Below are 275,235 nucleotides of genomic sequence, written 5' to 3' on the forward strand. Positions count from 1 at the left end.
TCTATTTTGACAGCCTCATGGAATGAAAGAGATAGATATCAAACCCCAGGGCACACACAGGTGGGGCATATAATAAGATCCCATCCCACATTGATGTGGGACTCCAAAGGGCTACACCCTCAGGATAAGGGTGAACCAGAAGTAGACCAGCCCTCATATGATCTTGCAATCTAAGTTCTCATCTGGATGGGCCAGGGAAACTCAAGCCTTCAGGTTGATTAAGGTGGTTCTGGACTAGCAGTATTCCTCAGTGTTTGGCAGGAGCAAGTAAAAGTGTTCTCTGGTGGAAGGTGCTTTTGTCCTAAATCTCAAATTTTTCTTTCAAACATTTCCTTTTCTAAAACGATGACCAGCACACAGTCAAAGATGATCAGACACATAAGAAAAATAAGACACTATGAGTTCAAAGAAGAAGAAGAACCAACAGAAAACAGAAATAGACCCTTAAGACTTCAAATTATTGACTATAAAAGAACTATGCAAGGGGCGCCTGAGTGGCTCAGTCATTAAGCTTCTGCCTTCGGCTCAGGTCATGGTCCCAGGGTCCTGGGATTGAGCCCAGCATCGGGCTCCCTGCTCCGCAGGAAGCCTGCTTCTCCTTCTCCCACTCCCTCTGCTTGTGTTCCCTCTCTCACTGTGTCTCTCCCTGTCAAATAAATAAATAAAATCTTTAAAAATAAAAAAAAATTAAAAAAAGAACTATGCAAATAATGTTTAAAGAAATAAGACATGCTTAAAAATAACTTGCAGGAGATGGGAATCTGTAAAAGGTGACATCGCAAGTCTGGAAAAAGAATCAAGCTGAATCTCTAGAAATGAAAACTACAATGAGCAAAGTCAAAAACCCAATGGATGGATTTAGCAGCAGAGTTAACACAGCTGAGAAAGGAATTAGGGAATTAGAGAAGTCAGAAGAAATTATCATAAATGTAGCACATAGAGACAAAAGGAGAGTATGGAAGAGACGACACGAGCTAAGGAGGAAGAGAGGGTCTAACATATGTTTAATGTTATCCCTGAGGGAGGCGAGAGAGAGAGGGGAAATGGAGTAGAGGCAGTGTTTTAAGTGTTAACAGGTAAGAATTTTCTGGAACCAATGAATGAATACATGAAGGGATGCATTGAACCATCTAGTGGTCAGTTACGCTTTGGTGATAGAACTCCATGTTTCAGACAACCGAGAGCTCAAAAGATACCAATGGGATGTTCTGGACCCAGTCTGTTCTTGGCCAAGGGCCATGCTGCCATACAATACCAAGTTCAGTGTAGCAAAGGACACCAGAAAAGGGTGAAAAAATCAACTCTTGCCTGTCTCTGCCTCTGCAGCTCACCCCCAGCTGCATCCTCCTGTTCCTTCTTCCTCCCACAGGCCTTACTGCCCAGTCACCGGGAGAGAGCAGAATGCCATTCCCCAGGTCCCTCCATAGTCAACTGGGAGTATAGTGGCATGGCTGGGTGGGGTGAGGGAGGCCTCTGTCCCTCCCTGATTCAGTACTGATGGAGACATCCTCTTCCTAGATACTGTGCCTCTTCTCTCCTCTGACCCCAGTCTCCCTGTTCTATGGCTGGTCTCCAGTCTGGGCTCTCAAGGGTACTTGGGGGAGACTCATTGACCAGCTGGCTGATACAGTCTAGTCCTGGCTGGGGTAGGAGGACTTAAGGAGGAGGGGATGTCCTAGAATGTCCCTTTGCCATAGCTGAAGAAGGCTTGATGATGCCCACACCACCTTGGGGTCCTCCAACATGGGCCAAGGAGCACTAATGTCCCTCACTGTCCAGCCCACCAGCACCACCTATGACCTGGATGGCAAGCATCTAGAAGCTGGGATCCAGAGATAGGAGAGGAATCACCCAAGCCTGGGTCCTACAGTCCTCTGGCTCCAACCCCTAAGCTCTCTTGGGCAGGAGAGTGACCTGGCTGGCAGGCGGGTTACTTTGTTTCTGACTCATGTTCCCCTCTGGGCTTCCAGGAGGCCTGGTCCTGGTCCTCCTCGGTGTGACTCGTCCTGGGATCAGGTTCTTGTGGTTGCTCTGTTCTGAAGGGACACCCATTCATCATCTTGCCTCTGGGGATCCTGGCACACCTCTCAGACATGCTCAAACAGAGAGGCTGCCAAACCTGCGCCTGGTCACACAGCAGGTGTGTGGCGAGGCCAGGACACACACGGTCTCACGCCCCCGGTGGGTGGGAATGTAGGCCAAGCCCTTGTGTAACTAGCATCGGGACCTGAGTTCTGGGAGCAGTTCCACAGTGGAGGCTCACTGAGGCCCCAGTCCCACCCTGGCTCTCTGGCAGGCGCCAGATTCCCCCACGCCCAGCAGCAGGTGCCTCCAAACCATTGTGCTTTGGGGGTACCAGTCACAGAGGCTTGTCTCATAAGGAAAGCAGCAAGAGACCGCCAATGGCAGCCATCTCCCATCCCCTGATGCGTGAAGATGGGGGGGTGGGTCATGTGGGACCCCAAACCTGGCTCTGCAATGTCTCTGACATGCCATTCCAATTTCTGAAAATCTCCAAGATGTTCCAAACAATATGCAGTTGATTTAATTTTAAAAATTAAAAAAAACTAAAGTAAATTAAGTTGAGGAATGCTGGGTGGAGGCGGGGGAGGGGGAGGGTGTCGTGGACTAAAGCCAGAGAAGAAAGTCTTAGGAAAACATGAGTGTTTCACTCCCCTGGGTGGATTTGTGGGTGGAAAGGGTCAAACTATTCCCCCCTGGTCGACATGTGTAGGAGCCCAGGTGCTGATCCCGCCCCTGCCCTGTGTGGTCATGGGTCCTGAGACCCAGGGCTTCTCTCCGAGCCTGGGGTGCAGCCAGGGAGGTAGAAGACCCGGGCACGACGCTGCTCTCCTTTCTCGTTTGGTTCACACACACCCCGAGCAGCACTGCCCCACATAATTACATAAACTGCGCATCACTCAAGATGCTCATCGTGCTTCTGACACATTTCGGGCTGGGAGCCATCATCCCCACCTCCCCTGGGCTCAGGGGCCTGGCCCGTGACTCACAGGCCTCCACCTCTCCCAGGTGAGACCGCTCCTCAAATAGAGGTCCAGCTTTGGTGAACTTGGGAATTGCTCTTGGGAGGACCCTTCACCCCTCCTGGGCATCAACACTCCTCCAGCCCAAGGCTCCAAATCAGCTCCAGGTTCGAACGCACCCCGCACACCCCTGCACCCATGCCCGTGCCCACACGGCACCACTCTCCCCTGGGAGTCGCCCGCATCCCATGGCTGCCCTCCCTCCTGCTGAGGCCCTGCACCCAGCCCGGCCGACCGATGATTTAAGGCCTCCTGGCCTCTCTCCATACCTGCTGCCCTCCCTTGGTTCGGCCAGGGGCATCCAACTGCTGTCTTGTGCTTGAGCAGGGAGACGGGGGTGCCCGAGAGCTGCCTGCCTTCCTTGCCTGAGGAGTTTGCTCATTAACTTGAGTTACTCTCATGTTGGCCTTCCTGGCAGCGAGGGGAAAAGCAAGGCCGGTTTCCAGAGCTCTTTCCAGCTGGTGGCCCCAGCTCTAAGGAAGCGTGAGTGTGGCCCAGGCCTCCTCCCACCTGCTTCTGTGGCCCCTCCTCACCCTTCCGGGATCCCAATCAGGCCTCCCCACAGGGTGGAGGGCAGCCTCCCACCTCACTTCCTGGGCTCGAGCTAGCTCGGGCAAATGGGAACCAGCTGTTTGGCCAAGGGTTGAGATGACCCAGTGGGGAACGGAGGGTGGGCAAAGGGGCAGGGGGTGTCTCCCCCCATAGCACATCCTTCTGCTCTCCTGCCACCAGCAAGGGGACGCCAGGGCCACCACACTCACTGAGGTCCCAGCTTTCCAAATAGAATGGAGTTAACGGGAGGCCTGTAGGGTTGGCAGGTGGGGTGGGGGGTGGTCTTTCAGGATTTGGGGAGGCTGATGCCCCAGTGAGAACGCTCTCAATGACCAGAAGTCGTCACTGAGGATTCTGCCCTTGGATCAACAATCTTCTCCCATGACACCCTTGCTGGTCCCAGTGCTGTCCGTGAAGGAGAGTTTGACCACCGTGCTCAGGCTGCAGGGTCACCCGCAGGAGGGCTCTGCGCCGGGGAGAATCTCATTAAGCCTTCTAAGCAAATAAAAGGCATCCCTGGGGGAAAAAAAATCGAAGCAAGATCAAAATGACTTCAGGAACTTGGTTACTCCGGGTGCAAGGATTTTGCCCTAATTATTCCGACGACTGTCTCCTTCCACGGGGCTTTTTCAGGGACCAAGGTGTGCCTTCCCCAACGCCCCCTGCCTCCTGCCCTAACACACAGTAATCTCATTACCTTGAGCCAAGTGTCTCACAAGCTTTGCCTGTTTACCTTTCACAACAACTGGATGACTGAAGGGGGTGCTAGTTTTGCATACATTTTGCCTAAAAGGAGACCGAAGCTCTGAGAAATCAAGAGCCGCGGTGAGGGCCACACTGTGAGGAGCAGCCAAAGCCAGGACTCAGCTGGTGCCGGAGCTGCAGGGCCCTCCTCCCAGGACCCAACCTGATCATGGGATGGGAGAAAGAGGAAACTTCTAGAAACAAAGGGCTTTCCCCCAGAACCCGACTGTGCATTGGTCAGGCACGCACCAAGCCAGGACATCTGGGCTCCATGCATCTGCTCAGCGAGGACTGTTGGCCTACTATGTGCCAGGGTCCTGAAGGAGAGTGGCAGAGGCCCTCAGCCCACACTCACTGTTAGTGGCCCCAGGCCAGTGGCATCTGCCATATGCTGACTTAGACATACATTTAAGCATCGCCGACACCAGTGTCTTCAAATTGTTCTGGGATAAACCCTTTGTCCTGTGGACTTCCGGGTTAAGGCCAATTAAACTGCTGCCAGGTAGGGCTTATTCCCTATAAATCAGTGGGAATGTGGTCACACGAATTTTAAATATCAGATTAAAATCAAATTAGTGGGAAAATTTGGAACAAATTGCCTTCAAGTACAGTGAATGAGTCTATTTTTAAAATGTTGCCGCACCAGGCAAAATAGTGAAGCGAACACATTTCCTAACAGCGAGTAGACACCGTGATGGGAGTGATTTGTCATGCTTAGTCACTGTAATTGCTCTAGCAAAACTGAGGAATCAAATAAAACGTGTTTGCAAATTGTAAATCACTCCGGGAGGCTACTTCAGACGGGTCCAGACCTGACATCGAAGGTCACAGCACCTCTCTGGGGGCAGGCAGACACCTCGGATGCCACCTTGCTCTCCGGGCAGGGGTTATGCCACACGTCCAGTCGAGACCATTGCCCAATGGACCCGAGAGAAGGGCCGCCATAATCAGCCGAGTTTCCTCACCAGCACGGGGTCCTGGAGGGACCTCCGGTGGGGGGTGCTCCCTGAGGCCTCCGTGGCTGGGCAAGAAAGGGACAAAGGCTGCTCAGGGAGGAGAGGCTTTCTTTCTGGTGAGAGGCTGGCGGCTACTGGCCAAGGCGCAGAAATACCATCAGATGTAGAAGGCTTGGGACAGGCTGTGATGGTTTCCTTGAGGCCCTGTCTGGATCACTGGGTGACATGCCCTGGCCCTAGGCCACTGTGTTGGGCCACTGGTGATCCTGTCCTCGGTCACTCAGTATTGACTTTGCCAGTCATCCTGGAGTGGGGACAAGAGGAGAGATACAAAGAAACCATCTTTGAGGTTTAGACCTTCACAGCAGAAACGCCGTGATCCCAGCTGCCCATATGTCTGAGCAGCTTTGGCAAGCTTGGGGCATCCTGCACTGCCCGTCCCCAACGCTCTCTTCTCTTCCAGAAAGCCCACCTCCTCCTGTCCACCCTCCCTATGGAGCTGACCATCTCCTGGGGCCTGGCTAGCCCCTGCTTCTGGTGCTAAACTAATCACACGGAGGTGTTGAGGATTATCTAGAACCAGATAGATTACCTTTCTTAGGCCTTTCGTTGCTCCCATAATGGTGAACCCTGGTCCCTTGAGCCCCTCGGGAGGACCTCAGGCCAACCCAGTGGACCCTTGTGTGGAAAGGAGGGAATGAGGATGTTTCTTAAGCAAGGAGAGAGGGGAGTTGCAGAGAGAGCCATGCATTCAGACACATGTGTTGAAGGCCTGCCGTAGGCCAGACGCAGGCCAAATTCAGCAGGAAGCCAAGAAAGGCAGGATCCCAGGCAAGTTCATGTCATTTGGCTCCAGGAGTTCATGGTGACCTTGGGGAGAACAGTTTCCAGAGAGGGTGAGGGTGAAGGTGGAGGGTGGGGACAGGGAAGATGAAGGTCAGAAAGTGGCTCTCTGGGTACATAAAAAGCACAAAGGATGTTTAAAAAACACTTTCTATCCCAACTTGATCGCTATAAGAAAACTATGTATCTTTCAGCTGGCCTCAGGTGGGCCTCCAACCATGGTCTGAAGAATGGGGATAAGGAAGGGTCTAAAATAAAATAAAATAAAATAAAATAAATAAAGTAAAATAAAATAAAGTAAAATAAACAGGACTACTTCCATTCCCTAAAGAAAAATAAAAGGGTCCTACTTCTTGGCTCTGCCCAGAGAGGGCTTCAGAGCAATAGCAGATCCTTTTCCTGTAGTCTTTGTCCAGCCCCTGGGGGCCCCTGAGGGTAGCCAGGCAGTGTGAACCCCTGTGCCCTGCTCCCCTAGCAATCATGTCTGCTTCTGAGAGCCCAGCTGGTCTCCTTGCCCTGAGTGCCCACCCACTCTGCAGTCAAAGGGGGACCTCTAGGGTTCAGGCCCCATGGGGTGCCAACACCATCTTCTGCTGTTCCCCGGCAAGGGCGGTGGGCTTGGGCACGGCGAAGGAAGAGAAAGGGGATCTTTGGAAGCTATCGCGTGGGGAGTCCTGTTCCTAGTGGGTGGGGCCAGAAGGCTAGAAAAATAATAAATAAAAACAAAAGTGAAGGGAAGCAAAGCTCTTGGGTGCCAGAATGGGGCTGGCTGAGGCTGTGGCTGCATGAGTAATGGGTTCCACATTTGTCTGGCTCCATCTGCAGTGACCGGGATTCAGGATGCACAGCGGGCCTTGCAGGACGCTGGCGGGGAGAGCCCAGCTGTGGCCAGATCTAGGCATCCCCCTGAGATGGCCCCATCCCCGGCTGGCCACAGCGAGGCTGAAGCATTGGTGCGAGCTCACGCTCCTGCATCGCAGCTTCCCCCCCTGCCCCCGCCTGCAGCTCCTGGGTCCCTGCCGGCCTACACAGATTGTTCGCGTTATTAATGCCGTTTTCCCAGAGATTCCATCTGGCTTTTTAATTGCTCTGGGATGGGGCTAGGATGCTTTGATAGTGAATTGGTATCTTTCCTATGTCTCTGCTTACGTCAAATGCTCCATGCACAGAGAGGGGCTGGGGGAGGGGAGAAGTGGGGGGGGGCATCAAGAGAAGAGAGATAGTATCATCTTTCACAGAGACAAGAAAGATCTTTCAAAGGTGCTGGTGGTTTAATTCTATTTAAGGAAAAGACGAGAAAGGCCTTCCCCACCCGCCAGTATAGGAAATAAACAGATGGGACAGAGCCACCGTCCAGGCAAGGACCCTACCCTGTGTCTGCAGAAGGGCTGTGGGTGCCTGGAAGGACAGGCCTCACGGATGAGCAAGGTCAGGGTTTCTGCTCTCCCTTGATCGGCTTCCCTTTCTCTCCCCACTGCCCCCTCTCCTCCCATGAAATCAGCAGCTTCTGGAGGAGGCCTGGCAGGTTCCTGCCTGGGAAGGAGGGGGCGGGAGACCTGGGAGGGGCAGACACTCCTCACCAGTCCCAGTGGCTCATCACAGGTGTCAGGGCCAAACCCCATGTTCACAAATTCCCAGGAGATCCAGGAGATAAGGGTGACATCCGTGACGGTGCTAAACCATCAGGAGGCATCTGGCAGCAAAGGAGAACCTCCCTCTCTCCCTTTTACCTTTGCTTCTTCCCTGGAGGCTGGCTCCTCTGAGCAGCGCTGATCTCAGGGGCCACGAGGCTCAGGTGGCCCACCGAGGGGGCGAGGCCCCTGCTACCTCTCCTGAGAGAGTACGAGGCAGAGGCCATCCAGGCATGCTGGACTGGGTCCATGACCAGGTCTTGGATCAGACCGCTGCCTCCAGGAAGCCTTCCCTGGTGGCGTCTAGACACACTTTGAGCTTCCCTTTATTGCACTTGTCACCCTTAAAATACGTCTTGGGACCACAAGACTGCGAGCTACGGAGAGTAGGAGCCAAGTCTGTCTGTCTCCAGCTGAGTGACCCATCCTTGGCACAGGCCTTGGCACCCAGTAGACTTCCAATAAATACTTGGGGTGTGTTCAGTGCCAGGCTCTTGGAGTGGTTCTTCACAAAGGCTGCAGTCAGGAGGGGAACCATGGGGGCCCTGCAGGAAGCAGTGGGTGGCAAGGAGCAGCTCTTCCCCGGGGGCCCCTCTGGCCAGGCACAGAGCACATGCCGGGTAGGTTCGCCCCACACTGCCCCCTCCCCTTGGCCGATTGCTCTGTCCCCTGGGGGCCCCCGCTGGCCCCATACCTTCCCTAGGGTTGGCTTTGGTCGGATCTATCTTGTCCCCAACAAAGTCTGCCCTGGACCTCAGGGTCTACAGTAGGAGGGGTAAGCTGACAGCTTTGAAAGAGGAAACCTGGGAGATGAGGCAGTGGGAGGGGAGAGGGAGGAGGGCAGGCAGGAGGGGTGGCCCTCCCCTGCTCATCCTGGGATCTGTTCTGGGGGCAAAGGGGGAGGCTGAGGTTTGGCCCCCTCAAACAAGAAAAACTGGAATTAGCACTGAACTCAGAGAGGGTTTGCTGGGGCCTAGCAAGCCGTGGCCTGCCCTAGGCCTTAGGCAGGCGGTGGGGCTCTGCCTCTTTGGTTCCCAGGGCGGTGGGGCAGGCAGCCGCCTCCACACTGGGCTCGTGGCCTTTCCTCGGCCAAGAGCGGCCATGGGCAAGGAGGCGGCAAGACACAGGACAGAGAGGGCGGGGGCCGGGGCGGGAAGGGGGCAAGGTACCCCTGTTAACCACACGGGGCAGGTAAAACTAAAGTTTTCAGAGTCGAAAAGGAGTGTGTAATTTCTTGAAACTGTCCCAGCCCACATTGGCATACGTGGTAAGCTGCTCCAGTGAATCCTCCGGGGGTGAAAATAGAAGGTAAAGAGTGTCTGCCTTTTACCCTCAGCGAGAGTAAACTCTGAAAGCCCAGCCAGCCTCCTGTGCTACTTCCTGCCAGGCCTGGTTCTATCAGGCTGAGTGTGGGCCCCTCTGGCTGCCTATCACTGCTGCTGAGGGTTGCCGGGGTGCCTGTCCTCCTAGGGCAGTCGTCTGAGCGGGGACGTGGTCCAGGGTGGGCACAGTGGGGAGAGTGCGTCTTGGTGCTGGCTCCTTGCCGGGTGGTATGGGTCAAGGACCACATACTCAATGCGGGTCCCCTTCCGGGGGGTTGGCTGGGGCAGGGCAGGTACGGAAGGTGGGGCGGAGGGGTGCTCGGCCTTCAGGCTGCCCTTCGGGGCCCTGCTGGGGTAGGCTACAGCCACACAACCCAGAGCAAGTGGGGAGGGGCCGAGGGGCCTCCTGCTTGAGGCCTCTCCCTGCCCTCCCAGGGTCCTGCTGGTGGGGAAGGCAGGACGGGTATGAGCAAGGCTTCTGTAGAGCTAGAGCTGTGAGTGATCTAGAAGCAAACGTGGCCGAAGGGCCCCCGGAGCCTGGAGCCACCAGCCAGACCTGTTCAAGTCCCAGAGAGCCCGTGGCAAGGTCAGGCAGAGGGGTCCTTCTCTGAGTCCCTCTGCTCCTCTCAGGGGCCCAGGAGAGGCCACACCAAGGCCCTGTGAACCCCCCTCAAACTCGCCCCCCGGGAGACTCTCTCCTCAGGCTTTGGGCTTTCTCAGCTTGGAGCCTGCCCTCCTTCTGCCGTTTATTTGCCTTGGTTGGGAGAAGTCACCCCCTTAATGTAAAGAGGGGCTCAGGATGGGAGAGCTAATGAAAGTCAGGATCTCAGCCAGAGAATACGCAGTGATTATTTACAAATGTGACCTGGCCCACAGAAAACATTGGAAGTAGCTTTTCTGGTTTTAAAAAGACACCAAAATTTACTTTGATATGTTTATATTATAGATATAATACATAAAACATCTAGCATGAAACTCTACGTTCTCCCCAAAGGAGAGAACCAAGCTGTCCTTCCCTGCTCCCAGCCCCAGCGATCTATGCATGCTGGCTGGAGGCCGCCTCCCTTCCAGACCAGGAGCCAGGGCTTCTGGGGGGACAGGCCTGTTGGCGGCCTGGGCCGGAGGGCACCGAGGCCCACAGCCCCCCCACCCCCCAGGGAAAGAGGAAGCCCACCTCACCTCTTTGGTTCCCCTGGGAGCAAAAGCAATCCCCAAAAACCAAAAGGAAAGAGAGCCGCAGACCCTCCCTGCAGCTGCTGACAAAGAGTCTCATTTTGGCAAGTATCTGAGCAAAACCAAAACAAAACAAAAACCAAATAAAATGGTGGTTTAACATAGACGTGCGCATTCACATTGCACAAGGCACCGCTGGGACACAGAGAGGCCAGATACAAGTGTTGATATCGGCTGATAAAGCAAAATATTTGGAAAGCTTCTCATAACTTCGGTCCCTCTGGGATGGACAGATTGTGCTTCATGTTTGTATGGCAATGCTGGCAATACAGTACAAGGCTGATGGTCCCAGGGTCCCTTCACCCCCCCACCCCCACCCCGGACCAGAGCTCTAGGTGTCCCTGCGCCACCAGGCCGCCACTCCCATGAACACATGTCCGGAGAACTAACCCATGTCCTAGCTTTCTGGTCTGACTGGGGGCAGGGGGCTCCCACCGGTCACCCGGTGACCCCCATCTAAGTGCCTCCCTGTTGCAGGCTGGGAGATTAGAGGCAAGGAACTAGGGACCCTCCACCTTCGTGTAGAACTGGGGGAACAACCTTCCAAGTCCCTGTATTTCCTCCCTTCCAAGGACAGGCGCTGGAGGAGCGGCTAGGGCTGGCTTATCAGGATCTCTGCTCCCTGAACCTTCCTCCTGCCGTGGGCCTGCACATTGCCTTCTCTCCTGGGGGCCTGCAGCCTCAGAAATGAGGCAGGAACCCTCCAGATAAAATGACAAGGCACATATTTGCTCCCCCTACTCGGTAGGAATCGGAGCGGTGAGTTTGCGTTTCCAAGGCACAAGGTTATTCCTTAATACTAGAGTTGCCGGGGCTCCCGGCTCAGCCCCACGGCACTTCTCCTCTCCTGCAGGGAGAAACCATCGCCTGACCCCTCATCTTAGACGCACCGAATCCGGCGCGGAGGAAGGCAAGGGGCGCGCGCGGCAGGCCAGGCTTTCTGGCGGCACCGGAATCTCCTAGTCCCGGCTTGCGCCGCTGGGCCAGTCTTGAGATCCGGAGACCCGAAACCACTCCCTGGGTCGCAGCCGGCGGCCGGCCCAGGGCGGTCCCGCCGCCCCGCGCCTCACGCGCAGTTGCCCATGGCCTTGACCAGGGAGCTCTCGGGCAGCTGGCGGAAGATACCCCGCAGCGTGTCCAGTTCGCGGCTCAGCTGTTCCACCCGCTTGCGCAGGCGGTCATTGTCACTGGTCAGCTCCAGCACCTTCTGCTGTGTCTCCACGTTGCGCTGCTTGGCCTTGTCCCGGCTCTTGCGCACGGCGATGTTGTTGCGCTCGCGCCGCACCCGGTACTCGTTGCTGTTCTTGTCCACCGACTTCTTGACTTTGCCCGCGCCGCCGCCGCCGCCCGCGCGGAGGTCGGGGTGCGCAGCGGCTAGCCCCTTGAGCGCGCCGCCAGGGCCCGGCAAGCCAGCGGGGCCGAGAGCCGGCGCTGGGTGAGGGCTGGGCACGGGCGTGGGCGGCGGCGTGGGGTGGCCGGGCTGCAGGTGCATGGTGGTCTGGCCGCAGTGCGCGATCTGGAACTGCAGGTGCGGGGCGGCCAGGTGCGCGGGCGGCGGGTGCGGGTGCGGGTGCGGCGGGGGCGGCGGCGGCGGCGGCTGGTAGGGGAAGAGGCCGGCCAGCGCCAGCTGCTTCGCCTCGTCCTCCTCGCGCGGCTCCTGCTTGATCACCAGCGGCCGCAGCGCCGGCGCCCCGACGCGCTCGTACAGGGGCTCCAGCCTGCCGTCCAGGTAGCCGGCCGCCGCGCAGCCGTAGCCAGGAGGGGGCCCGTGCGCCCCTCCGGGCATCACGGCGCCGCCGGGGCCCCCGGGGGCGCCCGTGTAGTCAAAGTCGCCGCCGCCGGCTCCCGCGGGGGCCGCGGCCGCCTTGGCCTTCTCCTGCTGCCGGCTGTGCTGGAACAGGTCGGCCAGGAACTCGTCGTTGAAGGCGGCCGGGTCGATGTAGGCGCTGATGTCGATGGACGTCTCGTGTTCGCAGATGCCGCCCAGCGGCTCCGGGGCGGCAGGTGGGGCGGGGGGTTGCGCGGAGCCCGCGCCCCGGGGAAAGCCGAAGGCGGCGCTGCTGGGCGCGTGCGGGGGACTCTGGAGGTGGCTGCTCATCGGGGGCCGCGGCTCCGCCTCGTAGAAGTCGGCCGACTCCATGGGGGAGCTACAGTCCTCCCGGCATGGCGAGCCTCGGCGGCCTCCAGCCTGCGCGGGGTGCCAATGCTGCCACCGCCCACCCGGAGCCTCAACTCCCTCGCGCCCGCGCAGCTCCAGGTCGCGAATGGCCAGGCCCGCGCGGGCCCCGCATTTATACCGGGGGCGTCGCCCTTTAGAGTCCGACGGCGGAGCGGCGCCTCCTGGGTCTTAGCGCCTGCCTTCCGGAGGGGGTGGTGAGTGGGGCCGGAGCGCGGCGCGGGCCGGGAGAGGCCCCGGCGCAACGCCCACTAACCCCCTGCCCCGCCAGCCGGACCCGGACGCGCGCGCGATGCCCCACCCTGGGCCGAGCTGTCGCCCCCGCACACACGTGGTCGGTGACTGGGCCCCCTCCTCTAGCTTCCCCAAGGCACCCACTTCCAGCCAACGGTCGGGGAGTCCGGGAGCACCCAGACGCTGCGCGGGGCGGGGCGCGGCCGGGGGGGGGCGAGGTGGCGGGGGGCTGGTGGAGGGCCAGTCTTGGTCTCTGAGCTACTGCGGCGCGGACTCGCTTTAAAAGCTAGAACTAGTCCTGTTCGGGAGCCGCGTCTCTGCTAGGCGGTGGCGTGGAGAAGGGGCCGGAGCCGGGGGTGGGAGGCAGGGAACAGTTTGGGACGTGTGGCCCAGTGCACACAGCGGCACGGAGAGGCCGAGGGAAGCGTGCTGGAGCGCGGTGATTTTGCGTCTTTATCTCTGATCTCCAGGCGACCCCACCGATTCCTCGCAGAAGTACCTCTCCCCCGCTCCGCCTCTCACAGTCCTCTGGGGTCCCGCGGGCTCTGCACCGCCGGGCGCTAGGACCCTGCGAGGAGCGGAGGGAATGGGAGGCGGCTGCGGCCGGGGAGCTTGGAGCACCCGGCCGGTCCATCCGCTTGGGCTGGAAAACTTTTTCTTTTTGATTACTTCTCCTAGCCGTAGCGCTAGGGTTGCTAGGAGCGCGGGGCTGGCGCTGCCACCCGGCCCTGGGACGCCAATTCTTTCCTGCGGGACGGGCCCAGCTGGATGGATTCCAGGGCTGGGGTACTGGGGCGAGGTGGGGCGCATAGAGGGAGGGGGCGAACTTGACTCGGGACGGCGATCCCAAAGCGGGGTTGGCGGTCAACGGGACCAGGATCCACTGTCTCCCCCCACTCCCCGCCCATTCTGGTGGGAACGGGGGTGCCAAGGGAGCCGGGGCGTCCCAGAATCCGAGCACCTACTGGGAGAACCCTGCCGGATGGTTCGAAGGGCGCTTGGTTCCCGGGATCTTGGGGAACAAGGTGGCCAGGTCCGGGTGCCCCTTGGCCGCCGCCTCCGCATTCACTGCCGCCGGGGGAAGGGGTTTAAGGCAGCGCGTCTCCCCAGCCACGTGGCGCCTCGCGGTTCTATCCCAGGATCGCGGGTGGGGGCGGGGGGCCAGCTCCCGTAGGGCCTCCCGGGCCCGCAGGTCGCCCCCACCGCCCCTTACGACTTTGTGCGCTGAAGCCCGACACCGCCTGGGTGCCGGTGGGAGGTGTGCCTGCTTGAGAAAAGCCGGGCTGCGCAGGTCAAGACCCCCTCCCGGCCGGCGGCCTTCCCAAGCCTGGCAAGGCGCCAGAGCCCGCCCGGGAGCCCTCGAGGAGGCGCCCCGCAAAGGCACAGCCGGCCCCGGGAGGCCAGGCTTCCACTGTGGTCACTGCAAAGAAGCAACTTCGGCTGGGGAACACATACTGTGCTTTAATCAAGTTCCTATTCAAAATATTCTCAATGATTAATGGCCCAACTGCTGCTGCTGCTTCTTCTTCTTCTTCTTCTTCTTTTTTTTTTTTTTTTTTTTTGGTCCAGAGCTCATACGCGAGATATTTTAAGCTTTTGGCCTGGGAGTAAAAGTAAATATATTAAATAAATAACTTTTGTGCGCCCAGAGCCGCTCTCTGGGCCAGAGGCAGGACCCATTTCTGCACCATGCCCCCGTGGGGACCTGGAGGGAAACCCGTAAACGCTCAGTGGAATTTTCATTTTTTTCCTGCGATGCGAAAACTAACGGCCCCGTCGCAGGGTATTAAGAAAGCAGAGGCTCCTGAAGGTGTCCCGTGCCTGTATGCACACCTGGTCTGCCCCCCAGGGCTGCTGTTGCCAGGACAGGCAGCAAGAATGTCTCCTCTTAGGACAGGAGGACACTGCAGAGGCTCTGGGGCTGGGGAGGAATAAGGCCTCCGTAATAAGGGAGTGTGGTGGTGGGGGGGGTGTGGGCAGAGGCACCAAGTGAGGCCCACACCCAGCACCCCACGGGTCCTCCCACAGTGGAACCAGAATTCTCCACATGAGGCCTGCTCAGTGCCCCCAGATGAGTGAGAGGGGGCCCTGCCCTCTCAGAGCTCTGGGCACAGCTGGGGAGACGGACAGGTCAGCACACAAAGTCTGCTAGGAGACAGTGGCCTTCCCACAGAGGGGGTGACCCCAAAAGAGCAGGGGATGGGACGGGGCAGAGAGCACTTGGTCCTTTAGTTCAGGAGACACAAATGGGGATGAGAAATGGGGGTGCTCTAAGAAAGGGACACCCTCCCCTGGTGAATATGGGGCTCTGAGGGGAGGCAGCAACCACCTTTGTCTGGGGAGGTACCCTGGGCTAAATTGTGCCCCCCCCCCCAAATTCAGTCATACAGTATGACTGTATTCTGAGATGCGGTTTTTAGGAGGTCATAAGGTTGGGGTCCTAATCTGATAGGAGTCATGGCCTTATAAGAAGAGGAAAAGAAGGAGATATTTCTCTCTCTCTCTCTCTCTCTCTGTCCCCCACTGCCTCCCTTCCTCCCTCTGCCATGTGAGGGCAGGGAGAAGGCAGAGGGTGTAAGCCAGGAAGAGAGCTCCCACTAGAACCTGACCGTGCTGGCACCCTGATCCCAGACTTCTAGCCTCCAGAACCGTGAGAAAATTAATGTCTGTTGTTTAAGTCCCCCTGTCTGTGGTATTTGGTGATGGCAGCCTGAGCTAAGACAGGTGGGTTAGAGAGGGCTTCATGCAGGAGTAGACCTTTGAGCTGCACCTTGAAGGATGAGCAGGAATTTGCTGGAAGGATGGGCAGACAGAATGGCAGGTGCAAAGGTGGAGAGGCTGCGAGTGCATGGCATGTTCTGGTAACAAAGGACAAGATGTGTGGCGGGCTGGAGTGCAGGGATTGCTGGGGAGGGGCCTAGATAAGACTGGATCCACAGACAGGGCTGGGTTCACGGCCAAGGCCGCTCCTGGTAAGGACAGAACCTATCTCAAAGGCTTTTGCTGTCCAGCTCTTAGCAGGTGAACACTGTGATCCAGTTTGGGTTCCTGAAAGGCCACTGTGGTAGGGGCTGGAGAGAGGAGGGTGGACCACATGAAAAACAACGGAGACAGGAGCCCCCAGGGGAGGGTCGAGGACAGGGATGGATTTGAATGTCAAGACTTAGAATCTGGGTGGAGGCTGAAGGCCTGGCTTCTGGCTGGGAGTACCATCCCCCAACATATGTAACGCAGGGAACATAGAGGGTCTGCTCCAAAACCCCTCGGGGTCACAGGGTCTCATCACCTGCAGGACACCTGCCTGTCTGCTTTGTGGCTCTGGAGAAAGGGACAGTCGCCCAGGAACGGCCTCCAGGATCTACCTGCCATATTCTAGTTTTCCCTTTGAGGTCTAAGAGAACACGTGGGGATAGGAGGAAGCCAGTTGTGGTCTGCGGGACTGAGGTGTGGGAGCGTGCAGGAGCCTGGAGCAGGAGAGTCTTGGAGCTGTCCAAGCCCTGACTCAAGAACTGGCTGCCGCTCCGGGGTGAGACCCCAGGGCTGGCGGAGCCGCTTTGCACGGGAGGTGCCCACGGCTGGCAGGGGTTTGTGGCCTGATAGGACGGGTGCGCAGTCAGCGTTTGGCTGGAATCCCTCGGAAGGGAGATGGCTGCGTGGCTCATGCACAATGGAGACAGAGCCGCCCCTAAATCCTCTGACCACCTTTACTATTCTTTTTTGTCTTAATCGATGACACTTGGCAGCTCCTGAGGAGAGACCCGAGGGAGAACTCTCCAGTGTGCCTTGGCCTGGATATGCTCAGCAGGCAGGGCCGGGGGACAGGGACCCAGCCCAAATGGGACCGGCGGCAGGCTCGGCAGGCTCGCCTGGCCTGACTTCTGCCACCGCAGGGGCCAGAGGAGAGAAGAGGCATTCTCTGGCTCTGGCTCTCCTTTTTACAAAGGAGGAAATCAGCAGCAGAGGGGAAAATGCCTTTTCTGTAGGTGTGGATTGTGCTCCCAGCAGGTCAGAAGAGGAGGCTCTGCCCAGCTGGGGGAGGTAGGGCCAGGTGGGAAGAGAGGAGCCCTCCCTCCATGCATAGTGTGGTGCCGAGTTTTGGGCGCTCTGGGACGGAGCCCGAGTCCAGGGTCATTCACAGCGCTGAGCATTCTGAGAAGACAACCAGAGCCCTGGGAAGTTTTTGTTTGACTCCGAGTCAACCTTCCTAATGCAACACATGAAAAATAATTCATATGTAAGTGTGAAACTTAATCAAATTCTGAAGAGCAAGACTGGAACCAACCCTTCTGATTACTTTTATCGAAAGCTTTGTGCTCTGACTAGGGGCCATGAGTATCTCATACAATATGTCTAACACAGTGATTCAATGAAATAACCCCAAAGATCTTCCTAAAACGTAGACACGTGCAAAACAAAACCCGAGTAACTCTTTATGACAAATGCACGGGTTAATGAGTTTTACACTAAGTCGTTTTGTTTTAGATATTGGCAGGTACAGTGTATGAACTCAACGGACAGTCAACCAAGGGTCTAGTGTTTCTTACCAACAGCGTTTGGGCAACTTGGAGAAGGCATCTTTATCCCTCATTAGATTATACATCCTGTCCCAGCAGAAGGCCTAGTGATATGGGGGATCCTTCAGACCTGTTAAAACCCCTCCTTCATCATTGAGCTGGGTGGCCTTGGGCAAGTTGAATGTCTCTGAGCCTCCGTCTTCTTTTCTGTACACGGGGGACAATAATTCATTGTTGTGCATTTCTCAGCTTGTTCTAGGGCAAAGCACACAGAAGTCACACAAGGCAGAATTGACTATATCAGCATGAGCTAGAAATTATTGAGCTATTAGGAAATGTAACTGTATTATATGTACACCATATGAAATCATAACCATGAGGATTCAGATCCGTAAAAGATCCATACTGTCAGGTTTGGAGAACCAACTGGTTTCCAGTTTTTTCTTAATTTTCATCGACTGTGATATGTGTATGGGTTTTTTTTCCCCTTGTTTGTTTATCTCATTTGCTTGCCACTGCTGACCGATACCAAACATTTTAGAAAGAGAAAACTGAGCCGAAATTTAAAATTCAGAGAATTCTATCCATTATCTTAGTGTTGTTTAGCAAATCGGGCAAAGTCTCGTATTCTGTTTTGTTAGAAAACGCCCTTGGTAGATGATGGACCCCAGACCTCCCCATCCAGCATTCGGAGAACACTCCAGAAAGCAAGCAGTGGATGATGTAGGCAGGCCCACTCCACATTTTTGTGGGATCCGGGACAAGAATATGATTGGCAGCCCCCATACCATCTGTTTAAACACTAAAAGTTATCAGTCAGACGAACAAACTGTTTGATCAAATATGTTCTACCTTTTTGGCTTGACAAATAAATCTCTGTCCTGCCCTAGAAGGCCAGGATTAAATTTAGAATTTGACCCTGGGACATGATAGTGCCAGGAGAACCAACCACCCCCTTCTCTTCCCACCCCCTGTGCCATCCCCCACTGGAAGGGTCCTTCATTGTGTGGGAGTAGGTTCCCAGCACAGGCTCCAACCCTGCCCGTACCCCCTGAAAATCGCTGCCCTCCTGTCACCCCTTGGATGAGGGGCGTGCCCACTGCCAAGTGCCTGGTGAAGCAGCCCAAGTGGGCCCAGGCAGCTGGCTCTCGGCTCAGTGGGCAGAGCATTTCTTGGCCCAGTAGGCTTCTCACCCCGAGGGAAGGGAGCAGCAAGAGGAGGGCATGAGCGGGGCCCTCTTTCCTGAGTCTAAGAGTGGTAGTCCCAGCACCATGGTGAGGCCACACTCCTTCCATGTGAGCAGGAGGGCAGTGACCCCAGAGCGTGCGGCCTTGTCTGGAGACCCCCGGCCCTGCTTCTGGGGGAAGACATGTCAGTCAGCAATAATTCCGAACCCGCGTCCCCAGTTCATCCCTTCCTTCCGTCCTCAGCTTATCCTGGTTCCACACTCGTCCCCACCGAGGTAGCCTCTAACTGGTCTCCCTGCTGCCCTCCCTGCTTCCTTGACCCCTAACTCTCCCCACCCAAAGCAGCCTGAATTCCCCATTAGACAGGCACTTGGTTCATGTCACTCACCTTGGTCAACCCCTGTGCCTGCCCACTGCATGTGGGAGAAGACAGGCAATGAATGTCTCAACCTGGCCGCGAGGCCCTGCAGAAATTGGCTCTCACCTCCTCTCCTCATGCCTCAGACTCCCCCTGGCTCCCCATTGCGCTGTTTGCCAAGCTGAGCATCTCCCAGCCTCCGGGCATTGCACTTTGCTCTCCTGGCTCCCTGGAAGCTTCTTCCCAATGTTGGAGCGAGTCCTTTCCTGTCATCCGAGTCTCACCTTCTCCAAGAGATTCCTCTGAGGTATGGAGAGTGACCCACGAGCCAAGCCCTACCCCGCCCCTCCCCCCCCCCCCCCCCCCCCCCGCCCCGTCCCTCCCAAGGCCACTGTGCATTCTCATTTCCTCCTCGCACTCTCTGGAAAATGGTCTTGTTTACTTATTTTACTTGTTCCCTGTCTGGCTTCCCCCCCACTAGAATGCCAGCTCCACAAAGACAGGACCTTGTCTGTCCTGTTCTGCCTATTTCCAGAGCTAGAACAGGCCTTGGCATATGGGAGAGCCTCAAATATTTGTCGAATGAACACAGAATGGATTCTATTCAAGAAAACTGCTACGCGGCCACCCTCCCAGAACTCGGTTCATTCCCAAGACTAGGAGGGCAGCTTGAGGGTGGCCCCCAAAGATGCTTGGGAAGACCCAACCCCCTAAGTCAGGGCTCCCCCAGGACAGACCCATCCAGATCCTCCTGAAGCCGTGCCAGGCAAGACTGCCAGGGCCTGGAGAGTCTGCATAGTGCCTCTGGGCTAACTCGAAAGAAGCCCCCTCAGGCAGATGTGGCCCCCAGGGGCTTGGCTGAGCAGAAAGTACCTTTGCCAGGAGGGAAAAGGGCTCGTTTCTCTGGAGAGATGCAGCCCAGCCAGGACACAAGGCTTGGTGCATGGAGGCCTCCTGGATTGGGCTCGTCTGTGTAGTGCAAGCGCTCAGCCCTGCAAGACAGCCCTGGGGCACCCCTCCACCTTGGCTCCAGAGCACCCTCCGTCTGTAGGGCACTGTGGGGTGGGTGCCCCAGGAGAGCAAGGCTTCATCCTTGGGCATGACTGGACATCAGATCCACCTGGGAAAACAGGCCTTCCTCCCTGCAGGTTCACATGGAAGGCAGGGGCTACTTCGGCGTGTAGATCTGGCGGAACCGCAATGCTCAGAAGATGGGGTACACTTCCCTCGCACTCCCACGCACCCACCTCTTTGACCCCGCTCCTTCTGCTTGCTGGTTCCAAGGATCAGCTTCAAGGTGCATTTCTAAACACAAACAAACAGGCAAACACTTACATGAGGTGAGACACCAAATCTTTTGAAAATCAAAGCCAGAGATTGTAGATGCTGGCTCATGAAGCCTTCAATTCTAGTCCTCTTTCCTTATGGTTATTACTCCGCTCCCCCCAAGTCTGAGCCTCTCCGCACTGTGGGCAAAACTGACACTGAATTAACAGGAGAAGCGAGTTGCACATGGTGGGGCTACCCAGTGTCTCCAAAGGCCCCATCCGTCCTAGCCCACTAGATGAATCCCCAAGGAAGCCGTGCTCAGGTCCTGCTCACGCTGCGGTAACGTACTGTCAGCTTCCAGAGTTAAAGAAGAAGTTGCAAAGATTACCCTTGTTGACACCCAGGATTAATCCCTACCTGAAAAAAAAGCAAGGTGGGGGACAGCATGCAGCTTCCCCTTCTCTGGGGGAAAAAATTATTTAAATATCCATACGTAGTCGGTGTACAGAAAGAAGGAAGACGTTAGGAGAAATACACACCAAGCTGTTAACAGTGGTGTTGCCTTAGTAGGACACAGGAGAGAACTTGTTCTTTTTCGTTTATACACTTGTGTATATGGGACTTTTTAAACAGAGGAGTATGTATTTATTACTTTTATAGTTTTATAAACTATAAAAATATTTTAAGTCACCTTAATTTTACAGTTTTATAATTTTTATAGTTTTATAAACTATAAAATGTTTTAAAGTCATCTTAATTTGCTCTACAAATATATAATGCCATAATGGATTGCAGAGTTTTGTAAATAACTTCAAAATGCTTTTTAATGGCCCTATTTTCCAAATTGAGAAATCCGGACATGTGCTCTAAGCATAAATTATGGTCTGATCTGTGACTTTGCTCATAGGGAGAACCATACCTAGTCACAGACCCCAAATCACATTTAGTTCTATTTTTCACAAGTCAGCTTTATCTTAAATGAGAAAAGCGCACGTATTTGTATATAAAGAACTTCTATAAATCCATGTGACGAAGAATCCAATCCAAAAGAAAATGGGCATATACAGAGAGTTTATAAATAAAAAAACAGCAAATGCATTTTAAATGTGTTTAAAAATACTAATTTTCTGAATAAAAGATACACAAATTAAAGCTACACCAGTCAGTTGGGTAAAGAGAAAAACGCTTGATAATGCGCTGTGCAGATACATGGAGCAAACAGGTAGGATGATATATTGATCCAACCTCTTTGGAGGACGGTTTAAAAATGCCTATCTAATTTGAAAGTGTCATTTCCTTTCACTTAACAATTCGACTTATAGAAATTTAATCCCATAAACTCTCATATGTACCTACATGGATATTGACCAAAACACTGTTTATAATTGCAAAAGGCTGGAAACAACAGAATGTCTGTCTATTAATAGGAGACTGGTTAGGGGCACCTGGGTGGCTCAGTCAGTTAAGCGTCCGACTCTTGATTTCAGGTCAGGTCATGATCTCAGGGTTCTGGGATCCAGCCCCATGTCAGGGCTCTGCACTCAGCGGGAAGTTTGCTTGAGGATTTCTCTCCCTCTCCCCCTACCCCTCCCCCTGCTCATGCTTGCTCTCTTTCTCCCTCTTTCTCTAAAATAAATAAATAAATCTTTAATAAATAAATAATAGGAGACTGGTTAAGTAACCACAGACAGCTGGTTAATTATCCTGTGTCTCTGCTAAAAAGGATGAAAATCTGTATGAACACATATGGGAAAACTCTGATACATTCATTTATACATACACATAATACATATACATAAAATACATATAGGCATACATAATAGATCCATATAAAATACACATACGCACATATGAATATGAATATATACATTTACATATACAGTGCAGAGAATGGGTATGTCTCCATTTGTGTAAAAAGAAGGGGGAGGGTCTACCTACATGCTTATCTCAGCCTAGAACGTCTCAGGAAGGACACGTAAACAGGGAAACTAGAGAAGGACTTGCAAGTGGGTGAGAAATTTTTATTATACATTAAGAAATATAAAAGAATTAAACAATAATTACATAATAAGGAATTGGGATTGCTCCAAAAATTGCAAAACATGATTGCTGAATATTCCTCAAAAACATTAGTTTGGGGATAATAAGAAGGGGGTTTAATTTAGCTTTTACATAATTGAACAGAACTAAACAAGAGCTCTTAAACAAGAGCTTTTTCCCCCAAGAAAATCTATAAACCAATAAGTTACAGTAAAATTCTTTCATGCAACATGAACTCATTTACCCCAAATATGGGACTGAGCTTCCTGTCCATATTGATTTAAGCAGTTCAGGGACTGTGGGCGGGGCCAGGTTATACCTTCCTAACCCTCCAATTGGTTCTGTCTCTGCCATTTTCAGTCAAAATTCCAAAGGTCACTTAGAAAGCACATAACCCACTAAGCTGTCCAGACACTCCCTTTTGGCTAGATAACCCCCCGCGGCCCAGATCCCAGCGCAGAGTCTTGGGAACCAGGGGAATGCTGTTACCAAGCCTTGTCCAGTTGGTCAATAATTGGAGGTGACCCTGAACAAATGGAGAGTTTCAACAAGTATATCTTTAGAACTTGATTTTTATTATAATTGATCAGAAAATCCAGCTTACATTCCAAATGCAGTCGTTTTATCATAGTCAAGGTGCAATAACAGTTAAACAAAAACCAGCATGAGTCATGCTCCTATAAAACTGTCTGCTTACAGAGTTTGGCTTTTCTCTAAACGAGGGAAACTCAAAGTCAGGCAGCATAGAAAGGGGTTGTTCTGGCCTCTTACTGGGAGAAATTATTATAAGAAAAGCAGGTCACACGGGATCTGCCCAATGGCTCACTGACATGGAATGTGCACATTGATTGAATTCTTTGGTTGCCCAGCACCATTTGAACACCCTTCCAACATCCGGGGATGTCCCACCTCCCCACGCAGAAGCCTGAACCGCCCTCTCACAGCTGGGATGAGGCCTGTGAAGAAGAGTTGACAACATACACACTGATGAGAGCCAATGGCATGACTGAGGGGTGTGAAGGAACGGGTGCTGCTGGACCTCACTCTGGGAGGGTGACCAAGAGTGTCTGGGGGGCAATGGGCATGGAAGCTGACCACACAGCTTCTATTCTGGATCCTCTGGTCCTACTAGAGATGCTGCCAACTTCCTAACATTTTCTTGAACTCTTCTTTAATTTCATTCTCTTTAGCTAGTTAGCATGGATTCTGTTGGTTATGCCCAGCTGGGATAAGTCTCTGCCTTGGATGACTAACGAGAACTGGGCCAAGACCAAGTCGCAGATGGCTCTTTCCACCTTCTCTCTTCCAGCTATGGCTTGGTCCCGGTACCTTGCCCTCCTTCCAAGCCATGTCTCATAGCCAGATGAAGAAAGACAATGTGGAATAAGTGGCTGATTTGAATGCCATCCATGCACAGTGACTTTGACAAGCAGCTTAACCTTTATTGCTCAGTTTTATCATCTCTAAAATGGGGTAATAAAGCCATCTTTGCCCGACAGAGGAGTTATACAATAAGCCATTAAGAGCGCTTAACTGTTGAGGATCAACTTTCCCAGTAAGGGTACAAAATCAGACTAATGTGGGATGTTAGAAAAGTTCTTATTATAAGTACTAAAAATCAAAATCCCTTTCACAATAAGATCAGGGATTCCTAGCATTTTTTTTTTTTTCTGGCCATGGACCTCTTTAGAATCAGTCAACAAAAATAAAAAGATATATCCAACTATAAGCTCTGGACAAAATCTAAAAATCAACTACTGGAGATAAGAAATCAACTACCAGAGATACTAGAGAATGAAAAAAGCAGACAGATGCTGAAGGAAGGTTGACACTTAGAAGAAAAGAACATCACAGAGAGAGTTTCTTTCTTTTAAGAAAGCTTAAAGGCAGGCCCCAGTCTGTGCATGCAGGGCAGCTAAATTCTGATAGGAAACCTGCAATATTATTGGCTTGATGAACTGAGGACACAGTTTAGGACAACGACAGTCACTGGAAAGTGGGGAAAGGGATCCAAGAAAAGAGGGGTGGTGCCCAAATTCTGTGCATAAACTCTACCCAAATCTCTGATTGATTCCTAAGCTCCACATGCATGGGACAGACACCAAGCAGCCAGCTAAGGCTACACACCACAGGGGAGACAAAATTTAGTGTGAATTTAGTCAAATTTACCACAAGCTAAAATCTAAATCAATTTTTTTCAGAGGAACATAACAGAATCCAGAGATTCTACAATGTGTTATTCACAATGTCTAAGATATAATCAAAATTCTCTAACATACCAAAAAACAAGAAAACATCACTCATGAAAAAAAAAAAAGATAACCAATGGAGACCAACTCCAACATGTTTCAGATACTGGAATAGCAGACAAGGATTTTATTTTTATATTTATTATTTATTATTTTTATTTATTTTTTTAAAATAGGCTCCACTCCCAGCACAGGGCTTGAACTCACGACCCTGAGATCAAGACCTGAGCTGAGATCAAGACCTGAGCTGAGATCAAGAGGTGGAGGCTTACCCAACTGAGCCATCCAGTCACCCCTGGAACAACAGACAAATATTTTAAGGTGGCTATTATAACTATGCCCAAGGATATATAAGAAACATGTTTGCCATAAATAGAATAATAGAAAATCTCAATAGAATATAAATTATAAAGAAGGACCAAATAGAAATTCTAGAAATAAAAAAGCCAATATTAGAAATGAAAATTTCAACATCAGAAATTTTAAAATCCACTTGATAGCTTTAAGAGAAGAAAAGGAATGACAAAAGAAATATTCAGTGAAATTAAAGAAAAATCAATGGAAGTTATCCATCCTGAAGATCACATTTTTTAAAAAGACTGGGAAAAAATGAGCAGTGCCTCAAAGACCTGTGGGACAATACCAGAAGATTTAACATACATGTAATTGGAGTCCTAGAAGGAGAGAAAAAAATGGGACAGAAAATGTTTGAAGAAATAGTTTAAAGAAATGGCTAGATTTGGGGTGCCTGGGTGGCTCAGTTGTTAAGCGTCTGCCTTCGGCTCAGGTCATGATCCCAGGGTCCTGGGATTGAGCCCCGCATCAGGCTCCCTGTTCCGTGGGAAGCCTGCTTCTCCCTCTCCCACTCCCCCTGCTTGTGTTCCCTCTCTCGCTGTGTCTCTCTCTGTCAAATAAATAAATAAAATCTTTAAAAAAAAAAAAAAAGAAAAGAAATGGCTAGATTTGATAAAGGCATAAATTTCCAGATTCAAAAAGCTCAGAAAACTCCAAAGCGGGATCTTGAAAACAACAACATACCTAGGACATTGTAGTCAAATTGCTGAAAACTGGATGAAAACAAAATCTTGAAAGTAGTCAGATAAGATGACACATTTCGTACAGGGGAGCAAACATTCAAATAACCTGGGACTTCTATCAGAAACGAAGGAGTATGGAAGGCAGTGGAACAATATCTTTGAAGTACTGGTAAGCAAAAAAGGTCAACCCAGAAATCTATATCCGGTGAATATATCCTTCAAGAATAAAGGTGAAATAAAGATATTTTTAGATTAAAGGAAAGCTAAGAGAATTTGTCAGCAGCAGACCTGTACTATAAGAGATGCTAAAGAAAGTTTGTCACACTGAAGGAAAGTGAAACCAGATGGAAACCCGGATCTGTAAGATGAAATGAACATCATTGGAAATGATAAATATATGGAGAACTATAAAATATAGTTTTTGTCCTCAGTTTCTTTAAAATATAAATAATTGTTTAAAGCAAAAAAAAATGTAACACGGTATTATGGAGTTTATAATGTATGTGGATGTAATAATTATAACAATTAGAGCATAAAGTTTAGGGGCTATAAATGGACCTATATGATCACAAGCTTTCTACATTTTATGTGAAGTGGTGCAATATAAACTCTTAGCAGACTATGAAAAATTAAGGATATATATTGTAATCCTAGAGCAATAACTAAAAAACAAAGCAAAGAGATATAGCTATGAACAAGTGAAAATGGAATTCTAAAATATATTCAGTTACTCAAAAGGAAGGAACAGAAATAGGAAAAGAAACAGAAGGGGTGAACAGAAAACAAATAGTAAAATTATAGGCCTAAATCTAACTATATAAATAATTATATTAAATAAAAAGGATTAGTATTCTAATTAAAAGGCAGAGGCTGTCAGAATGGATAAAAATGCAAGGCCCAATTATATGCTGTCTAGAAGCAATGCACTTTAAATATAAAGACTCAAACAGGTTGAAAAATCAATGGACGGGAAAAGATATATCACGTAAAAACCTTAAACATAAGAAGGTTAGAGTGATTATAAAAACATCAATAAAATAGTATTAAAGGCAAAGAGTATGATCAGAAAAGATGTTCCATATGATATAAAGGTCAATACATTATGAAGATATGATTATCATAAATGTGTATGTGCCTGAAAATAGAGCCTTAAAATACATAAAGTAAAACTTGATAGAACAAAAGGATGTGACTGGAGGTTGAGGGTAGGAGATTTTTTTTATTTCAGTTTTATATACTTCTTGTGGTTTAAATTTTAATACCAAATACATGCCTGTTCTAGCATCATCATCACCATCATCATAGATTTCCAGAGAGATGAGCGGGAAAGGCATTCCAGACAAAGGTCATGTATGTGCCCGTGCAGGGAGGTGTAAGAGCGCCTGGTGTATTCTGGGACCATAGATTTTTGGCATGCCTGAAATATAGAGTTGGGTTGGTATTACTGAGGAGGGATAAAAGATAAGCAGCAGATGAGTAGAAGCCAGACTTAGAAGAGCCTTATAAGTATGTTAAGGAATTTGAGCTTTATCTTGATGGCCATGGATAGTCACTGAGGTGTTTTTCAAAAAGGAGAGAACCAAGGAAAAAAAAAAAAAAAGGAGAAGAGAGGATCATGAGGATCACATTTGAGTTTCAGACAGATGATTCTGACTTCAAATTGGAGGATGGGTTAGAGGAGACCAGAGTAAGGGCAGAGTGACTTCTGGATGATCCTTCAGTAATGCAGACTAGAAATGCTAGGGGCCTAAACTGGGAGAGGAGAACATAGATGGAGAAGAAAGTATTGTTTCGAAAGGTTCCTTCAGAAGCAATACAGTGAGAATTTGGCAGTTCTGGATCCAGATAATGACACACACTGACATTTATTAACTCTCTAAGTTGTGTTATGAAGCCTGTTGGTGAATGCTACTTTATTCCCATTTCCCATAAAATATTAATAACAACATAGTAATTAATATACCATTTAAAGTTTGTTTTATTCAATACAACCCCTATCAGAATCTCAGCTGGCTTCTTTGTAGAAGTTGATGCACTGATTCTAAAATTTATCTGAAACTTAAGGAACCAAGAGTAGCCAAAACAATCTTGAAAAGAAAAATAATATTTGGAAGACTTACACTGTCTGATTTCAAAACTTGCTATAAAGCAAAAGTAATTGAGACAGTGTGGTCCTGGCATGAGGATTGATAGATCAATAAAATAAAATTGAGAGCCCAGTAAAAAGCCCATGTATCTATGGAAAATTGATTTTTTGACAAGGGTGACAAGACTATTCAGTGGGGGAAAGAATAGTCTCTTCAACAAATGGTGGGACAGCTGGATATCTATATGCAAAAGAATGAAGTTATACCCCAACCTCATACCATATACAAATATTAACTCAGAACAGATCCAACACCTAAATGAAAGAGCAAAAACTATAAAAAATGAAAAAAAAAAACCACAGGCGTGAATCTTCATGACCTTGGATTAGGCAATGATTTCTCAGATATGGCACTAAAAGCACAAGCAACAAAATAAAAAATTGATAAATTTGACTTCATCAAAGTTTTAAAAATTGTGCTTTAAATGACACTATTAAGAAAGTGAAAAGAGGGGCGCCTGGGTGGCTCAGTCGTTAAGTGTCTGCCTTCGGCTCGGGTCATGATCCCGGGGTCCTGGGATCTAGCCCCGCATTGGGCTCCCTGCTCAGCGGGAAGCCTGCTTCTCCCTCTCCCACTCCCCCTGCTTGTGTTCCCTCTCTCACTGTGTCTCTTTCTGTCAAATAAATAAATAAAATCTTTAAAAAAAAAAAAGTGGAAAGACAACTTACATGATGGAGAAAATATGTGCAGATCATGTATCTGATAAGGGACTTGTATCTAGAATATATTAAAAAACCTCTTAGAACTCAATAAATTAATACATTAAAAATGGGCTAGTGAACTGAATAAACATTTCTCTATAGAAGGTATACAAATGGCCAATGTGTACATGAAAAGATGTTCAATATTATTAATTACCAGAGAAATACAAATAAAAACCTTGATGAGAAATCAGATCCTAAAAACATTAGGATGGCTATAATCAAAAAGGCAGATAATAAGTGTTAGCAAGAATATTTTTTTAAAGATTTTATTTATTTATTTGAGAGAGAGAGTACATGAGCAGGGGGAGGGGCAGAGGAAGAGGGAGAAGCAGACTCCCTGCTGAGCAGGGAGCCCCGTGTGGGACTTGATCCCAGGACCCTGGGATCATGACCTGAGCCAAAGGCAGACTCTTAACCAACTGAGCCACCCAGGTGCCCCTGTTAGTGAGAATGTTGAGAAGCTGGAACACTGGTTCACTGCTGGGGGGGGTGGTGGTGTAAATGATGTAGCCACACGAGAAAAGTCTGGCAGTTCTTCATAAAGTTAAACATAGGTCTACCATTTGACCCAGCAACTCCACACTTTGGTATATACTTAAGAGAAATAAAAACATATGTCCTCACAAAAACTTGTACACGAATGTTTATAGTGACATTATCTGTAATAGCCCAAAGGTAGAACCAACCAAAATGCTCACCACCTGCTGAATGGATAAACAAAAGGTGGTCTATCCATACGATGGAATACTATTTGGCCATAAAAAGAATGAAGTATTGCGACATGCTACAGTACAGATGAACTTTGAAAACATTACACTGGGAGCGCCTGAGTGGCTCAGTCGGTTAAGCATCTGCCTTCAGCTCAGGTCCTGATCTCAGGGTCCTGGGATCGAGTCCCGTGTCAGGCTCTCTGCTCTGCGGGGAATCTGCTTCTCCCCCTCACTCTCCCTCTGTGCTCTCTCTCTCTCTTTCAAATAAATAAATAAAATCTTAAAAAAGAGAAAAAGAAAACATTATACTAAGGGAAAGAAGCCAGTTACAAGAGACCACATATTATATGGTTCCATTTATGCGAAGTGTGCAGAATAGGCAAATCTATGGAGACACAAAATAGATTAGTGGTTACCTAGGACTGGGAAGATGGGAGGATGGGGGTGGGGGTGGTAGCTAAAGGGTATGTGGCTTTTTTTGAGGCTTAAGAAAATGTTCTGTCATCGCGAGGATGGTGGAACAACTCTGTGAATATAAGAATCGTCAAATTGTACATTTTATTTATTTATTTATTTATTTATTTATTTAAAGATTTTATTTATTTGACAGAGACACGGCGAGAGAGGGAACACAAGCAGGAGGAGTGGGAAAGGGAGAAGCAGGCTTCCCAGTTAGCAGGGAGCCCAAAGCGGGGCTCGATCCCAGGACCCCAGGACCATGACCCGAGCCGAAAGCAGACGCCTAATGACTGAGCCACCCAGGCGCCCCAAATTGTACATTTTAAATGGGTGAATTGTATGGTATGCAAATTACATCTCACCAAAGCGGTTACGAATAAAATTACAAAACAAGGAAAAAGTTCATTTTATTTTTAATTTTTAAAATTATACAGCTAATAGGGGCGCCTGGGTGGCTCAGATGGTTGAGCGTCTGCCTTCGGCTCAGGTCATGATCCCAGGGTCCTGGGATCGAGTCCCACATCGGGCTCCCTGCTCCTTGGGAGCCTGCTTCTCCCTTTGCCTCTCTCTCTCTCTCTCTGTCTCTCATGAATAAATAAATAAAATCTTTTAAAAAAAATTATACAGCTAATATATGTATATTTCACACTTAAGACACTCAACATAGAGCAGGATGTAAAGGGACAAAACACTAAATTGCCACCTATCCCCAAATTCTAATCATACTGCAGTCCTGAGAGGAAGTTGCTGTTATCAGCTTAATGAAAATCTTTCTTCACATTTTTCTTTGTATGTGCATATGCATGAACATAAACAAGATGTAGATTCATAACTTAGTTCTGGAATTTAAAAAATAGGAGGACTCATGCTGTATGTATTGTTTTGCTGCTTGCTTTTTTTCATTTAACACTGTGTTTTGGAAATCCTTCTGTGTCATTATGTATAGATCTTCCTTTTACAGAAATACTGCAGAGTATTTACAAAGTATTGCATCAGTAAAGATGTAGGTAGGCTGAATACGTAATAGGGGAATTGTTGGGTTGAAGGGTATAGGGCCTAAAATTTGGCAGATACTGTCAATTGTCCTCTAAAAAAGCGGTAAAATTTCACCTGCCCACCAGTAGTGAATATATATATATATCCTTCCCTACACCCATGCAAACCACAGACATTGTTAGTACTTTTAAATTTTATTTGTTTGATATCTCATTGTTTTAACTTCTGTTTTCCTGATTACTTGTAAGGTTAATGAATTTGGATTCCCCAATGTTTTCACTCTGAGTTATTTTTCTTAAGATATCTGGCATATTTTTTTTACAACCCTTTAAAACATTTTTTATCCTTTTTATGTATCCTTGGATTTTGTTTTGTCCATATCTCTTGTAAATAGCAAAGAGTTAGATTTTCTTGATTGTAGTTCTCATCCATTTGCCTGATCTGAGAACCAGAAAAAAGGAAACTTGCAAAACTTCACAAAGAGTTTGTTAATGATAAATCACTAAAACTAATGTTGTTTAAATGTCAGTATGTATAGCTAACTGTATGTTATCTTTGTTTTGCTACAAAATTAAAGTTTTAAAGTTTGTTTATACAAAGGGCACCTGGGTGGCTCAGTCGGTTAAGCATCTGCCTTTGGCTCAGGTCATGATCCCGAGGTCTTGGGATCGAGCCCCTCATCAGGCTCCCTGCTCAGCGGGGAGTCTGCTTCTCCCTCTGCCCTCCACCCCCCTCCCCCGGCTCATGCGCATTCTCTCTCTCTCTCTCTTTCTCTCTCGAAAAAATAAATAAATAAAATCTTTTTCAAAAAAATAAAGTTTGTTTATATAAGACATTTAAAATTTTATCATAAAGAATTCCACTTTGAAAAACACGTCCCCGAATTCTTTAACGAAAGTCTCTCACGAAAGGTGGAGTCTAATTTTCCTCCCCTGGAATATGAGCTCACCTCAGTGACTCACCAAACCATCCCTCTCCCCTGACGGAAGTGATGCTGGGTCACTTCGAGCTTCCACTTGGCTGTTTTCCTGTTAGGATGCTTCTCTTAGAACTCAGCCCCCATGTTGTGAGGAAGTCCAGGCCACGTGGAGAGGCCCACATGAGGGGCAAGGGGGGGGTCCCAGGCCACAGCCAGCACCAACTGCCAAGCCAGCTTTGGAGTCTTCAAACTGAGGCCCGAACATCAGGAGAAAAGACGGGCCATCTCCGCTGTATCCTGTCCCAATGCCTGCTTCACAGAAGTTACGAGCAAAATAAATGGTTGTTTCCCGCCACTAAGTTTTGGAGTAATTTATTATGCAGCCGTAGTAACTGGTATATTTATTAATAAAGAGAGTTTTAGAGGTGTTCCTCAATACCACCCAACTGGGGTGGAAAAGAGAAGGCAACCTGGCTCAGAAATTTTCTTATGTTTTTCTAATAAGTCACTCATCCACTTTCCTCAATGAGATATGTTTAGAACTGTTTATACCATCTTCTTTTGGGTTTTCTCTTTCTATTTCTGAATAGAAATATATATATATATATTTTTTAAAGATTTTATTTATTTATTTGAGAAAGAGAGAATGAGAGACAGAGAGCACGAGAGGGGGGAGGGTCAGAGGGAGAAGCAGACTCCCCGCTCAGCAGGGAGCCCGATGCGGGACTCAATCCCGGGACTCCAGGATCATGACCTGAGCCGAACACAGTCGCTCAACCAACTGAGCCACCCAGGCGCCCCTAGAAATATATATTTTTTAAATCTTTTTTTTCATTAAAAAAATCTTTCACTTGCTTTGAGTTAATGGAATTTTCTTCATCTCATTCTAGATTTTTTTTTTTTTAATTTGACAGACAGCGAGAGCAGGAACACAAGCAGGGGGAGTGGGAGGGAGAAGCAGGCTTCCCGTGGAGCAGGGAGCCTCATGTGGACCTCGATCCCAGGACCCTGGGACCATGACCTGAGCCGAAGGCAGACGCTTAACGACTGAGCCACCCAGGCGCCCCTCTTCATTTCATTTTTTTCCTTCTGGGAATTAGAAATATATAGAATTTATACATCATCTTTTCTTCTAGGATTACGATTACATTTTTTAACTCACATTTTCTATCAGTATCTATATCCTCCCCTGAACAAGATGAAGAACTGAGCTTTCACTTCCTTCCTCCCTCTCTTCCTCACCATCTTTCATGTTAACTGATCTGAGCTTGAGTTTCAGACTGTCTTAAAAAAAAAATAGCCAGCAATTATTTATATTTAATTACGGGCGCCTGGGTGCCTTGGTCTGTTAAGAGTCTGCCTTCGGCTCAGGTCATGATCCCTGGGTCGTGGCATCAAGTCCCGCATTGGGCTCTCTGCTTAGTGGGGAGTCTGCTTCTCCCCCTTCCTCTACCCCTCCCCACCCTACTCGTGTTCTCTCTCTTAAATAAATAAATAAAATCTTTTTTAAAAATTTAAAAAATTATTTATATTTAATTATAAGCACCCCCTCTACCTCCAATTCTTTGTTTGACACTGGTTTTAGCATAGTGTATCTTTCTCGTGGATTCATTTTCTGACTTGCTGGAATTCACCTTTTAGCAAATGTTCAGGACTGTCTGGGAGTAACTTTATGAATCTTTGGATGACTTAAAGATGTCTTTATTTTGTGTCTTCCATTTGGGTGTTACTCAGACTTGGTATAGAGTTCTGGGTTTAAAAACAAATTTTTCCAGAATGATCTATGCAGTGTTCCATTGCGTCATAGTGACCAGTGTAGACACAAGGCTAACACAATGGTCACTCCAGTGTGGGGACTCCGGTAATCCCTCTCCCCCGGCTGTTTTGAAGGATTTTCTCTTTATTTTCGGTGTTCTGAATTTCATGAGATGGGCTCTTTCTTCACTCTTCTTAGCAACCTAAGGACCATGTCTTTTCTTCCGCTCTATAAATTCTTCTCTCTGAAACCCCCCCATTCCCCTCTTGCTCCCCTTCCTGTGTCTTAACTGTGCCAACACCCCACTCTAGTCCCACCGGATAGGACCCCCTCACCTGCCTGTCTCGCCCTCCTCCCCTCCATTGTGACCAGGCAGGTGGCTTCCTCCTGGCCCAGGTCCAGGCCTTTCTTCCTGCTCTGGACTCATTGCCCCGCCCCCACCCACCCAGGGGCCCGTCCATGAGCATTCAACCACGCACTCCTCTCCCCACTTAGGGAAATCAGGCGCCTCTCTCTCGACTCCACACCCTCTCCACCCACCTCCGTATTTCTCAACTCTTTATTCACAGCTGAGTCTCTTGACAGAGTGGTCTCCATGCACCAACTCTACTTCCTCACCTTTCATCAGTTTGCCCACGTAGTCCAGTGTACTCCCCACAGCACAGGTGTGTTCCTGAAACTGCTCTGGGCAGGTGCCTTCCAGCCAGACTCTGCAGTCAGCCCTTGGCCCTCACCTGCTTTCCCTTCCCGGCAGCATCTCCTACCCTCTCGTGTTGGAACACTTTCTTCTTTCAGCTTCAATCTGCTGCTTCTCCATCTCCTTTATCGGCTCCTCCTCTGACGGAAGTGATGCTGTGTCACTTCGAGCTTCCACTTGGCTGGTTCAGGCAGAGCCACCCCATCTTCTCTCTCTGTGCTCTTGTCCTGGAGGACCTCATCCTCTCCCCTGGCATTAAATACCATCGATTTGCTGTTTCGTTGCAGATCTGTGCCTCCAGCCCGCTGCCAAGTCTGAGCTCCAGCCTCTAATCTCACCTGTCCATGGATCTCAGAGTTGGCCGGTCTAAGACTGGACCTTGTTTTCCCTCTGAATGCCCCACCCGATCTGCTCCTTCTCTCCACTTATTCAAGCCCAAGTCCCAGGAGTCAATCCCTACATCTCCTTTTCTCTTGCTTCTCCATGTCTGATCTCTTAGCATAATCTATTGACCGTATTACCCTTCATTATGACTCAACATGAATGTATCAGGCTCTCCTCATGCCCAGGGCCACTACCCTAGTCCAAACCACTGACTCTCACCCGGACCACAACATCCCCCCAGCTGGGCTCCTTGCTTCCGGTCCTGCTTCCTTACAATGCATCTTCCATCCAGCGGCTACAGACATCCTCCCCAAAACACAATCCAGCTCACAGCTTCCCCTTACACCTAAAATAAATCCTACAAGTTCCTGCCTGGTCCAGCTCTTCTCCATCCCTCTAATGGCATGTGATGTCATTCTGCAGCCCCACCCCCACCCTTTCATTCATTCAGGGACCCTGGCTTTTTTACCTCCAGCCTTTCACACCAGCACAGGTACTTATGCATCACTCCATTTGCAGGGAATTTGCCCGGTGAAGAGGAGATGGACAATGGAGCTAGGTGCCCAAGGATGCAGCAAATTGGATGCATCCTCCAGAGACATGATGAGGGGTATTTAGCTTTCTGACTTAGGACGAAAAGGGGCACGAGAGATCTATGCTGTAAAAGTCCTTGGAATGCACAAGGTAGATGAAAAGTGAAGATCCACCACATGTGAAGATCCTCAACTTGGGAGGAAAAACACAAAGAATCCAATAGAAAAATGAGCAAGGGATTTAACAGGCTTTTCACAGGAAGAGAAATTCAAAGAGCCAATAAGCATGTGAAGAAACGGAGGTAACCTTCTTTCCTCTAAGCTCATGAGGTAGGGACAAATAAAAGAGTGGCTGGTGAGAATGTATGAAACCAGATTCTCTCGCACATTGTTGGTAGAAACATGAATTGCAGCAATGCTCCGGGGAAATAATCTGGCAATGTCTATTAAAATTAACTTACATGTCCCTTTTGATGCAGAAATGACACTATTAAGAATCTATCTTATAGGTATAAAACTACCAGCCTGGAAGTATATTTACCCCAAGATGGCATTTTAGCAACTGTTTGCAATATCAGAAATCAAAGGGCAGATTAGAATAAAGGTTGTAACAAAATGGAAAATTGTTCACAATGTCACGTTAAGTAAAATAGGAAGATAAAAAATTCTATCAACATGACAACGAATCTGCCAACATGGACTGAGCATATGGACAAGAATGTGTAGAAATATTGATTTAGATCACTGACGGGATTGTGGGAGATTTTGCCTTGAATGTCTGTTGCTATCAGAATATTGTTTTGCCAATAATGTAACTTTTTAAAAACATGTGTGGTGAGTCCTGGAAGCGGTGGTGGTTTATGGGGTAAAGGTTAATTTCCCTTGACGGCCATCTTAAGGTTTCGAGCTATTCGGAATTTGAGAGTTTTCTGAACTCAATTTGGAACAGGGAAATGTTTGCTTTGAATGACAAAGTTAATATATATATATATATATAAAATATCCATTTATATATATATTTATATACTTTTTAATATTTATATACAAGTATATATATTTATATACTTTAAGTATAATTTATATATATACTTAATATATATACTTATATATATATAATAATATATATATAATATATATATATATATATTCAAGAAGCCAGAGATGGAACATTCTTCAGTGATTTGACTGACCTGTAGAAAGACTGAACTTTCCCTTCAATAAGACAAAGCTACTTTCAGCAGAGGGATTTCCAAAAATAGCACTTCTTCACTTTCTGATATGGCTTTATCTTAGTATTTTTGTCTAATATTGAACCCAGATTCTTCTTTTTTAAGTCTTTGTGATCGTACTAGGATATTTTCCCCTCCTTAATGCTTTTCTTTTCTTCAAGAAAGAATTCCCGTGCTGGTTTTGCCCATTGTGTATTTGTAAACAGTGGACACCAATGACCCAAACTACCCCTTGGAGCTTTCGTCTTTGCTATGGACCAATTCCTCCATTCTTTTAATAACTTTGGTTCCTCTTTGCACTCTGTCAGCCTTTTCCCTACATACTTGTGGTAGAAAGCAGCCCTAGCCAAGCACGGTTTTCTGGGTGTGGCCCTACTGCACTTCCCTCATCTGGGCAGCCATGGTTCTTGCTGGCTCTTTCAGGTTCTCTGGCACTAGCTGGTCTGTGACCTTCTCCCGCAGGGACCTCTCCAATCCCGACCACCCATTGTGGCTACTTTCAGAACCCTCTGCCGCAGGTCATAGATTTACACTTTCCAAATCAGATGTGAGTGTTAGAACATCCCAGCTTGCCTACTCGGGTGGCTACGGCCATTTTTAAAAAAGGAAGACAGCAAGTGTCATCGAGGATGTAGTGAAATTGGGACACTGACACATCCCTGGTGGGAATGTACGATGGTGCAGCTGCTGTGAAAAACAGAATGATGGTTCCTCAAAAAATTAAAAATAGAATTACCACATGATCCAGCAATTCTACTTCCGGGGATAGCATCAAAAGAACTGGAAGCAGGGTCTCAGATATTTCTACACCCGTATTCACAGCAACATTATTTACAATAGCCGACAGGTGGAAGCAAGCCACATATCCATTGATGGATAAATGGGTATACAGAATGTGGTCTAGCCATACAATGGAGTATTACTCAGCCTTAAAAAGGAAGGAAAGTCTGACACATGCTATAACCTGGATGAACCTTGAGGCCATCATGCTAAGTGAAATAAGACGGTTGCACAAAGACAAATGACGTATGGTTCCACCTATATGAGGGACCTAGAGTAGCCAAATTTAGAGAGACAGAAAGAAGAATGGTGGTGGGTAGGGGTGGAAAGCTGTTGTTTAATGGGTATAGAGTTTCCGTTTTACAAGATGAAAAGACTTCTGGAGATTGGTTGCCTAGCGATGTGAATGTGCTTAACACTACTGAATCACACACTTAAAAAGGGCAAAAATGGTAAATTTTGTCATGTGCATTTTACCACAATCAAAAATTTTTTTGAAAAATTAAAAAAAGGAGAGAGGGAGTGGAGTCAGGATCTAAATCCACGTCATCCGATGACAATGCCTATTCTTAACACTAGGCTATGCTAGCCCTACGGGTAAGAGGACCCGTGCACCTCAGAAGGCAGATTATCTGTCACCGGCTCTTGCCAGGGCATGTGCTTGGAGATGTCATTCCCCAACCTAAGAGGCTTATTGGTCAAGGCCTTATATGTACATTCAGAGCACCTTCCCTTGTACCACCCCTGCCCAGAGATGTTCTAGTAAACCATTTCTGTAACTCCATTTATCTTGGATGGAAGAAACTGAATCAGTAGAGTAACTATAAAATTTTTCCATTTCCTTTTTCTACATCATTTCCACCTTTTATTTTAGTCCTTCAGGTTTTAGAACTTAGCTGGTCTTTGAGTCAAACACTTGTGGACTGGGTTGAATACACACCTTCAATTATGATATGTATGTGTTTACCCCATCAATTAAAATTGGGATTGTCCCACAGAAGATTCCAGGTGGCTGGTAGAATCTGTTCTTCAGAATCCCTTCCTGTTGTTTCTTTTTCCTTTTTATCCCTTTTCTCTTTGCTTATAGTTTGACTTTCAAAGTTTTTCCAAGTCTTCTGGTTACAGCCATTCTTAGGAAACATTTGCTGTATTTTCCTGGCTTTGGGCAAGGCACCCAAACTCACTCTGATCTTTCATGACACCCACTAGGCTCACTATTTTCAGGATGGTCTAGATTTCACTCATCGTTCAAAGGGGAATACACAGAAATGCACAGCATTGAAGCGTCATTTCCACGATGGGTAAGTATACCATGCCATTAGAGAGAAAGATGGATTTTTTCAGAGTTCTTTTTTCACCTGAGAATCTCTAGACAAATGGATAATTTTCATCAATAAATTATTTTCTGTACAACATTTTCCATGAGCTAGCTTCTCCCATTGTGCCACCCACTCCTTGGCTAATAGAACCCTGTTCCTTGGCTAATGAATGCATTCAGGAACACAGGCCTGGGCCACTCTAGACCAGTGCTGTCTTAGAGAAATAGAATATGAGCCACATATGTAATTTAAAATTTTCTGATAGCTATATTTAAAAAGTAAAAAGAAACAATTGAAATTAATGAATTTTAACTTACACAAATATATAAAAAAATATTTCAACATGAAATCAATATAATAATTATTACAGAGTTGGTTTATAGTCTCCCCCACCCTCCGCAGTCTTCTTGAGATATAACTGACATTTAACATTCTATAAGTTTAAGGTGTACAATATAGTGATTTGATATATGTGTGTATATATATATATGCATTGTGAAATTTCAGGTTTTTTTGTACAAAGTATTCAAAATCTGGTATGCATTTTATACTTAGAACACATCTCCATTTGGACACTAAATTTTTATTGGAAATAATTGATCTGTATTTAAATTTCATAAAATTGATATTGAAAAATAGATTCACATACCAACATTTAAAAAATGTTTTCAATCACTGAATCATGTATTGGTTCAAAATTTTAAATATAAATTACTTAAAATGAAATAAAATTGAAAATGTAGTTCCTTAGTTGCACTAGTCACATTTCAAATGCTAGTTTTTTTGGACATTACAGCTCTAGACTCTTATTACTCTAAGTATGGTCTATGGACCAGAGGAAGTTGTATGACCTGGGATCTTGTTAGGGATGTAGCTTCAACTCTATTTCAGAAGCTAGTTTCCTAGCATTCAAAGCACATTAAAGCATAAAAAGGATACTTTAGCCCAGTGGTCACTAAACTTTTTCATCATGGGCCCCCTTCGTGTGCCACAGACCTTCGCTGTTGCATATTCTTCTTATTTATTTTTTTACAAAAACTTAAAATGTAAAAATTATTCTTAGCTCATGGGCCTGTAAAAACAGGCTGCAGGCCACATTTGACCCACAGGCCATAGTTTGCTAATCCTTGTCTAGACCGAAACTGATAAAAGAACAAAAGAATCTGTAGTCCTTTCTGGTGACCCAGTTACCTGGCATATTCTCATTATAACAAACAAAGGTAATTAAAAAGATAACATGAATTTTATAGGGTAAATTTGCCATTATCTATCCAAATGTAAATATGTACCCTTTGACCCACACATACCACTTCTAGACATCTATTCTACAGAAAAAATACAATTACACACAAACACACACAGGCACACACAACATAGCAATTATATATGTTCAAAGATACTCATTGCAGCAGTGTTTGTAGAAGCAAAATATCAGAAATATTATAAATGTCCATCAATAAATGTTCTAATAAGTTATGATACCTTCATTACCACAAAACACTGTATAGTTATCAAAAGAAATGAAGTAGATCTGTATACAGGGACGTGAAATTATGTCCAGGACATATTGCTAATTGAAAATAAAGTTACAGAATGGTATATTCTCATTTTAAAAATTGAGAACACACATGTGCAAACATGCACTCACATAACCCAGATTAGTTCAGTGATTACCCCTGTGGAGTAAGAGCTGGGATAAACGGGCAGAAAGTAGAGGGAACTTTCGCTTTTTGCTTCATACATTTCTGTATTATATTCATATTTCAATAGGTGTGCATCATTTCTATAATAAAAGTAATTTAAAAGGCGATTTCGATTTGTGGGCATATGACCACTATCTTACTTTATACTCTTTTCTGTTCTCCCTATTTGTAGTAAGCTATTGAGCTTATACCTAAAAAATTAATCATGTCAGTCATTTACCATTTCTGATAATGAGGGTCAGAGTCCTAGCTGAGATGAGCCCAACATTCTGCAGTTCTTTTCTACATGAAGCATTTCCTGATTCAAAATATTATGGAGGTGGGCTGCCCAACAGAAATAGAAATAGAAAAACAACTAGGAATCTGGGAAACCAAAAATTTAAACTTTCACTTAAAATCCAGGAGGGGCTACACTCAAAAAGGGTAAACTGGAAATAGACACCCTTCTCAAAAAACTGAATACAAACTTAGACATCTTTCAATCCCAAACTAGATTAAGGTAATTAGCTTTTCTCTACTTGCCTGCCAGGAGGCAAAATTAAATCCTCTTTGAGGGATGATAACATTCACCAGAGTGTCAAACTATTTACATAATTTGTCATACATAGTAATTGTATTCAAGCTAATATTACCAGGATGTCTATTAGTTATAACCAAAACCAAAAGAAAATAGAAAGCATGTAGAAAAATAGACAATAATAAATAAAATTTAAAAATGAAAGAAAAAGAAAATAGTAGATAGGAAGTAGTATAAGCAGGTCCTCAAGTGATCCATAATATTGTGATTATCAGAAATGGACTTTAAAATAACTGATTGAAGTCCTAGCTAGAAAAATAAGGTAAGAAGAGGCAATTAAAGTTACAACTTTAGAAATTAAAGGTATAACTAATAGAAAAACCCCCACAAAACTCTTATTATTTATAGACAATATGATGGTATATGTAGGAAATTCAAGACTCTATAAGCAAACTATTACAATTCACATGTGAATTTAAAGAAAGTTATTACATCAAGTTCAATATAAAACATTTTTGCATGTGTGTATCAGCAACAAATAAGAAGTCACATGTAATAGCATAAAAACATCAAACTGCCTACAAATAAATCTAAGGAGAGATTCCAAGTGCTATAATTTTACCCCAACAACTCAAAACATTATTGAGAAAAATTTTAAAAGATCTAAGGATATGAAAAGACATGAGATGCTCATGGATTAGAAAACTCAACATAGGGGCACCTGGGTGGTGCAGTTGGTTAAGTGGCCCACTCTTGGTTTTGGCTCAGGTCATGAACTCAGAGTCGTGAGATTGAGCACAGAGTCAGCTTGAGTCTCTCTCTCCCTCTCTATCTGCCTCTTCCCCACCATGGGTGCGGGCACTCTATCTCTCCCTCTCTTTCTCTCTCTCAAATAAATAAATAAATCTGAAAAAAGAAAACTCAACATAATAAATATTTAATTCTACCCTATAGTAATCTATAAATTCAGTGTCATGCCAGTTAAAATCCCAGATTTGTGTGTATGTATTTACTAAAATTGGTAGGCTTATTCTAAAATTATATGGAAATGTAAAGGGCCAAGAATAGTCAAGGTAATTTTGAGAAAGAATAAAGCCAAGGACTTATATTATTAAATATCAAAACCTATTTAAAGCTGTAGTAATTAAGACAGTATGGTATTGGCACAAGGACAAATGATCCAGTGGAAAATTATGTAGAATCCAGAAACAGCCACACATACCAACAACTGATTTATGACAAAGGCTATGGAGTAGTGCAGTGGGGAAAGAAGGATTATTTTTTCTTTAAAAAAAAAAAAGATTTTATTTATCTATTTGAGAGAGCGAGAGCGAGCAAGCAAGAGCACAAGTGGCGGGAAGGGGCAAAGGGAGAGGGAGAAGCAGAAGCAGACTCCCCTCTGAGTGAGAGCCCGATGCGGGGCTCCATCCCAGGACCCTGGGATCATGACCTGTGCTGAAGGCAGATGCTTAACTGACTGAGCTACCCAGACACCCAAGGAAGAATTATCCTTCTAACAAATGATGTTAGCCAATCAGATATTTATACAGAAAAAAATACATTTTTCCTTCTATGTCACCAACATGAAAATCAAATTCTGATGGATTGGATATCTAAATGCAAATGTAAAACAATCAAGTTTTTAAAGGAAACAAGAAGAGGATATCTTTATGACCTCAAAGTAGGCATGGGCATAAAAAGTAGTAACCATAAGAGAAAATAATTGAGAAAGTTGACTATATTAAAATTTGAAACAAAGTATTAGGAGAATGATAACACACAAAAGTGGGGAAAGATATATCCATAAATATAGCAGAGAGACTCATACACAGACTATGTGAAGATCTCCAAACCCAATAAGAAAAACTCAGACAACTTAATGGAAAAGTGGGCAAAATACTTGAAAAGACAATCATAAAAGATGATATCCAAGTGGTCAATAAACATATGAAAAGATGCCCAACCTCATTCAATATCAATTATGACAACCACTTTGGGAAAATAGTTTGGCCATATCTGTTATAGCCAAACATGTGCATGCCTATGGCCCAGCAATTCTCCTCCTAGCTATATATCCATCAGAAATGCACGCAAATGTTCACCTAAAGGTATGTACTAAAATATTTCCTAACAGCTCTATTTATAATAGTGCCAAGCTGAAAACTATACCAATTGCCCCTCAACCACTGAGTGGATAAATCAGTGAAATACTACATATAGTGATAAGAATGAATTATCCATAACCAGACAAACAATATGAACAAATTTCACAAAAATAATATTGCGCAAAAGAAGCCAGACGCAAAAGAAGACGTATATAGTAGGTAGAGACTAAGATGGCCCTCAGTCATTTTTGCTTCCTGGTATTCATGCCCCTGGTTAGTCACCTCCTCACTCCCAAGTATGGACTGAGCCTCATGACTCATTTCTAGTGAATAAAATATGACAAAAGTGATAAAAATGTCACTTCTGATATTAGGTGGCAAAAGACTGGCTTCCCTCCCGGGTTCTCTCTCTCTCGTATTTTCTCACTGTGAAGGAAGCTGTTGCCATATTGTGAGTTGCTCAGTGGAGAGGCTCATGTGGCAAGGAGGTCTTAGTCCAACAACTCAGATCCCAACAACTCAGGGATCTGAATCCTGTAACAATCTGCCACTGGACTTTGATCTTCCCCCAGCTGAGCCTCCAGATGAGGCCACAGTCATAGATGACAGTCTGAATTCAGGAGATAACCTTGAGTCAGAGCTACCCAGCTAAGCCATGTGTGGATTCCTGACCCACAGAAACCATGAAATCATAAGTGTTTCTTGTTTTAAGCTGCAAAATTTGGGGTTAATTTGTTATGTATGGGCTCAGCAACATGGGTTCCCACTCACCAAGGCCAAACAGGTTAAGGCCGCCAGAGTTCCCAGTCGGCCAGCAGAGACCAACATGCAATGGCACTGTCCTTCAGGGTGGTCAGCTGGCTACCTGATGGCAGGCTGATTTCATTGAACTACTTTCAACATGGAAGAAGCAGTGTTTTGTTCTTACTGGTGTAGGGGCGAATGGGTGGCTCAGTCAGTTAAGCGTCAACTCTTGATTTCAGCTCAGATCATGATCTCAGTGTCATGGGATCAAGCCCTGCGTTGGGCTCCACACTCAGCTTAGAGTCTGCTTGTCCCTTTCCCTCTGCTCCTCCCCCTGCTCATGCTCTCTCTCTCAAATAAATAAATAAAAATAAATAAATAAAATCTTACTGGAGTAGACATTTTCTCTGGGAATGTGGCTTTTCTTTCCCTGTGCACAATGCTTCCACCAAATCTACCATCTGTGGACTAACAGAATGCCTTATCCACCATCATGGTATTCCACACAGCATTGCTTCTGATCTAGGAACTCACTGACAGCAACATAATTGTTGCAATGGGCCCATGCTCGTGAATTTCACTGGTCTTGCCATGCTTCCCACCATCTTGAAGTAGCTGGTTTGATAAAATGATAGAATGGCCTTTGAAGACTCAATCACAACACCAACTAGGTGGCAAAACCTTGTGGGGTTCTCAAGAAGAGTGTTAAGTACTCTGAGTCAGCATCCTATATATGGTGCTATTTCCCCCACAGCCAGGATTCACAGGTCCAGGAATCAAGGCGAAGAAATGGGAGTGGTACCACTTAGTATTACCCCCGGTGACCTACTAGCAAAATGTTTGTTTCCTGTTCCCACAAACGTGTGCTCTGGTCCAGAGGTCTCAGTTCCAAAGGGAGGGAAGCTTTCACCAAGACACACAATGATTCCATTGAACTGGATATTAAGACTGCCACCTGGCCACTTTGGACTCCTTGTTCCTTTGAATCAACAGGCAAAGAAAGGAGTTACTGTGTTGGCTGGGGTGATTGATCCTGATCACCAAGGGGAAGTTGGAGCGTACTCCACCAGGGAGGTAAGGAAGAGTATGTCTGGAATAAAGGAGATCCCTTAGGGCATCTCTTAGTATTACCATGCCCTGGGATCAAAAGGTCAATGGAAAACTACAGCCCAATCCAGGCAGGACTACTAATGGCCCAGACCCTTCAGAAATGAAGGTTTGGGTCACCCCACCAGGTAAAGAATCAGGACCAGCTGAGATGCTTGCTGAAGGCAAAGGTAATATAAAAACAGTAGCAGAAGAAGGTAGTTACCACAGAGCTGATTACAGAAATGATGACTGTCGTTGTCATGACTATTTCCTCCTGATTTTGTTATGAACGTGTGTGTGTGTGTGTGTGTACGTGTGTGTAGCAAATGCCTTTGTTTTCCTCCCTCTTATTCTCTTTAATGTAACATAAGGTGTATTCACTTTATATTATACTATTTGAGTATTGTTCATTTGAAATCATAGTATTTAAGTTACAGGATATCAAGGAGAAGGGTAAACATCACTCAAGGACTTAACCCCCTTTTCTGGGAAAGGGGCTAATGGGTTTTCAGTTGTATGCAGAATAGTTGTATTGTGTTAGGTGGAATTATGATTGTCTTTATTTGAAGATTCACTTGGTTTAAGAGATGCCGTGGGTGCCAGGTTGACAAGGGGTAGAAATAGGGAAAGAGGGAAAACAGAAAACAATGTAAAAGACATGTTGAAAATGTTTAATGTCATATAATTGGGGTCCCAGAGCAAAAGGAAAGAGAGAATGGATTTAAAGCAGGCTATATGCAAGGAAAGCCACACATAGGCACATCATAGTGAAGATGCTAAAATTTAAGATGACGAGAAATCTGAAAAGTATCTAGAGAAAAGAAAAGACATATCATCTTCCAAAGGAGCAATAAAATTGACAGTTTTTGTTTTGTTTTGTTTTGTTTTGTTTTAAGGAGGGATTCGGGGCAGAAGGAGAGAAAGAGAGAGAATTTTAAGCAGGTTCCATGCCCAGCACAGAGCCTGGCACAGGGCTTGATCTCACAACCCTGAGATCATGACCTGAGCTGAAATCAGGAGTCAAGACACTTAACCAACTGTCCCACCCAGGCACCCCAACAGCTTAGTTTTTTATTTATTATTATTTTTTATTATGTTATGTTAATCACCATACATTACATCATTAGTTTTTGATGTAGTGTTCCATGATTCATTGTTTGCGTATAACACCCAGTGCTCCATGCAGAATGTGCCCTTTTTAATACCCATCACCAGGCTAACCCATTCTCCCACCCCCCTCCCCTCCAGAACCCTCTGTTTTTCAGAGTCCATAGCCTCTCATGGTTCGTCTCCCCCTCCGATTTCCCCACCTTCATTCTTCCCCTCCTGCTATCTTCTTCTTCTTCTTCTTCTTTTTTAAAACATATGATGTATTATTTGCTTCAGAGGGACAGATCTGTGATTCAACAGTCTTGCACAATTCACAGCGCTCACCATAGCACATACCCTCCCCAATGTCTATCATCCAGCCACCCCATCCCTCCCACCCCCCACCACTCCAGCAACCCTCAGTTTGTTTCCTGAGATTAAGAATTCCTCATATCAGTGAGGTCATATGATACATGTCTTTCTCTGATTTTGACTTATTTTGCTCAGCATAATACCCTCCAGTTCCATCCACGTCGTTGCAAATGGCAAGATCTCATTCCTTTTGATGGCTGCATAATATTCCATTGTGTATATATACCACCTCTTCTTTATCCATTCATCTGTCGATGGACATCTTGGCTCTTTCCACAGTTTGGCTATTGTGGACATTGCCACTATAAACATCGGGGTGCACGTACCCCTTCGGATCCCTACATTTGTATCTTTGGGGTAGGTACCCAGTAGTGCAATTGCTGGATTGTATGGTCCAACAGCTTAGTTTTTGATAGAAAGAATAAAAGCCAGGAAAAAAACCCTAAAATAATATTTTTAACGTGCTGAAAGAAGATAATTGCCAACTTAGAATTCCACTTCCCATGAAAATATGTTTCCAAAATGAAGCTGAAGTGAATAAATGTTTAGATAAACAACAACACAAAATGTTTAGACAAATGTTTAGAGAGGATTAATCACATGTATACTTACTGTAGTACAAATGGTTAAAAGGTAAGAATTCAAGAAGCACAAGAAAAATAGTCCCACAGTTAAGGGTGGAACTTCAGGAAGGATTAAAGAGTGGCAGAGAGAGATGTGTGTGTACATCTAAGTGGACACTGGCTACATAAGACAAAATAATAATGACTGATGAGTTTTATATACACATAGAATAAAAAACATATGGCCACAATATCATGAAAGGTGTGAGGGATATTTATCAGAGCAGACCCGAAACAAAGATGTGAGTTCAAATAATTGATTCGGGAAGCTTACCCAGACAATATCACTGTGGGACTGGGGAAGTGAGGTGGGGAAGGGAAAGAAAGAATGAAGTGTGCATAATCCAGCCATTTATCACTATGTGTAATTGGAGCTTAATCCTGCTTAGAAACTCTGGGACCAGAGGAGAACAAGCACCTCTGAGTTAATCCCACTTGAGGGGCAAAGAGTCTAGGATATTTGCCCACTATCCCTGGTCAGTAATTGGTTGAGGATTACTTCAGGGAGTTTTAAATTTCCTGGCACTTTCAGCCTCCTCTGCACCCAGCATCCAAAAAAGTGCTCAAACCAGGTTAAGTCATGGATGCTAGAAGTTGTATGTTGAGCCAATAGGCATGGAAATGGTAAACACCAAGGGGGTTTAGGTGGGCCAAAGAAAGTACTACAGAAAACAAGGGAGTTCAAGAATTCAAAATTTATTTTTAACCATCCAGGAAAAATAAATGAACAAATTTACATTAGACTCTAATAAGCAGAAGATGCATATTGTTATTTTCAGATGTCAAGGAGTAAAATTATATGTATTTGACAAGTTAGTGGAAGGGAAAAAGGATTGATAAAAATGGCTGGATTAATCAAAAAGAAGATAAAAAGGTTGAAAAGATGAGCACAGAAGAATGGAATGAATGGGGGACAAATACTAAGATGGTAGATTTTAATCTCGATGTGTTGTTAATTGCAAAAATTGTAAAAGAATTAAGTATTCCAGTTGAAAGACGAAGATGATCAGATTGAACAATAGAGCACAAAAAATGCTGCTTAAGATACGCACTTTCAATACAGGATCCAGAAAAACTGAATATAAAAAGATGGGAAATATAGACACTGTAAACAACAACCAAAACAAATTGGGTGCAGTTCTATTGACAAACTCTATGTTAAGACAGAATGCATTACTAGGCCAAAAGAGGATTAATGAGAAAAGAGTCAGTCACCAAGGAGATATGACAATTTAAATTTGTATGCATCTAGTCACATAGCCTCAATATGTATAAAGCAAATGAATGGAACTAAAAGGTGATTCACATTCATAGTGAGAAATTTTTAGCACATGTCTCTCATTAACTGAGAGGACATACAGAACCAATAAGAAATATGTAATATGTAAACAGGATTAATAAACTTAATCTAATATATGTATAAAATATTGCTCCTGACATCTGAAGAATACACATTCTTTGCAAGAATGTTGTAACATTTACCAAAATTGGCCATATCTTGGGCCAAATTTTAAAAGACTGAAATCATACAGGATGTGTTTTCTTGCTATAATGGAATTAAACTAGAAATCAATAATAAAAAAACAACGCCAAAGCCCCCAAATGTTGGAAATGTAGAAGCACTTTTAAAAACCAACTGATGAATAACTGAACTCTACATCTGAACTAATGATGTACTATATGTGGCTAATTGAATTTGAATAAAAAAAAAATGCTTCTAAAAAAACCCCAAACCTAACGAGTCAAAAAAGAAATTGCAATAAAAATTGGAAAATGTTTTGAACTGAATGATACAAAAATATGACACAATAAAATGATTGGATCAAGATAAAACTGTGCTTTCTATATATAGCTTAAAGTGTTTATGCTGGGAAAAAAAGGCTGAAAATCAATGAAATAAGTATCCATTTCAAATGCTAGGAAAAAAAAACAGCAAGTAAACCCAAAGAAAGTAGAAGGAAGGAAATTATAAAGATTAGAATAGAAACAATGAAATTAAAAACAAATGTATACTAAAGAAAGATAAAAATTAGTTCTTTGAAAAGAATATTAAAATCTATAAACTCTTGGCAGGACTGATCAAGAAGAAAGAAAAATCACAAATTACCAGTATGAGACTGACAAAGAGGATATCACACCCAATCTTCAGACATTAAAAATAAGAAGATAAACAATGAATTTTTTATGACAATGAATTTGGAAATTTAGATGAAATTAGAAAAAAAAACAACCTACCAAGAGTGACGAAGAAGAAAGTAGAAAACGTCTGAATAATCTTATATCTATTTAATAAATCAAATTCGTGATTAAAAACCTTCCCACAAAGAAAACTCCAAGTCCAGATGGCTTTACTAGTGAATTTTATCAAACATTTAAGGAGAATAAATATTTATTTTCCAGGGACCTACTTAAAGAGAAGTACTTTCCAACTTTTATGAGGCCAAAATAACCTTGATTCCAAAGCTCACAGGGATAGTATAAGAAAAGTATAAGCCAATCTCTCTCATAAATTTATATGTAAAAATCCTGAATAAAATATTATTAAACTAAATCCAGCAATATAGAAAAAAGATAATACATAATGACCAAGATCTAAATAAGTGTAGGGATATACCATGTTCATGAACTGGAAAACTCAATTTTGTAAATGTCAATTCTCCTCCAATTCAATACAATCCAAATAAAAATCCCAATAGGTGTTTAGGGAAGTTGGCAAGCTGATTCCAAATTTATATAATACAAAGTGCCAAAAATAGCAAAGACAGCCTTGAAGAAGAATGAATTTGGAAGATTTATACTGTCAGGTATGAAGACTTATTATAATGATACAACAATATGATGGCGTGACATTGGCACAAAGATAGACCAATGAACAGGACAGACCGTCTGGAAATCCACACACACACAGATACCTAATTTATGATAAATGTGACAAATGCAGAGCTGTAAGGAAAGAATGGCTTTTTCAATACATGGTACTAGATCAATTGGACATTTTCATAGGAAAAACAGTGAATCTTGACCACTACCTCAGATCATATATAAAAATGAATTCTTGTCATACTGGTGATCTAAATGTACAAGTTAGAACAATGCTTCTGGAAGAAAATACAGGAGAAGATCTACATTACCACGAGATAGACAAAGCTTTCCCGAACAGAACACAAAACATAAATTAAAAGGTTGATAAATTGGATTATATTAAAATTAGGAACTTCTGCTCATCCAAAGACACTCCTAAAAGAGTAATAAGGCAAACTGCAGAATGGGAGAAGATATTTGCTGACTTATGTCTGACAAAGCACTTACAAACAGAATGTATAAAGAACTCTCACAAATTAAAAAAAAAAAAAAAAAGACATCCCAGTAGAAAATGATTTGAACTGGCAGTTCACCAGAGGATCTCCAAATGGTCAATAAACATGGAAAAGGTTGCTCTATTTCATCAGGTATCAGGGAAATGCAACTAACAGGATAATGAATTATCACTGTTCACCCCCACCCCCACCGAATGGCTAAAATAAAATGACTGACGATACCACATGTTAGTGAGGATGTAGAGCGGAGTATATTCATTTGGTAGGGCTGTTGTAACAAAGCACCACAGACTGAGTGGCTTAAACAACAGAAATTTATTTCCTCACAATTCTGGAAGCTGGAAGTCCAAGATCAAGGTGTCAGCTGGATTGGCTTCTTATGAAGGTCTTGGCTTGTAGGGGCCCATCTTCTCCCTATGTCTTCACATGGTCTTCTTCTGTAAATATCAGTGTCCTAATTTCCTCTTCTTATAAGGACAGTCATATTGGATCCCAGGCCACTCTGATGACTATTTCATTACCTCTTTAAAGACCCTGTCTCCAGGGGTATCTGGGTGGCTCAGTTGGTTAAGTGTCTGCCTTCAGCTCAGGTCATGATCTCAGGGTCCTGGGATCGAGCCCCACATCAGGCTCCCTGCTCAGTGAAGAGTCTGCTTCTCCCTATGCTTCTCTCTCTCTCTTTCTCTGTCAAATAAGTAAATAAAAATATCTTAAAAAAAAAAAAAAAAAAGACCCTGTCTTCAAATAGAGTCATATTCTGAAATCCTGGGGGTTAGGACTTCAATGTATGAATTATTTTAGGAGGATACAGTTGAGCAGCTGAACCTCTCATATACTGGGAGTGTGGATTGATATAACTCCTTTGGAAAATGGCTGGGCACCATCTACTAAAGCCAAACAGACACAGGCCCAGGGATGATTCCATTTCTAGGTGTATACGCAATAGAAATGCAGACACAGGCACATCAAAAGGCATGTATGAGAATGGTCATGGAAGTATTCCTAACTGCCCCCAACCGGAGACAAATCAAATAGCCACAGTGGATAAATGGATAGATAAATTTTGGCATATTCATACAGTAGAATTCTATAGAATAATAAAAATGAACGATCTGTTGGCACTCCCACCATAGATGAATCTCATGAGCATAACGTTGAATGAAAGGAGCCAGATACAAAAGCGTACATTCAGCACATTCTATAGAAACGCATTGACACTAAATTCAAAAATATGCAAAACTACTCCATGGTGTTCCAGGAGGGAGAAGGAGAGTGACGAGGGGTTGGGAAACACAAGGGGGCTTCTGTCCCTTGATCTGGGTGCTCGCCTGGTGCAATTTCATTGAGTGGGCACTTAGGGTTGTACAATTTTCCTCGGTATATTAGTTTGGTAATGAAGATCAAGCCCCTAACCCAACTGATCCTGCTCTGCAACGGATTTTAAAAAGCCACCTTTATCAGGACAAGGACCATGTCCCTGTTTTCTGTCCATGTCAGGTAGGAGGCCACTAGGACAAATTGGCATTATTCTCTCCTAGCTGCTCACACCACTTTGAATTCAGTTCCTTAGCAAGTTTGGGAAATTTCTCTCCAAAGACTATACCTCCCATGGACAAAAGAATATTAAGTTGACTATTCTTAGAAAGAGGAGCTTAGATAAGGGGACTACTTTTTATGATGGCTTTGAGACGGGATTCAGGAGAGAAAAGAGGTTGGGTAAACAAGACAAGAGTAGAGTCTAACAAATTCACCCAGGCAGCGTCTTCATCCCCGAAGGATCTAAAACTAATTTAAGAGATCCCTCTTAAGGACTTAGATTCTTTATTCCCAACTGATTATTCAGCTGAATTTGGGCATTAGTTTGCAGCCTCATTCCCAAAGCCCTCCTTTCCCCGTCTCTTCCTGACCCCACAGGGCAGAGCTGAGCGCTGGAAGCTTCGGCTTTGGAGGTCTCTAGTTTTGACATAACAGGAAAAAAAAAATTGAGCTAACTGGAGAGTTACCTTTGGAACGCTTAAGATTTGGCATCTGTGTTCCTCATGTGATTCTGGGAGTATCTGGCTCCTTTCATTCAATTCAAATCTGGCTCCTTTCATTCAATTCTGTATCCAAAACCAGAATTATTTTCATGACAATCTCAGTTTTATAAAAACCCCAGAACTGCAGGTGGAGATGTCCTCCTACACAGGTGCCTCCTTGGCCCAGGGCCACACGACTCTTTTGCTTTTCCGGGTTAGGAGAGCAAAATCCTGGCAGGGGTCAAGGGCGCTTTTGGAAATAGAATGGTGATTCCTAAATCCGTAGGAGAAAACACACTCTATTCCCAGGTGCGTCCCACTCACTTTTGCTCGGACACGTTTTGGACCGATAGACCCCTTTTAAAACATAATTCATTCAGTATGTCACTTGAGTGGGTTTTACTTAAATTTCAAAAAAAAAAAAAAACCTCCCTGAAGGAACAAATTTCATGTCAAGAGACGGGACTGACTTTTTTCCTTAGTCTGACTGTCTCTCTGAGCACATATCCGTACATAATCCTTGCAAAGCAGGGCTGGGGAGAAGGGAGAAGACATTTCCCCAAAGAACGACTGTGATTATATCTACAATAGCACGTCCTAAGAGGAAAAATGAACCTGCAGCTCTCAGAGTAATGAGACACCTGTAGAAAGCCATTCTAGATAATTGTGTTGTCTTGGCACAATGGCGGGGGTGGGGGGGGGAGTTGATTATCTTGATTACTCTACAAATCTGCTCCCACACACGGAGGCCTACCCTGACCATCCTACTTAAATATACTCTGTGCCACCACCTTTCCTCCTTATTATTCTTCCCCTCCCACCCCCCCAAGATTTACCACCTTTTAATACAGTGAGGAATGTGACCCCAGGAAGACAAAGACCTCCTTCCGGTTTGTTCCCTGGTACATACTAAATGCCTAGGACCAAGCCTTGCACGTAACGAGCACTCAATAAATGCTCAGGGACAATTTGAAAATTCAGTACCTTCATTAACCAAGTGCCAAGCCTCCTAATCTTCTTGCCTCATCTTGAACGGAAAACTTTGATTACAAAGCCTTTGCTGAAAAACAGAACTAGACCCGTACATACAGAGAACAAACTGATGGTGGCCAGAGGGAAGGAGGTGAGGGATGGGGAGAAAGGGTGAAGGGAAGGGGGGGTACAGGCTTCCAGTTTTGGGATGAATCAGTCACAAGGATGAAAGGTACAATGTAAGGAGGAGAGCCAATGGTATTGTAATCGTGTTGTATGGTGACGGAAGGCGGCTACACTTGGGGCAAGCATAGTATAATGCACGGACCCTTCCAATCACTACTTTGTACCCCTGAAACTAACATGTGTGTCAATTTTACTTCAATGAAAAAAAAATCAGTCTTTGCTATTATGCAAAGGATATGGTAACATATTTTCCAGAGACAGGATCGGGTTACATTACCCTATCCTTTTATAATGCCATTTAAAATACATTATTATTGGGGCGCCTGGGTGGCTCAGTCTTTAAGCGTCTGCCTTCGGCTCAGGTCATGATCCCGGGGTCCTGGGATCGAGCCCCGCATCGGGCTCCCTGCTCAGCGGGAAGACTGCTTCCCCTCTCACTCCCCCTGCTTGTGTTCCCTCTCTGGCTGTCTCTCTTTCTCTGTCAAATAAATAAATAAAGTCTTTAAAAAAATAAAATACATTATTATTAACAAATACTAATCTAATATGAAGGTATAAAAATTCTGGAAATTAAAAAAAACTTACGTATGTAAACATACATCCTCTATGATGCAAAGCAAATTTGGGGTTAATTGAAGATTCTCTAAAGACGAACTCAAAGACACAACACATTTGTCTTTAATCACGGCATGAAGTGTCTGTTTGAGGAACACCATATGAAAAGTGCATGTCCAATTATGATTGGTAAGACCATGTAGAGGATGTCTGGTATGTGCCAGACCTCTAATTTCCCCAACAACCCTTCAAGATAGTGTTACCATCCACATCTGTAGATGAGGAGACTGAGGCCCCAAAAGGAGAACGAACTGGCCCAAGGTCACACGGATTTCAGATGATAATCTGGTTTTGTTCAACACCACGGTCTATCCCTAGACGCTGGCTAGCTCTCCAGAAGAGCGCCCAATGCCATTTCACGTGATATTCACATATGTCATTGGTTTCATATTCTTAGTCAACACATATGTTTTGAGTAATTTTTATGTTCTTAGCACTGTGCCGGCTTCCTTGGAGATTGCTCTAAGAAGCCTGCCCTCTCACTGGGAGGCACTCATGAACCCCAGGGAGACCATGTGAATGGAGGAGTGGGACCCACATGGATGCTAGGGGAGTTCTGAAGAGGGAGGAACCCTCATGGGCTGGGCTCCTGGCCCTAATCATGGAGTGCCCCTTTGCCTTCTAAGCCAGGCAAGGCCATGGGTTGAGTTTGGAGCTCAGCTTCTGTGTCCCCTCACAGTGGCACCTCAGTCTTCATGAGAAGTGACCTCTCCCCACCGTGTGGTCTCGGCTGTGACTGTAGGGGCTGTTGCCTCCTGCTGCCCACCAGCTTCTGTGGAAGCCGGGAGAGGCACATCCTTCCTCTCTCGGATGCTGGTGGGATGTGAGGAGGCATGGGACAGCCAAGCGTGGGGCCCATGGCTAGCACCTTGGATCTTGCGTGAGTGACACAAGGATGGCAGGCCACTTGTAGGCATCAATAACGATGGGGGATGGAGGTCAAACCAAAGGAGCCACGTCTTGACTGGCTGCTTCTGGGATGAGGCCGTGACAAAGGCCCCTGAGAACAGCTTCATCCCCTCCCAAGTCTGGGAGTCTACGGTATCTTCCCACAAACCCCTTTGCAGTTGACATAGTCTTAAATTCCTTGTCCAGTTTTGATTGGAAAGGTGTGTTTTTTCCTTTACCCTTTATCCGGAACTTAACGTGGATGGGTATCGTTCATGAGAAAAAACATTCTAGGGACACCCATCACTGGATCAGAGGGTGAAGTCTGCTTTTAGGAAATGGTTGTTCACTTACTCAGATGCTTTCTCCATCAGTTGGAGTGTGTCTGATTCTTACCTAATAATTCTGTATTCCTCTGAAGTTTCCTGAAGCTTGGTAATCACACAAGAAGCCACCAGGAGTTATGGAGTCATGAGCGACCTCAGGCCCTCCAGGCTGAGCAGGGCTCGGGCTCGGGTAGTAAGGAGGGCAACACCAGGGCCCTGGGTACCCTGCCGGTCTTGCTCTGTGGGATGATGCAGGGAGAGGCTTTCCTATATTTTGGCCCAGAGCACAAGATCTTATCTGCAAAACCACATCACTCTGACCAGTCCTGAAACCATCAAAGAATTAAGCCCGGGATGACCCATTTATTGGGTGAATGAAGGCTGCATGCTCCAGCACTGTTCATTACCTTCCACAGTGTGATGTGCTAATTCACAGAGTATATTTTCAGAGCACATCTGCCCCTTTAAACTCTGCACCCATAACTACAGTGTGCAACTGTAATTTGAGTTCATCAAAGCCAATTATTCCAGTTCCTTTTTTTCAACTCAGGGTTTTTTTTTTTTTTATTTTAAGTTGTCATGGGAAAATAATTCTTAATAAATCCCTTTAAGCACAGGGAACTAGGGCAATTACAGACATTTTAAGAATTATTGAAACATTTTAAAGTTTTTTGATTTATGTTCCAAAGGACATAAGTAATCCTTTCTTCTTCTTCTTCTTCTTCTTCTCCTTTTTTCTTTTTGGAAGAGCTTCAGTTAATTTCAAGGACAGACATTGGGCACACAGATTGTTCAAATCTAATTAATTATCTGGCTTTACCCACAACAGTCACACCTTCAAAACACTGAGGTTGTAGCTAATCATCTGAAATTCTCCCACACTGAAATAATTGCACACACCCTTTTGGGCCATGACAGATATATGTACTGGGTGAATTACAAGAAGGGAAGGCACACCCCCCGAGGGAAATCAAGTTTTGTTTGTTAGTGACTCATCAATTTAATCATGTATTAAATATTCAATATCTGATGTAAAACATTTAAAATCCTGAGGTAGTACCTTGAAACAAAAAATATACTAGTCGGGTTATCCAATTGTATTAGTGTTTTTTGTACCCCCAATTAGTTTAGAAAATCCCACAGCTGGGGAAAGCAAGGCTGGGAAGGTCCCAGGGATGGTACAGCTCACAAATCCATGGGTGACCGAACCTGATGAAGCTGAGGGGTGGGTTCCTTTCAGTTTATGATCCACGGGAAGCTGAAGGCCAGTGACCGTCGGCCATTGGAAAGATCGCCCCATGCCCAGGGACATCCACTTGGAATTAATTGACTGCATTAGAGCATGCATCAGAAAATGAACACAGGGTTTATGACTCATATTTGCAGGTAACCTAAAAAACACTTGATTTTTCCATGCATTGATAAGCTTTAAAAATAGAAAAAGAGGGGAAAAAATGACCTTGAAACCTAAAAGCTAGAATGTGACAGCCATACGTCTATCACGGTTGAGAGCCAAACCCTTTCAGTTTACCCCATAAAAAGACCTCGTATACCAGGTTGAAAAATAAAACCATAAACTCTGTCAGAGTCAAAGTTGAGTTACAGCTATGTAGGTCTGGAGTACAAATACAAGAAGAAATGTTAGCACGGGCCATGACATGCCCCAGGAATTATCAGATGCATCTTTTCTTTGGCACAGAAGTTTGGAATTCACGGCTCCAAGGAAAAAAAACTGCTTGTCAATCCAGACTTTGGATCCTGACACTGGCAGCCAGCTCCGTGATAATTCCATGTGGGAATTGGGTGGTTTCTAAAGGCAAGAGAGCTCTCCCTGTGGGGCTCAGGTACGGTTGCCAAGGGGGCATCTTCCAGCTGTGTTTCCTACGATCAGCTATGGTCAAGAGAAGCTGGTCTTGAGGAGGATGCCCTGCATAAGGTGAGAGAGAGATGAGCCGCGAAAGTAAGGCAATATTAATACAAAAGCTGGACAGGGCAGGCCAAAAGATGGACTTCCACCTGATGATCATTGATGATTCAAGGGAAATCGGTGTTTGGACTTGTGTGCCTGAGTATAAGTGCCAGACTAGGATGGTCTAGAGCTGATCTTCCATTTTCCAGCGCACAGTGGGCCACGAAGGACCGACCCCTACCCCCCCACCCCGACAGCCCTCAGCCCCAGCACCAAGCCCTTCTGATGCAGGGCTAGTCCCAAAGTGCCCCAGCCTCTTGCCTTCACCCTGAAAGCACTCTGAAAAATAAATTCACACTAAGCAACCAATTGTTGACGAACGGTTCATTTGTGGGAGGTTCTCATTATCCTAGGATAAAGAGTATCACATGCAAGCACGCACAAACACCCACAAAAAATTGGAGTGAATCTAAAATTCCTTAAAACAGGAACCAAAATTTCATACTAGAGTGAAAAAAAGCTATGACTGGGGCTTTGCCTTGAATATTAAACAAGCATTTCGCTTATATTTTGCTTTGTAATTCAGGAAAGTCAATTTTGTTTTCTATTTCAGAAAACCTGGGGTGAAATTGCAATCATGCACAGTTCTTAAAATGAACAAAGAATGTGTCAGGTGTTGATGGGCGAGGTTCTGTTTATGGTGCGTGATGATACTCTATGGATTTCCCCTTAGACTGTGGCAGTGTGATGACACTTTATTCATTTCCCCCCAGAGTTTCCCTTTGCTTTAAACTCATTCTGTTCCATGTCAGTCTTCTTTATCCCTCGATTTCCCTTCCTCAGTTGGTCACCTGTCCAAATCTTGCCCCATCCACCTCTGTCAAGGACTTTGCTTGTGATACAAGCAATCAATATGACTTGGACAGACTGTGTGAAATCTGTCCCTTTTTTTGCAACTTCACGTCAGGTTAGATTTATTGTATGTGTATGCCAGTCCGTTGCCCCCAAAGAACTGACCCCTCAAAAGTGTCACGGAAAGGCAAAATCGCTCCACTGTTGGGTCAGGAGTTGTGTAAGGGAGAATTAGTTTTGACCATGGCAAATTCATCATCCATGGCCATTCATATTTTCATGTTATGATTATCTTGGATTCTCTGAGCAACTTTGTAAATATCAGGCTTTGGATAAAGAAATCCCCTTTTTACTTCCCAGAACTGAATGATGGCCCATTTATTCTTTTCCAATAATACAAGCCTAATCTTGAACTGAAGCCTAAAACTATAAATTTTCTTGAGTAACTAAAGCTTTGGCCATATCCTCAAAATTTATTTTATGCTGTTCTCATAATTATTTTCCGAGCATAACTGAAATTGCCATTTTTATTACATCTGAAAGATTTATTATACCCAGAAGATTTTTTTAAAGATAATTTTTCTTTTGATTTGTAAGTTATTCGATTATTTTGTTGATCCTTTTATTTAATATCTAGTTTTATTGCATTGCAGACAATAGAAGCTCTATTTTTTTTGGAATATATTCACATTTTCTTTATTGCCTAATGTAAATTTGTGTGTATGTGAAGGCTTAGTGGATATTTGAAGAGAATGCATGTTCTTTGACCAATAAAGCACCAATACATTTTATGTATTATGTCACAGTTATATGTTGTTATTCAGATCTTCTACATCTTTTAAAAATAAAAGACACAATTTACATTTCATACAATTCACTGATTTTGAGGCATACAATTCAAAGTTTTCTGGTATATTCACAAGGTTGTGCAACCACCGCCGTATTCTAATTTCAGCCTAACCCTGAAATCTACTTCAGATTTATAATGACTTAGTCCCAGTGAAATAGACACTCTAATCCTAAAAAGCTCCATTCTGCCCCCTCTTTATGTTATTATTGTTATAAATATTACTCCTCTATATGTTAACAACTCAATAATACATTGTTATGATTAATGCATTAGGTAGTCTCACGTATTTTCAAGAAATAGAGAAGAAAGGAAAGCAAGTACAGTTGACCCTTGAACAACATAGGTTTCAATTGCATGGGTCCACTTATATGTTGATTTTTTTATGGTACAGTCCTGCAAATGTATTTTCTCTTCCTTGTGATTTTCTGAATAACATTTTCTTTTCTCTAGCTTCCTTTATTGTAAGAATACTGTAGGTATTACATAGAACATACAAAATATGTGTTAACCAATGGTTTATGTGATCAGTAAGGCTTCCGGCCAAGAGTAGGCTATTAGTGGTTAAGTTTTGGGGTAGTTAAAAGTTATATGCAGATTTTCACCTGCACGGGTGATCAATGCCCCCTAACCCCTGCATTGTTCAAGGGTCAACTGTGTATATTTTTAGAGTTGTTATAGTACCTTCTTATTGACCCTTTCTGGTTCTCTTCATTTATTACTGTAGATTCAGATTATCACCTTGTGTCCTTTCCTTACCCCCATATAGCTTTGCTCCTACTTTCCTTCTATGTAAAGTTATTGTCAAATATATTGTATTTCTATGTATTATAGACCCAACAATACAATTACATACACATTGCTTTATAAATCAGTTTAGGGAAAACAGGAGAAGAAATATATAATTATGTGCTGTCTTTTGCAATCACTACATAATTACCTTTACCGAAGCTCTGTGTATGTGTGTGCGTGTGCATGCACGCGCATTCAAATTACTTTCTGAGGTCACTTACTTTCTGCCTGAATATTTTTTGTCAGTCAGGTGGACTTATCAACAAATTGTCTCAGGTTTTGTCTATCTCAGAATGTCTTTATTTTGCCTTCATTTTTTAAAGATAGCTTTACTGGATATGAGATTATTGGTTTGACAATATTTCACTTTCATCACTTTGAATGTATCATCCCACTTATCTCTGGCTTCCATTCTTTCTGATTAAAAGTCAGCTGTTAATCTTCCTGGGGACTCCTCGTATGGGATGAGTTGTTTTCTTTTGCTGCTTTAATGATTTTATCTTTGTCTTTGTCTTGCAACATTTTTACTATGATGTGTCTGGGTGTGGATCTCTTTGTTTATCATACTTGGAGTTTGTTGACCTTCTTGGCTACAAAGATTAATGTTTTTCATAAAATTTGGGAAGATTTAGCCATTGTTTTTTCAAATACTTTTAATGTTCCTTTCTTCTCTTTCAGCTAATTCCTTTATGTGTATTTTGGTGCATATGATGGCATCTCACATTTTTCAAAGGCTCTGTTAATTTTTTGTTTTCTACTTTATTATTATTTTTTTACCCTCTATAGATAGACGTTGATCTATGTTTAATTTCACTGATTTGTTTCTGCCGACTCAATCTTCTGTTGAGCCTGTCTCTCTAGTGAAGTTTTCATTTTGATTATTGTACTTTCAACTCCAGAATTTCTGTATTGCTGTTTAAGTAATTTTGTTTCTTTATTGCTGTTCTCTATTTGATGAGACATTGCTATCATCCTCTCCTTTAATTCCTTAAGTATGATTTCCTTTAGTTCTTTGAACATATTTGTAATAGCTGCTTTGAAGTTTTTGTCTATTTAACCACCTAGACCCCTTCAATGCCATGCCTTTGAAATATTTATCTGCTTGACCCGTCAGAAAAAAAATAAGAAGCATAGTAATATATCCCATTAAAAATGTGGTTTTGTGCTTTATTCCCCTTATATTTCTAACTTTTAACTTTCCAAATCTCAATGCTGTTACTACACATATAAATTCTTTTTCTTTCTATTTTGGTGTTTTTTAAACACTGAGCAGCTATAAATTAACACTTGGCATAATGAATATCAGAATATGTACCCACCCAATTTAAGCAAAAGAATATTATCACTCATTTTTTCACTTTTTATTTTAAAGAATGAATTTGGAGGATTCGGTCTCCGTAGTAAAGACATTACTATGATCACAACTGCTTTAATAGCTATGACTTAAGGGTATATTTTGATTTTTTGGGTAGGATAAGAATCTCTTGAGTACTTTTTCCTAAGCCTGTAGTGAATTCAGAGGGTACCTTCTAAGGTCTTCTGAGTCTAGATATGCTGAGGTCAGACAGAGCATGTAGGTCAGATTCTAAAGAAATAGCTTTGGTGCTAGCCTTCACAGAAACAACCACAAAAATACACTGGACAGAATTATAGCCTCCAGCTTCCTCTGGGCCCCATGATGCTCTGACATTTCACTTTTCCGGAGTCAATTCTCTTTCCTATTCTTGTTAGCTCCAATTTCACACTTAAACATATCTGTAGGGGCACCTGGGTGGCTCAGTCGTTAAGCGTCTCCCTTTGGCTCAGGTCATGATCCCAGGGTCCTGGGATGGAGCCTCACATCGGGCTCCCTGCTCAGCCGGGAAGCCTGCTTCTCCCTCTCCCACTCCCCCTGCTTGTGTTCCCTCTTTTGCTGTCTCTGTCTCTCTGTCAAATAAATAAATAAATAAATCTTAAAAAAAAAAAAAAAACACCATATCTGTAAACCACTGTCTCTCCATTGACTCCTGGGGGATGAACGTTCCTTCCAATTTACAGAGTAAAAACAAACCATAATATGAGAACTTCTCAACTTTCTAATGGCAAACTTACAAACCTGCCCCTAAATCTATTCTTTCCTCTTCTCCTCTTGTTAAAATGAGAGGACGGTCCTGCCCTCTCCCTCCCAGGCTCTATTAAGCGAGATGTGGTCCCATGCCCTCCCTTCCCCTTAGGGAATAGCTCCTGCAGTCCTCCCTATCTGTGTTTAAACATGCCTGTCCCTCTCACCCTTACATACGTGCGCGCGCACACACACACACACACACACACACACACACACACATCCTTTCACTCCAGACTTCCCTGCAGCGATCCTGCTATCTCCTCTTGCTCAAAGCCACACTTGTAGAAAAAGTTGTCTAAACTCATCATTTCTTCTCCTCCCACTCATTTCTCAGTCTGTCACCTGTCACCTGTTACCTGTTAAATCTTTACTAATATTCTTGCCTCTGATCTTGCTCTACTTCAATCTGTTTCTCACTGTAGCAGCCAGAATAATCCTTTTAAGATGCAAATTTGGACACATTCTTCCTCTCCTTCAAAGGCTTTCATGACTTCTTACTGATCTCAAGATAAGACCCAAACTCCTTGGCAAGGTCTCCACTGTCAGTCTCCTTAATCTCCTCAGCCCTCTCCAACCCCAGGCTCTGGTCACACCTTGCTTCTCACTGTCCCCGACTGGCTCTCTGTGCCTCCCCTGGTCTTTCATTTTGCACCTTCACCCGGCTCACTCATACTTACCTTTAGCACTCCAGGGAGAAAAATGGGAAGGCTTTTCTGACCTCTACCACTCCAAGACCAGATGAGGCCCCTTTCTTTTTGTTTCCCTGGCACCTGGTACTTTATCCCTACTATGTGGTACTTACCATATCACACTGTTTATTTCTGTCTCCAACTAGACCGAAAACTCTTGGGAGCAAGGATCATTTCCTAATCACCATCTCACACCAACATGGAGCAAAGTGCCTAGCACATAGCAGATGGACTGTAGATTTTTAAATAAATGAACAAATAGCTCCTGTAATAGCCTGGAAGGTCAGCATCATCTGTGATTTTCTTTCTCTCTTTTTTTTTTTTTGGCAACTAAAGAAGGCTGTTTGTTTTTATTGCGGTGAAAAAAACACATATCATAAAATGTACCATCTTGACCATTTTTAAATGTACAGTTTAGCAGAGTTAAAGTGCATTTACATTGTTGTGAAACAGATCTCCAGAATGTTTTCTCTTGCAGAGCTGGAACCCATACCCATTACAGAACAATTACTCTTCCTCCTCTTCCCCTCACCCTATGGCCTGTATCTATGAATTCGACTCCTTTAGATACTTCATGGAATGGAATAGTTCAGTACTTGTAATTTTGTGACCGGCTTGTTTCACTTAGCGTCATATCTCCGAGTTTCATCCATGTAGCATGTTTATAGGATTTCCTTTCTTTTCATTATTTTTATTTAAATTCAGTTAATTAACATATAGGGTATTATTAGTTTCAGAGGTAGAGTTCAGTGATTCATCAGTCTTATATAGCACGCTGTGCTCATTACATCTGGTGTCCTCCTTAATGTCCGTCACCCAGTTACCCTATCCCCCTACCTCCTCCTGCCCAGTTTGTTTCCTATGATTAAGGGTCTCTTATGGTTTGTCTCCCTCTCTGATTTTGTCTGGTTTGTTTCTTAAATTCCACATATGAATGAAATCATATGACAATTGTCTTTCTCTGATTGACTCAGAATTTCCTTTCTTTTTAAGGCTGCAGAGTACTCTGTTGTATAGATATAACACATTTCATTTATCCATTTACCCACTGATGGACATTTGGGTTGCTTCCACCCATTGGTGACTTTTTATGATTTTCTATGGTATTTATAATTCTGGTTTTTTTTATAAGTTTCTGACCCTACAATATTCAAATACAGTACTTCAGATAATATAAGCAAACATATGCTTTCTAGAAATACAGTCTTTATTAAATATATTTTATTGTTATAAAGTTATTTAACTCTTTCTAATAAAAATTTTATCATTAGAATCATATATATTTCACAGTATAAATCCCTGTTAAGAACAAAAACACTTATATAAGACTAGATATCAATCAGTTTAATTTATACAGAAGAATGAAGCTAATAAGATTCATCTTTATAAGGTCAAATTAACTTAGAAGTATACAATTCTTACTTGAGAGTCTGCAACTACATATATAAAACCATATATACAAACTATATATAACATATATGTATAAAATCAGTCAATAAATGGTAACGTAATATCATATATAATTTACAATACATATATCTCTTCCAAAGCTAAGTGTGTATCTCTTTTTGAAAGAAGGAACACAAGTAATTAATCTTGATTTTGTTCAAACAACAGACAGCCCAGAGGAGAACAGTTTTAATCAACACCTGAAATCAGGTGGGGATGGATAGAGTTCTGTGCACTAATGGTCAAATTACAGTGCAATCCATACAAATAGGCATTCAGTTCCTCAAGGGATAAAAAGACAAAAGAAAGAAAGGTGACACACACACACAAAAAATCCAGTAATAGTCCGAGTCGTCATCCTGTTCCTTTAAGCAATTACCCATGTCAGGCATATCTTTTCTTCCAAGCATCACCTTCATTTCTTCTTGTTGAGCTTTGAGAATTTGGTCACCACTGGTTGGGGCTAATTCAAATGGACATTTAAATAAGTTCTTTAGCTGCTATTGTTAACAATGATACAATGTACTTCCTTGTATCTTTGCTGGCATGCGTGATGATCTTTTAGAATAAATGACTGAATTGAAATGATCAGGTCAAAGGGTATGCACACTTCTAGGGTTTTTATTGCAAATTGCCAAATAGTCTTCCAGAAAGATTTTATAAAATTACTTTCCCACTGACCAATTTACTTTCTCGCTAATGCCATTTAGTAACATGTTTTTTGATTATTTATAATCATAGAGAGAATATGGTATCTCATTGATTTAATTTGCATTTGTTTAATAAAAGATATTTTTTCATGTCTCAGGCCATTAGTATGTCTTGTGAAATGCTTGTTGATATCCCCTACCTTTGAATATTGTGGCGTTCATCTTCTGATTATTGATTTTCTTTTTTTTTTAAGTAGGCTCCACGCCCAGCATGGAGTCCAATATGGAACTTGAACTCAAGATCTTGAGATCAAGACCTGAGCTGAGATCACGAGTCAGATGCTTAACCGACTGAGCCACCCAGGCGCCCCTGATTGTTAAGAGTTTCTTGTATGATAAGGAAATTGATACCTTGTTATATGTTGCAAATATTTCTCTAGTTTCTCATTTGTTACCAGTTTTATTTATAGTATATATATATATATATTTAAAGATTTTATTTATTTATTTGACAGAGAGAGACACAGCGAGAGAGGGAACACAAGCAGGGGGAGTCGGGGAGGGAGAAGCAGGCTTCCCGCAGAGCAGGGAGCCCGATGTGGGGCTCGATCCCAGGACCCTGGGATCATGACCCAAGCCAAAGACAGACGCTTAACAACTGAGCCACCCAGGCGCCCCTTCTTTGTCTTTTTTTTTTTTTCCAATTTTATTTTATTTTAATTTTATTTTATTATGTTATGTTAATCACCATACATTACATCATTAGTTTTTGATGTAGTGTCCTTTGTCTTTTTTTGACCTGGGAGTCAAAGTTAAGTAACCTCCCCGTAGCAGGTTCCTATCCCATAAGGAAGCAACTTGCTAACTTCTGTGAGAGCCGTGGGGCAGGGGTTGGGTGCTAATCAGGGAAATTGTTCTTGCTGTCTGTTGTGCTTTGGGAAGTGTTACCTCTTGTTGGCCATTAGCTCCTCTCTGGCAATGATAACCAGTGGTATCTGCCTAGCACTGCAGTGGGTGGTACAGGGGATGAGAGAGGGGCACCTGTCTCCTCAGCACAATGGCTGCTTCTACTCCCAAAACCCCAGCAAAAGCTAATCTGACCATGGAACAGTGATCAAAATTAGAAAACTAACATTGACATGGTACTAGTAACAAATCTATAGACCCAATTCGATTTTCTCCAGTGACCCCACTAATGTCCTTTTTATGGTGTAGAATTCAATCTAGCATTCCATGTTACCTTTAGCTGTCTCCTTAGTTTCCTCTAATCTGGGACACTTTTTCAGCTTTTCCTTGTCTTCCATGACCTTAACATTTTTTTTTTTTTTAAAGTAAACTCCTGGCCCAGGGCAGAGCCCAACACGGGGCTTGAACTCATGACCCTGAAATCAAGACCTGAGCTGAGATCGAGAGTGAGATGCTTAACCAACTGAGCCACCCAGGCGCCCCTGACCTTAATATTTTTTAAGAGTATTGGTCAGTGATGTTATAGGATGTCCCTCAATTTGAGTTTATCTGACGTTTTCTCACAATGAGGTTGAAATCATGCATTTTGGCAAGAATGCCACAGGAGACACGTACCTTTCTCGGTGCATTATAACAGGGGTCCGTGATGTCAATATGTCTTAGTACTGCCAATGGTAACTTTGAGAACTTGGTTAAGATGGTATCTTCCAGGTTTCTCCAATGTAAGATTATTAATTTTCCCATTGTAATTAGTAAGTATCTTGTGGGGAGATACTTTGAGAGTATGTAACCATCCTGTTTCTCATTATCCTTTCACCCATTGATTTTAATATAAATTGATGATTCATTCCCATCACAGGTATTACGGTGGTGTTCATCTAAAGGTGATTTGCTATTTCAATAATTCCTCCCACATTTAGTAATTGGAATTTGTTATAAGGAAGAGCTGTTTCTTTTCTGTGATTTATTTGGTTATTTAATTATCTATTTGTGTTGGTATGAACTCATAGCTATTTATTTTATTCTGCAACTTATAATTCATTACTATTATTTATTTGGTTACTCAGTTGTCCCAAATTTGGCCATTGGGAACTCCTTCAAATTAACTCCTAAGTTCTTGTGATATGTCTCCATCAGTTTTGGAGCATTTTTTCACTTCCTGGCACCATGAGATGTGCCAGATTCTTCTTGTGTTTTCCCTGCCCAATTGTGGAATCAACTGCTTAACCAATGAACCCTAGTTCTGTTCACTGAAGGAAGATATTTAGAAACCATGATTTGGTCTCTAGGTGGGATCATTACTACTGGGGTGTTTTTGCTTTTGGGTCCTCTCAGTGGACAAGGCTAGAGAACACACATAACTATATTCTCACACACACTTACACACATCTGTATTTATTTCTGTATCTATCAATCTGTGTATATACTACAAATCATGAATTCACCCTGATAACCTCAGATTCCAACCCAACACCACAGGATTCATTCTATCCTTCCTTTCCCCTCATCTGTAACTTCTTTCTCCAACAGTGAGAAACTCCATCTCATTATGCCGATGTATTTACTTGTTTGCTCAGTCCTAGCATGTATGTAAAATAGTTTCATGATTGCTACCATAACCCTTTGAAAAATTTAGCAACTAGTGCATATTATTTACATACAGTTATTTTTGTAGTTAGCCTTATCCAATCAAAATACTATTTTCTAAAGTTATTCAGGTTAGGTTCTGTGTGGTTATGTTATTCATTTGTAGTGCAGTTGGGTTCACTGGTTACTATTTGTACTTTACTTTGAGTTCCTCCCATGTCCTGGTTGGTGTTAACTATTTATTTCTGGGGTGTGTGAAACTTGACCGTGGTTCTCAGAGTCAGAGCTATACAAAAAGGTCCATTTACTCTCCCTCTCATCTATTCTACCCTCTTTCCAATTCCCTTCCACCCTGTAGATAACCAATCTCATTAGTTTCTGGTGTATTGATCCTGTGTTTCTTTTGCATTAATGATCCCCTGCCAAATCTTGATGGCAAATGGACAAATATAGTAGCCAAGGCTTAAAAAGGCATGGTAATGAAGAGTACAGATTTCTCAAGGTGGAAAGTGTGGGTCAGTTGGACATGTGAGCTACTTTGACCAGAAGAGGTGCTAGCCAAGGGTGAGGAAACTCTAACATGGATGGGAGGGGAGGCAGGTGATGAATACTGGTGTAGCCTCGAGGTCAATTGCAGCAGTAGGCACTGTAGTTCGTCTACTAGCTATCTTCTGGCAAATCTTTCCAGGAAAGGAGACCATCCAGAATCCTGGAGAAGCTCTTCACCGGTGGGATTAATTTATTATAAGTAATAAGTGGATTCAAGCCCTGGAAGAGGTGGACTGCAGTAGATGTTGTAGTGTAACCCTCCCCCCGACGTTTCCGGATCCCCATTCCGAACAGAGACACTCATGCCCCCCCGCTGCGTGCCCCCCTCATAAGTACCTGGCATAGCATTATGTGCATAAAACAGAACCTTCTCTTTCTATAAGACAAGAACAGAGTATAGCAGACAGGAGAATAGCAAAAAGCACCACAGGGTGCATTTTAATGTTAAATCCACCGAGAAGAAAGAGGAGGGCCAGCACGAACTAGAATAGTCAGCAAAGTTGAGATGGTCTCCAGCCTCCCTCATCAAGTATTTCTTGGCCAGCTCCTGGAGCCCCACCATGAGGCACTGCACCACTAACATGGTCCCTTGACCATCATCAGGGTCTCTTAAGGACAGGCCCTTCGGCACAAACACTACTTCTGCTTCTTCTTTGCAGAGTTGATCCCACAGCCAAGGGGGCTGATTCATGATGTTTACAAAAACACAAATCCTCCAGGCATCAAAGCAGCTCCCCTGGGCTGAAGAAATGGGATCATTCACAGAGGTGAGGGGGGAAATGTCCCTGTCTTCATAAAGACTGCTACATTGTGCTTGCCTCTCCAAATCTCAGATGTTTCCCCAGAAACCTTTGCAAAGAGAAAAGAAAACAACGGGGCGTCTGGGTGGCCCAGTCGGTTAAGTGTCTGGGTGGCCAAGTCGGTTAAGTGTCTGACTTTTGATTTCGGCTCCGGTCGTGATCTCAGGGTCATGAGGTCAGTCCTGCATCGGGCTCGGTGCTGAGCGTGGAGACTGCTTGGGATTCTCTCTCTCCCTCTCCCTCTGCCCCCCCCCCCCCGCCCACCCAGTATGTGCATGCACACGCTCTTAAAGAAAAGAAAAGAAACCAAGAATTGGGTCCTAGGTAGCAAATGCTTTTTGGATGGACAAATTATTTTTACGCCTCCCATGTGCCGACACCATGCTAGCTTCATGTCAGTTTACTTAATCCTTATAACCACTCTATGAGGTAGGCACTGTCCACCTCTACAGATGGGGAACAGAGCTTTAGCTATGTTAAATACAGCCAACATCGCTCTTGTCTGTCTCCAAAGCCCATCACACTGCCATGATGGAGACTGCTGTCATATATATCATACATAAGCCAATAACAAAAGACAAAAACCAAACACCCATTTATCTTCCGTTTTGTGCTTCATGGGCACTGGAATAATTTGCATTACAATTATTATGTAGCAGGTAATCAGTGCTTATTCAGTGAAGTGAAGATATAAGAATAAGACCCTTCTTATATATATACAATGGAATATTATGCAGCCATCAAAAGGAATGAGATCTTGCCATTTGCAACGACGTGGATGGAACTGGAGGGTGTTATGCTGAGCGAAATAAGTCAATCAGAGAAAGACATGTATCATATGACCTCACTGATATGAGGAATTCTTAACCTCAGGAAACAAACTGAGGGTTGCTAGAGTGGGGGGTGGGGTGGGAGGGATGGGGTGACTGGGTGATGGACACTGGGGAGGGTATGTGCTCTGGTAAGCGCTGTGAATTGTGCAAGACTGTTGAATCTCAGATCTGTACCTCTGAAACAAATAATGCAATATATGTTAAGAAAAAAAAAGAAGAAGAAGAATGTAGCAGGAGGGGAAGAATGAAGGGGGGGAAATTGGAGGGGCACACGAACCATGAGAGACGATGGACTCTGAAAAACAAACTGAGGGTTCTAGAGGGGAGGGGGGGTGGGTGGATGGGTTAGCCTGGTGATGGGTATTAAGGAGGGCACGTTCTGCATGGAGCACTGGGTGTTATGCACAAACAATGAATCATGGAACACTACATCTAAAACTAATGATGTAATGTATGGTGATTAACATAACAATAAAAAAATTAAAAAAAAAGAATAAGACCCTTCTGGGCCCACAAAAGGTACAGATGAGCTCTCCTGATATGCATGACGTCATGGCCTATGTATACAGATGGCACATACCTATCATTATATGCACAGATGGAGGGTACCTAGCCTCATGCCCACAGATGCACGCAACTCTCCTCCTGTGTGTGGATGGTCTGTACCTATTGTCATGTGCTCACATGGTACACACCTACCCCTGTGCTCACAGATGACATGTACTATTCTTAAGTGTACAGGTGACATATCTTAACTCACGGGATAACAAAGTCTAACATGTGGCGAAGTGCTGTATAATGGACTGTTCAAGTTTAAACCATGTCAGATTTTTCTCTTTCAGGCATTGGACACGCTTAAAAATGTTAGGGTGTCCTAAGACAACCATTCAGCATCGTAGCCATTATGATTCCAAACAGTGCTTCCAAAGGTAAAATTAGAGGTATAAATTTTGCCTTCAGGTATGGGGAGCATATCATGTGGGGAAGCACAAATCAGGCAGCCAGAGCAAAGAAGCCTCCATCAGAGTGACCCCGGTGTGATCTGCCATGTGAAGTGGATATTCCTGGATGTGTCTGCTCAGCACTCCTTTTTCCTTTGGGAAGTGCCTCAGCCACTCCCTCCCGAGCTGCCTTGTCAGTGCATCGTGACCTGTTCCTGGCCATTTGGTTATTTCAGAGATGAGCACTTGACCCAGCTGGGCATCGCGATCCCAGAGTCCTTGCCTAAGACTTTTCTAACAGGGACTTAAAAAGAGAGTTGGCTTTTCTTTAGTGACCAAAACTGTGAACATTGAGGCTGTCAGTGACTGGGTGAAGAAAGTTGGTGTGCAAGGAAAAGATCAATGAAACCAATAGGCACGCGCACACATACACACACACACGGACAGAAAGGCAGAGACAGACGTGAAGACATTTGAGTTCTTGGTTCTGATATAGCATGGGTATTTCATGAAGAGGGCCCTAAAATCTTTGACCAAGTCCTTCTTTCTGCTAAGGCTAGTCAGGGATGGTTTGGAGTTACTTCCAATAAAAAGGCCCTTACCAGTGCAGAATGATTGATGATCCCTGTCCTAGTAATGCTAATATACTGCAGTAAATACCTATTGAGAGGCAGACCTGTGGCATTGTCTCAATGCTCAAAATATAGATATGGCCCAGATCTCCTATCAGAGATGGTTAATTTGGTATATTAATTTTTCAGAAACTTTCCAAATATAAATTTATGATAAGTACTTAAGTATTATCATAAGTACTTAAGATACATTTAAGATACATGCATAAGTTTGCATAGTAAACTTTTATTGATCTGGCTTTCTAAACAGTAAGAGATTTGAAATTACCAAAATTTTCCTTACCCTACAGAAGCAAGTGAAATAAGATATGGTAACTAAGGGAACTATTCCAAAAAACACATTCTGGGATACACTACAGGGTCGACATGAACACCTTTAATATTCTGTGCATTTCAGTGGCTGAATGAATCATCAAAGCTACATGAAGCACAGCTTGACCTTGTTTTGAAGTGTATTTAGTCTCCTATAATTCTATGATATAGCTTGTTTATAATTCATGTATGAGCATCATAGTAATAACAGCTACTACTTTTAAGTTCCTACCATGTAGCAGGCAGGCACCATTCTGGGGGCCATACACACATTAACTCCTTTAACCCCCACAGCAATCCTCTTGGGTAGATACTGTCGTTACCCCTATTTGCAGATGCCCGAGAGGTTACACTATTAAGAGGTTAAGCTGTGGAGAGAACAGCCTGATAGTACGGTCCACACCTGTTAGGTAACTAAGATAATCATAGTAGGTCTCAGGTAAGTAGCATAATCAACTAACAAGACATCCTATTTCTCAAGTCCTTTAGAGGGGATTTTAATATACAAACTTGTTTACAAACTCTTTGGATTTGTAGATTATGGATCAGGTATCAGTGAGGCAGAGATCTATGCAGGAAACCTTTCTTATGAGGGTTTAGGTCCCTGTGACTCGGAAGAGAGCAACATGGTGGATCTCCTCAACCCAGAGACAGCCTGTGCCAGGCTCTCCTCATTTCCTTATGGTGAGAGCAAAGCTTTCCAAGGCTTTTCATCTCTCTTAGGGTAAAAATCAGAACTCTTCCTGGGCCACAGGCCTTGTTAATTTCACCAGTCTCCACTGGGACACTGCGCCTTGCTACTCTGGCCTTACATTTCTCCCATCATAAAACCTTTAGATAAGACATTTCCTCTGACTGGTACGTGCACTTCATCTGCACTACCTAGGCAAACCCTACTCATCTGTTAGGCCTTCCCTGAACCATAGACCACATCTGGTTCCCTTCTTATAATCTCACAGCATCTTGTACTTCTTTCTTGTCATATTTATGAAAGTGGTAACAGAAAAATTGTGTAATTACTGAATGTCTGTCTCCCTGGCTCTAGGGGCTGTGTTTGTCTTGTTCGTTGCTGAATCTCCAGCACTTAGCCCATAGCTTAGCAGGTAGTTAGCACCAAATAAGTATTTGTAAACTAAGTAGAAGAATTACCAGCTGCCAGCTGAAGAGGAAATACTTGAGTCTCCTTGGCATTGACCAGACCTGCTGAGTGTGGAAGACCTGCCCAGACACAGAGAACGCTAGAGCAGCTTGGCTGAGTGGTCAGCAAGCCAGAGGATAAACGAGCATACCTATAAATTTTTTTTTTCTATACAACTTTTAAGTGATTGGCAAGTGGTGAGGGCAAAATTATGATTTTGTAAGCAATAAAATACAATCCAGTTTTAACAGTGCTAAAATCTTGATCAAAGAAATTTCAAATCAGAACACTGAAGGCCAAAGTAAAAGATGGTATTATGTCTTGCTACCAAGTATGTTTCTATGGTTAACACTGTTCGCTTTTAGTTGCAGCCCTTTTAATTTTATGTTTTATCTTTAGTTTTTGCAAAGGTTTTTTATCATCTCTTTGCTGATTCCTCGAAACAATCTTATGCGGAGAACTGGTGCCCTGGCCTGGGCGATGAAGAAATGTTTCCTCTTTCAAAGACTCTTATTTTTTGGACGATAAGAATTGCTAAAGAGGAAGCAATCAAACCTATCGCGCTGGCTCTGTCCTCCACCCAGCGCGCTGCTTCCTGGTTTCAGACGCTTTCAGATCCTCCTGTGAAGTGTCATTGGATACATAAAACTGGACTGCCATGTGTTTTTTTGAGATCCCATCTCTCAGTCTGTTCACCTGGATGACGCCACACGGGAATCGGTCGCGCAAACCCGATTCGTTTCCCGGTGACAACGAACCACAGTTTGCAGCGTTCACCAATGTGACATCAGTCCTAAACCTACGCTGGGAAAATGTGGCTCTACCACTTTTTCCGCAAGCTGGCAGCTGCCTTCGCGGCCATGAGGTCCTGCATTTCCCTCCAGGCTCCGCCGGGCGCCCCGCGTCCCGGGAGGCGCGTGTCGTGGGCCGCTCCCTGCGGATGCCCAGGGGGCCTCCCCGAGGACGCGGCGAAACCCCGACGGACTTCGGCGACTGAAAAAACCACCGCAGGAAGTTGTGCCTCCCAAAGACAGGTGCTGCCTTCGCAAGGCTACAGCTCCCCAACGCCTCCAACTCTCACAGGTCCTTTCTCGCCGCGGGTCTCCCATAGCCCGGAGCCGCCGCCCCGCGCCAACCGCGGAGGATGCGGGCGGCGCCAAGAGCCTCCGTCCGCTCCCGCCACACCCGCCGACCCGCCGCGCCGCGCCGCGCCGCGCCTCGGCCAACGCCTCCGCCACGTGCCCGCCTCCCGCAGCCAGGCCGCTCGCGATTGGCTGGCGGCGCCGCCCGTCGCGAGGGGCGGGCGCGCCGCCTGCAGGCTGGCGCTCCTATTGGCCGTGGCGGCGGCGGCGGCGGCGCGCGCGGCCCGGGCGAGGAGGGGAAGCCGGTGGCGGCGGTGGCGGAACGGGCGGAGGCTGCCGGTTTCGTAACCGTCGCTCCTCCTCGCTGACTCGCGGGCTGCGAGGCCTGGGTCCGTCGCGCCGCGCCGCGCGGGGCCGCTCGGAGTGGAGGCCGCCTGGGGGCGGGCGGGCTGGAGGCGCAGGTAAGGAGGCCGCGGGCGGGCGGGCTGAGGGAAGAGGAGGAGGCCGCGGCGGAGCCGGCCGCTCGCCTGGTTGCCGGGCGGGCCCGAGGAGACCCGGCCCGGCCTGAGGCGGCCGGCTGGCCGGGAAGGCCCCGCGCGGCCAGCGGCGCGGGCGGCGGCCCCGCGCGGCGTCTGATGCAACCTGCCGGCAACACCCGGCGGGGCCGCTGAGCTCATCCCTGGCCGCGGCCCAGCGCCGCGGCGCCACCCGCCGACCCCCGCGCTCCCCCCGGGCGCCCCTCGCCGCCGGCCCGGGACGGGGCGGGGGACGAGGTGTGCCCCCTCCGGAACCCGGCCTCTGTTGGAGAAACGGGCGGTGGTGACAGGCTAGGCGTGTATTGGGCCCTGGGGATACAGGGTGTTCCCCAGAACAGCAGTAGGTGGACCGTCCCTTACTGTAGTGCCACATCGGATCTTGCCCGCCCCTCCAAGACCGCTCCGTGAGGGGAGGCGAGACTTCGGTTCCGAAGTTGGTAGAGCGCTCAAGTGGGCAGCGAAAGTAGTTGATGTTGAAGTCCGTGACTTTACAGAGCTAATCCCGTGCTTACTTACGGAGCTGTAATTTGACTATCCTGCACTTGACCGCTGAACGAAGTTAGATGAACGTGCAGCTACCACAAGTGGAATAGAAAAGAGAAGGGCCAGAAACGGAGCGCTTCGTTAGCCTGTCGCAGCGAACACAGTCAAGAAAAGAGCTAGCTGAGGGGTCTAGATGAAGAGGATGGAGATGCATGTTTGAGGGGGAAGGATCATCTGTTCTCCCACGGGGGCTTGTATGTTTTTATTCGTCAGAAGGTTTGATTGGTTGGCCTTGTGTCTGAGGTTCATGTTGTAATCTGGCACCTTAAAACGTGTCAGTTTCAGAAAGGTTTTCAGGTTAGTGGGTTACACAAAAATTGGTAGTTCTCTTTCTGAGCCTACACTCCGCGAATCCTTACGTGAAGAGATTGCCCTTGAATTCAGATAGGATAACGCGACTCCCAAATGAATTTTGGAAAGAAAAGGGCTTGCTTCACTAAGAAATTCTGCATCTTAAAGTCCTTGATACTTTAAAGTTAAAATCTGGTCAGCTATAACCACTTGATCAGTATTGGGGATGAGCTATTCCTAAAGTGGAGTCTCTGTTTCTGGGAAAACTTACTATAAACAAGGCTAAGTAATTACAGGATGCCAGTGAGCTGAAGAATTTTTTGATTTCTTGATTCCTGCTTCTGGTGGGTGCACTTGGCTGATTCAGTCATTTTTAATACCTGCCTGAAAAACAGGAGGAAACAAAATTTCATTTTTTCAGAATATCTTTTAAGTTCTCCAGAGCATAACATGACTGTCAGCAGTTGTCTGATCTTGGAGAGGTGGTTTCTTCTGTAGGGATTTAAACCGCACATGGTGAGTCCCTGGTAAAGACAAATAGGACCTCATGGGGCTGAATTTGGTCTTATGGTCTAGGATTGCCTCACCTGATCACAGTAATGGTGAATGTGGGTAGCCACAATTCCAGGTATATTGTATATTCTTGGGAGTGAGTGCTTCCATTGGTTCTTGTAGGTACATTGGTCTCCTACCTTTTTGGCTTTCCAGCCCTATCAGTTAAAATTTTTTTTTGAGTATGATTTCCTAATAGAGGTATATTTATAAACAATGTGTGTACTGTTTTATTTTTGTATGTTGTAAATCCTACCAAAGGAAAATTAAAATGATGATGTTAAAAAAAGACAAATGAACATACATTTTCTCCATACTCCAGTGGACCACTCATATACTCCCCAAAGGGATGTACCCTCCTTCATGGACCCCCGTGTTGGGTCATGAAGCAAGCAGTGGCAACTAAATAGAAATCCTGCTCATTTGGGTATGTATTGACTTTGCTTACCTTGACATCACGTATCACGTATAGTACAGAGTTGTCAGACCCTGGCAAAACATACCTAAGAACTTGAGGTTATTCATTGGAACACATAACTGGCTAAATAGAAAATAAAGGTTCTTAACTGAGATGAAGCAAAGACCAGACAAGAAATGTTCATTGTATAGACTGGGCACTCGAAGTGTCAAATGGAATTGTATTTTTATTTTCCTGTACGCCTTTAAGAAAGACCAAGAACTTAGGGTTGGAAGACTATAATATCTTACTAACACTTTTGATTTAATTGTGGTTGTTTTAACAGATGTTAATGCTAGAGAATATCATTTCTATATAGGACATTTATAAAAATAAATGTTTTCTCTTAGCCTCTGAGCCAGCATTGGACAAATATTTCTCCAGCACCACCACTCTATGGCTAGCCCTGCACTAGATGCTGGGCATATGGATATGAAGACAGAGTCCTGCCTCTAGCTTAGTCTACAGGGAGCCACATTATAGAGCTGGCATTGACAGAGAAACTAGGGGAAAAAATTGGACAGCCACACAAAGAAAAGAGAAAGCGTGACCATTTAGGGGATTGGTAGTGGTTCGGTATTATTGAGGTGTGAAGCATAAGGGAGCAAGGGCTGGACACTGGCGCAGGTTTGAGTGCTCCATGGGTCTGGCGACAGTGGTTGGAGGGTGCACTGCTAAACCAGAGGGGACGAGTGCCCCCCGGGGAGATGATGTCAGCCTGAGGTAATTCTGTGGTGTTAGGATGGAGAGGGATGGTGGTTGTAAGTTCTTTTGGGAGGTGGGTGGGTGTACAGATTGGGAGTAATGGAGAAACATCTGTGAATATTTTGGAGTGTAGATGCTCACTGAGGAAATATAAGTTAATAATTTATTTTGTGGGGGGCGCCTGGGTGGCTCAGTCGGTTAAGCGTCTGCCTTCCGCTCAGGTCATGATCCCAGGGTCCTGGGATTGAGCCCCGCATCGGGCTCCGTGTTTGGCGGAGAGCCTGCTTCTCCCTCTCCCTCTGCCTGCCACTCTGCCTATCTGTGCTCTCTTTCTGTCAAATAAATAAAATCTTAAAAAAAAAAAGAATTTATTTTGGGGAGCATGGGGAGGAATATTTGGTTGTATATAATGTGGAGAAAAAAGTGACAGGAGGATTAGGAAAATTCTTGACAAGTTTACTTTCCCAAATGAAACTCAAGAGAAATTTGTTTTACTCATTCTAACCTTTCTGAGTTTTCAGTGTGTTACTGATTTGAATGAACACTACTTGAATTAAGAAATTTGAATTTTAAAAAAATTTACCCAATCAGACCGTCTTTCTTAAGATCCATTGTTAATCTGCAGCATTGGCTCTTAAACCTCAGTGTCAACAGAATCACTTGGAGGTCCCTCTAAAACCAGACTGCTCAGTCCTATTCCTAGAGCTCCTGATTCTTATGTCCGGGGTAGCCTGAGAATTTGCATTTCTGACAAGTTCCCAAATGATGCTGCTGCTGGTCCAGGGACCACACTTTGAGAACTGCTCTTCAGTTTTTCTCCTGCTCCCTGCCTGAATGATTCACATCTAAGGAAACGAGGCACCACCCTGCTTCCTGTGGAATGAACTTTGGAATAGTATTTGTCCACATAGGAGCCAGACTTTCATTTAGGGTTGAATATCCAGATTTGAAATAAACTAATTTTTTTTCCCCATTGTAGGTGCTCAGTAAGTGTTTGTGGAAGGAACAAAAGCATAAATGACAGTGGAAACTGTGAAATGTGTAACTTTGGAGGCAGCTATTTTGCTTGTGTAAAAACACAATTGATAATCTGGAGTTAACTCTCTTGGACCATTTGGCCCTTTGACCCCCCCCCCCCCCTTTTACTTGGTTTACTTTCCTTAATGGATATTTTTTCACTTAAAACTTACTTCCCTGGCTTTGGTTGAGGAACTTAAAAAAAAAAAAAAAAAGAATCATTTTTGAATTATTTTTATTATTTCCAAGTTTCCTTGCTTACATTTTTACCAATTTGATAGTTTCTTTGTTTTTCAAGCAATGAGCACATCTTCAAAGTACCCCCTACTCTAGTACCCTACCAAAATGAGTCAGGCTGAGGTAGAAGAGCTCTTCCCCATTCCCATATCTTTGGGTACAAAAATGGGCATGAACATCACTGAATTTGGAGCCTGTATTAAAAGTTTTTAGTGACTTGGGAATAAAAAAGCATAAAGGGGTAGAAAAGAGTTTTTAGTGACTGAAGTTCATGGTGTATTTTCAGAGTCAGAAGGCATCTTACCATTCTATATCCCTCATTTGCAGATGGGGAAGTTGAGGCCCAAAGAGGGGAAGGGATAGGTCCAGAGCAAAACCGGGGGAGCCAGAGCCAAGACAAGAATTGACCTGGTTCCTGCTCTGTGCTTTTTGGATCATTTTCTCTTTGAGCTGTCTCTAGAGATTAGCTTTAGAGGTTAAAACCATAATTGGTGTATGAAAAATAAAGTTAAATAAGATGACCGTGATCATGATAGTTGAGACCATCCCAGGAGAAGTGTTAAAGTTTTTAAAAGTCAACTAAAATTCTTATGCTCACTTTACACCAAATAAATAAGCAATAATGTAGGTGGCCACTAACACTATTAGTGGTAAGGTGGCCCAAGTTAATACTGAACTGCCACTGTTTAACTGGAAGAAAAAATAGGCAACATAATAAATTATCCAGGGAGATTGTGAAATGTCCATTATTGAAGATAGACTCTGTGTAGATATCCATCCATGGTTTGGAAGGAAGCTTTCTCTTTTGCCGTACTTTTGGAGTGAGAACAGATGACCCACTAACTCAGGGCTGCATGCATGGCTTTGAAAACAATTGAAAGTAATGATAATACAGACTTTTTAAAAGGTAAGATTTTTAAAAGCAGACCAATGGACAGTGTTTATACAAGAAACACCTCGCTAATGGTTTGGGTGAAGCTACTGGTGTTTACTGAGTTTTTCTTAAGAGCTGTGAGGTGTACTCATTTGAGGCATCATAATTCTGGCTCCAGGTTTTATCCACTGATGTAGGTTTAGCAGTTTTGTGAAAAGAGAACAGGATAGTCATAACACTGCTTTCTGAATTTCCAAGAGTGCTATGATTTCTTGGTGGACATGGCTCATTCGCTGAGTCAGTTTGTCTTGAAGTGGCCTCATGATCGGATAGGTATGCTTTTGACACATCTTGAGGCAGCCGTAGTGACCTAGTTGGATTGATAGTAATCCAAGTATGACTAGTTTCTGAAACTGTGGCTTCATTTCTACGGGCAGCAGTGCAAGAACACTCGAGAGTTGGCATTCCCTCTGAGCCGCGTCTGCCTTGTCAAGTGGGTGCCGGCGCAGTCTTTCTGTCTAGCCTCAGCCCCATACTTGCTCTTCCTTGGGTGCATCATTAGGGCTTTTGTTTCTTTCCTTGTGGTTTCAGGTTGCCTGTGTTGAGATGTGTTTATAAATTATGTCAAGAAGGAAAAAAAACCCCACTGTTAGAAGCAGCATGGTGGGATGGGGCAGCACACTGGAGGTCCCAGAGCTCCTAAATCTCTGATCCAAGAAGCTAACTTAGGAAATCTATGTAAAGTACTATCTGTGAGGTCATTAAAAACAAAACAAAAAAAAGCTCCCTCCCCCCCCCCCCCCCCCCCCCCCCCCCCGCCAAAAAAGACTTTTCAGAATATTCCATAAAGATGTACTCTGGGAGAAAAGTCAAGTCCTTGGTGACTTAGGTCTCTGCATATTGGTGTAAGGAGCATGCAGTGATCCTGACGAGTCGTGGAGATCGGGCACTCTGCCGCAGGATTCTGTTTTGACGTGAGCCAACAATTGAAACTTTGTCCCCCTTGCTTTGCAGGTGTCTCTTCTATCATAATTGAACTTAGGTTTTGCGTGTTTCACCCAAACAGCTCAAATTTTTTCTGGCAGATTGCCAAGTGCTATTATTTCCTCTCTGCTACCTAATTAGCGGTATTCTTTTGTTTTTCCTTCCATTTTTGATAACAATCACAGACGGGCAGTACCCTCAGGGATGCAGGTGGGCTGAATTTGGCCTTATGGTGCTCCTGTACTAACTTACCTTTCTAAATTAAATGATTTAGACTTCTGAAACATTGGAACAGTTGGCAGTTGCTGGAGACTTTTCTCAGCATAATCAATTAATGTCGGCCTGCTGTTAGGTACATGCAAGTTTAATCTCATTTGATCTTGTCATTTCAAACATTTTAATGCAATTTATTTTTTAACTAGGTACATGTGAAGATTTCTTGGCAGCTTAGTGTGGAAACCATTGATCACCTTGCCCTCATTTCTGCCTGTTCTGTGTCAGCAAGAGAGAGTGCCCAAATGAGCAAGATAGCCCAGCAGAACAGTACTCCGGGAATAAGTGTTATTCATACTCAGGCTCATGCCGGCGGCTTACAGCAGGTTCCTCAGCTGGTGCCTGCTGGCCCGGGGGGAGGAGGCAAAGCCGTGCCCCCAAGCAAGCAAAGCAAAAAGAGTTCGCCCATGGATCGCAACAGTGATGAGTATCGTCAGCGCAGAGAGAGGAACAACATGGCTGTGAAAAAGAGCCGGTTGAAAAGCAAGCAGAAAGCACAGGATACACTGCAGAGAGTGAATCAGCTCAAAGAAGAGAATGAACGTTTGGAAGCAAAAATTAAATTGCTGACTAAGGAATTAAGTGTATTGAAAGATTTGTTTCTTGAGCACGCACACAACCTTGCAGATAACGTGCAACCCACTAGCACTGAAAATACAACTTCTGATAATGCAGGACAGTAGACCTCACCCCTTCCAAACTTCACAACTTGTGGCTTGAACGTTAAAGGTGTGACTACCTACATCACTCATATCAATGGCGGAACATTGTCTTGTTCCATTATTCAAAGACCCACTGAAGGTTGTTTTCTAGGATCAGCACTGAAGAGTTGATTAGCTAAAAATGTTAGCCATGTAATTTGAATATCTAGTTTTAAATGATACGGATTTTTTTGTGGGGATAAAACCAATTTTTAAGGTATATGGTAAAAAAAAAAAAAAAAAAAAAAAAGCCCTGGACCTTGATATTCTTAATAAATCCTCACTTCCCAAGAAATGCTTCTTTTGTAGGTTGATCAAAGGAATGGGCAACTGGCAGGTCCTGCAGAAGGGTCTTGGTTTTATTGGAGATGATTAATTAGACTAAGAGAAGTTGAATGCCATCTGTGTTAATCTATTTGTGTTTTTTTCCTAAATTATGTATTAAAAATCCTTAGGGCTATAGAAATCAATCACTTTGTAATTTGGAGTGATTTTATGTATAACATAAACCTTGTTTTAGCCTAATTAGTACTGTTTTCCCCCAACAAGTATAAGTTTTTGAGTAGCGGTGCCAGGTTAAGTAAATTCCATTACGTTTTAAAGGCAGTATACAGCCAGTGGCTTAAAAATACTAATGATTAGGAGACAAATAGGTTTCTTAAAAATAAAAGTAAAGCATATTAGAATTATGCTTTCGGGATACCTTTGGGTTATTGGATTGGCATTATTTTGTTTTCTAACAACAAAAAACCCCCAGGAGTTTAGAGAAACTTGTATCTGTAAACTACAATTTTTGTTTCTGTAGATGCTGGTCAAGTTACGTAAATATTTTTTGTTTCTGTAGATGCTGGTCAAGTTAAGTAAATATTTTTAAAATACCATTTTGACAGCCAAGTTAGTAGACAAATGCCTTAACAGTTTACTGATTGGGATTTAGGTAGCTTCTCCTGTGTCCAAATATCTTCAATGGGGCCATGATTATTAAAGGCAAAAATTTCTTGTGAAGGATCATTTGGCATTTGATCTTAACCAAGTAATTATTAGAAAAATACGTCATCAACTCTATGCCGTCTCCCAAAATAATAGTCTAAGAAAACTTGAAAGCGTAAGGTTTAACCTTTAATTTATTTCACTTAAATACATCTTTTTATATTGTTTTTGTGACGTTTCTTTTTCTAGTTAGTGGGCTCTTCTAGACTTTTGTACCACTGCTTCTGTTTGTTCATCTGTATGCTTTTGTGTCCCATAAATTATTTTAGAAAGAAAATACTGATAAAACTCAGGATATTGACATTTTTGTTGAGACTAAAAAATGGCAGTCGCTAAAGTCGGGGATCGCTAGGGTCTGGTTTATATCAGTGTTTGTGGTTTTGATTGTCCTTGTTGATTTCTTTTTTTTTTTTTTTAGCACAATCCTAGCTCAGATTTGTTGGCTTTTGTGTATTTCTGTGTGTGTGTGTGTGTGTGTGTGTGTGTGTGTCTAGGCTGGTGACAAGAGACTTAGTCACATCTGATTAAGAAGTTTGTGTTACCAGGTATCTTATTTGAACATGGTCACTTAAGTTTTTGGCCATATTGTTTCTTACTAGGACCTGGAACAGTGTAACCAGGATGTGACTCAAGTTGCACCCTTGGGTTGGTACAAAAGTGTGGTCTGTGCTCTTCTGGGCAGGTGAAAATACCACCGTGACCTGCAACTCAGCAAAGCCATTATTAAGGCCATGGGCCTCTTCCACATGTGACTGGAACCCAGTGTTGTTCCATGAGAGCCACTGTCCCAGGAGGGTTAGCTCCCCGGAGAGCCAGGAGACAGGATCGAGGTTTCTCTTAGGGTCTGACACCGGTTTACTTTGGCTGCAGTATCAGTCTACTTCTAGGTTGATAGATGTTTTGACTGACTAGGAGGTAACCCGCAGAATCCTACTGAATCTTTAATAGCTGATTGATGTTATATAATTAACCTATTTAGAGGTACAGTTAGGTCACTTGAATCGTTAAGCGCCTATAAAGGTGTTACAGACATTGTAATCTCTTGTTTACTAAAAAAAAAAGTCTTTCAGAAATTGATGTCCCTATGGAATTTATGGTTACCAATTATATGAACTGACTTAACTGTCTTGGAGAAGAAGCTTTAGGGAAATCATCAGGGGTGTGCACTCGATACTTCAAATCCGAACATAAGATTGAAACTTGGAAAAATTGATTCAAGCTTTCCTGTTAACCTATGCAAACCAGAACTTTAGCACAAGCCATCATGTATGCGTAGAACAAAAATGTTAACCATTGTCTTGACTGTCTTACTGAAGTGTTTGGGAATGAAAGTTTGCAGTTTGATAGATTTATCAGTATCAAATTGAGGGAAACCAAGTATGGGGAATGGGTAAGTTTAGAGCTTTGGGAATTGTTAAGATGACTTTTGTAACTTCTGTTCTGTAGGTTACGTATGCACCGTTAGGGTTTGATCTGCCTTTGCCGGCAGGTCCAGTGGTTTAGGAAGTAGGCTTCAGTGTAAATGTCTAGCTGCATCTGAGTCATCCGAGATGGCTGCTTTGTGGATGGGGTTGGCAGCACGTGGGGAGATCAGAGCAGCTCTTCTACCGTCTGGCCCCTTGCGGTGACTAGAATGTGAGCTCAGATACTTTGGACATTCTTGCTAAGAGGTAGTAAGATAGTAATAAAATATGACCAGATGTTTGAAATTTAGGTCACAAGTGTGAAATCTGAAATTTACATAAAAAAGTAGTATGTGCAATTTAGTATTTGGTATTAAAAGAAATCAGCCTTTGGTGTTTCTCAGCCCCCATTAGAGGACTTGAAACATACCTGGACAACCCAGTTAGCACTCAGAGTGCTTTTTGATGCCTTAGAAATAGGAAGCAATTTTTTGTTTGACAAAAGCTAGGGAGGAGAAAGTCCATTCTAATAGCTGTTAGAGCTGCCTCTCAGGAAAAAGTCCTTACCTTGTTCTTTTTGTTCCTGGCTTTCCTCAGTTTGTGAGATTACTCTATTTTTTTAAATATAATTTTATTTCTTTCAATGAATTTGAAATAAAAAACTTTGGAATAATGACTGTATTTCCTTGTGGGTTTCTTTCTGTTCGTATCCCGAGGAAGTAGTCCAGATGTCCAAGAGCTCTGAAGAGCAGGCAGATGGTCGGCTGTCTTTCCTGCTGTCCCAGCCCAGGGCAGGGGTGAAGGTCGCTGAGGGTCGGGGGCGGGAGGTGCTTTTGTCCAAGTCTAGATTTCCCTGAATGGATGGGAATGTCATTTCCTCTGAATATAAAGGGCCTCTTCAGTGCTCTTCGTTGTCACGTGGTCTAACCCGGGAATGTGGACGAGGGTGGAGAAGGCAGCGGCAGGCTCGCCTGCTCGGGCGCCTCGTGTCTCAGTGTGTGGTTTCCAGTCACACGGTGGTGGTAGAGAGGAGTTCTTGAGGCTTTGAGGCCTCGGGAAGGTCGAAGTAAGGCCTTTCCCCTAGCAGCACAATTTATAGTGTGTACCTCCTCCTCATTGACGTGATGCTGTAGAGTGTCTCTGCAGATGAACGAGGCAATACTGAATCCATGCTGATTTGAGTGTTTCAAGGGAAGATGTCATTTAGAGACTCTTCTGTGATGCATCAGCTTTTTTCATGTCTTGGGACAGGTTTCTACTTACTGCATCTTAATGACAGTCGTAGTACAGTAATTATTTCTGTGGGTAATGCATCCTATTTGGTTTTTACAAAGTAGTTGTAATCTGGGAGCCCATAAATAGTTTGTCTTGGGGAATTTTATATAGAGATGATTTGTGAAGGTGCCAGTTTTTTTTCAATAAAAGCACCTTTGGACCTGCTCTGTCACTGCCTGGGAGCATCTAGAGTCCGTGTGCATTGTACGTGTACTCGAAGGAGATCGCCAATCCCGAACAGTCTCGTACTGCCACGCGCACTCCTCGCACAACTCTAGGCCTGGAAGCTATGCAGCGGTGAGCGCAGGGTCCGGGGTGCGGAACTGGGCTTGGAAGCGAACGGGCCTGTTGTACTTTTCGTGTCGCCCAAATGACTACATCTGGCCCGGGCCTTCCCGCTCCGCCGCCTTTCCCTTCTACCCCGTAAATGTGCTCCCCTCCCTCCCCCGCCGCACAGAACCATCGTCCTCTCTTGCCCGGACTTGGTCTCCTTGGACCACTGCCTGCTCTCCAGAACCTTCTGTCATTCCCCACTGCACCCAGAGGGAGACCCTGTCTCCTTGTGACGTGGCTCCCCTCATCTGCGGCCTTGCTTTCCCTCCGTCCTCTGTCCCCCGTTACTTGGCTTTGGCTGCAGGGCTTCTCCAGGCTCGTTTTACTCCAGGCCGCCTTTGAACAGTTCACGTCTGGGTGCCTCATCTTGTCTCGCTTTTCCCTTTCACTCCTTCCTGTCTCAGCGCCCTGGCTTTCTAGACAAGGTCAGCCGTTCCTTCACGGCACTTTCCGGTGAAGAGATCTGTGCTTGTTCAAGGCGAAGCCTCTCGGGATCCCCGGGGCTCGGAGAGCAGGGAGGGTGGTTTTCTACTACACCGGCACAGAGTGGCTGCTCAGTTATTTATTGAAGGAATACCCAGACCCTTCCAGGGTTTCAGAAAGGCTTTTTGAGTGCTGTTCCGCTTTCTGGAAGGGTCTCTAAGGAGTTTCTGAAGCTGTATGCATTTCTGCAGAGGTCTGGAGGCATGAGGACTTGGGTGCATCCTCTGGACCACGGGGTAGAGGGGGCTCTGCCGGCCACCCGAGCCCCGCACCGCCGGAGGGTGTCCTGACTCACCGCCCCGGGGTGAGACCAGTCAGACCTACGCTCCCAGTGCCCCCCTGTGATGAAGAACATGTAGTTAACGGGATTTCCCCTTATTCTTTTGACCTTCTTGCTTGGTAATCACAGAAAATGTACGTGAAACGGGCAGTTTTGGTATGAGGCGTCTGAAGGAAAGGAAGGAGAAAGATGTGACAACAGCCAGCTCTGTTTCTTAACACAAACGAAACTCCATTTAGAGCGCTAGCGTCACTGTAACCGGGCTTATCCGGGCGCGGGGGCAGCTGAAACCCCGGATGCCAGAATGGGTCCCCCGCAGGTGCAGCCGGGGCAGAGAAACATTGAACGGAGACTCCTGACACTCAAGTCCATCACTGCCAACCGCTCGAGGTCACAAATAACTTAAGGACTGCCTGAGCACCGGAGCAAACCTGAAAAAATGGGTGTGATCGATCTGAGGAGCAAACCAGGTAAGCTGTGATCTGGAACCGAGGTGGTCTCATTTTAATGTGGTCACTTTGCAAGCACTTTTGTGTTACTGCCGCAGGAAGAAATCGGTTTGGACTCAACGCTTCAGTGACTTCTCAAAATGTCTAGCTTGGGCTACAGAGTTTCCCACCCCATCGTGGTTTCATCTCTGGTGTCCCTTCACCTTGGCCCGGAAAGTCCTGGATGAGAGGGCTGTGGAGACACAGGCCCGGATCGGTTTCTCACCGAGCTCCCCCGCTCCCGGCGGGGGCAGGGCTGTGGGACGGGGGACCTGGGCCAGCAGAGGGGAGGACAGGCATTGCGCATTCGGCGGGGACCAGGCCCAGCTGGCCCCAGAACACTCCCTGCCTGCGTGGAGTTTGGTCCGTGGGTTCACACTTAGGGAAGACAAATGGTCTCAGCAAACGGAAGCCACTAGAAGGCTCACCTCTACCACGGAGCTGCCCTAGGTGGCCGTGTCGCTCAGGCGGATGCCGGCTTTGCTATGAAAAGGGCATCGAGGACAAGGCATCCCTGCCAAGTCTCACATTTTATAGAACTGTGCCTTAAGTGCTGCATAAAAATTGTTCCCTTCAGAAATCTAGCTTTGAGGCAGTAGCCCCGCCCTCGAAAAGGCTTCTTCCTCTAGCGGTTCACCTTTTCATGTGCAAAGGCCCGTGTAGGGTGGCTCCGCGCCTGCGCCCCGGCTCCCGGCTCTGCCCCGGCAGCTGCTAGGTCCCTGCGTGCCAGGCTCCGCCGCCGAGCGAGAAAGAACAGAGAGGAAGCTGTGCACAAAGGACCATTTTGGGGAACTTTTTATTGCAAATTCGACTCTGCACATTGATTTTTGAGAGGAAACACTGGAAATGGATCTTCCTGGAGCAGAAGAATGCAAATGACAAGACACATTTTAGTTGCTGTCAAGGAGCAGAATTCTTTTCCATTAGCACTTTAAAAGCCACTGTCATTCAAGCAGAGTAAGAGCAGATTCAGGTGTGATCTTGCACAAGGTTAAGAAAGAGACCCCCCCCCCCCGCCCCCGGAGGAAACCACAAGCTCAAACATGGACGCAGCCATGGAATTTCTGAGCACGCATCTCTCGCCGCTCAAGGGCCAGGCAGGAGGCTGCGCATCGTGAAGACAGGTGGCCAGGCTGGGTCCCTGGTCCCACTGGGCACTCCCAGCTGGCTCTACTTGGGGCCAGAGAAGGGAGTAAAGGCCTTGTCACTGCCTGCCATGCACGCTTCGATCTCCTCCACCGTGCGGGGCACACAGGTGAGCAGTTCCATGCCACTAGCAGTCACCACGACGTCCTCCTCGATCCGGACCTGTGTCACAATGACAGACACTCATGGGGGTGCCTGGGTGGCTCAGTGGGTGAGCATCTGACTCTTGGGTGTCGGCTCAAGTCATAATCTCACAGGTCCTGGGATTGAGCCCCGTGTCGGGCTCCATGCTCAATAGGGAGTCTGTTGAGATTCTCTCTCTCTCCCCCGTGCCCCTCCCCCTACTTGGGCGTGTGAGTGTGCACGTGCACACTCGCAAATAAATCTAAAAAAGAAAAACTCTGGGGAAAAAAAAAAAGAATGACAGACACTATTTCTGAGTTGGCCTCACGCACCAGATTAGAGGCTCAGACCAGCCGCTGGGTTGGAGGAGGCCCTTCTAAGGAGCGGTCTGTCTTGCCCGTGATGGAAGGGGCTGGTCTCCAGGCCTCCGTGGGAGGCTGTTGAGACGAAGGCGCCTCCCATGGGGCCATCTGCTCCTGCCACCTGCCCACCCAGTCCTTGCCCCTTGCCCAGTGGACGGGGCCCCGGAGTGGGCAGGGGTTTTGTAGAATCTGTGTCTGTCTTGCTGAGGAGCGAGGCACCGGGCCGTGACAGACCACGAGAAGGCACATGCCGGGTCCTTCTCAAGGGAGGAAGTGAAGACCATCCCCACCCCCACTAGGGCTCCTGTCTTGAGACAAAGGGGTGGCGCGCTGCAGTGTGCGCGTGTGGGCGTCCAGGGGGCCGGGATGCGGGGCCTGTGGGCACTCACCCCCCCGAATGCCCGGAAGCGCTGCAGGACCTCGCGGTTGAAGAAGCAGGCGCGGGCCGGGTCGGCCAGGGCCTCGTCCAGCAGGTGGTCGATGAAGTAAATGCCCGGCTCCACGGTGAGCACCATGCCCGGCTCCAGGTGCCGCGTGGTGCGCAGGCTCCGCAGGCCGGGCTCATCGATGCGTTCCACGCCCTGTGAGGAGAGGCAGGGCCCGGAGGACCCCAGCGCTGGCACGGATGGAGGGTTCCCGCCACGGCGGCAGCCAGATGGCCCCCGAGGCCCACCTGCTGAGCCCTCCCTGCTCTCACTGGAGCTGCCACGGGCGCTTCGGATGAGACCCTCCACTCTCCGCGGACACCCCCAGACTTGGCCGGTTCCTGCCCCTCGTCAGCCCCCGCACTGCCTGCAGGGGCCCTGTGGACACCTATGTGCACGCCCCCGGGGCGAGCTGCCCGAGCCGGCCGCCCTCACCCAGGCCCTGTCCCCGCCAGAGAGGGCGGCAGAAGCCAAACTCGGGAAGCCAAAAAAGCTCTTAAGGCGGCTGCAGGGCTTCCCGCGCTGCGTCGTGTCTTCCAGGCAGCTGGAGTGGGAACCGGCCCCAGAAGCACTGGGCCCCGCTCCCCCAGGCCAGGACCCAGGTTTTCCGCGGGGCCTTCCAGGAGGAGGGACAGGTGCTGTCCCCAGGACAGGCGTGACGCTGCTGTGCACACGCACGAACGCGCACGCGCGTGGAGCCTGGGGGCGTGGCCCCAGAGGAGCACACGTTGGGGGCTGGCCCCCGCCCTCGGAGAGCAGGCGACAGTGGCAGCGTGCTCCCTGCAGAGGCACCCTCTCCCCCGAATGCCCACCTGGCCTGGGCCCCTCGATTCACACGGCATCACCAACACCTGTCTCCCCAGGTCCCCGAGGCCGCCGTCCGGCCCCCGCCCCCCGCCCCGGCCCGTGAGCACGGGTGGGCAGCGAGCAGGCTTTCGGGTCCGGTCTGAGCCTGCCCCGCCCCGCTCGCAGCTCTCGCCTGGAAGCCCAGCTGCTGGAGACGGAGCTGTCATTTCGGACTGTTTGGGGGCCAAGAACATCAGACTTCAATTAGTGGTTCATGTAAGGTAACCAGAAACAGGCTGGCTCGGCCTCCACGGCCGGGCACATCAGGGAAGCCTGTGACGGGGATTCCAGGAGGGTGGGGACAGCAGGGCACGCGGAGAAACTTGTGCACGGCCACCCTGACCTGGCGTGAGCCAGGCTGGGGCGGAGGGGAGGAGGGGACACCCAGGCACCGTGACCCCTGATGGCTCACGCTTTGGGCACAGATGCCCATCTGGAGAAGCTCCCGACCCTGTGCCACTTTCTGCCCGGAGGGGCTACGCAGGAGGGCCAGGGACGCACCCCCGTGCTCAGATGAGAGGTGCTTGTGGGGCCGGCCGTGGCCTTCTGCCATCTCAAGTCCGTGCCTGCCCTGGACACGCCCTCCCTGTCCCTCACCTACGTGCTACCCGCTAGGTGCCTGTCCCTTTCCCTCCACTCCAAGGTTGTCAAAGCCGGGGGCCCAGCAGAGGCAGCAAACCGGTACGGTCAGGTCTCCCCGTTCCCCCTCAGTCACTGTGGGCCCACGTCGGGCCACTCCATGGGCGCGCCCAGGGGAGGGTGGTCTGCTCAGGCTTGTATAGAGACAAGCCCTCCGGAAAATTTCAGGACCAATTGTGGGTGAGGGGAGAGCGGGAGGGGGCCCTGCCACGGCCCCCCGACCTTTATCCCTTCAGAGCATTAGCTCCCAGGAGTCTCCCACCGCGGGCACGGCCCAAGCAGGCCTGGCGAAGCATGGGGGCTGGGCAGTGGAGAGCAGGGCCCCCCCCCAAAGGGGAGAGGCCGAGCCCCCCCGGCCCCTCCAACCCTGAGACCTTCTGCCAGGGCAGCAGGCCGGACAGGACCTCCACTTTTACTGGGTTCTGAGCAGAGGAGACCCAGATGTGTCTGGAGGCCTGAAATAAAACAAATGACTTTTATAGGAAAAGCCATATTTTTTTCTACAATGTTTATCTGTCAAAAGAATAGACTCTGTGAGCACAAAGGGCTGCTTACTGGAAAAGATAAAACAGTTTGCTGCCAATTTTCTCTGGTGGAAAAAAAGCGCTCTGGCGACTAATGAATAACGAACCTCAGTTAACAATGTCTGGAAGGCCCTGCTCTTGGCTCACTGTACACAATGTGATGGATAGAAATTAGGAAATTAAAACTGATTTTGTTTCTCCAAATTTAACTGTTTACACTTGAGAAAAAAAAATAATTGAATAATAATGCTCCTCTTGAGCAATTTTTTCCCCCCAAAAATCATTCTTCGTGCTTTCAAAATACCCTGCAGCCAGCAGGCCCAGCCTAGTCTTGGCTAACTGGCTGGTGGGCCCCAGGGCGTGCACCGATTGCATAAGCAGCCCCCTGCACCTTGGGCGCCAGGCCAGGCGGCAGGGCCGGGCTCACCCCCGCCCAGCCGGGGCCCGGAAAGGCTGCAGCCACCTGCCGGGCAGGGCCTCCCCAAGGCTGGCTGCAAGCGCCCGCTGGGTGGTCCTTTCAAGAATCAGTGGGTAGGAAGGGGAGGGAAAGCCTTGTCTGGAAATGCCCACAGAAGCCTCCCTCCCCTGCTAAGGGTGCCTGGAGGGCCTGCAGACGAGGCGGCCACGGGGGTGTGCTGGCCTGGGGGGCTGGGGCTGCTGCTGGGCCCGGGAGGGGCGCTGGGCTCTGCTAGTCCCAGGAAGACCCGGGTCAGCCACCTGATGGCAGTGCTTCACTACCCCCGCTTGCACGAAGCCAGAGGCAGGAGGACACCATGGTGGCAGGGTCAGCCCGGTCACTACGACCCAGCTTTGGGGTTCCCACTGCTCTGTGAGAACTGCGTGCTGACCAGAGACCTACCACCCCGCAGGGCAGGGGCTCCCCCCAGTGCACAGCCTGGGGCCACCAGATGAGGCACACTCTAGGGAGCCCCCCACCCCGCCGGCCCCCACAGCGGCCCGGGGCCAGGATCAACCAATGGGTGCAGGGCGAGGAGGAGCAGGGGACCCTGTGGGACCCCATTCCTCCTCCTCTTGCTTGTCCTACTACAGCCCAGTTGGCTCCCAGAGCCCCGCCCCGGGGAGGGCCACTCACGCGGACGTGTCCACACTGACCTCGGGGTAGCCTCCCACGTCGTGCACATCGATGCCCAGGAAGTGGCCGAGCCCGTGAGGCATGAACACGGCTCCCAGATGGGCCTGGGCCATGGCGTCAATGCTACCGCTCAGGATGCCGAGGCGGGTCAGCTCCTCCAGGTGGATGCGGTCGGCCAGGCGGTGCAGGTCAGGCCACCACACCCCTGCGGCTCCAGAGGAGGCTGCAATGAGCTATGGGGACGGGCCATCTGGCCGGGGCTCCCCGAGGCAAGGTTTGGGGGGCCCACGAATCCCCTGCACGGGCTGAGGCGGGACGGCTGGAAGTGGGTGGCGAGGGGGCCGTGCCCGGGCCAGCTGTCCAGGCCGGGCTTTCCCCGCGTAAGTTGGGACCTCGAGACCTCTCCTCTCTCCCGATCGTGCCCTCTGGGGGAGGCTCCTGTGGCCCATGGCCAGGCGCCCAGCCTAGGGCTACTCCGCAGCCCACGCCACGTCTGCCCTCGGCCAGAGCAGGCTTCTGGGGCCAGGGGAGCCCGGGAAGACCCCTGAGCATCAGGAGGAGAAAAGCGTCTGTCCCCGGCAGATGGGGGGGCGGCCTCGGAGAGCCCCAGACCAACGCTCGGAGCCTCAGGCTGTGGGGTGAGGGCATCCCTGCGCACCCCTAAGTGGGGCTGAATCACCCTTGGAGCCGCAGAGGGGAGCAAAGGTTTCCAGGGCGAAGGTGCAGCTGGCGCGGCCTCCCGGCCCGGCTGGCAGGGGTCTGCGGCCCCGCCCGCTCCGAGCAGGGGCGGACCATCTCCACAGCAGCCCAGACATCCAGGCCCCAGACTGCTGATCGAACTCATCCTTGCCCCGTGCTTCTGAGGCAAAGGTCACCGTGGGGAGCACGTCCCCAGGCACCGAGTTTCGGGGTGTGAGCAAGCTCCGGGGCTCCGCCCAGGGCTCTCAGGCAGCCACCCGCAAAGAGCCTCGGCCGGTGCCAGGGCACGCTGGCCCTGCCCACGGGGCTGGAGAGTCCCCACCGTCAGCCTCACTCCACAGCACCGGGCACTCAGCCTAAGCACCAGGCGAGGCTCAAAGCCGGTGGAGCTCCCTGGCCGGCCCCGCCCCACCGGGCTGAGTTTGGGGCAGGCCACGTGCTGGCTGCGGCCAGTGCGCCAGGCCGACAGGGCGGGGGCACGCACCCCTGTGCCGTGCTCCAGCCAGAGAGGGGGCCAGTGCCGGCCCTCGTGGCCCCCTCCACGTGGGGGGCAACCCTGGCTCCCAAGAGGCATCCCCACGATGCCCTGCCCTGCACACCCTGCATGACTGATGGCGGCTGCTGCAGAGGGGCACCCCGGCACCCCGCACCATCGGGGGCCTGGCGGGCCCCGTGCTGGCAAGGGCTGGGCCGTCAGGGCTGGGCTCGGGGCTCTGAACCTCTTTGGCTGGCAGGGGGCAGCCCAAGGGCTCCATGCAGGGCGAGAGAGAGGGATGAAAGCCCACTCGGGGACACGGGGCATCGCCCCTCAGACACGTGCTGGGTGCCAGGCCTGCAGGTGGGCCCCCTTCCCCACCAGGGCAGAGGCCCCACAGTCGGGGTCTTGGGCTGGCTGGAGGCACAGGGCTGACCCAGCCTCCTGGATCCCCGGGGTCCAGCTCTGAGCGGGCGGCTGGGGCTGCACCCTGGTCCATTCGCAGGGCAGGGGCCAGCCCATGGCCCCAGGCGCAGGGAGGCCGAGGGGAGAAGACCGGTCTCTAGAGACAAGAGAGCCTCCTTGCAGTCCAGCTCCTGAGGCCAGCCCCGTTCTGTTCCACCTGCCAAGGGCCACAAGGTGCCACGGTGGAGAGGGCGTCCTGGGCTCTGGCTTTCCCCGTAGCACAGGAGGGGAGGGCTGGGTTTGAAGCCGTGCAGGCGGAGCCGGATGGGCGGCTCTCGGACGCTCGGGCATCCTCCAATGGAGAGCTGGGCACCGGGTCCCCGCTCAGCTGCTCGCTCGCCGCCGTGAGCCCCAGATGCCTCCCTTTGTCACACACAGCTGCGACGCTGGTCTTAGAAAGCCGGCCGCAGAGGCTCTGGCATCTACCGGGAGACCGGGTCAGTATCCCCCCAAAACTGTCACTGGCCCAGCCAGACCCCGGTTCAACCCCTGATGTTGGCTGTGCTCCTGGGGCACTAGCCCGAGCCTTGTGTCCCCGCTCCTCCCCGAGGCCGACCCGCTCTACCTTGCCATCCCCAGGCCAGGCCACCTGTCACACATGCTCACGGAGGCCTCTCTGAGTCACCCCGCTGCCTGAGACTCCTCAGTCCCCAGGGCTCGGCCCCAGTGGGCCCTGCCCTGGACAGCCCTTCCCCAGCACACTCTCCCCCCCGGTCCTGGTTAGGCCCCTCCCTGCACCTTGTCCCCTAGCCGGGCCTGCCTGCTCGCTTCTCCTGTCGCTGGACCAGAGAGCCGCTGCCTCCCCTGGGCACCCCGGGCCTGGCCTAGCAAATGCTGGTTCAAGGGAGAATGCACAGCAGGCTCGTCCCTAAGTTCTGCTCCCGCCCGGAGGCTCTGGGCCTGAAAGCGCCCCCGCGCAGCTCTGCACACTTGCTCCTGGCTGGCCTGGCCCCTGGGGCTGAGGAAGGGCGTCCCGTGCGCTGGCTGACACCCCGACTCCAAAGCAACTCCGCTTCTCTTGGGCAGGGGCCTTTTCTGGTGGCCAAAGGGGAGCCCCAGGAAGCAGCCTGACGTCAAGCCCGGCGGACTTCCAAGTGGGCTGCGGCCTCGGCATAGCGGGGAGTCAGGTATAAATCAAGCTCCCTGCCGGCAGCTCGGCTCCTCTCCTGTCCTCCTGGGGCCGGACGCGAGGGCCGGGGCGGTCCCCACGGCGCCTCTAGTCCTCCTCGCCTGCGCTCCTCGGCCGGCCTTGCACACGCTCTCGTGGCTGGCAGTGGGCGGCTGCCTGCGTGTGGTTAGGGTTGTGACAGTGATTCAACCTCCAGCAACTTGGCCCCAGTGTCTGGCCCGGATGGTGGTTACGACACCCTGGGCCAGGGCAGGGGCCCCGAAGTGTGTGAAGGTTGCTGTCCTTGGGCTAGGCTGGAGGAGTGGATGCGAACCAGGGGACTCCAGCGGCACCCCCCAGGCTACCCCCCCAACCTCAGCAGAAGGCCCAGTGGTCCCCTCAGCCTGCTCATACTGGGGATGGACGCCACATTGGGGAGCACACTGCAGACGGGGGGTCACGAGCCCTGCCCGCCCTCCCGCCTCCAGCAAGCACTGGAGCTTGTCCGCTTTTCCCTGGACATCGCCTGAACCTGGCCCCTGACCTCTCCTGGCCTCCCGCCGCCTTCCTGCAATGCCTCATTCCCCCAGCATCCTGTACGAGTCAGGTGAGGCCAGTCCCTGCCCTGAGTACAGAGCCCCACATTCCTCAGCCTGGCCCCCCTCTCACCCGCCCCTGCGCCCACGGCCCTTGGTGGTGCTGGCACTGCCCTGTGCCTTCCACCTGCTGGCCCCTCAGCGGGGACCACCTCGCCAAAGCCTCCACCTGCCCACACTCACTCCCATTCTTGCTGCGGGCCTCTGTTAAGGCTTTCTCCAGGAAGCCCTCCCTGACCGCCCCTTCCTGTGCTGCCAGAGCTCTTCCCGCCAGAGGACAGTCAAAGCCCCTGCGCCGAGAGGAGGGACCCGTGTCCTGCTCCATGCCTGACCAACGTGTGGCCTGAGGAGGAGCCCCAGCCTCCCTCACAGCTCTCCTGTGTAGTCAGTGCTGTGGCCTCATGGGCCCGGGATCTGGGTGTGCCCCTGACCCTGCTCCTCTGGGCACTCAGACCCCAGGGTGCCAAGCTAACAGCTGGGTTTGCGCCCTGCCATCTGGCTGTGGGCTCCGAGGGACCAGAGCCCTGGTGCCCGGGCCCCAGCATGTGTCCAGACCATCCCCGGGTCACAGGCTGGTCTTCCGTGCCCACCTGATACCCCTCAGGCCACACCTTCCCCCGACGGGGCCCGGGCCCGGGCTGGCTCCTTGCAGCCTCCGCAGCAGCCCTCACAGCCTGAGGCCTCCTGCTCAGAGCACGGCAGCCCCAGGGGCTCGGGGCCCTGAGCTCAGCCAGGAGGGCCCGGAGAGCTGAATCCTCACGGCTACTTCCAGACAAAGAACTCACTTCATCCAAAGACAATGGCCCTCAGGAGACCCTGTGCGCGCCAGGCCCTGGGGGTGCCGCAAGCAAGGCGCAGGGCTGGGTCCCGGGGCAGGCCCCAAGGGCTGCAGGGAGCCGTCTGGTAGGCCAAGCTGGCGCGGGGCTGAGGGCCTCTGGCCCAACCCCCCCCACCCAGACCCGCCTGCTGCCAGGACCTCCGGGGACCCATTCACCCTGCGGGAAGGGCAGGGGGCAGTGTGCGCCCCGGACTGCAGGCGCCTCTATGCCGAGCGGAGCGTGGCCGGCTCTTGAAGTCTCTGCAAGCAATACCCCCCACCCCTCCCGCCTGCAAAGAGCCCGAGTGAGGAAAGGAGGCCAGGGAGGGTGGGAACTTGCCCACCATCCTACAGCCAGCAGGGGGGCCTCTCAGGACAGCGAGGGCCACACAGGGCCCTCACCAGACAGCCCTCCCCGCCCTGACTCCTGCCACAGAGGAAGCCCGCGGTCTGATTGGCACCGTCCCCGCACCTCCGTCTGCGGCACCCGGCACCCCTGTCTGAGGAGAAGCCGAGGGGAGTCCGGCCACTCCAGCCCCCGTCCCCGTCCCTGCCCGGCAGGCAGGCAGAGCTGGCTGAGGCACCCCAACCACAGGCCATAGCAGACACGTGCCGGGCCATGTGGGCCCGCACGGCCCCGGGGCCCCGGGTCCTGCCTGCCGTCCGGCCCGCTCGGGGGCAGCCTGCTTCTCACTTCACATCGGCTGTGCCTCCCCTCCATGCAGGTGGCCGGGACCCTGACCGCAGCAGAGTGGGAAGTGGGGGGAGCTACGCACACCTGCTCGGGTGTGGGAATGACTGGGGGGGTCGTTTGCATAGACAGAGACTCCACCGCCTTTCCAGCCCAGAAGCAGTGGGGCCCCCGAGCCCAGCGTGCAGTCTGCACCCCCTATGCGGGGTCCCGGTGGGGGCATGGGCTCAGAAGTGGGGGAGGGGGGCTGCAGCCTAAGCATGGGAGGCCGAGGTGGGCAGGTGAGCACAGAGAGGGAGGAGCTGCTAGGAAGCGGGACGCGAGGCTGCAGGAGTCCTGGGGACTTCCAAGTGACCTCAGTGCTCCACGGTGGCTGGAGGGACAGAGGCTACAGAACGGCCCCCTTCTCTGAGGTGCTCTCTGGGCACACTCCCTGGTCTGCTCAGGGTGGGCCGCCGGGCCTGACACACAAGCCGGGGAGAGCTCCGATTCCAGAAGGCAGCACAAGGCCCCTTCCGCGGGGCCGGCTCGGGTGGCGGTGGTGTTCCCCAGGGGCCACGGCCTCGCCGGCCTCACCACCCTCATGCGGCCCCTCTCCGTGAGCTCAGCCACCCTTCCCCGGCTGTCTGGGGGACAGGGAGGGGTGCCCCCCACCCCACCCCGGCTGTCTGCTCACTGCTCCCTGCAAGGCCGCAGGAAGCAGTCATGCAGTCTCAGCCGGTGTGTGTCTTGGCACAACAGCCGAACCCACAAACCGGGGGCATTTCCGCTAGGACAGGACATGGGGCTGACCTGGCCACGGCCTCCTTGCAGCTCTGGGGAGGCGACCTGCCCCCATCGGAGCAGCTCTGTGGGCACGGGATGCCCATCCTGCTTGGCCGGTGCGGCGTGGGACCCGACGGGGTCGGCCCTGGGGAACTGTCGGCAGGGCTGTCTGTGTGTCTCAATCCCCAGCACCGGTAGGAGAGGTGGGGGCTACGGCAGGGACTCTGCTCCAACCCCCTCACAAGGGAAGCTCAGGGCCGCAACGAGGGCCCAGCCTGCGCCCCGCTGTGTGCGGGGGGAGGCCCACCTCACGCGGTGTGCAGAGACCAGCTCAGCTGAGCCCAGCCTGGCCGGGCCTCAGGCCTTCTGCCTGCCCCGAGAGTGACATGGCCAGGCAGCCTTATGGGACCAAGGTGCCCAGGGGAGTGCGGGGACAGAGCACCAGGCCTTTCTCAGCGCAACTGGGGGCCCTGCGGACTAGCTTGTGGGCCTGGCCACTTTCCAGGCAGAATCGGGGCTGCTCTGTCAGCCGACTCAGTTGGCTAGGACACCGACTGGGGAAGTGCTACCCAGGTCCCAGCAGACTTTGCTGTGTGTGTGTGGGGGGGGTGCGCAGGTGGGGTAGGCCAGGCCTGGGCCTTCACCCCCATCTCAGCACCGGGCAGAGGCTAAGCAGGGACAAGGGCTTGAAGCCTGGAGCTCTGAGTTGAACAAAGCTTTCCAAAGCTCTGCCTGCCATCCCTCCAACCCTCACCCCCCCTCCCCAACCACCAGGGCCATGTTGGCCTGACTCTGCCTGCCCGTCTCTCCAGTGTGGACCTCGGAGCCCGCCAGCGCAGCCTCTCTGCGCTGCAGCCCACCCCCACCGCCTCCTCGAGGGACCCACCATGGGGCGTGGGGGCTCATAGGCAGCAGAGCGTGGCTCCGACCTCAGAGGGCGGGAGCACCAGGCCCTTCCAGCCCCTGGCCTGGACTCCAGGACATCTAAATTCACAACTGCCCGTGCGCAGGTGGACAATCCACTCAAGGGAAAGGCGACACGGTTTGCTCACCCTGCGAGGTGATGGCCCAGCGGGGGGCAGCTGCCAAGTGGCCTGGCATGGGGAGCTCGAGGCAGAGGGAGACCCCTCCTCAGCCGCCGTGCTTGCAGACACCAGGGAGCGCCCCACAGCCCATGGCTAGCGGCGTAGAGAGAGCAGGAAGGGTCATGCCCCTCGGGTGACGGGACTGCGTCTCCAGGCTGGACTTCACTGGGAATGGGTGATGCATTCCGTGCTTTAAAGGCCAGATCCCCCGCCCCCCCGGGGCCGCAGCCCACTCCTTCCAGCGCCCCTCCTGCACCTCCCCCACGGAGTCACAAGCACTGTTACACTCCCTTCTTCCACACAAAAGGGGGACTGGCCACCCCATTCTGCACTCTTCTGTCTCCATGCAACAAGCATCCAGAAGGTTCCCTGTGTTAGCGCTCCCGGAGTGACTAGGCTTTTCAAACAAGTGATGAACATGAGATGCTGTTTCCGTCTGCAGCCAACAAACCACGCAAGTCCTGTCACCTTGTCACCCCAGCAGGGGCTTAACTTGTAGGTTTTCCTTTATCTTCCCTTGGGGGCTGAGTTGCCTGGCCTGGGACTCCCCGGACCGCCAGTTTCCCTCCATGGCTCGCCTAGCCTCTGCTGCGGGCCCGGTGGCCGGATGGGGGCCGTCCGGAGAGGCCTGCTCGGTGTGCCTCTCAAAGTGGCACCTGCTGAGCGTCCCTCAAAAACAGCACCTTGCTTGTGCTGTGACTCATCCCAACACCTGGCCGAGGGGCCCCGGGGCTGTTTAGCCAACACAGAGCCAAGAGGCCTCAAGAGGCCACACCCTGGGGCTTTCACAGGTTGGGGATCTTCTTTTCCTAAGTAAGGGCTCCACAGAGGGACGCCAACGTGACTGCACGATCCCTCTGATTTCAGAATGAGCTTGGAGTCCAGCCTTCGAGGATGTCATGGCCAGGCCCCCAGAGGGCCCTGCGGCAGCCACCCACCATTCCCCAAACACCACGAGACACTCGGCCCCCACCAGAGCCAGCGGCAGCCTGAACAAAAGGGCGCCCCAACACCCAACCAAACGCCAGTGTCGGTGTCTGCCGGTCAAGCTCTCTCTGGAGCGGCCCCTGCGGGACAGGACAGGGGACATGCTGACATTGCACTGGCCCCTGCGAGCAGGGGTTCTTGCTGGTGGAGGATGTCCGATGGGATGTGGGGTGACTTTGGGCCGAGCTCCCCAATTCCCAGCCCTGTCCCTCCGTGGCGGTCAGCCCCTTTCCCAGGGCTGCTCCTGGGGATCCGATACCATCTGGAGTCTCAGCCAGTTGACCGAGCGAAGAAGTCAGGCTGTGGTGTGCAGGACCTGCCTCACGGCCACCAGCGTCCTCACCTGGCTTCATGGCGCTCATGACAGCACGGCAGCTCCGCAGCACCGCCTCGTAGATGGCCTTCTGGTCTGTGGTGAACTTGCCATTGGCCGGGAAGGAGCACGTGATGTCGGAGGAGAAGCAGTAATACTCTCCACCCATGTCGAACAGGCTGTGGGGAGAGGAGGCTGTGAGGTTGGGATGGCCCCACCCCCCTCCCCCAGGAGGCTCAAGGACAGCCTGCTGGGCCCTGGGGGTGTCAGGGTGCTGAGCCCGAGCCACCCTGTTGCATCACTGGTGCGGGCAGCAGTATGGGGCCTCCCGCCCTGCTGCGTCCTCACGCTGCCATCTCGGGAGACCTCCGACCCCGAGCAGGGAAGCCTGGAGGGAGTGGGGCTGATCCTGTGCACATTCCCCTGCCCTCCCAGGCCTCTGCTGGCCAGGCATCTGGATGCCCAGCTGCAGGGCCTCACCTGGAGAATGAGGGAGGGGCAGAGATGTCTTCAGGCCCCGACTCACCATGTGGCCTCCACGCGAGCACTCCCAGACCCTCCCACGACTTCCCTGCCCCAGCACTGCTCAGGGGCCTTGGGATGGATGAACCCACCCGACAGACAAGGTGGACTAAGCCACACCACCCAGCTCTCCTGGGCCCCACGGTCTGAGTGAAAACCCAGTGGAAGGGTCCCTCTCCCCGCTGGGATAGGACCAATGTGCTCTACCGGGGCATGAGGGAAGGACCGGGAGGACGTGGCAGACAGCAGTCCTCACGTCCAGCAGGGTGCCCCCACATCCCCTGGGGTGGAGAGTAGGAAGCTACGGAGGCCCTGAGCTGGGGTCTGAGAGCCAGCAGAGGCAGGAAGGTGCTGGTACACACAGGCAGGCTCCTGAGTCAGGAGGGCAGCCCAGCTCAGCCTGCCCGCTGGACCCCGTGACCGGGCCCAGTGCAGCAGGGCTAGGAGGGTGCGGGGTGGGCTTCTCCAACACCTTAGCGGCCTGCCAGGAGCCAGGGCTTCCGGGGCCTCAGTGGTCAAGGGCAAGAAAGAGTCCTCCCCTGCACCCTGCATGCTGGAATGTGACGGGATACGTGAAGTGCTGCTGGGTCACCACGCTGACGGAACCCCAAATGAGAGCAGGAGCGGTGTAGAGACGGAGCGCCCCCCTCCATCCTGTCCCTCCCCGAGCATCTCAGCAGGCCGCTCGGCAGCAGGCATACAGAGGGGGCCCCTTCATCAGCCAAGCATCACGCTGATGGAGACAAAACCGAGGGACAGTGGTCTAACACCAGGCTTAGGATTCTGCTGCGTCCTCAGGGCCAGGTGACCAGAGTCGGGGGGAGCTGAGGGGCGGGGGGCAGGCTGCAGCTGCATAGATCCTGGCAAACCTGAGCCCGGGGCAGGGCTGTGCTCTCCCCCAAACCCAAATCCTCGTGGTGAGCACAGCCGCTCAACAAACATTGCAGGGGCCGCCTGTGCACCTGCCTTTGGGAGCCCAATCCCCCGCCCCGGATGACAGAGCAGGGGGTCCCTGCCCCTGCCAGTGGAGGAGTCGGGCCATGTGGCCTGACAGGCAGCACCCGCTACTCCAAACAGAGTTTTAAAGGAAAAACTTGAATGCTCAGGATCCCCGGACGCTCTGCTGGAATCCAAAGTCCCCAGCCGAGCGCTTTTTCATCTCCTGTCTTTTTCTGATTGCAAAACGCCATAAACAGTGTCAACAGTGCAAAAAGCACCAGATAACACCTCAGGTGATTCTCGGGGGGTGGGGGGAGAGCCCCAAGCAGTATGGCACGGGAACTTCGGGCCTGGTCAAAGTCACAAACTCTAGGGGACCCTGCCTGGGGCAGGCTCGTGGCAGGGCCCTGGGCCTCACTGGGGGTAACCCGAAGACAGGACAGGGGGGCCTTGAACAGACACACCCAGGCAGCTGTTCCCCAGGAGGCTCCAGATGCACCCGGGGGTTTGGGTCAACAGCCGCCTGCAGGCTCACTCCTGTGCGGGGGGTGAGGGGTAGGGGGACACTGGCCCCACAGAGCTGGCCGGGAGGGCAGGGAACGTGAGGCTCTGAACAGGGACCCAGCAAAGCCCCGTGTCTGGGGGCAGCAGCTCAGAGCCCAGCGACAGGCCCTGTTCTGATTCCAGCGCTGGGCCCCCTGGGCCTCAGCACTTCTCCCTTTAAGATAGGGGCGCCCCCGCCACTGTGTCCTCTCAGGGCCGGCATGTAGGCAGGCGTGGGGTGCGGATCTGTGTGGGGCCACGGCCCAGTTCCACTCCGGGAGCAGAGCATTCTCATTTGGGCCCCTCCGAGGCAACAAAAGAACACGGTTTGTGGTTTGTTGATTCAGAACGTCCAAGAATGGTCTGAGCAGAAAGGACGGAGCTGGGGGCCTGGGCGACACAGGCCCGTGAGGGCCACCCGATCGGGGGGCAACCGCAGCGGCACCGCTGGGGCAGACGGCTCTGCTGGACTGTGCTGATCTCAAAGAAAAACAGAAATGCAACTATTTAAAAAACGAGGAAGCCCACAAGAGCACACTGAAGGCTGGAGTCTTCTAGAGCGGTGGAGACAAGACACTCCTCTGCAGCAGCCAGACTCCTGACGGAGTTCTCCAAACATGCTCCTCAGAAACACAGTGAGAACATGGGACAGGGGTGCTGGGAGCCCCTCGGCCAGCCTGGCTTTACCGTTCGGACTCTAGAAGACCTCGCTTGTATTTGTTGTGTGAGAACTGTCCGCTCGCTGCAGAAGGAAGTGTTCGCCTAGGTGGCCAGCTCCATTCTGCCCAGCGCTGCTCGGGCACGGGGCTGGAGTCTATTTTCGTGCTCTCAGTTCCCTATCTTTCTCTGCTTAAAAAAAAAAAAAAAAAAAAAATCCCCCTCAGAGTTCCTACACACGTAAGTTATTCAGATTCAAGCCAGTCCGGAATCCAAGGACGAAAGCGGCCTCTTTCATAAATCATCTCCCTCCAGCTCCTCTGTGTCCACTTCACCCGTCCTCTGAGCGCTAAGTGACAATGGGGAATTCGGTCATCCTTTGGCTCCACCGAGCGCTCAGGATCCTCCTCCCCCTGCCTGGGGACACCCACCAGGGCCGCTACCATCTTTGGCCGAGTGAATGCGTGTGATAATCTAAGACATCTGGGGAGCTGTTACGCATCTCCAAGCAATACACTGGCGTCTCTTTGCTCATATGTGTTTATCTGGTTCTATTTCTGGCCGGGATGAGAGGTTCTGTCTGCCCTTGGCTCCTCCCGGGCAGCTTCATGCCCGGGCTGCCCGCCACCCTTGGCTCAGCAGGGCCCTCCCCAAGCCCCCCTCAGCTCCCCGGGCCCCACCGCAGGGACCGGCCGGCCCACAGGCAGAAGGTCTCCGAGATGGGCCAGTGACAGAGGCTTGGGAAGCATTCTGGGGAAACGCTGCTATGCACGTACAAAGCTCTGCACTCAGCATCCTGAGCTGTGGCCTCGCCCCCAGCCGCCTCTCACCCAAGCCCGGCCGGCGCTGGGCCTATTCACCATGGCAGGCGCATTTCAGACCTCAATTCGCCGCCACCCCAGCCTGTGTTCCAGGCGAGGCCAGGGGATTTCTGAGAAGCAGGAAACTCCTGCTTCCCTCCAGACCTCAGCGTGAGAGAGGAAGACGTGCCGCTGGCTTTCCCGTTGGTGTCCTGCAGCCGGCAGCCCCTCTGGACAAGGCACGTGGCCCGCCCCCCAGCCTGCCCTTCCCCAGACTGCCCAGCCCCCACTGTGACCGGCGGGGCTGAGGCCATCACTTGGAGGCCACAGGCTGACTCATCAAGCAGACCTCTCCCCAGTACCTTCTAGGCATCCCTGCTCCCCACTCCAGTCATGGGTCGGCTGCTCCTGGGGGGCCCAGGCAGACAGGCAAGTTGCCCAAGCGACCAGCCCCCAGAGACCCAGAGCCAGCGGTCCCTGGCACACAGGCTTGGGCCGGGGGCGTCCTGCGTATCTGGAAAGAACTGTTGTTCCCAATCTACAGATGGCGTGGGGAGAAGCAGAGCCCCCGTGTGGGGCCAAGTCCCCTGAAGGGCACGACATGGCACCTGGCCCGCTATGTGGGTGGGACACAGTGACCATCCAGCCAGGCACTCTCTGCCACCGCGGCACAGCGGACAAGGGCTGGGCATCAGGGCAGTGGCCTCCGTCGGGGAGGGACGGAATCGTGTCACGAGCCCAGCACATGCTTCATTTCACTTTTTTGGTCAGCAGTGTCCCATGATGTCTGTGACCATCCAGGCTGTCTGGACTAGTGCTTTTCAAGCCGGGGGCGGTGAAGTCAACTGAGTGGGGTGCAGGCAAGGAACGTAAAGTACACAGAACGGACAGACCATGCGGAGGGGTACCCGGTTCTAGTCTGGGTAGGTCTGCGCACGTGGGATGGGGCCAGAATGTGAAGGTGCTTCTCACTGGGACGGAAGGCTGACGGCTACGGCCACTGGTCTGGCCGTCCAGGCTAGCGGGGTCTGTGCCCCCCAGAGAGTGTTCTCTTACCCTGAGGCCTGGGCATGTCTTTAAGACCACTGAACCCTCGGTATGGGGCTGCTGGGTGAGAATCAAGTGTTCCTCTGAGGAAACAGCCAGGGGACAGGGGTCAGGGAGCAGGCTCTGGAGATGACACTCGTTCTCTGAAGTCAACCAGGACATCGGGCACCAGGACAAGTGAGGCCTGGAGTCTCCCTCAGCCCAGCTCCACCACCAGCTGTGGAGGGAGCCCCCCTCACCCCAGCTCCGCCACCAGCCCGAGACACTCGCCCCTCCGTGGGGCTGCAGGTGCCAGGCAGACATCAGAGCAGGCGGCTCCCAGGAGCAGGCAGGACCATCCCATCACAGCCTGCGGGACACCAAGGGGGCTGCTGGGGCCCCGGGTTAGCGGCGGGGGGGGCCCCTACAGCCTGCAGGCTGGGGGCAGGGTGTCCGACAGAGATGCAGACTGCTGCCCATGGCACGGTGGCCTGGGACGGAGGGGGTGAGGTAGGGTGACTTCCCCCATGCAGTTTAACATCTAGTCCACGTCAAGCCTGCGGAACTAACTGGGAACGAGACAGGGGCAGGAAGGAGCCGGCGGTAATGGCGTTGGTGGCAGGAAGGGTGGCCAGCTAGGGGAAGAGCCTGCCTTGACCACGATCCCTCACAGGTCTGTTCCCCCATCTGTGGAAGGAAAGGACGGGGCAGCTTGGGGGTGTGACATGGTCAGCATGTGCCACTGACACGCCCTTGACAGGTCAGGTGTCTCCAGGGGCTTCCCTGGGAGGAAAGCCCTTATTTCTCTGGGCAGAGAGAAGCGGGGCTTTGGTCATCGCGTGCTGTGTCCCCACCTCTGCCAGTCAGCAGGGCAAGGCAAGCGAGAGCCAGGGCATCAGGCCGACCATTAGCATGGCAAGGAGAAATAGAGGCCCCCGACCCCTGACAGGAGAGGAGAGGAGAGGAGAAGGGCAGCGGACCTGGCATGGGGCTGGGACAGGCCTCTCCCCCTAACTGGGCTGGCTGTCCCCTCCCACGCCCCGGGGGCAGTACAGACAGAGGGCCAGCAGGGAGGAGGCCGGCCCACACATCCTGAGACAACGCTGCCCTCTTCTGGCCAGTGCTGGGACGTCCGGCGCGCCACCCACTGGCTGCATCCTGCCTGCAGCTGGACAACCCAGGCCTGGGCATCCTTAGGTGCTCTAGAAGGTTCTAGAAGTATACACAGGGTATCCTACCTCAGGAACCACTCCCCCCGCTCCCTGATCAGATGGTAGGGCGGGAGGCAGCAGTGGTTGAGGAGGGGTGTCCCAGCTGTTTTCCAAATCAGGACCCACCGGAGGCACAGCCTGGGCCCCTCCTGCCTCTGCCCCTGGGGTGATCCTGCCGAGGGGCCCCGGGGAGGCAGGAGAGCTGCAAAGGCCAGCCTCAGACCCAGGAGCCCAGCACAAGGGAGGATCCGACTCTGGGCGCACTGCTTCCCAGTGGATTTGAACACGGACAGCGGCGCTCCCTGGTGGCCCATGGGTGGCACACCAGCCCCTTGGCACCTCCATCTGCCTTGAGGACTCTGGTTTCCAAAGCCCAGGCTGGTTCTGGGAAGCCAGGGCAGCCCATGGGGGCCACATCTGTCTTCACAACATCTGTGTTCACACCCACCTGGCTGGGGCTGATTTGGTGGGGAGGGGTCTTCCGGGGCTCCTACCCAGAAAGAGTGTCCAATGACAGGAGCCACCATCCTTCGTGTGAGCACGTGACGAGCATGCATCAGCAAGTGTACCGCACTCCTACCACCCTGTTTGACAAGGTCTGCCACTTGCCTTAAACGCCAGAACAAAAAGCAACTAATGGCTTCTCTAGGACCGTGGCTGGGAGACAGGTTCCTGGAGAACCTGTGGAAGGGCTCTGAGAGCCAAGGGCAAAAGCCCAAGAGGTATCCCCCAAGAGGCCTCATGGCTCTGAGGGAGCTGAGTGTGAGGCCCCCAGGGATCTGAAGCCACATCAAAGTCTGGTCCTCCACCTGTGGCTCATGCTGAGCAAGTGGGGCTGCATCCAGCAGGGAGACATGGGAAGGGGCCCACGGAGCGGGCGTGGTGGGCGAAGCAGCCCTTGCTGTTCAGTCCTAGGAAGACAAGGCGGACATGGAGGGCGAACAGTGTGCCTAATTCACAAGCCCTGTTCCCAGGGCAATGACTGAGGCCGACAGCAGCTTCGACCCGGCTCCCGGAAAGGTACTGGTCCTGGAGGGACGGAGGCATCGGGGGGTGGGCCTGGCCAGCCTCACGCCCCACCTGGCACTCACCTCGAGGACAGTGCGGGGCTGAAAACACAGAACAGGCCTCGGGGCTCGAGAGCTATCTGCCTCAGGCTCGGCGGTGCCTCTCACCGCCCGTCTGTCATGGAACCCGCTGTTGGAAGGTGGGCCTCAGGGCCCCAGAGCACAGGCAGAAGCCCAGCCTGCTGGCTCTGAGGACGGCCACCACTGCCCCTCTCACCCGCCAAGGCCACGCTGTGCCAGGCTCCCCACTCAACACTGCTTATTCTCGCTGAATCCTCCCAGAGCTGGGTGTGGATGGAGAAGCTGAGGCTCGAGGTACCAGCCACTCAGCTAGGGAGGGGGAGGGCAGGGGCAGGAACTAGGGACCCTCCGCGCTCATCATCACACAGCCCAGGCTCTCTGAGGCTCCCTGTGGGGGGCTGCGGGCACGTCTGGGACCGGAGGGAGAGGGATGGAAAGGTTGGCCGCCTCTCAGCCCCCACTCCCACCTTCTCCAGTAGAGCCTGACTGCGCTGGACCAGCTCTGGCCCCACGCAGCCCCTTCCTCAATGTTCAAGTATCTCTGGGGCATTTTCACGTGACTTCAAGGGACTGGAACAGTTGTACTCTGGGAGACACTCAGCTTCAGGAAAAACTGCACCATGCTCATATTTTGGTTTCATACCTTATGATGAAGTAGCGTGGCTTTTACGTTGGGATCACAGAGTGATTTATTATTTACCCAACACAGTAGGCGCGGCGGATCAATTTCAATAAAACAATGGATTATAAGCGCCACCAGCAATCTGGCAGTAGCAGTAATCAACAAAACATGTTGTTCTAAATGCTGCATAATAAATTGACTATAATAAACTCATAATTATTCTACTGGCTACATTTCAAAGTTACCACTAGAAAAATCAAATCACCAATTTGAACTTGGCATTAACATCCATGGGATTCCTGGATCAGCCCTCAGTCCTCCTGTCTTAGCTGCAAGCAGGAGCCGCAGGTGCCATGCGCTGCCAGGAGGGCCGGGGCCACATCTGGGCTACGTGGGAAGCGGATATATGCTGCGCCTTGGTCAGCCCAGCTCCACCCCAGCAGCGGCCAGTCCAGGAACGCAGCTGCGACCAGCCTCTCATGGGGTGAGGACCGTAGTGGGGGCAGACAGAGAGTGGAAAAGTAGCCACTTCCTCTGGGGTGTGCCAAGTTCACAGAGGAGAAAAATCACAGCCACATGGCACGGCCACAGGGCCCTCCAGGCGGCCAGAGCTGGCCCCGGGACAGCCAAAACCCGCTGGTATGGCGAGGTCTCTGCCTCTGCCCGGGGACTGGTTTCCCACATCCTGGCCTCGTGGCCCAGGCGGAATGGGCGGCACAAAGAGCACTAGGAAAGGTTCCAGGACGCAAAAGTCCCTGGAGACACCAGGTGGTCTCTCTTTGGCCCAGAGGGCACGGTGCTCCCGTCTGCCCTTAGTCTCCAGCTGAGCCACATCTCAGGCAGCCACCCCCCTCCCTAAATCCCTCTGGCTCTGCACCTGGACTTTCCTTGTGTCTCAGTGACCTCCCCTACACATGGGGGGGGGGGCACGGGGTGGGGGCAGGGTGAGAAAATCTACCTGAAGAGACGTCCCTGGGGCCAGGTACAGGGGAAGGTCCTGTCAGGGTTTCTGCATACCCTTGGCCCCTATGCCAAGAAGGACACCAGCCACTCTGGGAGGGGTGCAGACACTTTGGGTGTCCCCCTCTGTATGCTCCCATCCCCACTCTACTGGCCCAGACCCCCCAGGAAAGGGCACATGAGCTCAGCCCCTGCCTTTCTGACACATTTCTTCTGCCCCTTCATGCCGTTCTGAGAGCTGTGTGTTATCTCCACTGACAGAAAAGTAAACTGAGGCTCCAAGAGGGAACTCAGGGGCTTTGTTTCCTCCCAGAAGGTGGAACTAGGCTCTGGGCGACAGCGGCCCTAGCCAGAACAGTCCGTCCCGCTACTGCCCCCGGGTGATTGCAGAGCCCACAGCCAGTCACCGAGCCCAGTGTGCCCTGCGGCAGGGACGGGCCCCCTGGGGTTGGGTGGATGTCTGAAAACACTTAGCAGGGACAGCTCAGAACACAGCTCAGGCCCCCCAGTGGATGCGGGCCAGGGCCTCCTGCGTGCAGGTTCCCCTCCTCCCTGCCTCAGGGCTGGGCTACACGTGCGGGAGGCCAGGTTCTGGCCGCCGGGCTGCATGGCCGGAACTTCAGCAGGGGAACGGAGCCTAGCAGGGCGACACCCACAACCTGACGCGAGGCACGATGCTGCCGGGAAGTAGGCTGGCAGGATTCTTGCTCAGGTGCCCAGCAACTAGGAGCTGCAGGCCCCAAAGAACCGGATGCAACAGTGCGTGCCCCCCACCCCGGCCATGTGTTGATGACCGTGGCAAGATGTCTGAAGGCCAAGACAGGGTGGCCTCTGGGTGGCTCTCAGCCCAGGCTTTCCTGAGCACAGGAGACATGTGGTGAGTGAGGCCAACCCCTCACCACATGTCTTCTGTGGGCTGCGCTGGCCCTGCCTGACGTCTGGGAGGTGGAGAGGAGAAGTGGGCAGTGCCCAGTGTCCCTGAGTCAAAGAGAGAGCTGGTCCAGGTCAGCGAGGCACACACAGACCCCTGCCAAGACCCGGGGCAACTGCCCAGAGAGGTGCGGCCTATGCTCAGTATGAGCCCTCCACCCCGGGGGGGCGTGAGCGGGAGTGCAATCCTGCCAACAGGGGAGAGTCCATCTAGGGGCTGAGGGCTGCAGATCCTGCCCACATCTGCTTGGTCGGGGCTCTAGGAGGTGCCCTGAGCACCTTAAGCTGTGCTCAGGAAAGCCCCGCAAACAGTGTTGAAGGTCAAGAGCCCCCTCTGACCTCCTGAACTCATGGCCGTTTATGGATGGCTGAGGCTGGCAGGATTCAGAGGGTGGGAGGCTCCCCAGGGGTCTTCCCCGCTCCAGACTAGGTGCCCGTCCTCCTGGTACCGAGACAGAGGTGTGAGTGGCGAGTACGGGGCAGGCACTGGGGGCCAGCTCAGGCCGCCTCTGAGGCTGTGCCTCAGCAACCCCCCACCACCCGGCACAGGGTCCCCCACACCCTCTCTCGGTGCTTCCCTGGCCTTGCAGAGAAGGAGCCGTGCATGTGGGCAGCCCTGGTAAAGAAGTCTGGGCCCAGAGCAGACCTGGGGGCCTCACTGTGCTCAGCCCTCTCAGGGTGGGACCAAGAGGCCCCCCAGTCAGTCCCCCTGGAGGTGGAGACCCTCTGCGACCCCGCGGGTCACATGCAGAGCCAGGGCAGGGCCGGCTCGGGGCTGGCCTCACTCACCACATGTCTCCATCCTGGATGGTCCGGTCGTTGGGGGCTCCGGCATGTCCATAGTGCAGCACTGCCGAGTTCTCACCACTGCGGAGGACCGGGGGAGGTCAACCGCCCATCCTCACCGGGATGTGCCCCTCAGAGACACAGCCACGGTGACACATGCAGACACGCAGACATGCACACAGCCGTGCACACCCATTCTCAGGGGCAGGCCCCGGCCCACGGGCAGTACCATCCCCCCCTCCAGCAGAGGCCCGGGGGTGGCCAGCCTCGTGGCTCGCAGCTCCCGTGCTGACACGTCAGGGCTCCCCTAGACGAGCGCTGTGTGGGCAGATGCCCTTGGGGCTGGGCATGTGGGACTGGTGGGGGGACAAGGGTCTGAGGCCCGGGAAAGGGACCCCGAGGAAGCCGTCTTCTCCTGGTTGGGGGGGGGGAGGCCCAGGGGGAAGGGCCTGGACCATGGAGGGGCCGCCATGCTGTCAGCCTCGCTCCTCTACTCGAGCTTGCTTCCCTAATGAGCAATGCCTTTAAGAAAAAAAGGACTTTTAAGTCTGTCCAAAGGAAAAAAAAACCCACCTGGGTGTAATATTTATGGCCCTGTTCGGGAGTCTCAGGAATCATAAAAGTAGAAATAATGATTTTTCTCTCTATCCACCAGAGAAGAACATTTCCAAAGACTGAGACGTCCACATGTATTATTCATGTGCCGAGGACGTGCGCATCAGCAGAGCTGCTGGTTCCGTCCTGGCTGGGCAGAGGCCAGACCCTCTGACCCAGGGCGCAGAGCTGGGCGAGGCGAGCTAGGGTGCACCCGGGAGCCGAGGGGGCCACCCCCAGCCAGGATATGCCCCTCAGAGACACACGCACGGTGACACACGCAGACACGCAGACACGCACAGAGCCGTACACACCCACAGTCACGGGCTGCCCCGTTCTCAGCGGCATTTGACCCCCGTGGCCTCTAAGCACACTCAGCCACGTGCAGCTGACACACACAGACACACACAGAGCCCCCCCCAGCCACAATGTGCCGCACGTGGGGGGACACCCCCACCCCGCTGACACACACAGACACACACAGAGCCCCCCCCAGCCACAGTGTGCCGCACGTGGGGGGACACCCCCCACCCCAGAGACCCGGACCCACCCACCATCGGGATGTTCCCTACACAGCCACACTGACGGCCACACACACACAGACACGGAACCACGGCCTCCTGCACCGACATGGCTCCTTCCGCCTCTGCTGCACGCAGAAGCCGTCACAGCCCTAAGTCACACCCTGGTCCCCACATGCTGGCTGTGTGTCTGTGTGGAGGGGGAAGGAAGGCTAGCCAGCAGCCCCAGGGGGGCAGCCACCCTAGAGAGGGCGAGGGAGGGCATGGCAGCGAGTGGGCCGGCTCCCTCCTGCACCCCGCATGGGCCGGAAGCCTTAGCAGGGGACAATGGCTTAGCTTCAGTGGGCACTGCTGTGGGCATGGTAGCGAGCAGGTGTGTCCCAGCTCAGGGGGCGGGGGAGCCCTCACCTTCCCACAACCTCCCCTCTCTGTCATCCCCACTTACCTGCCACAGATGCAGGTGTAGGAGCTGTGGCGCATGCCCCCCCGGGAGTAGCAGTAGTGCTCGAAGAGGCTGCAGGGGAAGAAAGGACGTCAGGACAGAGGTGCCAGAGGATGCACGCCCCCCGCCCCACGCAAATCCTGGGCCCAGCTTGGCTTGCTTGGCTGCGCCCGCAGCAAGACCCAAGCTCCCCCGCGTGGCTCTGCGAGGCTTGTAGCCCGGAGCCCAGGGTCGGCGCAGGCCACAGAAGCAGGGGCCAGTGAGGAGAGGGAAAACAAAACAAGAGGCACACCACCTCCCATGTTGGGGGGCCGCCCAGCGCCCCGGGCCCATCGGGAAGTCAGCCCTGGTCTTGCAGGAGGACGGGCTGGGGCAGGGGCCACCGCTGTATCCCTGGGTCTCCCGTGTCCACTGGCCACAGCCCACCCCACCACGAGGGGCTGGACACGAGCTCTCCCAGCCCCAAGCTAGCCTCAGATGGCCCTGGGCCTGACCCTGGGGAGGGGCACAGGGAAAGGAGAGCAGAACCGCTGGGCACTGGCCTGGAGGACAGGGTCGAGGGGCAGGCCCTCACGGAGACAAAGCAGGGCAGAGTGGTCTCTGGTTGGGGGCAGAGGGGGTGGAGAGAGGCAGGGTCTGAGGACAGGTCCTCCTTCTCCTTCCTCAGGCCAAGCAGCAAATGGCTCCGTGGACAAGCTCCCACTCTGGGCAGGGGAAGCAAAGATGAGATCCTAGAGGGGGTCGCTAGCCCTCAGGGTGAGCCCAGAGCCAGAGCCTGGGGAGTCCTCCAAGTGCACAGGATGTCAAGGTCAGAGGGTAAACCACCCCTGGCAAAGGCCTGAGCCCTGCCCCCAGTCCTCCTGGGGCAGATCCTACAGATGACTACAGGGGCTGATGGACCAGACCAGCCACATGAACACCACCTCAGCAGTGCTGAACTCTCGGGGGGCCTGGGCAACATCTGAGAAGCAGGTCCAGGGGGCCCCACCCCACCCACTGACCCCCAGGGCAGGGGCCCAAGCACAGGGCTGTGCCACAGGCCCCGTCCTCGGAACACCAAGGCTGCCCGTGGGCATGCTGAGTGGCAATCCTGCCCTGCTCACTCGAGGCCTGTTTCGGGGAACATCTGTATGGAGCAGTCTAATCTTCCAGGCGCTGTAAACATCAATTACGTATAATTGTTATGATTGGGTATTAAGTAGTTGTCATGCAGGAACGGTTCTGCTCCGTTCAATAGGCTTCCAGACTTGCTTCACAAACCTCCCAGGATAATTGGGTATCTGTGAGTGAACGATTTCCTCAACAGAAAGAATTTCAGGAACTGCCAGGGAGGCGAGGAAGGGCACACACTCCCCCCTTATCGGTGCCCTGTATTCACAGCAGGGGCACTCTGGGGGCTGCCACCAACTTTCACATCTGTCCCGGAGACCACGGGGGCGGCGAGACCAAGTCACAGCGCCGCGTGCGGCTACAGCCCAGCCCGTTCCTTCCTGGGGCCAGCTTTCCAGTGCCAAGCCCCGGCAGGCAGCCTCTGATACCAGGGCCTCGGACACGGGGCCCCCGCACAGCGAGCCCACATGAGGGGAGGACGCCCGATGCGCCGTGGAGCTGCTCCCTTATAAGGAAGACCCAAGCCTGTCCGGACAGAAGCAGATCTCGGGGCCGCATGGCCATTCTCCAGGGGCTGGGGACAGAGGGCCTCTCCTGGGGCGGGGACAGGCAGACAACTGTGGGAACAGCCAGGAAGGCCAGGCCGAGGGACAGCTGTGCCGCCTGCATGCGCAGATGAATAACCGGGAACATTCTGCAGAGGCCTGAGGACGTGGGGTGGGAGGGCGGCTTCCCTCCCCTACAGCCTCAGAGGCCTGCATTTCCCGGCCGTGTCCTCTGCTCAGGAGAAACAGCCTTCATGGCACACTCTGGCTTCCATTTAAGAAAAAAGCACTTTAGGGTAAAAGGCACAGCTTACAGAAGCACTAGACTGAGCGAAGGCTGACCCAGTTTTCACCTGCGGATTGCAGCCCGGCCCTGGGGCAGTTTCTAGCCACAGGAAGAGGAGAAACGCCAGAAGCTGAAAAGTCACTCGAGCTGAAAATGACTTGAAGTTGTTCAAATTGGACTTCAGCATCTAATTTTGGTTTGAATTAACTTTTCTGACACGATGTGAGGACCAACTGGGGCTTTGGTGGCAATAACAGGCGAACGCAACAGGCCCACGTTTTCTGCTCATGCGCCTTGGAGGTCCCTCTCTGAGCCCTCAGGCCTGGGCTGTGGACACATGCAATGGTCAGGGGGCCCATGGAAAGATGTGTCCCACGCATTTCTGGTTTTCAAGGGACAGGGGTGCTGAGCAGTGCATGCTGCAAACTGGGGCCACGTGGGTGACACGGAGCTCCTCTGGAGCCTGGTAGGAGCTCGGTCAGAGCTGCACGCATTCCCACTACACAGCTCACAGACCGAGGTGGTGATAGAAGGGCAGTTGATAAAGACCCCTCTGGAACTTTATGGGAAATATGGCCAACTGTGAACCAGATGAGGATCAGGTGACCCATAGCCAGAAGGGCCTAACTCCTGACAGACACAAGTCTACAGCCAAATTCGGCTGGAAGCTACCCGTTGGTCCCTCTGGAGCCATAAGGAGACAAATGGCAGAGTAAACTGAAAACCGGAACCATAAACCATCCCACCTCCCCCATTCAAGAGGTGCTACATGAAAGACAGTACATAGAACCACGGTCACGGGACAGGAAGGAAGATGGGGCCGGAAGGAAGGAAGACGGAGCTGCCAGGCTGGGGAAGCTGGAGGCCTTGGCTTTCACTGCCATGTTGGGGACAGGGACAAGGCCTCAGGGACATAAGAAGTAGCAGAAGAGAACGAGACCCCACCCGCACATACAGCTGCGGCCCAGGCCGGGATGCACCCTCAGCAGAAGGCCAGACCTGGAGAAAATTCGCCAGCATGAACAGGCCATCAGGGAGCCTGCCTGGGTTCTGGGGAAAAATAAAATACCAGCCTTCCCTCGGAGTTCATAGCGTGGGTCTGTCCTCCGTGGGGTTCAGGGTCCAGCGTGAACTACCTGCAGGGTTTGGAGTGACACAAAGCCAACTGGGCAGCCACAGCCTCAGGCCAGCCAGGGTCTGTGTGCACGCTATGTACACAACACACACACACACACACACACACACACTGAAGATGAACTCACAGCCCACACTTCGTCCACAAGAGCTGTCAAACACAGTCGGCAGCAGGCTGGGACCCCCAAGGATTTCTGGTAGCAGAATTTCAGGGACTATACGCACCCATGAACTGACACCTAACCACAGAGCATGAAAACACAACAGGTAGATCCTATGAAGAACCACAGCAAAACTTCTGGAAGTGAGCAGTCTACCCATCAGCAGATGGGGGCAGGAAGCCAGGCAGCAGGGCCGTAGCCCAGAGATCACCTCCGCCTGCTCTTTCATCTGTGACTCTCGCCTGTGTGTCGGTGTCCCGTGGGGCCCACCCGCCCCGCTCCCTCCTGCTCGCCTGCGTGGAGCATGAGGTGGGGAGCACCCGACCAGGCACCAGGCCCGTGGCCCGGCAGCAGGGGGGGCTTCCCGATGCGCAGAGGCAAGCCAGGGTCTCACACACACCTGCCACAACGTGGTCCTTGAAGCTCTCCCCGGCAGGGCCGTGCCTCTATCAATTTACACTCCTTGCCTATAAATTTCTCCCAAGCAAGACACGAGTGGAAAATGCTTTGTCTCCAGGCATCAGTGAGAACCTTTCAGTAACCTGGGAGAGTCTGTGCTGTGAATAACGAGGTGGATGGAGCTACTGCGGCGAAAGAGCGGCAGGCCCATTTGTCAGTGCCTAGAGATGACGAATGGGGCAGGGTGAGCAGATGCCGAGGCCCAGATCTGCAGGAACGGTGTCTCTGGGGACAGCACTGGGGCCTCCCCCGGGGCCTGCTCGTCCAGCCCGTGGAGCCTTCCTGGGCTCACGGCCCAGCTCCTGCCCTCTGAGGTTTATCACCTGATGAGGAGATAGCCACGGCCCTATAAAAATGCATCAGCTGCCCAAGATAACGGCAGAAGGGCTGCCGGGGGCAGAGAGTGTCAGCAAGCTATCAGCACAAGCATGAGCGCCGGCAGATGGGCCAGCTGGGGAGGTGAGCAGGGGCTGCATCAGCCCCCTCCTGATGCACGGCAGTTCCGGCACATGCCGCGCCAGGAACAGGAGCATGGAAGGGAAGATGGGCAGGCCGCTCGGCTGAGCTGCGGGTCTAGGAGAGTGAGCGCTTAGGACACGGGGTTCTCGTGTAAGGCCGAGGCACTCCAAGCTACACGCAGGGTCCTCCTGGGCCAGGTGCAGCCCACACCCACTGTTACTGCGGTCCCCAGCGGGTGCCCCACGTTCTCTCCTGGCACAGGCAGGCTCCTCGTGGCTGCCCCCCACGTCCTCAGGCCTGTGGGTTCTCCACCCTGTGCCGTGTCCCGTCGTCCTTGCTCTGGGCCACATGCCCAGCCTCCCGGGGGCACTGCTCAGTAATGACACTGAAGCCAAATCCCAGCGCTGCCATGTACCAGCTGTATGGCCTGTCCGTGCCTCAGTTTCCTCATCTGTAAGATGGGATAACAGTACCTTCCACAGAACTGCTGTATCACTTACGTGATATGATACATAGAAAGTGCATATAACAGTGTCTGCCACATGCTGAGCCCTATGTGCAGGACACATCAGCTGTCACCACTGTGGTCGTTCAGGGGCCTCAAAGGGAGTGCACACAGCAAGGACCCCTTGAGGGAGGCCGGGCTTAGACAAAGAGTCTCCTGTCCTTTAAAGCCAAACAGAATCCCTCTGTGGCCCGGACCCCGGCGCCCACACAGTGCAGTGCAGCCCCACGCGCAGGTGGACACACGTTGCCTCCCCAGGACAGACACGCACACAGGCGTCCCCTGACACAGGGCGTCTAGCTGCCTCTGTCCCGCTCACGCATCTGGAAGTCTCACCTCCTTAGGGAAGTGCCCCGGCCTCGAGGAGTGAGAAAGGAGGGAGTGGGGGTGTCTCGTGATGTTTTGGGGCTAATGACTATGTTCTGTGCAGTTATCACAGCACTGAGTTACTTCGGATTCACATTTATTGTTTAATTAACTACCCTTATTTTTTGGGCATAAATGACAGCTAGGTAATGAATGGGAAAGGCCTTTTGGAGACCTGAGTACTTACTAAAAGAAAATTCTCGATAGTAAGAAAATCACAGTCCCACAGAGAGGAGCCCTGAGACTCACCTAGAGGCGAGTGGAGTGCTTTCCTGTTTTCCTGCTTCCCCCAAGTGGAGGCAGCAGCCAGAGACGACTTGGATCCAGACCCCGAGGAGGGGTCTCTGCTAGGAGTCAGCAGCAGGAGAACAGCTTGCCCACGGAACCAGAAGCACATACCACATTACTGTTGAATTTCCAGGGAAGGGTGGATGCTATTCCACTCATTTCTTCTGGGGGTGATCAGACGTCATCAGAAAGTACCCAGCAGAAGAGCCCCCATCCCGCCCTGGTAATCGCTGCCACCCATCCCAGCCTCTGCCCAAATTCCCAGGAGAGCCCCAGCTCCTGTAACCGAGTTCTCTGTGGGCCTTCTGAACGGCGGGTTCCGGCCTGGGTGGTGAACCGAGAGGCAGCCTGTCCCTCTCCTTCCCCAGGCCCCCCAGGGAGGAAAGACAGAGAGCAGGTGAGGGAGCCACCACTGAGGCTTGAGGGTGTTTTAAATGAGCAAGTAGCATTCACACAGTTTGTCACCAAGAAGGGACTGACCTGGACTAAACCCAGACATAATTAACAAAACTAGAGAGGAAAGATGGCGGAGGAGTAGGGGACTCTATTTCAACTGGTCCCCGGAATTGAGCTGGATATCTACCAGACCACTCTGAGCACCCACGAAACCAGCCTGAGATGTAAGAAGATCTGGATCTCTACAAACAGAATATCGCAGGCGGTTGGTTTCGAGGTACGAAGCAGGGAGCCGTGATTCCGCAGGCAGGTATCGGAGGATAAACGGCAGCGGGAGGGTGCCTGGCCGTGGGGATCCTACACCGCCAAAAAGCGACAGCCTCGCGCGCTGCGGACAGGGCACAGACTTGCAGACCGGTAGCAGCGGGGAAAGGACTTCAGGGCAGCCCCCGGGGTGGAAACCCGGAGCAGCAGGGTCGAGCCAGCGAACTGCAGCCCCCGGGACGGAAACCCAAAGCGGTGGGGTCGCGCGCGCGCAAACTGGGAGCAGCTGGGCACAACCCAGGCCACTGCAGTTTATAGCAGCACGGACAGAAACAGAGACCGTGCGGCCTGGAGAGCTCACTGAAGAACAGACTGCGGTCTCTCTGCTCTGAGGCAGAGGGTTGGAAACGGTCTCTTCTGCTCTGACTCGCGGAAGAGACGCACAAAGCCGCCAGGGAAAGCCGCCAGAGAACAAAAGCCCCAAAGACTGATTCCCGCTGAGCCCATCCCCCGCCACAGGGGCGCAGGGCAACTCCGCCCAAACAGGGTTGCCTGAATAACAGCACGGCAGGCCCCTCCCGCAGAAGACAGGCTGGGAAAACAAGAGGCCAGCAACCCTAAGGTCCCAAGAAAACAGGTGCATCTTGCTTGGGTTCTGGTCAATAATTTGGACTCTATACATTCCTTCAAACACCCATCAACAGAATGACTAGGAGGAGGAGCCCCCAAAATAGAAAAGACTCAGAGATTATGACTTACGCTGCAGATTTACAAATGGATGCAGATATAACCAAGATGTCGGAGATGGAATTCAGGCTAGCAATTGTGAAGACAATGGCTAGAATGGAGAAATCAATTAATGGCAACATAAAGTCTCTAAGGGCAGAAATGAAAGCTGAACTGGCAGAACTTAAAAATGCTATCAATGAGATCCAATCCAATATAGATAATCTAACAGCTAGGGTAACTGAGGCAGAAAAACGAAGAAGCGACCTGGAAGACAATATAATAGATAAAAAGGGAAAAGAGGAGGCCAGGGAAAAACAACTCAGAATCCATGAAAATAGAATCAGAGAAATAAGTGACACCGTGAAGCGTTCCAATGTCAGAATAATTGGAATCCCAGAGGGAGTGGAGAGAGAGGACTAGAAGATGTATTTGAGCAAATCGTAGCTGAGAACTTCCCTAATCTGGGGAATGAAACAAACATTCGCGTCCTAGAGGCAGAGAGGACCCCTCCCAAGATCAAGGAAAACAGGCCAACACCCCGGCATGTAATAGTAAAACTTGCAAATCTTAGAACCAAGGAAACCATCTTAAGGGCATTTAGGGGGAAGAGATTCCTTACGTACGGAGGGAGGAACATCAGAATAATGTCAGACCTATCCACAGAGACCTGGCAAGCCAGAAAGGTCTGGCAAGGCATATTCAGGGTACTAAATGAGAAGAACATGCAGCCAAGAATACTTTATCCGGCAAGGCTTTCATTTAGAATGGGTGGAGAGATGCAGAGCTTCCACGACCGGCAGAAACTGAAAGAACATGTGACCACTAAGCCGGCCCTGCAAGAAATATTAAGGAGGGTTCTATAAAAGGAGAAAGACCCCAAGAGTGATATACAACAGAAATTTACAGGGACAATCTATAAAAACAATGTCTTCACAGGCAACATGATTAATTCATATCTTTCAATAATCACTCTCAACGTGAATGGCCTAAATGCTCCCATAAAACGGCACAGGGTTGCAGACTGGATAAAAAGACAGGACCCATCCATATGCTGCCTACAAGAGACTCATTTTGAACCTAAAGATACATCCAGACTGAAAGTGAAGGGATGGAGATCCATCTTCCATGCCAGCGGACCTCAAAAGAAAGCTGGGGTAGCAATTCTTGTATCAGACAAATTAGATTTTAAACTAAACTCTGTAATTAGAGACACAGAGGGACACTTTATCATTCTTAAAGGGTCTATCCAACAAGAAGATCTAACAATTGTAAATATCTATGCCCCCAACATGGGAGCAGCTATCTACATAAGCCAACTGTTAACCAAAATAAAGAGTCATATTGATAACAATACGTTAATTGTAAGAGACCTCAATACTCCACTCTCAGCAATGGACAGATCATCTAAGCAGAAAATCAACAAGGAAACAAGAGCTTTGAATGATACATTGGACCAGATGGACCTCATAGATATTTACAGATCATTCCACCCTAAAACAACAGAATACTCATTCTTCTCGAGCGCACATGGAACTTTCTCCAGAACAGACCACATACTGGGTCACAAATCAGGTCTCAACCGATACCAAAAGACTGAGATTATTCCCTGCATATTCTCAGACCACAATGCTCTAAAACTGGAACTCAATCACAAGAAAAAATTTGGCAGAAATTCAAACACTTGGAAGCTAAAGACCACTCTGCTCAAGAATGTTTGGGTCAACCAGGAAATCAAAGAAGAACTTAAACAATTCATGGAAATCAATGAGAACAAAAACACATCCGTCCAAAACCTATGGGATACTGCAAAGGCGGTCCTAAGGGGGAAATATATAGCCATCCAAGCCTCACTCAAAAAAATAGAAAAGTCCCGAATTCACCAACTAACTCTACACCTTAAAGAACTAGAGAAAAAGCAACAAACGATGCCTACGCCATGCATTAGAAGAGAAATAATTAAAATTAAAGCAGAGATCAATGAATTAGAAACCAGAAAGAGTAGATCAGATCAACGAAACTAGAAGTTGGTTCTTTGAAAGAATTAATAAGATCAATAAACCACTGGCCAGACTTATCCAAAAGAAGAGAGAAAGGACCAAAATTAATAAAATTATGAATGAAAGGGGAGAGATCACGACTAACACCAAGGAAATAGAAACAATTATTAGAAATTATCAACAACTATATGCCAATAAACTGAGCAATCTGGATGAAATGGAGGCCTTCCTGGAAACCTATAAGCTGCCAAGACTGAAACAGGAAGAAACTGACAACCTGAATAGGCCAATAACCAGTAACGAGATTGAAGCAGTGATCAAAAACCTCCCAAAAAACAAGAGTCCAGGGCCTGATCGATTCCCTGGGGAATTCTACCAAACATTCAAAGAAGAAATAATACCTATTCTACTTAAGTTGTTTCAAAACATAGAAACAGAAGGAAAACTTCCAAACTCATTCTATGAGGCCAGCATTACCTTAATCCCCAAACCAGGCAAAGACCCCATCAAAAAGGAGAATTTCAGACCAATATCCCTGATGAACATGGATTCCAAAATCCTCAACAAAATCCTAGCTAATACGATCCAACAATACATTAAAAGGATCATCCACCACGACCAAGTGGGATTTATCCCCGGGATGCAAGGGTGGTTCAACATTTGCAAATCAATCAGTGTGATGGAACACATAAATAAGAGGAGGGAGAAGAACCATATGGTCCTCTCAATTGATGCAGAAAAAGCATTTGACAAAATACAACATCCTTTCCTGATTAAAACTCTTCAGAGTATAGGGATAGAGGGAACATTCCTCAAGTTCATAAAATCCATCTATGAAAAACCCACAACGAATATCATCCTCAATGGGGAAAAGCTGAGAGCCTTTCCCTTAAGATCAGGAATGCGTCAAGGATGCCCACTCTCGCCACTATTGTTCAACATAGTACTAGAAGTCCTAGCAACAGCAATCAGACAACAAAAAGAAATAAAAGGTATTCAAACTGGCAAAGAAGAAGTCAAACTCTCTCTTTTCACATACAACATGATACTTTATGTGGAAAACCCGAAAGACTCCACCCCCAAATTACTAGAACTCATACAGCAATTCAGTAATGTGGCAGGATACAAAATCAATGCACAGAAATCAGTTGCTTTCTTATACACTAACAACGCAACTGTAGAAAGAGAAATTAGAGAAACGATTCCATTTACAATAGCACCAAAAACCATAAGATACCTCGGAATATACCTAACCAAAGAGGTAAAGGATCTATACTCTAGGAACTACAAAACACTCATGAAAGAAATTGAAGAAGACACAAAAAGATGGAAAAATATTCCATGCTCATGGATCGTAAGAATAAACATTGTTAAAATGTCTATGCAATCTACACCTTCAATGCCATCCCGATCAAGATTCCAATGACATTTTTCAAAGTGCTGGAACAAACAATCCTAAAATTTGTATGGAATCAGAAAAAACCCCGAATCACCAAGGAAATGTTGAAAAAGAAAAACAAAGCTGGGGGCATCACATTGCCCGATTTCAAGCTATATTACAAAGCTGTGATCACCAAGACAGCATGGTACTGGCACAAAAACAGACACACAGACCAATGGAACAGAATAGAGAACCCAGATATGGACCCTCAACTCTATGGTCAAATAATCTTTGACAAAGCAGGAAAAAACATGCAATAGAAAAAAGACAGTCTCTTCAATAAATGGTGCTGGGAAAATTGGACAGCCACATGCAGAAGAATGAAACTCGACCATTCTCTAACACCATTCACAAAGATAAACTCAAAGTGGATGAAAGACCTCAATGTGAGACAGGAATCCATCAAAATCCTAGAGGAGAACATAGGCAGTAACCTCTTTGACATCGGCCACAGCAACTTCTTTCAAGATACATCTGCAAAAGCTAGTGAAACAAAAGCAAAAATGAACTTTTGGGACTTCATCAAGATAAAAAGCTTCTGCACAGCAAAGAAAACAGTCAACAAAACAAAGAGGCAACCCACAGAATGGGAGAAGATATTTGCAAATGACACTACAGACAAAGGGCTGGTATCCAAGATCTATAAAGAACTTCTCAAACTCAACACCCAAAAAACAAATAATCAAGTCAAAAAGTGGGCAGAAGATATGAAAAGACACTTCTCTGAAGAAGACATACAAATGGCTAACAGACACATGAAAAAATGTTCATCATCATTAGCCATCAGGGAAATTCAAATCAAAACCACATTGAGATACCACCTTACACCAGTTAGAATGGCAAAAATGGACAGGGAAAGAAACAACAAATGTTGGAGAGGTTGTGGAGAAAGGGGAACCCTCTTACACTGTTGGTGGGAATGCAAGTTGGTACAGCCACTTTGGAAAACAGTGTGGAGGTTCCTCAAAAATTTAAAAATAGAGCTACCCTATGACCCAGCAATTGCACTACTGGGTATTTACCCCAAAGACACAGATGTAGTGAAAAGAAGGGCCATATGCACCCCAATGTTCATAGCAGCAATGTCCGCAATAGCCAAACTGTGGAAAGAGCCGAGATGCCCTTCAACAGATGAATGGATAAAGAAGATGTGGTCCATATATACAATGGAATATTACTCAGCCATCAGAAAGGATGAATACCCAACTTTTACATCAACATGGATGGGACTGGAGGAGATTATGCTAAGTGAAATAAGTCAAGCAGAGAAAGTCAATTATCATATGGTTTCACTTATTCGTGGAACATAAGGAAGAGCATGGAGGACACTAGGAGAAGGAAGGGAAAAATGAGGGGGGGGGAACTGGAGGGAAAGATGAACCATGAGAGACTATGGACTCTGAGAAACAAATAGGGTTTTAGAGGGGAGGGGGGAGGGGGGATTGGTTAGCCCGGTGATGGGTATTAAGGAGGGCACGTACTGCATGGAGCACTGGGTGTTATACGAAAACAATGGACCGTGGATCATCACATCAAAAACTAATGATGTATTGTATGGTGACTAACATAACATAATAAAATTAAAAAACAAAACAAAACAAAACTAGAGCTCACGGCACAGCCTGCAAGACTCGGCACCACCTGGGACACGGGCCACATGCAGTGGCTGCAGTGGCCGTCTCCACCATCAGCAGCTCCTTCTGCCTGAAGCTCGCCAAGTCCCCTGCCGCTGCCCTACCTGAGTCCCCGCCGGGGGACAACGACACCTTCCCACCCAGGGCCTCCGATAAGGCCCTGCCAATAAGAGAAACCGATCAGCCCCCGGCAGCCTCCAGCATTGTCAAAAATCCTTCGGGGGGGAAGGAGCGGTTTTCCTACTTTGTGGGAAAAAGGCCCTGCAAGGGAAGACTCCACCCAACCGGAGGCAAGGGCGGCAGGAAAGACAGGGTCACGGCAGGAAGACGAGGAGCACCAGAGAGAAGCCACTCACTCTCTCCCCAAGAGCAGCGTTATCAAGGTACGAGATAATTAGCATTTTAATTGGATAATTGGGAATTCTAAATTGCCTATCTTGTATTAAGCATAACTGAGGACATAACATGACATTCAATTAACAAATATTCCTCTTTATCCTTGACATGCTTGATTAGGTTGAATTTCCGAGTTCTTCGGTATCAGCAACGGGATAAAGCCCCGGCCGTGTCAGACGGCTAATAAATGCAAATCATATATATATAGAAAAGACTTTAGAAATTCTCTACACAAAGGGAAAAAAACCTCACCCAGAATCTTATCCCCCAGAGATAACCTCTGTCAAATATGCTGTTGAACATCCTTCCAGGCATTTTTTTTTAATGCATAAATACGGATTTTTAAAAATAATAATGAGCTGTATGTTAAAATAATAAAACCTTTTTCGAAGCCACTTTTTGACTGAAGTCTGACGTGCATAGAGAAGAGGACTACGACCATAGGGACCCAGCATGGTGACCTGCCACAGAGTGAGCACGCCCGTGCGCCCAGCACGTGGGGCCCCTCCCAGCCCGTCCTCCCTCCCGAGGGCGCCTGACTTCCATCACCGCACGGGACTTCTGCCTCCTTGTGACCTTTGCGTAAAGGGAATCAAATAACAGGCCCTCTCCGTGGGGCTTCTTCTGCAGCTCCCATCGATGCCCGCGAGACCCGCCCAGGTGGCGGGTAGCTGGCGCTGCTCCTTCTCTCTGTTGGTAGCGCTCCGTTGGCTCCGTTCTCCTGCTGCCGAACATTCTGGCGGTTTCCACACTGCGGCTAACACGAACAGGGCAGCTGTGGACACGCTCGTCCGGTCTTCTGGGGCAGTGTGCACGCACCTCCACTGAGCATACTCCGGGCCTGGAAATGCTGTGTCACTGGATTTTGTATCCGTTTGGCTTTAGCAGGTAACTAACGCCAGGCTTTGTAGGCGGCTGTATCAATTTATTCATCGGCTCATAAATCCTACTTCACACCTGTGCATGGGGCCCCACTGAGCTCAAAAGGCCCCCCCGCCTCCAGTCCTGAGACATTTCTCTTGCTAAAGCAACATCATGTTCCCTTGTCCATAAATACAGGTCTATATTTCTGAGAGCCACTCTGTCCAGAATCTGACTACTTCTCCCCCCTAACGCTGGTGCAGGCCACTGTCTCTTGCAGGTCGATGGACACAGTGGTGTAGCTGGTCTCCCTGCTTCAGCCCTTGTCCCCTACAGAGGGCTCCTTTGATAATCTAAGTAGGAGCACACAGAGTCCTGGCTTCATTTCCCTGTCTCCTCTCATCTTCTCCATCTGCCTCTCTGCTGCTCCTGGGGCTGCCGAGCAAGCTCCCACCGCAGGGCCACCAGAGGAGCCCCACTCTCTCCGCCTGGAATGTCTGTCCCAGAGATCCATAGCTTGCTTTCTCCTTCAGGACTCTCCTCCAATGTCCCCTTCTCAGGGATGCCTGTCCCCAGCTCCTTGGAAAAAGTACTCCCTCCCCTCTAGCCCTCACCATATGACTTTCATCCATCCATCCATCCATCCATGCACCTATCCTTTCTCACCTCCATTAGGCGGGGTTTTGTCTATTTTGCTCTCTCAAGTGTCCCCAGAGCCCAGAACAGCGCCTGGCCCACCGACACCTCTCCACACGTCTGCTGAGTGACTGAACAGTACGTGGTTGTGTGGGCAGTACCACAGCCTGTAATTTATTTACTCCCCCAATTTCACGCTGTTGGATATCTAGGCTGCTTCCACCTCCATCTTATGATGGACACCTGTGGCCACATGCCTAAATTCCTAGAAGGAGAATTACATGGGCACATTTTCAGTCTCAGGGCCCGTTCTGCCCAACAGACCCCAAAAATGTTCATAAGGATTTTCAGCGTCTTGAGCGGCGTACTATGGGGCCTGCCTGCCCACTCAACTGCGAATCTGGCAGGCAAAACCAAAAAGTATTTTGTTTCATTGATTAACTGGCAAGTTTACATGTTTACGTCCTCATAGTTCTTCCTTTCTGAGTGGCCCGTTTCTTTTTTTAGAAAAACGAATGTTCATCTTTCTCCTATTGATCCTTAAGGGATTTATATATGAAGGACACTAGCTAGTGGTTTCGACCATCATCTAGGTAGCAAGCAGCTGGCCCATTCTGACCCTCTGCAGGACCTTCTTTGCTGATTTCCTAAAAGAAGGGCAGGGCAGTGGGGGAGGCGCTGCCGACAAGAAGGGCAGGACTGACCGGTGTCTGGAATGGTGATGATACACAGGAAGACAAAACCTGGAGCCTGCAGCATGCAGCTTAAGTGGAAAATTCTAGATCTGTGAATCCAGACCCCTTTGGGGCTGATGCTCTTGAACAAGTGAGAGGGCGCCAGCTTTGGGAGGCCCAGGGAGAACTGCGTAAACACAGCCACTGGCAACAATGTGCCTTCATCTGGGATCAACATCTGCTCACGTCTGACCCAATCTCACCAGCCCTGGCTGACATTGGCAATCACAGCCTTTTTGGCCCCACCCCCCCTTTAAAAAATGCACCAGGCCATCCTAGGAATCATCCATGGAGGATCAATGTATAACCAGGAAGGGATGGAGGGAGATAATTCTCGTTTGACACAATCCAGAGGCCACTTTCCCTCTCAAGGATGCCTGCACCCCTTCCTCCCCTCCCCAGGAAGGTGCAGGGGAAGGAAGCCGACAGGCGGGGAGTCTTCTGGAAGAGCAATAGCTAGTATTTCCCAAAGCATGACAGAAGTCCACGAGATGACATTAAGGGATACACTGATACACGTGTTCTATGCACTACGTATTTATTTTTAAGTGTTCCATTCCATTTATGGCAAATTATACTGAGTTTCACTCACGACAGGGATATAAAGCTTTCTTTTAAAGGACACTTAAAGAAAAAAAAAGTAAAGGAACTAATAAGCAAATAATACTACAAGTGGGACAAGAATTTGGCAGACAGCATGAGGGTGTCACGTGACTGATGCTAGGCGATCCTGATCTAAGGCTTCTCTGAAGAAAAACCTTATTTTAGTTGTGGGAGTACCTTGGTCCGGAAGCTCCCTGAGCACTTGACTGTCTTCGGAAAACAGCTGGTGGGAGAGACTCAAAAGAACCCAGATTCTTTCCTATACCCCCCCTTGCTCCTGTCCCTGGCTCGGCAGCCTCAGACACCCAGCCAGTGTGGACCCTCAGGGCAAATGCCAAACGGGGCCCTCTGTCCTTAGCACCCGGAATGCTGAGGGGTCTCGGGGGACGATGCCACCTCCAGCAAATCTGGCTGCTAAGGGCCTCGGACCAGCAGATGCCGCTCAGCTCTGCGTGAAGACAGGGAAGCGCTTCCCTTTGGCCTGAATCCTGGCTGGAGCCTTACTTGGCAACGTTTCTGTCTTCCTTTATTTAATAGCTCGTCATAAAGCCAGGTCATTAGACGGAGCCTGTTCAGGGCAAGGACTCTCCCAAATGCCCACGTGGGTCCACGGGTGTACAAGTACCTTGGGGCACGTGCCTGGTGGCCACCCCACTCCGCCTGCGGTGTCCTTGGAGGTACCACTTGCCACGAGGCCCCACTCCACAAATTCCTCCCACCACCCGTGGAAGAAGCAAAACTTGGAATCCTTCACCACAAAGGTGCTTCCTAAATACCAATCCTGCAGAGCATGAGGGTCCCGGATCCCATTCGGTGCGGCCAGGACAGGATCCCCTCGTCATCCCTTCTACAGGAAGAGAAGGCTATGCTTTTTGAATCCCTCCAGTGTGTCTTTGTTTCTACAGAGCCCAGTGCTACCTTATTTCCAAACATCAAATTTCTTTCTCAGCCTCATAATCTTAAAAGTATTTCACAAATTTGCCGTTTCGGATAGAACTTTCTCTGGAAAGCACCGTTTTATATCAGTGCCTCTTTAAAGTGGCGGTCCGAAGCATCAGCTGGCTCTCTGCATCCCAGCTCCAGCTCTGGCCAGCCCTCTGGGGCTCTCCTCTTCTGACTCAGTCACCTTCCGGGCCCCATGTCCACATTTTCTCTCCCAACGGCCCTCCGCTCAAGGCTCTGACACCAGCCAGGCCCAGACGCGCACACACAAACCATTCTAGGTATTCCAGGCACGGGGCATGAAATACAGGGAACCGGTTCCCTGGGGGTTCAGGGTGCCTGGGGCCACCTCTCAGCTGGAGGACCCAGGAGAGCTGTGTCGCTGCAGCCTAGGATCCTGGCCACCTGCAAGAAGTGAGAACGATGGCCACCTCACCAAGTGAGCACTACCCCAGGTGCCTAAGACACAAGATGTCCTCTTTGAGAACATTCTCCCAAGCTCCAGGGAGCCACAAAGCCCAGGTCAAAGGCAGACTGTCAATGGAAGGAGGCCCAGACACCGTCCGGCAGGCCTGGGCAGGCCCTTGGTGGCAACAGCCCTGTCTGCCCTGCAAGTGCTTGCATTCCACGGCAGCACCCTGGCTACTTAGTGTGGGCTGCCGAAGACCGTCTCCTAACAAGCCTTTGTGTCCCCGCTCACAACTCCAAACATTATTTTAGACACACCTGGCTGAAGGAGCAACAGCAATGCTATTTATCACTCTGGAAGTCTTTATCCACTTACAATGATGAATGGGGAGAGCACCCACACCGCCCCTGTAGAAATATCAGCCCTGAAAAGAGGAGACGCTGCCAGTGGGGGGCGCCCTCCAAGCATGGAGCCGGGTGGGGTGACCAAGGGGCAGCAGGCTCCACTCTCCAGGACCCCAGGGCCTCAGCACCAGCTCGCACCACATGGGTATGAGGTGGCTGGGTGGCGGGGGCACAGTCATGGGTGCTCCCCACCTGTCCCCAACATGTTGCAGGATGTCCACCCTGGGTCCGCAGGGAATAGGTGAGGCAATTTAAGAACTCACTCTCGTACTCTGAGCCTTTCCCCTGCTGACTTCCCGAAGATGCAGGGCAGGTTCCTAAAAGTACTCCTCCAACCCCCATGAATTAAAAATTTTGGTAACTTAAGCCTATTTATCAATAGCTAATTAATAAGGTCTAAGTCCTATGATGACAGGGTGATTAAAAGGTTTTTGAAATAATCCATTTTTAATTAAAATGCTACCCTCTCTTGGTTTCTGGATAGATTCAAAAGAAAGCCTTAACAGATGTCTTGTTTTCAAATACACATTATATAAAGCCAATAATTAGAACTCATGCTTTTAATTACATTTTAATTATTCTTTGCCTATTGATGCAAAGTTAAATATTCTTTCTTCCTGGTACTAATAGTGCTAACCAAAGCCAGCAGATGACCAGCAGGAACTGTTCCGTGTGCAAAGCCCTGTTTCAGAGGGCTGTATCGTGAAGGTGCTCTGGAACCCTTTGCCCTCCTCCTGGCAGATGGCGATCCATTTCTGGTGACCTGCCTGGTCCAGAGGCGCTCTCCTGCCTCCTGGCCTGGAAGAGTCATGCTCCGAGGCCGAAGCACCAGCGATGTGATGAGGGTCTGCGTTTCCCCTCCTCCTGTCCAGCCACGAGGCCAGGAAAGTCTCGTGGCTTCTCCATCCCCTCCCTGCACGCACTGGGAAGCGTCTTACCAGGGGGACCCACACAAGCAACCAAATTGCCCACCCAACTTCAGCAAGCTTACGAGACGCCATGAGAACCTGGAGGAGGGGGCAGAGGGAGTCAGGCTGTGAAGTGGTGCTTCCCCGTCCGCCCTGCTGGCCTCTCCAGGGAGCACCCATACTGCCCGGCATGCCCGGAGCACTCTATTTCGGCCTCTGCCCCCAACCCCAGCCCCGTCCCTGCCGCCAGCACCCATGGGCTCCCTTAGCACTAGGACTGCTACAGCCCCTCCACCCTGCTCCCTCGAGTCCACCTGGCTGCCCTGCTAGCCTTTAACCAGGCCCCCCCACGACCCACCTGCCCGCCCCAGAGGTGGTGGCTGGAGGAGGCTGTCAGTGGCCTCTCCACTCTCTCACCACCAAAACCCCTCCTAAGGTGAGCCCTCTCCTCTCTCCTTCCTCCCGCCCCCTTACACACACACACATGCCCTTCATGGCTTTCACTCTTGCACATGGCTGTGCGCCTTTTCCCTACCAGTCTCGAAGGGAAGTTGTAGACAAAGGCCCAAGGCACCCTATACCCAAGGCTGGGTACAGGGATGAGCATGCAGTAGGTCCTCAGTAAACATCTGAGGAAAGGGTAACAGATGGCAGGGACGGTTGGCTGGAACATGCCCAATGTGCCAAACAGAACACGCGCAGCACGTGCACACACACAAACACGTGGCCTTAAACCCCAGCTGCTCCGGGGGCACCTGGGCAGAGACCTGGCCGCATGCTCACCTGTCCCCATGTAGTCAGTGGGACCGCGGGACTGGCTCTTGCCAAACGGAGCATGAGCGGAAGTGACGTGGGCCGCTTTCAGGCAAGGCTTTTAAGAGTGGGCATAAGCTCGCCATGCTTTCTCTCTCCCCTCTCAACAGGGGCAGAGGACTTGGGCGACAGAAGTATCTCGGACACTGGTGGAGGACAGCCACAGGGCCCGCCTCACACTGCAACGTGAGCCAGAAATAAACCTTCCCTGTGCTCAGCCACTGAGACTTGCATTTTTGTTGTTAGTGCAGCAAAGGCTTTTCTATGCTGACTGACACACGTAGGAATTTAGAATATGGTAAAGGAATTTTCGGTCAGGGAGGTAAAGACATTATTCCAAAAACGGCGGGCTGACGTGTCATTTCGTGGGGGGCAAAAATGCCAGCCAGCATCCTTGCTTACCTATCACTCTTAAATGCATTTTAGGTAGACCAAAGAGTTACATGTAAAAAACAAAACCATGTGGATAACATGGATTTGTCACACCGTACATACCAGTGTGGAAATATTTCGTAACTGCACAGAAAATTTTTTAAAGAAAATCGTAAAACCATAAAGATAGAAGAGAGACGCAAGCAGCTGAATTGTATTGAGGCCTATGTGAGCATGCAAAAGGTATGAACTATACAGGAAAAGATCAATTTGACAATTTAAACAGGGCATCAAACTGGGAAAAAATATTTTGACAAATAGAATGGTAATGTGAAGAGTCCTAGAATGAAGTGCTCTTAGAGATCACTAAGTTGACCATGAATGTCCCAACAGTAGCTTGTGCCAAGGACACACAACCCACAAAGACAGAGAAAGCACTTGCAAGAGAAGATGAACCTCGCCAGTAATCAAAGAAGTGCAAATAAAGATGACTATTACTTTTCCCTTAACAGTTGGTAGAGATGAAAAATAGTAAGAGCAACGCAGTTAACTGTGGGGCCTGAGTGGGGAGAGGCAATCACAGGTGTGTGTGTGTGTGTGTGTGTGTGTGTGTGTGTGTACGTGTGCGCGCGCCCAGCTCAGTGGCAGAGAGCACGGGTTCTGGAGGCTGCCTGGCTCCTCCAAGACCCATCTGTCTGCTGTGGGATCGTGGGCCAGTTTCTTAAAGCCTTTATGTGTCCTATAAAGTGCAGAGGATGCCACTCCTCACACCCCCGGTATTAAATGGGAAAATTTCTAGGAAGCACATAGTATGTGCTCACTGGACAATAATGTCACGGGCAGCTATGAGGGAGAATAAGTTCTAGAGGACAGACTGGCTTTGTGTATCAAAAATCCCCCCAGCAGTTCCATTTGCAGGAATTTACCCCAAAGAGATGACCAGTTAAAACACTCGAGAGAGAGATAGATGGATAAGGTTGATCACTGCATTGTTGTTCACACTGGGAAGTCCAAAGCCACTGGGCCATTCCTGGCAGAGGACTGGTGTGAGCAGATTATGGCGGGGCCCCACAGGTGCAGTGTGCCCTAGCTCAGAGACGGAAGAAATATCCACTTGACACAGGGGGAGGAACAGTGTGATCCCAGCAGATCAAAGTCTGTCCATCTGTGCCCCTGGAGAGACCCAGAAGCATGTTTGCTAAAGCCACAGGGGTTACTGAACCTCTATATCAAGGGAGATTTTTCATACCTTATTTATAATATTCTGTACTGCCTGAATTTCCTACTGGAACATGTAATATCTTTTTATCAGAAAAAGTTTCATTTTGAAAATATTTTTTGGAAGAAACAAAAGCTCCTTGTTAAAGACCGGCTGCCCTGTACCAGTCTTGCCCCACTGCCCCTCGCCCTCCCCAGGCCTCTTAGGATGTGCTGGGCCCAGTGGACACAATCCACACAGCCAGGATCCGGGACTCCTTGAAGCTGCCACAAGGGGTCGCAAGTGCACACCACCTGCCGCCCGCAACTCGCGAAAGCTTTAGCCCAGCTTGTGGGACCGCAATTCAGAAACTCAGTAGGCAAGGCTCTTTGGTATGGGGTGTGGAGAATCCAAGCCATGAGAATGTCCGCTCAGCCCTGCTTCAAAAGCCCACTTAACTTCCTTCTCTGGAGTCAGATTCTGTGGCGAAACCCCCCCGTCTGCACAAAGAGATAGGCCTCCTGCAGTGGGACTGGGGGTGTCAGAGCCCCTTGGAGGACAGCCCTGCCTGCTTCCTCTGGCTGCCCACACCATCAACACTGTCCTCAGCAGGCCACCCGCCCCTCGGGGAAACACGGGCGGCTTGGGATCCCACTGGAGTGGAGGGAGCAAGGGACAGGATGGGGCCAAACAGGCAGCTTGCAAGGACGGACGGAATTAAGGAGCAGATCTGCCTCTGGGGCTCTCTGTCTCCCCTGGCAACAGAAGGAAGCGTCTGCCCAGGGGGATGGTGCTGCTCCGTAGAAGTGAGCCTGCCACTGTTAACAGATTCTGCAGATCTGCACGGGGCAAATCACCTAGAATGTATACGACGTGACATTCGCCAAATGCCCCAGAAAGAACTCGGATTCAGCTGCGATCGGCGGGGCCTACCATTCGTAGCGTCTGGATGCCCCAGTGGAACTCTGCCACCGGGGCTCCCTGCACAAGGAGCCTGGAGACAGTGGCCCAAGCGTACATCTTCCAGGGGCACCTCACCTCCCCACCAACCCCGGCTACCCACCCCCGTACTGGCCTGCAGCTGTGCTGGGTGCATCATGCCAGCCCCCCAGCCCCTGCAGCGCACTTTAAGGGAACTGTTTGTACCCACCTAGTTCTGGGACTAGCCGGGGGGGGGGGGTCCCCGGGGGCCTGGGAGCTACACAAACACTTCTAACCCATGAGAATTGGCTGCCTTTCCTGGCCTTCCTCGCCTCGGGCGGAGAACAAGCTCAGTGATGCCTCAAAGCGCCAGCCAGCCCGGAAACTTCAATAACTAGGGAAGGAGAGTTCTTTATGAAATTTTTGTAGTCTGGTTGCTAGTTCTCACCTCTCTGAGTGTGAGCAGGTGTTTTATCCTTAGACTACAGAGCTAGAGCTCTCCTCTCCCTACTAAGGGGGCACTCCCACTGAACAAACACAGGGCACACCAAGGCCCTTGAGACTGTCTTAGAATAATGATGCCCATTCTGTACCTCCGGGGGGCTTAACTCACTTATAAGGCGATTTTAATAATAACTATAGATTAATTCTACATTCTCTTTTTACCTATTTCACGGACTACAAAGTGTTAGGAATTAGGTAATATATTACAATAGGCTTCTAGGGACTTTTTATTAACTAATGCCCCATATTTAAAAACCTTCCCGCCAAATGAGAAACATTAAGAAATGCGGTCCCTTTTATAAATTGCTTCTAATAGACTCGATATTCAGGTCCCGGCCTTAACAGACAGCCCAGGCCCAAGCGGTCGTTTTACCGTGCCAGCCTGTGGCCCTCCAGAGGCCTAGACATACGGAAAGTTCGAGGACCACTCGCGCTAAGAGACAGAGACAGCAGCCTTCCTGCCCAGACTGCTACTGTAATAGCTCTGTTTTGTACGTTTGCTTTTTGCTTTTTGTTTTTTGGGTAAGCCTATTGGTTGAACTGTAACACATATGGTAAAGGACACACATCTCAGGCGTCCAGACTGACGACGTTTCACGACCGGATCCCTACGATCCAGATCCGGAACCTTTCCAGTCTGGCAGATGCCATGCCCATCTCTCCCCCGCCCTCTGCTACCCCATCACCACGGTTCTGCCTGTTGGAGAGCTTCATGGACATTGGATGAGACAGCATGGGCCCTGGAGTCTGGCTTCTTCCTCCTGACGCTGCCCGCCTGGTACTCGTCCGTTTATCCATCTCTACAGGGGGCTTTGGGCTTCCCCCGTTTCAGAGTACTCCCGGCCCACGCACAGAATGTTCTGGCGCACGTCTTCTGCCGTGTCTGCTGTGTCGCCGGGTACGGCGTGCTCAGCCCAGTTGTCTTCCAGTGATGGTTCCAGTGTCTCTGTTTTTTATGTTTGCTATTTTTTGGCCTACCAGGGAAGAGAGTTCCAAGCCCATGCCTTTAGGACACAGAGGCGTGAACCTGAGTGTGAGGCATCGGAGTGCCTGGCCAGGCGTGGGAGCTGCCGGGGCAGAAACAGCCTCGTCCTAAAGTCAGACCTTCCCCTGTGGGACCACAGCGCAGGCGGCTTTGCCTCGGCCCCAGAGCAGGATCACACATCTTGAAGACACAGAGCTACGGATGGCTTCTGACGCCCCCTCCGAGGTACCTGTCTTTCTGCAAGTAGACACCTCAGCAGCAATAAAAACTTGGTCAGGAATGAGGAAGAGGGAGTGAAAAACACAAACAGGCTCAACCAGGGAAGAAAGCTGCGAGCTGGGGGCACCCGGAAGTGGCTGGGCAAGGTCCTGCCCTTCGAGAGAGTTCCCGGGCTGGGCCTCAGGAACGGGGTTGGGAAGGAGCCAGGAAGGGCAGGAGGAAGTCCAGCCAGTCCTCCTCAGGCCTGTCCTCCCTGCTTTCAGTGAAGGACTGAGATGGGGCCCGAGGGTGGGGGGCTGCACAAACACTGGGCGGTTACAGACATTTGAGGACAGCGCAGAGAAGGGGCCAAGATAAACACCAGGTCCCACGGAAAAGAGCTCCAGGGCACAGGCCCACTGCACCATGAGGGACAGGCGCCTGGCACTTGGGGCAGCCAAGTGCGGGCAGTTGAGGGTACAGCTTCCTTGTCCATCCGGCACTTCCAGGCAGAGGAGAGGAAAGGCCCAGCCTCCCAGGACTGTCCCAGTAAAGCCACCAAGCTGAGGATCCTTTGTTTTCATTTCCAAATTCAAAGGGCCCTCGGCTAAGCCAGCGTCTGATCCTGACTCAAAGCCATAGGGGACCCCTGGTGAGCCCGACATAGAGGAGCCTCAGCTGTGACAGCCCAGGGGGCTCGGAAAATTGAGGCCCCAGAAGCCAGTTTTAGAAGTTTATGAATAATAAATGCAATTAATGTGATGGAAAACAGAATTTGGAAGCTAAGCTGAGGCCCTAGGGCGGGTGACTCACCGGGTCACCCTCCCTTGTCACTTCCTGCTGCCCAAGCCCCTCAGAACAGACAGGTGGTCTGGACGCAGGGGCCCCGATCCCCCATCTGGCCATAGTCCAGAACAAAGAACAACTGGGGCCTGGGGTCTGGCCGGAGAACAAAGGCCCCCCAGAACCCACCCCCTTCTTTAGCTCCGGGCGCTATGGGCACAGCACGCCCTGGTGGTAGAGTTCCTGGCTCCTGAGCGTGCCTCTCCAGCCTCAGCTTCCTCCCCGGTGAAATGGGAATGCGGCCCACACTTTGCCTGGACGTTGTCACGTAAGTGCTGATCCCAGCATCCTGGGGGTCAGCATCTCCAAGGGCTGTAAGCAAAGGACTGCCTTGGGCCCCTCATACCACATTCCCATGGTGGCCCCCACTTGGGCTCTGACACCAGCCCCACATGGAGGTGCTGGTGCTAGTTTGAGGCCAGGTCATCCCCTCCAGGCTCTCAGCAGGTCCTCTGCCTGCCTGGTGCCTGGCACTGACTATTCCTTCAGCAAATATGGGAGGAGGGGAGCAGGTGTGGAGAAAGGGGCTGGCCTTCCCAAAACAGAGGAAGAAGAAAGGTGGATGGACCTGGGGGAGGAGAGGAAAAGCCTGAGGTTAAACCAGCCCAGAGCTCCCCGACTTCCCAACCCCAGCTTGGTGTCAGGGTGCTGCTCTGGCCTAGGGGAGGTGGCGGAGAAGGAGCAGGGCAGAATGAGGGGTCACTGTGGGGGAGGGGGAGGGAAGGGCTCCTAGTGCCTTGCTTGGAGGCTGGCCTGAGCCTTCTTCAGTGTCTCCTGCCGGCCCAGGGCAGGATGCTACTGCTTGACAAGCTGGGCACAATCAAGGGCTCCAGTGGGCCCAAGGCTGAGAAGCCCCTCGCCCCTGCTGCGGGCCGTGAGCCTAGTGCCCCTGGAGAGGCCCTGGTGGCTGCCGCAGACCCTCCTCATTCTCCCCACCGGGGCCGTCCGTGAAGATAGCTGAGGTGTTAGCAGGAAGGTTCTCTCACTTACTACAAATTGCACCTTTATGGGAAAATCAATGACATTGCCTCCTTGGTCTCCCACCCTTGTTGCTGGTCTGAAGTAATTACTCCACAGGGTGACAGGCTGGAACTGGGCCAGCGTTTCCAGGAGCGCCTGCCTGCCCCCAGCCCTGCATCTCGGGGGGCGGCCCAGGAAGGGAAACTGTCTGGAGAGATCCATCCATCACACCCGGCTCTCCATGCTTGGTCCTCGGCTCTGCTTGGCAACACCATCACACGCCTACTATGCGCTAGCCATGACATGCTATGATCGCAGGGTGAGCAAGGCAGACTAAGGCCCTCAATCCACAGAGACATTTCCCTGAGTGAAGCTGAAAACGGCAGAAGCCACGTGCTGGGAGAGCACAGCCACGAGGACGGGACTCACTGGAGGATTCCCTGGAGGAGGGGGTCTGCAGCAGAGGGCAGAGCAAGTGGGAAATCCCAAGGCAGAGAGAAGCAGGGCATGTGAAAGGAATGGCAACCAGGCCTGAGGAGGCAGCCGGAGCATGGGGAGCAGCAGGGAAAGCGAAGTGAGCGGGGCGGGCGGGGGAACCCCAGGATGTGGCCCCGGGAGGCTGGGGGAGAAAGCACCCTCCTGCCTCCTACCCTCAGAACAGCTGCGTCGCCTCCTCCTGGCAAAGCGACTCCAAACATTAACTTCTCAATACAGTCTACTTCCTTCTTTCAAGATTCCTTTAAATGATAGCTTGTTTAAGTACCAACATCAATTGGCCAGCAATTCCATGAACAAATGCTTCTCTGCTTGTCTCCAAGTTCAGCCACTTTTATTTGTCCCCAAGTATTTGGCAGGAACCAGTTACATCAATAAAGAAACGTCAATTTTTAACAGCCACATGAGATGCAAAAGCTTCAGATGGATTTTTTTTTGTCAGCAATCAGGGCGCCTGGAGGAGCAGTTATTAACAGCCACTGGAGACACATGGGCCGGCCCGGGAGACAGGGCTCCAGATTTAGCCTGGATTAAGGAGACACTGCAGGCACCGGACCTCTCGGCGTCATAAATAACACTGAAATTTTACACCGTGGTTGAACTCTTCGTTGTCACAATCGTTTAGGTCACGGAGTGTATGATGCTGTATAGCAAAATGACAAATCTCCTTCTCAACTGCTAAGTGCACAGAGCCCGTCGGAATAAATCCAACCAAATTGCCCACACAGGGGGAGAGCGTGAAGGGGTGGTGGCATCAGAAACATCTTGGACAGTGATTTCCGGAGGCACGTGCACTATGTGGAGAGGGGCCTGTCTTCTGGGTGCCCCTTGCCACTTCCTGCCATGTCGCCTCATGGTTGGAAGAGGTGGGGTTCCAAACCCTTGATAACACAAGGAGTCTGATACCCAGGCTCTCCCCCAAACAACCAAGTCACAGCTGAGCTAATGAAAGGGGCAGAGAAAAGTGATGCAAGAAGGATGGTCTCTCACCATGAAATATGAGGATGGAAGTGCATTAATGCAGTGGGTGATCCTCCTGGAGAGCCGGAAGTAAGCCTCCAAGGCCTACTGGTTGGACCACCGCCCAGATGTAAGCCCCAACCAAAGACATCACCGGACAACAAGACTTCAGGAAGCATCGGGGAACTGGGCCGGGATCACAGAGGGCGGCCCCTGGGCGCTGGGTTTCGGGCACGGACACTCAGCTGAGCGCGGGTAAACAGACCCATCTGCTCCCTGGCCCTGGGGAGTCGTCCCAGAGGCAGGGACGCCACACCCCAACGGCCCCCCAGGCCCATGCCGTGCGTGTTTGGCAGGAGAAACGGCGCCCGTCTTACAATCCTGCCCCAGCCCAGAGCCCCAACCAACACAGCTGCCTGCTCCCTCTCCTGGGCCAGACTGGCCTGACTTTGTGGTTGTCAGAAAATGGAACCTGCAGGGCCCTTCAGCCTCTAACATGCAAGGGCAAGACCACTCCGTCAGCCCGGCCCTAGCGTTCCTCCTGCACTGGTTGCTCTCCTAGGAGAACTGTGGAGCCTCAGATAATGGCAACTCTTTGGGACTGAGGAGTGGTCTCTCCCCGTTCTTTAACAGGAACAGAGCAAACAAACAGAACGCTTTCTAGCAGAAAGGGATCTGTTCTCCAGGACAAGCCAGCGGCACGGTTCTCCTCCCAGAAGTGCAAAAGTGTCTGCTCTCGGAGGAGACCTGGAGGGGCGGTCTAAGGGGCTGCTCCAGTCTGGTCATGGCCTGAGGAGGAAAAAGCATGGTATGGCCTGGCATGTCTCACATGCATCCATAGCCCCCAGAGCATATGGGCCATGCCTGGGTCCTGCCCTTCCTGGCCCTTCCTGGCCCCCCACCTCCCCTGGGCTGGGCTCCTAAGCTGCCAGGGGCCATGACCTCTGCCAGGATTGGGAGCAGCACTAGACCCTCCAAATCTGCTCCCGGAAGGGCCAAACCTCAGTAAAGCTGGGTCAGCACAAAGGCCCGGGGGCCGGGCACAGGCAGGCCGGCCCCTGTGTGGGATGTCCACTGAACCTCCCTGAGTAGCTGGGTCTGCTGGAGGACCCAAGCCATTGGTTTTAGCTTCCTGGGAGCTCTCTACAAAGAACAGGCCCAGGGTAAAAGGGACCTGGTCCAGGCAGGACCACTACCAGAGAGCTGGTTCCTCAGCTGTCTGTGGTCACGGAGCCCAGCAGCACCCCTGAATGTCAGCCTGCCTGGGACTAAATCAGATCCCACCCTCTGAGGTGCTGCCACCTCGGGCCTTGATGAATGCCTTCCATAAACTCCCCAGAGCAAATGCCAAACTTTACAAGATGAGGTTCCAAGAAATGTCCTTAATGATTTTACGCTGGCTTTTCGTCAAGCGTAGCGATGGTCCATTTATAACAACTCTAAATGACATCCAGCGGGCCCTGTCACTGGATGGGTGACCGTGGCTGGAAAAAGACCTTGCCCCACCTGCTCCTCTGTTCTTACCTCTGCTACCTCATTTTCCCTAGGCGCAGGGGGTCTGGACTCTTCTTTCGGTCTTCCCCACCTCGTTTAGTGGCAACTCCATCCTTCCAGAAGCTCAAGTCAAAAACCCTGGAGTCACCCTTGATGTGCCAGCAAATGCTGCTGGCTCCACCCGGTTCGCCAGGCCTGGCATAAAATATGCCCAGAACTCGCCTGCTTCTCACCTCCGACACTCTGACTCAGGGCCAACACCCTGTCACCTGTGGTCCCCCCACCTCAGGGCCTCCTCATTGGCCCCCCCTGCAGCCAGCTCTCACTACCACCAGATCAAGTCTCTCCCCTGCTCGACCCCCAGCCCCCAGCCCCTCTTCTCTGCCATTCGGGCCTCTCTGTGGTTCCTCTCCTGACACCCCAGGGCTCAGCACCCCCCAGCACCCCGGGTCGTGTTCAACCTCTATGACAGGCCTTCAAAGCCACCATATTCAGAAAGGCAAATCACTCCCAGGACTCCCTCTGTTATCTTTTCCTGGTTTTTTTCCCCCCTAGTATTTGCTACCACCAAAAATGCTGCACATTTTACTTACTTATTTTGTTTATCTCCCTTCTCGAGCTTCACACACAGGTTTTCCTCTGTTCTGTCTCCCTGCTCCTAGAACCCAGTGCCTGGCACCTGTGGTTACCCAATAAATGTTTATAATCCAACGAACTGGCACAAGCAGGCTGGGAATGAGCCAGTACTCGCCGGCCCACAGGTGGCCTGCTTGCCAAGGACAGGCGGTGCATGGCGGGCAGGTGTCGGCCCGCTCGGCCAAGAGCTGGGGGAGGGTCAAGAGCGCTTCTGCTGTACTCCAGGCAAATGGTCAAATCAGAGCTCCCGGAAATGGACAATGCCAACTATAATTCCTAGCAAGTTTCGGCCATACCTACTACATCTGGAAATGATTTTGGAAACTCCTGGTCTTGTAGGGACAGTGAGCCTGGTTCATGCAGATTCCATCAAGCCCGGAGAGATCAGCTCTGGCTCGCTCAGGCCTCCTGAGATGGCATCTAAGTCTGCCTGCAAGAACACTCTGCCATTTAACAGCTTTCTGGAAAGGCTGGCCTTGGTCTGGCCCCGGGACCACCAGTGAAGGATTGCCACACACCACATCGCAACACCAACACACGCCCCTTATCTGCCCTCGCAGGGGTGCGGATCTGACTCCTTGATAACCACTGGGCTGTCGGGTTCACCAGGGCCGGTGACCACATCCACAGGAAGGGAGGCCACCCAGAAGGGCACACAGCCCAGGCTGATGTGGGGGGTGGGTCGTGACCCTGCTCTGACACGCATGACTTCGGCCCCAGTCAGGTGGATGCTCCTTGGACCCCGAATCCTCCAAGGGTTGAGTGAGGAGCTATCCTTCCCCACCACCCGAGGAACCAGCCCTGTTCCTTCTCTTCCTCGGGAACACCTGCTCTGTGCCAGGCCGCCCTCGGCCCTGGGGCAGGCCTGGCTCTCCCTCGGTCCTGACTACAGCCTGAAACCTGCCGGGCCTGGGCTCCTGGGACACCTAGGGCACCGTCCATCCCTGCTGGTGACCTCTACCCACCCCTCCACACCCTCTTCCATCTCTACCCCACCTCTCCCCCGTGCCCAGCCTGTCCCTTTGCTCCAGACCTGTTATCTCTGCAGAGCCACAGGGGAACAGTTCTAGAGGCTGCAGCAACCTCTGAAGGCCACACCCAGGCTCTCAGGTCACAGCTGCTGGGCTTTCTGGCCGAGGCTGACCCTGACCTGGGGGTCGGAGGGGTGGGGAGAGGGTGGGTTGAGCCTCCTGCCCCTTCTTAGGTGGTCTCTTTCCACTTCAGGGGACCGAAACTTCTTCCTTACCTACAGTTGGCCAGATTCTACCCTGATTCTGGCATTAGCCAGAATCATCACCACACTGTACAATGGTAACTGCTAGGGTTCGAATCCCAGCTCCTGACCTGCTAAAGGTACGACCTTGTCAAGTTACTTAGCCTCCTGGTTCCTCACTTTGCTGGCCTATGGAAGGGACCAAACGGTAGTTGCTACACTCAGAAGGTGGCCGCGAGGACGAAATGGGCCGTACCCTCATTTGATCACAGAAGAGCAAAGGGCCCAGACTGGGCTGGTGTGTGGTCAGCCCTCGGGAAATGCCCTTGGCGCTGCCGCCGCCACCACGGCCACTCTGTCCTAGAACCCCGCTCCACGGGAGCACGGCCATCCCGGCACGTTGAGTCCCCAGGGCTCAGGACAATGTCTGACTCCGGGAACTGGCCCTGGCCTCACGGGTTTCATGTCTTACGTGCTGGCCCAAGCACTTCTCGCCCTCCGCTTGCCCCTCCTGGAAACCACCACCTTCCTGTCCCCACGTGTCACTAATGTGTCATTTCTAAGACCCCAGAACTATTGCCTCTGGGTCCTCCCCACTCCTCCACCTGGATGGCAACCCCAGGTTTGTACCCTGTCCCTGGGAGACCTGTCCCAGGGTTGTCATAAGATCCACTTGCCTCCTGCCCAGGGCCCAAGGGGACCTACGAGGGCCAGGCCTGTGTGTGTACACACACACACACACACACACACACACACTCACTCACTCACTCACTGGAGGCTAGGGCATGAAATACAGCCAGGCCCTGGCTCAAAGTGCAGCGCCAGGGCCCCGGGGATCTCTCTCCCGTCCAAATTCATGGGCCTCATAAAAGCACAGCCCAAGGGCACAGCCTCTACCATTTTCAGCAGGAAATACACTGACTGGAAGGCAGGAGGCAGCACAGAAAGCAGAAAACGGACCTCAGCGGGAGCAAAGCTTGGTCGGCGCCACATGGCCCGACACCACCAGGTGGCCAAGCGAGACGTGGGGCTCACTGCCATCCTTCCACCCTCCCCACCCCAACGTCTGATCCACCACTGGGTCCTCAGCTCCAGCTCCAAACTCATCCTCCCCCCGCCCTGCCGCCCAGCCTGGCCCACAGCAGCCTCCCTGCTGCCCTCCTGCTGTCACCTGGGCCTACTCACCACCCAAAGCCACGGCCTCATCTCCCAGCTCCCTCCCCAGTCACAGAAACCTCTGAGGGGCGTCTCACTGAGACCTGGCCCTGCCACCAACTCCTCTCTTACCTGCCGGGCCCCACCCGCTGTGCCCTCTCACCACGTGGGAAGTGCCGGCTGGCTCCTCGCTGCCCTCAGCCCCAGCTTGAGGGTCACGCTGGGCCATGACAGCTCCCCGTTCTTTCCTGGACTCCAACTTATCACCACGTGTCATTCTCCTGCTTGTCTGGCTTCCCCTCTGGAATGTCAGCTGTGACCCTGGCCAGCCCCCTAGGGCCAGCCCAAGCCCTTCCGAACGTGGGCACTGCTGAGTCACCAAGGGAGCCAGCAGACAGGACACCAGGCCTGATTTCTCCCGGAAGCAAAGGCAGTTACCGGCTGAGTTGTGGCCGCCCCCCAACCCCCCAGAATTCATATGTTCAAGTCCTAACCCCGGTACATCAGAATGTGACTACACTGGGAGACGGGGCCTTTAAAGAGGTGACTAAATTAAACTGAGGTCTTCCGTGGGAACCTCATCCAATCTGACTGGTGTCCCTACAAGAAGAGGAAATTAAGACACAGAGAGGCACGAGGATGTATGCCCGTGGGGGGAAAGGCCACGTGAGGACACAAGAAGGCAACCAAGGAGAGAGGCCTCAGAAGAAATCAAACCTGCTGACACCTTGATCTTGGACTTCTAGCCTCCAAGACTACAAGAAAATAAATCTCTGTTGTTTGAGCCCCTCCGTCTATGGTACTTTGTTATGGCAGCCCCAGCAAACTAGACACCTCTGGGCCAGAGGGATGAGAGAGGTCCCCAGAGGGAGGGAGGCGGTGGCCACAAACCACCGGGGTTTGAATCACCTATGACCTGAAAGCTGAACTAGAGTCCCACCAGGGTCAAAGCCAAGACCTCGGAGGAGGAGGCAGGACAGAGGCCAGACGTGAGGAGCCCCTCCCTCAAGCCAGCACCAGCCACAGCTTCATGGCCGGCCAGGAGGGACCAGGATCTCTGCAGCAGAAAAGTGAAGCAGACCCCCAGCCAGCCCACCCCTGGCTGGGGTTCTGGCTCCCCACCCCCACAAGCAGGGCTGCCAGTCTGAACCGTAACAGACTGCAGCTCTTGGAGATTCATTTCTTGCTTCTTCAAAGCATTATGGATTGATTGCCAAGTCTCACCGTAAATCAAAAGAAAGTCACTACTCATTACCTACTTAGAATTCCCTGAGTTCTTCCTGGGAAACCATTTCTCAGCTGTTTGATCTCTGAGCCACCAGCACTATCTCTAGGCATGCCACCCATCACGGCAGCCACCAGACACTTTTTTCTTCCAGGCTCCTTTCTCAGCACTTAGATGAATTTCCACCTTTCTCCAGTTTCAAGAAAAGCTGCCAAGATAAATGATTCAAAGACTCCAGCTCACGCTGAAATATATGGACTGTGTACAGCTGGTTCTGAATAACCCCACGCTGGAGGGGAAGGCACCAACCACACTCGTGTTGGACGGGTCACACTGGCAGCCAGGCCCCAGACTCACTAGGACATTAGGACACTCTCCTGTGTCCTTTCATCTGCGGGATAGTGATACTTGTCCAGCTTCAGCCAGCACCAGCTGCCCATTCCTCGGTCAAGCCCCTCCTACCCGAGTAGAATGTCGCCAAGTGCCCCAGGGCTTTGCCAGCTGGCTGAGGCTACTAGGAGCAAGGAGGGGCCCCATTTCCAAACTCTGCATCCTGGAGGAACCTCTTTCCCAGTCCTGCTGCTAGTACCACTTTCCTAAGGAACCCCTGCCCCCAGAAGGGCTCCTTTACCACCCAAGGCGGCAAGGCCCGGCTGACATCCGCTTCCCCCACCCAGGGTGCCCATCTCCATCGCCACCAGCCTGGCTCCAGGAAGAGCAGTCAAACCCCACTTCTCCTGCTGGGGTGAACAGCAAGGCAAAGTAAAACTGCAAAAACAAAGTCCAGCCAGGCCCTGATCCTAACAGCCACCAGGCATCCGCTGTGCGGGGGGCTGGACAGGCAGGGCCCTCCACCAAGGAGCCCCACTCACCCCTGGCTGGAGGGCTGCGTACTGCGCACCTGGCCCTTGCCAGGACACCTGGAATACCCGCCTGAGCAGCCCACGGTGCTGTTCCTGCAGGGCACGAAGTGGGAACAGCCCCCGCCCAGGCCCAGACACAGAAGGTGAGTAACTGCCACTCACAAGGGCATCCCGAGTGCTGTCACGAGTGTAATCCGTCCAGCTGGTGGGTGTGTGTGGCACCCTCCCAGGGGAAGGCCCCACGTAGGAGTGCAGGGGGCTGGGGAACAGAACCGCCGAATAAACATGAGCGCAGCCGGCCGGGAGGGCGAGCAGTGGTGCCGGAGCCGGGAGAAGCCAGCCCTCGCAGCCAGGGTCTTGCCCAAGGGCGGCGGCTGTCATCTCATTCTGCTCTGAGAAGCAGGGCACAGGAGGAGGCCTCGGAGCACGGTGGCGCCAGAGGCCCAGGAGGAACCGGGAAGGCTCGGCGGTGACAACATGCTAGCCCAGACCCCCTGGCCTGAGGCCTGTCACCCCCACCAGCCATGGGCAGCCTGGCTCGCAGACAGCCTCATGTCTCCTGAACCCCCCAGCGCCGTGTGCAGAGAGTCCCACATCGGTGAGAGCTGCAGGTGAGCAGCAGCCAAGTGGGGCTGTGCTGCCCCAGCCCATCTGACCAGCCACTCCGACCCTGTGCTTTTCCTCACTCTGCATGGGAGATGGCATGCCCTTGGACAGCCACTGGACGAAGCCCAGAGGCTCACACTGACCGCCCACACCACCCAGTCTGCATGCCAGACACCAAGGGTGGCCCGGTGCAGGGCTGGGGGGCCGGGGGGACTTGTGCGGAAGACGGGCCTGACTCCTCAGAGGGGTCAGCACCCAGAGCCTGAGGTTGGGGCCTCTAAGCAGAGAGCCCCTCTCTGTGGTTTCATCACAAACTACCTCCAGGTTTCAAGAGCAGACATGCCTGCTGGCAGATATGGAAACAGGCTTTCTGAGTTCCTGGATTAAACCCTTCACCACATCTACAGAATTCTGAGTTAGGAGGTGAAAACTCCCAGCCCAGAATAATTGCTCCCACAGGGAGCATCTTTCTGCACCAGCATGGAATAGGTCTGGATGAGAATTTTCTAAAGATCGGTACCAAACCTCGCTGCAAAATCACAATTGTCTGCCTGCTCTGGGCACCAAACCCGGACAACAGCTTCTACAGGACAGTTGTGCGCCGGACGCGCGTGGGACTTGGAGCGGTGCCCTCGGCTGGAACTGAGCCGGACTGCCTCCCCTCCCAGATGGACACTGGCCCCCAGGCCGCACCCCACCCCTCCTATCAGCCCCGGGGCTCCTCCAGGGGATGCAGGCAAAAGGGAAAGGCTCTTCTGTGATGGGGGTGCGGCCTGGGGGCACCTGGCAGGTAAACTGTAAACCAGTGAGGCCAACCAGAAATCTACACACGAAACCTGAGAAACAGCCTTTCTTCTTCCCCATAGTGCTCCCATTTTTCTTAAAATACATGACCCTTTGACTATCTTATTTTTCCCTCATTTGATAGAGACATTGGTATGAGAAATCCTTCTCGACTCTGAAAACAGGTGCAGCCTGAGAGCAATGAATACAAAGGGGTGACGGAGGAAAGGGGCCACCTGGTGCTGGGGGAGGTGACAGGGAGTGGGGGGAGGGGCTGTGGCGTGTGCCCGCAGCTGCTCAGTTCCCACTGGGTTGCTGCTCCCTGGGAATTCCAGCCCAAGCTTACCAACTATTTCAATTTCTAGGAAAAGCCAGAAAAGTCTCCTGATTTTTCATTAATGACTCAAAACAACCAAAACAAACCAGAAAACCCGACTGTGTGAGCCGAATGAAAGCTGCCTGTGTACTGGGGGTCCAGCCCAGAGGCTACCAGTTTACAAACTCCGGCCTTTGTCTTGCTAAAAATTCCTCCCGGGGAGTGAAAGGTGGGGATGCTAGGTGTCCCCCCACCAAGACCCTAGCCTGACAGAGGCTTCTGGAAGCCCACAGGAGTGTCAGGCAAGTCTCACAGGGGCCTCAGCGGGAAGGCAGGCCAGCTAATGGGGTGTGGCCAAAGCCAGCTCAGGCAATGGCCCACTGCAGGGAAGATGTGTCCTACTGCCACCAAGAGAAGGCTCAGTACTGCCACACCCCCTGATTTGGCTCACACCCCCTGCTCAGCTCCTCTGGTGGCTCACCTTGCAAAGTGAATCCACAGATAACCCAAACTTTCCTCCCCCTTTCTTCTGGGCCTGAGCGATTTCCCCAGCACCCCGTATCTGGGGCCAGTCAGCCAGCTCTCAGCCACGCAGAAGGAGCCAGACAAGTCTCCCTGTGGGAAATGGGAGGAATAGAGTCTGCAGCCCGTGTTTTTATGGGATCCACGGGACAGCACATCTGAGCAGACCGTCATGGATGGAGAACAGGTCAAAATGGGAAGGGGCTCTCCAGATGAAAGCCGTGGTAGCCACGTTATAAAAGTGTAATGAGTGAGCCACAGAGCCGGTGTGCAGGGGTTACCATAAGTGAATGAGAAGAGAAGCCTGAGAACTTTCCACTGGTGCAGAAGTGGGAATTCTGAGAGAAAAGATAAGGGCCAGAGAAGGCTTCCCGGGGACCTGATATATGCAGAATAGGAATTTCAAAGGAAGGTCCTAAAGTAAAGAAAGGTTTCATTGTTCAGATTAAAGGACCGGATCCTAGTCCATCATGGGAGCTCATACGGATGACTCCAGGCCTGTCTGCACAGCTTCTGGCCCCCCGTGGGTCACCCCATTAGCTTCTGTAACTGAGAAGGAAGCCACAGAGAGACTGGGGAGTGACATGATAAATAATAATATCACAGGTCTCAGATAACATGACCCAGGAGGATAAATGCTTGCCTCTGGGGAGTGACCAGTGAGATAAAAGGAGACACAGAGGTGTGGCACACCCACTTGGGGGTGCAAAAAGCCACTGCTGCCGGCCTGTCCTTCACACACAGATCAGCCTCGCTGGTGTCCAAGCTGCTCCTGACTCCACAGAGCTGTTGCTGACATCACTGGACCTGTCACCTGGATCAAAGTTGACAGGCTATGTCCTCCTCCACCTCCTCTGGTCTGTGTGGGAGGTATAACAGCTTCTTTGCTCTACCCTTCATTGGCCTAAGTCAGAAGACACCTGATCTAAGTCTCACCACTTGAATCGTGCGGTCCTCTGTACCGCCCAACCTCTGCATTGACTACTGGCTGAAGAACTGTACTAACACAGAGAGCTCACACCTCTTCTCAAGGGGCCGCCTTCACCCGAGCCTCCAACCTGGCTGCCAAGGCTGGTGGGATTCTGACTCCCTCGGTATAGCTGAAGCCCAGGTCAGCACCAAGAAATGGCACCAATCCTCGGGAAAAATTGTCACTCTCAAGAATAAAGACAGACTCCTATACACATCAAGTCAAGACAATTTAAAAGTTTCCTAGAAAGGAGAAAGAAGATGATTTGCCCAAGATCTCTGGCAGCCATGGAAGGAATGGTTTCATGGAACGAAGATCCAATACCAGTTAAACCATCCCTCGCAGAGAAGGCAACAGAAAAACTCTCCAATGTGCAAGGTCAAAGTACAAGCATTCAAGGAAAGGGAACACAGGGTACAGAACAGGGGTCCACACTGGATTCAGTATGACAGTGCACATTCTGAACAACTGTGATGAAAACTACAAAATAACACAAATGTTGAAAATAACTGATGGAAAGAGAAGTGAGACAGTAAGAAACTGGAAGGATGGGGGCAGGAGGAGGATAAAGAGTAAAACCATGCTGAATTTCTCATTTTTCCAAGTGAGGAATCGATATTATTTGACTTGTTCATAGAGGTAGAGACCATAGAGAAATACAGGTCCTTTCTTCTTAATTTAAAAGTATCCCTACACCAAAAATAGGATGCATAGAACAAAGGAAACTTCACCAACTTTCCAGAATGACAGAAAACAATTTTTTTTTGAAGATTTTATTTATGTATTTGATAGAGAGAGACACAGCGAGAGAGGGAACACAAGCAGGGGGAGTGGGAGAGGGAGAGGGAGAAGCAGGCTTCCCGCCGAGCAGGGATCCCAATATGGGGCTCGATCCCAGGACCCCAGGATCACGACCTGAGCTGAAGGCAGACGCTTAACGACTGAGCCACCCAGGCGCAGAAAACAATTTAAAAGCCAGAAAGGTGGTACAGAAACCAGAAAGCAGCACCAAGAGAGCAAACATTCTGGTCATCGCGACAGATGCAAATGGCTTTCCTAACACCCAGGGGCCCTGCATTCGGAACATGTAAACTACAGCCGATAAACAGAGTTAAAAGCAAGGAGTAAGCAGAGATACACCAGGAAAATGCAAAATAAGAAAACATTTAATAGCAAAACCAGGAGCAGATAAAGTCATATTCAACACAAAAAGGATTACTTAGGTCAAAAGGGGTTCCTGTAAAAAGATAAAATGCACAATTAAAAAACATAACAATCCTCAACCTGTAAGCCTCTTGAAACAACTTGGTATGGAAATGAGTAAAACAAAAATCTACTGGGAACCACAAAGAAGAATTCATAAAACTACCTCATTCATCCTAGAGAAAATGTCCAAAAACAGGGGAGGAGGCAGAAGACTGGAATAAGAAGAGAAAGTACATCCAAGTATATACGCTAAAAATAAAAAGTTAAAATTTTCCAATAAATGTTTAATGTTTCACTTTATTCCATAAAATACCGACAAAAATATTTCTAAATAGGCCACAAAGAAAAATCTTAAAACTAAGAAAAACAAAATTTACACAAACATTCTCTAACTATGGTGGAAACTTATAATAACCAAAAGTTAACCAAGAAAATTAACCAACCACATCTATCTGGAAATTAGAAGAAATGCTGTTAGTTCATTTCTTAGGTCAAACATCAAATCCACCAAAACTTCTCAGGACATGGTAAAGGCAGCATTCAAGAATATTTGAGCCAAAATTCATTTATTACTCCACAAGAAAGGATAGGAAAAAAAGCTAAGTTTCAACTGAACAAGTTAAAAGAGAGCTGTTCAAAACAAGGTCAGGAAGGAAGGAGAAAGGAATGAGTAATAAAACTGGGGATCTAGGAGTTAGCTCAGCAGTGGAGCTGATGATTACATTTGGAAGATGACTGTATGAAAAGACCAACAAAACGGCTATGATTCTGGCAAAACTCCTCCAGATAGAAAAAGCAGACACACAGGCAGGAATGAGAAAGGAAGCACAACTACAGACACACAGGAGATGTTTTTCAAATTCAAAAGAAGAAAATAACTCAGTTCTAATAAATTCAAAATTCTTGATGAAAAGAAAAACATTCCAAGAACCAAATTTATATTCTATGTCAACTATACTTCAACTTTAAAGAAAAAAAGGAAATGATAAAAAGAAAAAAAAAAAAAACACCTTCCAGGAAAATGTACTATATTGACTCTAAGGAGGATAAAGGATAAAGCCAGGCTGAAACAATCCCTTAGGAAAACCTGAAAAGTTATCTGAGAAATGCTCCCCCAAAGAAACAGTAAGCTCTGACTTCTTTCAACGTTCAAGGAACAGACAAGCCCCTCTGCTTTCTTTTTTTTTTTTTTAATTAAGTTTTTTATTTTAGTTCCAGTATAGGTAACATCCGGTGTTGTATTAGTTTCAGTTTTCATTCAACAATTCTATACATGACCCAGTGCTCTTCACAAGTGCCCTCCTTAATCCCCTTCCCCTATTTCTCCCATCCCCCCCACCCCGTAACCATCAGTTTGTTCTCTGTAGTTAAGAGTCTGTTTCTTGGTTTGTCTCTCTCTCTCTCTTTTTTTTTCCCCTTTGCTTGTTTGTTTTGTTTCTTAAATTCCACATAGGAGTGAGATCACATGGTATTTATCTTTCTCAGGCTAACTTCTTTTGCTTAGCATTATACTGTCTAGACCCATCATGTTGTTGCAAAGTCCCTCTGCTTTCTAAACTGTTCTAGAAAACAGAGAAATGTGGAGAACTTCTCAAATCACAATCTCAAAAATGCTGATCTCAAAATATGGCAAAGAGAGTTAAAAAAAATGTATAGCTTAAGCCCCTATTTTGAATCTTTAATAAAATGCTAGTAAAGAGTAACCACAAAACCATCATGATGATACTGCCTGGTCTATATACTGTCTATGTGCTGATTCACTGAATCCTCCTAACCACCCTATGAAGTGCTCTTATTATCCTTTCCCCAGATGAGGAAACTGAGGCACAGGAAGTGGCAGAGCTGGTACTCAGACGCAGGACACACCAGTCTCTAGAGACCATGCTCTAACCACTGCTGTATACTGCCTCCCTATTTCAGTCCTGCGGCGTACCATGGCAGAGATGTGCCATGATGAAGTAGGGTCACGTGCCAGGGACGCCACACCAGCTCCACACCAGAAAGTCTCTGTGTAAAATTCATCTAAAGTACACCTAGTGCCCGATCTTGGTATCTGAGGTCACACTCTGGTAAAAGGAACCGGGGCTCCCTGCGGAAACGGCTCATTCTGGGGCTGGAGTGGGGAACATACAAAACGAGCCCGGAGTGGCCTGCAGTGCGGTTAAAGCAAGGCAGTGCTCGAGAAGCAAAATGACTGGGGGTGGATGATGTCGGAGGGACACAGGAGCCAAATGACGGAGCCTCCAATGCCCAAAGCGAGAATGACATGAGCAAGAAAATAAATAATACTGGATTATAACTCAAAGTATAAAGTAAGCATCTATGGGTCCACGTAGGTGAGTAAATAAGTGATTGAAGAAATACATGAATGGGGAAGAAGAGATAAATCCCCTATACAGCAGAATCACCAATAGTACATATAGATACTCCCCCACCAAGGGGACAGAACATAACTCCCCGCTCCTTAGGTGTGGGCTGGCCAGTGACTTCCTTCAATGAGTACAGTACGGAAGGTGGGAAAGAGCAACTCTCCAGTGGAGAAACTTGACAAACTGCCTCAGGGAGGTGATCAAGGTTAACACCGGTGGTAAGTGAGGTTCACAGAATGTACCCCTGATATGATGTGGTGCACGCAACACTCTACCTCTGTGGTCTTCCTCCCAATGACCCATGACCTCTATCTAAACTCTGAGAAAAACATCAGAAAAACTAAAATGGAAGGACCTTGTACAAAATATCTGACCAGTCCTCCTCAAAACTGTTACGGTCATCTAAAGTAAGGAAGTCCGAGAAACTGTCACAGCCAAAAGGAGCCTAAGGAGACAGGAAGCTAAACACAGTGGGGGTCCTGGGTGGGATCCTGGAACAGAAAGAGTATCGGGTAAAAGGTAAGGAAACTGGAATAAAGTGTGGACTTCAGATGATAATAATGTGTCAATATTGTTCATGAGCGGGCGCCTGGGTGGCTCAGTCGTTAAGCGTCTGCCTTCGGCTCAGGTCACGATCCCAGGGTCCTGGGATCGAGCCTCACATCGGGCTCCCTGCTCCGCGGGATGCCTGCTTCTCCCTCTCCCACTCCCCCTGCTTGTGTTCCCTCTCTCGCTGTGTCTCTCTCTGTCAAATAAATAAACAAAATCTTAAAAAAAAAAAAAAAAAAAAAAATATTGTTCATGAGCTGTGACAAATGTGCCACAGCCATGTTAATGATGGGGGTGGGGGGTGGGGTAGGTGGCAGCTAACTCATATGCCTGTAACTTTTCTGTGATCCAAAACGATTACAAAATTAGAAGTTTATCAATTGCCTGAAACACATACGCACAAAAGGCCAAGGGAGATGCCAAAAAGGCACCTGACAATATTCAACATCCTTTCCTGATAAAATCTCCTGGTAAGCCAAGGAGAAAACACTACTTCCTTAAAGTGATGATATATATTTATCAGAAGTCAACAGTCAGAATCGGGTTCAATAGTGAAATACAACAGGAAAATCCATAAAGATGCCACCGCTCCTACTTACTGGGATTCTCAGGGGGCAATTCGCCAGCATTTGAAAAGGAAATGCCTATGTCCCTTGGCTTTGTTCCCAAAAGCTCTGATTAGGACTGCATCGACCAGGCTGCATATTTGCAGGAAGCCTTTGCCTCTGATTCTTTGTCCACCCTTCTGGCTGGATACCAGGCTGCTTTGTGCCCTAAATGTACCCATTTTTCGGTTACTCTTACAGGCAAAATGAGCTACCCTGGCTTTAAGCCCCCGAGCCCTACACCCCTTTCAGACACGGGCTCTGCTGAACCGCAGAGAGAGAGCTACTCCCTTCCGTCACGTCAGGTCGTGTGCACAGAGCAGGCTGGGGGGCACACGGGATCTGTCCTGCCCAGTATGGGGTGGTCCGGGAGGAGGTACAGCCTGTTCCGAACACTGAGGAGTCATCTTTCCCAGGTGGCCCTGGCTCTCGGAAAGGGCTCAGCTCACTGAGGTGCGGCCAGCTGGGTGCAGTATTCGTGGGCTGCCTTCCTGAGGGGGGCAGCAAACAGAGGGGGTTTCCTGACCCCTCTCGTGGTAGGCCATGTGTGGCCTGCCTCCAACAGCCAAGGAAGCACTGGCAGGAAACCTGCATCAGCCTCACAACACAAGGCAAAGAGCAGGTTCCGCCATGCCTGGACCTGGGGTCTCAGCAGGCCCTTTTTGAACAAGCCACGCTGTGGCTTCATCCCTTAAGGTGGCCAGCGGAGAGAGGATGTCTACTACGGAGGGGACAGGACACTGCCCATGACAGTGACCAGGCCCATGGAGAAGGCTCATCACATCCATTCTCACCCGTCGGGGCTCAGGGTCAGAGGCTGCTTGGACCCACACCTGCCCCAAAAGCCCCAAGCGAAACTCCAGCACCTTCATGGGGGAAGGTAAACTGTGGGTGGCCGCACTGATGCCCAGGCCTGCCTAGGCTGAGAGCACATTAGGTCAGACCACTCCCAGGTGACTGAAAGCTGCACATCTCCAGAACCTCCCAGAAGGAGGAAAATACGGGCCTTTTGGTGACATCCATCACCAATGAAACCTGGATCCTCTGCATGACCCATGAGGGGCACGGCCAGAGCCATACACGGTCATGTCTGACCACCATGCCCAGCATGCCAGGCAGGGAGAGCCCTGGGAAAGACCCATAGCCAGAGGGGGGCATGCCAGTCCAGGCACCTGAGGGATGGCCCTTCAGTGACTACAGCGCACTAGCAGGGATGGACAAAGAAGAGGGAGCAAATCTGAGATGGGTCAGTGGTCTCCGGAGACCTGGAAATGCAGCCCCTGCAGAGGTAATGGAGAAGCCAGTCCCACCATCTGGGGGCAGGGTGGCCTGTGGGATCTGTGGGGGGAGCTGGGAGTGAGGGATGAGCTCAGGGGTCAACTGTGTCGGGCGAGGCCTGGGGCTTGGGCTGGGGGTGGGACAGGAAAAAGCAGCTTCTCTGTGTCAGCAGCCTGTGCTTTCTACAGCCATAATCACCACGAGTTAGTAGGCTTGTGGCTGTGGGGCTCCCTATAAGCCCTCCCATCTTCCAATTATCCTCACTGGAGTGAAATGTTTTACTCCTCAAAAAAGATTTAAAAAAGGGCTTTAACAACATAGCAAGGGTTTTACAACTTGCTCCCTGGGGGGGGGGGGGGGTAAATTGAAAGATCAACTACTTGACCCAGCACCCCACAGCTTACATGGAATGTGTGTATATGTGTGTGTGTGTGTGTTTATGTCTGTGGTGTGTGTGGGTCAGTGGATGTGTGGTGTCAGTGGGTGGTGTGTGTGGATGGTGTGTGCATATGTGTGTGGTGTCAGAGGACAGTGTGTGTGTGTGTGTCTGGGTGTGTGTCTGGGTGTGTGTGTGTGTGGTGTCAGAGGACAGTGTGTGTGTGTGTGTCTGGGTGTGTGTGTCTGTGGTATGTCCGCAGAGTGTGTATGTGTGCAGTGTTGGTGGTGTCTGTGTGTGTCTGTGGTGTGTATGTGTGTGGTGTCAGAGGACAGTGTGTGTGTGTGTGTGTGTATGGGTGTGTGTGTGTGTGTGCAGTGTTGGTGGTGTGTGTGTGTCGGTAGTGTGTGTGTGAGTGTGTGGTGTCAGAGGACAGTGTGTGTGTATGTTTGGGTGTGTGTATGTGCAGTGTTGGTGGTGTCTGTGTGTCTGTGGTGTGTGTGGCTGAGTGGATGTGTGGTATCAGTGGGTGGTGTGTGTGTGTGTGTCGGTAGTGTGTGTGTGTGTGTGTGGTGTCAGAGGACAGTGTGTGTGTGTATGTTTGGGTGTGTGTGTGTGTGTGCAGTGTTGGTGGTGTGTGTGTGTGTGTGGTGTCAGAGGACAGTGTGTGTGCGTGTGTATGTTTGGGTGTGTGTGTATGTGTGCAGTGTTGGTGGTGTGTGTGTGTGTGTGTGGTGTCAGAGGACAGTGTGTGCGCGTGTGTATGTTTGGGTGTGTGTGTGTGTGCAGTGTTGGTGGTATGTGTGTGTGTGTGGATGTGCTGTCAGTGGGTGGTATCCCTGTGTGTACATGTGTGGGGTCAGTGGACGTGTTTGCGCACGTGTGCGCGCGTGCGCACAGGATCAGGGCAGGAGACCCCGTCCCCTCGGCCCTCAGGCTGCCTGCCCCACTCCCCAGCCCGGACTCAGTGGGCACGCTGCACACACAGGAGGTGCCCCGCTCCGTCCAGCCAGAGGGCAGGGAAAGGCAACGGGCCCTCAGCACAGCACAGATGGGCAAGTGCTTTATTAACAAAGGACTGGAAGAAAACAGGAGGCTACCGGTGTGGGCTGTTGCCTGGGACAGAACAGCAGAGCAAACCCAGGCCTTGTCGACGATCTCCGGGCAGGGTTGGGGGTACAGAAGGACCCCGGCCCGGGGAGTGGGACAGCCCTTTCCCCCTGCACACCTCGCACACCCTCCGTCTTGTAACGCCCTCCTACAACCCCCACAGAAGCTGTCATGGGAGGGCCCGAAATGACCCAGTCCCAGCCTGGAGAGAAAGATGGTATAATTTCAATTAAGGTCCCAGGCTGTCAAATACATCGTTATTAATCTCTTTGTGGCAAATGTGAGCCGGGACCTGCTTACACAGCCAATTGAGCATGCTCTAAATTAGTGTCTGCAGGTAACGGATTCAGCTGCCGGCCCCACGCCAGCCGGCTACAAGCTGGTTACGCCACTAACATGAAAGAATATGAGGCGGTAAAATGGACTGCCTGATTGGGCCTGCAGTCAGATGCTGTTAGCGCCCGATTTACCCACACATTAACGTCTTATTGGTTTAACACAATTTACTACACCTCAGTCGCGGAAAATGATTTTCATTTCCTCTGAAAACCCTACTCACATGCACAGCACAAAGGAGGAGGGGTCTTAAAAAAGCCATCAGTTCACTTTCTTTTTTTTTTTTAACATGCCCTCAAGATTTTATAACAAGCCTTTGATAATAAAACAACAACAAAAAACGAGGCTTAGGACCGGGTTTGCTGGCCAGCATCTCTTAAGCTTGAGTCTGCGCACCACTGCCTTGAGGTTGTGCCCTCTGAGAAAATCAGCCCCATCTCAGCCTCCTGTCCCCTGCTCCCACCCTGCCTCCAGTCCTGACACACGAGTCCCTGTTCTTCTTGCCCTGTGTCCCTCTGTGGGGCTGGTGCTGGCCATGCTGCTGGCAGAACATCCAGAATGTTCTAGGGATGCTCTTTTGACCCCTGTGGGTCAGCGGCCTGCATAGGAGTCAGGCCGCCCTGGGCCTTCCTGGGCATCGGTCCAGCCTGCGTTACAAGGGCCACACCCTGCGGGGAAACAACACCTGCTCTAGAGGAGATTTTATACTCCCCGCCTAGTTAAGAAAAGAATTCTAAAAGTTCACAGTGCTACAGAGGATAGCAAAAAATAGCTCAGGACATTTCCCTGTCTCCCATCCATCCAGCCAACCCCCACACACATACTTCTTGACACCAACTGTGGGGCCGACACTGTGCATAAAGGAGACGGGACTTCAAGAAGCCTCCAGCCTCCCAAGGACGCAGACCACAAAACTGTGTCACAGAGCCACCCGGGCAGTGACAGAGATACACGCCTGTGGGGAGGAAGCTCAGGGCAGAGAGAAGTCGGCCCCCTGCTCACCACTGCAAAATGCCCCTACGGGCTTCGGCTGGCACTGGCCGTAGGGAGCGCCCTCGTCAAATCTGGCCAGGGACACCCCAAGATGTCCCAGGACAACCATCTTCCCACCGCCTTTGGGGGTGACCCCGTCTGCCCCCACCGGTCACCCTGCCCACCTGTCCTTCAGGAACAGACCCCGTCTCTTGTGCTCATCTTCTCTGCCTCAGCTTTTCCCCAGCGCTGTCCGCAGTCCCCCAGGCCTGCACCCCAGGCAGGTCCCCGCTCTCAGCTCTCAGGGCAGGCACCGCTTCCCTTGCGTACCTCCTACAGCCTGCCGCGGGAGGGCAGGGCATACGGTAGGTGCATCACAGTGCACACACCTGGCGCGTCCAGTTGAGCCACTCGGTAATGCCACTCGGCACCCTCAGGGCGGCTCTGGCGTGAGCATCAGGCTCATTTCCCCTGATCCACAGAGGAGGCAGCCATGGGGCCGGGGGACTGGAGGGTGGGGGGGCGCCCAGCGGTTTGAAGACAAAGGGTCGATGTCCCCACAGCTCAGCTTAACAAAGGTCCCTTCACATGACTGCCAAACTCCACGTGTAGACTCTGGATCCCAACACAGACAGACCAGCGTGGACCAGGTATTGATAAGATTAAGGAATTACTGTTAATTTGGTTAGATGTGATGATGACGTGGTGGTTTCGTAAAGGGCAAAAATCCTCAACTGAGACACCTACTGCTGTTCCTACAGCTGAACAGACATGACATCCGGGGTTTGGTTTTAAATATGATGACAAAACAAGACGAAACAAAAACCTCAGTGGGGACTTCGAGGTTCATTATCCTCGGGGGGTGGTGGATATTCGAAATTTCTCATAATTTCATAATTCAAATCTGATATTTGAAATTTCTCATAAAAAGAGAAAAAAGACCTCCATGCCCTGGGTGGGGGTGTAGGGAGCCGGCAGAAGTATTCCTAAGGCCCCTGGCCAGAGCTCACACGCAGGCCCGGCTGGGCGGCGGCGGGCTCGGGCTCTGGACCCAGGGGGGCCAGGGGAGGGCGGCTTCTGCCCGACCCGGGAGCCAGCTTTGGAGCTAGACTGCTGGCAGCTGAGGACACAAGGCCACCAGCGTGCAGAGGACAGCAGGGCTCCACTCTGGGGCAAGCCAGTCCTGCTCTAATTTCTGGGTTATTTTTGTTTGAGGCATAGTCATGGGCTGGTTCAGCTGGGAAGAGATTTGTGGGGCAGTGCCAATCTGGGGGACTGCTGCCCGGCCCACCTCCCAGGTAGCCCTGCAGACCTCCCCCGTCCCAGGTCCTGGTAGGGGGCGAGGACCCTGGGACTAGCAGAGCAGATACCACACTGCAGCAGACCATGTGAAGGCAGAGGCTGGGACACCTCTGTGTGCCCATCCCCATCCTCCTCCAGCGTGACAGAGCTGGGTCCCTAATGAAGCTCTTGTTCCATGCCCCCTCCCGGGACGCCACAGCAATGAGTGCCCTCAAGGCCATGTTAACCTCTTCCTACCCAGGGTAAGAGGAGAGAAATACAGAGGGCCTCTGTTCCGGACTCCTTTCAGGGTGAGACTTTGAAAAAGATGCCTCTCCCCAAGCTACAGGACGGTGAACATACATGCCCGCTGTGCCCACTGTGGACTCTGTGTGCACCTCGCCCTCACCACACACTGACAACGTGGGCAGGCCAGAAAGGATGGGAGGGGCATGAGGAGGCAGAGCGGGCCCTGAGGGCACCCAGGTGGGCTCTGCAAAGTGGGGAAGGGGGGCAGCACCAAGCTCCTACAAGGCCAGCTCGGAAGGGGCAGCCCAGAATGGGGGTGGCAGTAAAGGTAAAACTCTTTTCCTGGACTCACAACACTCTGACACCAAACGTGTGGGTTTTCCACACCAAGCAATTTTCCAGTTCTCTGTGGTCACCAACTGGATGTCCTACAATTTAATTCTGACGCTAACTGCCAGAGTTAGCACAGACCTCCCAGGTTAAGGGCTCAGTACTTATGACTGACTGGCTATAACCTGGGGGTTTCCATGACCCCTTCCTTGGGTTTGATCATTTGCTAGAATGGCTCACAGAACTCAGGAAAGTGCTTTACTTACTATTAGTACTTTATTAGAAAGGATACAACTCAGGAAGAGCCAAACAGAAGAGAGATGCACAGGGCAAGGTGTGGGGGAAGGGACAAGGAGCTTCTATGCCCCGCCCCCCGGCCCGCCACCCTTCCGGCTCTCCCACTGCTTAAGGTCCTGTGGAGGTTCCCTTCCGTAGGCACGGCTGAGTAAGTCACCGGTCAGAACTCCACCTCCGGCCCCTCTCCCCTCTCCCTGGAGTTTGAGGGCAGGGATGAGAGTTCCAACCCCCTAATCTAGGGGTGGTTCCTCTACCAACCACCCCCACCTTCTAAGAGTCACTCAGGTGCGAGTGAAAGGGGCTTATTATGAATAAAGACACTTTCACTGAAGGAATTCCAAGGGTTCTAGAAGCTCTGTGCCAGGAACTGGGGGCAGAGACCAAATAGGCATTTCTTATTCCATCACAGGGGGAGAACTGGCTGCCTCTTTGGTGTCCTCTCCCCAGCGGAGCTTCCAGACAGTACCATCACTGGGGGGAGATGGACTGGGGGCCTCCTGCCCCCGGACCTGGGTGAGAGGAGTGCCACCGGGGCAGTTTGGGTCTGACCCCAGGGCTTCCTCAGGCCATGGCAGCACGTGCTGAGCCCTGGGTCCCAGCGCAGAGTGGGGCTGAGGAGCTGGCCACGTCACACCCATCGTGGCTGGGCCACCCCAGGGAGTGCTGCGGGGGGGGGGGGGGGGGGCAGTGGCTCGCTGTGGGCCTAATTGGAGCCAAAGGCCAATGGAATTCTCCAGAACACTTTATGAGCCACTTAACCATTCCTCGACCCAGTCGTCCAAGCACAGCCGACGTAATGGCAATGTTTACACATAAAAATGGCAAGCTGCTTTACTAGCTGCTTTGAGTCACAACAGCAGCTATTTGGTGAAGTTTCCCGCAAACTGCAGAAACAAAGTCCAAGTGGGGAATGATGGGGCACTAAACCATCCCGAAAAGTCATCAAACACCATTACCATCAAACACTCTGCCCAGAGCCAGGCAGGTGGTCACAGTCCAAAGACAGACGCCCTGCCCCCGGTGCCGACGCCCAGCCCACAGTCCCCACTCAATTCTGCAGCGGGCCTGTGGTGCTCATCTGGTACTGGCTGAGGGAACATCAATTACTCTTTTTTACATTTTAATCTTTACCCAGAGAAACACAGCAGCTTACCTCTCCATCTCATATTCTTTCATTCCCACTTTTACGGCCTTCATTACCTGGAGAATGGATATGAAGCAAAGACGTTTGTATTGAAGGAGATAAGTAACACTGCCTTATAAATAATGTATAGCAGTTTTTCAAAAGAAACTCTTCTTTAAAAAAAAAAAAAAGAATGGTATGGGCGCACAGTGGTGCAGACATGTGACAAATGCGAACTTTTTTAAAGCTCCAAGAGCCATACAGTTTATTTAAACCACTCTGGAGCCCTTCCATCTGGGAGCCCGTGAGCTGCCGGCACCAAGCTACACGGCCAGCTCAGGCGGCGGCCAAGCTTTAACCACGATGTCTGATGAATACTTAATGCTCGGAAAGCAATGCCTAGCCTAGAAGGTTTCCTTTGTTTAGCTGTCATAGAACACACAGAAAATGAATTCATGCAAGAAACTGTGGCCCCCAAACGACCCTTGCCTGTCTCCGGACACAAAGCTGTGGCTGTCACTACACAGGCACCAGGCTATCCCAGTCACCCTGAACGTCCTACAAGACATACACTTCCTTATTCGCTCTTGCTCCTCAGGTAAAGTGGGAAGGTTTGGGAAAGAGCCGCATGAGAGAGGCTGTTTTCGGAAATGGAGGACAGTAATCACTGTGCCTGAATGATGGGTAAGGACAGGAGAGTCTTTAAAAGGAGCTGGAACCGCCGGAGTGCCAGGAAGGAGAGCTCTGAGCGGGGACTTCTTGCTGGGAAATGTCCTCAGAGTGGGTGCCTTAAGGCGAGGGGCTGGGGCAGAGCCTCTGCTGTCCCTGCCCTGCCCCCACTGGGGAAGAGAAAAGAGCCATGACCGTGTCTCTGCCGGAAGCAACACTTGCTGCCTACTCACATGGCACCCGGGACTGGAGCCACCACGGGACCGTCCATCTCAACGAGGCCCTCCCACCCCACTCAGAGCCCTGCTGCTTGCCCACCCCAGCTAGAACAGCGCTCCGGCGAGCCCGTGCCCAGCTTACCTCCCGGTGGGCCTCGCTGGAGATTCTGTTGGTGTAACGCAAAACCTCCAGCTCCATGTCCGTCTTAAAGACCCGGCTTCAGAGAGAAGAAAAAAGGGGCAAGTCAGTGATGCCCAGCGTCAGGGGCTGGCCGGACCCCCCCCCCCCCACCCAGGGAGACCTCGGGGCCCACCATACCCGGCACGGCCTGGGAAGCAGCACAGGGCTGGCTTGTGCCCAGCCAGGCCACTGGGGCATGGGGGTGGAAGGGCCACCAAGCCCCAGAAGTGATACGCTGCACCAAGCGCTGCCCATCCTGGTCTCATGCCAGGCTTGGGTGTGCAGGCTGTTTCTAGTTACAAGACCTGGAAACCGCTGTGGGTGCTGGACGAAGCCCAGATTCTGCAGCCAGACATGTCCTGCCTCACCGAGACTCAGTTTCCCCGTCCATAAAATGGGGATAAAATCTACCTGGCAAGGAGGCTGTTGGACCTGAATCAAGTGTGCCAACTCCCAGGGCTCTGCCCAGTTGACTGAAGAGGGTTACCGTTTCCTCCCACCCCACCCACCTGCCCCTAGGGCAGCCCAGGAATCCTCCTCCACCCCAGTCAGGCCCCCTGCGGGATCCAGGGATGGGGGTGGGAACAGTGGGTGGTGCAGCCACTTCCAGCTATGAGTGCAGGAAAGAATGTGGAAAACAGCCAGTCTGCAGAGAGGAGGAGACAAGGAACAGACAAGAAGAGAAGGGGGCTGTGTGGGGCAGGCAGGCGCAACCAAGAGGCCCTGCTCTCCTTCTCACTCGGCTGTGCCTCCTGCAGCTGGACTCTGAGGGTCCTGGGGGCCCTCACAATAAATCCATGTTAATCTGCCCAAATGTGGTCAGGTTTCTGGTCTTTGCGATCAACCTCATTGCCAAGTACGACTCAGCTAGAGAAGCTACGTAAATATTTGTTTTCAACCTCCACTTCAGATGAGCAACTCCAGGCCATGCGGCATTTCAGTAGCAGCCGTGACCAGTCATTAAGAGCTCAGCGTCCCCGGTGCGTGCCCCGTGGCCAGCTCTGCGTCCTTTACACAAGGTGACACACCTTCACCAATGCTCCCACACGGCCACCTCTCCCTCTCGCGAAGGGAACACACTCAAGCACCCTGCAGACAGGCAAAGCCAGAGTGTCTGATGATGGCAGACCAGTGCCTGCCCCACCCCCCACCCCGTTCACTCTCTCATCCAGCCGCTGTGTCCTGAAGCTGGACCGAAGCCAAGGACGGCAGCGAAGAAGCTCCCACCTCCATCAGAGGCAGCGAACCTCTGGGGACTTCACAGAAGCAGCCCAAGCCAGCCACTGACTCACACCGTCTCCATGGTGCCATCCAGCTGGGACAGCCAGCCATCTGTCACAGGGAAGTGACGAAGGCATCTTGCAGCACCGTGACGCCCTCCTAAGACGGTAAAACCTTCTGGGGAATGTGGAAAAGATAAACCCTTCAGCCCAGTGAGACTTTTTCCACATGAATAGCCTTTCTTTCCTGAGGAAGCAGACCCTGAAGCCTGACACTGGCTCTTTATCATCAGAAGGCGTCTCTGATTCCCCACCAGGGGGCTGGGAGCAGTCCCACCTGGGGAACAGGAAGCTGCTTCCTGTGCCCTGGAGGTGAGGGTCCAAAGCCTGGGCAGGACTCAGATGAGCAGCTCAGCTCCTGAGGCCCAAATCCACTCACAGGATAACCTAGCCGCCCCTGCTGCTTCACTCCCCACCGCCACCTGCTCAGTCCAGCCCGAGCAACTGGTAAGCGGGGAGTGGGCTCCTCTGTTCTCAGGTGCAGTGATGACCAGAATGACAAAAGAGTGGGGAACCAGGCCCAGGCTGTGCCCACCCCCAGCCCTCTGCCCCTCTATTCAGCTTAGATCCCTGGTTCATCCTGCCAACATTTCAGACCCCGAGGCCCTGTGCCCACACAGCCATATGGGCTCGGCAAAACCCCCACGAGGGATGAGCCAGAGCCTGGGCCTGCAAAAGCATGATCCGGGGCCACAACGGCCGCAGGAAAATCCACGACTGGGCAGTCGGCACAGCAAGCTCCCAGTCACCGGCCCCACCGGCCTCAGCACCATCCCAGTTCTGCTCTGAGCTGCTTGGGGGCATGCAGGGCCAGAGGGCTCCTCTCAACTTTATCTCCCTCAGATCTCTCCCCTCCCTTCCCTGGGTCTCCTCCCCTTGTCAGCAGACGAATGAACTCTATCCCTCCTCTCCGAACGCCCAAGCCTTCCCCTCCACACTCGGGTTCTCCTCCCCACCCACTCACAAGGGAAGGAGTGGAGCAGGCTCAGCACCCCAACATACACAGCTGGGCTCAGAGCCCACGTGGCCCCTATTACTGGGAGCTCCATCACCACCCACTTCCCCTTCCTCCTCCTCCTCCGGGCAAGCTCTATCCCCCACTACCCTGCCACTTTCCGGAAAGGAAACCATAACCACCTCTGCTTTGGGAGGGGAGAGAGAGCTGCTTTTATGTTTCATCTCAACCCTCTCGTCCACCTCCTTCCCTCTCCCCTCTCCTCTTCTCCCTTCGGCCTACCACCACCCCCCACCCTGCCAGCCCCCATCTCACCAACGTGTGGGAGAAGGACTCCAGGCTGCCAAATCCAGAGGCGTTCCACGACCGCCGAGAGGAAGCACAGGGAGCTCTGCATCCTCTGGCACCACTGGGCTGCTACCCCTCCTCCATCTCCCTTCCCTGCTCCCAAACCCCAGTCACTGGCACAGGGCTCTTCGCTGCACCTGCCCCTGTAAGCCCCCAGGCTCCCACAGCTCAGCCTGACACAAACTCCCCCACCTCACCCCACAGCTCCGCCACACCCCTGCTGCTTCAAACAGACACCTGCACGTCATCCCAGACACCTTCGTGTCATCAGTCCATTGCTCCCACATCCAGGTGACGACCAAGGGCTTCAATTCTCGCCGCTACAACCTCTCTCAGACCCTCCGTTTCTCTCCATCCAGACCCCACCGCCTCCAGCCTGGACAACTCTCCGGCCTCTTCTTGCCTCCAGGCCTCTGTGCTCACTGACAGCGGCTGGGAACCTTTAGGAAACAAATGCGACCACGCTTTCCCTCGCTTAAAAGCTTTGGGGGCCTCTAAAAGTCCTCGGGATGGAGTTAAAACTACTCACGAGCCTTCCCATGCCTGTCTCCACCACCTACCTCCCCTCAGCCCCACAGCGACTCTTCTGCTCGGCCCTTTCACCTCCAGCTCCCACCTGAACCACACCTTTCCTGAAGTGGAGGAGGGGCTCCCCCATACCCCTTTCCCTACATTTCCAGGGCAGTCTATAGGAATCCTTGGAGAGCTACCACACACATGACTCTTTTTACATTTAAGTCTCTTCCCAAAAAGGCCGTGGTCCTGGGGGGCAGGGTAGCGGCACCCCAAGGGCTTGGCCCAAAACAGACACGTAGGAACCAGGGTTAGAAATAGTACCTGGGCATTGCACCAAAGCTGGAAAATGCCTTACTTCCAAAAAGGAGAGCTCATGGCTCTTTTCAAAGAAGAAAAAGGCTTCCTCCACCCCACCTGGGGGAGTCTGGCAGACATCGTGGGATGCGGCTCAGCCAGGCCTGCCCTGCGCAGGACAGGGGCACAGCCTGCCCGGACTCCAGCAGCCCAACTGCCACAGCCACCGCCTTACCCTGAGCCACGCAGCTAGGAGGAGGCAACCCTAAGAGCTGAACCCCAGGAGCCCACTGCACAGGCTCTCCCCACAGCCCCTCCCTGCAGTGGGAGCGCCCCGGTCTACAGAGGGGCCGGGAAGAGCAGGCCACCAGCTTCTCCTCCAAGGACACTTGGTGCCCAAACCGCGCTGTCTTCCCATCAGAGACGCCAGCACTTCCGACCATTGGTGCTGAGGCCTGCTTTCCTTCCCAATTTGAATTTGTGGAAGATGACAAACCAGGACTTTACCTGGTTTACTCAGGACTTATTTTTAAGTCATGTTTAAAAAAAAATCACACTGAACCAGGACAAATTATGCCACAAAGGCGGTTCTCCAACAAAACCGGCCTGGCGCAACTGAATCCGAGCTTTAAAGGCCCTCAGGACAGGCGTCTGCCGTGCCGGCTCACCTGACCATCCACAGGGCGCTCTGGGTCTAAGTCTCGCCCAGGTGCCAGGCATCCAGCCTGGCCCACTTCTCTCCAGGACACAAGCACCAGAAACAGTTTTTAAGATGACTGTACAAAATAACAAGACTTTCCAGCATTCAGCAGTTTCTCCCTATCTTCAGGAAGGATTGACCGCCCTGAGTCTGATGAGGCTATTTCTATGACTCCTGGACATGAAAAGATAAGGAAAAAAGGATTCCAACCCTCCAGAGTGAGGGCTGCCTAGTGTCATACTCAGCCCCAGCCTTGTTTGGCCCCAGTATGTGTGGGGTGGGGTAAGAAATGTGATCTGCAAGTCTTCTATCCCCAGGACAGGACCAAGGCCTCCTCCTCCATGAGGCACCAGAGGACGCAGGTTTGGGACAGAACAACACAGACGCAGTTAACAAGTCTGGGCTGAGAACAACTCAGACTCTTCGACTAGCAAGAGGACATGGCTGACATGTGCAGGTGATAGAGGCCATCATGCAGAGTCCCCAGGCCTGTGGCCCTGCCTGTGAGCATCAATGCACCCAGGTGGCCACTCACATGGCAAGGCAGCGCCCCAGGCAGGGGAGCAGAAGTGGGGAGAAGGCTCCTCCACCACGCCAGGCCCAGAGTCCCCTGCAACAGGCTAGAAATGACAAAAACTGGACTCAGCTGAGATTTATTTGTGCAATCTGGTTTTTTTCCCCTTCGATATGCATAGGTCACAAAACTGCTTCTGGGCATTAAACCCAGGATTAAGACATTAATTAGCTGAGGTTTGAATTCTCCACTGATTAAAACAGTAGCAAGACAGGGGCGCCTGGGTGGCTCAGTCGGTTAAGCGCCTGCCTTCAGCTCAGGTCATGATCCTGGGGTCCTGGGATCGAGCCCCTTCTCCCTCTCCCTCTGCCTGCCACTCTGCCTACTTGTGCTCTCTATCTCTCTGTCAAATAAATAAATAAAATCTTTAAAAAATAAATAAATAAAAATAAAATAAAATAGTAGCAAGACAGGATGAAGTATATCCAAAATCAATCTCTAAGCATCAAAGTGCCACCGTGGTGAACAAAACCCATTTGAAGGGACAGGAATTCCATCTCTCCTGGAGATGAATGTACAGAGGGGATGGTTCTGTGGGAGCCGGCGGGCAGGAACTCAAGGCCACAGGACCCCACATCCATTCCTTCCACACCCCATGACCTGGTGCTACAAAGGATAAAATCCCAAAACAACAGGAGGGACAGAAAGGAAAGAGCTACTTGGAATTAATATCCTCAGGAGGCTCAATCAATAAGTCCTCTCAAAGAAATTGGAGCCACAAAGAAAATGGCGGTCTCGCTCAGCAGTGAGCTAAGTGTGCTTGAGACTTGACATGGGCCAGGCAGACACGGGCTGCACAAAGGGGAGGCATGGGAGGGTCCATCTCAGTGTGCCGGCCCGGGGCCCAGCCGTGCCTTCCTCTCTGCCTGATGGCGCCCACACCCCACCTCCTGCCTTCTGGCACATGGTCATTCAAGGCCTCACTCTGCCCTAGGGTCCCCACTGTCCACTCGGCTTTCTTGCTAACGTAGGGTTAAATGCCTCTTCCTCAGGAGACAAAGACAGCAACCCAACTGAAATACTTTTCACACAGTCCAAGAATCTAGGTCATCATCTACGTATCTTCTAATTCAGGACACGTTACCCAGGACGCAGGATCCTGCCGTGCTTCTGCCCCTGAACCATCCACACCTCGCCATCTCCCGAGCACAGAAAAGGCAGGGAAGGAGAAACAGATATATTACTCCCCTGCCTGTTAACACACACAGGACACCTTCACTCTGTGTAATTAACAGTTCTAAAATCGGTGTGTGACTCAATTTAACACAGTCTCACTTAAAACCCAAGAAGGCACACGGCAACTGCTGACATGCTTGTTCTGCTGTGACGCTTCCAGAGGTACTTAACCGGAATCCCAGGCACGGAGCTATTAAGACGGTACAAAAGTATCTCCCTCTATTTCCTAACCTAACTTCAGATCAATTTAATCATCTGCGGAACAGAAGAGTGGAACCACAGCCTAAATTATGGAAGTGAGATGCCTGCTCTTAAGTTTCAACTTTTGACCTCCACGTTCGAACTGCAATACCCAGCACGAGAAATTATCAGTTATGATCTCATGCTTCTGGGGAAGAGTATGATTATAGAGGAATTTACAGGAAATCACAAAGGCACTGCTTGAGCGAATGAGAAACAATAAAAGCAGTCGCAGAGAGGAAATGAACGACATCCACAAAAACGAGGAAGGAAGCGTCCTCTGTGCTGGGAGAGGCTGCTCCTTGCCTCTATCAGACAGGCCCTGGGAGGAATCCCAGACCCCCAGCCCAGCGGCTAATGGGGAGCTGGGGTACGTGAGTAGCAGGGGGTGTGGAGCGAGAGGAAGCTCAGCTGCACAGCCCCTGGCCCCCACCCTCACTACACCCTGGTCTCACACAGAGCCATGCCAGGCCCTCTGAGCACCCCTGCGTGTCCCGTGGCCAAGAGAGGACCGAGAGCACAGCTGAAAGTCAGGCAAACCCCCAGCCCCATCCCCCAGGGTGCCCCTCAGATACACAAGGGGCAGCACAAGATCCTGGGACCACCTGCCTGGGCTCAGCTCCTGGCTTTTTCTCAGGCAAATCCCCTCCCTGTGCCTCAGCTTCCTCATCTGTAGAATGGGGATAATCAGAGTACCTAGCTTAGAGCATAAACAAAATACCTCTTTGAATAAGGGAACAAATGTCAAGTGCTTAGCACAGCGCCTTGTATACAAGAAGTCTCAAAAGGCGACAGACAGGGTGCCTGGGTGGCTCAGTCGGTTAAGCGTCTGACTCTTGATTTCAGCTCAGGTCATGATCTCAGGGTCATGAGATTGAGCCCCCCATTGGGCTCTGCACTCAGTGGGGAGTCTGCTTGGAATTCTCTCTCCCTCTCCCTCTGCCCCTCCCCCCCACTCACACACACACACACACACACACTCTCTCTCTCTCTCTCTCTCTCAAATAAATCAATTTTTTTTAAAAAAAGGCAATAAACATTGTATTAAGCTGAGTTAGCACTTGACTTCTGTGGGAGCCGGTGGGCAGGAACTCAAGGCCACAGGACCCCCCATGTCCATTCCTTCCACACCTCATGACCTGGTGCTACAAAGGATAAAATCCCAGAACAGGAGGGACAGAAAGGAAAGAGCTACTTGGAATTACATATCCTCAGGAGCCTCAATCAATAAGTCCTCTCAAAGAAATCGGACCCATGAAGAAAATGGCGGTTTCGCTCAGCAGTGAGCTAAGTGTGCTTGAGACTTGACGTGGGCCAGGCAGACACGGGCTGCACATCAAGGGAGAGCACTTCTGCTTTGCATGTGAGGAAACCAAGGCTCGGTGCTATAGGCTGAATGAATATGGGTCTCCCTCCAACACTGATACGCTGAAACCTAACCTCCATTGTGTTGGTATTCAGAGGTGGGGACTTGGGAGGCAAACAGGTCATGTGGGCAGAACTCTCATGAATGGGACTGGTGCCCATATTATAAGAGACCCCAGAGAGCTCCCCGCCTCTTCTGTCCTGTGAGGACACTGTGGGAACACGGCCACCTAGGGATCAGGAAGTGGGTTCTCACCACACACCGAGTCTACCAGCACCTCAGTCTTGGATTTCCCAGGTTCTAGAACTGTGAGAAACACATTTCTGTTGTTTATGAGCCATCCACCGTGGTAATTGTTATGGCAGCCCAAATGGTCTAAGACACTTGGCGAATCTTCACAAGTCAGGTATTACTGCTTAGCCACTGGCAGACGAAATTGAGGCTCAGAACACTTAAGCGACTTGCCGAGGGTACAGGCTGAGGTTAGAGTTTGGATGTGCCTGAGTGGAGGGCTCTTCTGTCACCACAGGCAGCCCCCTCCGTGGGGCCTAGACGGAGGGGGTAATGAAAGCATTCAGGACACAGGCACCCAAAGATATGTCAATCATAATTTAATGTCATAGAAAACCCACTCTCCCGGAAACGAGGGACCAGCCTGCCATTCCACCCAGAATCCTTCCTTCACTTCCTCCAAGAGGGCAGTGATCGTGACCACCATGGATCTCACTCGAGAATGACTGCAGTCACTACAGAGGCCAGAACCCACGCTATTAAAACACACCCTTGAGGCAGTAAGGACAATGTGACATTTCTAAAATAGTTCTACTGCCATCAAATATCAAATAAGTCCTTTCTGCCAGCTTTGATAAAGTTGGTTAGTATTCTCATGAATGCGGAATCCACCTCAGAGCCTTGGAAATGTGACTAGAATTTAAAGCATGCCTGTTCCAAAGTAACCAACTAATGACTTGTTCCTCAGGAGATGCTGGAGCGTACAAGCCAGCACGGTCTCCAAAGCACCCGAACCGTAAGCCGCCATGAGGGAGTGTCACATGCGGGGCGTAAGTGGGTGCGGGCCCATTCCTGAGTATCCAGGATTTATTCTTCTGTCAACTGGGAGCTACAGATGGGCCAGGCATCTGTTACTTTATAAAAACAAGAAAAGGCGGCTATGTGCTGAAAGGACACAGGCCCCATCCTCAGAGCGAGTGTGGCTGCCAAGAAAGCTGGGCTGGCTGGCCTACCCTCCAGTGCTCCCACAGTTAGTACCAATGCCTGTGATGGCGCTTGGATTTCCACCTCTGGCCTAGCCTCGCTCCCACTGGAACCTGCTTCAGACTCAACACGGCCCAAACAAGTCCCTGATCGGCCACAGCGCCTGCTCTTCCCAGCCATCTCACAACCCAGCCGTTCAGGACAAAAAACTGGAGTCACCTTCAACTCCAGCCTTCACCCAGGTCACAGCCAGCTCCTCCCCGGGGTGTTCCCCTTGACCACCACTCTACTCTCAACTCTGTCACACTACCCTTCTACTGCCACCTGGATCCTGCAGCAGCCTCCTAACTGGCAACTTGCTACCTCTCTTGCCCTACAGCTGAGTCTCCAGTCTGAGGCCAAAATGCCTGCTTGAGTGGGAGGGCCACTTCCAGGGCCCGCAGAGGTGATGATGCCCAACCTGAGAAGGTTTGCCCTGCTGTGACCTAACAGAACCCAGTTATGCTGCAGGTACGTACGGGCTGCCGGTATCAGCAAGGAAGGAACGGAGGCAACATAAGAACACGTACAACAGGATGCCAAGTTGTCAGGACACAGAAGCAACATGAGGAAAACATATTTACCTTTCTGGTAATAGGATTATGTACGATGTTTATTTTCACTCTTTTCATTATCTACTCTAACTGAACTATAGGAGCGTGGCTCATTCATGGCAGGAGTTTTTAAAAGTATCCTAAATAAAAGATAAGAAAAATTTAACTGACCTTCAAGTGACTCAGGCCCTTTTGGAACGTCAGATCAACTGACACACACACACACAAAAACCAGAAGAGAGTGGTTCTGGGGACCATCTTGTCTGAGGGGCTCTCTGAGATGGGGCAGGGTGTCTCAGCTTCCTGAGCGGAGCACAACAAATAGCCAAAGTAGCCATAAGCAATACTCACCACTCCACAATTTCCGGATGAAGAATGGTGTTATTGACATTAAACCTGTAGAGGAAAAACAAATCAAGCCTATTAGTTCAATGGTCTATCATCTCCCCACAAGAAATACCTCTTTTAAGGCATACCAAGAGAGGGCATGACCCAGAGAGGGCACCAAGCTTTAACTTCATGACCCCCGGGCCCATAGAAGGCCTGCTGCTCACTTCCTGCAGCAGACTTGCAGCCAGGCCAAGTGCTCTAGGTGCAGTCAGAGAAAAAGCTGCTCGGCTGCAAAACACCATCCTCCACTCTCACTAGGCAGACCTAAAGGCCACAGCCTCCTCTGTCAAGTATACCAACATACACACAATAGGAGTCCCAGAAGAAAAGGAGAAAGATAAAGGAGAAGAATTTTTGAAAAGAAAAAAAAAAAAGGCCCCAAACTTCACCAATTTAATGAAAAACATGAATCTACACATCCACAAAGCCCAATAAACTCCAAAAAGGATAAATCCCAAGAGACCCACACTCAGACATATAATCTAACTGTCAAAAGACAAAGAGAAAATCCTGAAAGCAGTAAGAGGGAAAAAAATGCATGACATACGAGGAATTCTCAGTAAGATCAATGGCTGATTTCTCATCAGAAACCATAAAGGCCAAAAGGCAGTAGGATGAAAGAAAAAAAAAAATGCATCAACCAAGATTCTATATCCAGCAAAGCTATGATTCAAAAATGAAAGGAAAATTAAAACAGTCCCAGATAGACAAAAATAGAGAATTTATTGCTAGAAGACTTTCCTACCAGAAATCCTAAAGGAAATCTTTCAGACTGTAGTGAACAACACTAGAGTAACTTGAATCCACATGAAGAAAAACAAGGCATTGATAAAATAAATTGCATGAGCAAGTAAAGCGACAGAGTAAATGTACTTTTTTTTCTAACTCCTTTTTTCACCTCTCTGACTTAAAAGACTAAAGCGACAGAGTAAATGTACTTTTTTTTCTAACTCCTTTTTTCACCTCTCTGACTTAAAAGACAACTGCATAAAGCAGTAATTGTAAATCTGTGTTGACTAATGGAACATGTGAAGATGCAATCTGTATGCAACAACAGCACAAAGGAGGGGACAACATGGAGCTATACAGAGTTGTTGTATGCTACCGAAATTAAGTTGACATTAACGAAAACTAGACTGTCACAAGTTTAAGAGGTCATTTGCAATCCCCCAGGTAATAACTAAGAAAATAATTTAAACATACAGAAAAGGAGATGAGAAAGGAATAAAAACAATGTATCACAAAAAAATCAATTAAATACAAAAGAAAGTAGTAATGGAGAAACTGAGGAACAAAAATGACATATGACATATAGAAACTAGTGACAAAATGGCAGAAGAAATTCATTCCTTATCAGCAATTACTTTAGATGTAAATAGATTTGATTCTCCAATTAAAAGGCAGGGACTGGCAGAAGGAATTAAAAGAAACATGATACAAGTAAATGTTCTAAAAAGACACACTTTAGAGTCAAAAACACAAATAGGTTGAGAATGAAAGGATGAGAAAAGATGTATAATGCAAAGATAAACCAAAAGGGAGCTGGAACAGCTCTATTAATATCAGACAAAATAAGGGGTAAGACTAAAAAATTTACTAAAGATAAAGAACATTTTATACAAATTAAAAGATAAATTCATGAAGAAGACGTAATAATTATAAACATATATGCACCTAACAACACAGCCCCAAGATATATGAATCAAAAACTGACAGAATTGAAGGGGAAATAAATAACTCAACAATATCTGGAAACTTCAATACTCTGCTTGCAGTAATGGATAGAACAACTAGATGAAAGACTGACAAGGAAATAGGAGACTTGAGCAACACTATCAACCAACTACACCTAACAGACATCTCTAGACTACTCCACCCTACAGTAGAATACCCATTTTCTCAAGTGCACATGGAACATTCTCCAGAATAGATCATATGTTAAGCCATAAAACAATTCCCAATAAACTTATAAGGACTGAAATCATATTGAGTGTGTCCTCCAAGCACGCTGGAATGAAATTAGAAATCAATAACAGAAGAAAAATTCACTCATCTGTGGAAATTAAATTTTATACTCTTAAATAACCAATAGGTCAATGAAGAAATGAGAAGGGAAACTGAAAATACTGAGACGAATGGAAACAAAAGCACAACGTACCAAAACCTTAAGAATGCTGCTAAAGTAGTGCTTACAAAGAAGTTAACAGCCAAAAATACCGATGTTAAAAAGGAAGAAAGTTATCTCAAACCAATGACCTACTCTTGTACCTTAAGAAACTAGAGAAAGGAGGAGCACCTGGGTGGCTCAGTTGGTTGAACATCAGACTCTTGATTTCGGCTCAGGTCATGATCTTAGGGTCTTGAGATCAAGCCCCACGCCAGGCTCCGTCCGCACTGAGCATGGAGCCTGCTTGGGATTCTCTCTCTCTCTCTCTCTCCCTCTGCCCCTCTCCCCCAACACATGCATGCACTCTCTCACAAATATAAATCAAAATCTTTTAAAAAGAAACTGGAAAAAGAAGAGGAAACTAAACCCAAAGCAAGCAGAAGGAATAGAATAAAAATTTGAGCAGAAATAAGCAAAAAAGAGAACAGCAAAACAGTAGAGAAAAATCAATGGGATAAAAATTGGTTCTTTGAAAACATCAACAAAATTGACAGTTTTAGCCTGACCAAGAAACAAAGAGAAGGCTCAAGTTACTGACCAGAGATTAAAAAGAGGACATTATTAATGATTTAACAAAAATTAAAAGGATTATAAGAGAATATAATGAACAACTATATGGCAATAACTGGATAATTGAGATGAAAAAGACAAATTCCAGGATGCCTGAGTGTCTCAGTCACTTAAGCTTCTGCCTTCAGCTCAGGTCATGATCCCAGGGTCCTGGGATAGAGCTCCATGTCTGGCTCCCTGCTCAGCGGGGAGCCTGCTTCTCCCTCTTCCTCTGCCCCGCCCCCCCGCTTGTGCTCTCTTTCTCTCTCTCTCTAATAAAATCTTAAAAAAAAAAAAAAGAAAGAAAAAGACAAATCCCTAAAGACACAAACTACCAAAACTGATACAAGAAAAAAAAAATCCAAATAGACCTATGACAACTAAAGAGACTGAATTAGTAATCAAAACCTCCTCACAAAGAAAAGCCCTGGATCAAATGCCTTCATCATGAATACCAAATGTTTAAAAACGAATTAACACCAATCCTTCATTAACTCTTACTAAAACTAGAAGAGGAAGGAACACTTTTCAACTCATTCTACAAGCTCAGAATTACCCTGATACCAAAACCAAGACATCATAAGAAACTATAGCTAGAAATCTCTCATGAACACTGGCACAAAAAAATCTTCAACAAAACACTAACAAACAAAATCCACCAACATATCAAAAGGACATACACCATGACCAAATTATATTTATCTCAGGAATGTGGTTACTTCAACAGACAAAAAGAATATAATACACCATATTAACAGAATTTAGAACGAAACCACACAGATGTAGAAAAAGGATCTTACAAAATCCAACAACCTTTCATGATAAAAACACTCAATGAACTAGGAAGAGAAGGGAACTTCCCCAACCTGATAAAGGTATCTACAAAAAACACACAGCCTACATCATAGCTAATGGTCAAAGATGAAAAGCTTTCCCCTAAGATGAGGAACAAGGCCCTTCCTCTCCACTTATGTTCAAAACTGCACACAAGAAACATTTATCATAGTCATCATATACTGGAAGTTTCAACAATTTTCAAAGCACTGAGATATAGAAAATGCTCAATGATTACAGTAGAATTAAACTAGAAATCAGTAACAGAAGGAGAACTATAAAATCCCAATTTGTTTGGAAATTAAGCAATAGACTTCTAAGGACTTGCTGTTCAAAAAGGAAATAACAAAATTAGAAAATAAAAGCATGAAATATCAGAACTGGTGAAATGCAGGTAAACGATGCCCAGAGGAAAAGGTATTTAGTGGAAAAGAACACTGAAAACAATGATCTATGGGGCCACTGGGTGGCTCAGATAGTTAAGCATCTGCCTTCAGCTCAGGTCATGATTTCAGGGTCCTGGAATCGAGCCCCATGTCGGGCTCCCAGCTCAGCAGAGAGTCTGCTTCTCTCTCTCCTTCTGCCTCTCCTGCTTGTGCTCTGTCTCTCTCTCAAATGAATAAATAAAATCTTTTTTAAAAGAAAGAAAAGAAAACCATGATCTAAGCTCCTATCCCCAAACATGTCCCTTTCTTCTCTCTCAAGAAGCTAGAGAAAGAACAAACCTAAAGAAATTAAAAGGAAATTAAAAAGCACAGAAATCAATGAAATAAAAGGCAAACACAAAATAAAGAAAAATCTATAAAGCCAAAAGTTGTTCTTTGATAAGATAAACATAATTGGAAAAGGGACCCCAGGAGACACAAAAAGATCAGGTCAGGGCACATCATGTGTGACCTAGAGCTCAAGCTGGCAGTGAGAGAGCTGGGGAAGCATGGCATCGCCCAGCACAAAATACAGGCCTCAGCAGAGAAGCTGGGGCAAGGCTTCAACCCTCTGGATTCTGAGCCCTGCAGGGCATGCTGGCTTATGACCAAGCAGGGACTCTCCATGGCCCCATTACTGATGTTTGAAAACACCTATCTAATGCTGTGGTTATGCAGCTGGCACCCCCACTGCTGGTTGAGCCCACTGAAGAAGGAAGGACAGAGGAGAGAAGTGGGAAGGGGGCATTAACAGGCTAGGAGGATTCCAAATCTCCAAAGCTTTTGGGACTCCTAACTACACAAATAAGACCAACTCAAAGTCACCCGAAATGTTGCAGCATCAAAGCCCTACTTGTGAAATATCAAAGAGACCACAGGCAGCCAACCTGGTTCAGAGTCAAGAACAGAGCAGCAGATGACATAAATCAAGACGACAACACAGACTCTGCCTCCCATTTCCCCAAATGTCACTTTGACGTTTGGAAAAGCAATGGCCTATCTACTCAGCAGGAAAACACAGCAGTAAAATTTCACTTTACAAAATGTACGTACACATACACACATGCTCCTACAGACACATGAGCAGCAAAGTGACCCAGCACACAAACACAGATGCAAACACAACAGATATGATGAACACACACCCAAGCAGGCACGCACTTAGGAAGAGGTGCAGGCAGACACACACAGATGTATATGCAACACATACACACACACACACACACGCACACGCACACGCACACACACCCGGAGACAAACCCAGACAGGCATATGCTTAGACTAATACACAAAGATTGACCCCTAAATATACACGCATACAGAAACACATAGATTCACGCAAAAGGGCACTCAGATACAAAAATACTCAGAGAAACACTCAAGACACACACAGAAGAGTCCAAAAGACATTCACCCCCATTGCCTCTATCCTAGTTAGCATTTTCTATGATAAGCATGTATCAGTTGGGTAAAAACAACAACAAACCCACCAGTGCCTAAGAGGGTGGGGAGCAAGTGTCCTGGAAGCATAGGGTAATTCCCTGGTGGGCTCAGCCTGAGGGACGGGTGACAAAGGGTGAGCAGGATGGGCCCAAACTCCCTGCCCCAGCTCCTGGCCTTCTCCCTGCAGTTTCTAACTCCAGGAAGGAGGTGAGACCCACTGGAGAACATGCCCGCAAGGGCCCCCCACTGTCCTCCCCTGCTAGGGGCTGGAGTGGGTTCCTGTCTCCTCATGGAGATTCCATGGACCATAATGAGAAGCTCAAGTTAACCAAGAGTGACCTGATACGCAAGTTAACAGTAACCACAAAGCCAAGTCCCCCCACCACAGACCGGCATTTCGTTGTGATCATCAGGTTTTAACAAAGTCCCTCTATTTCCTGGGTTTAAAAATTCACATCTTTGGGGCGCCTGGGTGGCTCAGTTGTTAAGCATCTGCCTTTGGCTCAGATCATGATCCCAGGGTCCTGGAATCGAGCCTGGCATCGGGCTCCCTGCTCGGTGGGAAAGCCTTCTTCTCCCTTCCCACTCCCCCTGCTTGTGTTTCCCCTCTCACTGTCTCTCTCTCTCCGTCAAATAAATAAATAAATAAAATCTTTAAAAAAAAAATTAAAATTCACATCTTTGAATATTTATATCCCTACATTAGCAACCCCCCAAATTCAGCAATTCTATATTTAACTGCTTATTTAAATGGAATTAATTTATAACCAATTGTCTTCAAATATGCAAGGCAATTTAAGTAAATGCCAAAAGATAAGAAATACGCTTATCCTGAACAACCAGCTGATGTAAAATATCGACCATATTTCTCTCTCAGACAACGACATGAAACTGAGCCCTCCGCAACTCACTGCCCTGGCCCAGGGCTCCCAGGCACTCTGCCTGCTCTGGAGGGAACTGTCTCCTGGCAGGCAGGCACCCCCATGAGCCACCTGGCCCCTGCAGATCTTCTCCTCCAGGGTCAGCCTCCCTCTCTCTCTCCCTCTCTCAGGAAAATCTGCTCTGAAGTCTAAGTCCTCAGATGCTAGCAAAGATTTATCATGTCTGCCCTTTGCTCCCAGGCTACAGGAACCAATTGCTCCAGGCGGCCGTGGGAGGGAGCCCACAGGGAGAAGCCCCATGCCCTCCATACCACACCCCTACCCTCACCTGTCCACCCAGCTGTTCTCTGGCCGGGGCTAGCTGGAGCTGAGGTGAAGAGGCTCTTAACTGGCTGGACAAGTTCTACGATAAGCTCTTTTCTCCCCCCAGGCCAAGGGACAAAGGTGGCCTGGGATGGCCCATCAGCAGAAACCTAGAGGCCAAACCTGAACTTCTGCCACAGCAGGTCAATCAAAAATCCAAGACGTGGGGTGTTTCAGAGAAGTCCAAAAGGGTCAAAACCCAAATTTCCAGGAATAAGATGCTTTACTAGGGCAGTAAGAAGCAACCGGTGACAGACACCGATGGAAAGTGGGACAATAGCAAGACTCATCTTGCTTAGGAAACAGGCTATTATTATCCACAGCCAGCAGCTGGAGACGTGGCAGGCAGGTGAATGTGGCTGAGCTGCAGCAGCCCTCAAGGACAGCGGCAGAAGGAACGAGGGGACCAAGTCAAGGTGCTGGCAGCCAGGGTGAGTGGGAGGCAGGGGACCGAGCGGCACCCAGAGCCCAGGAATACAGACAGGACTTTCCAGCGGGCAGCTGGAGGCAGAGACCGGGGCCCAAAGTCATACCCGTGGCATGCAGGGTAGGGGCACGCACCGCAGGCTCCTACCCAACAGAGCAACCCGAGGGCTGAGATACTCGAAGGATGCCCCAGAGGGAAGGGAGGGAGGACCACAGGCAGGCCAGGGGACTCTGAAGCAGAGACACATGTGGGAGGGCTCTCACCAGCGGTGCATCGGTGCATCGGCCAAGACACATGGGTATGAAAACAATCCCCCAGCTCCTCCAGCCTGTGGGGGACAGGCTCTCAGTCCAGCAACGAGCGGCTGGGGAGTACCCCAAGTCAGCCCCATCTGGACTGGACTACAGATCGGAGAGGGCCCGGCCAGGGCCTGGGGAGAACCAGCAAAGTTAAGGCAGTCCCTGGCTCTCCAAAAAAGCTTCCAAATGCCGACTGGGCAGGGAGGGGGTTTGGCAGAGCACAGGCTCCTCTGGGCTCTTGGCAGGGGCTGAGGGGTCCCACAGACCAACAGGGGCCAGAGGCTGAGGTCCTGTTCACAGCAGGACTCCTCCTAGGGAAGAGGCCTCAGCTGCCACGGCCCACTGACTGTGATGGCCCTGAAATCTGCCCACGCCTCATCTCTGGGAAAACCTGGGGAGCAGCCAGCTGAGCTCTGCTCTCAGGGGTCACATCCGGTGCTCCCTCCCATACCTGCCACACCACCCGCCAGACCTGTTCCTGGGGTGCTGGGGAGGCATTCTCGGCACCAGAAACCTCTGGAGGGGGCAGGCAAAGAACCCGCAACGCACTGGCATCGGGACTCTTATAATCAGTGATCCCGAAGTCCACCTGGCCCACTGCACAGACACGGGGAGACCGAGGCTCAGGGGGGCAACAGGGCTTGATGGGGATGTGCTTGTGAACAAGTGAACACCTGTTTCCAGAGCACCAGCTCCATGCCAGGCTCCGGGGCAGAGCAGGATCCCATTTCGCCCCCATGCAAGCCCCTGCAACACCATTATGCGTGCGGGAGCTGAGGCTCAGAGGGCAAGCTCTGTTAAGCGAGGTGGCCACGAGGGCTCCCTCCTCTCACTCAGGGCCCTCCCCACGCGGCAGAGACCTAGCGGAGGCTGGAGGGGCCAGCCCATGGGAACACAGATGTTGGTGCTGGTTGAGGCAGGTGAGCCAGGCAGCAGCACCTCGGCAGGGCTAGGGGACCAGGGGAGGCTGGGCCCAGGACAGGCCACAGCGGGCTGGGCCCACGCCTTCCGCTCGGCTCCAGGGCCTGGGGGGACACGGCAGCTCCACGGCCAGCATTTCAAAGAGCGAGCACATGGCTACTCCAGGGAAATTCCCAAGAGGATGCAGGGGTTTGAGCAATGAGAAGCAAACCTGATACTTGCCCCCATCCCATCGCTCTTATCATTGGGGGAGCGATACATATTTATGAGCTCATAATCCTTCCGAATCACCCCTACATCACACAGACGCACAAACTCCCTGTGGCTCAGGCTCATACATAATTATTAGGCACTTCCTCTGTCACCGCCTTAGTCCACCAAAGGACGACAGGACGCAGTGGCACAGAGTAAGTGCGGAAGGGGGGGAGCTGGGGATGGGAGGCCCAGGAGCAAGGCTGGGGGGCCAGCCACACTCAGCAGCCTGGGGGAGCAGGTGCCCCCCTCAAGGGTTCCTCTGCCACAGCCTGGAGCCCCAGACGACCCCCCCCCCCCCCCCCCCCACCGCAGGGCCAGTCCCCAGCCGGCCCAGGGACACAGCCCAGCTTGCAGGAAGCTCTCTCCAGGGGCCTCAGTATGAGGGAGACAAGGAGGGCAAGGTGCCTTACCTCGGCCCCACATCTGCCTTCCCGCCTGGAGAGGCCCAGGAGGGGGAGCAGGGTTTGGAGGATGGGCCTGGAGCTAAACAGGGGGAGCGAGGGCAGGTAAGGGGGTCGCTCTCTGAGACTGGGACAACAGCGGACTCAGGCTGGGAGAAGTCAGTGCCAGGACTGAGGAGAGGGGCTGAGAAGAGCAAGGACCACAGAGCTGAGAGCAGGTCTCTAGACGGAGAGTAGGCCCCCGCCTGTGCGTGCTCCCCAAGCCCGGGCAGGTCTGCACTTGCATTATGGAGCTCAACAGAGAAGCAGAAGTTGGAAGTGATCTTAGGCAAATCATTTTTCTAAACATTTCCTCAAAATACCCAATCCGACTCCTTCCTAGCATCCTCCTGTTCGTGTATTTTGCGTCTAGCTTGCAGACAGGGCAAGGCCTGCGGGTGAAGAGGTGAGCGGGGGAGGAGGGAGACCATTCCAGGGGCCCCAGGACTCACTTGCTGATGCCCTCGAAGGAGGCCTCCCTGCAGATACTGCCGCTGTCTGTGTTGACGCCACGCTGTAGAGACAGAGGGAGCATGAAGGGCGGGGCAGGCACACGGGGCCGCCGTACGGGGTCCCCACCACCTGCAGGGGAGCGCCCGCCTCCTCCATCCAGCCTCAGGACTGGGGAAGAACCTGGAGCCCCCACCCCTGCCCAGCAAACATATCCCTTCCTGCCGTTCAGGTAGCTCCCAGCCAAGCCTGCCCTCCCACCCCTGCTCAAAGGCAAGCTGTCCGTTCTCTGCCGCAGCCTGAACCTGGAGGAAAGGAAAGGGCCGCACAAACAGCATCCCAGGTGCATGAAAGCCTCCTCCCTCAGATCACTTTGCTAAAACCAGCTCAGGCTGTGCAGGCACAGACAGGGAGTGTGCACACTCCCCACTGACGGGGTCCACAAAGCACGGTCACATCCAGCCCTCCCGGAGATGTGGGTAGGACCCAACTCCGGCGTGATGGGCGCTTCTCAGTGACACCACGGAGCTGTGGTACATCCCTGTCCTTCCCCTGACTGGGAGGAGAGTGGAATTCAGACAAGAGAGGAGACAAAAAGGACTCAGAGAAAAGTGTGCCATCCCCAGAGAGGCAAGGCGTTCCGAAGCGCCCTCCTTCCTCAAGAACGGCAGGCCAACATTGAATAATGCCCCCCAAAGAAAACACGCCCGGGCCATCTCCGACCACAATCATCTCACGTAATCTTCCTGCTCGGCCATCAAAACAGCAGAGCGGAAAAAAGACACCATGTGAAGTGCTTTAAAAAAATAAAAAACCAAGAAGAACTATTTCTGAAAAAAAATCGATGAACAAGAGAAAAGGGTCACTTTGGGAGGGAAGAACAGTTGTACACTCTCCACATTTGAAACTCCCCAAGGTCAAAAAAGTGCAAGAAAGCTGGTTCCTCTCTGAGCCATTTCGCTGCCAGAGGGCCCCCACAGCCCTATTTAAGGCACCAGGGGCCCACCGGGCACCCCGACCCACCCCCAGGCCGTGGCAGGTCATTCAGCATACCCAATTCTATATCTGATGCCAAAGAGCCCAACAACCTTGCAGACAGGCACCGCAGGTGTATCTTTAAAATTCTATTAACAATGGAGGAGACACAGGGTGGAAGCACACTGATATTCTACATCCACAAACTCTGTGAGCTCGGCCTGACACAAATACATTCTCCAGCTGGGCTTTAACCCTTGGAGTAGGCGTGGTGCCTTCTGCCAGGACCCGGCACATCCCAGGGACACTGGAGGATGGAGGACGTGGTCCCGGATGTATTCAGCCATCTTGAAGGAGGTGTCATACGTGTTACCGATGACCATTCCTCCAGTTCCCAAATCCTCTGCAGGGGTAGGCAGCTCCCTAAAACCCTTCCCCGTGGTGCCCAATCCCTGGACACCAGCCACTTACCAAAGTGAGGAGGACAGAGGGGTTCTGTGACGTCAGGACACTGGCGATCTAAAAGGTCAGAAAGAAAAATCCACTTTAGAGCAATCGCAAAGACATCTGATGGAGATGATATGCCACCATGACTTAACGATGTCAGCTCACATTTATGGAGCCGGTGGTTAAAACCAGGCAGTGATGCTGTTGTCCACATCCTGCAGATGAGGAGACCGAGGCTTGTGGACACCAAAGGACTTCTGAAAGCCACGTGGCTATCAAGTGGCAGACAGGGATTCACGCCTACACGTGGCACACCTTCCCACATGCTGCCCTGCCTCCGGGCCCCACACACATCCCAAGCTCCACGCCGCCAGACCTGCCCACCCCGCAACCCCCCCACCCCGCCAGGCCAGCACCTCTGTCCATCTGCCAGTCCCTCCTGAAAGACTTGTTCCAACTACCTCTTAGGCACTGATCCCAACAGCCTCCTGTCCCCAGGGCAGACACCTCCCTCCCTGCCCCCCATTCATCTCCTAGACTGTGTGGAGGCAGCTTCCCCCAATCCCACCCTCTGTCCCCCACCCCAAATCCCCACTCTCCATCCCTCCTCCACCTTGACCCACTCAGGCCTCATGTCCCTGCATGCTGGCTGCTTTCTATCCCAACCCCATGAATGAGTGTGCCACACAACCTCACCTCTCCATGCCTCTGCTCAGGCTCTGACCCCTGCCTAGAATGCCTCCTCCCCACCTCAGCAATAGTGAAGCCTTTTGTTACCCAGACAGATTCATTCACTCCCTCATCTCCCGCCCCATTCCCTTGGCAAAGTGCCCACCACACTGCATTAGCCATGACATCTGTACCCGAGAGCACCAAGCACCCTGGTGGGAGCATTTTCTTCTTTTCCTGGCCCCCATGCCTCAGTCTGCCCTGAATCTTGGTTACCGAGGCCCCTGCCGTATTTGAGCCCCCACCCCCAGCCAAAACTCTTTCACACCCTGACATGGGCGTGAGAAGGATTTGTTGTTTGTTGTTTTAACAGCTTTCCTGAGCTATCACTGACAGGCTCTACAATGCACATATTTAAAGTGCACATTTTGATAAGTTTTGACATATGTATGTACATGTTTTTTAATACTGAGAGGCTCCCAGAGAAAACCTGGAATATACTGAAAACTGTAAGAAGATAAAATACACCTACAATCCCATCCCCAGAGACTTTTTATCTCTGCGCATGAAAACAGAGATCTGTAATGACATCTGGATCATACGAAGTTACACACTTCATTTGTTTCCTGAGATGAAGTATTCTCCAGCCACGGGATTTTTACCAATCTCTACTGCCGGGGGAGGGGAAACGCCCAACAAGCCCCCTGATCATGGCCTGTGCCGGTCCCTCCAGACATCATCTCATCTAACCACCTGGGAAGTTGGGGCCACTTGTGTCCAGATTTCACAAATGAGAAAGCCGACAGGTTCAATCATTTGTCCAGGTTCATGGTTAAAAACGAGCAGAGGCCAGAGTTGAACATACGGCTGTATGGCTCTCTTAATGGACACGGCACAGTTCATTTATTCATTCATTCCTCTACTGGACACTTAAATAACTTCCAACGATTAACTAGTGTAAGAGAGGCCCTGACGAACACTCTTCTATACAAGTCCAGTTTCTTACCATAAATTCCTTTAAAAATGTATTTCCTTAAAAAAAAAGAGAGAGAGAGACCCAGTGACACCCCTGGGTGAAAAGCCATACGCCTCGTTGAGGGTTTTGATGCTGGTGGCCACACGATCCTCCAGATGTGTGCCAGCCGCCCTCCCCCCACGGCACACGAGGCTCCGCCTCCCCAGACCCTCCTCTCTGACTCCTGCCATGAGGACAACTGAACCCCCTACCCCCGCCTCTGTGCTGCACACACCAACAGCTCGGCTGAAGCCCTGCCATTCCCACAGGCCCTCCTGGAGGAGGGGGGACGCATTAAAAGGAACAAGAGCTGTGCATGTCAGGCCCCTGGGTGTGCTGTCACGTCGACAGGAAGGGTCTCCATTCATCAGCACAGAACAGCCCCGTCAATGACGGTGGCAGGACTGGAGAGCGAGCAGGCACCCGGGGACGGCACGTGCCACCGCCCTTGGCAGAGGGGAGCCAGATCACAAATGCACGGTCTGGTGGTTTCTCTCTCGGCGATGGCTCGGGACGTGCTGGTTAGGAATGATGGGGAAAGCAGGCCTCTCTGCGCTGCCTGGTGCGAAGACGGGCCGAGAGCCGACACACCAAGCAGGCCGGGCGTCTGCCAGGCCTGGCAAGACAGCGTCTCTGGTTGATCACGACGGCCTGAGTGGGCCCTGGTTCCCTCTGCGGTTGTAAAACCTCTCCCAGCCTGGCAGCTCCGTCCGCCCTTCCACATGGAGACCCATTAGCACTACGTTCTCCTCAGCACACCCCGGTTCCACGCCTCAGAGATAAAGGAGGCGGGCTGCGCCTGTGTGTCGCCAGCTCAAATGCAGCTCCAGCGCACAGGACGGCTCGGCTGTCAACCCCGGGCCTCGTTTCCACGGAGTGCAGGCCGCGGGGGACCCATCAGCCTTCCCAACCCAGTGCTGTAAATGCCCCTGACGTGCTGCATGCACAGGCAGCATCAATTTCCTGGGCAGCCAGGCCTCGCTGGCAGGTGGAGGGACGTGGCACAGGCAGAACTGATCAGAGCCTTGTGCAGAGGGGCCCTCCCTTGGGGACACTCAGAGGCTGCCCGAGGACCCCTCATGCACCCTCACGCTCAGGGCCCCAGCCAGGCCCGCTGGCTGCTCTGCCTGGGTGCTGGGCCAGAGAAAGGGGCAGAGCAGTCCTTAACCAAGCCTGCCCTGCTCTAGGGAGCTGGGCTTCACCCTGCGAGCACCCAAGCTTGTGAACTGTTTTGGGGCGCCTGGCTGGCGCAGTCGGTTAAGCGTCCGACTCCTGGTTTTGGCTCAGGGTCATGAGACTGAACCCCATGTCAGGCTCCACGCTCCATGTGGAGTCTGCTTAAGACTCTCTCCCCCTTGCACGCACGCATGCTCGCTCTCTCCAAAGTGAATAAATAAATCTTTAAAAGCAACTGTTTTTCACGGCCGTCTGAAACAAGGGTGCAACTTGGTGGCTGGCAACGCGTCTAAAAATCTGAACTTGTTTCTAAAATGTAAGCATCAGGAAAGCTCACAAACACCATGGATCTGCAGCTCCTCCTGCACAATTGGGAGTTTCCAGCAACTCTGGACCAGCAGTCCCACGTAGCAGCTGTCCCTTCAGAGGTGCCACCCCAGCCCCAGCCACTCCCTGATGCCTCCCAACGCCGAGGCCAAGAGGCGGGCGGCATCCACCACCGTGCCACCATGATGGTTTCTGACACCCGTCCTGCCCGAATCTGAGCCGGTGACCCCGCACCTCCCAACGTCTGCCCGGGGCCGAAAAGGAGAGCAAGTGCACAAGATGGGCCCCCCACCCTGCCAGCTCCCCTCCTGTTACGAATACCAGCCTTGGCACGGCACTTGAGTGCGACGCCTTGAAGCACTTCTCAAGGTTCTCCTGAGCCCCCCTTTCTCGGGGGAACCACCGTTTGCTCTACCTTCTCAATAATTAAAAGCAGAGTCATCTCTGGGGATGAGAGGAGCTCTATCAGACACCTGCATTTTACACATGACAGCGAGGGACAAGCCATGGCCTGGGGTGTGGGGCCTCCTGCCTTCTTTCAGAAAAGACAGGTGTGAGCTGCTTCCCAGCTGTGATTTGTCACAGATGGCTGAGGCTGCCCGAAGTCAGCTGGGGGTCGGCACCATAGAACTGGCCTGGGGAGCCTTTCCCCGACACAAGGGGTTTCTTGCCACCTTCCATGATGGAGTAGGCTCCAGGCATCTCAAAGGCCTCCCAGCACAGGTGTCTCCATGTAGTAGTTTATAGTATCAGGCTCCATTTCGAACCACAGAAGACCAAAGACACTAGGGAGCCTGGGTCACCCCCTATGTGTGACGGGGCAAATGCAGAAGTGGAGGGCCTCTGGGGTCCAAAGGTCTGGGGGTTGCCCCCTAACTCTGCTGCTCCCCGGCTGGGGGCTGCAGGTGAGGCCCGTCCCCTTGGCCTTGGCCTCCTCCTCTGCAACGAGGCATGAGCTGTGGGCCCACCACAGAACAGGGCACAAGAGATGAAGGGATCCGTCTCAATGTTACTGGAACCTGCAGGTGCCACCCCACCCCAGAGTGAAGCACCTGACCAGCTGTCAACAACGAGCCCCCGTCTCCAGTAAGAATCAGAGCAGTAAGTCAGGAAAGAATTGATGAACCATGACAGTGATGACGACGGGACACAGAGGACAGCTCTTGGACCCGAGATCCTGTCCTCTGAACTCCTCTGAAGGCTTCATTTAAGATTCTGCTTCGTAAATACAGACTGAGAGTGGGCTGCTCTGTGGGGCTGTGATTCTGCACGACAGGCTTTCCTGTCCCGACGCTCCAGACCTGCGTCCCTGTATCTGGAGGCCAGCTCTCCTCTTTCTCCCCAGAAGCCACAGGATGAAGGGAGCTGAGGTTCCCCCAGACACAGAAGCAACAACGTCAGACTGTGGCTGGGCAGGCTGTAGCACAGAGACGCTCTGACTCGGGGGGGCTGAGTCCCAGGCTGCCCCCTCCAAGTTTCTGGGAAGGTCAAGGTCCCCAAGGGCAATAATGTTAAAATGCAGTTTATGGAGGCAGGAGGGATACACCTGCCAAAGGAGAGGGTCAGGAATAAAATCAGAACTAAGGATAGAGTAGGTCACTGCTCCCTAGTACTTAGAGATACAAGGTAAGTGGCAAATGACCTCATCAGGGCATGCAAATAAATGTTCAGACTATTTGAGATCCTGCACCCAAAGAGATCAATACAACAGGTCACATGTGTATTAACAGACTCTTTAGATGCTATGAGTCACCCCCAGTAACTTGGTATTGAAATCCCAGGACAAGAAAGATCCATCAAAAGCCCCCTCTCTCTACAACCCAACCGGGCAGCAGGTGTCGCAGACACAGGCGCCCACGGCCTCGTCGATGCGAGCTGCACTCCTTCCCCAAGGCCCTCCTGACCAGGCACCGCCCTGCCAGTCACCTTCTGCAGCAGACTGGGTCCTGGCTGCTGAGTTCAGCCCTGGGTCTCAACCAGCTCTGACGCCCACACGCCCCTGGAACCAGGCAGGCAGAATGTGACAGTAATGTCTGGGGGAAGGAACTGGGCCTTAGAGACAAATATAAAGCAGCAAAAGGCAGACTAGAGAGCAGAACACAGCCAGTATCCAGCATGTCCACCGCAGGTCCCAAGAGCCAGGGTGGGAGGGGCGCCAGTGTGGACCAGTCAGCAGGGGATGCAGCGGGCTGGCACAGGCCTCGGAGCTCGGGTAGGACACGGGGGGGGGGGGGCGGGCATTCTAGGGCAGCAGAACTGGAGCAGGACCATGTCTGTGTGGGGGACAGTACTAACGCGGGCCTGCGTGGGGCCAGGCGTCCTCCAGCAGACTGTGCCGGGCCCCCGCCCCGGGGGCTGAGCCACACTGCTTCTTCACTGCGCTGTGGGTCTGGCCAGGATCCCTGCAAACCTGCCTCCCACCCAGTGCCGTCATTCCCCAACAGAGCCTGTGTCCTACCCAGGGTAAGGGGTAGCTGCTTGGTCTCCAGCTGGCTGGCTCAGCAGCTGCTTCCACACTGATCCCCAGCTCTTAGGTACGTCCACGTGCGATCTCGGTCTGGCTGGGGAAATGTGGCGTGGGAGGGCCCCATCCAGCTGACCCTGCCAGGCTGGGGTAGACCTTGAGCAGCAGGCCTCCTGGTGTTTATGTTCTACCTAGCACTGACCTGCACACAGTGTGGGGGTTGTAACAGCGCCCAGGGACAGAGCAGAGAGGCCTCCCTATGGGCCTGGCAGTGGCTGCAGTGTTGGGGGCCTTGGTCCCCCAAGGAGACCATGGGGGTGCATAGCTGCGCTCTCACCTCTGCCCCAGCCCCGTCCCATCAGCCGTGGAAGTCAGGGGCAGCGCCTTGTGACTGCCTGGATTCGGGACAGATGCAGAGCCTCCCAGAAGGACAGGCATTCACCTATCCAGGCCACATGACACCGCTGGGCATCCACACTGGGAAGTAGAGGAAAGCCAGGAAACTTCCAACTGCACCCCACCCCACAGGGCTCTCAAAGTCTGGGGCTTTTCTGGCAGTGGCATCTGCAGCCAGCGGCGGCTGTGGGGAGGACCTCCCAATATGTGGGGGCCCGGGCTGAGCCGGGGGGGGCATTGAGATGAGACCTCCCAGAGATGTCCTCCTCTGGGAAGCTCAGCAGCCATAACCCAGGTACCAGAAGCCTCCAGCCACTGAGTCAGGGGCCCTGGGCCAGGCAAAAGGGGGGCCTCTTCAGGGAAGTCTGAGGTACACGTCCTGCCGGCGCTCCCCAAACGAGGGCACTGCCGCGGTGGCTGGCGGCCAGGTGGTGACATCCCACCACAGGCCACCAGGTTATGGCCGTGAGAGGAAGGGGGTGAGGGGGCCCTCGACGGCTCAGAGAGGAGTTGACTGCTACTGACCTCGTCTGTATACTGGACGTCATCCACGGCATACTTCTCCTTGAAGTACTCCTTGGAGTGGATCCTCAGAGAGAAGCACAAGGAACACCAGGGTGAGGGTTTGGCCACACTCGGCACAGGCTGCCTTCCCGCCCCCAAGCCCAGACCATAAAGCCCCGGGCCACAGAGTGAACGCTGAACTGCACCTGCCTCCCTGACCTCCCGCAGCTGACCTCCGCCGTCCAGGAGCCCGTGACCCTGGCCACCGGCAGCAAGCATCTACAGACCACACCTCCCCCTCCACCACAAGTGAGAGCCCACGGGGGGCCAGCCAGCATTCCCTCTGGGGCATGAAATAAGCTGCCTCCCAGGAGCCCCCCCCATAGAGCCTCTTTAGAGGAATGTTTTAAAATTAACATTTGAAAGAAGTCAATATCAGTATTACTCACTGTGATGAGAAACATTCAAGCTTACTCATCACCACTGAAAAATCAGCCATGAGAAGACAGAGACAAAGGGAGGAGGTTGGGCCACCCCCCAAAGGGCTCTGGGTCATGGTCGCAGTCTGGCAAGCAACCCCCCCCCCAGCCTCCTGGTAAGTGGCTGAGTTGATGTCACTGCTGGTGACAGAGCTCACACGAGGTGGGGCACTAGCCACACGAGGGGAGGGTGTCACCAGCCAAGTCTAATGACGCACACACGCCATCCTGCGCCATCCCACGCCTGGGCACCACATCAGCACGGGGGGATATGCCCCCAGCCTGCCTGTGATCGCATGGTATTCTAGTCACCAAGTGTTAGATCCGAAAGAGGCCTCAGGGGAAAACAGCAGATGGTTTTCAGCCTGTGCTTCCTGGACTCTCAAGGGCGAGCAGATGACGGGGGTGAGGGTGCCAAGGACAGGGTGCCTGGGGAGGCCCAGAGAGGCCAGGGGAGGAAGCACACTTCTAGACTTGGAGAGGACCATCTCCAAAAGCGAGCTCCCTGTGCCTTTGAGTGACTGGTGTCACTGGCCAGGAAACAGAAGCCCACTCCCCTCCCTGAGCCCTGCACCACTTCTCTCCGGGGCTGGAGGCCCCGGTTCTCCGTCTACCACGGACAGCTCACTGACCCTTGGCGACTAAGTGGTGACACTCTAAGCCATGCACAAAAGCACACGCCATAAGGGTGGGGGGGGCCATCGGGGTCCTCACCACATCCACCCTCCACTGCACCGGCTGCAGGCCCAGCGCCAGGACAGATGCCCTGCATCCTCAGCAGGTCTCCAACCCACCTCTGGCCCCTTGTCACTTCATCACTTGCAGCTGTGACAAGCATCCAGCGCAAACTCCCAGAAGATTTGGGAAATGCCAAGAACCTGCTTTCAAGGGATGCTTCCTACAGAGGGCGTCTCAGCCATCACCCCAGGGAACGCATGCCTGCGGGCCCTGCCCGGGATCTTGGCCGCCAGGCCTCCGCACAGACCTAGACTTGAGACCCGGGAACGTCTCCGTGTACTCAACCTGAGGTCAAGGTCTTCACAATGTGGAACCAGAAGAGATGGGAGGAGGAGGGATAAAGGCGAGGCAAACACAAGGTAGCCGTGTCCTGTGGGCGGCCCCAGGGCTGTGTGCTCACCTGTCCACCCCTCGCCTGCCAGCCACAAGCCATCCACTTGCCACAGGAGCCAAGGAGCAGCCAGGGCCGGGCAGCCCACAGGAGAGCCTGCTGCCGCCACCCTGATTATCTGGGAGGAAGTGAGGGCGGGTGCCAACTCCCAACGTGCCCCCTGTCCTCCTCAAAGAGGTCGAAGGACACAGTCCAGAGCACCCAAAACCACCCAACTACCACAGGCCTGGTTCTCAATAGGAATGATCACTTGACAGATACAATCTGAAAACCCATGAGCATCTTTTCTGGCACTCTGCATGCCATTCTTTCTGAAAGGGCAGAGATAATTAAGTTTGAACACTACCTATTGTTTGTGTTTGGCGGCTAATTATGGTAAAAATAATTTAAATGTCACCCGAAGGGATAAGCCAGCCACCAGAGGCTCAGCAGCCACGATCTGGCAGGGCTGACGGGAGAAGGAGCGATACGCCCACGAGAGCCGTACAGAACCGGCAGGAGAGGTCACGGGGCAGCTACACACCCACCGAGCGCCAGGCGGGTGGCAGCCACATGGAGGGCCTGCATCCTGCCCTGCCTGGAGTCTAGGGTCCCGCAGCGCAGCTCGTGGCAGATCCCACCATACAGCGGGTCCAGATAAAGCCACTGCACCGGGAAAGAGTGGGTCACAGGGGAAGCCGGCCCCACCCCAGAAACTCGCCCTTCAAAGGGAAGGGACAGCTCTGGCAGGAGAGAGGAGAGAGCGCCCCATTCAAAGGCACTTGTGCCTTTGCCACCAGCAGCTGGGCTCGGCACGACTTAGAGGAGGCCTTTCCCAGAACTCAGGGTCAGGGTCGACACAGTGAGTAGCAATACCCCGTGCGGGGCCTCCTGCGGGAAGGAGACATTAAAGGAATTCGCGTGGTGCGGACACAATGGAGCTCTCGAGAATATGAAATTGCCAAGCACAGGCCTTGCCGGCCAGCTGGCCACCTGCGTGCGGTTAATGACTAAGTAAGAGGACCCAAGTGCAGCAGTCACCGTCACTTCGCAGGGCCCTGAGTCCGCCTTCAGCTGCCCTCACTGCTGCAGCCTCTCACGCTGCTCACGGCCCGGCGCCGTGGCTTGCTCCCCAACGGAGGTCGGCAACCACCTCGAGAAGCCAGTGGCTGGTCAGAGAAACGCAGATCTCTCCAAAGCAATGCAGGTGCCTGATCCTGAGGACTGTGCCTGGGAGCAAGGGGCCCTCTATGGGCACTGAAGCTGCCCCGTACTGAGTCACAGAGACAATTCCCTGCCTGCTCAGAGGACCCCAGACACCGTGCGAGCAGCCAAGGCTGCCACGGGCTAAGCCCAGTCCTGACAAAAATGATGGGAGACACTCACATCCAAAGGCACCAGACTTTTGTGAGCCAAGATTCCAAATGAAAACAAATTAGGGGCTACCACACTCCTGTCCCGAAAAAGGCCTGGGGTGAGGAACAGGCCGGGCCCCTCGGCATCTGCTGCCCTGACAACAGGACCCTGCCCTTTACACAGGAAGTGGCAGATCTGCAGATGGGAGTGCTGCTTCCCTGGACTACTTTGGATTGCGGTATCTGCCAGATGGATTTTCAAAAGCCATCAGATAGAGACTCAAAAGGAAGCTGAGGAGCTGAAGGTCAAATGTTCAGTCTGGTGGGTTTTGATTGCAAAGGCCAGGTAATCCCAACAGCCTCGCTCCTGAGCCCTGTTGATCACGAGTGTCTGGAAACAGCCACACGCAATCAGATGTGGCCACTCCCCAACTCCAGTCCCAGACAACCAACCCCTTCGCCACTGTCCCGCTGTAACTGAGCCTTCTCTCCCAAAGGCTCGGGACATGGGGGCCAGGAGAGGACACATGGGGGCAGAGGAAAGGAAAGGTCTGCCTGGCTGGCCACACTGGGGAGCCAGGTCTGCAGGAGATAAGGGTCTAGCTCTCTGCTGTGGGGCCGGAAGGGACTGACCTGCTCATTCTGGCCTGCCCGGCATGGAGCCTTTCCAACAGGGAGACCCACGCAGCAGACCCATCTCTACACTCAAAGGTCACGCAAGCCTCTATGTCCGCACCAGATAATCAGCTGGCTCAGCAAAGCAGGGCCAGACTAAAGGAGAACTTTTTTTGTAAAGATTTATTTATTGGGGCGCCTGGGTGGCTCAGTCGCTGAGTGTCTGCCTTCGGCTCAGGTCATGATCCCAGGGTCCTGGGATCGAGCCCCACATCAGGCTCCCTGCTCAGCAGGAAGCCTGCTTCTCCCTCTCCCACTCCCCCTGCTTGTGTTCCCTCTCTCACTGTGTCTCTCTCTGTCAAATAAATAAATAAAAAATCTTAAAAAAAAAAAAAAAGATTTATTTATTTTAGAGAGAAAGAGAGAGAGTATGTATGTGCACGAGCAGGGGGAGGGGGAGAGGAAGAGAGAGAATCTCAAGCAGACTGCCCGCTGAGCATGGAGCCTGACTCGGGGTTCAATCTTACAACCCTGAGATCATGACCTGAACTGAAACCAGGAGTCAGATGCTCAACCGACTGAGCCACCCAGACACCCCTAAAGGAGAACTTTAACAGCAGCCCTGAAAATCAGCCATGGCCAAAGCACAGAACATTATTCCTGTATTACTGAGGATTACACTTCAGAATAGCCAACTGCTAACAGCTGTTCCCTGACCAATCAGGTCCTGGGTTTTAAACCCTCCAGTCAAGTGCCATTTGGCTCCCCAGATGGTGGCTGTGGGGAAACATGATGAGATTTGCTCAGATTTTCCCACTGGATGGTGGAGTCCCCAAGGCAGGGACAGGCCTCTCCGCCCACAGCCCTGGAGGATGTCCACCCTCCAGGACAGGCACTCCCCGACTTGACGCAAGACAAAGCAGCAGGCGGAAAGTCCAGTGAGGCCCTGCTCAAACCCTCCCCTAGCCCCCCATCCACGCCCACATCTCACGGTGGAGCCCCTCCGCCCGCAGGACTGGCACTCCCAGAGCCAGCAGGCAGGGTCCCGGGGCAGCTCAGAGGGCAGCCAGGTCAAAACCACGGGCGCTGCCCAGGCACTGGGGCCCCAGCTATTTCTGGGACGTGCCACTAGCAGGCAGGGCAGAGGCCACAGCTCCGTGATCACCTCACGTGCAGGAAAGGTTCTGGAAGAATCCTCTTACCAAGACCTGACCTACACTCTCACCAGGAAACTCCTCAGCATAGCTGTACCAGTTACCAGGGCTTTGTAGCAAACCATACTGACATTTTTCATGGTCACGGACTCTGAAGGTCCGGGCTTGGGACAGAGCCCAGAGAGGACAGCGTATGTCTGCTCCACGAGGTTTGGGACCTTAGCAGGAGGACTCAAAGGCTGGGGTTTGGAGTCACCCACTCTGGCAGGTGGTCTGGCTGTCAGCCGGAGCCCCCCCACCCCCGCTCCCATCCATGAGGTCCCTCAACACAGGTGAGTGTGGGCTTCCTTGCAGCATGGCAGCAGGGTTCAAGGGCAGGTGTCCCATGAGCAAGAACCAGGAGTCTAGCCACAGGATGACCCTGCCAGCTTCACGCATCAAGGCAGTCACCAGGTCTCGACCTGGAGGAGCGGGAGGGTGGGGAGCCCACCTCTCCATCGGGAATGGCCACAAATATTCCTGGGGCCACTTCTAGACATCACAAGCTGCCTGTCCCTGGCATCTTTACCACCGCATTTCATTGTCACAAAAGGTAGCCATCCGCACAGTGCCCATCGCCATGACGACAGCCCCGGCGGTGCCTCACAAGCAGCCTTGTCACCGTCCCACAATAAGGAATCAGAGGCCCCGAGAGTGACAAGACTTGCTCTGTGAAGAGGCCATGCCCCGCCATCCAGCCAGCTTCCAGCAAGACTGACCCAGGCGGCCTGCACAGGCCACGCCACCACCCGGAACCCATGCCTCTTTAAAGCAGGGCAGTCGTTAAGGATCCAACCAGGAATATGCTAAAGGCCGACTATCAGGGCTACAACAGGATGGGGAGGCAAGAGTTGGGTGAGGCAGAACCACCCTCCCATGAGCACCCATGTCTTCAGGCCTGGCCCTGCTGATCTAGCAGGAGGAGGGGTCCCGGAAGATCGGACGGAGGAGGCCCTGCCCCAGGCCAAACCGGCGGCCAGTGTCTCTGCAGGTAGAAGACACCGTGGCACAGCAGGCAGGGAGGTCCAAGGAACAGAGCAAGACATCTACCGTGGCCGGCCTCCCCTTCTGCAGCCCCCTTCTCACCCCCTCCTAGGGCTGGGCGGTGTGGAGCTCCGGGGGCTCTCACTGGGCCTGGCTCACCTTGCCCAATGCACCGCCCCGTCCCTCGGGGAAAAAGCAGCACAACCTTCCCGTGTTCACCCTAACCCAGGCTTGGAGGCCAGTGGGAACCTGCTCATCACAGCAGGGACACGTTTAGGCCATCTGCCCCAGGGCCTCTGAGAGGGCCAGGACCTAGGTGCCCAGCCATGCCCTCCAAAGGCCAACTGGATCGGGCACGCCCGCTTCCCACCCTCCCTCCCCAGGGCCAAGCGGGAAAACACGCTGCCAGGGAAGCCCGGCGCACTTCTCTTCTGCTGTCAGTTCTGCTTCAAGCCGTCTTCACGGGCTAGGAGGCCTCAAAGCAGAACTGTTACCAACTTGTGAGCCTGAACCCCTTCCCCAGGATGACAGAAGTCTCCAACAAAGGAGGCTCTAGAGTTTGCACTGAAGGGCTGGTGGGAGAGGCCCTGTCCCGGCCCTCTGCACGGAGCCACAGGCCCGCCAGCCCACCTGGTAATGAGCCTTCGGGGACACCAGGCAGCAAGGGCTGCAATTTAGACATTAGCCCGGAGGAATCACTCTCCAGGCAGAAATGACACGCTGAAGGTGATGAGCATTTAGCGGGATGCCCTGAGTGCCTTGAGCACCATGCTTAAGTACGGCTTCTGCCTCGGTACCTCGGAGAGGCAGGATGGCTCCCACGGCGGGTAGGCACGGCCAAGCGCCCTGGAGCTGGAAGGTGCCGTGGACGATGGGGAGGAGGCCTCCGGACACAGCCCAGGCCCCACTGCCACACTCCTCACACAGCACAAGCCTAGAGTCCCCACCGGGTCTCACAGGTGAGCCGACTGAGGCAGGGCCTCCCTCAGAGCCAGAGACAGGCACACGGCAGCATCCAGCAATGCCCCACGAGGGGTGGGCCTCGGAGAAGGGTCCAGAGCCAACCCCCATGACACCCAAGGTGGGGCCACCTCCCACTGATGCCTCGCACAAGTGATGGCCCACTGGGGTCAAAGCCTCCGGCATTTTAACAAAGCTGGGAATCCAGAATTTCAAGATTAATAAACAGTATGTCCACACAGACATGACCGTAGTCTGTGGCCGTGGCTCTGACGCCCCTTCCCAACCAAGGAGGCAAGGCTCCGGCCCCGAGCAGGCTGTCAATGGACCCGACCACTGACACCACCCCAACCCCACTGTTCCTTCCCTCCTTGCCACTGCAAGCCAGGCCCTGCCCCCCACCCCAAGCCCAGTGGGCAGCAGGCCCAGTCACAGGGCCCGGATGGCTCCTTACTTTCCCATCCAGGTGGCATAGCTGGCAGGAAGCCTGGGCACAAACAGGGTGGACTTCCCGGTGCTGACCTCAATCGTGCCGTAGCAGCCTGGGTCGGTGACGCCGAATGCCCAGTGAAAGAAAGACTCCTGGGATGGAAACAAGGACCTTCGTCACCAGGTCAGCAGGACAAAAACGTGAGGCCCAATGAGAGAGGTGGGGCATCAGACTGAGCACCCGAGAGAGTCTGCTCAGGCCCCCCCAGCTCTTGGAGCCTGCCCCCCAGCCTCATATAGTTCCCCACCCGTGCACTCTGTCCCCCACCTTGCCAGCAGCAGGCTGCCCAGCACTCCCTTCTGGGATTTGGCAGGGGGCAGCCCAGCTGGCTCCTCCCACCCTGCTCTGAGCCTCCTCTGAGGATGCACGGTTCATGCGTGTGCCCGAGCCCCCCCCCCCCGCCATTACCCCCTCTCTGGCCACACCCCTTAGCCCCTGGCCGGGCACCCCAGGGCACATTAGGACACGGGTGCCCACGTGCACCACAGGCCCAGCACAGCCCTACCCGCGCCTCTCTGCTGCCCCCATGCCCGAAGGTGGGCAAGATGCCACCCTGACTTAGACACCCAGGCCAGACATCCGCATGGAAATGGATTCCTCCATTTAGGACTTACTTCCTTGTCTCACCCCCTGGGCAGCTGATGACTTCAGTGTTTAGCAATAAACACTGAGCTCAAATAATGTTATAAAGGTATGAAGTGGAGGAGGATCTCTTCTAAAATTAACCTTGCATAACAGCAGAAAGGGAGCCAAAGGCTGAATTTAGGAGATCGGTTTTTAAACCACAGAATACGCAAACCTCAAGAAGCATCGAGACTAGTCAGAAAAAACTTGAGACCTCCACGTCTCTAGAAACCAGGGGACTGCAAGCTTGCAGCTGCAAGAACGTGGCACGGGGACAGTTTCCAGCAGGAGCCACTTTCAGCAAAAACAGTGCAATCGCTCTCAGCAGCTGACAGCCCATCTGTGTCCTGTGGGGGGGACACAGCCCAGCTGGGGAGGCCACGTCCGGCCGCCCCTCCACACTCAGGTCTCCTTCACGTTTCCCTGCCTCCTCCTGGCCCGGATGCCGGATGGCCGTGTCCCCGAGGCTCTGCCTGCCCCCAGGGAGCTTCTAGAGGTCCCAAGGTGTCAGGCACCAGCTCCGGGCATGGCAGGGAGAAGAGAGCCCTATCCTTAGAGTCCAGAGATGGGCTTCTAATTAATCCCGGCTCCCCCTCTGGCAAGTTGGTTCCTCTCTGAGGCTCGGTTTTATCATCTGTAAAGTGGGTGCAAAGCTGAGATCGATGAGAGTGGGGCCAGCTCAGGGCCTCTCCAGCTTTCTGGGGGAGCCCCTCTGTTGAGGGTCCTTACTCCTGCTCCTGGAAACAGTGATGCCAGTGATTCTCAGCCAAGGCCACCACATCCGGGCTGGCTTCCTGCTGCTAGGCCACCCTCCGCCACGCAGGATCCCAGAACCTCAAGGCGTCCCTAGTCTACTTCCCAGGCCAGGACACCGAAGCCCAGGGAGGGTCACAGAGTCAGCAGTGGCCAAGCCAGGATGAATGTCTGGGCCTCCCACTCCTGCCCAGGACCCTGTTCCCATGCCTCCTCTCCAGTCCTCAGCAGCCCGTATCCTCCCTGTGCAGGCAGAATCTGGCCCCCAGAAGTCAGGCCTCCCCATCTGCACCTCTGCCCAGCTCACCCCCTTACCACTCACTCCTGTGGACACACACCCCCCTCCCCAGCCTGGAACACCCACTCCTACCTGTACTTGTCAGAATTCACCCTGGCCTTCAGGGCCCACACCAAATACCGCCTCTTCCATGAAGCCTTCCTGCCTGCTTGCTCCCCCAGGAACGTCATTTTTCTGTATTCTGACCTAAGAGCTGAGACTGGCTGGCATCAGCTCTGCCCCCATCCACAGCGAGGAGGGCTCTACCCCTCCAGAATCGGGGCTCCTTGGGTGCCCAGGCCTCAGCCCGCCCTCTGAGAGCCTCTTCCGGGGCCCCTTTACTCCCCAAGGCCCACCAGGCCCGACGCCAGGGGAGGGCGGGCAGCCCACCGGAGGCCTGGTGCACAGCTGAAGGCGCAGGAAGGCAGCAGGGCGGGCTCACCTGGCGGAAGAGGACGCCAGTGTCGGTGCAGTAGCGTTGGGTGTCCTCCCCCCCCTGCAGCAGCACGACACTGCCAGGCTGCACGGCCGGGTTCTTGCGCAGCCGCTCACACAGGCGCTGTCTGTTCAGAGCGAAGAGCGCCAGGGGCACCTTCAGGGTCTCATTCCCCAGCCAGAACGAAGGTCTGCAAAGACAGAAGCACATGTCATCACATGGGCTTCTGTTAGCATCACCGAGCCCACCCACCACCCGCGGCCTGAGGTCACCGGAGGGCCGAGCCTGCTGGGGGACCCAGAAACAGCCCCTCCCTGGACTGCCGAGGACCACGGGGCCTCGTTGACCCCACCCTCCCCTGCTGTCCCTGAGCCCTGGACCTGGAGTGGGGATGAGGGAAAGCTGCATCTGCTTCACCAGCCCCTGGAGGGAAAGCCTGCAATGGTTTGCAGACACACTCAATGCCTACCCTCAAGGAGGTGACCATCCACGCGAGAAGGATCTATGATCTGGCCCAGACAACACTGCATCGCTGCCCTCGTGCCTGCATGATGTTGTCTTCTCTGCAAGTCACAGACCCAGCAGCCCGGGCTGGGACACCCACCTGTCCCCAGTGCGCATACACAGGACACCCAGTACCAGGGCCCGAAGCGGGTCTGTGCTGAGGGGACCAGGGTGAGATGGACTGGGCAGTGGCAGCCCTAGGGTGCTGTCCTGGAGGACAGACGTCACCGGAGAGCAGGCGGGTGTCCCTCCCCACCGCACTCCCATTTATGCTGAGAAAACAGCTTACCCTCCCAGCACCCACCCCCCAAAGCCCACCTGCCTCTGGACCCTGCATCCCATGTCTATTCCCAGGTTGCTCCAGCATCACGTTTCCCTCCCAGGATCACGCTTTGCATCCAATGTACAGGAACCTCACCCTCATAATAGATAAAAACACTTCCCTTGACTGCCACTCACCTCCAGCAGTTGATTTCTCTCTCCCCTTTGAAGGAAATAATCTCTGCAGAGTCACTCAGGCTCCCTGTTCTAGTGTCCCAGCGGCCCATGCTCTCCTCAATCCCCACCTTGGGCCTCGGCCCACCCCTCCCTGCACTGTAGCCCCTGCCAGGCCAGTGACCCGCACTCCCAATCGGCACTGGCTTCCCAGTCCTTACCCAGCCTCCGGGCACTCAGGACACTGGGGACCACTCTTTCCACCGCCCCCAACCATGCTCAGGCTCCCTCTCTCCTTAGCTCCTCCTCCAGCTGGGGGACCCCCATCTCCCGCCTGGACAACCACAGGGACCTCTCCAGGCTCTCTTTGGTCCCAGCTTCCCCCACAGCCTCTTCTGCACCCACCCAGAAGGACCCTTTGCAATGCAAATCTGAGCAGGCCCTCCCCTGCCCACCCTGCCTCAGCTATCAAGTGCACTTGGAAGAGAGCTACCAGGCACTGGGGGGATCCAACCCCCACTTTGCCTGCAGGAGCATCCCAGCTCTTCCCCAAACACCAAGAACACGCCGCGGGTGCCCGGATGGCTCGTGTTCTCTCACTTTATCTAGGCCTCTGCAGAAATGGCCACTCTTCCCAGAAGCTTACCAGTACTCCGTCCAAACCTTCTCCCCTATTCTCTTCACCCCTCTCTAGAGCACACAGCACTGCGTAACGTCATTTATTTACCTGCTCCTGGTCTCCCCAAGTAAAATGTAAGCTCTAGGAGGGCAGGGACCTCGCCTCCTTCCTGAATGAAGGCCTCAGCGGAGGATGGAGGTCAAGTTCCGGGAAGTGTGCTGGGGGCCAGGCCCAGGGGGTGGAGGAGGAGTCAGGCAGGGCCCTGTGGTGCGTGCCTGAGGGAGGCCCTGCGGGCTCTCCAGCCAGGGGGCAGAAGGTGCACAGGCAGGCCCGGGAGGGCAGGCACGGCCCAGCGCTGGTTCGAGAGAGAGGCTGCCAGGGACCGCCTGAGAGCCGGGCAGACGGCCCCTCCCACATCCACCTGGCCATGGGCAGAGGCAGGGACACGCGAGCAGGTAACACCTCTGGCTCTAATCCCACCTTCTCAGGACGGTCTTCCCTGGCCTTCCTTTAAACTTTAAACTTGCCTGGCCCCCTGCTTAGCACTTGTACCCTCCAGATCCACTCTCCCTGCTCTGCACGCCCCCCTCCCAGGACTTCAATAAGGCTCCAGGTGGATTTAGCCACTGGGAGGCAGGGCAGGAGACCAGAGGGTGGAGGGAGGACAGAGAATCCATTCCCTGCTCCCTCCCTGGTGGAACCTGGAACCTGCCGGCTGGGGGTCCCTCCCCGCAGGGCCACAGCTCCCAGGCCTCCTTTGTCCCAGCACCACCTTTGCTGGCTCCCGGCCAGCTTCCCGCCTCTTCTCTCCCAGGTCCCCTGAACCTGCCCACAGCACTGTAAACTGACCCTGCATTAAGCTCTCATCAGCCCTTCGAGTGAGGCTCTGCCAGGTCCCTGGCTGAAGTGACACAAACACCTTCTAACATAAATGCGGCCTGTGTTTACTGGTGCTCACTGGAGGGGCTGCCTCCGTGCACAAGAACGTAAATCCCACAGGCACAGATCTGGGTCTGCCCTGGTCACTGCGGCCCCAGTGCCTATAGCACCCTGCTTGGCACATGGCAAGCACTCAATAAATATGTGCTGACTGAACAACTGTCACAGTGTGGGGACGCCCGCACAGCTGTGCAGACTAGAAATTGCCACATCAGCTCCAGTGCGGCAGGAAGCAGAACCCTGGAGCCCAGCGTGGCCAGAAAGGGTGGAGGGGTCATGCACACCCCACATATGTCCGCAGGACGAGAACACCCCGGTCCCTGGGCATGGGCTGCCGCCCACCCTCCCGGAGTGGCTGGACAGGGGCCAGGACCTCCTCGAGGCCGGGCGGCTTTTCTGCTATGCTCAGCCACAAGGATCAAAGGGCAGAGGTGGCAGCTCGTAAACATGCCTGCATCCCAGCTGGCCGCGTGGTCAGGAACTGAAAGCGTAGCCACCAGCATCCCCGCGGCCCCCCTCACTCAGCAAAGCCCGTGGAGGGCGTGGCCCAGAGGAGAACCTTGTCTCCGCACACTCCCCAGGGGCGGAGAGGGGCCACCACCGAGGCACCAGGGCAGGTGGCACCGGCCAAAGGTGCCAGACGCACGCAGACTCCACAGCACAACTGGCTAGAAGTGCCCGATTCCAGCCAGCACCCACCCCCTAGCCCTGCCCACCTCGTCCCCCACCACTCCTCACCCCTCTCCCTGGCCCTCTCTCCTTAAACACACCAGACACCAGCTCCCGCTGGCCTGCCACCATGCCCCCACCAGGAAGGCTCTCAGAAGGGCTGGCCTTCCTCTTGTCCAGAACCTTCTGAGAGGCCTCCATGCCTCAGGGCACCTGGACTGGGACCTTCTGGCCCAAGGGCCAGGCAGCCCAGGTCAAGACAGGAAACTTGCTAAGAATCCTCTCTGGGAGCATCAGCTGCTACCGTGAAGAAAATCTGCAATACTGCCTGGGCCCCGGTGGGGCTCAGCCACAAGAGAGAAGGGCAGGCCAGGCGGGCCGATGAACTGCAGCCACTCCTTATGGCAGGGCACCCCCAGAATCAAGGTTCATAGATAAACGCACCTTTTGCTTTCTCCTGGTGTAAACCAAACCCCGTGAGAGATCGGGCCCAGAGCCAGTGCAGGTGACTTCCCGCAAGCTCAGCAAAAGCAGCACCAATAGAACACCTCTATCTGCTTCCCACTGGCGCTATCACTGGCGTCCCGAATTTAGAAGGCAAAAGCCAGGTTATCCCCAAGTGCCGGCGTAAATAAGGCAATGGTCGAGGAAGACAGCAGGGGCCGGCAGACTGGCCCTGGGCACCAGAGAGACCCAGAGCAAAAGCTCCAGCCCCCACGGGCCAGCACGGCCCGACCAACCGCCAGGGCCCAGGAAGCAGCCAGTGACCAGGAGTGGGGCTAGCCTCAGGGGAAGTGTGATGCCGCTGCCCCTGCGACCCGTTCCTGTACCCCCGGACCGGTGCTGAGCACCCCCTCCTCGCCTCGTGGCCACGTGCACAACTCGCACCCAAGGCCTGTGGGGATTCGCACACAGAACTGAGGGACCCCATCTACTTGGATGGGAAAAAATGGCATCTTTATGGGCTTTAACCTCTCATCCCAATTCGCCTTTTCTTCAATTATTAATGTCAGCAACTAACCACAGCGGTATCAGCAACGTACGAATCTGTCAGCAACAACAATCACAGGCATTTTCCTATCACATTACTGACGTCACGGCAACTCCGAATGCCACTCTTGTTCACCACCGCTTCAAAATTAAGGTGGTTATTGGGCCTGCTGCTTTTATTACTTACTGGGTTAATAAAGAAGCATCTATTACTATACTGTAAATTAACATTTTGATAACTGTATTTTAATACAGTTGGTTTTCCCTGCAATCCTCTGTGTTCCATTTTATGCATTTAAAAACATCACGTTGAGAAGGGGGCACAGGACTCACCGATACACATGGGGTCCGTGGCACAGACAAGGACAAGGTCCCTGCACTAGAATGTGATGCCGCTTCTAGATGGGGCCACGCTGCTAAGCTCCTGGCAAGAACCAGCCAAGGACCTCCGGCTTCCTCACCCTCAGCCTCCAGGTTGGGCCAGGCACTGAGCCCATTGGCTGGCAGTCAGCAAGGGCAACCCCCTCACCCTGGCTGGAAGGGTTGGGGGGGTAAGCACACACAGAGACGGAGAAAAAGAGAGCTATGTGGAGTCAGGACCAAGCCTGGAAAAGGGCCGGGGAGGGCAAAGGGGCACTCAGCGGCCAGCCCGCCTCCCACAGACCCACCCTTACCCATCCCCCGGGGTCAGCCTGACTCCTCTTCCCCAGGAGCACAAGGTTCACGCCAGGGTGGGGACAGGCTTTGATCCTGAACTTGATTCCTCAAGTTACTTTCTCTCCCGAAAAGCTGACTCTGGTATGACCCATGACCCAACAGGTTCACACCCAGGGCAGCCCATCTGCATTTCCTTGCTGGCAAAGGCCCTCTGGACAAGCAGCTCCCTGGGAGCCACTCAATTAAAAAATTAAAGGAGTTTCTTCATCCTACGCAGAATTCTGTCCCCCTCCCCACCCACATCTCCTTTCCTCAAACACTGAGAGCCTCCTTGCAAAGCAGGACAGCACACTGGACTAATTCAGAGTAAATCCCCCTTTTTTTCCTTAGGCACCATGTCACCCAGCACCAATCACAGGGTGGCCACATGGCCCTGGAGGTACAAACTTAACTGGTCCCTGGGCTCCAAGGTGCCAGCAGAGGCAGGAAGGGAAGCAACCTCTCAACCACGATTGGCAGGTGTGCTGACACGGAAAAGCATCCTGTCAGTGGAAAAAAACTGGGATTCTCCGGGGTTCTGAGCAGGAAGCTTGTACTGGAAGTCAGGAGGGCAGGCGGTCAGGAAAGGTTTCTGGGAGGAGGAATCATCATCTCAGCTGGGCCTGCAAGTATGTGCAAAGTTACACCAGAGGCCAAGGGCACTCCAGGGCCAGCAGGTGAGTGGGCACAGCAAAGAAGAGAACGGGGAAAAGCCATGTGGCAGGTCTGGCTGCTGTAGGTAAGTCTCAACTCTGACCACAGAAAGCTCAGGCCTGGCTCAAAAAGAAGGTAGGGGTCCCTCCCACCAAGTGCCATGGGATGAGGGGTAGAGGAGTTGGGGAGGACTTTAGAGCAGACCCTCTGGGGGCTATAGGACCCTCTGTCTCACACTTGGAAGTTCCTGCCCAAGCCGGCAGGACAAGAGCAGGATCAACCCTGAAACACTCCCCAGGGGAGCTCCTCATTGCATCTGGAGTTTCCAGTTGAATCTGAGATACTAGTTGAGGACTCCCATTGCTCCCCAAATCCCATGGAGCACACTCCAGTCACCTGAGACTTTCACAGCTGTCCCTGGCCCAGGCTCTGGTAGGACTCTACAGGCAACCAAATCCGACTCCCAGGGGAGGTCACGGCCATGACTTGATGGCATAGTGCCTCCTCGTGCCTGACAACTCTGATCTATCCCCCTGTGTGCAGATGGGCACAGAGACTTGTTGGAAACACACTCAAAACCTCCTCCCCTTAAGAAAGCTGCTAGGGTTTGACCTCAGATTCAAAGTGTCCAGCAGGGCAGCCCCACACTAGTTGGGATGGCTCTTGCCAAGGAGGCCCTGTCAAGCTCTGGAAGCTGCCTGCACTTCCAATAGTGCACCTCTCCAAGAATTCTGTCATTCTGTGTTTCCCCCTCCATGCCTCCCCCCATGGCCCAGAGGATCAGTTTTGCTAGAAGAGCCCTCCTTCCAGGATTTGGCCAGTTCCAGGCTCACCCCCATCCAAACAAGGAGCGCTCCTCTATGCCTTCAGGAGAGCAGGAGGCCAGCATGGAGCCCTGAACCCAAATGCAGCCCCTAGAATTCCCTATGACCACCTGGCCGGCCCAGATATAAAGACAACAGACCTGCATCTGGGCACTGGCCTACAGCTACTGCTCACTCTGCTCTTTCAGACAGGGTCATGGGCTGGGTTCAAGGATCTGACCCCAGGTTCCTTAACACTCATCTGGGACTTCATATGCACAGTTCTCTGCCTGAGGGGCACCCAAGGACTGGCACACATGTCATCCAGGGACTGAAGCCTACCCACACTTTCCCCTGAGCTCAGAACCCATGCCCCTCCATGGCACACACCAAGACCGGAGGCAGACAGGTGGATGGCCGAGTGCCATGTGTCCATCTGCCTCAGTGGCCTGTGAGCACCTACGGGTAGGCCCTGAACTGTCCCTGGAATACAGCAGGTGCCCACTGTTTGATTTGTATGTCCTAGGCTCTCTCAACCTTGGGGGCCACTTGAGCGGCCATCTTCTGTTGCCATTCTCCCCACCTCCCAAAAAGTGAGCCCACTGGTTCCACCATTCTGATCTCAGTTCCCAGCCTGGCATCTGGGACAGTGCCCCCTCTCTACCACTTGCCCTCCTAGCCCCCAGCACCACCAGACCCATATGCCATACCCATCATTGGGCCTCCCCTCGAACTCACACACAACCCTCATCTAAAGAGTACATCTGATTAGATTAAAACCCCGTAGATGGCTCCAGTCGCTCACGACAAAGTCTGGAGAAGCCAACTGGGACACCACGCCTTCCAGCACAAGGATGCACCCCACTCTCCCCCATCCCCAGCACAGTCTTAACTCTCAACCTTTGTCACTCACCCTTTGCTCAGATGTCCCCTCCTCTTGGACACCCTCCCCCACACTTCGGTGAACCCATCTGTCCACACTTCCTGCTACCAGAACCCTTCACCCATTCTTTCATGCAGCAGAATTTAGGAAGTACCTACTGTGCGCAAAGCACTTACCAGTGAGGCCCAGGAGTGAACCAGAGAAAGGCCCTGACCTTACACTCCAAATGAGAAAACAAGAAACAAGTAAAATAAATGTACAATAAAGTTTATCAGAAGGTGTAAAGGACTGCAAAACGTAGGATAGGTACTGTGGGAAAGCTTCTCTGAGGCGACGTTTGGGCCCTGAAGCAAGCGGGGGCGTGCCCCGTTGGGGAAGGGGGTCGGAGCCCTTCTCAGACACCACCTCCTCCCGGGAGCGCTCCATCCCCGCACGGGGCAACGCCGGCCGCCCAACTGAGGGGCGTGGCCGCGAACGCGCCTGCACACCCGAGCCCCCACCTCGGCCACACGGCGGGGCCGCCACGCGCGCGGCTGGGGCCTGAGCGCCAGGGTGGGCCCGAGGACCACCGGGCAGCGGACAGGGGAGCTCAGCTGCCCCAGCCTCGGAGCGCGCTGCCAGCCGCCCGGCGCTCCGACGCCCGCCCCGCGCGACGAAGCGCGCTGCCCGCGGCCACACAGCACTACCAGCGGGGCCGCGGCCCGGCGGCGGGGGCTATCAGCCTGGAGGCCCAGGCCCCCTCTCCGCGCCGCCGGCCAATGGCCAGGGCCGGGAGCAGCACTCACCCGGTGGCCGCCGCCATGTTCGCCCAGCAGCAGCGTCACGTGAAGTGAGGCACACGCTGAGCCCGGCCGAGTCCCGCTGCGGGGCCGGGGCGGGGCCGACGCCCTTGCCCCGCCCCCTCCGGCGTCCAGCGCCGCGAGACCCGAAGGAGCGGAGCCCTGGAAGCGGGGCGGAACATCTAACTCGCAGGCGAGGGGCGGGGCCGGGGTGAGGGGCAGAGGCCTTTCCAGAGTAAGGGCGTGTCCCCAGGATACCTTGTCTCAGCCCCACCCCACCTCACCCCACCCCGGGAGAGGAAATCCCGGGAGAAAGCGCCTTTGACCCGATCTAGGGGCGGGGCAGAGGTGACCCTAGTAGCTGAAGAAGGGAAATGACTTGAGCAAAAGCCAGGGCTGTTGGAGTAACCAAAAAGTTCAGTGTCCAAGACAGGGGGTGTGGGAGTGAGAGGTAAGACCTCAGAGGTAACCAAGGGTCAGATCCTGCAGGGCTTCCGGTATGCGGCTGGGAAGTTAGGTCTGGTAGGACCTTTCCCAGCTCCCTCAACTGCAGGATGGAGGAGGACCCGGAGGCAGGGGGGCCAGTGAGGAGAGCTGGGGAGAAGGGCACAGATGGAGGGCACAGTTCAGGAGGGAGAATCTACCAGAAGGTATTCCCTTTTGCTCTGCTGGGCACTGCTGTTGGGCGCAGGGTCCTGCAAAGAGTTGGAGGAAGGGGTATCAGGGAGGGAGATTGGGAAGCAGATGTTCCAAGGGAGCAACCTAAGCTGCAGGTGTTTTAGAATAATAGTAATCGGACACTGGCAACAGGTACAGAGCACTTACTGTGACCCTGTCCTTTGCAAATGTTAGCTCATCGAATCCTCACAACAGCTCTGTGCGGTAGGCTCTGCCCCTAAGGCCATTTTACAGATGGGGAAACTGAGGCCTAGAGAAGTAGGTAACTCACCTGAGCTCACACAGGAGCCAAGTTTATGCAGTCACACCCCTGACTAGTTAGCCATGCTGGCTCTGTAAAGGAAAGGAGTCCAGGGCTGGGGGTGGGGGCGCCCGTGGGATCCTGGGCCACATGAAGGTGTGCAGATGTGTGAGGACAGGAGGTAGGGCCCAGCACATGCTCATAGGGATCCTGACCCCAGTCCCCAGCTATCTCAAAGCTGGAGGTAATTTCTGGTTGAAGGGCTTGGGTTTGGGGATACCTCTTGTTTCTTTGTCAAAGACAAGGATGTGGGTCACCATGGCCAGGCTGGGGGACACCAGAGGTGATGAGATGGAGAAACAGCTGAGATATATTCCCACAACCCTGGGAAGAGAGCCAACCCCTTAAACAGGGGGAGGAACCAAGCCAGACCATAAGCAGAGTGGGCGACACAGCATGGCCACTTTGAATCCCAGAATCATCCCTGGTTTCCTCATCTGTCCGGTGAGATCTAATGGTAGCACCTCATGGAGCTGATGTAGGGTGTCATGAGCAAACATCCCGGCACCTTTAGCCAGGGGCACAGCCAAAAGAGGTCAAGGCACGAGGAGGAAGGTGGCACCTCCAAACAGCCCTTTGCCCCTCCCTGACCCAGTTAAGGTAAGAAGAGTTGATGGAAGAGGGGGTCCCCATCCTTGCTCCCCCTTCCCACTACACATATAGCAGCTCTCAGGGGTCTCTGTCTTCCAGGTAGGACTCCCCCAGAGAGGATCATCAGGCCCCTTGCCAGTTTCCAGGGAGGAGAGCAGAGGTACAAGGCTCTACACTTTACCACCTGGCCCTGGGCCCCCAAGAACATGGCCCCCCCACTAAGCAGTTGCTCTACCTTCAGCTAAAGAAACTCAATTCCCTAAAAAAGAGACACTTTTAAAAAATAACGAAGGGTGAGCAGAATGAGCCTTTCATGTTCCTTTGTGGAAGGATAACCTGCCCTTGAGCTAATTAGAGACCCTCCACCATTTCTTTTGACATAAAATATGTCAAAATTAAGCCAACTGCCAGTTCAGAGTGTTTATTAATATGAAAAATAAGTAATTATCCTAAACATCCACAAAAGAGGGAGGGCACCTACCAACTCAGTGGAGCTCCCTGGTGAGTGAGCAGTAATAGGGAGGCCCTGTCCTTGACTCCTGTGCACCCAGGCCCATCTGGACCGAAGGCCTGCCCTGCTGGTGTTCTGGGAGCCTGGCACAGAGGGCTGCCCACCACCACTCACCCCTCCCCATCAGAGGCTCTGGCAGGGCCGGGCCCCACCCCCACCCTTCCTCATCAGAAGCTGGGGCTCCCAGAGAAGCAGCCCTGGGAGTGGGAGAAGATTGCGTACTCATGCAGGGCAGATGCGGACGCTGTTGGGAGCCAGGAGGCAATTGGAGAAAGATTGATTTTAGAGAGTTGGAGCAGGAGTGTGTAAATCATCGAGGGAGAGCACCAGGCAGCACGCTCAGGCCTTAAGCGATGTCACCTTCGAGGTCACGGGCCTTTGGCTGAAACAGTCTGCCATCATCGTGACCTAGAAGGGGAGGTGTTTGTGCTCAGCCAGCCCAGCAGCCGGAGCATCGTAACTCTCCCAAAGTGCCCTGCCCCAGCCAGACGCCCACAAGAAACTTGGTCCCGGGAAGGCTTCTCCTTGGAGCTCCTGTGGCTCCTTTAGTCCCTGAGACACTGTGTCCTGCCGCGTTCCTCCACTCTGCCCACCCCCCGCAACCTAACCATATGTTCTTGCAGCCCCATGGGCACTGCTGACAGTGGGCTGCCTGAGATGGCAGCCCCAGAAGTGGCCACCAGCCAGACTGACGCAAGGGCCACCCTTGGGGCCTCATAGGGGTGTCCCCTGGAAAAGTCGTGACATGGGCCTCATCCATCTTCAGCCACAGACTGAGGACACTGGTCTCAGGAAGGCTCCGTGGGACCACACTGGAGGTGGCCTAGACATTGGCTCTGCCCTTGGGTACCAAGCTGTCACCCTTGGTGCCACTCTGAGACTGACATTGTGGGGAGTCGGGGCCCAGACCCTGTGCTGGAGGTCCGGGGGCAGAGGAGGAAGAAGAGCCAACCCTCAGGGGGAACAGGGGTATGGGCTGCTGTTTTGTCCCATGATCAGTGGGGACTTACTGATTCTGGGCAGGAAAGCAGTGGGGGCCGAGCCCACATCTGGGGCTGAAGCTCCAGAGGGTCAGAGCACAGAACTGGAAAGAGCCAGCAAGAGATTCTGCACCTGCCCCATGGGAACACCAGCCTCAGGGTGTGCAACATGTGACATGGGGTGTCATTTGGGGTTTTTGTGATTGTCTTGCTTTTGCTGAGAACAGGAGACTGGGCTCAGGAAGCCAGCACCAAACGACTGAACAGAAGGAATAGAGGGGGCTGGGAGTGTGTGCATGTGAGAAGGGGTGGGAGTGGCACGTTCCTACCCCACCTCTCCTGGAGTGGGGGGAAGGAAGGAGCATGATGGAAAGGGGAAAGCCCAGGAGGCCGCCTCTCCATCACGGCTCTGGCAGGTCCCAGCCTTCAGCTCTGCAATATCAGCAGGGATAGCCACAGCTCTCCCATTCCTGAGGCCAGCGTGGCCACCCCTCTCCATCGCCCCCCCACAGGAGCCCCCCCACGAGCCCCCCCCACCTCACTCCTCCTGCCCTTCTTCCCCTTCCTGTGGAAAAGAGGCGGCGGCTAAGGCGCCCTCCCTCACAAGGCCGTCAGCATCTCAGATGAAGTGGTCCCTGCTGAGTGCTTTGCCAGGGTCTACGAGGCAATTCAAGATGAGAAATGGCATGGTGGCTTCAGGAAGGCAAATCATTCCAACAGCACCTGAAAAACATCAACGGAAACAAGCTCTTTGTGTGTGTGTGAAAATGGGGGATATATTGTTTTTCACTGTTTGGAAGACTGTTTTCTCATCTTGAAATCACAAGCTGTTTTCTTCCAGAGAGACTTATAAAATACACCCAATTATCGACATTCAATATAGGAAATAAAGTTCTGAAATGGTTGTCTTCCACACATGCGGAGAGGGCTGGCCAGGTTGCGCAGGTGATAATGACTTTTATTTCTTGCGAGTCGTATCCGTGCAGAGTGGCTGGTCCCTCCACCTTTTATTGCTTTCACCTTTATTGCATTTCCCATGTTGTGCTGGGCTATTCATTGATGTAACTTTATTACCACTTTCAAGATCTTGATCAAAATGAATGAGAGTCCTAATTTCAAGAGTATGAGTGCCAAGTCCCAGAGCAGGGGGATTTGGTCGTGTGGCTTGTGTCCTGGGAGCATCTGAAATCTCCCTGGGGGGGGGGGGATGGTTCTCCCTCGGCCCAGCTCCAAGTTCTGAACTTCGGCCCTTCCTGCTGACATTCATAACTGCCCCTCTCCCAGGTTCCAGTCAGGGTGGCATTTGAGGGACATTTTTGGCCCTTCATGAAATCACCCACAGACTGTGTCCCCAGCGGCCATGTAACCTATGCATGTCACCGGTAACACTCCGGTCACCTGTGACTCTGCTTCTCTTGACCTCACACCTGTCAACCCTTCCTCCCTCAGTACTTTGTCCCTCTCCTGCCTCTCCCTTCCTAAGGGCCTTTGCCACCACTCCCCCATGTGACTGCCAAGGGTCCCCAGCTGTCTGCCTGCCTTCAGTCACTCCCTATTCAAAGTCCCCGTGCTCATCAGGATTCTTCGCAGCAAACAGCCCCTGAGTCTATCTCAAGCAGAAGAGAGATGTGTTGGAAGGATATCAGGCAGCACATGTGAAGGAGAGGCAGGCTCAGAAAACAGGAGCTAGGTGAGTGGGTAGCCCAAAGCACAACCAGGCCACACCACACAATGCCGCCCAGAACACTCGCCACCACCTCTGCCCTTGGGCATAATCTTGGACACAGCATCCTGGCTTCACCCCACCACCACCAATGGCCAAAGCCCTTGGCAGGCAGTGCAGCCCATTGCAAAGCCCAAACCTCATGCCCACACTCTGGCTATCTTGCCCCTTTCCACTTTGGGGCAAGAACAGGAGGGGAGGGGTGGCTACCTGGCATCTCACCGAGTCCCATTCTTCAAACAGGTGGGGGTTAAGACGCTGGTACATATATACAAAGCCCCATGACACACAGTGATGGATCAGCTTGGGGTACCAGCAACTCCTCCCACCTCAAATAAAACCATGAAAAGTCCAACTTGGACAAACTAGTCCTGAATATTGTGAGCAAAAATCTAGAATGCAATTATTTCCATTTCAGCACAAGTATGAGTTTCTTGCTTTGTGGTTTTTATTTTCAGTTTACATGGGAAGGTATATAATTTTCATTCCCTTGGCTCTAAAGATCTTGCCTGGCCCTGCCTGTGTATCACTGACAAATAAATATTCCCTAAGCACAAAGTGGCCCCTTAGAAATCACATCATGGGGAAAGAAATGCCTGGGTTTCAAAGTCAGAAGCCTAGGGGCGCCTGGGTGGCTCAGTTGGTTAAGCATCAGCTTTCAGCTCAGGTCATGATCTCAGGGTCCTGGGATCGAGCCCGGCATTGGGATCCCTGCTCAGCGGGGAGTCTGCTTCTCCCTCTGCTCCTCCCCCTACTTGTGTGTGCTCTCTCTCTCAAATAAATAAAAAAAATATTTTTTAAAAAAGTCAGAAGCCCGGTCCTCTGACTTCTCCGATCCTCACTTTACCCATTTGAAGAGGCAGACAAGATGCCTTTCTTTGCCTCCCTGTGGGGCAGTTCCAAGGGTGAAATGAGGTCTTGGGAGACAGTGTATACAAATGTGGCAGTAGTCTCTTTTGTTATTATGAGATTCTCATTAGAGAACATTTACACAGTGGTTAAGAATGTGATGTAGGAAACTATATCCCATTCCTGGTTTTACTATTTGCTCACTGTGTGGCACTGGGAAAGTTACTCAACCTCTCTGCGCCTCAGCTTCCTTGTTGGTGAAGTGGGGGTGATGGGTCTGAATTTGGAGGATTGTTGTGGAGATGAGATAGGGTGGTCCTATGAGACACAACACAACCCCTGGCTCATGATGGCCACCATCTTTATGTCAATGGTCAAACGAGAAGTAGGGGGCATCAGAAAAGGACCAGGCCCCTTATCACATGCCCTGTGAAGTCACTCTCAGCCCTGTCCACCTACAGAGCAATTTTGACACAAAGAAGTGAGTCCATAATCCCAAGGCCAGGTGGCCAGTGCCCACTCCCTTCAAGACGACTGGCTGGGTCCTGGGACTGCCTGACCACCTTGAACCATCCCTGGGCTCCCTGCATGTGGCCTGGCAGTCCAGCCAAACGCAGGGATGTGAAAGAGCATCTTGCAGGGAAACTGAGTGAGTGGGGAAAACTGCAGGGAGGGTGTTCCTGGCTGCCCCCGGGGCCTCTGGCCCCGCCTGGAGCTTTAGTCTTCAGGGCTCTGCACGTAGGCATGGATTTGCATGTAGAGAAGAGGGTCTGCCAGGAGGTTTGTGAGAGGGGCTAAGGACATATAATAGATTGCAAGATTGCCCTCAAATTCTTCTTGCTGCGTCCATGCTCTTGCTTAGTGATGCTGTAGCCCCTCCCACCTAGAGGTGGCGTCAATTTCTCCAGCCCTTGAATCTGGGTTGACCACGCAACTTACCTTGGATAATAAGACATTAGCAAAGGCAGAGGCCTTGGAAGATGCTCACCCACTGGGGCTTACCCTCTCACCACTCTTGGAAGCCCTGTCACCATGTGCAGATGCCCTAGCTACTCTGCTAGAGGGTAAGATGCCTGTTGGACAGCCTGCCAACCAGCAGACATATAATATAGGCTAGGTTGGCCCAGATGATCAGCGTCTACCCAACTTGATAGCTGAATGCAGACTCATGACTGAGTCCAGCAGAGACCAGCCGAGCCGACCCCCAGAATCCTGAGCTGTGTAAATGATTGCTTGGAACCATTACATTGAGTGACTTGTTCTACCAGTTTATCAGAACCAACACAGGGCAGAGGGAAGAGAGCCCGGGGCTCCGCCCCAGAGCTGAGGCTGGGGGCAGACGCCGTAGGGGCCGTTGGCACTAGGAACTCTGGGAGCTGCAGTGTTCGAGCAACACTGCTGTGGGGCCCTGTGGGGAAAGTGTGACCTTCACCTCACCCTTGCCTGGAGCACAGCCCAGCTTCAGCTTGGAGAAGATCACAGGGACGTGGATTCTGTCCCAGCACCACGTGGTTGCACTACCTTGGGGACTGCCCCACAGCTGCGTGGCTACGTGAGGCTGGGCAGCGGTACAGCTTGGAGAAGGTCGCAGGGACGTGGTCCATCAGTGGGGCTTCCTGGGCAGCAGACTTGAAGCACAGGAAGTGGGAGGACTCCGTGAGCCCCTTAAGAATCCTTCTGAGACCCCCGGGGATACCTGGAAGAGATTTTCAAGGAGACTGGAGGGCCCACGTCATAGAGATGGGGCTAGAGCCAATTAAATGGAAATGATTATGTTGTTGGAACAATGCATGCACCAAAAGCCAGTGACCCTCTAGCCTGGGGACTTGGCTCACACTGTCACATCCCAATGCAAGGCTGGCGTGGGGTGCACCCGACACAGGCTTGGACCCGGGTGGCCTGGATGGGTAACTGAGAAGTGACAGTCAGCAGGGAGTTCACCCCTCCGTCAGCCTTGCTCATCGAAGACGAGGGTCCTGCTGCTGAGACACCTGCCCAAGTCCAAGGTTGGGACTGTCCAAGCTGAGCGCCCTCCTCCACTTCCGAGCGCTGGCCATTATATTCTGAGCATCTTTTACAGAGATTAATAGAGATCCCAGAAGTTGCCACTGCCGTCCTCAGTCCAGATGGTAACATGGTCTCGGCCTCAGACGTCAGGTTCACCAGCAGGGTGATGAGCCGGCTGGGGCCTCTCTCCCCTCCCCATCTTTTCTTTTTCTTTTATTTTTTTTAAGATTATATTTATTTATTTGACAGAGAGAAAGAGCACACTACACACAAGCAGGGGGGGCGGCAGGCAGAGGGAGAGGGAGAAGAAGACGCCCCACTGAGCAGAGAGCCCAACGCGGGGCTCGATCCCAGGACCCTGGGATCATGACCCTAGCCAAAGGCAGAGGCCTAACAACTGAGCCACCCAGGTGCCCCTCTCCCCATCTTTTCTGAACAGTCTTTGGGAAAGTCACAGTTTTATTTCCCGATCTCAGAGATCAATATTGAGGGCTTGAGGGAGAATTTACTGGAAATCAGCTCACAGTGGAAACAGACCACGAATTCGCCTGCAGGACCAGCTGTCTGCCCTCGGAGCACCGGGAGTCTCTGGGCCCCTCCCCACCCCACCCCCACATCCCCCCAACCCCCACCCCCAGCCTCAGCACCAGAGCCTGCTGGGAGTGGGAGTGGCAGCTGGGCCTTACTTCACAGGGCTCTGGGAGGAGCAGGGACCAAACGTTGCCACAGGACGCCACGTCTGCCTGAGGGAGAAGGTGGTCAACACTGAGGGGAGGAGAGCTCCTGGAACCTTCGTGGTCATTCCCTGAGCTCCAGTCTACAGAACCGGCTGCCCAGAAAGCCAGTTTTAGCTTGGGACTGGCACCAAGGGCGGGCTCTGTCGCTTCTGTCATGAAGGGACACTTGCTATGTGAAGACCAGGGGCCCTTTCTGTGGGGTCCAGGTCCTCCAGGGAAGATCCACCCAGCTTGCATAAGCTCCAAGCTCCTCCGGTGTGGTTTGGGGGGGGGGGGAGGGCGTTGCAGAGAGGAGGTAACATGCAGGCCACCCCTCAGAGATCCTGATTTAGTGGGCTGAGGTGGGGCCCTGTCAGCTGCCCCTCCAGGGATGAGGTGCAGACACCGGCCATCAGTCCTGCGCTCATCACCCTCCAGCACCCACATGCTCATTCCCTTCCTCCCCCGCAGTGAGGCTCTCTCATCTTCCCTCCTGCCCATGAGGCCCCCTCCCGCCCTTCCCATGGCCTAATCCAGAGAGCTCGCTGGCCCCTCCATCCCACTCACGGGGCCCCAGCCTCCTGGCCAGAGAGCCCGCTAGCCCCTCCGTCCCACTCTAAGACTGACACAGAGTAGAGCTTGCCAAGACAAACGTTATAAGGCCCCTGGGGAAATAAATTGGAGCGGCTACTTTGGAAAGCACTTTAGAAATATCTATTAAAACCAAAAAAATTAAAACTTAGCCTTCTGACCCGTAATTGCAATGCTCATGATCTACCCTGAGGCTCCCCCTCTGCGTGAGCACAAGGAGATATAAACCTTGATATAAAGCGCTCTCATTGCAGGATTACTTGTGATAGTGAAAAATGGAAAGCAATCCATGAGTTCATAACTCTCATCTGCTCGCGTGCTGTGAGAGCAGTTAAGAGGAATGTCCTAGATCTACAGGTATCCACGCGGAGAAGTCCTAACAGCACTTTGTTGAGTGAGAAGTTGGAAGCACGGCGCACACCATGTTATGTCATTAATGTTTACAAACCCACGAAACAATAGACTGTTCTATGAATTCTCTGTGGACACATGTTTTTGTTATAAAAGCACTTACAAGGTCTGGAAGAAGATAAACCAAAGGTTGTCTTCAGGGAGTGGGGGAGGGTGCTGCAGAAGAAATCAAAAAAGAATGGAACTTTATGTAGTGGTGTAATTTCTTAGAAAGGAGGACATAATCAGTCATTTGTGTCATCAAAAATAAATAAAACCACTTTTAAAAAGAAAATCTCTTATCTCGGGAAGGTGCCGTAGCCTATGTGTGTGTGTGCGCGGGGGAATCCCTTGCAAACTGGGGAGCTTGTTTTAATCCAGAATCTGTTGGAGCCTCCCAGCTGTCCCCTGCACCCCCCACCCTGGCCCGTCCCCACGACGGTGCTCTCCCTACTTCCGGCTCCGGAGTCCCAGTCAGACCTGGTCAGGGAAGGGAGGTTGGTTGGTTTGTGTTTTGAAGGAAAAGGCCTGGTTCTTACTTACAAGGGTCATGGGCAGAGCATTCCAGGCCAGTGCCAAGAGAATAGATGTGATGCAGGCAGGCTGGGTCTGAGAACCCAGGGGAGGGTCCCACAGGACCAGCCAAGAGGGTCCTCGGCCTCATGCAGGATAGAAATCAAACTCGAGCCAGAGAAAGTGAAAACAGAGTTTACCGAATAGTGTGACAGGTAGAGAAGAGCAGAGGGAGTGTGAGAGAGGAAAGGAAAGGAAAGGAAAGGAAAGGAAGAAGGAAAGGAAAGGAAAGGAAAGGAAAGGAAAGGAAAGGAAAGGAAAGGAAGAAGGAAAGGAAAGGAAAGGAAAGGAAAGGAAAGGAAAGGAAAGGAAAGGAAAGGAAAGGAAAGGAAAGGAGACTGAGTCTCATCCTTGTTTGGGGCTGGGGGTTTATATTAGAAAAGGGTCTAGGGTGGGGGCACCTGGGTGGCTCAGTCAGTTGAGCATCTGACTCTTGGTCTTGGCTCAGGGCACGATCTCAGGGTCAAGAGATGGAGCCCCGCATCCTGCTCCGCAATCGGTGAGGATTCTGCTTGAGTTTCTCTCTCCCTCTCCCTGCACATGTGTGTGCGCTCTCACTCACTCTCTCTTTCTCTCTAAAATAAATAAATAAAATCTTTAAGAATAGAATAAAATAAAACAAATAAAAGAGGGTCTAGGGTACCTGTTCCTCCAGGGTAGGGTCCCATCAAAGGCGAGTGTCATGCGAATAGTAGGAGTTATTCCATAAAGTACCAAAAGCAGGGGTATTGAGGCCAGCGTCAGCTGAGGTTTATTTGAAGCTAATGTCCTAGAACACGTTCAGGATCTGGCTCTTCTTAGGTGTTCTCAGGTGTTTGGGGCCGAGGACAAAACTGAGAATGATTAACTCCCTTCCTTTCCCCCCTGAAGTGGGATCGGAGTTTCTTTGGCTTGCTTATTCAGAGGCAAAACACGGACCATGAGTAAATGGGGCTGAACAGAGAAACTGCAGAGACGGAGCCTTTCTAAAATGGAAAGCTTCAGCTTCCCTACTTCAGTTGGGTAGTTGGGGCTGTTGGGTGGGGGGACTATGCTGGCTCATGGGAGCCCAGACCCCACGTGGCCAACCCCGCCTTGCCACCCCTGCCCCCCACTGTGACTTCCCACCCCATTTGCCAAACTCTGCCGCCTCCCTACTGACCACCATCTCCCAGCCTCCACCTCTGCCAGGAACCTCACCACCACTGCCCCCTGACCCTTGACCCCCACCCCCACCACACCAACAACTACCTGATCCTCAGTCCCCCAGCTCCTGCTCCCCATCCTCTCTCTCCTTACCCCAACTCTTGCCCCTCAACCCAGGGCCTGCTAGCTCCTCCCAAAGAAAGAATCCTCCTGCCCTTGTGCTTACAGCCCTTGAGGGAAACGGGGAGCCAATCCGTTGGTGGACTGGCTGCCAGTGAAACAGACATGGGGTTTTAGGCATTTACTCATCAAGGAACAGACTCTCCCTCCTCCCCCTCCCCAGGATTTGCAAGAGGAGCTCAGCCCCCTCCTCCCTTCTGATTTCCAGCTTCCTCTCTGGTTTCCATGGATTCCGAGATTGCTCCCAGCACCTGAGCCCAGAGAGAGGGTGAGGGGAGTGAGGGAGTGGGGGCTGGGGGAGGGCAGGGCAAGCTGCTCTTCGACAGTCCCCCTCAGGCCCACCTGCCTGCCCACCCCTCCCAGAGACCCCAGAGGGGCACCTGGGCTCCCAGGGGAACTGATGTGTCTCATCCTCCTTCTGGAAAGCCCAGGGGACTCCAGGAAACCTGCTCTACCCTGAACGACTTCAAAGCCAGCTCACTGAGGGGGCTGTCACCCCCAACCAGAAAATACTAACTGTGGCCACAGCAAGAGGGGACAGTGTCCAAACTGGACCCAGGGGGCCCAGCCAAGAGCCCACTTGGGCTCCATGTTTCTGGGGCTCTAAGTGCTAGCTGCAGAATCTGGACCACCGGAGAGAAGGTAGGAAAGATCTACGATGGGTAGGCACTGACCATCGTCCACTTGGGGGTACCCATCCTGCCCAGTTTAGCCCCTTCCGTTCTGCCAGGGCCCATGGGGGCACTGTCACCGTGGCTGCCCAGCACCCCAACACCCTTTCTCTCTTGAGGGTTGCTAGGTATGCAGGCCCCAAGCATGGCCAGGCCAGGGCCCTGCCCGGGGTCCAGCTTAGCCAGAAAAGCTTCGGCGGGCTGCAGGAGCACCACAGAGCCAGGGCGGACAGCAGAGCGGGCTCGGACTGTAGGCGAGTACCGGTGGGACCGCCAGGCAGAGGCTGTACCCCTGGGTCCTTCCCCCAGCCTGGTCTCAGCAAGTTCGGAGAGCCGCCTCCCACTCTTCCAGTGAGGTCCTTTCCATGTTCCTTGGCTCCAGTCCACTTTTGAGAGCCTGCCTGACACATTTGCCAGTGGGTGGGTGGTCTTCACTGGGCACTTAGATTCTTGGGAATCCGTTGTGATCTCAGGGACCACCCACTATGCGGGGCCTCCTGGTGCTCTGCCTCAGCTTCCAGTAGAATCCCCTAGAGTCTTTAAAAGCTAGTGCCTAGCTTCTCCCCGCCCCCCCCCCACTGCCCCCCAGATCAGCTGAATCAGAATTCCCAGGAATGGAGATAGGACCCTGGGATTTTCGCAAACTCCCTGGTTGATGCCGACTGAAAGTCAAGACTGAGAGAGCTTTGAGACAGAGTCCTCCCCAAATCCGTTGGTGGGGACTGCGGGGTAAGGGTCCCACATAAGGGATGGCAGGGGTGGTAACTGGGCAGGATGCCCTCTCTTCTGACCAACTTCACGACCAGCTCCCCACTGGGTCCACATCCGTCCACTCTGCTCCTGCCTCCTGAAGGCTGCCCACGGGCCCTGCCTCCTCACCCTCCTTGTCCCTTTCCCCCTGACCCCAAATCCTGGCTCCATCTTCACATTCAGCCAGGAAGAGCCATGAAACCGGAAAAGGAAGCCATCTCTCTGCAGCCTTAAAACACACAGCTCACCTCCGATGCGGCTCACCTCCGATGCGGCCCACCCCACCCCCGGGTGCGCCTTACCCCGGGGGGGAAATGTCCAGCCGCAGACACGGGCCGAACTGCTCACGGCTGCCCTGCTCAGGATAGCCACAGACTGGAGCTGCCCACGTGCCTGTCAACAACAGATCGGTTAAATAAAGTCGTGTTCTCATACGGTGGAATCCGTGCCAAGGAGAGGAAGAATCTCAGAAGCACAGTGAGGAGTGGGATCAGTCAGACACAGAAGAGCGTATGCTGGATGATTCCATGCCTGCCTTACACTCCGAAGAACTGAGCAGTTGCAACAGAGACCACAGGGCCCACAAGCCCCAGATATTTAGTACCTGGCCCTTTACAGGAAAATTTGCCAACTCCTCACCTATACGGTAGGGGGAATGGAAAGGGACAGGGAAGAAGCAAGACTTCTCAACGAGCACCCTCTTTTAGATCACTTTGGTTGTTGGAACTTATGAATGGATGTATGGTCTGTTTATTTAAAAAAATAGAATACAAACAAAATCCATGGGGAAAAAAATGAAAAAGGGCACCCAAAACCTCATCGAAACTGTGGGAAGTCTGAATAATGACCACCCGTGGCTGGTAGGGCCTGGGAGGGAGCACAGGAGAAACTCTGGGCCCAACGATGTTGGGTTTAGCTCATCTGGGTGGTCCCATGGGTGTCTTCAGTTCGAGAACGCATGGGGAGTTGCGCACTTAGGATGTATGCACTTCTCGGGATGCGTGCTAAACTTGAGTGAGAGGTGGAGGTAACTGGTGGGGCTGCCCTCCAGGAAGAGGACGAGGAAGATGAGGGAAACATTTGCAGTTCTTACTAAAGCAGGGAAGGAGAAGAAACCTAAACTGCCAGGTTCATTTTCAAGTCAGCTGAATATTTGCGTCCTGCTGGGGATCTGTCCCTCTGGGCCTCCTGAGCCACCTTGTACCCCAACACCTAGGTGCTGAGAGGTGCGGACACGAGGCCAGACCAGACCAGCCCAGGCTCCTCGTCCCCCGCCCCCCCCTTCCCAGACCTGTCTGGTGCCTTTCCACCTTGTCCTACTTGGCCTCTTGGCAACATAGGGTCCTGGGGACCCCTCCCTCCTTCTTGAAACTCTTCCTTGCTTTGTCTGCCACCTGCCGTCCCTCGGTGGAGATTCAGCACCCCCTCACATCTTGGGCCCCCCCAGGGCTCTGCTGAGGACCTCACCTCCTCTAACTGATGTGAGGCCCCCCCCTCCCCCCGCACTGATAACACAGCAGCTTTATCTCCAGGCTAGATTCTTCCCTTGGTTCCATTTCCTTCGCCCAAAGCAATCATGAGGCCTCTCAGGAATCCTTGGGCAAGACCAATAGCCTCAAGCAGCCACTCCTTGACCTCCATGTTGTTCCCCATCTCAGTGACCCTGCGGCCAGCTGTCCCCACAGAAATCTGGTGTCACCTCACCTTCATGGGTACATCCCATCCGTCACCAAACACTGCTAGCTCTCCCCCTAAATATTTCTGGAATTCCTGCCCCTCCCCCACACACTGCCCTGAACCAAACTCGCTCACTCTCTCTCTCTCACCACGGTTATCGCTGGAACCTTCCACAAGGCTCTCCCAGCTTCTGCCCAGTGATCCTTTAACTAAAAGAGATCTAATCTTGTCCCTCCCCGGTGGCTCACAGCACTCCGGGGATGCCATGTTACCCTTAGGCGAAAGCAGGGAGGTGTCAGGCAGGGCTACATTTTAGAATCGCCTGGAGAGCTTTTAACAATGTTGTATCCCACCTTACACCAAGCCCCAACTGAGTCAGGCCTCTGGGCGTGGGGCCCCAAACATGGGTACACCTCCTCCTGCCTTCCGTGCTCAGCTCCAGCCCCATCTTTCTCTGTGCCCCTCCCCCCCGCCCCCTTCCTTTTCCTCCTCATCCCACACTCCCCATGAGCCCTGCTGTCTGTTTCCCCCACTAGAACTGCACACCAGGAGGGCACAGCGCGTATCTGCCTCGTCTCCTCGACAGAGACTCCCTCTTCGACTAAACTCAGGCTCCTCTGAGCCCCCTTCTCAGCTAGGCCCCAACCCTGGCCCTTAAGGACTGCAGCCTCAGCACGAAGTCATGACACCCCGCCCTAAGAGACTTGAGCCCACTCTAGCATGGTTCCTGACAGCTCTAGGCCCTATCCCTGCGCAGCCCAGCCTCCCTTCGCTTCCTGCCTGGGAAAGCTGAAGGCCGCCCTGGAAACGTGCCCTTTGTTCCCGCCAATACCTGAGGATAGGGCCCCGGCTCTCAGTTTCTGGGGGAGGATAGGGGCCTGTTTCCATAAGCTCCCATTAGCAACCCCCACCTGCTTTTTGCCGATTTTCACTTCCCTGACTGCCCCAGCCCTGCTTGCTGGCCCTCCCCACGAGCCCCCCACCCCCACCCCAAATGCCCCAAATGCCCCAAATGCCCGGTCACCTCCACACGAGCAGTGGAGCTCGGTTAAACCCACGGCTCTTTCTCCTACTGCAGTGGCTACTAAGATCTGTCTTTCTGGCCTTCACCTAGCCTTTGGCTCCACTGCTCTTGTGTATCCTCAGCTCCTGATTCTTGAGAGAAAGGCGGGCAGGACGTGAGCAGGCTGGTTCTGCCTTGCTGATGAGGGTCTGAGGCCCCAGGCGCTGCACTTGACCGAGTCCGCTCAGGAGGGAGTGCCCCCGCCCCTAAGTGGGTGCCCCTGGTGTATTGACTCCTAGGGCTGTTATAACAAATCCCTGCACACTGGCTGGCCCGAAACAATTTATTCTCTTGTGGTTTTGGAGGCCAGAGGCACCAAACGAAGCTGTCTGCAGGGTCAGTTCCTTCCACAGGCTGAGACAGAGAATTGTTCCAGGCCTCTTCCCTAGCTTCTGGCTACCGGAAGCCCTGGGCCTCTTCTGTTTGAGACTCCAATCTCTGCCTCCATCTTACCTGGCCTTCTCCCCTGGGCTGTGTCCTCTCCTCTTCTGTCCCTTGTAGGGACACTCATCATTGGATTTAGAGCCCATCTAAATCCAGGATGATCTCATCTCAAGACCCTTAACTTAGGAACATTCACAGAGACTCTTACTCCAAATCTGGTCACATTCTGGGGTTCCAGGTGGACATATACTTTGGGGACCACCATTCCCCTCACTATAGCTAGGGCTCAGTGGGCACCCAGCCCTCTTGCTGGTACTCACACTAACATCACTCTGGGTGATAAGACAGATCTATGGAGGAGAGGGCCAGGCAGGGAAGATCTCAGGAGTATGGAAGAGCCTGAGATAAAGAATCTTAGACTTCCCCACCCATGTTCCGGCAGACACATCCTCTGTCCAATCCTCCCCATGGGTGAGCACTTGGCTCAGAGTCAGGAGACCTGGGTTTGAAGCCTGGCCCTGCCCCTCCACTCACCTGTGATCTCTGGTGATCAGGTCCCCTATCTAGGCAAAGATAAGTCCCCCTGCTCCTTGCAGCCCTAGCTCCAGTACCGTGAGTGTGAACTATGGACCTCCTGCTCATGTCTCAGAGAGCCTGGCGTCCCCCACACATCCCCGTCTATGGAGGGAGAGAAAGGGTGGCTGGGTGTGCCTGGGGACAGGGTATGCCTGAACTGGGCATGCAGTGTGATTTGGGAAGCCACTGAACTTCCCAGATGGTCATGTCCCCGCCGTGGTTTATGCAGATCGCTTCTCCCAGCATCAGTTGAGTCCCCTTCAGACAGTGAAGGAGGACACAGGGTGACCAGGCCCAGAGCAGGATGCAGTAAAGCCAGATACCATGGGGAGTCCTCTGGTAACAAAGATGGGGGCTGTGAGCCTACTCAGCAAGGTTTCCCAGAAAGCCACAAATGGGGTGTGATGTCCACACCGGGACATCAGGGGACTCACCTGCCGAAGAGCCCATGGAGCAGGGAGGACCTTGACGGAAACAAGAGATTCATTCCCAGGATACTTGCATAGACCCCAGAGCCATCTCTAGGATGTGCAGAGAGAGCACACACACCTGTCCACTCTCTCCCCAACCCTGAGACATGTGACTTTTCCTGTGTGGGGTGATGTCCCCTCCCCATACTCAGGCCAGGGCTCAGAGTTGGGCCATCCACATTCTCCTGTTGGAAGATTCAAGTCGTGGAGTGTAGCCAGAATCAGGGCCAGCCCTGAATGGAATAATGAACACATCACATGGGCTTATCAACCAACACCAAAGACTCTGCCATGATGGTCCCCAAATAATATTTTCAACCATGGTTGTATTAGGGTTGTGGGATTATAAGGGATATTCTTCTCTGCTTTCCAAACGTTTGCTAATGTGCTGATATTATCTTCATCATTAAAAAGCTAAACATTGAAAAAATTATCTCCCAAGTTCCTTTTGTCAAGAGTACAGCCAGGATAATTATCATTCCGAAGAGGCTGCTCAGGGGACAATCCACTGGTTCACAGACGGGGACCCGCGAGCCCTGCCCCCCCCATTGCCCCCATTCCAATTCTGATCACCAGAAGGTTACACAGCGGTGGGGATTTCTGCACTTTCACCCAGAGTCATTCTCACCAACCTGCACCTGAACGCCCTGCCTTCAGTTTCTGCTGAGCATCAGTAGACACAAAGCAAACATGTAGACTGTCTCTGCATTTTCCATAAAACTGCTCTCACAGACACCATCTGCGGAGTTGTCCCCATCTCTTGCAAAGATCCAATTGACAAACTCCTGTTAGAGTCATTGTGGGGGGAGGGGAGGGAACCTCTCTTGATCAACCCATAAGCCCCTGAAGAGCTCGACCACGTCTGTTTCGCTCACATTGTTTTTCACAGCGCCCAGTGCGGTACGGGGCATTGACTAACTGTTCAAGTATCGTTTGTAGAATGAGAGAAAAAAGGAACTTATTGACTTGCACAACTTAGGAGTGCAAAGGTGTGTCTTGCATCAAGTACAGCTGGATGCCGGAGTCCCAATAATAGCCTCAGGAGTCTAACCTCCCACCCTTGGCTCTGCTTTCTTGTGTTATTTGCCTTCCTTCTCGGGCAGGCTGATCCCCTGTGACAGCCAAGAAGGCCACAAGATTGTCCAAAGTTACTCCCACATACCAGCTTGTCATCCCATAGAAAGAGAGGACTTCATTCCCCAAAGTCCTAGGGAGGACTCCGGTCAGCTGGCATGGGCCACATGCCCAACCCGGAACCAACCGGGGTGGCCCAGGGAATGAGGTCCTCTCATTGGCCAGGTCTGGGTCATGTCCCACCCCTGAAGCAAGGGGGAGGAGCCAGCTGCATCCCACTCTGGGACATGGAGCCTCTTCTGCCCAGCAAGGACAAGCTCAGGTACTAGAAGAGGATGTGGAGGGAAGCATGCGGAACCAAGGCTGCCCCAGTCTCTGCAATGCCCCAACTTGGACTCCAGATTTTGCCCCCTCTATCCTGCACTTCCCCATCCTGATAAATGGTACAACCCCCAACTATTCTGCTCCTAGAGCCAGAACATTGCAGATTGATTATTCTTTGTTCTTTTCTTTCCCTCCCCTGTGGGCTCATGGCATGTGAGCCACATAGGCCCAGCCACCCGAGCAGTCCGGTCTTAGCCCTGCAGCTGCTTGACCCCCAGACCCCTCACGATGTCTCTGAAAACCGAGGAGTGGAGAAGTCATTATGCCCATTTCATGGATAAATACACCGAGGTCAGGCTGGGCTAATGATGCCTCTCCTCAGGCCATGCAGGAAGCTGGTGGCAGAACCAGGGCAGGGTCCAGGCCTCCTGAGACTTAGTTGAGAAATACACCCCCTGCCACACCCCACCTTGGCCTGTGGCCCCGTCTGCAACTGACCCCCTGCACCAACAAGCCTGGCCCTTTTATCCAACAGGCTTCCCCAGCCAGCCATGACCCAAGGTCTCCGACTTGGGAGCCCTGGGCTCCCACAGTGAGGGCAGCAGGAGGCAAGGCTCCCGTGTGGACCCACGGCCATGCTGGGATAGTGCTGAGAACATCTTGCCTTGGGAGCTCCTGGGCTTGGGTTCCAAGGCTAGCCATCACCATGACCAGCTGCTGGGCGCCCAGGAAGCTGCCAGATGCATCTGCACTCGGGCTAAGCTCTCGGTAAAGCAGGACCCTCCGTGGCTGAGTCTCAGAAGGCCTCCAGACAGGCCCAGTTACTAATGGGGACAAACATACCTTTGCTCATGGGCTCCTTGGTTTGGGGACATTTTAGTCTCTGATACAGAAGAAAGATGTGCTTCGATTCAGAGAATCCAACTCAGCTTGCATCACCTACGCCTCACGAGGTGTCTGGCAGGTGCAAGGTGCAGCTCTGGGCAGTGAGGTCCACTCCATTCCTGTGCACGGTGCCCCCGGGAGCTGTGCATCCTGGCCTGACGTTCTCATTTACGCTATCCCCTTCTTCCCACCTTGCAGCTCCATGGTAGCCTTGTCATCTGGGCCACTTGGGTCCTCCAGGAAGTGGATGCAGAGATGCAGTGAGGGTTGCAACAGGTTTTTGGGGGGCAATGTCTGTGGGAGAAAATAGGGGAGGAAGTGATTGGGCAGGGAGAGCCTCAGATCCCAGTGGAGATGTGATAAGATCTTGGCCAACCTAACAGGGAGCTCTGCAGCAAAACCTGCCCACTAGAGGAGTCCCCATGGACCCAAACGGCCCGGTCCTAGTGCCCCTGCCAAGGGATGCCCAGGAAGAGCCTGGCTGTGGCTTGCAAGCACTTTGCAGCTCCATGGCAATTCCCGAAGGGGACTGGAGGACCTCCCTGGCAGCCGCGTGACCATTTCACAGATGCAGACGCCAGGGCCGAGAGAAGTCAGTGACTCCTAGAGGCACACGGCTGGCCAGAGAGGGGCAGCCTGGCCCAGACCCTGCCCTCGTCAAGCGTGGGCAGTGCCCGGCTCTTGACTGCCGAGATGCCATTTTCCACCACTGGTCAGGACTCCGGAACACGTTCCCCTCCCATTCTCCAAGAGGAACAACCACTTGCAATCCATGTAGCCCACCAAAACAATGGCCTGCCGGAGGACCCAGGTCCCTGCTAGACCTTGGCCAAAGCTCCTGTCCCTGGGAAATGTGAGTGGGGACGACAGGCAGCGATTCGGTCCTCACAAACGTCACGGAAGTCTTGCTGTGTAATGAGAAGCCCCTTGGATGTGGTGGCTCTGGTTCTAACAGAGATCCATCAGAAAGCTGTAGCGCTCCCCCACTCTCTCCAGGGCCCCTGGGGTCCATCCACCTGTCTGCACAGAGGTACCTCCTCATTGCCACCTGCCCCGGGGCCTGGGACACAACACGACAGGCGATCTGATGGCTGCTTGTCCACCCTGCCTTATTGTCAGCTCCATGATTGTCCAGAAACGATTCCAGTCTGGGTTTTAAGAGCTGGGTTTTAAGATTTCCCCTCTCCTCCCCCCCCCACCATGGCTTTCCCAGGACTCCCAGTGACGGCAGACTGGTATCGTGGTCCTCAGGCCTGGCTGCACAGTTGAAAATTACGATGCCGGGATCCCACCCCCGAAATTGGTCTGGAGTGGGGCCTAGACCTTGAAATTTATGAAGCCCTCCAGTGTGCAGCCGGGACAATCGCACAGAGCCCCCCGTTCAATGAAGGCCGTGTGCTTGGGGTTTAATCTCTGTGGCCACCATCTTGAAATTCTTAATAACTTTTATCCTTGAACTTGTGCTTTGTAAGTGAAGTCCAAAGTGGCAATGGAACGTGTCCTGAGGGCTTGGAGTGCCCCATTTCTACCCCCTCCCCACAGCCCAGGATGGGTTTCCAGATGCCTACTCCCCACCTCAACCCCACAACTGCTGACCGCAGGGCTGACTCCCTGGGGGCCTGAGCACAGGCAACAGGAGGTCAGGGTCAGGCACTGAGCTGCAGGATAGGGACCTGGGGGCCCATGAGGATCTGCATTCAGCCCACAAGTACCCCCACACCCAAGGGAGAGAGGCATTAAATAGCAAAAAAATAATAAAAAAAAATTCCCACCAAGACAGGTAAAGACTGGAAGAAAGGAGGAAATTTTCCCTGCTCTTTGAGCCAGAGGCCCTGTGTTTTCTTCCTTCCTCCCTCCCTCCTTCCCTCCCTCCCTCCCTTCCTCCCTCCCTCCTTCCCTCCCTCCCTCCCTTCCTCTCTCTTAGCCCTGGGCCCTGCAATGCTGTAGCCCTGCCTCCAAGGCTGATGGTGCTGGTGCTTACCCTCTGAACTCACATCCTGGGCTATGTCTACTGGCAGTGCTGTGGCCCCTTCCCAGGGGGCCTTTCTCTGGGAGAAGAGGGGGCATTTGCACACAGCTGCAGGAAAGTCTAACAGGGGGCACAGGGAGGACCATCGCTCTTCTCACCTCCACCTGCCCCCCCCCCCCCCACTCTGCGCTCCAGTCTTCTGCCTCCCCCTCAAGTCCCATCTTATCAGGCCCTGGCCTTCATTCTGCCCTCCCCCACCCCTCAGTGTCCCCTTTGCTTGGACTGCTCCTTCCAGCCCTTTCCTTGGCTGGCTCCTGGGGTCCTACTCCTACTGCCCCCGTTCAGAGGGCCCCTCCTGAGCCCTGTTGCATTTCCTCCACAGCTCGTGACAATTTCCGAAATTCAATTTGGTTATGTGTTTGCAGACTCTCTGCCCGTCCGCTCTCCCTCCTTACTTCCTGAGGGCAGGACTTTGTTTCTCTCACTGACATGTCCCCAGAACAGTAAGACACACAGCTAGAGCCCAGTAAACATTTGGTGAAGGCCCAAGCGAGCAGAGGCCTAGCTTAGCATTTGGGCCACGAGTCTCGGTCTAAGGAATGACATCCAGGGTGCCAGGTCAAGACCCAGCTGGACAGACGCCATCGGGCTGGCCTACGCGGGGTGCTGTGTGGAGCGGACCAGACTTGCTGCAAAATGCTCGTTTCGTGTCACCCTGTTGGCAAGGTGGCAGGGACACCAGTGGCCCTGAGGGAATGAATGACGAGGGAGGAGGTGAGGTGTTGGATACACTCAATTATTACCCCAAACCTTATCATCGCTCATAATCTGCCTGAGATAAATCACAGGCAGGTAATTATTATGTCAAGCCAGGTAGCAGAAAGAAGTTTTAAAATAGCAATCAAAGAACTTCCTGGTTAATTCAAATCTACCTTGATTCCCTCCAGGGGATAAAAGTGCTTTGGCTGTAGAATTGGCCAGGCGTAGAGAAATGCAATTGCTCAATGCAAAATGGGGACTCCCGGACTTAGTGTTGCTCTCTGTCAGGTCTCAGGATAGCACACCTGTCAGGAGTCCTAAATCAATGATCACCCACCCGGAGTAAATCATATTGCAGTGACATTCTATTTTTTGGGTGTCAAACCCAAACTCCCCAGCCTGCTTGCCCGACGGCACCTGCCTCCGCTCCAGCCGGGCCTCAGGCCCCAAGCCTCTCCCTAGTCCTGCCTCGGGCCCTTGGCCCCTGGGTTTCCCACACCAGCATCCCCTCCCCCCTCCAAACATCTCCAAGGCTCAGCTTGGGCCACCTTGTCCCTGGGCATCCTGTACCCCAAGTCCTCCTGAGGCCCATCCGTGGGGTCTGTCTCAGAGCTCCCACCTGCTGTCCCTACCCTCAGAGGACAGTGCTGGGTTACCTGTCCCTGTACTGGTCAGAACCCGGGGCTTTCCTGGAGCTGGGTCTGCCCATTCTCATTCACTTGAACAAAGCAGCCCCCTGGGGCCAGTTCCGCCCAGCAGCGGAAACCATTTTGGGTTAACTTAAGCCAGAAAAGTGGGGTGGGCTTACTGGAAGGATGCTGGGCATGGGGAGGTCTCTTGGTGGTGTGGGGGGGTGCCAAGGACAGAACACCCAACCCACTGTGGGCTAAGCGGACCTTGTCCAGGGCAGGCTGGCCTCAGGCCAGGCTGGATTCAACCAGTGTCTCTGGGCTCTGGGCTCTGGTCGACTCTGTCGGTGACAATCCTGGGTTCCACGTGGTGGCCAGGTAGTTGCACCTGTCCAGGTGCGAGTCCACTAGCTCACGGTGGACACTGCTCCCCCTTAACTCAGATAAAAGCCCAGGGGGTGAGTTCGAGGCGGCCTGTGTGTCCAGAGTCACACGCACACCCCAGGGCCAGTCACTGCGGCCCAGGAGAGCAGGGATCTGATGGGTTCAGGCCGTGGGCCACATGCTGCCCCGTGCAGAGCAGAGCTCCACCCACAGTGTGCAGGCTGAGAACCTGGGAGAACTGGGGCCTTCTCAGGTGGGGAAGGGCTCTGAGGGCAGGAAGGCGTCCTGCCGGCAGCTGCTGTCCCCACTGCGACCTCGGACACCTGAACTTTGTTTTCCCAATTAAAAATTACGAGGTTTTCCTTCTCGTAGGTGCTGCAATTCCAGGATGGTGATTTATCTGAGTAGAAACCTGCCCCTGCAGTGCGTCCTCCCCTAGCCTGGAGGCCTGGGAGAGCCAAAGGCCCTGCAGGGACAAGGGGGTGGGTTGTCCATTTTCACCCTTGCCTTCGGGCGGGGCAGACTTTACCTCGGATTTGTCAGATCAAAATGCCATTCAGGTAGGGGTAGGGGACCGTCCCGCAGAAGGCCCTCAGATTCCCCGGCCCCACCCAACGGCAGTGACTTCACGTGCATGCCTAAGCCCCTCACCCTCAGAATGAGACCCTCCAGATGAAGTTCAAGCCCATTCCTTTGGGCCTCCCTGTCCCACGCCCATTTCCTCTCCTGTCCAGCCTCAAATCCTGCCCTGTCTGGACCCAGGACTTGGGATCAGTGGTCCTTTCACACCTCTGGGCTGCCGTTCCCCCACCTGGCATGTTCTTCCAGCCCTGTCCAGCAGGTGATCCCTACCTGTCCCCCACCACAGAGCCAAGCTGGGGAGAGGCCACTCTCACCTTCGAGCCCAGCAGCTCTCCTGCCGGCCCCCAATTCCTAAACCACGTACACGGGCTGATCTCCCCATGCGTCGTAGCTGAGTCTCCTCCCTCACCTCATCTAGTCTTCCTGGACACCCCCCCCCCCCCCGTTGCCGCGCTGGTGTGGCAGGCAGTGGGTGATGGTTAATACATACTGGACAGAGGATCCAACAGCATCCCTGGGAGGTGGGACCACCGTTCTGCAGCTGGGACTCAGAGCCTGCCAGTCCTTGTTAGGAAACGTCCCGAAAGGGCTTTAAGTCAGGAAACAGTTTCTTCCCTGGGGTCAGTGCTGTGGCTCCCAGGGGTGGGGGTCCCTTAAGAGAAAGCACATAGGGAATTTGAGAGAAAGGTCAGGAAAATCTCCCTGGGAGCCCCCAGCACAAGGACCCCTCCATCCTGAGCAGGATGGATTGGCTGCCTCCACCCCCAGGCTGGCTCTGGAGGAGGAGAAGGAAGAGAGGGTCCCGCCCACTGGGAAACAGAAGAGGAGCATTGGTGCCGTTGCGGGAGGGGGTGGGGGGGGTGGGGGGGGGCTGCCACGAGTCTTGACAGGGGCTCACTGTCTGGGGGGCTCTTTGGGACCCATTTCTGGGGCCTCACTGAGCAGCTGGAGGTGACCGCTCTCTCCACAAGTTTTAAACAAGGGTTCTGGGCCAATATAATAAGACTACAAATAAAGAAAAAGAAAAGCAGCAATCTTCCTAAAAGATTAGGAGGGAAGAGACCGTATAATCATTCCTGGCAGATAATATGTTTATGTTTACCTAGGAAATCCAAGGGAGTTAACTGCACAATGATTAGAGTCACCGAGAGAGCCTGGAAAAGTGGTCAGACGGAAGGTAACACGGAGAAAAACCCACAGCTGCCCCCGTACCCGTGACTAGCTGATTGGAAAATGAAATGAAAAAGGGCCCCTTCACAACACCGACAAAGCTACGAATTATATAAACTTACACATGCAGGACCCAGATGAAGAAAACGCTACAACATTAACAAGGACAATAGGATGTGGCTGGTTTGAGGGAAATGGTTCTTTCGGGTGGGGAGACCCTGCTGGTGTGGAGATTCCAGTTCTTTCCAAGTTTATCTGTGTTTTTAGGGCAAATCTGTTAAAAACAAACAAACGAAAAATCCCCAAACAAAGTCACTGGCGTTGAGAGGAAAATGCACCACGTTCCTCAGAAACAACACGGGAGGCCAAGCTGGGGGACATTGCTGTCCCCACACATCAGACGTGCTTCTGCCACACCCCAGCCCCGCAGGGACACTGAGGCCCGCTCTCCCCGCACGGCCGTGTGTCACCGCGGGCACCGGGTTGGGGGGGGGGGATAGGCTGGCTCTGTGACCTCGGGCCTGGGTGCTGTCCCCTGGGCGGTGGCCCCCAGTGGGTTCTGAATCTGCGATGGGAAGGTGAGAGCCTCCCAAGGGAAAGGGTGGTGGGCCCAGGGGAGGAGGCCCCCGGGCTGAGTCTGGACCAGTGAGGACAGCTGCGTGGTGATGTCTCCCTGGGCTCTCAGGGCTCTCGGCCCCATGCAGACATGCAGGGGAGAAGGCAGGTAGGTCAGGGAATGGAGAACTGTAAGGGCCTGGCCTCTGGCTGAGGAGTGGTGGCTCCACCTCTGTCCTGACCCTCTCCTGTGGCTTCCTGAGACTGGGAGGCAGAGTCTCGGATCCCCTTGTCCTACCTCTCCTTTTGTTGTGTGACCCTGGATGTGACCACTCTGTCCCTGGCGTTCCTCAGTTTCCCCTTCTGTAACACGGGGGCAGGTGGCTGGATCTCAGGGACTGGTCTCTCCAACTGGGCTGCCTTTCTTGGCAGGTGGAAACTGCCCTCTGATAAAAGGGAACTAGGATGTCCAGCTGGCTGGGGAGAGGGCTGGGGGGGGGGGGGGTTGCAGACCAGAGCCGAAAGCCCAGGACAGCCTGGAGGGAGGTCCAGAGCAGGGCTCTTCCAGGGCCTGGAGATCTCAAGCCACTCACCCTGCTACAGAGGGACTGACAGACAAACGGGCTGTAGGGAGGGGCCGTGGACCGGTGCGTGGGTCTGTGTCCTCAACCCTACATCTGGCCTTCCTGCGAGCCTGGAGACTCCCTTTTCCCAGCATCCCTGGGACCTGGACAGCTCCCCCTGGCCTGCTGCTTCCATGCTGGAATTGGGGACACTTTGCCGCAGGATTCATGATGGGGCTGGGTCGGAGCTGTGACTTTTTCTGCCTTACAACCGAGGTTACTCTCAGATTCATGGGAGCCATAAACCCGCGCCCTATTTCTGCTCTAATTGAGGCTATTTGTATTGTGACTAAAATAATCAGAGACAATTTTATTGGTATATTTTAAAAAATAATTACATCCCATACATTTAAGTTATGTAACCGCAGTGACAATCTGATCGGGGACCCCAGGGCCCCAGCTTGGAGGGCCTGTGCTAGAGGAACCCTGTCCCAGCCCCAGCACCCTGCACCTCCCCAGAATCGAGAGCAGAGGTGACACTAACAGAAATGCGTCCCCAGGGCCCGAGGCACAAGTCAGGGGCCCTCCAGAAGGCAGGAAAGATTGGAGGGCGAGCATGCCAGCCCAGGGAGCCTGGAGCACTGCAGGGAAGCAGAAAGAGGGGTTCTCTGGGTCCTGCCCAGACCTTGGCCCAAATCTGGTCTTTGTGGTGGACATCTGTGCTTTGCCACTCAGCAAGGAGTCATCTGTCTACTGGTCACCCCATTCCTCTCCGGGGACCCCCCAGTCTTTGTCCTCCAGCTGATGCAGCTGCTGGCCTTCCCACCAGCTCTGGGGCGGGCCAATCAGAACATTCCCCAACCGTGGTGATGGGTTCAGGGTTACCTCAGCCTGTTACCCACTTGGGGACCCGGGGCCAGGGCTAGCCCCGGATTTTTCCCAGCACATCCCATTTGGGGTTAAGTCTGTTTGAGCTGGGCTTTGGTCCCCATGACCAAAATAGTTGTAACTGATGTGACTTCCACAAGGGAGAGAACAATAGCTCCTTCCTAGTGGGTTTGGATGAGGACATAGATGCAGGGAGATGAGTCACGAGCAGCACCAAGCAGAGCCCCCACCCCCAGCCCTGTAAACAGGGACTGTGGCTATTGTCAGGGGCGTCAGGAGCACAGATACTTGTCACCAGTACAAGGAGATGGGGAGAGGCTTAGAGAGCACATTGCAGCCCAGGAAGGGCCTGGGTCTTTTTGGGAGACTCTGGCCCCCCTGTTTGAGGAAGGCAGGAACGGTTTTTCTGCGGGCTTGGCTGTGCTCCCCTTGCCTTCTCCGTCAGGGCCTCCTGCGTGGGCCTGACACGGCGGATGGTGCTCAGCCCAAGGCCCTGGGTCACGGGAGGCCCTCAGCTAGGCTCCTTCTTCCTTTTCCTCCTCGGCATCTCCCGGCTCTCAGCAGAGCTGACTGCTGGGGCTGTGAAGACCCTGGGGCCAGCATTTGGAGCTGAGCAGGGTCTGGCCTGTGTGCCCGCCAGCCTCACTATGCCCCCAGAAGCAATCGAAACTCCCGGCTGCTGGGAGCAGGTTCTCTCTCCCACAGCATCCTCACCTTCCCCCCCCCCCCCAAGGACGGCACATTTGTCAAAACTGCTAACAGATGGTGGGAGCCTTGCCACCCTGCTTGCCCAAGGCAGCCTTCTCTCTGCTGGGCTCAAACCATCTTGGTCTTAAATAGCAGGGAGAAAGCCCACCGTCTACCTGGTGGGGGCAACACCTTCTATCCCGGGGCGTCTCTGGTGGGTCCACAGCTTGGGAAAGCGTCAAGAGAAGTACCAGGGCTGGAATACCCCTTGGGATTCCCAGCCCCCCCAAATGCTGGTGCAGAGCAGACACTTACCCTTGCACACCCATGCACACTCACATGCCCCAAAGTTCTTGCTTTCTTGCAGAGCAGAGAAAGTCTGGCAGGTGGCCTTCTATGGAGCTCCACAGCACCCACACACCCGGGGCTTTGTGTGAGGTGAGCCCAGGAGACCGCCTGCTTCTGGGCACCCGTGTCCTCCCCAGTCCTTAGGTTCCCCAGCCTGACAGGTAGGTTGTAGCTCGCATCCTCGGTCCTTGTGAGTGTTGGCACCACCAGAGATCCCGGATTTCATTCTTTCCTGTTGTCAGGCCTTATGTGCCACAGATGGCTTTGAAAATCCAGCTGCCCTCCCGGGCCAAGTGTGAAGTGCAGAGGACACGAGGCCCACGAAATCCCCACAGCCACAGGGAGACACGCAGGGCCCCTTTGGTACAGCTAGCCCCTGGGGTTCGGTGCGTGTGTGTGAGAGAGACGCCCTCATCTCTGGCTCGGGGTTACAGGCCTCCCCTTCTCGGGGTCCTAGAGGGCACTGTCTGGCAGCGAGCCCACCATTTTCTCCCCCAGCAATGGCAGACCCTTTCCCCCAGTGGTGGTCTCAGGGATTCCCTCCCACCACCTCTGATCCCCAGGACCCCCTACCAGCACCGCAGAGCCATCATCCAGACACATGGACTCCTGGACAACTTCCCAAAACCACCCGCACACCCAGGACAGGCGGTGCCCACCTCAAGACACAGCATAGCCCCCCCACCCCCGTTGTCATGTGCACGCAGGACATGAGTCTACTTGACCTTAGACACCCACAGTGGGCACCTGCCAGTCCATTCCCAGAGGCCCTCCCCTCTCCACTCCAGTGTCGATGAGCCGGGCCCCTCCAGCGCAGCCCCACGGAGGGGGCCCCTGTGTCTCCTGCCCATCACCTAGCCAGTCCGGTCTGCTCAGCTTTTCCTGACTCAGCTTTGTGGGAATCAAGAAAGACAAGAGTTTCCTGTGGGCCCCGACAAGCCAAGAAGCCTTCATGGAGGAAGCCCTCCTCGTCCCTGGGCCCTCAGACCAGCGGGTGGTCTGGGTCAGGATGGTCAGCCGGGACCTGAGAGTGTGCAGCCTCGGGCAGTGGGCAGGGGGCTGGGCCTGCTGGAATGGGGAGCCCTGAGGTCCTGCCTTCGGGATCCATTGTGGGCCCCTCAGGGGGCTCTGGGAGACACCAACTGTGTTCCCTGCTGGTAGAAGGGTAGCACAGATGACCTGGAAAGATATAGAAGAGAGAGGGAGGGAGGGATGAAGAGAGAGAGTGGGAGAGGGAGACGAAGGGGAAGGGAGAGTTTGAGAGTCCCTCAGAAGTATCTGGAAAAGCTGCCGTGCAGACCGGGAGCTGGTGAGGAGCAAGGGGAGTGCAGGCTGGGCTGCTAGGGGGACAGACAGACAGCATCTGGGCCCCACAGGAGATGAATAGGTCCACCCTAAAAACAACCCTGGATGTCTGTGCCAACAGTCCTAAAGACCTCACTCCACCCCATCCCCACTCCTTGTTCGGAGGAGGGAACTGAGGCACATGGAGCTGCTCCAGGTTCTACTGTGGGCTGTGGGTGTCCAGAACCCAGACCTCTGGACTCCCAGTCTGCTGCTGGGTTCTTGCAGAAGGTTGCAGATGCCCCTTCTGGCTTGGATACCCAGAGACTTAAGACCCCTCCCTCCGAGCCTCTGGTAGCCCAGCAGGAGCTCCGGCAGGTCAGAGTCCCCTCGGTTCTCACCATTCGGCACCAGATCGTTTTTTTTAAATTAGCTCTGTCAATTACACAAGTAATACCTGCTGGCTTGTTAACCTATTTCGAACAACACAGAAAATACAAGGTGGAAGCTGGAAGCGCATCCCACCCCGGTCTGTGGTCTGTCTCCACTAGATGCCAGGTGTTCTGCGCAAACCCGAGCAAACCCTTCTCCAGCTCTTTAAGTGCTCCTTCCTGCAGAATCCGGGAGGACAGTCTGGAGCGGGTGAGCCAGGGACAGCCCCAAGGCCAGGCCCAGCAACCCCACACTGGAGCCAGCCCCTGCCCCCGGCCCCCCTCCCCCCGCATCCACCCCTCCGGGCGCCAGCCCCCTGCACTGCGCCCAGGGACAGGGGCTCATTATCCCACCCTGTCTGCTTTGGATGCTGCAGCTGTTCCGTGTTTAATTACTGATGGGCTGTGACTATGCCAACCCATGAATAAAATTACAGTTGTTCTGCAATGCAAATACCACGGCGCAGGAGTCTGAGGGTCTGTGAGGTGCTCATTTTGATTGGCTGGCTTTTTTAATGAGAAAAGTTTCATTACACTTTAAAGAACATTAGTAATGATGAAACTCACACACCTAAAGATTTATATAGCGCTGCAAACAAGTAGCAAGGAGAAGGGAAGTTATTTATAACTTCAAATACGCTCCTGCTCATCTGATTGCATTGTTTTAGGGAGCAGAGCATTTTTAGCTGATAATTGCTTTAATGATAAATGTGGAAACTTGAGGACCGAAATATCCAAAGTGTCATTAAAAGACAAAACACTCAGCTACAATTGGGATGAATGAGCTGACCTAATTTAGGGGAAGGGGCTGGAGAAGGGGGAGCATGGCTTCAGTGGGGTACGGGTGGAAAGGGGGTAAGAATTCCAGAGTCCACCGTGGCGGGGGCTAGCCATCTGCAGGGGCCCCAGGGTACCGGTTCAGCCTATGGAACTAAACCGGAGATGTGCGCTTGTCCTGTTGAAGCCACCATTGCTGGACCGTGGGACACTTTGTCCTCTGTTGTCATTGGGCGTCTCCCTTCTGAGTGATGGCCACATGCGCTGCGTGACCAGACGTCTCATCTGAACTACCGCTGGATGATAATACAAAGTTTGGATGCATGATCTAAAATCCATATAGATTTGAGGGGCCCCTGGGGGGCTCAGTCGGTGAAGTGTGTGCCTTCGGCTCAGGTCATGATCTCTGGGTCCTAGGATGGAGCCCAGCGCTGGGCTCCCCACTCAGTGGGGAGCCTGCTTCTCCCTCTCCCTCTGCCCCTTCCCCCCTGCTCGTGCACAAGCTTGCTCTCTCTCTCTCGAATAAATAAAAACCTTAAAAATAAAATAAAATCCGTATAGATTTGAATCCAGAACATCTGATTCGACTTCCCCTTTCACTGAGAACATGGAGCTTCCCCAGGAAGGCAGGCATTTGCTGATTAATAGGCCTAGGAGTTGGCATTTCTCTCGCTAAGTTTTCCATGGAGATCTTCCCCTCTGGGGACACAGCTGAGCCCAAAAACAGGATAGCTGAAAGGGAGGGTTCTCTGGCTGGCCTGGGTCCGAATCTCCAAACAGAATAGAGCTGACAAACTTAGCACCTTTGGTGCATTTCATTTGTTCCCTCATTCTGCCAACATATATTTATGGAGGGTTTACCACGAGCCAGGCTCCTGGCACATTCAGACGAGGAGGATAGAGCCTGAGCCTCCAAAAGTGGCTGAATGGGCGTGGCAGAGACAACCGAGCCCCATGAAGTCCAGGTGTGACAAGGACAGTAATGGAAGTATGGATCCCCAGCTCAGGGGCCAGCAAAGGACAAGGGCCCAGCTCTGCCTGGTGGGAGGAGGGGGCATCAGGGAGGGGGTCGTCCCCACCTGCATGAGTTTGCAGCAGGCATCCACCACCTCCAGGTCTGTGGGAGAGGAGGGGACTTTGCGGGCCAGGAGCACAGAGGGTTGTCTATAGGGGGCAGGTATTTGGGGTGAGGTAGAGCGTCAGGCCAAGGCACCGGGGGCTTGTTCCCGAGGGTGCCTTGGCAGAGCTGGGGTTCAGAGAGACCTGGAGGCGGCTCTGATGGGGGCAGGGAGGGAGCCTGGAGAGAGGGATGGGCCAGCAGGCAGACCTGTGAGAAACAGGGGGAAGGTGGAGTCCGTGTTCTCCGCTTCCTTTCTCTTAGAGGTCAGCCAAGCAGGGTGCCTCCCGTCCGTTCTGCCAAGGACCCTGTCCCGGAATGGGGAGGCAGAAGAAAACGGGGCAGGAATCCCAAACCAGCTTCGGTGTGTGCGCACGTCTGCGTGTGTGCAGCCTTGTTCCTCTGCATGTGTTTACCTGTGCGCGTGCCTGTGTGTACTGTGTGGCTCCCGTGTGTGCGCACGAGCGCGCACGCATATGCGTGTTTGTGCTGTGTGTACACGCGCCTGCGAGAATGTGTATGGCGCGCTCACATCTGTGTGTCCGTGTATCATGTGTGAGTGTGCACGCTGCGCGGAGGTGTGCTCGTGTGTGCGGGTGTGCGTGTGCACGCTCACCGGAGGGTCCATGTCTAGACCAGACGTGGGTTTTTGTTTTGTTTGTTTTAGTAAAGTCTGACACCTGGGAACGGACACAGTCTGACACCAGCGCTGGGGCTTCTCAAATGCATCAGGGGCCGCCCGGCTCCCGGCTCATCCCCTGGGCAGCTCAGGTTGCTGGAGTCTCCTCGGTGAGGGGAAGCAAATGGAAACTAAATAACTAATCACTGCGGGCGCTGCCTCCAGACAGCCCACACCGGGCTCGGGGGAGTGCGCGGGGCGAGAAGGCAGCTAAGGATAGCCAGACGAGGGCCCCCAGCCCACCGGGGCCCAGCCAGGCCCTCAGCCTCGGGGCCCCGGAAGACAGAAAGGTGCCCTAACGCCTGGATGTCTGTCTGTGCACACGGGTGTGGGGGGCGTGTATACACACACACGTAAGAGCGCACATGGACGTATCTGTGCATTGTGTGTGCACCTGCTCACATAGGCACACTGGCGGCTGCATGTGGGTGTGCACGTGACCTGTGTTTCCTGATGTAGGAACCACTGTCTTTGTTGGCCACAGAGCGACCCAGAGTGGCATCCGAGGACACTGGGGATGGGGGTAGCTCCCTAATCCACCAGTGTCAGAGCTGCCCAGGGGAACAGCCCTTGCTAAGGGCTACAGGGGTCGCCAGGCGGGTGCAGGACAAACCCCAGGCACTCTGCACCATGCTGCGGTGGGGCAGGAGTTCACTGCCCAGGCTGGAGGCCTGGTCTCTTCCCACGGGCTTGTCGGGGGTCAGCCGACAGCACGGCCCGCAGTGATGGGGTCATTTTTGGCTTTGAGGCACCCTTCTTGGGGAGCTGAGTCTCTAGAGCTCTGTTTCCTCTTCCCCCCCTCCAGGCTGGGGCAGGCAGAGGGGCTGGGAACCAGGGTGTGGCCAAGGGATTCGGATGGAGATCGAGTGACAGGAACTTGCCCATTTTGGTGACAACGGCTGGGCTGCAGGTGTGACTCAGCAGCCTGAGGGGCTGAGTGTTTGGGACACAGTAGACAGAGACGCCAGTGTAGACAGCCTGCCAAGCTGCTGGGCCAGAGGCAGAGAGGAGGTAACCCAGTGGGCAGGACAGAGGACAGAGATGATCCATCTACGGAATACTGCCCCACCCGGGAGCGGTGTGGTGATCCATTTCACAGGCGGGAAACCAAAGCTCACAGAGGTTGTGGCCACTCAGCAGGCTGGGTCAGAGCCATGGCCTGCAACGAGGTCCTCTGAGCCCATGGTGCCGCCTCCTCCATGCAGCCCTCCTCTCTTGTTGCTCCAGCCAGGCAGTAGGGCCAGCAGGGCCTCGAGGTGCCGAGACGTCTGAGCTGAGTCTAGACATGGGGGAGCTTCCTGGTGCAGACGCTGGGCAGCTGTGATGCTGGAAAATACACAAGGTTTTCCTTTGGCCTCAGCCCAAGACCACAGATCCCCATTTGCTGAATTATCTCCATTTGCTCGTTGTGCTCTGAGAGGGGGGGAAAATCCCTTATTTTGAATTTTAGGGAACGGCACTAGTGAGGTGGTGGGTAGATATCTGGGCTATGAGGCTGCATTTCAGAGGCCCTGCAGAAAGAAGAGGCTGACTCTGGGTCCCAAAGAGGAGCCCAAATGATATTCAATTTTGTAAAGGGAATATTAGGTGTTAATTAGTCCCTCTAAAATCACTACTAAGGGTGTGTGTGTGCATGCATGTGCTTATAAATATATGGATGTGTATATATATATATGTGTGTGTATATATGTATATATATAAATTATTATTCCTAGATGAGTCTGGGACTAGCTTGGTTTTATAGGATAAACCTAAGTAGCACAGTGGTGTTTTTTTCCCCTTGGAAGTAGCATGCTTATCCATCAATGTTCTTTAGTAAAGGCTTGACTTGGAGGCAAGAAGATAATCCCAACCTTAGGCTTTCTGTAGTTTATACAGAAACACAGAATGCGATTTCAGCCTAACACAGGATTGAACCACAGATGTCGTGTTGTAGCAGGAATAAGAGTGACAACTTCTATTCTGATAAGGAAAGCCTAAGCATCACTCAACGATCTGCTCACCAGGCACTGTTGGAAGGGCTTTGCAGATATTCAGTGTCTTAATGAATTCAAGCCATAGAACCTGAAGTAGGTGCTGTTCTTTTCCCCGCCTTCGGTCGAAGGAGCTGAGCTTTCTGTATCTCCAAATTTCCCAGAGATGTATCATCAACTTTATCACAAGGACAATATGTTTGTCCCTTGCTCAAGTTTCACTGGGGGAGCTTACTCCTCAAGCTCTAGCCATGGGCACGTGTGGCGAGAAAGTGGTCAGAGGGTCGTAAGTGACAGAGCCTGTAAGTTCACAGGCAGGAGCTGTGTGCATGGAGGGGGGTGGGGTGAGGAGGAGGCCTCGGATCCCTCCCTGAAATGAGAAAAATGCAAAAAGGAAACCCGGACCGGGGCGCCTGGGTGGCTCAGTCGGTTAAGTGACTGCTTTCGGCTCAGGTCATGATCCCAGGGTCCTGGGATCGAGCCCCATGTCAGGTTCCCTGCTCGGTGGGAAGCCTGCTTCTCCCTCTCCCACTCCCCCTGCTTGTGTTCCCTCTCTCGCTGTCTCTCTCTGTCAAATAAATAAATAAAATCTTTAAAAAAAAAAAAGGGAAACGCGGACCATCCTGCTGACATTCAAGGAAAGCCACAGCCAGTTGGCAAACTTTCGGGGAATTTCTGCTAGGTGCTGGGCAGCTGAGCCAGAGTACGGTGGTCACTTGAACCACTTGACCCACAGTCCTCTTTCCTGGGTGTGGGGAGAAGTAACAAAAAGTGTGGTATCAGGGAAAGTAAGTCCAGGAGATGCTGGTGGACATGACACATGTCTTCTCCCCTCCAGGGTAAGGCTTGTGGTGAGCGCAGTCATGGGGATGTCGGGGCCAGTATCTACTCATCTCAAGGGCCTTCAGAGGCCCCAGCCACGGGGCCACAAGCACATCCTTGGCTGCACCAGGAAGCAGCCCTGGGTGCTGGGAGGTTTCTCTGACCTGGACATTAACTGGTGTGGAAGAACTCCTTCCAGAACCTTCTAACTTGGAGAGGTGGGCTAGAGAGGGTCGAGCATGTGCACCTTTTGCCCCCAGGGGCCACCAGCCACGAGGTTGGCTGTGCTGGGCCTGGACAGAATGAGTGTCCACACCATGCAGAATTCTGTGGCCAGGTTCTTGTCGGACTGCCCCTCCCCCACAGGGCAGGCTCAGTCGGCTCTCAGGAACCCCATCCCAGAAGAAGAGGGATGCACCTCGCTCACGCAAGGGGATGGAGCATGCTCCAACTTGGAGGCAGAGACCTGGGAGTGAGGGTGAACTCAGCCACAAAGAGCTGAAGAAAAGGTGGATGGAGCAGAAAACCATATTGTGACAATATCAAGGGAGGAGGAAAAACCAAAATTTGAAAATATTTATTCCAATGATGGTAGAGACCCCGTGGACAATTGACTCAGAGTGAGTTCGAGAGGGTTTTTCAGAATGCAGCAAAAAAGGACCAGACAAGGTAAAGGTAATCGGAGAGGGGATGGCACCTTTGAAGACAAAAATATTGGAAATCCAATAAGGGTGAGGACTGTTAATGAAGAATAGAACACAATTAGCAGAAAAGAAAAACACTCAAAAATACAAAAGAGGAAAACTCGCTGAATTGAGACAGATCTGACCTGTACGTTGAAAGGGTTCACTGTACACTAGGCAAAACAAATAAATATCGAAGGAGAGCTGGTGGGGTGATCTAATCTCTTGGATGAATGAAGAATAAGGGCCTACAATGACAAACAGACCAGCTGGTCTTGTTTGTCTCCCTGCACCCCTATAGTCCTACTCTCCTTGGAGTGAGCCTTGCCCTGACCTTTTTGCTTCTCTTTCTCTGCCCTCTTGCTTAGCCTTCCCTGCTCCCACTCTCAACCCAACGTCATTAATCCCATTGCAATCTACCTGCACTTCTGGCCCTGCCCCTGGGCTGTCCAGATGGCCCAGATGGTAAGAGAGTCCTCAGGGACCAGAAGCTGGCCATGCCCACAGGCTGAGTCTCAGCCAGTCAGGCTTTCCCAGACCAGGACCCCTATCTGCAAGTGGGATCTAGATAGGCAGAGAGAAGAGACCCATCCTTCTTTAAATCCAGATCAGTCAGTGGACAAGCCCTGAACAGCACAAGACACATAACTACTGGACGACATTGTAGATCAAATAAGTGACCTGCTGTCCTGAGTCAGTGGGCCCACTGGGAGTGTGCCCAGGCTAAGCCAGATGCCACCCGGGAGGGTTGCCAAGTCCCTGAGCACCTACCTACCCTATGACCCAGGGAGGGAAATGGCCTGCCAGCCAGTCTCTTCTGCAGCAACTGTCGCCCAGAAGGACAAGAAACATAATTAAAATCTCAGGTGCCTTTTCCCAAGGGTCATTCCAGCTGGAGAGCCTAAATATCATACAGGGTATGAATGTGCTACATTTATTATTTTCACCATGGAGACGTCCAAGGAAACTGACCTTTTCAGCTTCAATAAAAACGGATTTTCCTGTAGGTCCTTTGATAGCAGCTGTGATCATGAGCCAGGCTGAAACTCAATATTAAACACCAAAGAACAGAAAAAGGAGGTGCTTTCCCTCGGCCTGTGGGGATTATTGACACCCGCCTGCAACTACACATGGGAAAGCATGTGGGGGCCTGGGACTTGCTCTGGAGAGATGCCTACCACTGTTCTTGGACCCTCATGGCTTGGACACTCCTCAGCATCAAAAGTGCCTATTATTCATGCACTGAATTCAAAGTGGATTGCACTTAGAACAAAGCCATAGTAGTGGGCTGCTTTGGAATTCAGAAGGGCTGGTTCTGGTATGCTCAGGACTCATTGTCCCCGCTCGTAATATGCCCAGGAGCCCCCCAGACATCTCACTTTGACTTATCTTCCCCTAAAATGCAGCCCAGGGCTGGCCATCTTGCTGTTGCTTGGCCACACTGGTGGGAAAAACCTTGACCACTTTCTGCCCCAGCATGACACCCAATAGGTAGAGGAACAAAATAACACTCAAATGGTAGCAATGTTGCCTTGCACTGAAACGAGATATTTAACAGTGGCAAAACCAGTTCCCATGAAAAACCAGTGGCTTGGCTGGGGGATGGATGCAAGTTCCAGACTTAGCACAATGTAATACTCAGAATGTCCAGATCTCCACAAAAAAGGTGAAGGGGGTTAAGAGGTACAATCTTCCAGTTATGAAACAAATAAGACATGGGGATATAAAGTACAGCATAGGGAATATAGGCAATAATATTGTAACAACTTTGTATGGTGATGGATGGTAACTAGACTTATTGTGGGGAAGATTTCATAGTGTACATAAATATCTAATCTCTAAGTTGTGCATCTGACGCTGATACAATATTGTATGTCAATTATTCTTCAATAAAAAAAAACAAAACAAACAGTGGCTTGACCTCAGGCATTTCCTCCTCCCCCTCCCTACCCTGCCCCAGTGAAAGTGAAGCAATTTTAAAAGGTAAAAACCAACAAGGACAAAGAAAGATGAGGAAGTTACAGCGTGAAGGATTTCGATGAATTCCGAAAGGCAGAAAGAAGAGGAAGAGTGAAATCTGAAAGAGCAGAGCCGAGAAAGTAGCATCAGAGGTGCCTTGGAGGGGACACTGGTGAGCATGACTCCATGAACCACAGCATCCCCAAGCTCAGTAGTGGAGGGGCTGGGTTCCTGGAGCTGGGAAGGGGGGGCATGGCTTAGGAGGGATTAAAAACAGGACGACTGAGTGACATCACAGAAGATGGCAGGGGGTGGAAAACTATAGGAATCTGTCCCTCCATCCAAGTAACTATTGAGCTGGCAGGAGGTGTCCAAAACAATTATTTTGGAACTCTGGAATCTGGTTGAAAACTTGCAGTGCCCAGGGTAGAGACTGATGAAGAACTTGGTAAATTTCTGTAAATTCTCACATTTCATGGCGGCTACCATTCCCTAGCCACCAGCCCCTTTGCAGGCGGTCATGAGGACAGAAGCCCAAGTTTATGCTCCTGGTGTGGCTTACACGTGACAGGGTGGGCAATAAGGAACTTGTCCCCCAAACATCAGGGTTGTGTGTTTTGATTGCTGATTGCTGCTTAGGACTCTGGGATCATGACCTGAGCTGAAGGCAGATACTTAACCCACTGAGCCACCCAGGCGTCCCTATTATTATAGTTTTGATTAGGTTTGTAACTTTTCCCTTTTTCCTATATGATTAAAAAAAAGGCAAATGTATAGAATAGTAATAGTAAATCTATATTAATGAGCATTAAATGTATAAAAATAAAATCTGTGACAATAATAATATAAAGGAGAGGGATGGAGATGTATAGAAGCACAGTGTTTGCATACCACTGAAACTAAGTTGGTATTATTTAGATTCTTACAAATTTAAAATACTCATTATAATCCCCATGGCAGCCACAAAGAGAATAACTTAAAAAACATACAAAAAAGGGAATCAAAATGGAACATTACAAAAAATAAACTAAATACCAAAAAAAGGCAGTAATGGGAGAACTGAGGAACAAAAACCATGTCAGACATACAAAAAACAAATAGATACAAATTTATTTCTATGTGCTGAAATAGGAACAATACAGAAAACAGCAGAAGTAAATTCTTCTCCATCATTAAATGTAAATGGATTAAACTCTCCTACCAAAAGACAGAGATAGGCAGACTGAATAAATAAAACAAGATCCATTTATATATGGTCAATAAGAAACTCACTGTAGATACAGGGACACAAAGAATTGAAAATAGAAAGATGGAAAAAGATGTTCTAGCAAATAGTAACTAAAAGAGAGCTGGAGTGGCTATATTATTGCAGGCAAAATAGATTTGAAATTTAAAAAAAGATTAAAAGAGACAAAGAAGGACTAGGGAGAAGATGGATGGATGGATGGATGGATGGATAAATAGATAAAAAGGTCCAACAAAATAATAAAATATAACAATTATAAACAAATACGCACTTAACAACAGAGCACCACTGTCTACGAAGCAAAAGTGGACAGAATTAAAGAGAGAAATAATTCTATAATAATAGTTGGAAACTCCAATACCCCACTTTCAATAATGGATTGGAAAACAAGACAGAAGATCAATAAGGAGGTAGAGGACTTGAGTGACACTATAAAGCATTAGACTCAACAGCCATATACAGAACACTCCACTCAACAGCAGCAGAATACACATTCTTCTGAAATTCACATGGGCTATTCCCCAGAATAGATCATATGTTAGGCCACAAAATAATTCTTAATACATTTTTAAAAACTGAAATCATATAGGGGTACCTGGGTGGCTCAGTCCGTAAGGCATCCGTCTTCAGCTCAGGCCATGATCCCAGGGCTCCTCATAGTGTTCCCTGCTCAGCAGGAACCTGCTTCTCCCTCTCCCTCTGTCACTCCCCCTGCTTGTGCTCTCTCTCTGTCAAATAAATAAATAAAATCTTTTTAAAAAATTGAAATCATATAAAGTATCTTCTTGTCTATTTTGAGAGAGAGAGAGAGAGAGCAGGGGAGGGGCAGCAAAGGAAGAGGGAGACTCTCCAGCAGGCTCCGCGCTTAGCAGAGTCTGACACCAGGCTCAATCTCATGACCCTGACATCACACCTGAGCCGAAACCAAGAGTCAGACGCTCAACCAAACTAGGCCACCCAGGCAACCCTCATATAAAGTATCTTCTGATCATAGTGGAATGAAACTAGAAATCAAAAACAGAAGGAAGAGTGGAAAATTCACAAGTATGTGGAAGTTAAAACTTGACACTCTTCAATTGCCAATGTGTCAAAGAAGAAACCACAAGGGAAATTAAGAAATACCTTGAGACTAATACAAACAAAGCCACAACATACCAAAACTTATGGGAGGTAAGGAAAGCAGTGCTAAAAGTATAATTTATAGAAGTAAACACACACACTGAAATATAAGAAAGACCCTTGGGAATGCAAACTGGTGTGGTCACTGTGGAAGACAGTATGGAGATTCCTCAAAAATTTAAAAATAGAACTACCCTATGCCAGCAATTGCTCTACTAAGTATTTCCTCAAAGAATATAAGAACACTAATTCAAAGGGACACATGCACCCCCATGTTTATTGCAGCATTATTTACAGTAGCCAAACTACGGGAGCAGTCCAAGTGTCCGCTGATAGATGGATAAATAAATAAAATGTGGTATATATACACAATGGAATACTATTCAGCTATAAAAAAGAAGGAAATCTTGCCATTTGCAACAACATGGATGGAGCTAGAGCGTATAATGCTAAGCGAAATAGTCAGAGAAAAACAAATACTATATAAGTGCATTCATCTGTGGAATTTAAAAAACAAAATAGGGGCACCTGGGTGGCTGAGTCGGTTAAGCATCTGCCTTCAGCTCAGGTCATGATCCTGGGGTCCTGGGATCGAGCTCTGCTTGGGGCTCTCTGCCTAGTGGGGAGCCTGCTTCTCCCTCCCCCTCTGCTGCTTCCCTTGCTTGTGCTCTCTTGCTCTCTGTCAAATAAATAAATCAAATCTTTATTAAAAAAAGAAATCTTTATTAAAAAAAGAGAGAGAGAAAGACAAACCAAGAAACAGACTCTTAACTATAAAGAACAAACTGATGGTTACCAGAGGGGAGGTGGGTGGGACGGACAATGGGACAAATATGTGATGGGGATTAAGGAGGACACTTACCATGATAAATAAATAAATAAATAAATAAATAAATAAATAAATAATCTCAAATCAATAACCTAACTGCATACCTTAAGTAACTAGAAAAAGAAAAGCAAACTGAACCCAAAGCAAGTAAAAAAAAATGAAATAGTAAAGGTTACAGGGGAGATAAATAAAATAGAGAATAGACAACCAACATCAATAAAACCAAAAGTTGGTTCCTTGAAAAGATTGGCAAATTTGACAAATCTTTAGCTAAACTAAGAAGAAAAGTGAGAAGACTCAAGTTTCTAAAATCAGAACTTAAATGGACACATTGCGGGCGCCTGGGTGGCTCAGTTGGTAAGGGACTGCCTTTGACTCAGGTCATGGTCCCAGGGTCCTGGGATCGAGCCCTGCATCGGGCTCCCTGCTCTGTGGGGAGCCTGCTTCTCTCTCTCCCTCTGCCTGCCACTCTCCCTGTCAAATAAATAAAATCTAAAAAAAAAAAAGTGGACACATTGCCACAGATTTTACAAAGGTTAAAAATATTATAAGAGAATACTGTCAACAGTTGTATACCAACAAATTGGAAAACCTAGATGAAATGCACAATTCCTAGAGGCACACAATCTACCAAAACAGACTTCTACCAAAACAGACTCAAAAAGAAATAGAAAATCTCAAAAGACCCATAACTAGTAAGATTGGATCAGTAATCAAAAATCTCCTAACAAAGAAAAGCCCAGGACCAGATGTCTTCCCTGGTGAATTCTATCAAACATTTAAAGAATTAACACCAGTTTCCCCTAAGAAAATTTCTTTCAAGAATACAAAGAGGAGGAAAAATTTCCTAACTCACTCTAGGAGGCCACATTATACTTACACCAAAGCCAGAAAAGACACGGTAAGAAAACTACAGACCAATAGCCCTTATAAATATCATGCCAAATTCTCAACAAAATAGTAGTAAACTAAATTCAGCAGCATATCAAAAAGCTTATACATCATGACTAAGTAAAATTTATTCCCAGAATGTAATTCAAGAAAAAAAAAATCAATCAATATAATACGCCATATTAATAGAATGAAGGGAAAAACACATGATCATCTCAATTGATGCAAAAAAAAGCATTTTACAAAATTCAGCATCTTTTCATGATAAAAACACTGAGTAAACCAGGAATAGAGGAGAACTTCCCAATATGAGAAAGGTTATGTAAGAAAACCCACAGCTAACATTATATTCAATGTGAAATACTGAATGCCTTTCCCCTGAGACCAGGAAGAAGCCAAGGATGCCTGCTTTTACCACTTCTATTGAACTGCTACTCACAACTTCTATTCAGTCTTATTGGAGGTTCTAGCCAGAGAAATTATGCAAGAAAAAGAAATAAAAGTCATCCAGATTGGAAAGGAAGAAGTAAAATGAATTCTGTTCACAGATGACAAGATCTTTTTTTTAATTAAATTAGCTAACAGAGTACATCATTAGTTTCAGATGTAGTGTTCAATAATTTATCAGTTGCGTATAACATCCAACAGATGACAAGATCTTACAGGTAGAAAACTCTGAAGAATCCACACACACAAAAATTAGAGTTAATAAACAAATTTAGAAAAGTTGTAGAATATAAAATCAACATGCAAAAATCAGTTGTCTTACTGTATACTTGTAATGAACAATTCAAAAATGTAATTAAGAAAGCAATTCCATTTACAATAGCATCAAAAAGGATAAAATATTTAAGAATAAGATTTGTACACTGAAAACTATAAAACATGGCTAAAAGAAATTAAAGGAGATGATAAATAGAAATAGAAAGACATCATATGTTCATGGATTAGAAGACTTCATATTATTAAAATGACACTACCCAAAGTGAACCACAGATTCAATGTAATCCCTATGAAAATCCCAATGGTATTTTTTTTATAGAAATAGAAAAACCCATTCTAAAATTCATATAGAATCTCAAGGGGTCTGAACAGTTAAAACAATCTTGGGAGAAAAAAAACCACACCAAAGCTGGAAGACTCATATTTCCTGATTTCCAATCTTACTGCAAAGCTACAGTAATGAAAACAGTGTGGTACCTACAGAAGGAAAGACATTGAGGGGTGCCTGGGTGGCTCACTTGGTTGAGCACCTGACTGTTGAGCTCAGGGTTGTGAGTTCAAGCCACGCCCAGCTGGTGCCTACTTAGAAAAGAGAAGAAAAGAAAAGGAAAGAAAAGAAAAGACATTGAGACCAATGGAATAGAATAGAGAGCCCAGAAATAAACTTTTGAATGTGTGGTCAACTGATTTTCAGCAAGGGTGCCAAGATGACTCAGTGGGGGAATGGACAACGTTTTCAACGATGTCTGCAACAGATGTCATACAAAGAACCGGAAGTGAGAATGGCATCAGACTGTTCAATAACAACAGTAAAAATTAGAACACAATGGAACAATGTTTTTAAAATTTTGGGGAAAGATTCCTTTTAAGCTAAGATTCTATACCTAGCCACACTATCCATCAAGAATGAAAGCAGAATAAAGATATTTTCAGACCTTCAGATAGTAAAAATATTTTCCAAATACCCTTTCTCAGGCGGCTGAAGAACATGGCACTAAGGAACATGCTCCAGCAGAACAAGAAAGAACAGAAATGACATCACAGGATCCAGGACATGGGGGATCGATAGGAAAAGATTAAAAGCTGCTCCTAGGTGACAGTTTCACACAGACTGCAGCAAGAGGCAGAAAGTTCCAGAAGGGGAGGTCCTCAGGAATAAGACAGAATGAATGTGTTAGAGCAGAGGTTCCCAGATTTTCTTGGTGCATGGTGCCCTTGTCTTGGTAATTTTTTTCTTGGTGTTCTTAGGCTAAAAGAAATACCTAACAATTCTGTTTATTAAATATTTAGGTCCAAACGACTCAATCAATATTTATGTCCTAACAACTAAGTAGCCATTTGAAAAACTAGTACACATTAATTGAAAGAAAAGATTTGAATTCCATTCTTTAATAACCACAATTACCTCCTAGTGAGATGTGTGTGTCTGTTGGACACCGCATATCTACTCAACACTTTAAATCAGATATATACCTCCACCCTCACTTTCTGTTTCACATTGATCTTTGCCCAGTGCTTACTTTCTATCACAGTAACTACTGAAAACCCAGCTTTGCAAAAACATGGCATGATCATAAGGAATGTAGTTCACACTATCATTGAAACAGTGAATTACCTTGTACTAGTAGTTTGTGATATCTAACAAATATTGAGTGACACTGTGTTGCCCTCTAAAATTTAAAATACCCCATGGTGCTTCTGCGTGGTCACTATAACATCCTGGGGTGTCTTGGTGCAACTTGGGAATTGTGATATTAGAGTGTATCAAAAAATTTTTTTAAAGATTTTATTTATTTATTTGAGAGAGAGAGAGAGAGAGTGCACACGTGCACAGGAGTTGGGGGAGGGGCAGAGGGAGCAGGCAAGTAAACAGCAGACTCTCCATTGAGTGTGAAGCCCGATGTGGGGCTTGATCCCAGGACTTCAGGATCATGACCTGAGCCGAAGTCAGCCATTTCACTGACTGAGCCACCCAGGTGCCCCCCAAAAATATTTTTAATAAGCTTGTGGCAGAGATTTCAAAATATATGGAAAAAAGTAATGATGGGTGAACTGAACACCAGGCAAATAAAAAAGTGAAGCAATCACCAACTCTAGAGGGAAAGCAAATGTTGGACAAGACAGGAGATGGGGCGATGTTATACTTCTTGACTCGACAATAAATAATATTTACAAAACCGTCATAACATAAGCAACTGACTCTAATCTTAACCAGAAGTGTGACCAGGGATGGTGGAGGAGAAGTAGGGAGAGGGGCCCTAGGGAATGCTAGAAACTCATTCATGTAGTGGGATATTAACATAGAACGACAGACCCGCCGCATGAAGACAGGGCCGGGATTATGACTGTGGACTGGAAACATGGAGGGAAACACGGGGGGAAACAGGTGTAAGAGATCAAAGCGTTGCGTCTCCGAACAAGATCGGGACATAGGGAAGTAGAATGCTGTTCCTTATTATAAATCTTCCGGTAATATTTGACTTTTGAACTACGTGCATGCATTGCTTTGATAACAACATTTAAAAATTAAACAAAACAATATTAAAACCTAACACATGTAACCTAGATGCCCCTTATGATCTAGATAATATTTCATATGCAACAGAAAGTCTAAGAACCCTCCCAAGATTTGTGCAGATCTGAGCCTGACAGTGTGTGTGTTGGGGGGTGGGGGGGGAGTGAATTATATTCTCACGGTGCTGCTGCCTCTGCTCTGCGTCCTCCGCTCGCCATCACGCCTCTGCGATCTACTCATCACGGCCCACCCTCCCCAGCTTCCCTAGCCTCTCCAAGTCAACAAGGCCAAAGGCTGTGAATGTTCGGACCTCCGAAGACAGGGTGCTTCTTAGACTCCCCCACTGCCCACGCCAGGGCTCCCCCGCTCCAGCTGGTCCCCTGCCCCCGTCGCCCTCCCAGCAACAGAAGCCTCCAGGAGTCCCAGCTCTCATTCCCGCCTGTCCAGGCCCACCGCGGCTGCGCGTGCGCGCACGCACTCACACACGCGCGCGCACACGCACACGCACACGCGGGTCTGCACAAAGAGCAGACCTGAGAAGAACCGGGAATGATCATCTTTCCTTCAGCAGGCTGCAACTTCCGAGAAGAGAGTGGTGGTTTTAAGCAGCAAATGTTTCCCCCAGTACACGTCACTCCCCCGACACTGCCAAGCACAAGAATAACAGTGACTGGGTGCTGTGACTCACGGTGGTCCGACCATGTGATGATAACAAAGCACTTCCCTGGCAGCTGGCGATCCCCCTGCTCTGCGTGTGGGCACGCAGGGAGCCATGCAGTGTGGCCTGGCCACCGTCCACCTTCGCCGAGCACGAAGATTAATGCTTGATGCACTGACGCGCCGACTTCCATTTCAGCAATCCAGAGATCCAGAATAACTCACTTGCTGGGCTCCTGATAGGAAGCCTGGGGTCAACAGTTTTAGGTGTATGGAGCTGTGCCTCGCTCACCCAGAAGAACTGAGAGAGGACTTTTGATCCCCTTGCAGCCCCTGGAAAATATCTCCTTCCTGCAGGGCCGAGGACTCGGTTTGAAGAACAGTTCTGTGCCTAGAGCATGACCCCCAGCTCATGGAGAGCAGCACTCTGCATTTCTCTCCCATCTTCCCAGCAGCATTATCAGGGGCCTAGGGGACATCTGGAGTCTAATCTCTCTTCTCCAGGTGGCCAGGGCCCACCTTTGGTCTTCCTGGCCTTCCTGAGGACACTGTCCATACAGACATTCCGGAGAGGTGCTGCCTCCAGCTGGCTGGCACCAGGATGAAGCTGCCAGTCTCCCCATGGACAGGACAGCCCGCGGGAAGGGATTCACTGACCCTGACCAGCCCTCACATCTTCGGGCTGCCCGTCCATGTGTCTACTCTGCCCTGTGGGGCCACAAGGAGAGGGCAGTGGAGGGTTCCAGGGAAACGTCCAGCTGCCGTGATAAAGCCAAACCTCCAGCGTTGGCAGTGAAATGAACATCCCGGGTAGAGCGCTGCCCAGAGGCGACGACAGTGACCGCTGGCCTGGCCACACCAGCCTCCAGTCCAACCCAAGTGTGGATGTATGGCCTTTCCCTCAGGACTCCAGAGGACAAAGGCCAGCTTGGACTCCTTGGGCCTGGGGGGCTGCTTTCCTCCCAGCTTCTGGCCCACCCCATGGGCATCGTCATCTTGGAGCCTGTCTTCCGATGCCACATCTCAGGGCTTTTGCCTCCTTTGGAATCTGCCCATCCCTCCCTCCCCACGCCCCTCCTGCTTCCTGCCTGGGCAGACACAACCTTCTCCCCTTGTCCAAGGCTCCCTGAATGAGGACACTGGATATAGTCTTCTCTTTGGGCTGAACCTCCAAACTCCCATCCTCTGCCCCCACCTCACCAGGACCCCCTTCCAGAAAACTCAGGTGCCACTAGTCAGAGGAAGGGGAGCCAGGCGTCATTGAGGATGGAATGCCAGAGTCCCATCACATCCACATCTCGAATATTCTCCCTGGAGCAGGTCAGTCTTGCAGCCGTCATCGGAATCCCGGGGCACGTGGGCTGGTGTGGTGGACCTCTCGGTCCTCCCACTGAGGCAGGACCTGTGTGTTGGGCAGGCCCCGAGCTGGGTCACTAGTGCTCTCCTGAGCTGGTTGCCATAGGGCTGTTCCCTCCCACTTCCTGGACACCCCCTGCCCCCACTCCCAAGTCCTCCATGGAACTCCCTTTTGCTGGGGCCCTGGCCTTGAACCTAGAACACACCAGCTATGACTTCCTGAAGAGCCACCCCTGTGCCCTGGGTGGTGGTGGGGAAACACACACTGTCCTGAGATGTTCTGCATCTGTGGAAACCTTCAGTGTCTGTGAGGCAGGAAATGCTCCCTCCTTCCACCAGCAAGTCTGGTCCTCACTGGTCTCCATGCCACCAGGGCCAGGATCAATACCGGTGTGAGCAGAGCTGCGTCCTGAGTTGTTAGTTGTCCTTCTTGGTTTGGAGCATAATCCATAATGCTTCTCCTGGTGCCTGGCTCCCTACAGGCTCTGGGGGTTGCTGAGGAGTGGGGCATCCGGTCAGGGTGGGGGGCACAATGTCCTGGGAGCAGTTCTGGGAGAACCATGAGGAGCAGGAGGCTGAGCTGGCTGTCAGCCTCTCTAGCACGGAGCCTGGCTGCCCCTGATCTCGGGGGCACACATACCCGTCTCCTCCAGCACCAGGCGCCTGGACCCTCCCCAGACCTCCTCATGCAGCTGAGCTGCCCACACATCCCTATCTGTCGAATTTGCCGAGGACAGTTTGTTAAGAACCGTCTGCTTAGCCATAATGAGACTTGGCCCTTCCGCTCTGGCCCTGGTCGGGGGTGTTCCAGGGAAACAGGCTTTCCAGGGATGCTTAGGCATGGCCGTGCTGTATCCTGGCAACCAGACCCAAAGCCAAGTCCTCCTGAGACCCTGGCTCCAGCCCAGGGCGGGGCAGAGTGGGGACCGGCAGCCGTGCGGGGCTGCCCTCACTGCCCACCCCACCCCTCGGCGGCGCCTGAGCTGCGCAGGAGTCCGCACCCCTCCCTGGGCAGCCACGCCCTGCTCTGTGCTGGCCTGCTTTGCCACCACTGCCTCTCTGGGCCCCCAGGGCTGTCCTGGGGGTCACCTCCTCTGTGAAGGGGGGTGGGAGGGCGACACGATTCCTGCAGCGCCCACCCCCGGGCCCGTGGCTCCCCAGCGGCGCACACCCTTCTGCCACTTCTCATTCTTTGGACAATTCGTTTAAAAGCGATAGCAGTTGAGGTGACTTCGGGATCAGGGTGCGTTGCCTGCGGATCTCCAGACACAATGCTCCCTGTCCTCAAGGCAGACTTTCTCTGCAAGCCCGGCTAGGCCGTCTTGCCTGAGTACCTTTCTCTGCCCTTCTGATCCAGGAGCTGGGAAGGGAAGCGGCACACTCCGGGGCGCAGCCCCTCCCACTGCGTGTGGGAGGCCTCAAGTGGGTGACGCGGCCCACGGCCTGTGCAGGAGCCCAGATGGGTGCAGACCCATCCATCAAACCACCTCCCCTCCTGCAGCAGAGCTTCGGGGAGACGGCCCGGGCTGGAGCTGGAGGCACCCTCACTCCAGGACTTCACCTTTGACCTCTAGAGTTCCCCTTCACCGGATTTCTGAGAACATCTCTGATATCTCTCCCATCAGCAGCTCACAAGGGAACACAAGCCTCCAGAGCCCACGGTGGCCCACCCACCCCCTACTTCCTCAGGACCCCAGGGAGGGGACCTCCTTGTGGGGTGAGCCCACCCAATGGCCTCGGATCTGTTGCTCCATGGGCCCCCCCCCAAGCCTCTCCTCCTGGAGAGTCACAGAGACCAGGAGCTTGCAGGAGAGGAGGCTGCTCCATCCCCTGTGGAGCGGGTACCATGGCGCTCCACCTGGGCCCCTCTTCAGGGCTGATGCCGCCCACCTCGGCTGGGAATGTTGCTGCGTCCTTCCCCTGGAATTACCTCGGCAGCCAGCAAGCCCCTCTCCCAAAGTTAGGCCCCTTGGGGGTGATCCCGGATCCTGGCTGATGTGGGGGTACAAAGGCCTGTGCCTTGCCTCAATTGGGGGGCAACTCTGAAAGGCGGCTCTGGAGCTTTCTGTGGGACTGGCTGGGGCCTCAGCTGTGACCCCACTTCTCTCTCTGCCCACTCCTGCACTCCTCACTTCCTTGTGGGGGTCCCTCCTGAGAGCTCTCAGTGGAAACCCCCTGCCCCAAACTCTCCGCCTCAGTCTGCTTCCAGGAAACTCAGCCTAAGATGCTCCTGGGCTCTGGGGCCAGTGGGCTGTGGGGATGAGGGGCTTAGACTCCCATCCTGCTGGAACCCACCACACGCTCAGAGTCGTAACACTCCAGGTCCTGACCTCCAGCTGACCGAGGCATGGGTCTGACCCCCACAGGCCTCCCCTGGCTCACCAACTCTGTGAAGGGCTCCCTCGGTGGTGGACGCTGTTAACGCTCCTCCCAGGCCGTCTGCCAGCCCCTTCGCCCCATCTGGGCGCCTTGTGCCCCGATTCTGAGAGCCACACTAACAACTTCTCAAAGGCCTGCCCCAGCGGGTGGGGAGCTGCTTTGCCCACAGGCCCAGGGCATCCATGTCCCTTGGGGAGCCCTTAGCGGTTTGTTGTTGTTGTTGTTTTACAAATACAAGAACAAAGCTTTTAATATCTTGTAGCTAAAACATTCTGGAAGGGAAATCCGCTCTCACAGTGCGCTGACACCGACTTGGAACTGTTAAGAGCAGGCCTCATCCCGCCTCGGCTGACGGTTTGCAGGGGGTGGTCACCAGTCCTCTGCTGTCAGTTTGGAGCTCGTGGAGGTAGTAAGAGGAAGGCCCACCAAGGCCCACAGTGACTGGGACAGGCGTGTGAGAGCCCGGATCCTCACTTCAAGGGGGGACGGTTGGGACTTTGCCCAAAATGGCAACTGTGTCTGGCTTCCTCCCTGGCCTCTGTGCCCTTCCCTTCCTGCTGGTCCCTGGGAGCGCACGGGTGTTCCTCGGGGGTCTACTCCTGAGAAGCCCACCTGAGACACTCTTATTAGAGAAAAAGTGGAGTCTAGAGAGGATCAAAACACACACACACACACACTCAAGCCCGTGGGCCTTGGATTTCCATGTTTATGACAGGTCAGGAAGAATTTTCTCCCACTCAAGGATCCACCATGTAAAGTTTGCTCACCCACGTTTTCTCCCATTACTTTTGAGAGCTTCAGTTGTTATAATTAAACCTTTAATCCACTACTTGGAATTTATTTTGGTGCACGGTATAGGGAATGAAATCAATTTAATATTTTTCATAAAGAGTTAACTAATTATCACAGTGCTGCTTATTTATTTATGTGGTTTTTAAATTAAAAATGAATTAGTACATGACATGATTGCCAAGATATTATTAAGTAGAAAAAAACAAAAAAATAAGAAAACAAAATGCAGAACAGTGTGTATAATAAGCTCTTATTTGTTTAGCAAACTAGAGGCAAGCGCCTCTCTATGCGTGGGCAGTTCCTAAAGGGTTTCTAGAGACCATTTCCATGAACCGTTAATGGTGGTTGCCTCCAGAGAGAGGGACAGGGTTCCGGAGTGGAGACTTACTTTTCATTGAATACCCTTTGACTTATTTGAATTTTTTATCATGTTCAGCTATGCCCTTTTTAGTAAAAAATAAATTAATTTTAAAAATTCAAGACTCTGTAAGTTGCAAGTAAGGAAACACAGCTGAGCTACCTTGAGCATATGGGGACACATATTTTAAAGGATGTAGTGACCACCCACGGACCCCAAGGCCAGGAGGGCCACCAGTGTTGAACCAGGGATGCAAAACTAACACAACAGCTCCTCCTGCCTGTCCACCTGTCCCCATCCTGGATCAGAGGACTTTCCTCCCAATGGAAAGTGTCTAAAACCCACCTGTCCCTGCCCTTCCTGCCTTCCTTGCTCAGGTGGTCTTGAGGTTCCTCTTCTCAGAGCTCACCTTCTTTTCACTTGACTACTTCAAGTGATACCACATCCCATAGACAGTAGTAAGTTTCATTTAGAAGAGGCGACATGTTAAGAATCTTCTCGAATAGAACTGCACCCCATTCAGTTGCCAGGCTAAAGCAGATACCATTTCTTCCTGCCCAGGAGGAATAGGGGAGTGACAGGACCAATGGATTCTTGCCTTCCACAGTTCTCTGGTGGCTTGCTTCCCTGGCCAGCAGCCACCCCAGGGTCCATCGGTCAAGGGGGGGAGTTCTCGACCCAGTGTCCTTTGGGGTTCATTCCAGAGAAGAGCACTGGGGAAGATCCTCCCTGAGGGGGCTGACTGCCTTGGTAGTCCACTCCCAGCTAGACTCTGAGCTCAGAACTATGGATTTCCTGAGGGACTGAGAAGCAATCACAAACTCCTGTTGGCCAGGCTTTCTCTCCTCTAGGAACACATCTCTTATGAAAATCTGAGCCATGCAACGACAGGGGTCCTCTATGTCTTTACTCTCTGTTGGCCCCTAGTCCTAGACCCAAGAGCCAACAAGCACCACGATGCTTCTCTAATATGTAACCCATTTGGGGAGACTTCTCAGTGTTAGGTGTGAAGTTCTCACTTTTGACTTCTTCACTCCCATCCTGTCTCAGTCAGCTCATTGTCTTTCAAGGACTGACTACTTGTAACTCCACTTCCTGTACCAAGGTGGATATCTGTCACTATTCTTCTGATTACACCATCCAACTAGAACCAGCTTAAACAAAAAATATGTTTTTTTTTTAAAGGCTGTAGAACTGGTGAACGGAAACTAGGCCTCAGGAAGATCCATCATTCACTCACAGCCTGGACTCCCATTGCCACATGGTTGAAAACATGGCCGCCAACCTTTCCTGGCTAGATAGGTGACAGGGCTAGCCACATGAAGGACTGACTTTCTCAGCCTGATTCCAAATTCCTGGCCAGAAGATCTTGACTGGCCCAGCTTGGGTTAATGCCCACCCCTGGTTCAACCCCTCAGGCCAAGATGGAGGGTTGGGGAGAAGACAGGCACATTATCCAAGATGGCTGCTAGACACCTACCAACGTCATCAAAATAAGGGGCTAGGATTGGAGATTATTTTGAGCTGAGAAGGCACCTCTTCAGGGTGGACAAAAATCTAATGGTATGGAAAATTACTTCTCCATTTCATGAGAAATAATATGTAAATTACAGAAAAAGCTTTAAATTCAGGAAACAGGAAACATCCCCCATCTCATATGCTAAAACAATACTATTAACGCCTTGGTGTTCAACTCTCCTGCCCCCTCCTCTGCTTCATCCGTGGGTGCACATCCTTCCAGTCTTTTTTCTCTATATTTATAATAAATTTTACATATATGTGGGAGCAGAATATGAATGCCCAGCCTGCTTTATTAAGAATCTAAAGTCTTTGATCTTTTTTCTCTTCTCTGTTGTATTAGAGAGACAGAATGCAAATATTTCATCTCTCCTCCAGGAAGGTTTGCATATTAAGCCCTTCCTGCCCTTGAGAAAAGAAAGGGTAACCAGGTTTTTGGCTGCTAAATGATGGGCTTAATGGCTCATCAAATCAGGCCTATTGTGAAAGAATGAGCGAAGATGAGGGGTTTGTTGGCATTTGAGGTGAGCAATAAACAATACCCTCCTCTCCCCATCAAGTTTTGAACCAACCGAACAATAAAATTCAGTAATCAGGCAGATGGAGATGAAATTGTCAGCTTCAGTTCTGATGAGGCTGACGTGAAGTCCCGAGGATCTGCAGCCCCTGTTGGGTTTCCTAATATTACACCCACTACATATCCCCTCCCCTCCAGCTGGGAGAGTGGTTAGTGACACCCCCTTGCATATGTATCTACAAAAAATGGATCATACCATATTCACTTCACTCTGAAATCTGCTTTGTCCTTTATCAATACCCTTTGCTTTACAAATCTCCTTTAATTGACATCTGAGTTGTTTTAACATGGGGACTATGATGAACATCCTTATTTTTATTGTTTTTAACCTGTTTGATGATTTCTGTATAATAAATTCCAAGAAGTGGATCACATTAAAATTGTGTATGCATGTTGCTACATTGGTCTCAGGAAGACGCTAACAATTCAGAATCTGCCTAACAGGGTATGAAAGTTCCTGTTTTTTTCCCACAGGCTCATCAGCATTGATAATTATCCTTTTTTGCTCTTTGCAAATATGAAAGACCAGAAACATATTGTTTTAATACATATTAATGATGATCACCAAAGTCGGATGTCTTTTAATGTTTCTTGTGCATTTGCACTTTTTTTGGAAGATTGCATTTGTCTTTTCATTTTTTCCTTATTGATTTTTTTTGTTTTTGTTTTTGTTTTTTTTAAGATTTTATTTATTTATTTGACAAAGAGACAGTGAGAGAGAGAACACAAGCAGGGGGAGTGGGAAAGGGAGAAGCAGGCTTCCCGCCGAGCAGGGAGCCCGATGCGGGGCTCGATCCCAGGACCCCGGGACCATGACCTGAGCCGAAGGCAGACGCTTAACGACTGAGCCACCCAGGTGCCCCTTCCTTATTGATTTTTAAGAGCTCTTTACATGTTGAGACGATAACCTTTTGCTTATTGTAATGTATTGCAATCACTTCCCATATACACTCCCTGTCAAATTTTGTTTTCTGGTTTTATGGGAATCATTTGGAAATTTTTCACTATACACATGCCAGGTACATTACAAAATATTTCCTATATACCAGGCACTGTTCTAATTGCTTCACATGCATTAAATTATTTAATCCATACAACAATAACCCTGTGAGGTTCATGCTATTATTGTACCCATTTTACAGATGCAGAGATAGGCACAGAGAGGTTATATAACTTGCCCAAGGGCACATAACCAGTAAATAGGATTCAGGCTCATTGCCTGGCTATGAAGTCCTTGGTCTAAACATAACCTAATGCTGCATGTATTTACTCTAAACCCTGGAGAATCTGAAATGTTTCCTTGGGTTGTGGCTGGCATATACATGTTGAAAAGCTCCCCAGGCAGTTTGTCATACCCCAAGGATGAGCACCAGTGATTAATGGTGTTTTATTTGTGTTTTGCCCTACAGACGTTCTAAATTTTTATGTAGTCAAATTTGTCCTATTTCTATTTTTCTTTAGTACTACATTAAGAAAAAACCTTCCTTAGCCCAAATCTGTCAGTTATCTATTGCTGCACACAACACTCCCCTCCAGTATAGTGGCTTAAAATTATAAATATCTATTAGTTTTTATGATTCTCTGGATGGCATATGGGCAAAGCTCCACTGGGTGGTTTCTCTGCTGGTCTCACCTAGGATCACTCATGTGGTTAAAACTGGCAGTTGGTTTTGGCTTTTGGGTGGGATGTCTTGGTTCTCTGGTAGAGAACCGCTCTTCCTCCAAGAACCTAGGCTGGCCTCCATCAGAGCATGGTGGTCTTCGAGCTATGAGAGTTTTAAGTAGAAGCTGCAAACATCTCTTAAGGTAGAGACTCCAGACCTGGCCCAGGGTCACCTCCCTGCCTTATACTGGCCAAAGCAGGTTGTGAGGCCAGCCTTGATTCAAGGGGTAGAGAGACAGACTCCACTTCTTGATGGAAAGAACACCAAAGCCACATTGCAAAGGGCCACGGACACAGGAAGATAGATTCGCTGGAGGACATTATTGTAACAATCTACCACAAGATGTTGAAATCACTCTTCTGCAGTGTTTTCTAGTCCTTCTTTTATTTTTGAGGTAAAATTCACATAACATAAAATTAACCATTAACCATTTTAAAGTATACAAGTCAGTGGCATTTAGTATATTTACAGTGTTGGGAAACCAACATCTCTATCTAGTTCCAAGACATCTTCATCACCCCAAAAGAAAAACCCATACCCATTGATTGAGCAGTCATTTCTGAATCTCCTCTTACTCAGCCTCTGGAAACCACTGCTTTCTATCTCTATAGATTTACCTATTCTGGATGTTTCCTATAAACGGCATCATACAATGTGTGGCCTTTTGCATCTTGCTTCTTTCACTCAGCATCATGTTTTTAAGGTTCATCCATGTTGGGGTGCCTGGGTGGCTCAGTCGTTGGGCGTCTGCCTTCAGCTCGGGTCATGATCCCAGGGTCCTGGGATCGAGCCCCACATTGGGCTCCCTGCTCGGCGGGAAGCCTGCTTCTCCCTCTCCCACTCCCCCTGCTTGTGTTCCCTCTCTCGCTGTGTCTCTCTCTGTCAAATAAATAAAATCTTTAAAAAAAAAAAAAAAGGTTCATCCATGTTGTGACACATCACCAGTGCATGATTCCCTTTTATAGCTGAATAATTTTCAATGGTAAGGTCATGCCACACTTTGGTATCATTCATCAGTTGGATGGACATTTGGTGTGTTTCCACCTTTTGGCTTTTATGACTAGTGTTACTATGAGCATCTAGTACTCTTGATTCTTCTTACATTGAAATTTTGCCCACATCTGGGATTCAATTTTACACTGTTAGACATAGAAAATTGAACTCCACACTCTTCCTTTTATCCCAATGACGTGTATTTATAGACCATCCTTCTTACACCAACGTCATCTGCCACTCTCATCACGCATGCCCTTGGGCAAGTTACATAACCCCTGTTGTGCCTTAGTTCCCTAATCTGTAACTTGGGGTAGTAATAGTAACACATCTCACAGAGTTGTTGTCTGCATTAAATGAATTCATACATGTCAAGTGCTTAGAAGAGAGCGTGGCACATGGGAACTCTCTGTTATTAAATACCCATCATTAGGGACACCTGGGTGGCTCAGTCAGTTAAGTGTCTGCCTTCAGCTCAGGTCATGATCCCAGGGTCCTGGGATTGAGCCCCGCATCAGGCTCCCTATTCCATGGGGAGCCTGCTTCTCCCTCTCCCTCTCTCTCTCTCCCCGTCTCTCATGAATAAATAAAATCTTTTAAAAAATTATTTAAAAAAAGTACCCATCATTATTCTTAGTCATCCCCAAATTCTACATATGCAAGAATCCACTTTGGACTCTTTCCTGTCCTGTCGTTCTCTTTGTCTGTTTCTATTTGTAATGAGCATCGCTTTATATTTGTTTTCATTTCCTGTAAGCCAAGTCTACTTTCATTGTTCTTTTAAAAAAAAGTTCTTTGTTCATCTTAGCCATTTGGAATTCTTCCAACTGAATTTTATCAGGTTCTTCCCCCTAAATCCTGCTGGGATTTTTATTAGAGTTACATTTATAGATTAATTTAGGAAAAATGGAAATATTTTTATTGCCAAGTTTTCCTATGCCATAACATGGACCTTCACTTATTAAACTCTTATTTTATATCTCACAGTACAGTTTTGTAGATTTTTTTCATATAGGTATTGTAGATTTCTTTTGGCTTATCCCTAGATATTTTATATTTTTGTTGCTATGGTAAATGGGATTTTTTTTCATTATATTTAAGTAGTTACTATTTGTATTTAGGGGAACTATGGATCTCGGTTCTTGTTTTATTGTTGATGTTCTAGTGGCCTTTCATTTAAAAAAAAAAAGTCTTCCTATAATTACCTTCTTTTCTCTTTTATCCATCATTCTATCTATTTTATTTTTTTTCTTGACTTATTGCACAGACTAAGACTCTCAGAACACTATGACGTAATGGGCATTGCAGGTGTGAGAAGGTTTTGAGGAGTGGCAGTGGGTGGCGGGGAAGGTGTCTCAGTGCAACAGCATGAACAGAAGTTTTGCAGGAGGAAAGTGGTGATGTATCCCCAGAATGGTGCAAAGAAAGGAGAAGTTGGTCTTGAATACCAGAGTGGGGATTGTGGGTTTGACTTGGCAGTGGTGGACACCAGACTGGTGTGGTCGGGTTGTATTTTGGAGGCATGGCTCAGACTGTGGTGGAAGGTACACCACCGGGAGGTAAGACCCAGATAGAATGACCAGAGGAGTCTTCAGCAATCATCAGACGAGTGGTGCTAAGGATGGGAGCTGGGTAGGAGTGTCTGCTGGTGCCCTTTGTGATGAGGGACACCAGGTCTTCCGTTGGATTAGGTCCTAAAACCCTGGGGCCCGTGTAGCCTGGGGAGCATACCCAGAATGAAGGTTCATGCTTCTCCTAAAGAGGTTCAAAGGTGGCAGAACCAAGCTAATGGCCCCGCACCCCCTCCAGTCTCACCCTCCAGAAGAATGTCTACACTCTCAGTTGTACATCCAAGAGGGGGAGGGGTTTTGTGGGGTTTGTTCTTGTTTCTGTTATTGATTTTGGATGTAACATAACTAGCAACCATAAAAACTCAAGATTCCAGGCCTCAAAGGGAAAGGGCTCCAGCCTTTAGGGTAAACCCATCTCACACATCAGTGGTGGTGACATTCTCCTTCTGTGGTCAAGGCACCTCAGGTCCCCTCCTCTGTTATCTGGCTTTGGTTGGCTCAGCCCCACAAAGTTCTAGGGTCACAGCGGTCATCTCCAGGTTGGGGGGGATGACTGGGGTGCAGGCCTAGGCGACAGTGACCAGTGTGATAGCAGCACTTCCCCAGTCCCTCCCCTCTACCCAGTATCCCCAGAGCAGCCGGTCAGGCTTCTTCCCTACCCTCCCTAGACAGCCATCATAGAGAAGAAGAGCAAGAGGCAGCCAGAGGAGGGGGCCCCCATCTGGAGACTAGAGAGAAGCCAGCTCAACCCCCATCGCAGCAGGGGCAACAAGGAGCAGGTAGGCAGCCAACGGGTGAGAAGAGAAGGGACCGTCCGGGGGCAGAGAGGGGAGCAGGTTGATGGGGGATGGCAGGGGCCCTGTGAGGAGTTTGGGCAGTGGGGCATGTGCTCTAAAATGAGGGTTTGAGTGTGGAAAGAGGATCACCTCAAAATCGTCGAGGGCAATCAGCGTGGGGGAGAACCAGCCCTGGCAGAGAGCTCTTTGTTCCGCCGAAACCCAAACTCACTAAAGAGCCCAAGCCCATTCCCAAGCCTCACCTGATTCTGCTGTGCTTTCTGCTGGGTCTGGCTGCCTTTTGGTCATCTTGATTCCAATCAGCATGAAAGCAGTGCGAGTATCCCTGGCTTCTGGGACACCAAGGCCCAAGAATGATGGTGGACAGGAGATAAACCCCGATTTTCTGCCCAAGCCCAGCCCTGGATTCCCGGTTGGGACTTTGATTTGATAGTTGGCAAAAAGCTGTCTGGTAGTGATGTGGGGGATGGGCTGCGGGACCGGCAGGACTGCTCCGCCCACACCTGCCGATGCTCAACAGCCCCACCTGGTGGTGCCCGGGCTTCACCTGGGCAGGGCAGAAACCCTCAGATCTACCTCTGGCAATAGATAGAAGGTGCAGGGTTTTCTGAGTCATCCCAGGCTGACCCGAGGCCCCAGACAAGTGGGAGACCACTCGCCCTGCAAGCTGCTCATTCTGATTATGGGGATCCTGGGCCCTCCCTCAAAGAGGTCACCAAAGTTGCAGCTCCGTCTCTCCATGACAGACCTTGGCTGGTGGGCAGTGCCCCCACCACATCTCTGCTTGGCTAGTTGTTCACCAGTGGACATGAAGGTCCAATCCAAGTCCGGCGTTGGCTTTATTGTTGTGTGTTCACGTTTGCTGGGAGGAGAACCTATTGGAAATCAGCATGGACAGAGCATTTTAATTAACAGAGCTGGTCTGAAACATTAGGCTGACGCAAGTTTGCTCAGTACTGAGGATGATCACAGTTTAACATAAGGAGAGAAAAAGCAATGAAGGAAATAGATGAGACGAGGCAATATTGGGAGTTTATGAATCCTGTGCATTTTCTTGTGGCTTCACAGTGATCGCTTTTAAACTGGCTGTCACCCATGTGTGAATTATCACCTCAACCTGGGAGGATGGGGAGGCTGACAAGACATACACCCGCGCACAGGACATGGGCACTCGCCCGGCTCATAATTCTTTCTTATGCTGCAAAAGTGGAGAGCACTGTGATAGCAAAGAGAGATGTGACCCTTGTGATGTCTTTGGGAAAAAAAAAAGAAGAAGAAAGAAAAAAACCAACCCTGGGGGCAGGAGAGGAAAGAGGAGAGCTAAGAAATAAATAACAAAGCAGGATGCTATTTACATACCCAGGGAAGGCCTCTGAGACTGCGCTCAGTGCCTTGGACGTCAGTAATAACTCGGTGATGGAAATAAAGAGACTCTGCAAACCCACATCGCCCGAGATGGTATCAGCACCATCCTTCCCTCTGTTTCCAGGCAAATTCCAGCACAGCAGGGGGCCAGACAGGCCTGTCAAAGGGAACAGTGAGGTGGGGGTGGGGGGGGTGAGTCCAGTGGTCCCCATGAAGACTCAATTATGTTGGCTGTGAAGAGATTAATTAGAATTGAATTTTCTATTGATGTAAAGCTGCCTTTTGCACCTGCCGTTGGCATCCTCATTACTGGTTTTCTATTACGGGGGATTATATGATGCAGCGAAATAAACTTTATGCTTCCCGAGTGGTACTCTTCAAATGGGTTTACTGTACTTAAGCTGGTGGAGAAGAGGTTTACCTGAGAGATATATGGTTTAACCAATTCTCTTCTTCTTCTTCTTTTTTTTACACAAGGGGAACCTCCATCCATTTATGGGAATTGTAAGGCGCAGGGGTTTTAATGTCCGATGGCCCGGTGATAAGCTGTGTGAGGGGAGGGCTTGTCTTACTCACTCTGTGCCTGGACACTTACTAGGATGACGAATTGGAAGGAATCACGAGTCACAGCGAGTGATTCTCTGGAAGAGATGGCCCAGAGACCCGAGGGTAGGGAATCGGAGTCCCTGGGATTTCTGTAACTTGCCCCTTGGAGAGGGGGTGGAATGGGGGTGGAGAGGGGATGCTGCCCATGTGGAGGGGTGGGCAGCATCTGTGGTCTGGGGAGAGCTGGTGACCAAACACTGCGTCCTGTCCCATGAACTACCTGCCCCTCCCTTCCAAAGTCAAATTTGGGAGGCACTGGTTGGGAGTGGGACCTTCTCTGCCCAGGACAGGCTCAGTAATTGTTCATTAAATGGAAAACAGCGGCATCACCCTCAAGAGCACTTCATCCTCCCCCGCTGGGATAATGACTAACCTTTTGGCCTCTACTGTCCAGCTGTTAAATGGCTAGAAACGGGGGAGGAGGAGGCTCTGGGAAGCAAATAAATCTCAGCAATTTTATGTAAATCCGAATTTCATCTAAATCACCTTAAACGATGCTACCTTCCAAATGTGCCCTGAATCTGGGTCTCCAAGGATGAAGGTAGTCCCTTATGTTCTTACGTGGGTGTACCTGGCATCCGGTTTTCTTGGGGACCCCCAGGAACTGCAGTTGGGGGCCTAGATGGGGCACACCAGTACAGGCCCGTGCTGTCTTTCCCTGATATTTTTGGGATGAACTCAGTGTGAGCCCCAGAGCCCACAGGTGTCCTTGCTTCTTCTGAGCAACCACTAAGGTGAATGCTTAGTCATGGTCCTTGCTTCTTTGAAGCATCGCCAAACTGGTTCAAAATGAAGGTGAAAGGACTATCTGGTCCCTCCCCTGGCCAGGCCAGTCCTGCTCTGGTCTTCCTCTGGAAGCAGCAAGACATCCTTCACAAACGTGGTTCACCAAGGAGGTTCTTGGGGCTCCTCAGCCACCTCGTCCGAGTGGCGGGAGGGCTGGCATCCAAAAGGGTCAGGAAGTGACCTCAGAGATAAAGCTATGCCTGACTCAGGAACAGGGAGAAGCCAGGCCTTTGGGGGGGGGGTGGTCTCGGTGTCTTTTATATGTTTTACCCGGACGAGGTGAAACCTCTGCCTCATGCATTCATTCAGTAAATATTTACTGAGCACCTACTACCTGCCAGGTGCGGCTGGGAATACAGCAGTGAACGTGGCAGACATGGTCTCTGACGTTCCGGAGCTTGTATTCTGCTGGGTCAGTGGGTCTTTCTAATTAGACACTCTGTCCTTACTCTGGAGCTAGAGCCCAGAGGGAAATCAGTCACAGCCACAACCACTGCCTCTGGGCGTGTGGAGAATGAAGAAAAAACTGTGGGATGAGGAAATGTTTTAAAGAAATAGCTTGATTGTAAGTAAAATAAAACAGATGGAAAAAAAATAAGCCAAAGAAATGGATGGCTTAAGGAGTTATTATAAAGACCAATATCAGATGGAGGACTAGAACTTCGCCAGTGTCCCCAGAAGTCCCTCATGCGCCTCCTATCAATCTCAGCTGCCTTCCTCCCAGCAGAAGTCACCCCTCTGCAGACTCCCACAGTAATCTATTCTCTGGCTTTCTTTAGAGGGTTTCACTTGAGTGTGCCTTCCTAGACAGATGAGGTACTCTTGCCCATTGTAGAAAAGCAGATCTATCTTTTGAGTTTCTTTTAATCTATAGGTTTCCCCCCTCCATCCCTTTCTTTCCTTTACAATTCATCTGTTGAAGAACCTGAGCCTTTTGACCCAGAGTTTCCCATTGTCAGGATTCTGCTGATGGATACCCTTGATGCAGTTCAAGAGTGTTCCTCTGCATTTCTTGCAAATTGGCAGCTGAACCCAGAGGTTGGATCAGACTCAGGTTCGGTCATTTTGGCAAGACCAATTGGTGGTAGTGAGTTCTTTCATTGGGAGGCACGTGATACCTGTTTGTCTCACTTTTTGTGAAGTTAGCCGTTGGCTGCTCGGCACCTATCTCTGTTCATTCGCTGGCGTGTCGAAATGGTGATATTCTAATTCTATCATTTCTTTTTTATATATCAACTTGAGTACCTCTATAAAGAAATGCTCCTACTTGTCTACCACATGGCTACCCAGTGGTACAGTTTACATAGTAAATTTGTTTCTTATAATCTGAAGGCGGTGACGTTTTAAGAAGCATTATGTATTAAAGGTCTAAATATATTTGATGGGTTTCAATCCATTACAATTATAATCTTTATTGAAGCTCATACGGTTCCATATATGGCCACTGGGAGCCTCTTGCAGTTGGCCCCCATGTCCTTTGGACACAATCGTTTAGTCTCTGCCATCCTCCTTGCTACCTGGTATGACAAGATGTGCCCGGTTCATCTCACATACCTCTTCCTCCAGACCTGGGATGCAATCAGCCGTGGAGAAATCAGACCTGGAGGAATCTGCCGTTTCTCCAAGAAGTCCTGGTGTCTATTAGTGGAGAATCTTTTAAAACAAAACAAAAGAAAACAAACATAAAATGTCAAGAAAATGAGAAGACGAGCCACAGACTGGGAGAAAATATTGTAAAGACATATCTGATAAAGGTCCGTTATTCCAAATATACAAAGAAATAAAAAGAAATGAGCTATCGAGCCACAAAAAAGATGTAAAGAAACTTAAATGTATGTCGCTAAGTGAAGGAAGCCAATTTGAAAAGGCTACATCCCTATGATTCCAACTATATGACATTCTGGAAAAGGCAGAATTGTGGAGCAGTAAAAAAAAAATCAGTGGTTGCCTGGGGTCAGTGGGAAGAGGGGGAGGGAGGAGGGATGAATAGGTGGACCACAGAGGATTTTTTAGGGCAGTGAAACCGTTCCGTGTGATATTATAATGGTGGATACATGTTCTTATACATTTGTCAAAATCCACAGGATATACAACACAGAGTGAGCCCTAATGTAAGCAATGGACTTGGGTTGATGTTGGTCAAGTTGTACCAGCAATGTTGTACCAACAATGTACCTCATGACCACTGGACATTGATGGCAGGGGAGGCTGAGTGTGAGGGGAGGGGATTTAGGGGAAAAACTCTCTGTACTTTCCACTCCATTTTGTGGTGAACCCATAATAGCGCTAAAAAAATAAATTCTATGAATTATTTCAAAAAAGATAAAAACCTCGCGAATGAATACTGATTCTTAAATTCAGATTCAGAGTTATTGGGCGTGTTTACCTAACGTCTTCTTTTTTATACCTGAATTCCTTTTTCTCACCCCAGACTCATAGCACAGGAAATGACAGAATTAGCATATCCAGCAATGACTCTTACCTTATTCTGTCTCACGCTCACAATAGTCTCCGTGTAAAACATTAATACTTCCTCGATCAACATCATCATTGAAAACAGGTAACATTTTCCCCTGTGCAACCTCATTTCCTTATCCCTCCTCTTTATAAATAGCTGTCGTACATCTATACCGTCTGAGCATCTAGCCGTCATACACTCTACTCTTTCCTCTTTAATCCTCATTTATTCCTAATTCTATAGACAGTTTATATTTAATGTTCACCTCCTTATGGCGATGTCCCTCTGGTCACCTTGGCTCTCTGAGGCTCATTTTCTAGTAGATTCCTCAGAGGTTCCCATGGGGACAATATTTCCTGAATTCTTGCATGTTGGTGTGAATTTGTACCCTTTCTACACTTGACAGTCAGTTTCCCTGGATATGAGATTCTTGGTTCACATTTTATTTTCTTGAGTATCTTAAATATAGTACTCTACTTGCTCATGGCACGTGTTGCCATCAAGAAGTTGACGATAATCCAATTTTCTGAATCCTGTGCTATTTTCGCTTAGCTACTCAAAGGGTTTTTCTTTTTCTCTCAAGCCTCATGTAAAACTAAAATTACAGCTTGGTTTCGGTCACTCTGGGTCAATATTTCCAGGAATGTGGTGTGACCTTTCAATATGTAGTTTCAACCCTTATTTCGGAGAGATGATCTTGAAATACAGCTTCTGTTGTTTGCTCTGTTCCCTGATTTCATTTTTTTCCTTCGGGGACTCCTATTCTTTGTGTGTTGGGTGGTCTTTACCTCGCTTCAAGATAGGTCACTTTTTAAAAAAAATTCTTTGTATCGTGCTCATTTCTTTTTGATCTCTAGAAATTTCCAGTTTTCCCACCCTCTACTTCTAAGGCGTTGTCCGTCGTGTTTACCCATCCTTGTATTCTTTCCAATTTAATGTCTCAAAATGATGTCTTTTAGACCCAACTCTTTCTTCAGTTTGTCATTTCACTTCTGAGCTTTTCCATTTCTGATTTCTGTTGTTTGTTCATATATCATCTCCTTAATTTATTTTAGCTCTTTTTGAAATAGTAGGTTATAGGTTTTTATTTGTTTGGTAGGCACATCTCTCTGGTGTGTTTTTCATTGTCTGTAGAGACAGCGTTCGACTGCTTATTTTCTTCTTTCTTAAAACAACTTTGTGTGGGATCTGACCTTGATCCCTTTCTGCTGCTCATTTCTGTAAAGGTGAAATTAATTTTTCTGAGCTTTTAAAAGGAGGTTTCATTCGAGATAGCTTTTCCAACTTCCAGCTTTCTAACTTCACAGAGCTCCCTGTTTCGTTTCATGCAGTTAAAAGGTATGTCTCCCCTTTCATCTGGATCTTCTGTTTGCTTCCTCTCTATTCCTGCTCCGTTCAGTTTTGATCCTTCTTTCAGTAGTTTCTCCTTGGTGTGGGGCCCTGTCCTGGAGGGAAGACCTGGCTGATCAGCCTCAGGAGTTTCCAGGGGCTAGGCTGCTCCATCCTCTCACAGTGTTCTTACCTGATGACCCTTTGCACTCATACACTGTTGCAGTGGGCAGAATGCCTCCTAGTTTCAGCTACCATTGTAAAACTGGAGTCCAGTGCTTTCCAGTGAACACCTATTGGCTATTTTGGGGTGCTTCTGTTCTCAGGCATGACAAGCACCCCATTTCTTCCCTTTGCAAATATTTTGATGTTTGGGGGGATACATTACCCACTCTTTCTATTGTGAATGTTCCCCACAAGTGTTTGGTCTTCCTATCTAGTTGGGCTGTTTTTATTAGGGGATTCAAGAATATTCAAAATTTTACCACCAGCACTGACACCATCTTCTGAAAAATGCCCCGGGGAGAACTTTTAATATTGTCACTTTAACAGCACTGAGGCATGCTATGTCACAAGCAGACCAGAAGAGAAAAACTATGTAAACATCTGCTTCCAAAGCCTGGTGACCTTGGCGATTTATGTGGAATGTCTTGTGCTGACCGTGACATTGTAGCAGACCCTGCTGATCCCCTCACTGCATCTCAGTTTAACCCAGGAGACAGTTCCAACTTCTACATCTCTTGAGCTTCTACATCTTTCCTTTTCTCTCTCTAGAGCTTTCCCTGGTACCACCCATTGGCTTGCTTTGTGCTGCCCGAGATCACTCTCAAATGAATTGCCTGAACCTAGATGCTTGTCTTGGGTCTGCTTTGGAATGAACTCAACCCAAGACAGATGCAAAGCTGTGTTCCAGGAGCCTTGCCTGTTTCAGACACCTCTCACGTAGTATAACCTGCTGATGATTTTCAAAAATGGAATGATGTTAGCTTCATATTTTTAATAGTCTTTGGTGAGACATATTTTTATTCTACACAAATGAAATGCTTGTCTTTCCTGTCTACACACCCCTTTATTTCCTCAAAGGGCCCTGGTTGATTAGCTGTTTCCCTTAGACATTGTCTTTCCTAAATGCTAGGTTTGTTTTCCCAAATACAGCAACCCTGTTTTCTAAATATAGAGTCTATCCTTTTTCTGGGCATGAAAATGAGAGTCCTTTATCTGTAGGTGCCAGAATATCCTTTGTGTTTAACCAAATATATATTGAATTATCATCACTGGTTCTTTGTGGCTGGAAGTCTTATGAATGAGGACAGGCCAGGTGAGATAGGTCAGGTCAAATGTCACCTCTTCCGTGAAGCCCACCCTGATGTCCCAGGGAAGACCACTCAGACACCTCTCTCATCGCTCCACCATAATCTGCCTTGCATTCTAGTCTGTCTGTTCATCTGCCTTATTCCTTGACTGTGAGCTGCCCTCCTCAGTGCCTCCCCCCAATCCTGGCCCAAGCAGTCCTCAACAAAGGCTTTGCTGGGCAGTCTCTGCCTAAAGACAGGTGGTTCCAGACACCTGAAAGAGAGGCTGGGGTTTCACCCTCGAGCCTGCCTCCAGCTGGTGCATCATCTCAGCACACCTCTAACCAGGGCAGAGTGGGGGCCCCTGCCCTGCCCCCCCCAACCCCCGCAAATCCTGGGACAAGGCACAGAGCCTGGAACAGGCACAAAGGGAGGACTCATTTGAGCCCAAGCCATCACTGCTGAGAACAAGCAGACAGAAAGCTCTGTCTGAGGACAGGGATGAGGAACAGAGTGTGACAGGCTTTGTGCTGGGACCTGCGGGGCTGCCTTCATGCCACGGAGCCCTTCGTGTGGTGTCAAAAGAGGAGATTTGGGTTGTCTTGTTTTTTTTTTTTTTAAACCTAACTTTAAACACTATTGACAGCAAGATGTCTCCAGCACGAAAGCCAACAGGGAGGCAGTGGCTCAGTGTTTCCATAGCTACCGACAGGACGCCACTGGGCAGTGTTCTGAACTCCAGAGCATCTCAGGCTCTGCCTGCAGGATGAAGTTTCCTGGGCTCTGGGAGAACTCAGCAATGAAGTGGCAGTGGCTTATCATGGTTTCTGCTGCAGCTGCCTGCTATTTTCACTGACGGGGTTTAATTTCTCCAGGTATCCAAGGCTGTCCCCTGAGATCACTCCTGCGTCTGGGAATCCTGGGGAAGCTGGAGATGTCCCTTGCCCCACAAACCTGCCGCAGGTCATGGCATCTGCTTCCAGAGCCTGGTGACCTTGGCACCTTCTTGGCACTGAGGGATGGCTTGGCAAGGCGGGGAAGGCAGTTTCCTGGGTGGCTGGCCGGCTTTCAGTGACAGGTTGGCCATGGGATAGGAGGTGCGGACAGGACGTTTTGGCATTACCTGCATCCAGTTTGGAAAACCCTCGGAGGGTCTGCAGAGCCAAACCCTCTCTGGCTTTTCCAGTTTTCTCCCTCCCAGGGAGCCTGCAGGACAAGAGTCTGGGCGTTCTCCTCCAAGGCTGACTTGGGTGTTTCCCGTGGCGGTGTGGGCCCCCCAGAGGAGCAGGCAGCTCGGATGCTGGGGGGAGGGGAGGGGAGGCATTCCTGAGCCGCTGCCCTTGTGTGTCCTGCTGAGGGACATGCTGCCTGACTGATGGGCTCCTCCTGGTCTGTCTCCTTGGATGCATCAGCCACCAGGCTTTTGTTTTCAGTCCCGGCAGAGAGATTCCTGCTGCCAGGCGGTGTGTGGGTTCCCGGCACAGTGTGAAAATACCACTTGCTCAGGACTGCCTGGAGAAGCAGGGTAGTACCTGTCTCTGTGTTTCCATCGCTGCTCAGGCCGCCCACATGGACTAGGGCGCAAGCGCCACTGCTAAAAGGGTCTGAGCAACCCTTGAGAATAACCATAACCCAAGGCCTTGGGGAGATTTTTAGAACATCTGCCCTGGGGGCAAACAGCAATTGCCTAGTGACCCCTTGGCTTTCTGCTGGCTCTGAGGACACAGACCTGTGGCTCCTCCAGCATGAGGCCCCCAGCTTCGCTGTGAAATTGCCACATGTGTGACCTCCATCTCCGTGTCACGTCTCGGCACTCCTCTGACTACAAACCTCCCGAATCAGGGAAGTCCCAGGGTGCCCATCCTCACCCAGTGGCAGGCTCCTGGGGGCATCTGATAAATGTTTCTGGAGTGTTCCTGCGGAAATAGTTTGTTCTGTTCAAAACAATCCTTTCTTTCCTTTCAACATCTTCAAACCCAATTCTTAATACTAAGCATTAGATGTAGAATAGCATTCACATTTGCATTTAAAAACATGCTTTTAGCTAGCTCAGGAACTGGGAAGACACTTAAGCCCCGCTTTCCTGCCACAGGATGGAAAGATACCAGTGGATGTATGACCCTTGGTCAGGGTGGAGGAGTTCTGGAAATGTGCTCTGGGCTGATGATGTTGGAGAGGAGATCCTGCCCTGAGAGGCCCCACTGGCCCCCTCGGATCCCACAGAGCACTCGGTGGGGCTGAGAGACCTGTGCTCACTCTGCCCCGGGGAGCGACCAGCAGCCCCAAGACAGCGGCCCGAGTTGTGCCAATCTGGGCTAAGCCAGCAGGGGTCCTGGAGAATCTGCAAGCTTTCCCAACTAGGCAGCATTTAAAAAGAAGTGCCATGAAATGATTTCATATAGTGATTTCCTCATTGTAATAGTCACCCCAGTTAATAATGAACAGCATATAGCAAAAAAAAGGAGGCCCACTTGAGGGACTAGAGAGAATTATGTATAATGGGCTTGTTTGTATCTGGAGGCAGGTAGATGCACAGAACTACCACAATGGTGGGAGAAGTCAAACCCTTTACTATCTGAGGCAGAGGAGACTGGGCCCTGCAAGCCTAGTCCCACCGTCTTTGACTGACAGTGAAAAAGTCAACTTCAGCCCCATCCTGCATGACGTGAATGCTGAGTTAGTTTGGTCCAAGTGAAAGAGCATTTACTGAATTGTGGCATAAAATTATTCTAGAATTTTAAATTCTTTACCCCAAAGTAAAAAAGAAAAATCTCCACTGTTTATGCTCAGGGTCTACCGGACCCCCTCCTGCAGTGAATCCCCCCACCTGAGTGTCCTCTCCCGTATCGTGGGCAGGCCACCTGAGGAGGGCTGGGCTCAAGATCTGTGGGGACTGAAGGAACAATCAGCAGCAGACCAGCCCAGTGGTGTTTTGTTTTGTTTTTTAATTAAGAAGCACCAAAATGAACTTGAACTTGGCAAGACCTCAAGAGCGAAGCCAGGCTGGCTCTGAGCCCAGTTCGCATGGATGGGCTCGACCTGGGCTTGGGCCTGCCTCCCTCTTGCGCTCTGGGTTCAACAGGGGTGCGTCTGCAGACCCGCTCATCTTAGATCGGGGGAGGAGGACATCCCTTCCTGCAGACCCCAGAGGTCCTCTAGCCCCCCACCCTGAGTGCTGCCATCCTCCCTCCTGGATGCCCGGCTCCCCGCCTTGCTCTGTGAGACGCCTCCAGTGTCCTTTCCAGGAGTCCTCCCTTTTTGCTCAAGTTAGCCACAGTTTTTATTACGTGCTACTCAGAAACCCTATCTGTTCACCAACCCTCGTTCATGTTAAGGATGGACACTGGCGTCATCTTAGCCTGCCTCAGAAAGGAAGTATTTTTATGATGGTGGAACTTCAGAATTTGCAACAGGCATGGGGGACGTGGGCTTGCCCGGAAGCCCAGCAGCATTGCTAGTGTAGAGGGCTCTCCCCCAGGCATGATGGCATCAGGAGATTGCAGGTGACTCAACAAAGAAGGGAACAAAGGGACCCATTCCCTCCAGCTTCTCCAAAACCCAAGGGGTGACAGAAAAGGAGAAGGGTCATGGGGAGTGGAGGAAAAGGGGCAGGGAAGGGACATTCATCCAACATGGTCCCAGGTGGCCAAGGGAGACTCCCTGGGCCTCCTCTCTAGGTGAGGAATTTTTAGGAATTGTGGCATTACAGCACAAGCCCGGTGGGGGTCTCAAGAGCCTGGGCTACCCTCCCCTTACTGTTCAAATGGGGAGGAAAGGCTTGGCCATGGTCCCACACTGAAGGTCACGGCAGAGGCAGCTGGGGAAGGCAGCTATGTTCCTGGAAAAGGGACTCCCATCCGGACAACGCTGTGCTCAGCCTGTCACAGCGTGGGGAACTAACTCTGGGAAACCCTGTGGTCACAATATTTCAGAGGCCAGCACAGGGCCAGCTGCTTGACACCCAGGTCCTGAGGTGGCTAATCTGAGTGACGCAGAGCAGGCCAGCCTCGCCACCCCGCTTTCCAAAATGTCTTCACACCCTTCCCTCACCTCATCTGCGCATCCTGGCCACCAGAAGCAGGTGGAGTCTGTTTCCCAAATAAGGAAACAGGCTGGGATTGCTAGCAGACCTGCTCGAGGCCACCCAGCCCGTGCCTGGGAGAGCTGAAACCCACCCCCTGGTCTATGCCATCATTCTCTTCTCTCTCCCATGGGATGCTGGTGTTCCTGGACCTACCACTCCAGATGGCTTCCCTCTCCTCCCCGGAAAAGCGCTCTGGTTCTTCTCGCAGAATGGAAAGTTGAAGACTCAGGATGCAGTGTTACCACAGGGGCTTACGTGCCCTTCATGGAACACAAGGTCCTTCCCCCACTGTGCTGCCTTCAGCTCCCTACCCAAAGGTAGGCGAGAATCTGCACTCCAGGGGATGCTCCGGGGACCCAGAGCCCGGGGAGGGGGGTGGTTTGCCTGCCACCCTCCCCCAAACCTGGCCTGGCCCCCTCCTCCCGCCTCTTTGGCAGCAAATAGAGTGGCTTCTGAACCTCCGTGACCTCTTCTGGGGCATGGGTCGTGGACTCCTGGTGTGATCTAATGCAAATGTCCTTGTACCTTCGTTGGGATGCAAAGGGAGAAGTTTGCCACTCATCTTTCAGCGGAGAAACACATATCAAAAACTGCAAGTGAGGACACAGGGCTTCATGCCGGGAATTTGCAGCGTTTCTCTGCCTCTCTTGCTGCAGAGGCCGAGCCTGACTTTCAAAAAAGGGCACGCAGCCCTTGGCAAATCCCGAGGAGGAAAACCCAGTGCATGTTGGTGCCAGGGGCCTGGAGCCCGCTTTGGGGATTTCCCCGAGGGCCTCTCCGAACAAGAAGGAAGTCTGAGTGAAAAAATTGAAAATCTCGCGGATGTCAAAGGAATGCAGCATTGTTGATGCCTAGCAATGCCTGCCTGAATATTAGATGCAAATAAGTGCTAATAAGTACAGTTGGAAACGCTAATGGAAAAACGGTCCTTCCCGGGAGGATCACTGCACACAGCTGCACGCCATACCTCACCGGCCCCACTTGCTGCTAGCTTGGTTCTCATAAAGCCTGTGTAGATCAGTCCCGTGGAAGTAGAGCTTGTGTGGACTTATCCAGTGGATGCACTTGTGGTTCAGAGCCTCCTCCTGGGTGTAAGGCTGGGCTCAGGGGATGGGAGCTCCTCTCCCCATTCCCTCCGCACTGCCTGCTGAGTGTGTGTGTATTCTCTTGCAGGAGCGTGCCTAGTACTGAAGAGGTTCCCTGGACCACCAGCTTTCTTTGGCAGGTGCCCAGCCAACTCATGGCCAGGACCCTGGGTGGTGAGAGACGCTGGAGGTGTGGGGACAAGGCAGGGGAGGGGAGGGGAGGTACAGGGTCAGTGCTCTCTGGGCTCACCAGGCAAGTAGCTTTCTGCTCACTTCACCACCACCCCCCAACCTCGCCTTTGTTCACCATCTTTCATCCTGCTCTGCTCTGCTAGCTTTTGGTCATGGGCTGGATAAGGATGCCACTGCCCTGTCTCTCCTGACATTTGTGTCCTTGTCCCTGATATTCTGTTCATCCGATCTGCACCTGATTGAGGAGGAGTAGGGCGATTTCAGCCCCATACATACTCCCCCCCATATACAAACACAAGTAACACAGAGCCAGTGGAACCCAGCTAGGCCTGGGTCTGGAACAGTCTCTGAACTCGGGATCTTGGAGAGGAAACCCCACTGAACCTACTCCATTTTAGAATCAGCAGCTCAATCCTGGCTCTGCCATCCTCCGGATGTGTGGACTCCAGCAACCTGGTGGCATCCTTGTACCTTGATTTCCTCAACTGGAAAATGGAAATAATAGAGCCTACTTTGATGTTGCAAGAATTAAGGAAAATCATGATAGCGCTGGTCTGCTAAAGTTTGTCTTCTCACCTTTGCTGTTCTCTCTTTGTGCTGAGCTCACCTGAAGCATTCAGTCTGGGTGCCTCCTAGGCCTTCTGGAGCTCTACTGTTGGGGACTCCCTGGCCTTCCTCAGGAGCGGCTCTGCTCCCTGCCAGGGCTGCCCCTGGCCATCCCCTCCCTGGTCAATCGAAGGCCATGAGTTCACCTCACTCCCCACCTCTCCATCTTACACTCCGAATTAGCAGGGTGGAGTCGTCAGGCCAACCAAACAGCAGATAAAATGAGAGGAGGGTGAACATCCTTTCTTTTACTAAAGATTTCTCGGCAGGTTTTTGAAAATACTGGGGTCCCCTCAAGATTAAGGGGTGACTCATTTACAGCTTCATCAAGTTCCGGTGAGAAGCCAGCCGGCCTTCCTTCCCAGCACCTGCTTCCCCCTGCAGGTGGGGGCTGCGTCTTCTCAGGAACAACAGGACTGGAGTCAGATCTCCCTCCCCCCCTTCCCATCCCGGCTCTGTCCCGGTGCTCCGTGGCTGTGGCTCTGTGTTGTTGAGGGTGTGTATAGGGAGGAGTCGGCTGACCCAGGCTGACCTGGTTCGCGAACCCCGCCCCCCCCAAGATCTCAGGACGTGACCCAACAAGCACTTCTAGGAGGTAGCCCTCAAGGAAAAGCCTGGGTCATGGGTCCTTTCAGCAGAATCCAGAGCCCCAGGAATTTGGGGATGGGTGCAGACACCTGGGACCAAGGCCGCCCAAGACCTTGACCAAACTCCACTGAGGCTGTAGCTCAGGGATCCCTCAATGCTGCTACGGACCAAGCCTCTGCGTTTCCCCAGCCCCGCGCCCCCGCAGCGTCGGGTCCTGAGCGCGCGCCCCTGCCCAGCTGTGGTCACGGCCCGCTCCGGTGACGCCTAGTCATTTTCCCAGGTCGGCGCCGGCGTGCGACCCACCGAGGCAGTGGCAGCACTGCGGCCACGCTCTGGAGCCAAGTGGCAGCCGTGAGGCCGGCTCTCAGGGAACCCGGGAGACGGGCGCGGCCCCCAACACCACC

At 51.2% G+C, this 275,235-nt stretch overlaps 3 protein-coding genes and 3 long non-coding RNA genes across 7 annotated transcripts; 2 read left to right on the forward strand and 4 right to left on the reverse strand.

Annotated features, from left to right (window-relative positions):
• Positions 1–5,041: 5,041 nt before the first annotated feature.
• On the reverse strand, positions 5,042–8,541 carry LOC118552161 (uncharacterized). The gene is made up of 2 exons (XR_013444419.1): positions 7,870–8,541; positions 5,042–5,600 (listed from the first exon to the last, which is right to left on the reverse strand). It is a non-coding gene; the product is annotated as an uncharacterized LOC118552161 (long non-coding RNA).
• Positions 8,542–10,012: 1,471 nt separating this feature from the next.
• On the reverse strand, positions 10,013–12,785 carry CEBPA (CCAAT enhancer binding protein alpha). The gene has a single exon (XM_036118417.2). The coding sequence runs from the start codon at positions 12,463–12,465 to the stop codon at positions 11,392–11,394; it is 1,074 nt and encodes a 357-aa protein (XP_035974310.1). The 5' UTR covers positions 12,466–12,785; the 3' UTR covers positions 10,013–11,391.
• A 1,391-nt stretch (positions 12,786–14,176) lies between these two features.
• On the reverse strand, positions 14,177–17,500 carry LOC118552164 (uncharacterized). Its single transcript, XR_004925400.2, has 2 exons — positions 17,280–17,500; positions 14,177–14,336 (listed from the first exon to the last, which is right to left on the reverse strand). It is a non-coding gene; the product is annotated as an uncharacterized LOC118552164 (long non-coding RNA).
• A 55,489-nt stretch (positions 17,501–72,989) lies between these two features.
• Positions 72,990–82,957, forward strand: CEBPG (CCAAT enhancer binding protein gamma). Of its 2 annotated transcripts, none has more exons than XM_036118478.2 (2): positions 72,990–73,179; positions 79,337–82,957. In XM_036118478.2, exon 2 carries the CDS (start codon positions 79,433–79,435, stop codon positions 79,868–79,870), a length of 438 nt encoding a protein of 145 aa, XP_035974371.1. In that variant the 5' UTR covers positions 72,990–73,179; positions 79,337–79,432; the 3' UTR covers positions 79,871–82,957. The 2 variants fall into 2 exon arrangements, with proteins under 2 accessions (XP_035974371.1, XP_035974379.1); XM_036118486.2 differs by lacking the exon at positions 72,990–73,179 and adding an exon at positions 74,963–75,067.
• Positions 82,958–85,919: 2,962 nt separating this feature from the next.
• Positions 85,920–203,227, reverse strand: PEPD (peptidase D). The gene is made up of 15 exons (XM_036118464.2): positions 203,114–203,227; positions 195,143–195,326; positions 193,011–193,138; positions 185,884–185,947; positions 179,336–179,383; positions 177,892–177,953; positions 168,397–168,441; positions 158,750–158,825; positions 157,751–157,797; positions 109,944–110,012; positions 108,387–108,464; positions 98,330–98,478; positions 90,319–90,503; positions 87,161–87,352; positions 85,920–86,448 (listed from the first exon to the last, which is right to left on the reverse strand). The coding sequence occupies exons 1-15, from the start codon at positions 203,128–203,130 to the stop codon at positions 86,311–86,313; spliced, it is 1,482 nt and encodes a 493-aa protein (XP_035974357.1). The 5' UTR covers positions 203,131–203,227; the 3' UTR covers positions 85,920–86,310.
• LOC144380224 (uncharacterized) lies at positions 90,500–101,494 on the forward strand. The gene is made up of 2 exons (XR_013444161.1): positions 90,500–93,652; positions 93,901–101,494. It is a non-coding gene; the product is annotated as an uncharacterized LOC144380224 (long non-coding RNA).
• Positions 203,228–275,235: the final 72,008 nt, after the last annotated feature.

Source organism: Halichoerus grypus, chromosome 15, assembly GCF_964656455.1.
Source record: "Halichoerus grypus chromosome 15, mHalGry1.hap1.1, whole genome shotgun sequence".
Lineage (NCBI taxonomy): Eukaryota > Metazoa > Chordata > Mammalia > Carnivora > Phocidae > Halichoerus > Halichoerus grypus.

Excerpts from the sequence above, each read along its gene's own strand:
- CEBPA (XM_036118417.2), bottom strand. The coding sequence starts at position 12,465 with ATGGAGTCGGCCGACTTCTACGAGGCGGAGCCGCGGCCCCCGATGAGC.
- CEBPG (XM_036118478.2), top strand. The coding sequence starts at position 79,433 with ATGAGCAAGATAGCCCAGCAGAACAGTACTCCGGGAATAAGTGTTATT.
- PEPD (XM_036118464.2), bottom strand. Across the intron at positions 98,479-108,386 it reads ATCCAGGATGGAGACATGTG|CCTGTTCGACATGGGTGGAG; the intron begins GTGAGTGAGGCC and ends CTCTCCCCACAG. Across the intron at positions 90,504-98,329 it reads CATGAGCGCCATGAAGCCAG|GGGTGTGGTGGCCTGACCTG; the intron begins GTGAGGACGCTG and ends CTGGAGCCGCAG.